The sequence below is a fragment of the Tursiops truncatus genome, chromosome 13 (assembly GCF_011762595.2).
Source record: "Tursiops truncatus isolate mTurTru1 chromosome 13, mTurTru1.mat.Y, whole genome shotgun sequence".
Lineage (NCBI taxonomy): Eukaryota > Metazoa > Chordata > Mammalia > Artiodactyla > Delphinidae > Tursiops > Tursiops truncatus.
The window spans coordinates 29711204-29967917 of NC_047046.1; the positions used below are offsets into that span (position 1 = coordinate 29711204).

A 256714-nucleotide genomic window follows, 5' to 3' on the forward strand; every position below is an offset into this window, starting at 1 on the left:
CCGCCCTCTGCACGGTTAGCTTGCAGACAGAATTGGATCTAGAGGAAGATGGAAATGACCGCATTTCCTCCGGAAATCCTTCACAAAGGCTTCAAGAATTGTCCTGCTAATGCATGGCTGGAAATCAGGGATCTTTTTACGTGTCTTGTCTCATAAAGTTTGGCAGTTTTATTAGGGGGATGATAAGACTGGGGATGGATGGGCCTTCCCAATCACTTCCATTCCTGCGTGCGATACTCTCTTTACAACTTCATTACATGTTTAGACTGACCTCTACTCCATCCTGCCCAGTTCCTCCCAAAGCAGCCTGCCTCCAGTCTGACAATAGATCTCTCCCTTGTACCCTGCATTTCTTACTCGGTCAAGTTCAGCCCCCTCTGCCTGACATTCAAGAAGAGCCCATAATTAGATACCAAGATGGTCTGTGTGTGGTAGCCATTGTTTTCTGACTTTTTGAAAAGTTTTCTTATTGCCCCTCTGGCAACAGAACGGTGTCCTCTGACCACTGGGATGGGCATGTTACCTTGCCAGGTACAATACCCTGCCTCTGGCAACAATGATTGGGCCAAGGGATGGGCACTGACCCATGTTGGGCACTATTGAGCCCTTGCTGGAAATTGCTACATGGACACAGAAAAGGGAGAGAAGATAGCGTTTTACTGTGGTAACTGCTGATGGCCATGTTATTCACAACGTAAAGAGGGCTTTCTGCAGCAGCAATGAATGAGGCCAAAACGGGAGTGTGGGGTTGGGGAAAGGAGGGGGAGAGAATCCGGGAGTTGGCAGCATGAAGACTGGCTTCAGCCTCAGAGGCCATGGTTTGTATAGCTCTTTCAAAGTGCTTTGAGGATGTGAACCTAGCTGGGTAAGCCAATGCAATTATTTATTATTTAGGGCTAATTTGTGTTGCCTAACACAAATTTGTTGGTTGCCTCCTGAGGTTCATTCCTCCCATTTAAGCTATGCAGCATAATCGTTCCCTCTGGTGGCTGAGCCTTTCCGGGATGGTCCTGTAACCCAATCAGAACCAATGAGACCCACCGAGACTTGGGTTGGGCCTTCTAGTAAACTGCAGCATCCTTGCTCTTCTGGTATGGTGTAAATTTATGAGGTCTGGAAAGGTGGCAACTGTTTTGCTCCTACAAGAAGAAAGCCTGAACAGACAGGGTTTAGGAGAAAGGCACCAAAAGAGGCTGAAGACGAAGTCAGTACTGTCAAATGTGCACTAAGAAGAAGAACCTTGCGTTTGTTGCATCATTAGAGCTGCACTGTCAAACCTCACCTGTCTGACCTGTCCTGTAGACGATCCTATAGACTGTTTAGAATTGTGAGCCATAAATTTCCTGTATTGTTTAAATAAGTTTTATTGGGGGGTTTTCTGTATCTCAAAATTCTAAAAGTCATAACTAATTCAGTTGGATTTCTTTTACTAAATGTTGAAAGGTCCTGACTAATACAGGTTCCTACTTAAAGAGAAACTGTGGAAAAGACTTTCAGCGCTGGTTATATGACACAGTCAACAATTCCTCTGCACACAAAGATAGTATAAATAAAATTGGACAAAATTGTCAAACACAACCGATTGTTTCAGGGCATTGGAAGTAAAACACAATTTGAGAAACATCTATTCTTGAAAACTGCTAAAAATTCTAGTAGGAACTGTAGATGTCTGTGAACTTCTCGCCTGAGGCTGCTTCTTTCCTGCCCTGTTGCCCCAGAACTATAGTTTTACTAGTGTAGTTTTAACTAGTGTAGGTGGGGCTAGCCAAGAAAACGAGTAGCTTTGCTGCTGGAGGGGGTGGACTTGATTTGTGGTGGGAGGTCAAACACCATGGCTTTGACAGCTGAAGGGAATATTATAATAGTGCATCTGCTATGGAAGACAGCATGGTGGTTCCTCAAAATATTAAACACAGAATTACCATTTGCTCCAGCAATTCCCCTTCTGAGTATATACTCAACTGAAATCAGAGACTCAGAGATATTTGTACATCCATGTTTATAGCAGCATTATTTGCAATAGCCTAAAGGTGGAAGCAACCCAAGTATCCATTGATGGATGATTGGGTAAATAAAACGTACTATATACATACAATGGAATATTATATAGCCTTTTAAAAGAAAGAATTTCTAACACATGTAAAACAAATCATGAGAATAGAAAGGAGAAAATGACAGTTGCAATTGGAGATTTAAAATTCCTCTTAGCAATTGATAGAACAAGACAAAGTCAACAAGGGTATAGAAAACCTGAATTACACTAGCAACCAACTTGAAATATTTGACAACTATAGAAAACCATCCAACAACATCAGAATACACATTCTTTTCAAGCACAAATGAAACATTGTCCAGAATAGATCATATGGTAGGCCACAAAACAAGTGTCTGAAAATTTTAAAAGGATTGAGAACATACAAAATATGTCTCCTACAATGGAATTAAATTAGACATCAACGACAGAAAGAAATCTGAGAAATTCCCAAATATTTGGAAATTAACACATTTTTAAATAACCGATGGGCCAAAGAAGAAATCACAGGGAAAATTAGAAAATATCTAAAACTGAATGAAAAGAAAAATGTCAGATTTAAGGGAGGCAGCTAAAGCCGTGCTTAGAAGGAAATTAATGTCATTTTAAAAACTTACACTAGAAGGAAGACAATCTAAACTTCCAACTTACATTCCCACAAAAGCTTGCTCAAGAAAGTAGCAAAAGAGGAGTGAATCAAACCTAAATTAAGTAGAAGTAAGGAAATAGTGACGATCAGAATAGAAATCAATGAGTTAAAAAAAAAGAAAAGAGAGGGACTTTCCTGGTGGCACAGGGGTTAAGAATCCACCTGCCAGTGCAGGGTACACAGGTTTGAGCCCTGCTCCAGGAAGATCCCACATGCTGCAGAGCAACTAAGCCCATGTGCCACAACTACTGAGCCTCAATATTAAAGAAACAAGCAACCCAATCCAAAAATGGGCAGAAGACCTAAACAGACATTTCTCCAAAGAAGATATACAGGTTGCCAACAAACACATGAAAAGATGCTCAACAGCACTAATCATTAGAGAAATGCAAGTCAAAACTACAATGAGGTATCACCTCACACCAGTCAGAATGGCCATCATCAAAAAATCTACAAACAGTAAATGCTGGAGAGGGTGTGGAGAAAAGGGAACCCTCCTACACCATTGGTGGGAATGTAAATTGGTGCAGCCACTATAGAAAACAGTATGGAGGTTCCTTAAAAAACTAAAAGTAGAGTTGCCATATGATCTGCCAATCCCACTCCTGGGCATACATCTAGACAAAACTATAATTCAAAAAGATACATGCACCCCTATTTCACAGCAGCACTATTTACAATAGCCAAGACATGGAAACAACCTAAATGTCCATCAACAGATGAATGGATAAAGAAGATGTGGTGTATATATACAGTGGAATACTACTCAGCCATAAAAAAGAATGAAATAATGCCATTTGCAGCTACATGAATGGACTTAGAGATTATCATACTAAGTAAATCAGAAGGTCAAATACTGGGACTTCCCTGGTGGCGCAGTGGTTAAGAATCCGCCTGCCAATTCAGGTGACACGGATTCAAGCCCTGGTCCAGGAAGATCCCACATGCCACGGAGCAACTAAGCTTGTGCACCACAACTACTGAGCCTGTGCTCTAGAGCCTGCGAGCCACAACTACTGAGCCTGCGCACCACAACTACTGAAGCCCGCATGCCTAGAGCCTGTGCTCCGCAACAAGAGAAGCCACCGCAATGAGAAGCTCAAGCACCGCAACTAAGAGTAGACCCCGCTCACTGCAACTATCTTCTAACAGACTGAATCCCTGCAACCCTCAGTTGGGAAGCGCTGCCCTGCGGCAATGAATCTGGTTTGTTAAGTCGCTGCTGTGACGTCATCCAGGACTCAGCCAGGAGTGGGAGGTGCTCTAGAATTTTCAGGTCTCCCTCTTCCTCCAGTCAGTTCCTCCATCTCAGACTCCATGGGCTGAGCCATTCACGTGGGTCCTTTGTTACCCCCACGTGGGTGAGAATCTGGAAATACAATTTTACAATTTAAAAATGACATCGGTATTTTTTGTCAATCGAACTACACTTGGTGAAATCCCTTCTGCACTAACTTGAGGAAGAATCAGACCTCGAGTCCGCATTTCCGGCTCATGGGTCTCCCCTGGTGTCTCAGCAGTTGTTAGAGCGATGAAAGCTGAGGTGCGGGGGTGGGGGGATGGGGGGATAGGGGGAGCGGGCAGAGCTGCCCTGGAGAAGCTCCAAGCCAGAGGCAGGGCCTCAGATGCACATCCGCTCCGGCCCTGCCTGACCCCACCCACATTTGTCGTGTTGTCCATTTTAGTAACTTACACCAGCTAACTAGGAAGGAGATTCTGTGCCGTTCTTATGAAAAACAAACCACCAGTTAGCATTACATTTGAGGTTGTTTGAAAGTTCTGTGAAAGAAAAGCCCAACCGTGATCTTGGGACAATTAATTTTAAGACACGTGATTTCAAAGGCTATAATTATATTTCAAGAATATTGCTGATCACCAACATTTGAAATATGCTTTTGCTCCCCCTTTCACAAAGATCATTTTGACATGTTTGCATCTGGGAATTTCTTTCTTGGCAACACTTGTAAAAGCATTGAACTGGGTAAAACTGACATTCTAAGCATTCTAAGTCTGTCCTTGATTCTTTCAGAAAAGAGAATAAGGAATAAAAGGGAAGGGAAGGCCATTTAACATCATTAAAACGTCGTCAAAGGTTTGACAGGCTTGTGCTATGGAAAACCTAAAACAAAATGGAAGTAGTTTCAAAAGGATGAATTTGGGGATTTTCCATAACTTTCCCCACCTCCTTTGCAGAGATGTAGAAGCTGAGGCCAAGTGATATTAGGGGACCCCGTCCAACCCCAGGACACAGCCTGGTTAATAGCAATGCTCCTTCTGGACAGGTCACCACACATCCAGTCCAGGTAGGAGGCCCCACCAGTCTCTCTGCAGATCATTTTCATCACCTGCCTCCTAATTCTAAATCATCACCATTTAGATCATCACTATCATCTAAATCAGCAGCAGCAGCAGCAACAGAAAGAGCACAAACAGCCACCTTCTAATTTTAAAAGTATGTTTGTTGGGCTTCCCTGGTGGCACAGTGGTTGAGAATCCACCTGCCAATGCAGTGGACATTGGTTTGATCCCTGGTCCGGGAAGATTCCACATGCCGTGGAGCAACTAAGCCCGTGAGCTACGACTATGGAGACTGCGCTGTAGAACCCATGAGCCACAACTACTGAGCCTGCGTGCCACAACTACTGAAGCCCATGCGCCTAGAGCCCATGCTCCGCAACAAGAGAAGCCACCACGAGAATCCCACGCAACACGAGAGTAGCCCCCATTCACTGCAACTAGAGAAAGCCCGCACGCAGCAATGAAGACCCAACTCAGCCAAAAATAAATAAAATAAATTTATAAAAATAAATAAATAAAAGTATGTTTGTTAAAAAGAGTGAGACGGCTCTACATATGCTGACATGGAATACTGTAATGTATTCAGTGCAAAAAGCAAGCCACAGAGAAGTAAATTCAATATGAGTCCATTCTTTTTTTAAAAAAGATGTGTGTGTATATGCATGGTTTAAAAAAAATAAATGGAATCTCACACACACAAATGTCAGCTGATAAAAACAACAGGCCCAAAATGGAGTCACTTATGCTAAGCCCCATGTCACCAAACCAAGACATAACTTAATTAAAGGATTGACTCTCCCAGGAATGGAATCTTAATATATAAATAGACACTATACATTGCATGTTTACTCCTATTTTCAAAAAGAAAAAGTGAATAAAAATGATTTAAAAAAATCAGGGGGGCTTCCCTGGTGGCGCAGTGGTTGAGAGTCCGCCTGCCGATGCAGGGGATACGGGTTCATGCCCCGGTCCGGGAAGATCCCACATGCCGCGGAGCGGCTGGGCCCGTGAGCCATGGCCGCTGAGCCTGCGCGTCCGGAGCCTGTGCTCCGCAACGGGAGAGGCCACAACAGTGAGAGGCCCACGTACCGCAAAAAAAAAAAAAAAAAAAAAAAAAAAATCAGGGGACTTCCCTGGTGGCGCAGTGGTTAAGAATCCGCCTGCCAATGCAGTGGACACAGGTTCGAGCCCTGGTCCAGGAAGATCCCACAAGCCATGGAGCAACTAAGCCCGTGCGTCACAACTACTTAGCCTGCGCTCGAGAGCCCGTGCTCCGCAACCAGAAGCCACCACAATGAGAAGCCAGTGCACTGCAACGAAGAGTAGCCCCTGCTCGCTGCAGCTAGAGAAAGCCCGCGCGCAGCAACAAAGACCCAACACAGCCAAAAATAAATAAATAAATAGATAGCTAGTGGGAAGCAGCCGCATAGCACAGGGAGATTAGCTCGGTGCTTTGTGACCACCTAGAGGGGTGGGATAGGGAGGGTGGGAGGGAGGGAGACGCAAGAGGGAAGAGATATGGGAGCGTATGTATATGTATGGCTGATTCACTTTGTTGTGGAGCAGAGACTAACACACCATTGTAGGGCAACTGTGCTCCAATGTAGATGTTAAAAAAATAATAATAATAATGACCTATATGGGAAAAGAATCTGAAAAAGAGTGGATATATGTATATGTATAACTGATTCACTTTGCTGTACACCTGAAACTAACACAACATTATTAATCAACTATACTCCAATAAAAATAAAAATAAATAAATAAATTTATTTTTAAAAAAATCAGGAATGGCTTAGGTAGGTGGGTGACCTGCCTTGTAGACCCCTGCCATCTGTCACCTAAGGGAAAGTGATCAACCCACTTTCGCACCATGGATAACCTCCTTGTCCTGCTCCCTTCTGCCTCGAAAAGTCTCTCATTTTTTACAGCTCCTCGGAACTCCTTTGTATCTGCTAGATTCAGGAATCGTTGAATAAAGCCAACAGATCTTTCAAATTTACTCAGATGCACTTTGGTTTTTAACCAAATCCACAGAGGACTTCGTGGAGGGTGCCTTCCTCCCTCCCTCCATCCAGGGGAGCTCAGGCCCCATGCTGCCCTCCACTCTGTGAGGTCCTCCCTGAGCCCCCAAGGCTGCCCTGGGGCTGCCATGGAGCCGCCTGCAGGCCCAGTGAGGGGGGCCCCTGGGGATCTCCCCAGCCCACCACCCATGGGGGGTGTAGGATGGACACGATCAGAGGAGGAAGTTAGACACAAATTCCCCTGAATTTGAAAAGGCTGATCCCAATGAGGGGGCTGTTCTCTAGGAGGACCATAGGTGCCCCCAACTTCGTCTAAGGGGACACCCCTCAGATGCTCCTCACCTGCCCCAAAGTTTCCATCTTCCGGCCCCTCCACTAGAACCGCATCCCCATTGCCTGCCTTCTCTGAACTGCCCCTCCACTGCTCAGCAGGGCTGAGGTCCCCCTTCTCTTCCTGAGGGTCTACCGGACCCCTTTCCTTTGTAAAATCGCACCTCCTTCTCCACTCTGGGAAGTGCTCCAGAATCAAATTCTTTTGGGTTTTGTGATCTTGGTGAGTGAGGAGGGGGAAGGCAGGACCAGTCTTCCTAGGAGTGGAGGGGGTACTGGGGGGTCCTGTCTGTCAAATGTACAAATACTCTGAGAGACTCGGGATGTAAGGGAGGGAGTGGGAGGGGGTAAGAGCGTGCGAAGGGCTTTAACTTTTCACTCCGTGTGTTTCCATATTGTTGCTTTTTTTTTTAAACAACGAACATGAATTCATGTTTCACTTGCGTAATTACAAAGATGAAACAGAGGGGCTTCCCTGGTGGCGCAGTGGTTGAGAGTCCACCTGCCGATGCAGGGGATACGGGTTCGTGCCCCGGTCCGGGAAGATCCCACATGCCGCGGAGCGGCTGGGCCCGTGAGCCATGGCCGCTGAGCCTGCGCGTCCGGAGCCTGTGCTCCGCAATGGAAGAGGCCACGACAGTGACAGGCCTGCATACCAGAAAAAAAAAAAAAAAAAGATGAAACAGAGGTTCAGCCTGTCCTCGACAGTGTGCCCTGCTGATCCTCAGGCATTGATTTTTCCAAGTTTGAGGAAAAAACTTTTAAGTTTTAGGTAGCACCGAGAGACTGTACACATTTTATCAAATCTAATTCTGTCACCACTTGAGCATTTTCAAGACTGCAGTGATACTTGGTCTTAAGGAAGGGTTTCCCATAGAACATCAAACAAGGGCTCAATCGGAGCTTGCTTTTAAGGGGCTGATCTGACCCTCAGCAGAGCAGCTGGTCAGTCCGTATCCCAAGTTATGTTGGTTTCTTGGTCCACTTTGGTGACTATCTTTTTCAAGGTATGATCCATTGCTGCAGTCTTTCCTGTAGACTGAGGTCTCCAGGAAGCATGAGCTTCCACTGATTTCCGAGGGCCCGAGACACGCCTTGAGTCACCTTGGCTTTGAAAGCTCCTCTGCTGTCACTTTGAATTGAAAGAGGCAACCCAAAACAAGGGGTCATTTCTCTGAGTAAGGCCTTTGTTCCCTAGGAAGGTTTCTCTGTCCTGCGTGGAGAAGCTTCACCCCATCCTGTGAAGGTATCACAAACACCAGCAAATATCTACAATGTCCCCCGGCCCCTGGTATAACAGTGAAGTCTATTTACCAATCGTCTCCTGGTTTTGTCTCTCAGGTTTGCACCTCTTTTATCATCGGGGGTGGCCCGGTTTTAAGATTGTTTCTGGTGCAGATCAGGCAATTTTGTGTTACCTTTTGGATGGTCCTTTGCATTTGTGGAGCAATAATAAACTTGCACAGCTCATGAGCGGTTGCATTCCTCCCATGTTGGGTTCCTTGATGCAGACCCCTAGTAATTCTTTCCCTTAAATGCTTGGGCCTCTGTGGTTGTTCGGTACTGATGACCATCTAAATCTCATGAAGTTAGAGTCAGCATGAAACCTCCCTGCGTCTGCTCTCTCTGGATGCTAAGCCTTAAACAGGGAGAGGTCCACACCTGAGATGAGTGCTAGGGCCTGAGGATCTGGGTTTTGGGTTCTGGCCGCCTGTTTTGCGGCCTGATAGTTACATAGTAAAGGAAATAATTTGGCTGTTCAGTCTTTTGGTGGCCCCGGCAATGTCCTGTGGCTATTCTTCCCACACTGTAACAGAGTCTAGTAAGGCCAGTATCCCCTCTGTGTGTTTAGTTTCTTTCCTTCCTGATGTTAGTAGACCTCTCTTTCCATCTGGCCCCATGTGCATGCACGACAGAGAATGCAAACTTAGAATCAGTATAAAAACCTTTTTCTTTGCTCCAAGCTGCAGGGCTCTGTGGGGGCCTCTGAGCTCGGCCTTCTGGGCAGATGTACCTGGAGGGGGTTCTGCTCCTAGGCCTTCCTGATGAGCTACGATTGCACAGCCCCGTCCATGAAGCTGCTCCATCTGTAACCGTTTCCACATCTGAATTTTCTAATCTGATCAGTCAGGTCAGCTCTGTTAGAACACACTTCAATTATCTGTATGGTAGGGAATGCCTTAGAGCTTTCCTCAGTCCAGCTTAATGACTCACTGTCATTTCCTTTAAGAGCTTCATATAGGGATTTGGCCATGAGTCCAAAGTTAGGAATCCAAGTATGACAAAACCCAGCCATTCCCAGCATCCTCCTGGTTGCCTTCTGGTGGTGGGTACAGCCACCCTAGCCCATGCTTCCCTTCGGTCTGGCAATAAGTCTCTTTGTCCTCTTGATAACTCAAATCCTAGATATTTTACAGTTGGTGGAGACATTTGTGCTTGTCCCTTGGAGACTTTCCATCTCCAGTCTGCCAGAAAGTTTAAAGTAAGGATTGTATTTGGTCTGAAACTGCCTTAGTTTTACTAGCAATGAGTATATCATCCACATATTAGAATAAGACTCCCTCATATAATTGGAGATCCCTTAAGTCCTGGGCTAAGGCTTCCCTGAAGATGGTGGGGGCCTGCTTCCATCCTTGTGGGAGGCCCATTCAACAATTTTGTTCTTTTATATTAGTGTCTGTATCGTCCCATTCAAAGGCAAATAGTTACAGGAATTCGGGACTTAGGGGTCTGTAGTAAAAGGCATCTGTTAAGTGCAGCAGAAGTCCAGATAAAAGTCTCCAGATAAAGTTGTAAGCAAAGTATAAGGATTTGGCACCACCGCATGTGTATCCTCTACACATTAACGGCCCTTAAAACCTGTATAAACCAGTCATCTCTGGTCCCAGGTTCTTGTACCAGCAGGATGGGAGTGTTATATGGGATTGACAAGGTCCGATTAATTGGCATTTAAGAAAGCTGCTTATCAGAGGCTTTATCCCTTCCTTTGCGTCCCTCTTTAAAGGGTGTTGCTTTAAATTTGGAGCCTGGGCACCTGGATGGAGTTTTACTACTGTTGGGTCAGACATCCAGGCTCTTCCCGGCCTCCTACCAGCCCAAACATATGCTCTTACCTTTTGTAGAATTTCTTCAGGAGCTCCTGGGTGAGGCTTGTTTCCCCGGAGTAATAGTGCAGCTTGAAGGGCGGAAGCCTGATCTGAGAATACTTTAATGTCTATTTTTTCTGGTGAGGAAATCATTTAATTTTGTTAGTAGATCCCAGAAGGGATCTCCCAGAAGGAGATCCTACTCCCAGAAGGAACTAGGGCATTGAGGCATATACAGAAAGCTGTGCTTTAAATACGTTTTCCCCAATTATATAGATCAGAGGTAGGAAGGGGGGAGGGTGCACACATACAAAACCCCTGGTTGACCTTGATCCTCTGGACCTGCAGGAACTCGTCTCCACGGATATGGCCCTGCCTGAAGCAGAGGACCCCTGGGTCGAATTGAATACCCTGGTGGGTTCAGGGAGGGGAGACCGATCCCCTTGACTGTCTGGTAAGGAAGGTGCAGGGCTGGGGCAGGACCTGAGACCCCCGGAGGACTTTTGGTGGAAGCCTGGACTCCGCGGGCAGGGATCCCCCTTCTCACAGTGTGGGGGCTGCAGGAGGCGCGAGAGGAGGAGCCAGATGTAGTAAGTCGAGGTCATTAGGCTCTGGCTCAGGCAAGACAGGCTTTTTCTGAGGGTCTTCCCTCCGCCGCTGATGAAAAATGTACAAAATAACCTAGAAAAACCAGTTGAGGTCAAATGTCAGGAGCCCAGGACTTGTACCTGTTACACTTGATCCGAGGGGAGTTGACCATCGATGGTAGGATAGCCCCGTGGTCTCCACCGGGGAGTCCATCCTCTGAAGGCCCACTGGGTTCCTCCACTGTGGTGCTCGATACAATTTACTTCTGGGCAGCAAAACCACAGAAGAGCCTGGAACAACCGTCTTTAACAAACACCTGCCGCCTCTGCCCGGCCTCTGTGGATTGCGCCCGACGTTGACCAGAGTCTCATCAGAAACTCCAGGTCTGCGTGATGCTGCAGCATTGGCTGCACCTGGGAAACCCTTGTGTTCATGGGAGACGGAGGGAAGCACCAGGTTTGCCCATCTGCGGCTCAGAGCACGCTTTGCTCCTTGTGGGGGAGCACCTGGGCACACCCGGGCCTGCCCCTCCACCCCTCTACCCTCAGCGCTGGTTCTGAGGGCTGAGCGAGCCCCTCCAAGGATGGCCATTTAGAGAGAGAGAGAGAGAGAGAGAGGGAGAGCTAGAGAGAGAGAGAGCGAGCAAGCAAGCAGCCCCTAGGTTAAGGCTTCATCGATACCCCGGTTTCAAACAGTCTGTGGACTGCAAATCTCTGGAAAATGGCCTTCCCTCACTCCCCACAAAAGCAGAGGGGAAACAAGAACCTTAGGATTTAGGAACCAATTCTGTCTCCTACTTTGGTTTCTGGAAAGAAGCAGGCAAATGTGGTGGTATCTATCCACAGCTTGGCCGTGAGAATTCCCGGGACAAGAGACTGGGGAACGGTCGTCCCAACGATGAGCAGCTCTGACGAGGCTCACCGAGGGGACAGTGGAAAGCTTTCCCCTAGAGGAGAGTGTCCAGAGCTGTGGCCTAGAGGTCTGTCTGTCCGGCAGCTCCAGGACTGCAGCCGATACGGTCACAGCCTAATAGTTCCCCCGTGTGCTGAGTGCAGGCTTGCCTGTTGCAGAGGAGCCTCGGGGAGTCCAGGCTCCACGTCACTCACCACCTTGGACGGTGAGGAGGGCGGGAGAGGTGACGGTATCACCCTGAAGAAAGTGAGGGGCTCTCTTAGACCCAAAGTTGAACTTGAGAGAGGAACTCAGGAAGATACAGGGTAAAATACTCAAGCCCTCACTTCCTTTCTGAGCATGTACGGGTATAATCTTCCTGGTAGATGACCAAAATAGTTTACCTCCCCAGCAGAGATCACAGACAAGATAATCTAGACATCTGGGCAATTTCCAGGTAGAATACACTCAGCCCAAGGTCTCCATTGAGCCCTTGGCCTCTGGTACCATTGCCAATGTTTGTTCCTCCCAGCAAACTTTCCTTTTAAACATACGCATATATATACACACTTAAGCAGTTCAATTTTAACTCCCTCAATTTTGTATGAGTTTGGCTCATACAAAAGAATGTTAAAATTGTCAGTGAAGATAAGAAACAAGGTCCTACTGTACAGCACACGGAACTATATTCAGTGTCCTGTGATGAACCATAATGGAAAAGAACATGAAAAAGAATATATATATAATATACCTGTCATTTTGCGGTATAGCAGAAATTAACAACATTGTAAATCAACTATACTTTAATAAAATTAAAAAAAAAATTTTCAGTCAGGAAAACCCAAAATGTGTCCAATTGTATAAAGGCTCGTCCCTTGTAAGAAATGGGGATAAAGCTGATTTCACCTGATTTCTCCTCTCTTTTGCAAAACAAGTGTAATTGTAAAATAGTATTATAATTCAAAGACACATTCTTGGGCCATTTTTTCCCCCGACTCCAGCTGATATTGGGGCCAGGCAATACTACAAAAGAAAATAATTTTCTTTTTCAAAACTCCAGTATACCATCTACAGTAGGAAGTCATACAGAACAAGAACATAGTATGTTAAAATTTACAGAATAAAAGCACATAGCAAAAAGAACCGTATTGTTACCAGAAAGGACAGGTACAAACAGAGCAAAGCACTGAACTTGCTGATAGAGTTCCATACACACATGCTTCTTAGACATTACCTGCATTAGAAACATTGTCTCCAGCTTCAAGATACTTCAGCCTTCTCAGGCCACCCTCTAGACCTCTTTACCATTTAGAAGCTATTTTCAACAACCCCTCTAAAATTTTTCTTAACAAGTTTTGTTTGTGTTTGGAAGATTTTTTTGCTTGTTTGTTTTACACTTGGCTAAATGTAGGCCAAGTATGACTACTGTATTTTTTATTGAAACTGAAAGTAATTATATAAAATCCTTGTTTGTTTTGTTACTGCCTTTACAATCTCAACCTTCCTTAAATGTCTAATAACATTGCCCCACCTGTTTTGTTTCTCTTTCATCTCTGCCTTTCATTAAGGCACTAAAGACACACAGCTATGCTTTTTAATCCATGCTGACCACCCATTCAGAAAGAGACGATTTCTCCTAGCTCCCATTTCTCCTTTACCTTCTCACCTCAACAAGGTAATCAGGTCTGGTTCCATCAATAATACACACCTGTATCAATACCACCAGACAATCATATTAGGCACAGGTGAAAACCCGACACCTCCATAGGGCAATGTTTCTAGACAGGAGCAATGTCTTATCTCCTGAGTCAGGGGACTCATTACTATCAGGTTTAATAAAGTTTTGCTAAAGTCATCCAAGAGCCAACACCTATTGGCCAATCCGAGCAATAAAACAGTCAGACAAACCCAAAACCCTGGGACTCTGACCCAGGATTCGGGACTCTAACCAGATCCTCTGAGTACCTCAGTGGCTGTGACCTATTATATTATCTCTCCAGGGTGGGACTCCACAAGCCTGACAAGGTTATTAGACAATTTAGGCACAGGTGCATTTTCACAAGGTTACTCACCCTGAAGACATCTGATATAGGAGCTGTTTCTTCTCAAAAGTGCAAGAAGCTCTGAGGAGACTGGAGCACCGTGGTGGGGAAGCAGGAATCCAACAGCCCACCCTCTAGGCAAATTCGGTCTAGGTGGCCCAGCCACTCAGGGTCAGTGGCAAGGGCCCACAACCCACTCGGTGAATAAAATAAATTTAGTAAAAGAAAAAAAAAAAAAGAGCCTGAATCAGTGATTTACAAATGTAGCCAGTTTAATATTGTCATGAATTGTATCAGATGTTCAGATGTTGCAAAAAAAAAAAAAAAGGACTGTCTGATTATATGCCACTTACATGGAGAGATTTAAGAGTAAAGAGACCTGACACGATGTGCCATTTTAAAGGTGTATCGGGGCTTCCCTGGCGGCGCAGTGGTTGGGAGTCCGCCTACCGATGCAGGGTACATGGGTTCACCCCTGGTCCGGGAGGATCCCGCATGCCGTGGAGTGGCTGGGCCCGTGAGCCATGGCCGCTGAGCCTGCGCGTCCGGAGCCTGTGCTCCGCAACAGGAGAGGCCACAACAGTGAGAGGCCTGCATACCGCAAAAAAAAAGATATATCAACTGTACAGCCCTGGCTTCACGCTTCTCACAGTGGTCCATGGGGTTGTCATAGGGATGGCCAAGTTCCCTGGGCTAAGAATGCAACATGTGCACAACATATTTAGGGGTGGAAGCATTTAAAAAGGAAGACTTGCTTACTTGGGGTTGTTCACCATCTTGCCATTTGCTTTAAGCACCCACACTGTTCTGCATTCTTGGGTTTTCATCAAGTGTCAGGGACCAGCCTTTGTTTAGAGCAATATTCCAGCATTTGTTATGCAGATGTGGTTTTGCTTGATTTCCATGTGTTTGCTGCTTTACAGATGCTCTGATTGTTCATTATGCAAACCTAGTTTTGGGGACCTCATAAATTCTGAGGTGGCTCATGCTGTTAAACAAGGAAGCTGGTCAAAATTTGTTTTGTCCTCTTACTTCAAACAGTTCTTCTTTCTCTCTTTCTTTTTGTTTGCCATGTGCCAATGTCCAAGTTTTCAGTAATTTTCCAGCTGTTGAATGGAGCTTCCTTTTTTTGCCCCACAAATACGCAGTTTGAAAGGATGCTTGACCCAAGAGCATTGCCCTGGTTGGAGAGTGGTGTTGGATCATAACAATTTGCCTCCCACCCTCCCATATTTTGGTACCATGATAACCAGAGTCACTGTTCTGTGTGTGTCTTTTATTTGACACACAAAAAGTACAGGTCCTCCCTGGAGACATGTGGAGTCCTTTTGAGGGAGTAAAATTTTCCCAAAGCACTGAATTCAGACTCATTGAATTCAAAGGAAGCCTTGGCATTCCAAACCACGCAACTGTGTGTGGGCCACAGAAACACCTGAGTGTGATAGGCAAACTCAGCCTTGACCACCCACCTGGACGGAAGCAGCTCATCCCTGCTCGATTCTGTCATCCACAACACATTGGTATCAGTCATGTTAGATTAAAAATAACCAGCAAACAATAAATGCACCCAGGCAATCGTGCACTGTAGGGAGTGGCCCCCACTGGCCTAGGCTTGTGTCCATTTGTGATTTATACTGTCACAGCCTGATCTGCATTTTTACATATTTCTCTCCTAAATAAATCTGACAGATCTCATTCCAGAAAGAAACTCTCGTTCCCCTGGTTGAGGATCACTGCTTCAGGGAGAAGCAAAGGGATGCTGAAGCTTCTGGAGAGGAGAGGGAAAAGAGAAGGACGAGGAGTCCCAGGATGTGGATTTCCTTCTTTCTCAAACATGTCAAATCCTGAAGGATATGGTCTTCCAAAGGAAAACCAATATTAGAGTCAAACCCACCGTCTTCAAATAAGCCATCTGAGCTTGTGAGGCTGGAGTGAGGCACATTGAAGGTGAGGAAGGGGCTGTGAGCCCCCAGGAACACAGGCGGACCCTGGAAACTGAAAAAGGCAAAAAAAGGGATTCTCAGACTCCAGAAGGAACCTCCCCTGCTGGTACTTTGACCTTGGCCCGTTGACATGGATTTTGAACTTCTGACCTTCAGAACTGGAAAAGAACAAATTTATGCCGTTTTAAGCCCTGAGTTTGTGGTGTAATTTTTAACAACAGCAGTGGGGAACTGCTCCAAGTGGTATCGAAGCCCAGGTTTTCCAGTGGTTCCCCCAATGCCAGAAACCCTTGTTTATATGTTCACTCCTTCACTCACTGTCAGATAATCAGAAAACAGAAGCTTTTGCTCAGGTGTGTGGTTATAAAAGCCATTTTCTCAATTCAGAGAGGAGAATACCCTTCATGGTGCTTGTCTGACCCCTCTTTACTGTCCTTGTGTGGTCAGTGGCCCGACCTCTTCCACGTTTCCCTAAAGGAAGAGTCAGTGAGACAGGAAAAGTGCCCCCAAATGAAGGTGCTTTGCTCAGTCAGTAACACAGGGGTCCTGGTGTCTGAGGACGTGCTCAGACTGACACAGTGTCTACCTTGGCACAGACCAGGTTGCGGGAGGGTAGCTCGTGTCCCAAAGTGACCGTCTAACCTGCTCTGCCATTCAGCAGGGATTAGGGGCTGCTGCAACAAAGTACACGGAGCAGACGGCTATAAACGACAGACTCATTTCTCATGGTTCTGGAGGCTGCAAGTCCAAAATTCAGGTGACTGCAGATTTGGTGCCTCCTGGCTCACAGATGGCTGTCTTCTCGCTGTGCCCCCCACATGGTGGTCAGGGTGGGGGAGCTCTCTGGGGCCTCTTTTACAAGGACACTAACCCCGTTCATGAGGGCCCCACCCTCATGACCTAATCAGCTCCCAAAGCACCCCCTCCAGCACCATCAAGTCGGGGGTTAGGATTTCAACATATATATTTGGGGGGGATGCAAAATTTCATCTACAGTGGGGGCTGGCCTCTGACTCTAGTCTCATCCCTGGTTTCTCACTCTAATTCCTCATGGAATAATTTAGCTGATTAATTACAAGGAATTTTTTGTGTGTTTTTATTACAATAACAAAATTTTCAAGGAAAAGGTGGAATAATGCAAAATCTTGCAGTTTATGACATTAGTGTGCTTTTCAACAAATTGAAATGTTTACTATTTAAAATTTTCATTACGGGACATTTCAAACATACCCAAAGGTAGAGAGAACAGTATAAGGAACTCCCCGAGTAGCCATCACCCATCCAATAGTTCTCCATACATGGCCGGTCCCATTTCATCCCCCCACCCTGCAAGTCCCGAATACAGTCACTTCATCAGTAACTCCTTATGTGACTATTTTAAAGAACCACTGATATAAACAGAAAACACAAAATTCAGAAGGTAGAAAGCAAAGTCCGGAAGATCTGACATGATGCTTCCCTGTCCCCCTCCAGTCAAGCCCCATTCCCCAGAGGCAATGACTGTAACTGTTTCTAACTAATTCCTTTTAAACGGAGGACCTCTTAGTCCTACGAAAAGGAGATTTCACCTAAGAAATCAGCATACGAACTGGTAGACTGAGCTCAGTATATTTCATTGATGGTGAGAATGGCCAGATTGGACTATAATTGTAGATCAGTTAATATTTGTGGCTCGATTGATCCTGGAGTCACCTAAAGACAGATGCTAATCAAAATTCAGTTCTAAAGCACCCATTTTGCACCTTTACCTCGGCCACACACAGAATGTAAGAACTAGAAAGGCCCTTAGCACTAGTTTTGTGGAGCCCTGGGAGGTGAGGGAATTGAGACCAGGAGGTCAAGCTGGTGACAGAGGAGGGCTCAGAATCTGGTTCTCTTGTGTCCAGCGCTCTGTCCACCGTGTGCCCTAAATTTTTCCCACAGCCTGTCTATGCTGGAGCACACTGTGTCTGTGTGATGGGCATTACCATGACCCATAACTGGGGGCAGACGCTCCAGGTTCTGAAATATGCCCTTGGAGAAGGAATCCTTACGGCGTTTGATGGAGCAGCCAGTAGAGTGTTTCACATGCCAGAGCCAGCCACAGACAATTCTTCCCAGGATTCTCGAACAGAACCCATCTGACAAAACGTCACTAAGGCCCCACTGTGGGCTCTGCTCCTGCTCCGTGCTCAAGGCAGGCAGCTCGCCTTAAGCTGCCATTTGTGCGTCTCTGAAAAGTTTATAGAGTTCGCTGCATCCAACAGTTCATGGGTTCCTCCTCCTTTACAGCGGGTGCTTGTAACCCTGGTTTTACATAAAAGGGAATGAGATTCAGACCTGCTCAGTGACCCGGGCAGGACGTGCATTCGGTCAAGGGCAAAGCTGGGGCTTAAACGACGGCCTGAGACCCCCGCCTGGGGCACCATCTTCACATCACATCTGGCTCACAGGTGAAACTGGGTACCTGTCCTGATTCAAGGTGAAAATATAAAACCTGACCGCTGTTTTGGAAGCCCATAAGCACAGTGTGTGTTTCTCCTGGCACCAGTTCTAATTTGGTGGTTTTGGAAAGGGCATTTCCGGCAGGAGGCAAGCAGGGCATGTGGGGAATTGGAAGCAGTTTAGTTTCTGGAGCACAAAATGGGAGCCAGGCAGGGGTGAGAGCAGAGGCTAGCAAGGTGGGCAAGGGCCACTCACGGAGGTGGGTGGTGCACCGTTAGGAGCTTGGATGTTATCCTCTAGGGAGCAGATGAGACGTGACTGTGGATTTTAAGCCAGGAGAAGTTTGGAAATATTTCCATTGTACAAAGGTCCTGGGGTGTGCCATGAGGAGGATGGGTTGAAGGTGTGAGGAGCAGAGGCGGAAGGAGCAGCCGGCGGGCTGCACGTCAGCCAAGTGAGAGATGGGACAGGCGGGATGGGACACAGGGCCCAACGGCCGACTCAGGGAGCCCAGGGGAAAGGCTGATTTATTTGCATCCTCTCCTCATATTATTAGGCAGGATATTATGTGGCGCTACTCTCTGGTTTCACTTTTTTATTGAAAAAATTTAAGGTATAAAGAACACAGCCACATGCACAGGCGTTCAGTGTTCAGCAGGATGAGTTTTTTTTGGTTTGTTTTTTGTTGTTGTTTTTTTGGGGTGAGTTTTGACAGTTGTGTGACGTGTGAGCACCAGGATGCTGTGCAGATGCAGACAGTGGGGAGTGAGCAACTTTTCTTTTTCTCCTGCCGTGTCCCTAAAACACACAGCCGAGGACAAAGCCAGCACGACAGCCTTGAGGTTTCTTTGTTTTCTCCCATCTTCTGGATGACCCTAGAGAGATCCCAGAGGGACAAGGGTCAGGAACAAACACGGATGAGCGCCAGTGCCGGTGGTGACGGTATCTTGGCATTTAGTGTGCCGGTGGTGACAGTATCTTGGCATTTAGCGATGCTGGCCGCAACCCACAAGTGCAGGGATCAGGACGGAGCTCGGCCCAGGTCAATGGTGGCCGGGGAAGAGGCCACCACACAGCTTGTGCCGAGGGCTCGCGGGACAGACAGGGCCGCCAGGCGGAGTCTGAGGGGGCCCTGGGGCGTCCTGCATTAGGGTTCTTGGGTCCCAGGCTTCAGGGACACCAAGGCACCTGGGAGGTGCAGCTGCCACCAAAGGTGCTACAGAAGCAGATGTTCAAAGGCCCTGGGGCAGGAGAGGCATAGGCAGAGGGTGACCGCCTGTTGTTTGAAAGACCCATGTCACTTGACAGCCCACTGAGATGGTTTGGCTTTAGGGCCATCTTCACCATGTGAAGCACCTGATACCAAAGTGCTCGGCTTCCGTTTCAGTTTTTTACCTTGATGACAGATTTGCTCTTTTTAAAATGTCACAGAACAAGTAGAACTGTTTAAGTTATGCTTCATGCTTTTCTGTGGCTCATTTCATGTTTTTTTTTTTTTTTTTTTTTCATTTCATGTTCTTTTGACAGTTCCAATATGTTTCTGCTCTTGAAAAACTGGTTTTGGCCAGAGACAGTGAGAACTGTTGCTAGAAGTCTCGGAGGCCCAGGGAAGGCGGGCCAGGCGTGGCCAGGACCGGGGCTGGATGGGCTCGGGGGGGCCAACTTCACCCAACTGGGTGCTGGGTTTCTGTGGCAGACGCTTTCCAGTAGGAGGGCAGCGGACCAGACTTCGCTGTGTGATGACAGCTATTCAGAAATCTGGGTACCTGGTGAGGAAATTCTACGAAGTTTTAGTGATATTTATGAGAATTCTCACAATATATTGTCAAGTTTAAAGAGACAGCATTTCACTGATCCGGTTTTGTAAGAAAAAGTACACAGGTACATCTGGGTAGAGAAAAAATACTAGGAGAACACTGGATTACTTGGGATTTGGGGCTGTGAAGAACAGAGACTCACTGAAATTTCTCAAGAAAATTGGTTCGTTGCAAGGAAACACCCACACAAGGATACAGGAAAAGCCAAAAACATGGGGCTGAGATCATTCTGGATTCAGGCAGGCCCAGAGCCTGTGCCATGGAGGCTTTGCTATGCCTTCGGACTGGCCAGCCTGCGACACCCTTTTCTGTCCCTTCACAATTCCGGCGTGCACAGGACCCATCGGGCCATGCTGGTCCTCCTGATGTCCTTCTGTCGGTCAGGCCCCACCGCGAGCCACCGTTCTTTGAGCAGCTCCTGGTCCCCACACCCGGGAGAGAAGAGCCGAGGTCCACATCATGAGGTCCACCTCACCATCAGACCGGCTGCTGGGAAGCAGGCTGCTTTGGGACACCCGTGCTCCCTGGTCCAGCCAGCAAGGGACCCAGGTCCCGAGGTTACTGTGACTTGGCCTCTGAGCGCTGTGACCGGTGGGGCAATTCCAGGTGTGCTCAGATAATGCACACACGTTAACCTAACTATAACATGGATGATGGGGGGGGTGCAACTCCGCATGGTGCCGTGGCACACCCCCGGAGGGCAGTCATCACCCGCAGGCTCCGGACCTGGCAGGTAGATGCCCCCTCACGCACCAGAGAGGCCAGCAGAGCGTGCTGTGAGGCCAGCTTCCTGCCGCTGCCTTGCTCTGCATTTAGCTTGGCCTTGAAAGCATCCAGAAGAGCCCCAGCCCTGACTGCCAGGCCTGTCTACTCAGTGCACCCATTTCTCAAGAGAAATATATGAATTTGAGAAATGATCGAATCATGGGTTTTTTTTTTCCCATCCATTTTGCGAATCCATTATTATCAGGAAAATCAAGCAGTAAATGCATAATAGTTTTCTCCTTTCCCCTATTTTCAGTGGATGTTTGTTTTTCTTTTCATCTAGAAATCAAAGAGAGAAAAAGAATGGGAGAGCCTTGGGCACAAAGACAGGGCTGTAGGTGACCTGCATGGCGGACGGGGCCCCCAGCAGCCCACATCCCTGGGCAGCGGAGGGGAAGGCAGGGGCTCTGCAGTTTGAATTTCGTCTCCAGAGTTGCCGAACACCTGCACCTCTTCAACTTCATTCAAGATTCCTGATCAATAAGAGAATGTGTTCCTTCAAGGGGTCTGATCCATTTCTGGAGCCTGGAGCAGGAGCCTGCCTGGCCTCCTGCCAGGGCCCAGGAATCCCTTGAGTCTGTGCTCCAGGGCCTTCTGGAACGAGCTCTATGTTCCGAGGTCTGCACTCGTGTCAGAAGGTCCCTGGAAGGAAATCGGGTAGGTCGACTCAGACAACTCACAAAAGGAGGGCTGTAGACACTCTGAGAGGCACGGTTTGCTTTAATAAATTAACAATTACCTTAGAACGATCATACTCTGGTGCTTCCTCCTCCCCCGGGTCACCGGGTTCTGCCAAGTGTACTGAACTCTTTATAAACTGGCACGAGCAAAGACATTCCAACTCAAGAATGTCATGGAGGCCCCACCATCAGGGCAGGAGGAACAGGGAATGGAGAAAAGCCCCGAAGGCAGTAGTTTCACAGACGGTAAACGTGGCAGCGGAGGCCAGTCCTAGGTCAGTGTGCTTTACTCAATCACAAATACATTCTTCTTCAAGCGCATTCTCATGGGATTTTAAAGTCGAGGTTTGGAGTTTCTTGCTGATGTTTTTGTTGGTTCTGATTAGTTTAAGGAAGTTGAGACGTGGCTGTTTAAATGAATACTGTGGCCTCACTTTACACTCTTCAAGTCCTTTATAAGGACAAAGAAGTAAATCCCAGGTAGGAAAAGACACAGAGTCGCAGGACTATCTGTCCTAAAATCTTATCGCTCAAATCTTAGATCCTGTTTGGAAGAAATTTATTAGAATTTGAGAACTGAATATATGTCATTGTCCGTCCATCAAAAAATGCGACTAGATCAACAGTTTGGGGGTTTTCAGTTACTATCACGACTCCCCGTGGCACACAATTTTGTCTCCGTCATATGTTAGTTAGCATGTTTACCAGAGACTGGGTAGCTAGTCACTGAGAGGGACCCAGCTTTGGGGTGCTACAAAATTGACTTTTTAAGGAAAAATACTTCTGTTCGTGTCTTTTTTGAAACTGAAGTTTTAGTTATGTATTTTTTGAAAAGGTAAACTCATGCTCATGGCTCACAGTTCAGGTGATGACACGGTCTCCTTCCCACGCTGTCCTTCAGCCTCTCGTTTGCCCGCCCAGAGGCAGCCAAGGTTTTCACCTTCCTGTGAATCCCTCCAGGTATTGTATTTGTCTACAAGCAAATGTGAACATAAACTTTTACTGTGTTAAGCACATTGTAGAATATCATACATAGTTCTAGGGTTTCTCGGTTGGTAGCCCCCTGGAGCAGCTGCAGAAGCAAATGAAAATCTCCCCAGCAACCCAGGTCTCCTGGGAATGCACACAAGCTTTTCCTCCAAAAGGACAAAACGTAGGTGGAAATGGGCCACCACGAGTGAACCAGACGTAAAAAGTTCAACCGCTGGAATTAAATGCATTGGAACGCTCCTCTGGCAAAATCTTTGGCTACTACAACCACCTGTGGTATCACCGCTGCCTTACTGACCGCCGATGTCCTTGACCGTCCGACTCATACACACGCTGAGGGGCCCTCAGAATAAAGTCCTTGGCGAAAACACTCAGAAACGCTGCTGCTTCCTGTCAGCGAGGGTCTGTGCCCCAGACCAGCTCAGCCATCAATTCTACCAGTACGTGCTTTATTCCCCAAATACCCATAGGCATGAGTTTCAAAAGTTTAATTACCAATACTCCAATTTATTTTCTTAAAAAAACCCCAAACCTGAAGAATCTACTAGCAGTATCTGGAAGAAGATCTCCAGATACAATCTAGGGGGAAAGGCCACTTAAACAAGAGGCAAACCCAAAATCGTTAAGAGAAATATAGAACATGATCCTGAATTTTGTCCAAAGGCAGGGAATACAAGATCAGACTCAGAAGGAACATTCAACATAGGTGCTTGTACTTGACACCGAGGACGTAAAAATAAATAACCTGTTTTCCTGAGTTCCCTGCAGCCAAAGTATTGGATCTAACAAAGTTCTTAAATTTTTTGGCTGCCCACATTTAGCACCTACTATCTATCTGGATACAGGAAATTAAAAATTATAACAAATTATTACTGCATTACCCTTTTGTGAATTATGAATAAGCTTAAAATAACAGACAGTACAACATACAGCAATTGAGGAATAAGTCCTTGTTGATGAATGTTTATAACGCCCTTTATTAAAACTCAAAGCACATCTTTTTATCCTCAGAAAATATATCACGTGCTTGAGAGTCAAATCGGCTTTCAGAAAAGTTCTTTTCATACTTTGGCTAAAAGACTATTTCTTGACTGATTTACTAAATTACATTAGTAAGAACTTTTCCCATGTCAGGCAAGTACAGAATATTAACTGCCTGACCTCAAATGAAAAATTGCAGGTACTTAAATGTTTTAGCGTGCAGATTTTCTGTTGTTTCAGGGTGAGATGAGGAGGCCTGAGGCGGGCCTGGTGGGGTGAGCAGGACCAGACTGCGGGCCTGAGAGCCTGCTGAGGAGCTGGGCCTTTATCTGAGTCCAACGGGGAGCCACCGTTTCAAGCAGAAATCTGATAGGATCTGCTGAGTTCATTCATGCATAACACAGTCTGTGCTGCCCTCCAGGGTGCAGGGGACTGTGTTTAGGGCGGCAATGAACAGAGAAATAAGGCCCCTCCCTCATGAGCTTCCAACGCTAGTTGAGGAGAAGAGATGATTAACAAGAGGCTGGTAGACCCTTTGGGGGGTCACCGCCTATTGAAAAACTGGAACAGGATGGGGGTCACAGGCAGGGGCTGCTGCTTTAGAAACGGTGGTGGAGATGGTATCTGAGCTGAGACCTGAGTCAGAACAAGGAACCGAAATCTGCACAAAGAGCTGGTGCAGCAGAGGAAACAGCTCCTGCAAAACCCAAGGGTGGAGTGAACCTGTTGTGCTGCTGAGGGGGCAGGGCCAGCGGTGGGGGTGGGCGGTTGGAGGAAGGAGAGAAGGTAGTGTGAGCAGCGAGGCTGCCAGGGCTGTGGCTGAGAGGCCATAAATCCGGGGCACCACGTGTCACGTCTCCTTACTTCTTTAAATCAAAGTCTGACTCTGAGCCCCAGAGCATCCAACGTTTGCCTGAGAGGCGGTCACCTGTCCTGCATCTCACAGAGCCCTAGGGGCCAGTGTGGGTGCCCTGGACAACCAGGGCTGGGCTGCTCACATCCCTAAGCTGAAACCTCGAGAAAGAGGCATCTGCAGGCTCAGGAGCCCGGCCCCCTGTGTGAGCTGCGGGCCCGCCCAGGGCTCCAGCCTCGTCCAGGGAGAGTGGAGGCTGGCACAGCCCCGCGGCCAGGGAGGTCCAGGCCTCTTCCGAGGCCCTCTCTTCACTCTCAGGCTGCCAAGGCGCTCACTCTCTCCCCTTCCCCCAGCAGAATCCCTGGGAGCAGGTAAGGCTTCTGGAAAACAAAAGCAGGTTGTCTGTGTGCCTACCTCCTACTGGGCAACTCAACCCTCTGGGGCAAAGGAGCACAGAGGCCTTGCTATCCGCCCGGGACAGGACCACCCCGACTTCAGTGTGAAGCAGTAAGCGGAGAGGGCAGGAAATATAATCCTTTCTGCTGTAAAGATACTGCAGTGGTGACTGTGTCTAACTTTTGTGCTACCTTCAGTCAAATGAGGGCATTTCTGCATTTTCCCAGCTTCCTTCTGCGAGTCACAGCACGCCCGGGGGAGGGCAGAGGTCTCTTCTGTCTTTGCTTCTGCACTGAGGGTTCTCATCTCACAAGCCAGACCTTGCAGCTGTTGCTGCCTCCATCCTTCCAGCACAGACTTCAAAATAAAAAGATGTAAAATGAATTTATTTTCTGTTGGTTAGGAAAAATCTCTAAGGGCTCAAAGCCGTAACTCCTAAACCACAGGCTGCAGGCGTGCCCACCGGCTCCATGGACTAAAACGCCGGGGGCGGAGCTGACGGGCATGGGCACCAGCCTGCCCACGGTCTGGCCCCTGCTCACTCCTCAAGCTCAGAGACACCCTCCACCCCCAACTCTGACCCTCTCTCCCCTCGGCTCCACACGACTGCCCGCCATTCGGAAAGAACATCTTTCCGAATCAAATGAACTATCGTTCTTGAAACTAATCTACCCCTCAGGTCCATCATCCCTGAAGTCACTCAGGCGGGGAACCTGTCCTCTTGAATTTTCCCCTCTCCAGATCCCCCCTCCACTAGGCTGTCAAAACATTCTGTGAAATAACACTGATTTCACGAGTGTACAGCTGAGGGCTTTCAATTCCAGTAACACTGCCCTTTGAGAGTCAGTGCGGAACGGCCGGGAGTCTCTTCCCACCTTGTTCTCTCAGTGACTCCTTCCACCACCAGGAAGTTCTCGTGAGGCTGGCTGGCATCACAAGGCCCACAGAGCAAGCAAGGAGAAGGTACGTATTTCATTTCAAAGGTTTCCCCATATTGGAATAAAGCCCATGAAAAAACAGAGAGCAAACTGTGAAAGATCCTTTGTTTCAGCAGACTCTGTAGGGACGTCCAGAGAGGAGGCATGCCTGGGCTGATCCCTTGAACAATAACCTCACTAGACAGAAACGGCAAACTTATTTTGGTTTGTTATGCCGAAGTTAACAAAAACATGGCACACTCATTTTAATTTTTTATTAAAATACTTTTTTGTTTATAGGAACAACCAAAGAAAAAAATACATAATTTTATATATTGTAGATCATGTAAAATACAATAAACATAAAGTCTTGGGAATGCAGAATAGATTAAAAAATCTTCAACGAAGATTTTATTAGAAACAAACTTTAAATATGTGGCTTATTTATATTTACCTCATTTTTCAGAAGTCTTAGTTCCTTTTCTCCGTTTTGATGTTATTCTGATTTATAAATAGTTATTCAAATATTCTAACATTTTATCAATTTTGTTTTCTGAAACTTTAGAAATCATATTTCTAAATGAAGGCCTCTCTTTTATAGCATCTCTGTAAACAAAGACATTGCATTTGAATTATCATTTGATTTGGTGCCACTGTTATAAGTACAGTTTCAGTAATAATTAGATGTTATGGGGGAGACAGGAAAACCAACAAGCAAGGACATGTCTTACTAGAGGAAAGAACCTTTTGTATATGGCTTTTATAATACCTACAGACTTAAGATTTAATGTTTTGGATCCAGTTATAAGAAAGGTAACCTAACTTTTGATTAATTTTTTTTTTTTTTTTTAAATCAGAGCTTCAGTATAGAAGTGAATTGTGCTTGGAATGGTAATAGAAGGTCTAAATTTTAGTGGGGCTATCAGTTTCCCAAATGTTATACTTTTAATTTGTAAAAATATTGTTATTCAAAACCTGAAGTACATTATAGAACTGGAAATGGAATCGTCTAGGCAAACACTTTCTTTTAACCCCTTCATAAGACAAAAAATTAAGTAAAATTTGAATATACAACTTACCATTATATTTAGGGATAATTTCTATTTGGAGAAATAGAGGAAAGAAAAATCAGTTAAAACATAACATGGTTCAAGAAATTATTCTCCCAACAAGAGATATTACATTTTAAAATTTAATAATGAATACCTAAAAAGGAAGATAAATGCAGTTTTAAAAAGTTTGTTGACATATTTATGGAAACATTAAGTATGTTGTCAATAAACACAAAAGCATTCCTCTATTCCTAAGTATAAATGAGTCTGAAAAACAGCAAAGTTGAAATGAAGCAGCTGGCTGCAGACTTCTTAAAATTATTTCGTAAGTTCAAGAAAACCTTCAGTTTTATAGGTATTAATGAAGAAACGGAGCTAATGTTTGTTTTCAAGGCACTCATAAAAAAAGGCATTCTAGGTAAAAGAAAAGGACATCCCAATGTTTTCCCATCCAAAAAATACATCCATGAGCTAAATTTCAACTTTTTAAAATGCTAAAGTACCTTGAGTGTTCATTAGAGTTATCTGAAAGAGCAGAAAAGGTGTCAAGTCTTTACATTTTATGATAATCATAATATTACATATGATCTTGTAACTAACCATTGTCCAGATAATGAATACAAAGAGCATTATTCATTTTTATATACTACAGTATTTAGATATACAAAGAGGTATTCCTAAAAGTTACTTAGAGTTCAAATACATACTATTTGAGAAATTAGTAATTCTGTAAAGCTAAGAGTCTCTGAATATAAATATGTACGTTTCAGGTTCATGCTCGAAGATGGAGATTTTATTACCACGAAGGCACATACTATTTAAACTTATCTTCATTGAAACATTATATAAAAAGCTGCCCAAATGTTCTGAAGTGTGTTTAGAGTTAATGTCATCTTGAACAGGGAATTTTGTGGGGGTGGGCGGCAGTTCACAGTCTTAACCTCCTACTGTGTGATAACCCTTGTTTAACAAGAACACCTGATCTATATACAAACCTAAAGGAAAGATTACAAAATAACAACGTAATGAATGTAAGTAGTTTTAAGTTTTGCTTCCACTAGAATACCGGGCATTTTCAACCCTCCCCGTTCATTCCTGGAACTCTCTGCTTTATCCCCTCCAACCACCCGTCCACTGGAGAACGTGGCGCGAAGCCTGAGCAGCCTCATCCCCACTGTCCAGCTAGCCACAGCCCTGCCATTTCCATAAAATTTCCCTGGAGTCCGGTTGGCAGTGGTTTCCCTTTCCTGGAGCTATTTAAGCTGGTACCTTAAGTCAGAGGAAAGCTCTCCCTTCTTATATACCCTAGCAGTGTATTTCACAGAGCCTCATAGGTGTGCCCTGCAATTCTTGGTAAAGATGCTTCATCACTACCTACAGCAGTACTTTGGGCCGGGGATGGAGGAGGAGGAGAAACTTTCCCTACAGCTTTGTCGGTATGTGTAGCGTAGGCTGGATTCGGCTATGGAAGTGTTTTAAATTGTAAAATACTGTAAGCATTTACCTTCTAAAACCAACATAAAGAGGTCTGAAATTAAGCTTTTTATGGTGATTTTTTGGTGAGAACACAGGGTGATATATTTGGATATCTACCCTACTTATAGAACAGGTAAATAATACCAGGCACAGTGAAAAATGGCAAACAACTCTAAAAACTCAGTGTCCTAGGAGTAGTACAATGAAGAAATCATAACCTATGTTAACATGCTGTAAACCTTCGACACAAAAGGCTTCTGGAATGTGACAAGAAAATGACACCAGGCTTTGTGTTAGAAACCTCTCCTCTCTCAAGGTGTTCTCTACGCACTTGCTTCTCACGTGATCAAAGCTGTACATGTGTTTAGAAGAAAGGGTTTATCGCTACCAGCGGGCAGTAAGATCAATAAGAGCAGTTATAAACATAATTTAACACAATCCCGGATTTGTCATACTTTAGAAGTAACTCAATCCAAACTCTTCACATCTTCCCAACCTGCTGGCATTCGGGTGCAACCAGTAGACATCACTGAATAGCTTTTCATACCCTTGACTAAATTGCTTTGGTGTGCATACCATTTCCTCCTCTAAAACATGCAGTTCATACATTTGACAGTTTTACTACCATAGTCGATACACTCTGGACCAATGCACTCACAGCAGGCGTTATGGAACCAGCGATATTTGGATGCCCCCATGGACTCGCAGGATATTTTACACTGATGTATGGACATGCAGTCATCAAAATAAACCACAGTACACATGTGTTCTGAAAAATAAAAGATTAAGATTTTAGCACAATAAGTAGGAAAAGCAGGAAAGGCTTTAACACTTAGCTGAATATTATTAACAGTTATTTATCTTAGCTCTCTTGCTGCTAGTCTGCCCAGGACAACAGGTGAGGTGTGGGGAAAAAAGGTCACATCTGTTAATCACATTGAGAAGGGAGTTTCCCACTCCAGCTCGGACACAAAGGGCTTCCTTCACCACTTCCTCAGATGTCAGACTTGGATCTGGGCATTTCTGATAAGATTTCCATAAGGAGAGAATTCTCCAGCTAAAACAAGTTTGAAAAACACTGTTCTAAATTTATACTGAGAATTTACAATAAAATAATTCAAATGATGCAATGTGATTAGCAATGTGGCACAATTCAGCATTAGCTATTAGAAATTATCCTGGGTGGTGTTTCTAGGAATTAGCTTCCTGCTTATTAGATCATGAATTTGAATAACCTTTGAGAAAAATTTATCAATTATTTAATATCTAGCATGTTGATTATTTACATTTTAATAACGGGAAAGTGGTAGCAAACACATTTCGGTACATTTCTGATGTTTCCCAAGATTTATAATTTGTCTTATAAAGTACTTTAACCTGAGAGGAAATAAGGATTCTTATTCTTTATCAACAAAAGCTGTTTTGCTTTTACTACTGATGGCCAAAGTTCATACGACTTTATAGACAGGGTTGTAATGGAGGGCACAACAAAAAAGCCAAATAAAAAAGCACAAATTATACTGTTTATATATAACTCATCTCATATTTTAAGAAATAACTGCAATATTCATAATTGTCTTATTCTTCCACAGTGAAATTGTGTGGAGCCTTTAATTTGAAAACATCACAGACATTATGAAAATTACATGCCTTTTACATTCCAAAGTTAAGGTATGACCTGTGTTCACTAATAAATGTTCCTTAACATGCTTCTCCAAGTTGTACACGTCACTCTCTCATTCAGTGTCCCTTCTGACCAACAGCACTCATTTGCAGAGCACTGCCTGGGGTAAGGCTACACTTGGAAATGAGGTGAATGTAATACCAACTTGCTCATTAACAAATTCAGCTGATGACCTGGCAGCATTCGTGGCACTAATGCTATTATAGAAACCTTACCTCCTAGGACACTCTGGATGTTACCTGACGATGAACAACTCTGCATAAGGTAAGCAGCCTTGTTGCTATCTCATGAAAAGAACAATGAAAGCATAATGCAAATAAATATCAAAATTAGAACCTGGTTATCTATTTTCCAACAGAACTTCTATCACCAGAAGTCTGAAGGAGTTGTGAGAACAACTCCTCCTTGTTTACTCAGGGATTGGGGTTATTAAAGTCCAGAACTTACTTAAGACCATACACACTCAAAACCAAAAAGCTGCTCTAAAAGATAGTGTTAATATAGGCTTCACAGACCACAGAGAAAGTGAGGGGGGCAAGAGAGAAAAAGCCAACTTTGGCAGTTACCTTTGTCACTGGAATAAGGTGCATGAACATTATTGCTGGGAACAGACACATTTTGGTGGTGTGGCTGGTTCACAGTTTCTAAAAATGAAACAAGATTCTCATGATGTGAAAGTTCTTCTGCAACAGGGAAGGAAACAATGTTCCAGTTCAACTGAGTGTCTCCTTCTGTGAGTGCCCGGAAGAGAGAAGGGATGGGTTCATGAAGCTCCTCCACTGTGCTCTTTGAAGTTGGAGGCGTGTCACTGTAGTTTCGAGGATTACACATACCTGGGGGGGGGGGGGGAGGTGGCGAGGAAGGCAAAGAGAATAAAATTTCTTTTTCTCACTGACTGTCATGAGATATTCTTAGGTACTGCCTTGCAATCCAAGCTCCAACATATTAAAATCAGGTGCCTTCTAACACTGTACATAGATACCTTCCTAGGTTTTTTGCTGAGAGGGCCTAGAGGCACTGACACCCTAGTAGCACTGAGCACACCAAGTGCCCAGATCTTGTTTTCTAAATACCTATCCTTGGCTAAGAGGAACAGAGCTCCTTGGGGGAAAGACTGACTCCAGGGCTGGGTTAGGGAACGTCTGAAATGACCCTGGAACACCTTTCTGTGCCAGAAAGTAAGGAAGTGATCAATGAATGATGGAACACATCAAAACAACACAGGAGGCAACCTGAAGGGGCTCCCACTGGCCAAACTGACAATTTTAACATTAAAATAAATAGTGATAGTAATGGATTACCACCCTATGAATAAAATAGGGATTGATGAGTCCTTATATTATAAATAAAAGAATAAAAAAATGGAAGAGAAGGGAAAGCTCTTCCTTTTAGCAGAGTGCCAAAGGATAAATGTAGACGAAATGAAGGAAAGAGTAAAGCACCATTTGGCAATCATCATAGAGGTGTTTGATCAGATGGGAGTTGTCAATGGATGCTAAGGCTGGTGGGTAGAGGTTGGATGAGGAGCATACTGATGTACTCTTGGAAAACTCTACAAAATACTAATCAATTACAAAGGGGTTAATGGTGACTTTAATATGGAAAAATCTGGCAGACACCAATGTGCCCAGATCAAGGTTGTTTAGCAGTGATGGGACATTGTGTGTAAAGCTTGCTTTTATTCTAAAGTTTCAAAAAAAGAGTTTCATGGGAGTGTGTGCCCATGAGTGTGCGAGTGTGTGTGTGTGTTGGGCAGGGGGGAGGGAGAGGGCGAGAGCCAGAGGTACCAAGCAACGGAGCAAATGCAATAAAATGTTAATAACTGGGGAGTCTTTTTACCCTTTTGGCAAATTTTCTCTACATTTGAAGTTGTTTCAAAATGAATTATTAAAAAAAATTATTTTTAAAAGAGAAAATAGCAGAAGAGAATTAGTCACTACAGAAAACTTTTCCAAGGAGTTTTTCTATAAAGGAGAGAGCTGTGGAAATGTTTAATGAGCCCCAGCCTTTGAGCTGTCCCGGTTGACACTGCGGGGAGCAGAAAGGAGCGACCCCAAAGAACCTCGCCCAAAATGCAGTTCTGTGAGCTAACTAAATGATTGCTACTGTGTTAAACCACTATGTTTTGGGGTAGGTTGTTTACTAGCAATAATAACTGAAACAGAACCCTCTGGATTTCCTTTTGTGAACGTTTCACTTTTAAAAGCTAAATTATGTTTCATTTTTGTTTAGCAACTACTAGGTCTAATATGAAGTTTTTCCTTTTCCTCACATTAAGAGTTTGAAAAGTTATACCAAATTTATAAATTCCTGTACTTTATAAATTTAGGGAAAAGGAAAAACTCTCTCATGTGTGTTCCACATTTTGTTAGTTTAAGGAACAAGGCAAGAGCTGAGGATAACAGGTTGTGCATACCATTTGTAATATCTTTCAATATACCTCAACTTTTATGATTTAGATTGTGTGACAGAATCACAGATTCAATGGTCAAATCGGACTCCTTTACTCACAAAAGAGGAAAAAGGTCCAGATAAGTTAAATAATTTGTCCAATGTTATATAATCTAGGATTAGAGACAAGATTATGATTCAGCCTGATTTTGTGTCCACTGCTCTAATAATCACATTCTAGAAATAATCTTTAAGTGCCACTGAAAAGCAAATAATACTTAGAATACTTATTTTATGCAAACATACATAATATATTCCTCTGCCAGACTCTATAATGAATAAGAACTAGTAATTAGAGAGGAAAGGGCGAAGAAACGAGTCCAACTGTTAGAAGAGCTAAACTCAACATCTACTGAGGCTTTGAAAAAACTTCAGTGCTCATATCCTGGGATTCCATTACATAAAAAAAAAAAAAAACAACAAACTTTTTTGGAGTTTTGTGCATTTATCAAACTTAGGCCAAAAGCATTTTTCATTTAAATCTCAATACACTGCATTAAAACCAGGAAGCCTGAAGTAAACAGTTGCTAGGTAATATGTTTCCATGGTATCATTATAAAATTTTTATCTATCTTCTCTTTTTAATTAGGCTCTTGTCCAGAGGTCATCACTAGAGGTTCTCCTAGGCAAGCGGATTCTGTTTCTATTTCCACACTAAAGCACTCTTCAGGTTCTGCATTCTTTCAAGGGTGGTGAACCATGGAATCTGCTCTTCGAATGAAGTGTGGAAGTTATCCTGCTCAGTAAAAGTAACCTTGTCAATTTTGTGGAAATTCTTTAGTTGCCCATTTTCACTATGTAAAATGGATCACTTTCTGGTTGGAGTTACTAACCACCCATAATTTAAACCTTTCTGGGAAGCATCTCACCACTGCCCTGAAGCTTATCATTGTTAGGGAGCTTTTGTTTAGTTGACTATAAAGTTTATTTTGGAAGCTCTCACTTCTCTTCATTATCATTTTCTTGAGAAAGTTTGTTCCTTTGTGGCATTGTTTCACTACCAAAATTTACATACTAATTATATTAAAATTTTTCAAGAAATTGGCTCTGCACATGACAGCCTGGGAGGCCAAAAACCAGGAAACAAATGGCAACAAGTGAAAAGGCAAGCATCTCAAATCCTTTAAGCGCCCAGAATCCCGATGCGACTTCTTTCAGTGAGCCAGAATTCATGACTATTGTGTTCTTGGTCTACAACAACTAAATACGAAGGGGTTTTAAAATCGTTGCTTAATTCTTTTATAAATCTGACCTGTTTCATCATACATTTGAAAACTAAGGATATGTCAAGTTAGAATTTACTCAATGAAACCACATTTTAAGGGTAGAAATTAAGACTAAGGGGAAAAAGAGTTATTCCTTTCTTTTAGTGTGCTGGTTAGACAGCAACAACAGAGTCCAGAGGAGCTTACAATGAAAAGAGCATTCCTTTCCCCTCCTCCCACCCGAAACTGCACTCCCCATACACAGCTACTTTTAAAGCCTGTTCTAAGTTTCTCTGGTGGTTACTGCTAAAAGAATTTAAGTAAAAATGATTAATGTATAACTAGCAGTAAAAACAACCACAGACATTGCCTATTAATCTTCTTACATGAAAAATGAAGATTAAGTTCATTTATACTAACCCCATCTCTCTCCCATATTTCTAATAATTATATTATTCTAACACTATTATTTGTTTCTTTTGTAATCTTAAATACACTTAAACTTCTCACTTTTATTCCACGTTGCTTCATTCCCTCATTTGCAGATAAGGATACTGTTGCCCTTTCCACGTTCCCTACCCAACTTCTCCTGTGACATCAACAAATTTTATAACTATTACACATTCTGTTGCCTACGCATAATGAAATCTTCTTGTCTTATTAAACACTGATTCTGAACGTTAAAAACCAGCAAACAGCAGCTATCTTCACATGACCCCATGAACACTGCTGACTGCAGAACAGATACTGTGATAGAATTTCCTTGTCCAATGTCACACAACCAAAGGAAAATATTTCTAATTTCAAGATGAAATGAACTTTTCTTTGAACTCCATAAAATATTGAAAACCATTACCTATGAGGTCTTCTTGGCAAAAAATGATTAAACCTGAATCTAACCAAACTTTCATAATTAGCTCCAAATTACTGGAAATACGGTTAAATGGTATCTCAAGGAAGCAAACAGTCAAATCCTGAATGTGGGATATTCTACAGGAAAACTGATACTATTTCTTCAGTATGTCAAATGGCATGAGAAAAAACAGAGGGGGCCAGTCTGGATTAAAGGAGGACTCAGACGCAGCAACCAGATATAACACAAGGACCTTGTCTGGATCCACTTGAACAAATTAATTATACACACACTTTTGAGAAATCAGGAGAAACGTGATCATGAACTGAATTTTAGATTAAACAAAGAAATTATTGTTAATTTTGTTAGGTGTCATAAGGCATTATGATTAAAAAGGCAAGTGTCTGTATTTACTTTAGAGATTGATATTGAAAAATGCAGGAGTAAAAATTATTTACTGTTTCTAACTTGCTTTTTTTTTTTTTTGTGGTACGCGGGCCTCTCACTGCTGTGGCCTCTCCCGTTGCGGAGCACAGGCTCCGGACGCGCAGGCCCAGTGGCCACGGCTCACGGGCCCAGCCGCTCCGCGGCATGTGGGATCTTCCCGGACCGAGGCACGAACCCGCGTCCCCTGCATCGGCAAGCGGACTCCCAACCACTGCGCCACCAGGGAAGCCCCTACCTTGCTTTTTTTGTCAAATTAATTTTTATTGGAGTATGGTTGTTTTACAATGTTGTGTTAGCCTCCATTGCACAACAAAATGAATCAGCCATACACATATGGATATCCCCTTCCTTTTGGACTCTCCTCCCATTTAGGTTACCACAATGTTACTTGCTTTTTAAACACTTTCACACAAAGAAAGAGAAAGGAATGAAAAAGGATAGATGAAACAAAGGTGGCATATTCTTGACAACTGCTGAAGTAGGTGACAGGTATATAGGAATCATCATGCTATTCTCTCCACTTCTGTGTATGTGTGAAAATTTTCATAATAGAAAACGAACTGCTATATTTAATTCCTTTATGGACTAATATTTTCTTGTTGAACTTTTGTTTTTTCTTGGAATTTCTATGCTTGGAAGTTTCTTTTCTTGAGGACCATACATAAACTTTCAGCATATCTTGAAAAATCATTCTGCTTCTCAAGTACATGCTTGATATCCTGTGGAACTCAGTTCCTTCTCAGAGATAAGCTCCTCAGAACCCTCACTTCTTGCTTTGGTCAGGCTAGTTGTCTCCTAGGTCTCTGTATCATTGATGCTTTAAATCTTCTGTATAATACAGAAAAAGCCTTTCTGGTGGGAGAGAGCCTGCCCCTCCTGGGGTAGGCAATTCTTGGATCCAGCAAGCTAACCAATGCAGAGCCAGACCTCCTCTCTCTGGCCAGTACATCCCGGGAGGCAATATATTCCTCTGCCTTCACCATCCTGGGGCCATGTACCAGACAACTAGGGACCACCCCTACAGCTTAGAGTCCACCAAAATTATTCAGACTAGCCACTTCTACACTGCTTGCCCTGCCCCACCCTGCCTTTCCTGCAGAAACCCCAAAAGAAGACTGCCAACACTTTCCTCTGCTCCTGTCTTTCCCACTTGACCAAAACCTGGCGCTTCCCCTGGGACCCTGCGTGGCATGCAGTGATCCCTCCCTGAGACCTGGGAGCATGACGAAAGCTGTTTCCTCAGCTTCTCCTGTGTCTCCTCTATGGCTGCACCTGACTGACCATCATATGAAAGAACAGTTATCATTCTACAACCATCCTTAACTCCTGGTTAAAGCTATTGTTTCCTTCAACCCATGTTTTCCTCTTTCTTGGTCTTCTGCCCTATCTTGTTTGATCAATCCCCTATTACATCTTTAAAATGTGCCTCTCACACGTCATATTTTAAAAGTGCAACAGAGGATCGTTTGGTTTGAACTGGATGTTGGATGTGAGGAAAGAGGGGAATTAAGCACCAACCTATGGGTTGGGTAAATGACGGTGGGGTGGATTTAAAAACCATCATCACTAAGGAGGCCTAGGAACAAAAGGCCAGGGTGGATCTTCAATGCACACATTGGAACCGTCGAAAGGGGCAAGTGGGTCTAGTGGTGGAAGTGAGACGTTGATTCAGGTACTGAAGCTATTAATAAATGAGGGGGAAGTGACTGAGGATACAAAGATAACAGGCAAAGGGACGGATAAGAGATGGAAAAATCCAATAAAATGTGTTTTAAAGGAGTTGGAGTTTCTGAAGGAGAGTGGAAGAAGTTCAAAATCCATCAAAATACAGTGTTTCCAAGTCCAGTCAAAATCTGCTGGAGAATTGGTTTAGGGTGATACCGGTGGAGATGAAGAGATGTGCCTCATTGGTGGGAATGCAAATGATAAACCCCTTTGGAAGGAGAATTTGACAACATCTAGCAATATTAAACAGAACTGACTATCTATACGAGGTTATTCATCATACTATTATTTGTAATGGTACAAGACTGGAAGCAACTACATGTCCACCTAGGGATGAATGAGTATATAAAGTGTTACTGCCGACAACAGGGCTTTAGGTAGCTACCAAAAAATGATATTAATGTGGAAGAAATTCCAGAACATTCAATTAAGAAAAAAGAAAAAACAAGATGCATTAATGTTTTATGTAACAAGTGAATGTTTTGTACAACAGATATAAATGTATAAGATGTATATGATGTATATTTATAAGATGAGCCCGGGACAGCCTGTTTGAAACCAACAAAGATGACAGAAGTCATGTCAAAAAGACTCAAGAGCCAAGTTGAAGAGGCTCCTACTAACCAAAGATGGGACAATTTGAGCAAAAAATAATAATAATGACAACAACTGATTAAAACGCCAAATATATATAAAAAAGCCATGGGTGGAACCACTGGGTGGAAGACTGGTGGGGACTCACCATGAAGTCGTCAAACCTTCACCATCTGAACCCACCCACCAATTTTAGCAACACTGAAAGCGGGATGACAAGATATTATTAATGGGGACACAGTACACTGCACCCCACCTCCCAAAACTAAACCTGAGTCCGATCAGCCTTTAGACCTACAGGAGACAGAGAGGACAGGGTAACAAGTTAAATAACCACAGGAAGCAATCACGCAAATCCAGAAAGTGGCATGTTTTCCATCACAACTCACTAGTTCCTACAACAAGTCAATGGAATTTTAAAAGGTGATGAGGGGGGCTTCCCTGGTGGCGCAGTGGTTGAGAGTCCACCTGCCGATGCAGGGGACACGGGTTCGTGCCCTGGTCCAGGAAGATCCCACATGCCGCAGAGCGGCTAGGCCCATAAGCCATGGCCGCTGAGCCAGCATGTCCGGAGCCTGTGCTCCGCAACGAGAGAGGCCACGACAGTGAGAGGCCCACATAACGCAAAAAAAAAAAAAAAAAAAAAGGTGATGAGGGGAGGAGGAACAATAAAAGAAATCTAACAATTAAATATACTAAGTGGACTCTGTTGGATCTTGCTTTGACTAAAACAACTATAAACAACCTTTAGGCAGCTAGGGCAATCTGAGTAGGACCGGGTATTAGATGCTGAGGAAGTATTGTTAATCATGTTAATCATGTGGTACTGACACTGTGTTATGTAAGGAAATTTACTCTTTTTTTGAGATGAATAACTAAAGTAGTTATTGGAGTTGTAGTAAAACTATTTATTTACTTTATAGTCATCCAACCAAAAAAGGCAGGGACAGACACATAGATGACGGGTGGAACAGGTATGGCCTTGATGCTGGGGCGCAGGTACATAGTAGTTCACTGTGCTCTCTATTTTTGTGTACATCTGGAAAAGTAAAAACAAAACAAACACACACATACCCAAAACAAAGCCTGAGGGTAGAGATCTAGATCTAAAAACCGCAGGATTTGAGGAATATGCTGGACAGCAAAGATGAATGAGCTACGGCTGTTACTCTTAAGAGAAAATCAGAAAAGAGAAACAGATTCTCTTTATAGCACAGAGGATCCTATCTCAGTCAAATGAGGAAGGATTCCGAGAAAAGGGGACAGCTGAACTGCAGTTTTAAAGGGTTAAAGAGTTAACTGGTCAGAGAGAGGATGAGCGTTTCTCCCAGCAACAGTCTGTCCACGTAAATTTTCTTTCCAAAACGCAAACGATAGCATTCTATAAACATACTCTTGCACCTTGCTTTTTTTTTTTACGTAATACATCTTAGAGACTGTTCCTCAGAAAGCCCTTAAAACAGCTTTTGGTTTCTCAAGAATCTTTGTAATGAAGTCGTATATAAATGAAGATAGTCTAGTTTTATTATGCTAAGTACCTATTTTTACTTGTGACAATACCACATACTTCTTATAAAAAAATATCAACAGGGGATTTCCCTGGCAGTCCAGTGGTTAAGACTCCACGCTTCCACTGCAGGGGGCACGGGTTCAACCCCTGGTTGGGGACTAAGATCCCACATGTGCAGACAAAAGAAAAACAAACAAACAAACAAACAAACAACTCTGCTCTCTGCCAAGCCCGACTCCCCCCGAAACCACCCCCGCCCTGACCCCTCTCATTAAAAAAAATAAATTAATCTAATTTAATTTGCATGGCTTTTAAAAACATACATATATCAACAGTATAAAAATGAAAAAGTAAAAAAACCCTGTTTGTTCCTCCACTCCTACTTCCCAAGAATAAGAGCTTTTAATTTCCTCCCAGACCTTTTCTATAAAAATACATATATATGTAAATACTATTAAAGACAAGCAAATGCAATAATATATTGTTCTATACACCTACAGTATCTTATAAAAAACCTAGTCTAGGCACAAAAAATACATTTATATTATTTAAAGTCTGTTAAAGTAAAGGATTCTGTGATGTGAAATATTAAGAAACTTTACTGTATGTCAACTTACCAACACAGTCACAGCACTCATCCCAAAGCGTCCCAAGACACAGCATACACTCCTTACAGCAGGAACAATTTCCTTCTCCAGGTCGGCACTGGCAGAGCTCCTAGAAATGAGACAGATGTTCAAATTTTAAATTCCAAATAACTATATTTAAAATTGTTAATTTTCTGCAGCATAAAAACTCCATAATATTTACGTTTATAGTAATTTACTCTTGGCACAATTTTTTTATTCAACATCATTAACTATTTGTAGGAACATAAATATCTACAAGGTAGATAGATTTACATTTAAGTACTACTAGATCTAAGTAGATTTAGATTTTCTTTTGGACACATTCAGAAAACACATTTTGGATCCTTTTATCTTATTTTGAAACAAAATGAAAACATTTTACTTTATAACCCATAACTTTACCCCCCATACTACCTCAACAAATAATTCAGCATAAGAACAAAACTTACTTTCCAGCTATTAGATTCACTGTCCAAATTAATCTAAATGCATGGCCAGCCGACCTGTAGTGGGAGTTGTGGTTTCTCAATATGTAAAGTGTGAATAAAAGCATGTTTTAAAAACTATTTTCATTGATCTACAATATATTGAAACAGTGTGCTTGGCGTGGCAGTCTGTTTACAAAGAAGGCAGTGATTCTTCCCCTCCCCATGTCACCCTCTTTGCAGCTCCTCTGATCAAGAGACAGGGTCTATTTCCAGACCCCTTGAATGGAAGGGATCATGAAACTTGCTCTGACCAACAGAATCTGGTGGAAGTGGTTTAGTGTCAGTTCTGAGTCTGGGCCTCAAGAGGTCTGGAGTGTTTCCACTTGTTCTCTTAGAACTTTGCCCAGCTGCCATGTGAAGCTAGGGAGAGGGCCACATGGATAAGTCCGTCCATCTTGAAGCCATCCCAGTTCGGCCAGCCTCCAACCAACTCAGCAGCTGACAACAGACACAAGAATGAGTCCAGAAAATCCACCCAGCTGATAGAGGCCAAATTGCTGACCCACAGAAACAAGAGCAAAATAAACAGTTATTGTTTCAAGTCAGGAAGCTTTGGGATGGTTTGTTACTGCACGAAAACTAATTAACATGGCTTGCTTTGTACATGAAGCTTCAAGGTAATTCCTTTAGCCTTCCCTCTGCCCCTCCCCTGGCCACCAGAGAGTCACTGCTAAACAAACCCAACCTAAAGGGAAATTCCGTGGCCACACGGCTCAGTTGGCTTTCCCTGGTTGATGAGATATTATATATTTTTTTAAAAAGTTAAACATGCACATAATATTTATCCCTATTAAATTCATCTTATTATGTTTCTAGACGACTGGAGATAATCAATCATTCTAATATGACATAATTTTTTGCAAACTGATATTTTTCCAGTTTTAGTGAGAAATAATTGACATACATCACTGTCTAAGGTGTACAGCATGATGGTTTGATTTACGTTTATTGTGAAATGATTACAATAGGTTTAGTTAACATCCATCATCTCATATAGATAAAATAAAAAGAAAAGAAAAAATATTTCTCCTTGTGATGAGAACTCTTAGAATCTACTCTCTTAACAACGTTCCTATACATCATATAGCAGTAGTAACTGTAGTCATCATGTGGTACATTACAGCCCTAGTACTTATCTTATAACTGCAAGTTTGTACCTGCTGACCGCCTTCCTCCAATTCCCCCTCCCCATGACCCCATTTCTGGTAACCACAAGTATGATTTCCTTTTCCATGAGTTTGTTGGGGATTTTTTGCTCTTATTTCACTTAGCATAGTTCCTTCAAGGTCCATCCATGTTGTTGCAAATGGTAGGATTTCCTCATTTTTTATGGCTGAAGAGTATTCCATTATATACATACACCACAACTTCTTTATCCATTTATCCACCAGTGGAAACTTAGGTTGTTTCCATATTTTTGCTATTGTAAGTAATGCTGCTATGATCATGGGGGTGCAGATACCTTTTGGAGCTAGGTTTTTGCTTCCTTTGAATATATCCCCAGAAGTAGAATTGCCAGATCATGTGATGGTTCTATTTTTGATTTTTTGAGGAACCTCCAAAATGTCTTCCACCAATTTACATTCCCATCAACAGTGCACAAGGGTTCCCTTCTGTCTACACCCCTACCCACACTTGCTATCTCTTATCTTTTTAATGATGGCCATCATGGCCATTCCAACAGGTGTGATGTGATAGCACACTGTAGTTTTGACTTGCACTTTCCTGATGATTAACGATATTGAGCATCTTTTCATGTACCTGTTAGCCATTCATATATCTTCTTTGAAAAAATGTCTATTTAGGTCCTTTGCCCATTTTTAAATTGGATTCTATTTTTTTTTTGCTATTGAGTTGTATGAGTTCTTTATATATTTTGGATATTAACCCCTTATCAGATATAGCAACACTGACATTTAATTCCTTTTCTCAAAAAGTCCCCTAGCTATTACACAATTACACAGCACTTTCAAGAATCAACACTTGCTGGGAATTCCCTGGTGGTCCAGTGGTTAAGACGCCACAATCCACTGCAGGGGGCCCAGGTTTGATCACTGGTCAGGGAACTAAAATCCCGCAAGCTGTGTGGCATGGCCAAAAAAAAAAAAAAAACACACTTGTGCTATGCTCTAATTCATTAGTTTGATGTCAGTATACAGCTGTGACCTAATATATGTAAATTATAATATTTTAGTACATGGAATTCTATACTCGGGCCACATGCATGTAATGCACACCTTGAGTAACCTTGCTAGGCCTGATGGAAAGAGAGGGACTAAAAGGGCACGGCCTTCCTGAGAAGTACAGGTGCTTCATCATAAAACTGGTGATGCCTGATTCACACCAACTCAAACTTACTTGGAAATTTAGAAAAACAGAGCTGCCAAAGCTGTATGTTGTGACTTGTTGCTCCATAAAAACCTGTCTGTCGTCTTTGGAGTGAGAGAACATTTTCTTAGTACACATTTTTTTTTTTTTTTTTGGCAGTATGCAGGCCTCTCACTGTTGTGGCCTCTTCCGTTGCGGAGCACAGGCTCTGGACGTGCAGGCTCAGCGGCCATGGCTCACAGGCCCAGCCGCTCCGCGGCATGTGGGATCTTTCCGGACCGGGGCACGAACCCGTGTCCCCTGCATCGGCAGGCGGACTCTCAACCACTGCGCCACCAGGGAAGCCCTGTTCTTAAGTTTTAAAAAGGTTGCAACTCAGTCACAAGAAATAAAGTTTTTTTAAAATTTTAATTTACATTATCCATAGAAAATATTCCTTTACTATCTTGTGTAAATTTACATTATCTACATAGCTCAGGAGAAACATATTAGGAAAGTAACAAACTTATTCAAATTCAAGTCTCTCCTTTTTCCTATCACAGCTTTCAAATGGTAGCCTGTTAAATGAATTACTGTATATTATGCTAAATAATTTTAAAATGAATGTCGATTTAATGGACATTAGAGAAATCTGAGTCTTTAAAGCATTCATTCTACCTTTAGTGTCAGGTTTTTGTGAGGTGTTTTAAACTGGAATGAAAGGGTGGACGATAACATCAGATGACTGCTAACTAATGGAAGGTTAAAACTCAGACTATTAAAAGGTACTTGAACTTGCCTTATCTACCCCTTAAGATTAAATGTATTTCACACCCTCTTAATAGATGCCTATCCTGTACTTTTACATGTCAGTGTGACAGAACAATGCACTGAAGTAACATGCTTAATGACTTTTAATTTACTGATAGAATACAAAGTGAGAAGCTCTAGGAAGCCGAGACATGGGAGAAATGACCGAAACACAGGCTTTATTACTATACCATTAAACAGACAAAAATCCAGGTTAAGACTTCATTGGTAAAAATTACTGCTAAAACTGGTTGAATGCTAACTAATATTTTCTTTCCATCTTACTACAAAATAGAATGAAAAATCTGTCTTAATAAAGTCAATTTGATTTCATAAATTATGAGATTTCAGAGAGTAAATAAGCTTCAAAATGTACCAAACAGGGCTTCCCTGGTGGCGCAGTGGTTGAGAGTCCGCCTGCCGATGAGGGGGACAGGGGTTCGTGCCCCGGTGCGGGAGGATCCCACGTGCTGCGGAGCGGCTGGGTCCGTGAGCCATGGCCGCTGGGTCTGCGCGTCCGGAGCCTGTGCTCCACGGCGGGAGAGGCCACAGCAGTGAGAGGCCCGCGTACCGCAAAAAAAAAAAAAAAAAAAAAAAAATGTACCGAACAGTCTGTATTCTTCAAAACTCACGCAAGCATTCTTTCCAGGAGATTGGAAAATAATGAAAACGAGCTCCTCAAACAAACTTTTTAGCCAGTATTACACATTTAACTTCTCAATTTCCAGGAGAAAAATAATACACAGGCAAAGTTAACATATGGCATTTTGGATCTCAAAAACCTCACTGCAAATCTAAAGAGAAAAAATTTGTGGAAATGATTTGTTTTGTTTCTATGTTCTCAAGTCAAAAAAGGAAAGGAAACAATGAATTTCTATGTGTAAATAATTATAAATAACAAACGTGTAGCTCATCAAGAAATCTATTATTCTCTATTCACTTTATGTGTACTTCAGAATCACACTATTAAATAAGTTTGGTCATAAACACATTTGGAAATACATTTTAATTTTTTTGACAGCTAGCAAACTATGGTTGGGAAGAATGTTTCTAAATATAAAAAAAAATTTTTAAGGTGCTTTGAAGTCACATACTGGAAATACAAAAGAAAAAAAACACACCAAAACGTAACTATGAAGAATCAAGGATCACAGAAAAACAGAAAAAATTACTCCATTTAAATTAAGTAGAATCTTTTCTTCAGGACACTTAAAAAGAAATCTTTACTTCAGTTGTTTTATTTATGAGAACATAAATGAATCTTCTATAACTAGAAAGGCTTTGCTAAAGAGGCTAGAGTCAAGATAAAAGGAATGCTTTAAATTTTTAAGAGTTTTTTTTTTAAATCATAAAAGACTGAAAAAAATCTACCAGAGTAGAAGGAAAAAGCACCCAAGTTCCTCCCACTTCGGTAAATTCCTATGCGTTTCTAACAAAATAATGATGGCGCACTCTCCTAATTTAAAAAGTATTTCCCTATTGTATCAATAAAAATCTGTCAACATAACGGCTCCATGATGGAACATATTATGTACCAAAGTTCAGAAGCAGGCCTTAAATACTTCATCTCTTTCACAGCTTGTCCATGTTCTCATTCTGTATCACCGCCTTCAGAAACGTCATTATTATATTCCATGTCACTATTACTTCAAAGTCTTCCGTATTAACTAGAAAGAAAGTTGTGCTGAGATGTGGGATCCCTGTGTGGACTGGCTATTTACGTAATTCACTAACCTTCCTATGATTAACCTTGAGCACTGCTCAGTCAGCTGAACGTGGGATCCCAAGCAAACACAGCGTTCACAGAAGAAAGGTGGATCCAGTGTCTCCACTTATTTGCTGCCACAGCCTCCCCCAAAGTTCCTAAGTGGGTTTTATGTAACATTAACAGGCACTGTGCTAAGTGTTTTATATGCATTATCTTGGAGCTCATAAAGCCTTTAGCAAGGTATTATTCACCTTCATTTTCATGTAAGGTGATGAATTTGTACATCATTCAATTAGTAAGTGGCTGAGATTTGACCCCAGTTTTGGATAGCTATTGCTGCTTTTTAAACAATGAGATGAGAAATATAAAGCTTATTTCTTATTAATTTAGCATCTCAATAATTATAGTTATTACTTTCTTAGAGAGAATGAGCCCATAATTAAACTTAGCTAACCCTTCAGGTTGTTTAATCAAAGGCACTATTATATCTTTCACTCTCAGTACCTGAATACAATTACAAGTGCTACTGCCAAAGTTTAATCATTGTTTGTAAAGGTAAAATAAGTATCAATGGCAAGAGTTGCAAAACCAGTGTGTTGGGATTTAATACTTAATTCTTTTTTTTGCTTGGGCCAGTTAATGATCGCATCATCTGCCTCCCTGGTCTGGAAGTCCCAGGGAAAGTATGGGCGCTGCTCCTGGTACAGATGGAAGGCTGGAAGGGATGGGTCAGTGATCCAGCCCAACTGGGCTCCGACGTCAGATCTTCTGCCACAGGGCTGCTCCTGCCACCACTGCTTCCGCCTGTCAGAGCCAGAGTGACGTGGATCGTGAAGTACCACGCTAGATGTTCTTAAAGTGTAATCACACCGTTCAATACATTTATGGTGGAAAAAATTATAATATTATACTAAATAGAAAACAGAAATTTATACATTTGAGCTATCCTAAGTTGACCAGAATGAGTATTTAGAGATAATTTGGCAATTTGCTTTAAAAACTTATATGAAGGGACTTCCCTGGTGGCACAGTGGTTAAGAATCCGCCTGCCAATGCAGGGGACACGGGTTCGAACACTGCTCCAGGAAGACCCCACATGTCGCGGAGCAACTAAGCCCGTGCACCACAACTACTGAGCCTGTGCTCTAGAGACTGCGAGCCACAACTACTGAGCCCGAGTGGCACAACTACTGAAGCCTGTGCGCCTAGAGCCCACGCTCCACAACAAGAAAAGCCACCGCGATGAGAAGCCCGCGCACCGCAACAAAGAGTAGCCCCCGCTTGCTGCAACTAGAGAAAGCCCATGTGCAGCAAAGACCCAACACAGCCAAAAATAAATTTAAAAAAAAGTATTTTACATTTGTATTATTGAAAATCTTGAATATGACAAAGAATTTCAATTTTTTTATGCCAGAAGACAGATTTTATATAATTATTAAATCAACTTTAATGGAAAATCTTGTTCTCTATACATCTAAGGTTCTGGTGAGATCTTAATCCATGCAAAATAAATGGGGGGGGGTAATTATTCATCTAAGACTAAGCCTAGATTTTAAGAGTTAAAATTTATTTTATAAACTTCCAAATTTCCAGGTCAGAGATGGAAACTAATAACTTGAGGGAAATTTTTATTTATATTCTGACGTAAAGTTGCTGATAAATATCTCCATTCTTTAACTGTTGCCAAAATCTGAGAGATTTGTTAGCAATGTTGTTAAAACAGGGAAATATCACCACTGAAAACAACATTATAGTCTAGCAGACAGCAAATGACTTGGATTTACAGAATCTGGATTCAAGTCCTGGCCCGTAAACTGCAGCATGTAACACCAAATCTCAGCTTTTCAGATGCTTTGTGATCCAGCAATCCTACTCCTAGGTATTTAATCAAGAGAAATGAAAACATACATCCACACAAAGACCTATACATGGAAGTAAATAACTTCATTCATAATCACCAAAAACTGGAAACAAGCCACATCCATCAGCTAGTGAATGGATGAAGAAATGGGGTACATCTACACAACAGACTACTACTCAGCAAGACCAAGGAAAGGAGACCCTGAGACACGCAGCCACATGGGTCAATCTCAAAAGCATTATAACTGAAAGAAGTCAGCCAGGCACAAAAGGTTACACAACGTACGATTCTAAGACATTCTGGACAAGGTGAAATTATAGGGACAAAAATCAATCAGTGGTGGAGAAGTACTGAGGCTGGGGAGGAAGCTAGTCTTGACTCCCTAGGTGCACGAAGGGACGTTTAAGGGTGATGAAAATATTCCCTATCTTGATTGTGGTAGTAGTTACATGAGCATACATTTATCAAAAATCATAGAAATGTACACCTAAAAAGAGTGAAATATACTGTATGTGAATTATACCTCAATAAATCTGACCCCAAAAATGCTTTGGGAGATTAGGGAATACCTCATCTCATCTCTGAAGGACCAGTATGGTACACTGTGGTCCATAAATTTATTATTTTAACAAATCTGAACGGAAAAACATAAAGCATTATATAAATGTTAACTGTTATTAAAGAAAGCAGTGCAGAAGATAGTTCAGAAAATATATTTCTCTATTTTACTTTCAAGCTAAAACTAAACTAAACTAACATACTTTTTTTAAAAACAAAGAAACATAAAACAATGCTGGTGAAAAATGCAAAATGTGAAAGCTGTATATATAATATACAACCTTTTTTCTATACTTAGGTGTTAAAAATCACCTAAACATAGAATAAAAACCTAAAAAGGACTATATCAAATATTAAGAGTAGTCTGTGTTTAGAAAACAGGACTATAAATGATTTAGTTTCCTTTTTCTACTTCTATGTATTTTGTGGATTCCTTTGAGAACAAAATATTTTTATAATGGCAAGTAAACATTTTAAATTTAAGTAGTAGGACTTCTGAAGATCCAGTTTAATTTCATACAATTAAAAAAAACACACTCAAAAACACAGATTAATTTTCTTAAATATTAAATCAAACAAACTATAAGTGTTTATAATATCTTGACCTAAAACCCCCAGGAATGTAAGAACAAAGGTAATTATGAAAATGAACACCGTATAAGCATCGGTAACCGACAAGACTGTACCTGTGCTGATACTATTTTCACAACCCTTACATAGGTCAAATGGGTATTTAAAAACCAATATATAAACAACACACCCTCGAACAATTAGCCTTTATTCAAAACAATAAACATAATTATAATTACGTTACAACAAATCTGTTTTGACAAATTAATACTCTTTAAGGAGGCCATCAGACAGACTTTCAAACTCGGAACAGAAGTATCTAAACCAAATCTTATCACCATGTTCTTTATAAATTCAAACGTTTGCCTTGAAAATAATTTAAACAAGTGAAATACAGAAAACAGAATTTATCCTTTTGGCTAAATAAATCTCAGCATACAAGTTCATGTACATACATGATCTACCAAAATATATCAAACGACACCCATTTCTTATATAAATCTTGTAACAAAATTTAATCCTACTTACTACAAAAGTACCCCAAAGCATTTCTTTAAAATCATCCAGGTGAGGTGAAATAGGGGCAGGTACAGATGAGACTGGACCAGCCATATGCTGACCACTGGTGAAGCTAAGTGACGGGTAAATAGGGACTTTACTATTCTCCCTATTAAAATTGTATTTGAAAACTTCCAAGTGTCCCAATGAAATCCTCATCTTTGGTCTTCTTTTTTTTGGGGGGAAGGGCATGGCACATGACTTGTGGGATCTTAGTTCCCCAACCAGGGATCGAACCAGTGCCCCCTGCAGTGGAAGCACAGAGTCTTCACCACTGGACTGCTAGGGAAGTCCCCCTCATCTCTGGCTTTTTAAAATAAATTTATTTATTTATTTGTTTTTATTTTTGGCTGTGTTGGGTCTTCGTTGCTGCGCGCGGGCTTTCTCTAGTTGTGGTGAGCGGGGACTACTCTTCCTTGTGTTGCACGGGCTTCTCATTGTGGTGACTTCTCTTGTTGAGGAGCACGGGCTCGCAGGGTCTAGAGCACAGGCTCAGTAGTTGCGGTGCACAGGCTTAGTTGCTCTGTGGCATGTGGGATCTTCCCGGACTAGGGCTCAAACCCGTGTCCCCTGCAATGGCAGGCGGATTTTTAACCACTGCACCACCAGGGAAGCCCTCATCTTTGTTTTCTTTCTTTTTTTTTTTCCTGTTAACTTTATTTATTTATTTTTGGCTGCGCTGGGTTTTGTTGCTGCGCGGGCTTTCTCTAGTTGCGGTGTGCGGGCTTCTCAATGCGGTGCCTTCTCTTGTTGCAGAGCACAGGCTCTAGGCATGCAGGCTTCAGTAGTTGTGGCATGCAGGCTCAGTAGTTGTGGCTCGTGGGCTCTAGAGCGCAGGCTCAGTAGTTGTGGCCTATTGGCTTAGTTGCTCTGCGGCATGTGGGATCTTCCCAGACCAGGGCTTGAGACCATGTCCCCTGCCTTGGCAGGTGGATTCTTAACCACTGTACCACCAGGGACGTCCCCTTCATCTTTGTTTTAATGTAATAATTCAACAGGTGAAACAGCCAGTGAAAATAAATTTTAGTCTCCACTTATAAACTTTATCAGCTATTCTGACTGCTAACGTTTGAAGGGAAACAAAACTTACTCCTCCCTTAAATTACATCAGGTCTAACTCATTACTTTTTTTTTTTTAAGGTTTATTTATTTACTTATTTCGGCTACACCAGGTCTTAGCTGCAGCACGCAGGATCTTTGTTGCAGCATGTGGGCTCTTAGTTGCAGCATGCAGCCTTCTTAGTTGCAGCATGAATGCCGAATACAGTTCCCTGACCAGGGATCAAACCCCAGCCCCCTGCATTGGGAGCGTGGAGTCTTACCCACTGGACCACCAGGGATGTCCCTAACTCATTACTTTGGCATATTAATTTCAGAGATTTTCATGAGGTATTAACTGAAGCAAAACAGGACAAAAATAAGTTAGAGTCACAACTTTTAAGAGCAGGGAAGCAGAAAAAAGAGAGGATACACTATAGGAAAATAAGGTAGTGTTTATAAAAGGAAAGAGGGAACATTGTATACTATATGCCAAAATATTACTAGTAGAGTAACAAATCAAGATAACTGTATGGGCTTCCCTGGTGGCCCAGTGGTTGAGAGTCCGCCTGCCAATGCAGGGGACACGGGTTCGTGCCCCGGTCTGGGAAGATCCCTCATGCTGCGGAGCAGCTGGGCCCGTGAGCCATGGCCGCTGAGCCTGCGCGTCCGGAAGCCTGTGCTCTGCAATGGGAGAGGCCACAACAGCAAGAGGCCCACGTACCACAAAAAAAAAAAAAAAAGATAACTGTAGCAAAAAAACTAATATGGAATTTAATTAGCACTCATTAAGGAAAAAGGAAGAGAAAGTTAATTTTTTAGTTTGCTGTGATTAAGAAATTCCTGATGTTACCTGAACTATTTATATTTTTAACTTAAAACAAAATACATTAAAAAAACTAGAATTATTAATGAGAAACTACTTTGAAATCCCAACTTATTTCAGATAATCTAAGATTTCTTTAGTAGTTAAATCAATTTTTAGAATAGAAAAAAAGCAGACTGTTGATTTAGTATATAAAAGCGCTAAATAAATATTCAGAAAACCAGTAAAGTGCTAAAAGAATGCATCAGTGATCTCTGAACCTAAGTTTGAATATCTTCATGAAATATAAAGTTTACATCATCCTAAATATGACCATAAATATTAGCTAAAAGTACTCACGAATCAGTAAGGAGTTTTTCAGTTTTTGTTTTTTAGTAATTTTTTTAAATTTATTTATTTTTGGCTGCATTGGGTCTTCATTGCTGCGCGCGGGCTTTCTCTAGTTGTGGTGAGTGGGGGCTACTCTTCGTTGCAGTGCACGGGCTTCTCATTGTGGTGGCTTCTCTTGTTGCGTGCAGAGCATGGGCCCTAGGTGTGCGGGCTTCAGTAGTTGTGGCACACGGGGCTCAGTAGTTGTGGCTCGTGGGCTCTAGAGTACAGGCTCAGTAGTTGTGGCGCACGGGCTTAGCTGCTCCGCAGAATGTGGGATCTTCCTGGACCAGGGCTTGAACCCATGTCCCCTGCATTGGCAGGTGGATTCTTAACCACTGTGCCACCAGGGAAGCCCTGGTTTTTCAGTTCTTAATACAAAATGGGTCTTGAGATTTCTGGTGTAGAAGCATAATATTGATTCAAATTTTAAATGCTCTTTTCACAAAAGCAGAAGAAAAAACAAGTAAAGATCTTATTAAAAGCAAAATCCTGTTTTACCATTTTTCCCCTGAAAGAAGACAGCTCAACCACTCATTATATGAGCAAAGGAACACACCAAGATGACAATATTACTTTCCTGATGTTAAAATTACATTTCCTTCCTGTCAGAAGCACAAAATAAATATTTACGTAGGGACCACCCTTCTGCGTAGCAACTTGTAGGAGAGGCAGGAATGACTGTGCTGGTAAAAAACATTTACACAAGCCTGAGCTTCCAGGGAAAATGTTTTATATTTAGTTACTTCATGAGTTGTGGAGGGCTCAACATAAACAAATGTTCTAACTTATCCTCACAGTACAGCATTTCAACACTACAGATGTTGTTCAAACCAAATAACTAAAAGAAAAGCTAAACTCCCTCTTAGGAGGGAAGTTTCTTTACACTTCTATAGCATGGACTTTCTTAAAGTTCTTATCTCTCACCTTCATTTCTGTGCATGTTTTTCTCTAAGTTTAAGGAGAAAAGCTATCATTGCCATCTAAAATGTCAACGTGCCTTGTACTTTGTTGAATGTGAAAGTGGAATTTTAATAACTTAGTAGTGTGATGGCAAACAAAGCCCCAGCAATTCTTCACCTTTTCAGGGCAATCAACCACTTTGAGAACCTCCTGAAAGCTATGGACTTTTCTCCTAGAAAACAGTACATTTGCAAATTTGAATATAATTCTGGGGATCCCCTTTAAGAGAAGCACTAAAGAGGCCTAAGGACACCAGCTTACAGTTCTTGGCACATGAAACGCCAATAGCCAATCTATTCCTCAACTGAAGAGAACAGGAATAAAAGAGGGCACTAAAGTTCAAGTTTCTATCAGACCACAGAGGCAACCCCCAACACTAGGGCACAAAGACAAGAACCAAGCATCTACCAACCAACCACCACCCAGACCACAGCAAGAACACCAGCCATTCAAAACAAACCAACCAAAAACTTCTCTGCAGGAAAATGATCAGCCTCAGAGCAGAAAACACACTCCAGCATCGAGGGCTTCCCTGTCCCTCAGGCGATACCCTCCAGTCTGTGTATGTCAGCCCTCCCCACAAACACAGTCTCCCAATCAGGCTTTTTTTTTTTTGCAGTACGCGGGCCTCTCACTGTTGTGGCCTCTCCCATTGCGGAGCACAGGCTCTGGACACGCAAGCTCAGCAGCCATGGCTCACGGGCCCAGCCGCTCCGCGGCATGTGGGATCTTCCCGGACCGGGGCACGAACCCGTGTCCCCTGCATTGGCAGGCGGATTCTCAACCACTGCGTCACCAGGGAGGCCCCCAATCAAGCTTTTATGCTTCATTCCTAACTATAATGGACAACTAAGGAACACTATACATTTGAGGAAAGCCTCCTGCATGAAAGAGATATAAATTGAAAGAAAAAAATAATCTTGGAAGAAAGAGAAATCCACATAACAGAATGGGGAGGTGAGGGGTGGAGACACACCTCCATCTCCATCAATAAAACTTCCAGTAAGTATTCTCAGGATATCTGAGAAAACAGTGCATTCAAATACAAGGAAAAGTGTTAAAAGAAAAATTAACAAGCAGAAAATAAGTAAAATTTTAAAGTTATTGCTAAAATTTAAAAATTCAATAGAAAGGGTTCAAAGGTAAAGTCAAGGAACTCTCCCAAAAAGCAGAATAAGGTGAAAACAGATTTAAGATTTACGACACTACATACAAGCAACGAACAACCTGAAAATGAAATTAAGAAAACAGTTCCATTTACAACAACATCAAAAAGAATAAAATACCTATGAATAAACCTAACAAAAGAAGTATAAGACCTGTACGCTGAAAACTACAAAATACTGTTGAAAGAAAAATTTAAACAAAAGGAAAGACACTCCTTGCTCATGAATCAGAAGACTTAATACTGTTAACATGGCAATAATTCCCAAATTGATCTACAGAGTCAACGTAAACCCAATCAAAATCATAGCTGCCAATACCAAAGGCACAATCCATGAAAGGAAAAAATGGGTAATTTGGACTTTTAAAATTTAAAACTTCTGCTCTGCAAAAGACACTGTCAAGAGATTAAGAAGACAAGCCAGGGGACTTGCTGGGAGGTCCAGTGGTTAAGACTTCGCCTTCCAGTGCAGGGGGTGTGAAGTTTGATCCCTGGTTGGGGAGCTAAGATCCCACGTGCCTTGCAGCCAAAAAAACATTAACATAAAAATACAGAAGCAATACTGTAACAAATTCAATAAAGACTTTAAAAATGGTCCACATCAAAAAAAAATCTTAAGAAAAAGAAAACAAGAAGACAAGCCACAGACAGGGAGAAAATATTTGCAAGAGACACATCCGATAAAGGACTGTTAATCCAAAAGATACAAAGAACTCTTAAAACTCAACAGGAAGAAAATGAACAACTCAATTTAAAAATGGGCAAAAGACATAAAGACACCTCACCAAAGAGGATATACAGATGGCAAATAAAGCATATAAAGAAAGCTCAACATGTCATTAGGAAATTGCAAATTAAAACAACGAGATACCAATATACACCAATTAGAACAGCTAATATTCAAAACACTGACAGCAGCAAATGCTGGTGCGGATGTGGAGCAACAGGAACTCTCACTCACTGCTGGTGGGAATGCAAAACCGTATAGCCACTTTAGAAGACAGTCTGGCAGTTTCTTACAAAAGTAAACATACTCTCAGCATATGATCCAGCTATTGTGCTCCTTGGTATTTACTCAAATGAGTTGAAATTTTATGTCCACACAAAAACCTGCACATGGATGTTTGTAGCAGCTTTATTCTTAATTGCAAAACTTGGAAGTAATCAAGATGTCCCTCAATGAGTGAACAGAAAACAAACTGTGATACACCCATAAAATGGAATATAAATAAATAAGCTATCAAGCCACAGAAAAACATGCAGGAACCATAAATGCATACTGCTAAATGAAAGAAGCCAGCCTGGAAGGGCTACATACTGTATAACTCCAACTGTATAACATATTGAAACAGCAGAATTATATAGACAGTAAAATGCGGTGGGGGATGCAGAGGCCATGTGGAAGCACAGGGGATTTTTAGGGCAACAAAACAATTCTGTGTCACACTGTAATGGCAGATATATGACATTATACATTTGTCAAATCCATAGAACTGTCGAACACAAAGCATGAACCCTAATGTAATGTAATGTGGACCTTAGTTAATAATAGTATGTCAATATTGGTCCATCAATTGTAACAAATGTACAAACTAATGCAAGATGTTAATAGTAGGGGAAACAGTGGGTATGTGTAGGGGAAAGGAGTATATGGGATCCTTCTGCACTTTCTGCTCAATTTTGCTGTAAACCAAAAACTACTCCAATTAATAAAGTCAAATATATTTATATATAAAAATCCTAGCTGGCTTTATTACAGAAATCAACAAGCTGACCCTAAAATTTATATGGTAATGCAAGGGCCCAAAGTATTAAAAACAAATCTTGAAAAACAACAAAATTAGAAAATTCATACTTTGTGATTGTTAAAACATACCACAAAGCTACAGTAATCAAGACAGTGTGGTACTGGCAAAAAGATAGATATATAAATCAATGGAATACAACTGAGAGTCCAAAAATAAACTCTTACATTTATGGTCAAATAATTCTCAACAAGAGTGTCAAGATAATTCAACAGAGAAAAAAATAATATTTTCAACAAATGATGCTGAGACAACTAGATATCCATACACAAAAGAATAAATTTGGACCCCTACCTAACACCATATACAAAAATCAACTCAAAATAAATTGCAGACCTAAATATAAGAGCTAAAACTACAAAATTCTTAGAAGAAAATAGACAAGTATATTTATAACCCTGAGTTAGGCAATGGTTTCTTAGTTACAACACCAAATGCAAAAGCAACAATAAATAAATAAAAAAGACTGCATGAAAATTTAAAACTTTTGTGTTGCAAATAATACCATCAAGAAAGTGAAAAGACAACCCACAAAATGGGAGAAATTATTTGCAAGTCATATATCTGATAATGGACTTGTACCCAGAATATATAAATAACTCTTATAACCTAACAATAAAAGGACAATAAGCCAATTAAAAAATGGGCATTGGTTCTGAATAGACACTTCTCCAAGGAAGATATATGAATGCCAATAAGCACATGAAAAGATGCTCAATATCATTAGTCGTTAGAGAAATGCAAATCAAAACCACTTCACACCCACTAAGATGCCTATAACAAGTGCTGGTGAGGATGCAGAAAAATTGGAACCTGCATACACAGTGGTGGAAATGTATACAGCCACTTTGGAAAATACTTTAGTGGTTCCTCAAAATGTTAAACATAGAAAATATGACCCAGCAACTCTACTCCTAGGTATATACCCAAAAGAAATGAAAACAGATACCCACATAAAAACTTATACACAAATATCCACAGCTCCATTACTTGCATAGCCAAAAGGTGGAAACAATCTAAACATTCATCAACTGATGAATGGATAAATTAAATGTGGCATATCCATACAGTACAATATTATTTGACCATAAAACAACAAAGTACTGATACATACTGTAATATAGATGAATTGTGAAAGCATTATGCTCAATAAAAGAAGACAGGCATAAAAGACAACATATTGTATGATTCCATTCATATTAAATGTCCAGAATAGGCATATAGAGATACTCTGATTAAAAAAATATATATTTAACACATAATAATAGTTGGTTGCTTTCTCTAGAAATATGTAGAATTAGAAGGAAACTCTGAGATCACCCAGCCGGTCAAGTCACAGTGAAGATGTGACAGATTGTATTTTCCAAACATGGCCACGTCATTCACCCCATCCACTAAGCTCTCCTTAGTGTTACACTCATGCTCCTCCATCAGAGGCGGGGCCTGTGTACCCTCCTCTTAAATCCCGGAGGCGGGGCCTATGTACCCTCCTCTTAAATCCCGGTGGGCCTACCACCATGATGGAAGTAACAACATAACCTCAATGGTGTGGCCATAAAAGGCAATACAGCTTCCCCTGCTGTGTTTCGTGAGACACATGGTCTTGGAAGCCCTGAGCCAACATATAAGGAATCTGGCTAGTCTTAAGCCAGCATGCTGGAGAAGTCATACAAAGAGACTACTGACAGGGAGGGAGGAAAGGAGGGGAGACAGAAAGGGGGCCAGGGGGGTGAGAGAGAGAGAGAACGAAGAATCTTCCTAGCCCAGCTTTGTGATATCCAATACAGCAGTCACTAGCCACATGCAGCTGTTTAAATTTAAATTAATTAAAATGATTAAATTTAAAAATCTGCTTTTCAGCCACACTAGTCATATTTCAAGTGCTTAACAACCACGTGACTAGTTTCTACTGTACCTGACAGGGCTGATGTAGACCATTTCTATCATCATAGAAAGTTCTAGTGGACAGCGCTGCCTCAGGTAATTTCAGCTGCCAGCCTTCAGGCCGCCCCAGCTAATAATGCTGTGTGGTGCAGATGAACTATCCTACCAAGCAGCACACAGGATGCAAATTCATCCTGCTCAAAATAAATGTTGTTGTTGCTTCCAGCCACTGACCTTTGGGGTGGTTTGTCACACAGCCACAGTGAGGGAATGCAAGGAGAGTAAAGGGCAGGATGTGAAATAATCAGCGGAGTCCATAAAACCAGGTAAATGGTAGAACCAATCACATTTCACTGCAATGTCCAGTAAGTGCTTAGCACAATGTCATAAGTGCTTAGGAATAAATGAACAAGAAAACCCTCAATACTCAAGGCCTCTATCATTTTAACCCCAAGCACCCTGCCACTATGCACCAGAAGCACTGTCTCTACTACCAGAAAAAGATTTGATGATTCCTAGTTTTGAAGGAACAGGAATCAGAAATGTTTGCATCAGTGAATTAGTGGTTTAAAAAAAAAAAAAAAAGAGTCCTACCTTCTTTCCAATGAGTTTACTAAAATCACCATTTAACAAGCAGGTGAAGCTTCACCTGACTTTCCAGTTTTTACACGTAATTTTTACTCTACTTTTTGAAGCATTTTGTAAGTATTACAGAATTTTAAACTGAAAAGCAAAACAAACAAAAACTTTTGAGAGTTTTTATCAATAGCAACCAAACGCTTTCTTCTTTAAATACTGCCTTACCAAGCAAGGTCTTTCAAATAAAATCCAATTTTTTATTATTTGAATAATGGAAATTACAGACTTGGAGAGTCAAAAAATAATTTGAGATTTAAGTAAATTTCTACCTAAACATGAATATAGCAATTGTTATGAGACTTTATTTCCAATAATGAATAATGAAGATACATTGAAACAACGTGGGAAGTGGCACAGATTCACCTCTGACCACAGCACAAAGCTGGACTTCATGAGAAAACTACCAAATTTTCAGCCAGCACAAGCCTAAGCAGACGTGCCATATCAAAACTTCCATGTAGGGACTTCCCTGGTGGCGCAGTGGTTAGGAATCCGCCTGCCAGTGCAGGGGACATGGGTTTGAGCCCTGGTCCGGGAAGACCCCACAGGCCGCGGAGCAACTAAGCCCGTGCGCCACAACTACTGAGCCCGCGCGCCTAGAGCCCGAGCTCCGCAACAAGAGAGGCCACCACGAGGAGCCTGCGCACCGCAACGAAGACTAGCCCCCGTCTGCCACAACTAGAGAAAGACTGCAGGCAGCAATGAAGACCCAATGCAGCCAAAAAAAAATTAAATTAAAAAAAACTTCCAGGTATAAAACTACGTGATATTAAAGAATTATTGTTAATTTTTAAAGTGCTAATAGCTATGTTTTCAAGAGTTCTTATCTTCAGCGATAGACAATACATTTATGATAAAATAATATCAGGGGTCTGACTGACACTAAACAGAGCTATAGGGTGAACAGTGCAGGGGAACAGAGATGAAGCAAGGGTAGCCCCGAGTGAATGATGGCTGTAACTGCTGATTATTACTGCTGTTCATTATACTCTTCCCTCTTCTATTTATGCTTAAAAACATCCATAGTGAAAACCCTAACCCTAACCAACCAACCTCTCTAGTTAAATGTTTTGGTTAAAATGCAAAGTGAGGGTACAGAGTATGAGATGGTGACCACCACACTCACATAAAGGCCAGGCTTCCCAAAATTTTAACTATTAATGAGGACCAAAATGTCACAAATCAGCACATAATGCCTCTCATCTATAAAAATCATTACCACTTCTAGTACCTACAAATGCTCTCATGTCAGGATCACAGCTAAGAGGTAGCTGAGTCGTACTTTATACAGAATTCTAATATGTGTGGTTACTGAATTTCTTAGCCAACAGCTGGAAGAGAGGCTAATAAATACAGACCCAAGACTGCTGACGGTCTAACAGGATGAGAAAAGGGAGAACAGCTGTGTAAGACATGAAGTTCACCACTAATTAATGCAACTTTAAGAACAGTAATAACCAGTATGTGTATGGAAAGGCCACAGGCTTCAGGTTCAAACACAGGCCACCTTCCACAGCCACTTAATAGCTCTGTGAACTAAGCCATTACTTAACCTCACTTTTCTCTTCAGAAAGGCCTGCCTTGATGGCTGAGAGAGAGATCACTGTCAATCATCTTGGAAGCACATTCTCCAACATCTGCAACCTTGAGAAACCCTGACCCTGAATACCCCAGCTCAGCTGCTCCTAGGTTCCCAACCCTCAGCAACTGCATAAATAATAAATGTTTACTGCATTAAGTTGCTGTTTGGGGTAACTTGTTACTTAGAACAGACAATTAGTGTATTATATTTAGGGAACAGTTTGTCTATGATTTGACTAGCTAAATTTTTTTTCTAAATATAGTGAGTCTTTTTGCTATGTAAACTAGATTATACAAGGGAACCCTTTAATTCATCTGAATAGGCTACTCATCACCTTGTAACAGCACGTTTACAAAGCTGGATATCATTTTCCGTACTGAACTCCTTGAGTCTGACATTGCTTGTATGCAAGAGAAGTATGGGGGCAAAACCCCAGACCAGTGTCATGGTTCATTACCTCAGACCTTACACTCTCTATCTGTATATATGTGCTCTGTGTCTGCTCTACAGTATATTTTAATAGTAAAAAAGTACTCTTAGTCCTACCTGAATGAGGCATTTGCTCACATCACTAGCACAGAGTGCTTTGTTACAACTCAGTGACATGGGGACCCATGTCAGGAACACCAGGATGGCTACAGTAAGCATAACAACAGAGCGTGACTTCATGTTTCTTCAAAGACAATCACCAACTCCCAGGAAGCTAAACAAACAAACAAAAAGAAAAAAAAAACAACAAAAACTTTAATTCAAAGGCAAATGCTAGGGTAAAAACAAATACAAAAATGAAAATCAAATAAATAAACCAAGGCTCATTGTGTTAAAAGACTTTTGAGTGACTGTTTAAAGATTATTCTCAGTGAAAGATTACTTAAACACTCAAAAAAAAGCTACAATATACAGTAATATCTTGTTAGCCATCTTCAGAGATATAGAATTCTGAAATTCCTCAGAGTACCCAGAAATGGTGACTGTGAAAATTAAAGTGCATATGTGTGTGTGTGTGTGTGTGTGTGTGTGTGTATACATACCATCAGTAACCTGAAAGTATCAATATATGAAGCAAATAAGTAGTTTCAATGCTGCACTGCTTTGCAAAACAAAAAAACCTATTAATATTGTATTATAATTTAAAAAACATTTATCAATATTTTAATTCTTAGAATTAAGACAAATTTTAAAAATGCAAATTATTCTAGTGTCTACTTGTTACTATCTCATTTTGTCTCTTAACATAATTAGCCAAAATGAAGCAGCTCAGCGGAAGGAGTGGACAGTTGCTCCTTAAATAATTTAGCGAATAACAAAGGGAATAGTAAATTATTAACTGCATTAAGAACTCTAACTTACCAAAATGTGAAGATATTCTTTTAATTCTCTACCTTAGGTACCAGTGATTCTTCAAAGATATTGAAGAAAATATTACAGTCCAAAAAGAAAAAGGAAAGAAAGACCAGCACAAATTCTGACAGTGGCTGAACAACCAACAGTCATTAAACTTTTAAAAATGAGAAGATAAAACTTCTTGGGGTTTAAAACACACACCCCAAACAGAATCAATTAAATAAACGACTAGTGATGTAAGACGGATAAAAGGTGCGTTTATGGGCCTTTATGATTGCTGTAAACCTGTATTCTAAGTGTTAGCAAGAACAATAAAGCAAAGGCAAGAAGAAGGTGAAGAGTACCGGGCTCTGTGCCCGTGTGGCTCGGTTCTGTAGGAGAAAGCCCCAGGGGCCAAGGCCGGGGGTACCCTCCTGGGACCGTCAGGACCCACCGCCCGCTTTACTGAACCTCACGCCCAAGTCCGGTGACTCCGGAGCCACCGGCACGTATTCGTGGAGGCCAAAGAAGGCATCGGAAAACGGATTCTTCCAGAGCTAGTTTTCTCCCCACAGCAACTGAAAATGGGATATTTTCCCCCACCTCATGGCCGTCTGCGTCCCGCTCCCCGAACCTCCCCAGAACAGGCGTCCAGGTGAACGAGGCACGCAGAGGCAGGTAACCGAGCTCCTACTAGGGGAGCGGCTCCCTCCTGGGCCTTGGGAACAAAGCGCAGCAGCCGAGCGGGAGGCGCTGACAGCGGCCCCGGCCGCCGACGGAGGAGCCACGCCCCACGCCCGCCCCGCCTCGTAGCCGCGGAGGCCGCCCAGGCCGCGCGGGCCCGGTCCTCCCGCTCCTCCCGCCCGGTCGCGGCCTCCAGTCCCAGAGCGGCACGAGCCACCCCCGCCCGCTCACCGTGCGCCGCGGCGCCGCGAAGCAGCCTGGCTCTCGTTCCCCGCGGGTCGGCCGAGCGGGCGCGCCACTCTATGAAGGGAGGCAGGCCGCGCCTCCACTCAGTCCTCCGCGCAGCGCCCGCGAGCCTCGGCCGTAACACAGGGAGAGACCAGCCCGTCGCCGTCTCGCCCCCGCCCCCCGCTTCCCTCCGCCCCCCTCGGCTCCCGCCGCCGCCGCCAGCTCCCGCCAGGAGGCGTCTCTCACTCCCCCCGGCGCTCCTGTCCGCTCGCGACCCGGCCCCGCCCAGGCCACGCTCCCCGCGGGCCCAGCGCGCCCAGGGTCCCACCCCCTACCCGGCCCCGCCCCGACCGCGACCGCGGCCGCGCCCACCCGACCCACGCGCGCTGTCCCCCTTCCTCTTCACCGTCCCCGTCTTCGGCGCCTTGCCGCCCGGCCCCTTCTCCGGGCTCACCCTGCCCTGGTCCCGGAGCTGGGACGTGATGTGCAGGAGCTCCTCGTCTTCTCACAGCCACCCTAGGAGCTGGTTTCGGCCCCGTTATGGGGATGCCGGACTGACTGATGCACCCCGCTGGTACCCAGTGCAGCTCATACCTGAATCCCGTCACTGACGTCGGAGACAGGATTTATTAAAAACGCAGGCTTCCGGGGTCTGCCTCAGACCTACTGAATAAGGGTCTCCAAGAGTAGAGCCTTCGTCCCGCAGTGCACTTATATGCCGAACCCTTCGTGGGCGCCCGGCTTTGTGCTCAGCGCTAGAAGAGGGCAGGGGCGCCGTGGGTGCTGGTCCAGAAGGTCGCAGACCAGGGGAGAGGACGGATGGACACCTGGACAGATGGCAGGAGACGCCTGCCCAAGCATGTGTGACCAACAGTTAGCTTGTAGATAAAGGCGACTGAGAATGGCACCCAGTTCTTTCCCACAACCCTGGGAATTTGCTTTTTTAAAAGTTTCCAGAGTTATTAAGTTGGAGCCCATTGTACTTTTCCTTTGGAAATGGTACTAGACCATTTTAGACCTAGTACTAAAGTCTTAAGCTGGTAGGATCTTAAATGCCCACATTCCCCTTGGTTGATGAAGAAAACAGAAAGAATGGAAAGAGTTGATTGGCTGACGGGGTGGACTGCATTCTTGCTGTTAGTCCATTTTTGTACAGTAAGTTAAGTATACATTTCAAAAACCATCCCTGAAAATTATCCGAAAGAAATAATTGAGTGTACACAAATTTAACTTTAAGGATCTTATTCTTAGCATTACTTACTGGTTAAATGAACTATGATACACTGCAATGGGCTAAATCAGATATTAAAAACTAATATTGTATATCAGAGGTTCTCAAACTTTGTAGTCTCAGGACCCCTTTACACTGTTGAAAATTATTGAGGGCTCCAAAGAAGTTTTGTTTATGTGTGCTACATCTATCAAAACTTTTGAAGTTAAAACGGAAATTTAAGAAATAATTTATTATCTCATTTAAAAATAATAGACTCTGTTATATGGTAACATGAATACATATTTTATGAAAAATAAGTATATAGGGCTTTCCTGGTGGCGCAGTGGTTGAGAGTCCGCCTGCCGACAGGGGACACGGGTTCGTGCCCCGGTCCGGGAAGATCCCACATGCCGCGGAGCGGCTGGGCCCGTGAGCCATGGCCGCTGAGCCTGCGCGTCCGGAGCCTGTGCTCCGCAACGGGAGAGGCCACAACAGTGAGAGGCCCGCGTACCGCAGAAAAAAAAAAAAAAAAGTATATATTCCAAGACCAAAAAAAAAAAAAAAAATAGTGAGAAGAGTGGCATTGTCTTACATTTGTGCTATTTAATGTCAAACTTAATAGAAGGCAGCTGGATTTTCATATCTGCTTTTGCATTCAAACTGTTGTAATATATATTATATCCTCTAAAAAAACTACAGTGTGAGAGGAGACTGAAAAGGCAAATAATGCATTAGAATTAAAATAAGAATAGTTTTGAGCTCATGAACTACCTGAAAATGTCCTGGGACCCCCAGGGTCTCCAGATCACACTTGGAGAACTGGTGTTGCAGAGAAATACCATTGGCATGGAAAGATATTCATGATATATCAACTTTTAAAGCAGTGTGTGTATTTTTAGAATGAAGATTATGAGCGATTTGTGTTGATGTTTTTTCTTTGTGCTTGTCTGCATTTTCTCATATCTTTGCCTGTATTACGTTGGTAATAAGATAAAAAATAGTTATTTTTAAAGATCCTCTTTGATAAGCTCTAGAAGATCAAATGTCAGTTGAGCCTCCAGGTGGCTATCAAGTTTTTCTGAATGGGTTTGGGAATTTGAGAGCTGCAGGGGTTATTGTAGTGGCTATTTTATTTTACCAGAAGCCTTTATGATCAATGCGATAAAGCCTCTTAGTAGGGTTTTGATGAAAGGGTCAAATGTCACTGATTCACGTAAGATTCAATCACCTGATACAGACGCATCAGTGGTTGACCGTCAGCCAACTACAGTGTAGAGGTGACTCGTTTCCTATTGCTGCTAACAAATTACTGTAAATTTACTGCCATAAAACAACAATTAATTTTCTTACCTCCTGAGCTCCTCCTCCTGTCAGATCAGCGGTGGCATTAGATTCTCATAGGAGCGTGAACCCTACCATGAACTGCACATGTGAGGGATCTAGGGTGCGGCTCCTTATGAGAATCTAATGCCTGATGATCTGAGGTAGAGCTGAGGCAGTGATGCTAGATCTGGGGAGAGGCTGCAAATATAGATTATCATTAGCAGAAAGATTTGACCATAATAAATCAATTGCTTGCAGACTTATATCAAAACCCTATCGGTAAGTGGCAAGTGAAAACAAGCTCAGGGCTCACACTGATTAAGCGTAATGCACTTGAATCATCCCGAAACCATCCTCCCCTCCTCCCGCGCCCCATCTGTGGAAAAACTGTCTTCCACAAAACTGGTTCCTGGTGCCAAAAAGCTTGGGGACCGCTGGGGTAGAGGGAGTGAAGCTAGGGGAGGGGGTGTTATCCTGCCCAGCATAGAGAGATAAGAAGGACAATTGTAGTTTGTGAACTCACTCTTGTAGGTGGTACTTCTACACTCTCACCTCTGGGCCTCCCCTCACCCCAGCCAATTCACCCCAGAAGACAGGGAGCAAAATGGGAGCCCGAGACACAAGTGTTGGGTGCCCCTGCTAAGCACTCCAGTTTGGTCTGATTCTCCACTTCTGAGCTTCCTTACAGGAGTACGGGCAGAGCCCCTGGCCCTGCCGGAGGTGGGACTGGATGGGGGGGGGGCGAAGGGGGGGATTGCTCGGGCCTGCCTGGAGGAGGCGTCCAGCCTGTGCGCCTTTCAGCTGGTGGAGACAGGAAGACTATTCTGTGTTCCAAGGAACCGGCTGACTGCGGCAGGCTGGGGATTATGGTTTGGAATCCACTGTCCCATTCTTAATGCTTTCCATCCGAGAGACTCAGCTGAATTAGCTGATTTGATTTACAGATTTGAACCAAAGGAGCCACATCTAACAGCCTGGCAGCCTGTGGTGTGGAAGGAAAGATCTAGGGATGGAAGGCCCTTTGGGAAGAAACCTCCTTCCTCCACCCTTTCCCCCACCTCTTCCCTCCCTGCTTTGTTGTGGGAATTACCGCAAAGCTCTCAAAAGAATGGGGAAAGGAAAACGCTTACTTCCAAAGGCCTCTCAACTCTTCCTGTTTTAAACAAGAAGAAATGTAGAAAATCTTGAGGCTATTTTTGTTTTGTTTTGTTCCATTCTGGGTTCATAAAATACTTATAATTCCTTCTGCAATGAACGGTTGTGAATCTACCAGGCAAAAGGAACGCCCAAGCAAGCTTTTCCGAGGCTCAGGTCCCTAGGGCTACAGGAGGCCTAGCAAACCTCTGGGGAAACTGCCGACCCCGCCTGCTAGGAGAAAATGCTGTTTTGGCAGATGTTTGCAAAGGGCTATCAAGGGCTATTGAGAGATTTACAACTCTCAAAAGCTCTTAAGGCTTCTCAAAATCCACTATTTACTCATGGCTCACTCTTGCCTACCAAATTAGGTCCCAACTCTGTAGCTTACTGATTTAGAATATTTCTTAATTTATATTCATTTCAACTTTTTCCTTTTTTTCTGATTACAGAGAATTTAAATATTTTGGGACTTCATGTGCGACCCTGGCCATTTTAGTCCCTGGAGATTGCACCTAGCTTCCTATATATTCCTTCGGTCTTTTTTAAGTCACATGTATTAACATATGTTTGCAAAAAATGAAATTATGCTAAGAATACTTCACTGCAACTTGCTTTTTCCCATTTGGCATATCCAGAACGTCTTTTCATGCTAGTAAATGTGGATCTTTTTTGATGTTACACAAATCCTCTCCATAGAGCCAAGGTGGTCTATTTGCATGCTTCATACTTCCCCACTCCCGTATTCTGCATTTTTTTTTGCTTGGGACATGATTCTTTTTTCTTTTTCCTGGCTACATAAACCCTATCCACTCTTTTTTAAAAAATTTTATTTTATTGAAGTATAGTTGATTTACAATGTTGTGTTATTTTCAGGTGTACAGCAAAGTGAATCAGTTTTTATATATATATGTGTGTATATATATACTTTTTCAGATTTTCTATTATAGGTTATTACAAGATATTGAATATAGTTCCCTGTGCTATACAGTAGGACCTTGTTGATTATCCATCCTACATATACTAGGTTTGCATTTGCTAATCCCAGACTCCCAATCCCTCCCTCCTCCACCCCTCGGCAACCACAAGTCTGTTCTCTACTTCTTACGTCTGTGTGTCTGTTTAGTAGATCAGTTCATTTGTGTCGTATTTTAGATTCCACATATAAATGGTATCTTATGATATCTTATGGTATTTTTTTTTCTGACTTACCTCACTTAGTATGAGCAGTCTTCAGTGGCTGGAAACCTTGTTTCCACTCTGAAACTCATGGGGGTGCACTGAGGTGAGAGGCTCCAGGGCAGGTAAGAGGGGACACGGGACTGCGTCACAGCTGTGCAGTTTTATCCCACGGAGACAGAGCAATTCTGAGGCAAGAGTTCTTTCAGGATTGTGTTGGGGAGGGTTAAACATAACAAAACAACAAGCAAACGGAAAGACAAAGAAACCCACACACCAAACCCCCACAAGAAGGCAGCTGGTCTCCTGCTCTTCACCTGCTTGCCAGCATCGGCCTGTTCACTCCCTCTGAATTAGTGATGTCTTTGGACTGGATTTTTGTCTGCCTCCATGTTGAGCATACACTTTTGCTCAGTGAATGTTTCCTCGTGAAACTTCCACCATAGTGCTAACTTATGTCAGAAAGCCAGAGCTTCTAGATGCCTCTAAAGGACAAACTGCTCCTTCTCACCACCTCCAGCCTTCGTTGTCATTAATTCAGGGACTCAGATGGCTTCAACAGGGCTTCCATCTGTAGTATTCCTGATTAGACTGTACCTGTCCAGGTTTTCTATTCTTTTTCCCTTAATCAGTGACTTCAGCTTTTTGCCTTTAAGCCGGTCAGACTTACAAGTCGAGGTTTTTCTTTCTTCCCTTCATGCTTTTTAAAATATGGATGTGACATTCATCTTTTTCATTTTTTTTTTTTTTTTTTTGCGGTACGCAGGCCTCTCACTGTTGTGGCCTCTCCCGTTGCGGAGCACAGGCTCCGGACGCTCAGGCTCAGTGGCCATGGCTCACGGGCCCAGCCGCTCTGCGGCATGTGGGATCCTCCCGGACCGGGGCACGAACCCGCGTCCCCTGCATCGGCAGGCGGACTCTCAACCACTGCGCCACCAGGGAAGCCCCATCTTTTTCATTTTTAAGTACCACTCCCATTTCACAAAGCATGTTGCTGTGATTCTCTTTCCCTTTTAGGAAAACAGAATTTTTGTATTCTCCAAATATTCCAATTGGGACAGTTACACAAGTAGTTTAATTAAAGCATTCTGAGGGACTTCCCTGGCGGCGCAGTGGCTAAGAATCCGCCTGCCAATGCAGGGAACACAGGTTCGAGCCCTGGTCTGGAAAGATCCCACACGCCGCGGAGCAACAAAGCCTCTGCGCCACAAATACTGAGCCTGCGCTCTAGAGCCCGTGAGCCACAACTACTGAAGTCCGTGCGCCTAGAGCCGGTGCTCTGCAACAAGAGAAGCCACCGCAATGAGAAGCCCACTCACCTCAACTAGAGAATGCCTGCGCGCAACAACGAAGGCCCAACGCAGCCAAAACTAATAAATAAAATTTAAAAAGAAAAAAGCATTCTGAGATAGACGGTTGAAAATATAGTACTATGATTTTAGCAAACACTGCTTACATTAAGAATGTTTGCAATGACAGAATTTTTTGCCTCGAATCCTTGCCACTAAAACCTAAATGCATGGATATGCATACATTCCTTAAATTCTTATGGACGTTAATAAAGACATACCTGACAAAGGGCTTGTGTGCAGAATAAGGACTTCCTACAAATCAATAATAAAAAGACCAACACAATGAAAAATGAGCAAAACACTTGAGGACAGTTCACAAAATAAAATGTACAAATGGCTGTTAAACATATTAAAAGATATGTTCAACCTCTTGAGTCATCAGAGAAATGCAAGTTAAAAGCACAGTAAGATACCACTACATATCCACCAAAACTGCTAAAATTGAAGACTGACAACACCAAAGATTGATGAGGATTCAGAGCAACTGGGCCTCTGATAGTTGGCAGTAGGAGGATAAAACGGTACAACCCCTTTGAAGAACTGTCAGTTTCTGATGAAGTTAGACATACATCTATGCCCTATGACCTGGTGACTGTACTCCAAGGTATGGGCCCAAGCAATGAAAGAACGTGTTCACAAAAAAAGATTAGCATGTTTAGAGCAGTTTTATTCAGCCCCCAACTGGGAACAATCCAAATGTCTACCAACAAGAGTGAATAAACAGGCTTGTACAATATACTTCCACTCAGTAAGAAAAAGGAACAGATGACTGACACATGCAACATGAATTTCAAAACCTTATGTTGAAAGAAGGCAGACGCAAAACAAGTGTATACTGTTTGATTCCATATACATGAAGCTCGAGAACAAGTACAGGTAATCATGGCGCCGGCAGTCATCAAGCGGTGGCCTCCGGGGTGAAGTACTCTGCAAGGGGGCAGGAGGGAACTGCGGGGGGAATGGAAATGTTTTGTATGCATCTGTCAGGACTTATCAAACTGCCTAATTAAGATGTGGGTATTTTTATTGGATACAAATTACACAATTAAAAAAAACTGAGGAAAAAGGTACCGCTCTTAAGCTGAGTGATGGGCACACAGGTGGTGTTTTTTACTCTATAGACATACGCTATATATGCCTCATTCTCTATATCAACAGAAAAATTTTCTTTAAACGTCAATCTTTCCAGGGACTTCCCTGGCGGTCCAGTGGTTAAGGCTCCAAGCTTCCACTGCAGGGAGCACAGGATCAATTCCTGGTTGGGGGAACTAAGTTCCTGCATGCCTCGCAGCATGGCCAAAAAAAAAAAGAGGTCAATCTTTCCACATGTACTTTTCACTGTTTAAATTATAATACTTATAATCTAACCTTTTGAGCCATTTGATTAATTAGGAATTATTTAAACTTTAAGGCTTGAAAAAGGATTAAAAAAAATTGTGGAAATGCTTCATTTAAAATACAAGACATGGCTACCTCATGAGTTTTAAAAAGTCAATTTCCCCTACATAAAATTTTTGGGTTTTATGTGTCAGAATATCAGAGATAGAATAAAAAATATTGCTAACTTTTTGGATAACTAAGAAAAACACATATTTAGCATTGCTCAATTTCTAGAATAACTCTATAATTCCTCAGTCTGTTAAAATGAGCTTCAGGGGATCTTTGCTTGAGATTTTTTTTTTTTTGCGGTAAGCGGGCCTCTCACTGTTGTGGCGTCTCCCGTTGTGGAGCACGGGCTCCGGAGGACGCGCAGGCCCAGCGGCCATGCCTCACGGGCCCAGCCGCTCCGCAGCATGTGGGATCTTCCCGGACCGGGCACGAACCCGTGTCCCCTGCATCGGCAGGCAGACTCTCAACCACTGCGCCACCAGGGAAGCCCTGCTTGAGATTTTTATAGTTAAGTCTGCAGCATGTCTAATACTTAAAATTCATTTTCGAGACCTCATTTCCTGAATAGACTTGAGCTCAAAAGGCTAATTCTTCAGAGGTTGTTTCCCCAAAATGAGTATTTTGCAATTTTGCCTGCTGCCCAAGTAAACACTGGTGTTGGGCTTGGAGTCACGTGGGAGTGGAAAATAAAAAAAAAAAAAAACACTTAACACATTTCACTCTTATTTTTTCTATAAAAATATAACTCTTTATTAAATAACATGCACAAATATCTAGTCATTTATTAAACAGATATGATTTAGAACAAGATTTAAAGAAATACAAATCCTCAGGTACAATTTAGTATCTTGTTCATGATATTTGAATAGTTAAAAAAAAAATCACTGATTAAACTAACCCTCCTTTATTTCTCTTTCAGAATCCTGTATCTTTTTAGGCATATACCCCATTCCAAGTTTTTTTTCTAGCATTTTAGAGCTTCAGAATAATCTTTAATATCAAGAGCCCTTAACTTACTTACTTAAGTATAAATTCCCATGGAGAAGGCATTCACTTTTTTTTTTTTTTTAAGCTATACCGATTAGCTTTGAATGAGTCACTTTACAAAGGGAATCTGCAGAAGCAGCATCATGGCAGACAGGCTCCAGCAACTTGAGGTACCACTGAACAGGGTGAGAACTGTGGTTAGTACTGAAAAGCTGGGATGACTAAAATATGCCAGATTTCTGCTTGCTTGGTTTTTCTCTTCTGCAGCTTGTTCTGTTTGGCCAAACAGTGATTTTTTTTCCGCACCCCCTTCTCTGGTTGAACCATCAGAACAAACTGCTGTATAAACTTACCCTTCTCATATTTTCTATGATTTCAATGCTCAATAATCTGTTTTTTTATTTTTAGGCAAAAGTATAAACAAAATTTGCATTAAGTTTTTCATATTAAAAAGTATTGCTTTTATAAATTAGTTTTTAATGTTCCCAGCCTTAATAAACTTAACTTCAACAAAACCAGTGCTTCAAAATCTACCCTGCCTTTCTTGGCCCCATTTATCCAATAAAAAAGGCCAAAATCTTTCATCTAAATTTCTAAAGACTACTACATCCAATCTTTATAATAAAGTCCTTGCACTGTGTATTTTTCACACGTGCTGCTTTATTGCGCATGCCAAGTACAGTATCAATTAAAATATAAACTGATGTAAAAATTCAAAAATCCCTAAGCTTAATATATACCTTTGCACTCAAAAACTTCAATTTTACATTCTTTCCCGCTAGCTGGGATTTCCAACTTGCAAGCTGAATTTAAATAACTTTATTCCTCATAGATTCTTTTCACTTTTCTCAATCAGAATAAAAAACACCTATTATTTTATAATTCAAGAAAGTATTGTGGAAAGTTCTGTAAATCTCATATACTTATGATCAATTTTACACATAACCTATCTTCTTTCCAAAAATGTTTAGTAAGTTTAACAGCAGGTTTCAGATCTGAAATATTCCTGAATATTTAATTTAACATCATGTTACAGGAGAAACTGGACTTTTTCTAAGTATACTGCTAATTATTTTATTAAAAACAGCATACTAAATCTTATTTTAATTATAAAATTTTGAAAATTATATGTTTTGCATCTTGACACAAGGAAGAAATACAACATATTAATCAATATTTCATAAACATTGCAGAGATCGATCAGAATATGCCCATTTCTTTTACCTATTTTGACTACCAAATATCTCTTTTTTGAGTACTCAGTTGTTATTTTAAAAGTGCAAAGGTTATTAAGCTTAGAACATTATATTTAAGCAATGTAAAAAAGTTTTACAATGATTTAACATGACCAATAAAATTTATTAAACATATTTACATATATTCACAGATTCTTTCATATTTGAGTATTAAAATAGACATTTACAATTTCAGAATTTTCATTCAAAGGCATTTTTTGGGGGAAGAGGAGAATAGGCTCTATCGTGAGATGAAAAAAGAGCTGTTTCTTTGCATGACTAATTCTAAATAAAATGTCCAACATAGTAAGTCATAGGTACTATCCTGGGAGACTGGTATGAAACACCTTACACTACCGTCAGGCATCGCTATGGAGAGAATTAAATTATAGGAAGCATGCAGTATGGCTAAGTCACAGTCTCTACAGTTCTGTGATGGAAACAAGCTAACTCAGACACGCATGCCTTATTTAAAAGTCCTGCTACCTCAACACACTATCACTACACTCCATACCATACAAACTACAACTTTGGTCCTTAAACATCAGACAAAACAGTTTTACAATTATTTCTTTGTATATGTTTTGACTACCAATCCCTTTGTATACATTTTGACCATTAATTACAAGATTTACATCTGCACAATATGTATAAAATAAGTTATTAAAAAGGAAGACAATATTAAAACTTTCAAAAAGAAAGCTGTACAATTAACTTACAGATATAATAAACTGAAGAAATTTTGTGCCAAGTTTTCCTTCCACATTAGAAACTATTTGGTAGGAATTGAGCCTTTTAGTTTGCTGATCTGTTTTAGTAGAACTTGACAGAACCTCAACACCCGTGGTCACCTCGTACGTAGAGCACTAACAGCTTCCAGCGCCATTAGCAGATCCTCAGCTCCCTAAACATCTACCTCATCTGCCAACGTGCTCCAACGCGATAGTCACCTTTCACCAATATAAATAATAGTTTTCAGTTAGAAACTGCTTGGATCTAAGATCCAAAATAATTCTTTTCATTTTTAATAAAATGACAGTGTTTACTACATCACCAACTTTAGTTGAACTTTACTAATAGCTGTGAAGGCATAATATCATATTTTTGTCAAAAGGCAGTATTCCATAGTATAATACTCTTAAGCCTCACTCATTTAAAACACCACCACCAGGAAGTCACGGCTGCTATATAGGAGTCAATTCAAAGTCATCATTCACATCAACAAGGGGCACGTAAAACTCCTGGATTTCATAAATGCTGATAGATTTATAGGTGGCAGGATCGAGTTCCTGGAGTTTGAGCTGCCATTCTAACCTCTGGACGGCATTTAAAGCTGCAGCTTCATGTTGTTGCCTCATTAAAAGACAGGTCTATTTAAAAGAAGAGAAGAATTCAGTGATTATTTATTACAATTGCTTTGTTTAAAAATTAATCTCATGCATCGTTTCTTTAGGGGGTAAGATGGATATACTAGGGTATGTGAAGCTTCTGAGTTACACGTCCATTTCTGGTTTACCCTGTCTGTATCCATACACCAAATACTTATGGACCCACAACTTCACACTCATCTAACAGACTTTAATTTGAAACTGCTCTTTCAAGCAATAAAATTTCAAATTATCAGAAGAATCAAGAAAATCTAAGGAAAAGTGATTTTTGAAATGATTCAAACCAAATAATTTTCATTACAGATTACTTGCAAAATACATTTCTTCTCTTCTTGTTCTCCCCTCTTTCACATGCTGGAACTATAACCAGACTCATACACTGGATAACAAATATGAAGATCTCCATTAGAAACTGCTTTTTCTCTGGTAGCTGCACCATGTATATGAAATTGGACCCGAAAAACCGGGGGGGGGGGGGTCTTTATCTTCCTTTATCTTCCGAAGTGCGATCTCATGAGGATTCACCATTAACTGGTCTTTCCTTTCCTAACCACTCCTCTCTAACACAGCTACAGTTTCTGTTTATGAAGGGGAAGTATCCAGTTAAAGTGAACTTCTAAACATACATACCTTTAATTTGTCAAATTTATCGTCCACATCTTGTAACCAAGACATGAATTGTCTTGCATTAAAACGATCCCTCACAGAAGTTTTACTGTCATCAGACTGAAAGAAAACATTAAAATTGTTGGATATTATAAAATAAAATAACCTACTTTAAAATCTATATGCCATTTTATCTTTTTATGGTATATTTTACTTTTAAAGGAATGATGAAAAGTATACTTCAAAGAAAGATAACATAATCTGAATTTTAAAAATCTGATAACGTATTTCCATACTGAGATTAGTTATTAGAATTATTAGGATGCTGGGTTTAGTTATTAATTAAATAGAATCCTACCGATCTGTGTGTCAAAAATGTCTCAGAAAGGCATGTCATATGAAGTGACATGCCTGTGACTTCTTATTAAAGCACAATTGATTAAGAAATTAATTTTAATGTTATCGTTTACCACATGTAGGGAGAAAAAAATGTTAAGGTGGGAGACAGGCCTTTGGGGCTGACATTTCTTCCAGGACCAGTCCTTTGGAGTGCTCACAAAGAAATTCTATACCAACTCTTAAGAATACCAGTTTTGGTGTTCTTTTAAGATAGGCTATATTCAAACGTCAGCTTTGTATCTTACTGTGTAATCTCAAACTAATTACATACTCTTTCAATTTTCTGTTCTGTGAAATTGGGTAAAAGCACCTCTTTTAATCTTGTTTGAGAATTGAGAGTCACTAAGCCCTTGTTCTAACGCTTGGGCAATGGGAAGCACTGGGTCTGACAAACAACTGCTGCCGTTACTGCCGCCAAAGCTCTGACCACCAACCAGCACCATCGAGGTGGCATCCAGGCAACACAATCACACTACTCACATTCTTGGCTGTTACCACTTCCTCCTTGGTCTTCAGGTAAGACCTTTAGACTGTTTTAAATTTTATTATTGAACCTTTTTTATTATTACAAGTTTATTTTGAAAAGGAAGAGGTCTGATATGAGAATGGCTAAAGGATGGCCCAAGCCCCTACCCAAGGAAGCGGACTTGTTCCTTAGTCCCTCAGCAGCTATGCTCACCTGAACAAGCCTGCTCCTCAGTGGAGAGACCGTCTACCAACTGTAAAGCCAGCCGTACAAGGGTGGGTAACAGGCCCACAGTCATCCTCAAGACGATGACTAAGTTCTTCTGCCCTTCAACTATTAGGTGGCTTGTGGCCTGATCCTTTTTAGTCTCTGATTTGGGGATCATTCTGAGGGTTTACTGGGAAAATTCACTTCTTTTCAGAAATTCTCTTTATAACCCATCTGGGACTCCTGTTTTTTTTTTTTTTTTTTTTCCAGGTGAGAAAAATAAAGTCCAGAGAGAACTAAGTAACTTTCTCTGTAATATACTGCATATACTTTGTATCTCTATAGTTTGTCTGATTTAAAACAGTATTTTCTAGTCTTTTTTGGTGATAATCCTTCACTGTCTGTGTTTATACTTTTATATTCTGTCTTATGACCAAAGAATTTCATTCTGGTTTATGAAGCACAAAAAAATTCTGAACAACTGATGTCTAGTTCTGAATTCACATAATTTACATGTGGCAGTAAACTCTTTTCAAGCCGTAGCTACAGTTTTCCACAGTTGTGTTAATTTGTCCCAACAACATCCAAGATCCAAACAAAGCCTGGCCCTCTCTCAGCACTAGCTCGACCTGAGCTCCACCTGTTGCCCTTTCTAGCTTCCAGCAGCTTCCACTTTAGAAGCAACTTACAAGTTATCTATAAAAAGCACTTTAGTGTGCAAGAGTTGTTTTCTCCTTTGAGCTTTAGTGATTGTTGAATTCATGTTTCTTCTGAGGACCCAGATTACCAAAGGTGCCTGCTATCCTAAGAGCACTAAAGGACATGGCTAGTCCTTTACCTGGGCGTCCAGGGGCACGCTGTACACTTCTGCATCCAGGAGAACAGTGCATGCGCTGAACGGCAGTGTCTGATTTGCCAGTGTTCTTGCAGCTCTGTAATGAACCCGAAGAACTTCCTGTTCATTGGATACAATGAGTTTTTCCTAGTTGAACAAAGAATTAAAAAAACAACAATTCTTCAACCACTTGTTCTTCAAATAAAAATAAAATCACTTAGGGCTTCCCTGGTGGTGCAGTGGTTAGGAATCCGCCTGCCAACGCAGGGGACACAGGTTCGAGCCCTGCTCCGGGAGGATCCCACATGCCGTGGAGCAACCAAGCCCATGCTCCACAACTGCTGAGCCCGTGCTCTGGAGCCTGCGAGCCACAAATGCTGAGCCCGAGTGCCACAACTACTGAAGCCCACGCGCCTGGAGCCCGTGCTCTGCAGCAAGAGAGGCCACCCAATGAGAAGGCCGCACACCGCAACAAAGAGTAGTCCCCGCTCGCCGCAACTAGAGAGAAGCCCACGCACAGCAACAAAGGCCCAACACAGCCAAAAATAAAAATAAATAAATTTAAGAAAATAAATAAATAAAATAAAATCACTTAAAGTGCTAAAGAACTTCAATCTCAGAGCAGTTTTTCTTTCACAGTAAGCTTGAGAAATTTGAGAACTCCAAGGGTTCCAAAAGTATAAGCAAATTTCCTTTCCAAAATCAGCAGTCTCTTTTTAAAAATCATCTTAAAATGTACAATGATGGCTTTTAGTATACAGTTATCCCTTGGTATCTGCGGGGGATTGGTTCCAGGACCCCCCCAGATACCAAAATCCATGGATGCTCAAGTCCCTTATATAAAATGGCGTAATATATGCATATAACCTACACACATGCTCCCGTGTACTTTCAATCGTCTCTAGATCACTTATGATACCTAATACAAGGTAAATGCTGTGTAAATTTGCCAGTGTGTGGCAAATTCAAGTTTCGCTTTTTGGAACTTTCTGGAATATTTTTTCTTGAGTATTCTGATCTGCGGTTAGTTGAAACCATGGATGCAGAACCTGCAGATATGGAGGGCCAGCTGAACTCACCAAGATGTTCAACCATCACCACTAATTCCAGAACTTTTTCATCACCCCAAGAAGAAACCCCATGCCCATCAGCAGTCACTCTGCATTCCCCTACTTCCCCTGACAACAGCGACTCTACCTTCTGTTTCTATGGATTTACTTATGAACACTTCACACAGATGGAATCACATGGTAACCTGGTCTTTTGTGACTGGCTTCTTTCACATCACATGTTTTCAAGGTTCATCTGTGTTGTAGCATGTATCAGTACCTCATTCTTTTTTTTTTTCCCCCCTCATTCCTTTTTACCACATTTTTTTTATCCATTCATCAGTTGATGGTCTTTTGGGCTGCTTCTTCCTTTGGGCTATCATGAATGAAGCTGCTACGAACACTCATGCTCCATTTTTGTTTGAATGTATATGTTTATTTCTCCTGGGTAAATAACTAGGAGTGGGACTGCTGGCTTATAATGGTAGTTTTATGCTTAACTTGCTGACAAACTGCCAAAATGTTTTCGACAGCAATTGTATCATTTTATGTTCTCCCCAGCAATGTATAGGGTTCCAGTGTTTTCACACCCTTGCCCATATATGTTTTTGTCTGTCTTTTTTTATTATATCCATTCTAACTGTTCTGACGTGATACACCATTGTGGTGGCAGCTTCTCTTTTAGAATGAATATTTCATAGCAACAAACTCACTGTACTCTAATGCTAACTACAGTTGCCCCTTGAACAACGTGGGTTTGAACCGAACAGGTCCACTTATACATGGGTACGTACGACAGTCCTACACAATCCATGGCTGGTTGAATCCATGGATGCAGAAATGTGGATACGGAGGGCTGACTCTAAAGTTATAAGTTAATTTTTGACTATGCGAGGGGCTGGTGCCCCTAACCCTCATGTTGTGCAAGAGTCAACTGTACTTGTAAACCTCTGACAATCACAGTACAATCCTGCCTTAAAGTGTTAAGTGGGATCCAAAACTTCCACTTATGTAATACACAGTCACTCTTTTGTAAGGTTAATGCCAATATAGGCAATCCTCGCATTTAGCAGATGGGAATTCCTGAGGTCCAGCTGCAGACCTTAGCCTGTCTGGAAGGCTGGGCTGGGAGAAGACTAAACATGTGGCTGGTCTTGTCCCCACCATGTTGCCTATTCACCCCTCAACTGACAAGAAATTTATCCTTCCCCCATTGGAGAATGCAGGCCACATTATATCCAAATATGCATTACTGTAGAGTTTTTCTGTATTTATAATTTAGTGAAAAGCTAAATAGACAGTCCTATTTTTTTTTTTTTTTTTTTTTGCGTTACGCGGGCCTCTCACCGTTGTGGCCTCTCCCGCTGCGGAGCACAGACTCCGGATGCACAGGCTCAGCGGCCATGGCTTATGGGCCCAGCCGCTCCGTGGCATGTGGGATCTTCCCGGACCGGGGCACGAATCCATGTCCCCTGCATCGGCAGGCAGACTCCCAACCACTGTGCCACCAGGGAAGCCCTGACAGTCCTATTTAATCTGCTATAAATTGTTATGTGATAAATGACACTCAAAAGAGAAGAGTTGAGTCCAATACTTGTAATTTGTGAATTTAAGTGCAAGTTTAAGGTGGGACTTTAAGTGATAAATATCCAAACACGTGGTCAGATACTAAGAAAAAAATAGCTAGAAGAAAAAATACTTTCTAAAAAGTTGGCTGGGGACTTCCCTGGTGGCACAGTGGTTATGAATCGCCTGCCAATGCAGGGGACACAGGTTCGAGCCCTGGTCCAGGAATATCCCACATGCCGTGGACCAACTAAGCCCGGGTGCCACAACTACTGAGCCTGCATGCCACAACTACTGAGCCCACATGCCACAATTACTGAAGCCCGTGCGCCTGCATGCCTAGAGCCCGTGCTCCACAATAAGAGAAGCCACCGTAATGAGAAGCCCGTACACCGCAAGGAAGAGTAGCCCCTGCTCGCTGCAACTAGAGAAAGCCTGCGCGCAGCAACAAAGACCCAACACAGCCCCCCCAAAAAAAAAAAAAAAAAAAAAAAAAGTTGGTTGTAGTCCTGCAGCGATAAAGAGCAATAACCAAAAATCTTTTTCACCATACAAGAAAGAAATACATTAAAAAAAAATCCATTTAGTTTATTTATTTTTGGCTGCACTGGGTCTTTGTTGCTGTGCGCAGGCTTTCTCTAGTTGCGGTGAGCGGGGGCTACTCTTCGTTGCATTGCGTGGGCTTCTCACTGCAGTGGCTTCTCTTGTTGAGGAGCACAGGCTCTAGGAGCACGGGCTTCAGTAGTTGTGGCACACGGGCTCAGTAGTTGTGGCTCGCAGGCTCCAAAGTGCAGGCTCAGTAGTTGTGGCACATGGGCTTAGCTGCTCTGAGGCATGTGGGATCTTCCCAGACCAGGGATCAAACCCGTGTCGTGTCCCCTGCATTACCAGGTGGATTCTTAACCACTGCGCCACCAGGGAAGTCCCAGATATACATTTGTTAAGTCAGACCCCCTCCCCTAAGATAATTAACAGAGATATGTGGCTTAACTGATAGCCTACATATTCCACTTTAGATCATCATTCTTAATGCTGTGTCTTTGAACTTCTAGAGCAGAGCCTCTCAAACAATGTCTTCTGAGAATGGGCTATGCCTCTCCCAAAGTACTGCCTTCCTCTTAGTTCCTGGGGAGGCAGGTAGGATGCGAGGTGGCTCTGAAGTCAGGGGCTCTTGGGGAGGCAGGTAAGGGGCCAGGGGCTCTGGCTGCAAGATGTGTTCATTCATTTAGCACAGTATTCAAATGTTATCATATTCTATGGGAAAAATGCCCTCAGAACAGAGGTTCTTAGCCTTCGGTCCTCATACTCCTAAGAAGCCTCTGGACAGAATGAGGGGAAGGTCATCTGTGAACCTGAATGGGAAAAATTACGTCTTTATTTTTGCTCACCTCCAACTGGCATTTCTTTCAATTATCAATGTAGGCCACAAACCACAGTGATGCCAGAAGTATCTGCAACTTTGTCATCCACAGAAATCACAACTATTTTCAATTCCTGTTACAGTTGTTGCAAGTATTGCCCCCAAGTTTTTATACTAATTTCTTCTTTGAAATTCCAATAGTCATTAGACCTGCTACGGTATGACATGTGATGGCAGCTCTTCCATGTAGAGACACCTGTGCTACACTACACAGCTGGCCAACTACCAACTAGTTCTTCCCACTGTAGAACCAAATGGCAGAGTTGTTTGTCCTCACACTGGTCAGACTTCTAAGTTGCTTTCTAGTTTTCTGTAATTCTAAATTGTTTGCTGGTGGATAAGTGGAAGGATGCGAGTCATTTTCACTATTAAAGTTCTGCAAATTACACAGTTCAAACGAGAATTCTAAACTGTCTGTAAGGCAGCACAGCTTTTGAAACATGGTTAGATGCACAGATGAATATATACCAGGTGACTTCACACATGCCTGATGGCTGAAACAGCTACTGATGTGGGTTATATGACCTAACTTCTTACTGCTAACACATCGCACCGACGTGGGTCAGGCACAATGTTGTAAGTTCTGTTTCAGTGCTTCTTTTTTTTACTGCTTTTCTCTCTGTAATGCTATAAATTAATTTTCTTCATTTAAAAACATTATTCTGAGGAAAGGTTTTATATTTACCAGATTGTTACAGGAATCCATGGCACAAAAAAGGTTAAGAACCTCTACCCTAGGAAATCAATCATGTATGAAGGAATTGCATACAAGGTTTTGCTTGTATACGAATATGTGTGTATGTCTGTAAAGAAAGATCATAGCTTACATCACATTTGCAGAAAGTCCCTGACTCTCCCACAAAAAATTAAGGTGTCATTATTTTTGTCAATCCAAGTTACTTTCATGATTTCTATAAATAATTAGATAGGTTTTTCCTCCTGTCATTTCATGCCAAAACTAACCACCAGAAACTGGAATACTAAAGCAGAACCTAAAAGGACCAATGAGCACAACCTTGGTAAGAGTCTGTACTACAGTAGCTGGTACCAAGCAACAATTCCAAAGCTTTAGAAATAGGAATTCACTGCTACAGTTCTGCAAATGTGGCAAATGATAAGGAATTATTAGAGATTCTTATATCAATGTATCAAATATATACTGAACATGAATTGTAACATGGGAGCAGCTATCCTAAATCAGGCTTAAAAATTCTCCATCTTATTGCATAAGCACGAGATAAAATCAAACCATTTCCCAAAATGGCTTTAAATAAGGAAGAGTCACTAATAAAAAACTGTAGGCAATTATAATCTATTGTTAAAATACAGTTATCTTTGACATAAATGTAAACTTAAATATTTCTTACCCTTTCAATACTGTGTTGCAAACGAAGTTTCATCCTTACAACTTCCTGTTGTCGAAAAAGCTCTTTAAGCGGATCTGACAGGGAAGGTGGTGGTGTAATCTAATTAAAAAAAAAAAAAGTTGAAAACATTAGATTTTATTTACACTAATCAGCTATTCCTATAAAATTAAAACTTTTTAGTGTATAACTTAATGAAAACAAATTCGATTGTTCTTTGAATTAAATAATATAGTAACAATTACACAACTGGTTGTGACTTCTCAATTTCAACTCTTTGAAACAAAGCAGAGCATTCCAGAAAACTCAGATGTTTTAATTCTGAGGCCACAGCAAATTCCAAAGAGCACATTAGGACTAAGGCAGTTATTTGCCATACAGAGACACATTTTAGAGCATCAGTAAGTGATAGTTCAAAGACAGGGAGGAAGGAGTAACAAAAACACACAAAACACCAAGCAAACAGTCCTAAAGATGACAGCAGTCTGAGGGTATAGTAAGTGAAATCTCTCTGTAGACATGATAAACTCCAAACACTAAAGTGCTGAATTTTACATTTAGTGAATTAACTCTTTTATAAAAATACATGAAATTGTCTTTAATACAGTTGTCGTTTTCAAACTTTATTATATGTGGTAACTCACTTCGTCTATCCATGCTCCAAAAAGCTTATGTTTAGTTCATCTCTAAATTGATCATTATAGTGAACTGTGCTTTCTGGTAGATGCTGGAGGTTAAGAAAGCTGACTCAGGGACTCCTCTGGTGGTCCAGTGGTAAAGAATCCGCCTTCCAATGTGGGTTCGAGCCCTGGTCGGGGAGCTAAGATCCCACATGCCACGGGGCAACTAAGCCCGTGCACCGCAAACTACAGAGCCCACGCGCTCTGGAACCCGCGTGCCACAACTAGAAGCCCGTGTACCGCAACGAAAGATCCCGCATGCCTCTGCAAAGATCCTGCGTGCTGCAACTGAAACTCAATGCAACCAAAAACAAAAAAACAAAACAAAAAAAAAGAAAGCTGACTCAGTCTATGCATACACTCAAGCGTTAATATAAAGAGACATCCAAGTATGGCAGTAACTGTCTGTGATCCCTGAATATTCTCCCTTTACCTCTTGGAGTATCTATATCCCCAAGGTTTTAATTACTGTCAGCATATTAGAGTGAAGTAACAAAGGTTATCTCAGCACATTTTGGCACAGTTTAATAACTCTGGGGACTCTTCTGAAGGGGGAACAAGCAGATACTGTGTGCTTCCTGATGTGGTGCTACAGGGATTATGCAGTACTATACAGGAAATACTCTTGCCAAAGACACAAACCTGGATCCAATCAAGACTCTATTTATAAATAGTAAACGGTTTATAGAAATCATGGGGAATTAAAAACATGTCAAATAACAATCAGTTGAATCAATGCAGAAAATTCTACAATACCAATAACTTACTGGGGCTGATCATTTTTCAGTTCTCTAATTGCAGTAATGCATTTGATTTCTGTGTCTGTAAACTTCTTTAAATTTCTTAAGAGGCAAGAGTAGAGTTTGGTGCTATTATTTTAGTTTTGCGAAGTCCTACGGGCATCCTTCAAGCAGCTCAGAGGACAAATATCTACTCCTTTGAGACCGGAGTGTCAAGAGAAAGCTTCTTTGAGAGGGTTATGCCTGAGCTCTATCTTAAAGGAAGAGCCACAGCAAAGAGTTAAGAGAAATGAGTTGTGGGGAAGAAAGAAAGGGAAAGAAGGGAGGGAGATAATTCACACACGAGAGGACAGTACAATCACCTGCATGAGAACACTCTGGTATCAGGAGGCACCTGTAGGCTGTCCTGAGTTCCTGGAACATCAATGTGAGGGCAGGAAGGGTGGGATACAAGGGTGGAGAGGGCAGCAGGGCCCAGTAATAAAGCTTGTAGTCTGTTCTGGAAACAGCGTTTCTTCAAGCATGACCCACAGAACACTAGGTGCATAGAGACGATTTACTGGAAACGGTTCCAAGAACAAGTAAGTTTGGGAAACACTGTATATATGTACTTATTTAGGTATCTTGTAATTAGCAAATTAAATTTTAATAGTTCTCAGAAGTCCTACAGTGAAGAAATCTATTTATTTTTAGATAAATGGTGTTTCCCAAACTTATTTGATCATGGAAAACACCCCTCTCTCCCTACTGGAGAAGGTATTTAATTAACATACTGTGGAACACGTATTATTTGTAACACATTAGGGTAAATTCTGTATGTAATGGGGAACCAGTGGAAGGTCTTAATAGCTCACTGCTATATTTGGAGAAAAGATATTAGGGGGACAACACTGTAGGCAAAGAATTAAGGAAACACATCACTGTTACACTGGTGTTAGATGAGGAGGGAGTGGAAGAGATGGAGGTCTAAAACTGCGGGTAACTGACTGATTTAGGATAAAAAAGAGGGAGCAGGGCTTCCCTGGTGGCGCAGTGGTTGAGAGTCCACCTGCCGATGCAGGGGACACGGGTTCATGCCCTGGTCCAGGAAGATCCCACATGCCGCAGAGCAGCTGGGCCCGTGAGCCATGGTCGCTGAGCCTGCACGTCCGGAGCCTGTGCTCCGCAACGGGAGAGGCCACAACAGTGAGAGGCCCGCGTACCACAAAAAAAAAAAAAAAAAAAGGGAGCAGCTGAGGACCTGTAGGTCCTTAGCACGAGGACTAGATGGCTAGTAATAGAGACCACAGGAGGGTACACAAGGAAAGAGAAGCAGGTTTGGGGGCAAGTTCAGTGCTGAAATGTTGAGTCTGTGGAGCTATCCAGTTAGCAAAAAAGAAGCCGAGGAGAGAGGTTTGGGCAAAATATATAAATTTGGGAATTCTCAACATATATCAATCTATAGAGAAGTCTCTATATGGAGACTTTTGAGGAAACTTTCCTTTTGCTGTTTTCCTCATCTACCTGTAAGTAAATCAGGCATGGAGATTTTGTCTTTTTTAGCATCTGTGAGTCCCAGGAGTCTCTAGAACAGAAGCTCTCTTGACAGCTTCTTCGGGATACCCTTTCTTCTCATCCCCCACACCTCCACCCCTCTGTAGGGTTTCTGTGTATACCAGCTTGTGACAAGTCTTTTTCTTTTCTTCCTCCCCCTGTTCATTTGAGTTTTGGGAACCTGACCTAAAGTTTTATTTTTCTTCCCTTTATTTCCTCTGGAAAAACAGCAGCATTCTGGCTAAATTTTAAGAAAAGCATGTGATAGAAGAATGAACATGTAAGTGGACTCTGGAGACAACGTACCACGTTTATTAACAGGTTCTATAATCAGATTACATAGACAAAGTGAAGAAACCACTTTGACAAAAAGGCAATTAGCAGACTGAAAAGAAACAAATGGATAAAATATTGGTAAATACGGAAAGTAATGTAAAAAACCAATTTTTGTTATTCTGGTCTTTATTATTTTTCAAAAACTAAGTTTCAAATAAACTAGTTTTAGTCCAATAAACTCAAAAGTACAGCTTTTTATGAGCAAAAGGTGGAGGGTTCGCATATTAGCTCTAGTAAATGTGACCCTTAAAGTAATTTTGAGCTGGGTAAAATAATGGCAACCTCTTAAATCTGTACAATGTTTTAAAGTTTTCGATGGGTTGTGGCATATACTATTTCAACCTGCTTTGAGGTGGGGTAGACATTATTGTTTTACAGATATCAAAACTAAGGATCAGAGAAGTGAAGCGAATTCTTCAAGATCACACAGGTGGTTTGCAGCAAAATCTAGACAAACTCATGCATGCTACTTGAAAATCTACTAGTTTTTCTACTACATTGTACTGTGTGTTTCTCTACTTTAGTAATTCTCACTAAAAACAAAGAAAAAATTCCCTACTACATCCAGAAACAATTCTAAGTTCTGTTTATAACCCCTTTTGAAACAACACTTGATTATGACTAAATTCTAATTTAATTAAAGTTATATCCCCAGAACTGCTGCAAGGGGATTAACCTTGTATCACATCACCTTTGCAGGAATAAGCAAAGCTGATAGTAAACACAGGCATGCATAACATATACACAAATATGCATCACGCTATATACACGTGTATACATACATATACGTATCAGCAGGCAGACAGTGCTAAAAGGGCAACCTAACACGGTTTATTAGAAATTGTTTTTAGTGAAACAGTTTGTAAAAATTTCTAATTTAAATGTGTTCTTTATAGCATTATCTATATTTCAACCCTATGATACAAACATAGTTTAGTTCAAAGTTCTTATCCTTTAAGAAGAAATAAAGGAAAAAAGGAAATTATTAGCTTTCTATTTTTTGAATCATTAACAAATTATCTTGCTGACAATTTGAAAGAATGACAAATTTATTTACAACTCTATTCTTTTAAATCTACTACTGTTTACTATTAGTAGAGTAACATCAAAATCTCTGTCCAAGATTTAAAAGGCACTAGCATCAGGTACATTCTGTGAAAGCGGGAATAAAGAATCACCATTCCTCTGTCTGATCTCCTCTGAGCTGGGCTTGGAAAGACGGAACATGTGCAAAGGCAGGCTGTGAACCGGCAGGGAATGGCCTGGGGACCACCGAGTACAGCAGGGTAGTAGCCACAGCCAAGCCTGCATGGGAGGACCATGTATGCAGGAGTGGGGACTTAGCTTATAGAAAACTGAGTCTTCTTTAGATGTTTAACCAGGTAGTCATGAATCAGATCTGAGTTTCAAATAAGGAATCCAGACAATAAGTAGACTGACTAGCCTAGAAGAGACTGGACTAGAACCTATGGCAGCTGCTCAGAACGTCTGTTTTGCTCATTTCTGATATCCAGTTAGCACTATGCTTAGCACAGTTATGAATTACATGCATATGCAATTTTTGAATATCTGATTACGCTATATTCACATGTGTGATAATGCAGTAGTCTAAGGAGGTCATGAGGTCCCTGCATGACAGTGGTTAAGAAAGAAGAGGGGAAAGGAAGTGAGATGAATCAACAGGACTTAGTGACTGATGTGACAGGAAGGAAGAGGGGAGGGTTGAGTTTTGGGTTCCCAGCCTGGGAAGTGAGATAACAGATAATGATGGTAACTGAAGCAGATGGAGCAAAAAGAGCACTTCTGAGATAAGATAAGCGTGTTTGGTATCGGACATAATGATTTTAAGGATATTGTGGGACATTCAGGAGATGTCCAGAAGCAGCTAGACACATGGTTATGGAAATCAGTAGTGTATTCCGGGCTGAAGATAGATGTAAGACTCATTCTACAAGAGATCAAAAGTGTCGTAACCCTTAATCGGATTATAGCTCAGAGGGAGAAGCAGACATGTAAACAGTTAACTGCAACATAACAGGGGAGATATAAGGAAGACACAAGCAATTCTGCTTTGACAAGACCTTGCACAGAGGTGATATCACAGTGGGTACAACCGATGGAAGAGGAGAGAAAAGCAGGCCCGGCGAAAACGACATTTCGCATAGAGGGAAGAGCACTGCCAAAGAACCCAAGTAGTGAAACAAGAGATTCCAAAGAAGAGTGAGTTCAGTTTGGCTGAAACACTAGGTGATTTGGATGAGTGGTGAGAAGATGAAGCAGGAGGGGTAGACTGGGGTCAGACTGTGAATGAATGATTACGCTGGGCTTAGATATGGGTTTTATGTTGTGGGCAATGGGAAGCCAACTAATCACAGCTGAGATACTTCAATAAGGAAACAGCTTTTTATTGCTTTTGAAGGGACATAAATTTAACAACAAGAGAGAATGCTCCAATAGAAAGAAACTAGGAGAAAAAAGAAGTGAAAAACTTGCTGCGACGTTGAGAGTGAGATAAAATGACGAGGGCCCTAAATGAAGGCAGTGGTAGAAGGTACAGATTCTGGAAGGTAGAATGGTCAGAATTTGGTTTCTACTGTGGGTGTCCTCACTAATAAATACAAATTTGTTTTTAAGGGAGCGGGTGGTAACTCATTCCCTTTTGGTCTGTGTGAGGTCTGAAGTGGGAGTGGGCGCGTGGTTCGACCCTCCCCCAAAGAACACGGGGAGCCCAAGGTCACATTCCTTCCCTGAGGGCAGACTCCACGTTAGCAGCTCCCGCAGGTGCCCTGAGTCACTGTTGCACCTGCATTTATTTCAGTTCACCAGCTTGCTCTATCCGCTTCCGATTCCCTCACAGACAAGGATTGCTCACCGTCTCAGAGTCAGCTTCCTGGGGAAGCAAGCCCATTACAGGTGCCTCAGGTCGTTTAGGTGATGATGCCCAGGACACACCTATATTTGAGTCTAGAGATCAACAGAGATGATATGGCTCAACAGAATTTTTTGGGACTAACTGGTGTGTGGAAGGCTGCTGAAACCACAGAAAGAGACAGGACCTCACTGAATGAAAGGTGACTGAAAGTTTAATTCCTGGAGAACTCTGATGTTTAAGGAGTGGGTAGAGGAGCCATGAAAAGATAGAAAAAGATTAGTGAGGCAAGAGGACCAGAAGAGTGCACCATCATGAAAGACCGGGGAGTGGGGGGAGTTTTAAGAACAAGATGGTCACGATATCAAATATGACAGAGATCAAGTAGAAAGAAAAAGGGAGAGGCCAAACAATCAGGCAATTACAAGCTCACTGGTGAGCTTTGTCAGTGCACATAACGGTGACGGGAGGAACAGGAAGTGACAGAGAGGAGACGTCAGGCACACACCACTCTCCAAGCTGTGGCAGTGAGAGGCTGAGCTAGACAAACTGTGACAGGCAAGGGGCAACTTTTTTCTCCCTGGGATGAAGGAGACCCAAATATGTTCACAGTGGGTGGATAAAGGCCAGCGGAGAGAGAAAATTTTAAAATATATTAGCAAGAAGTGTTTTCATAGAGGAAGGTTCCAGAGAAGACTGGAGGGAATGGGATCAAAAGCACATGGAAAGGAATTACTCTTCAGAGAAATAAAAGTATAACTCCTTAGGGTTGAAAGAAAAAGCAGGTAAGGAACAAAATACCATGGACCAGTGCTGTTCAGTAAGGTAGCACAGCCTACACACGGCTACTGAGCACAGACTGACACGTGGTTGGTCTGAACTGAGACATACTGCTAGCCCACCGGATTCCAAATACTCAGCACCGAAAAAAAATAAAAAGATTACAGACTATCTCCGTAACTTTTCTATATTGATTCTATTTTGACACTGAAATAGTAAAACTAATTTTGCCCGTTCCCTTTTACTTTTTAAAATGTGGCTACTAGAAAATTTAAAACTATACATGACTTTCATCACATTCCTAGTGAACAGGTTGCAGGTGTGTATCAAGTGAGGTTACTTACTGTGGGGATGCAGATCTTGCTTAAAGGGTTTCCATCCAGGAGATACGATCCATTAAATGTCACATATTCATCGTAATACTGAGGTGCTTGAGGGATAACACTACACAACAATTTGCGTTTTTCTTCGATTTTTTTCCTTATGTGCAAGTATTCAAAATATGGATTTGCTCTCTCTGAACTGTACGGCTGGATCTCGTCTAGTTTCAGAGAGTCCACGATGGCTGCCAGAGACTGCTGAGTTTTCTCTTTTGCTTGCAGTAAAGAGGGACTTGCTTGCACAGGCTGAGGCACACGTGACACTTTCCTTTTCCGTGGGTGGTGAATCTGAGGATCATCCTCCTCAGTTAATCTTATTCTTCCTCGAGGAGATGAAGACTCAGTATCTTTGTCTGCTAACAGTGTACAGGTGGCAAGAATCTGTTTGCTTTGATTTGCTATTGTATTTGCTTTGTTTCTAGTCATCCTTTGAGGAATTTGGTTTTCAGTTTTATCATCTTCAGCACTTTCTTCTAATTCTACTTTAACTAAGTGTCCATATCTGTGCATTTCTGGTTGACCTGGTTGTTGTGAATGGTTTTCCAGACTCGATAAAGTACTCTGTTGTGATTCTTCATCTTCTATGGAAAGCAAACACTTTTCACTTTCAGGACAGTGTTTTGGATTATCCTGTTCATTCAGGTTTCCTTTTGGCATCCCTGCATTCATTTCACATAAATCAGAATCACACTTATCATTCAAATGAGTCAAAACCAAACTCTCCAGTTTGTTTTCTTTTTCATGTGAAATAACCTGAATATCAGAAGTGCTATTTTCAGCCTCATGGCCACTGGAAGACTTATACATCAGTTTGCTAAATGCATAATGTGTATTTGGCTGGGAAGAGGCATCACTTCCATTAACGTCCTTTTCTGATGGTAATACAGGCAAAGTATTAGCTTTCTCAAAATTCGGTGCTGTTTCTTGAACAGTGCTTTCAGAGAACACTGGGACAAAGGCATCTGTCTTCTGAACATCTGTTAGGATAAAAGTATTCTCCATATCTTTTGTAGATTCATTATCAGTATCTAAAACAGAATTGATAATTTGAATTGCATTTTTCTGTTGTAAAACACCTGGCTCTTGATTGGCAACATATGACAAAGATCTATGCTTAGAAATAGATTCAGCATCTGAAAGTGATTGGCTGTGAAAAGAGCAAGGTTGCTGTGAAGGGAGAAAGGATGCTGGATCCTGAGCACAAGTGTTTCCTGGCAATTCAGTCTGGTGCAAGGATACAAAATCAATATTCTGTTCTTTCAATATTTTGTGTTCAGAGTTACAAAAACCCTGAACAGAGGAATCTTGATCAGATGTAGTAGAATTTGGGCAGATGAAGTCACTGGCGCTTAATGACTCCCGTCTATCAACAGGTATTTCCCATGATTTACTTTGGATCACACCAACCTGATTAGACGGCTCTAGATACACAGGACTGTCCATCAAAGTGCCCACTGCAGCAGTGCTCTTGATACCATTTGTATCAGCAGAAGTGTATTTGCTGTTTACAGATCTAGTTGGAGAGGCTGCAAAACTGGAATGTGTGTTAGACGCACTTGAAAGTTCTCTTTCAGGCACATCCGAGGGTACCTCAGGTTTGGGAGAAGGACAAGCATCTCTTGGCACAACTAAGCCATCTTGACCGCTTTCTTCTGATATTGTTTGGAAGTGTTTTGTATGTTCGCAAATGACAGATGGCATGCTACATCTTCGAACTTCTGCAGTTGGTCTCCCCTCATTTATAACTAGTTTAGCATCTTCTACCGAGGACCGGAGATGGGCTGTTGGAAGTCTGCTCGTATAAGATGCTTTAATCCGCTCTGGTAGTTCAGTCAGGCTATCCGACTCCCTTTCATGAAGGGCAGGAGATTTGGCAATTGACAAAAACGGTGACTGGGAAAAGGACATTTGGGAATCTGAACCCTCTAACATAAAGTCTGAGTCATACTCCACTGGAAGCCTTGGGGTTGTCACTGTAGTATGGCAAGAATCTTCTGAGCTAGCCACCGAAATCATGGATACGGACCTGGAGCTGAGACCTGGCTTTTCACTTTCTGATCTAGGAGATCTGTTTAAGCTATTATCTGAAACAAAGGATGACTTGCCTAAATTCACTGTATTTTTGGTGTCGACAGATTGTGACCTGTTACTTACAGCATCTTTGCAACGTTTCTCCTTGGTATAAGCATCAGTCAACTCTGAACTCTTCGACCTAGTAAGTTCTTTATTTTTGGACTCAGCTGGTGCATGCTTTGTTTTTTCTTTATCTTTTACTTTAAGTTCTAAACAATTACGATTTCTCAACCGCTCCTTTTCTTTTTGCTTAATCTTTTCCTTGTGTTTTCTGTGCCACTGCTCTATTTCTAGGTCTTTAAGGCTTAGCATCCGCTCAAAGCTGGTCTGCATTAAGTCATCATTCACTAGCCTCTTTTCTTTGGGTCGAGTATCTTTTGATGCTGGTGATGACTTAGGTTTAGGCTTATCTGCTTCGGGTTTTACTTTGAGTGAACTACTTAGTTGAACTTTATCCTTGTGTTTGTCTCGTTCTTTGTATCTGTCTATATCTTTATCTTTTTTGTCTTTTTCTTTTCCATCAGGAGTTCTCAAAGGCTCATCTTTTGTTTTTTCTTTAAGAGAGAAAGTTTTTTCATGTTGTGCTTTATTGCTATCTGCTATACTTGACCTCCTCTCTTCCTGGAACTGTTTGGAGTTAGTTATATTTACATTATCTCTAGATTTTTCCTTTTTATCTACCTCCCTATCTTTTTCTTTATTTTTGCTTTTTTCTGATTTATTATACTCAGTATTATCTGATTGTTTTTTTTTTTCCATCAAGTGCTTCTCTTTGCTCTCTGCAGGATGTCTCTCTTTTTCAAGTTTTTCTTTGTCATGTTTCCTATCTATCTTTTCTCTACTTTTCTCTCTGTCATCAGTTTTTTTAACAGTAGTAATGTTTTTTATCTTCTCACCTTCTTTATGGCATTTTTCTGTGTGATGTGAATATAGCTTGTCTTTTTCTTTTATTCTGTCAACACATTCACTAGGATCTAACCTGTCTTTCTCTGACTTATGCTCATGTTTTACCTTCTTCTCTTTTTCAGAATTTTTTCTTTCAGCCTTCTCAACGTCCTTTTCTTTACTCTGAAACCGTTTCTCAGATTTTTCCTTACTTTCTTTCATATGCTTTTCTTGTTTTTCAATTTCTATTTCCTTTTCCACTGAATGTAACCCTATAGACTCTTCACTGGCACTTATACCTAAAGAACTGAATTCTGTTTCTTTATCAGTTGGTACATTCTCTCTCTCATCTTTCAAATCTCTTATTTTTTCCTCCCTAAAAGATTTCTCGCTTTCCTTTTTAATCTTTTCTCGTTCTTCTTTAAAGTTCCTCTCTTTGGAGACATGCTTTTCCTTGGTTGATTTATCATCTTTTATGTTTTTCTCCAGCTTTGATTTTTTTTCTAATGTTAGGGACTCATGTTCCATACTTAAAAATAGATCTTCAGTTTCATCACTTTTAAAAAAATTCTCTTTCCAAAATTCTCTATCAAATTCCACACTCCGCTGCAGCTCTTTAGCACCATCCCTATTTTTGTATTTTTCCTTTTCACCTTCAATTTCTTTTTTATGCTTTTCTTTTTCCCTTTCTTTATGTTTTAATTTATGCTTTTTTAATGTTTTACCCTCTTTATCCATTTTTTTCAGCGTGCAATCTGAGTTTTCAAATGTTGGACTGTGATCTTCATCCTTTATTTTGGCATTTGACTTTTCACCAAATTCTAAGTGGAAATCTTTCTGATGTTTGTTTTTTTCCTTATGCTTACAAGATTTTACACTTGAACTTTCTGGCAAGAATTCAGATTCTATATTATCATACCGAACAAGATCAGGCTGTAATGACATTTCAGAACTTCCTGGTGATAAACATGTCTTAGAATGTTCTTGTTTTAGTGGTGTTGACTGCTTTTCACTGAGTCCACAAGAATGTTTGGGAGATTTACCAGTGGAAATATGAAATAAATGTAATGAAGTATCATCTTTTGGGCTAAAAGATTTCCTAAAATTCCCCTCCTCTCTGGTCTTTTCTGAACAATCTAGTGCAGTATTAACTGTCAAGTTTGTTACTCTGGTATTTTCTTTCCCCTCTTTTTCTTGCTTCAGCTCTTGGTTCTCTTTATTTTTGTTCTGGTTCTTTAATTTTCTTTTAACTTTGCCTTTCTGTTTGTGTTCATTTGAAACTCCATATTCCTTTCTGGTCTGTACATCAGAATTCGATGTTTCAGGGACAGAACATGGAGCAGAACACTTTTTGTTCTGAAGAATTTCTTCATCTGAACTTTCAGAACTTGAATACAAAACCCTAGATGGCTTTTGTTTTTTACTTTTAAATGATTTAGGATAGAACGCTTTCTCCTGTTTTGCAAATAAGCTACTCTTTTCTACTTGAGTCTCGTTCTCTCTTCTCAGCTCTTTCCTAAGAATGCGCCTGCCATCGATCATCTTGTTTACTGCTTCCTCCTCGTCATCTTTGAACTCATACTCATCAAGGGCACATGGAAGAGCTGCTTTACTGGGAACTATTTGTTTACTTTCACAGATGAGAGAGTCTTTCTCTGTCTCAGAGTCAATATTTTCATCAACACTGGAAGGATTTACAGACCGAGCCTCTTCAGAATCTAGAATAAGAAAGGAAAATCTGCTGTTAGTCAAGAGACAACTGTCAGAAAAGTAAGACTGAGAGAAAAATATAGCATATACATCAAATATTTCGAACAATTCAGAGAAAAAAATCATATTTATATGTAAATAATACAACAGCAATATGTAAGAACTCTGCTACAGTTTTGTGGAAAAGCCTGACAGAGAATCTGCTTCAGGATGACACCCCGTGACACTTCTAAAAGCACACAATACACTGGATTTACAACAGATACCAAAAAGACGTATCCAATATTAAAATGTATGTATAATATAATGAAGAGGTTCATAACTCAGGGGACTGGATTCAGGAAAACACTGGCTACTAATGTTATGTAAAAAAAAATTTTTTTTTTGGCTGTGCCATGCGGCATGTGGGATCTTAGTTCCCTGACCAGGGATGGAACCTGCCCGCATCCCCTGAAGTGGAAGCACGGAGTCTTAATCACTGGACCACCAGGGAAGTCCCCTATAAAATTTTACATATATGTACATTTTCTTTTTTCCTGGAGAGAGAATATTTAAGTAGAATTCTTTGATGCAAAGAAGACTAACAATCACTAACTTAAAGGGTTTATAATTAAGTAAACATCACAGATCGTTTTATATGCTTCAGAATTTTATTAGTAAAAGCATAAAAGAGCAAATGATTCCCATAAAGGATAGAACTTGAATAAAGGTGAATGGTTTTAACTATACAAGATACATGACTATCTGCTTTACTATCCGTTAGAAAAAAAAAGAAGAAATATATCCCCCAATTACACAGTCAAGATTATAACAGATAAATTGAATAGATACATAATTAGAAAAAAGCTATTTTATTCTTTAGTTTTTTTATTTATAGTTTATTTTCTTCCTAGTTGGGCATCTTTTCTTAGCTGAAATGTACATTGCATACATGGGGCCTCCAGCTGAAAAGAAAACCCAGAACTCTAATTAAAAGAAAACTGAGGCCTCTGACCAAAAGAGGAAAAAACCAAACTCATTATAAAAAGTAACTAAACACTTTTTTGGCTGAGTATTTAATAATATTAAAGTTATAAATTTATTTTAATACATCAAGCTTCCTCTAAAGTGATCTAACTCCCAAATATTCTCTTTACATGGAAATTCAAATTCCAGAAGCATTGTAGAGTGTCTATAAGGTTTTGAGCACTGTATAGGAGCTATGGAGAGATCACAATCTTATTTTCGCAGAGGATGTGGTAATATTCTAAGACAATACTATTATTAAGTGCCAATGAGTGACACGGTTATATTGACATGAGGTATAAAAAAGAATATTTTTGGAATTACAACTGCTTGTAAGCATAACTCCATTCCCAGTTACCAATACTGCAATACAGAGTATCAAGCCATAGAACTTTTTGCTGCAAAAAAGGAACAGCTGTTTTGGAAGTAGCATTTATTCTGCTCCTTGATTAAATAAATACAAGAATATGTACTGATATGACAGGTATTATTTTGTCTTATTGGTGCCTTGTTTACAATTTGTTCTTGAGGACTGTTCTCCCCTTGCCGTTTTTAGGAACTTGACTTTTTAGGGTTTATATGTAAGTATTCTATTTATATTATTTCTCATTAGGTAAGTTTTACTGGAAATTGGGAATGGTTTTTTCCTTTGTATACCCCACAAAACCTTAATTCGACACTTAGAATCAATCTTAAGTAAATATTTATTATGCTCCTCCAGGCACAGAGTGCTAGGTGCTACAGGTGACATGATGAAAAGAACACAGTCCTGCGCTGTAACAGTTACACAACCTGAAAATTGCTAAAATGGCAGTGGGCACTAGGTCCAAAGGGTGCACTTGGGAAAGAGTCAGTATACTGGGAGAAGTGAAGGGAAGCAGGCTTCTCAAAGCAACAGCACTGAACCGAGGCAGGAAGGATGTATAGAAAGTTCAGGTAGGCTTTAACGGCATGAAAACAACTATTATGAAAATAAGGAGCTCAAACCACAGTATGTCCCATTTAATATATGGCTTTTTTTCATTGAACAGTCGTAGATATTTTCTTTTGAAGTTGCATTTTCTTTATTACTGTTTTTAAGGGCTGTATATTACATGGAGTTAATGTGTAATCATTTAAACGGATCCTCCTGAGGGGACATTCAGGTTGTCCTAATTATTTGATATTATACTTAATAATTTAGAAAAAACTTTTGTATAGCTTATCAGTTGAAAATAGCAGTATATAAATTTGTCTGTGTGTGTGTATGTAGGGAAAAAGAAATGAGAGAAATACATCAAAATAGTATCCATATTAAACTCTGGCCAGAGGAATTATGCCTTTTTATTTTTTTTCAAGTTGTGCTGTATTTTCCAAATTCCTAGCCTAACACATGTATTAGTTTTAACATCAGAAAAAATATTTTTAAAAACTACACTAATAGGTATAAAATGGTACCACTATTTGTTCGATTTTTTGATTACAGGTGTGGCTCATTTTTCCATGTGTTTGTATTTCTCCTGTGTTAACATCACTTTATAATTTCTTCATCCTATTTTCTTCTGGTCTTCTTTGCCTATGCATATTAATATATTACTTAAATTATACTACACACATACTCCTGTGTATGTTTCAATCACTATATCATAGTGCTTACCATTCTGAATATACATATTAAAGGTCAAATGCACATTCTCTGAGTTACACACATACGTGTACCTGAGAGATGTAAGGTTGTCATCTGTGCTCCTGATTCACCAACTGAAGGTAATTAAGCAATGCTCTCCAACACAGATATGTTTTTTCCCCCACGGTTCTTTTAAAGAGACTCCTACTTTTTTAAAAGGGAAAAACATAAGTTCTAAAGTGAATAAGTTAGCCTCATGGTACATGATATGTCCGTGATGAAGAGTGTGGAATTACCCCAGGGAAGGATAGCAGCCTGGCTCTGGTCACTGAGTTGCACCTGCCCAACAGGCTCACTCCTCTCTGCACGTGATTCTCAGCACCAGCAGCAACGACCCTGCATGGTTCTCATGAAGCTGGCTAGTCTGTGACCCCAGGAAAGATACTACAATTCTGTGATGCCATTTCACTGTCAGACCAGGCTGAAACCCTTTTCTTCCCTAAGCAGTCCAAACCTTTTTGATTTACTTTACCCAGGACTATAGATCAAGCTGGTCTTGGAATTCTAGTGCAGTAGTAGCTTTAAAAAAATGTTTGCTCTGCCTCCCTTAGGAGATGATTGCTTAGAGTAAGAAATTCACCTAGAATCCAAATCCTCAAATCCTTTTTCTCAAAATGGCCATGGTTATCATTATACTGCATTATTTTCTAATCTGTTGCAATCTTTTTAGTCTTTAATATCTATTTAGTCACTAAATTTGAACTCGTATTTAAAACATTTTACCAAATTATTTCTGATAAAAAGCTCCTTTAAAAAATGTTTATGTTTAGCATCTCAACAATTTTATTTGGGAAACTAGGAAGAAAAGTGAGAAATAAGCAATCATTAAAACATTAAATTTTTATTAAAACATTTTTCTTCTCCATGCAAAAATGCTAAATAACAAAATGAAACTTAATTGTTAAAAAACAAACACATTTGGAAGTTGCTCTGTACCTCTCAAGGCACTCTAAGATATTTGCAACTAACACTAGTGACATTTAAAGAATAGCTAAATGTTACTTGAGATCACAATTATCCTTAGGCTTGACTTTTCCCCTACTGAGGCTACCATAAATTTCCACCTTATCTTGTATGGAATCCAAAAGGAACAGATGTGACCAATGCAGGAAGATGACAGTATATAAAGTAAATCCCTCCTCCTTCAAAATCTCTCCAAAATAACCAGCATGCATTTGACGAAGCAATTATATTTCACATGCCTAATAAGAAAATCAACAGATTCTGGGCTTTTAAAATAGTCTGATTATATTAATGATTACACATCTTCAGGAAACATAACTATATTCTACTAAAGTCACATATACTTCGGGAGTGGGTGATGACAAAACAAAACTAAATATACCATGACCCTAAACTTAAAGAACTTATAGGCAAGTCCAAGTCTCTACTTTTCCTCTGAGATTCAACTGCCTAACCTGGAACTTCTTGGACTCCTTTCAACCACCCTAATTCAAGACTGAACACATTCAACTCATTACTTTCTCTCCCACAACTGCTTCCTCTTGCTGCTAAAAGCCAATGTTTTCCCACCTCTGGCATGACAACAACCCACTTATGCAAAATAAAAACCTCAGAGTCTTTTGCAACTCTCTCAATTCCTCAGCTTCCAAATTCAACCATTCAAGTGTCACTCTCTGGACTATCTCTTACATTCATCTTCTCTCGATCCCCATGGCCACTGTCCCAGCTCAGGTCCTCACCAGTGCTTGCCTAGATCAGTTATCACCTGAAATCACAATGTGGCCAGCATTACAGATCATATCATGTTTCTTCTCATCTGAGGGTTCCTGCCTCTAGGATAAAAGACTTCCCCAAATCTGAAGCACTATCTCTACTACTACTACCATCAACTATTAATACCATCAATTATTATCCCCATTTAAGAGACATGTAAACAGAGTAAGAGCTAATAAGTAGCTTGTCCAAGGTCACCTCACCATGAAGGGCTATATCCTGGGGTGTCTTCATCCGCCTTCAGAGTGTGTTCTACACATAATCTCCCATCTTTCATTCCTTCTTGCTACACACATTTGCCATACCAGTGTATTACTTCCTATTCCCCAAACTTCTATGCACATTTATGTAGATTCTCATCAGTTACTTTTTTAAAAAAACTGAAGTATAGTTGATTTACAATATTGTGTTAGTTTCAGGTAACTCAGTTTTATATACATATGTATATATTTTTTTCCATCTTTTCCATTATAGGTAGTTATAAGATATTGAATATAGTTCTGTGTATAAATCCTTGTTGTTTATCTATTTTGAATATAGTAGTGTGTATCTGTTAATCTCAACCTCTAATCTACCCCACCCCCACTTTCCCCTTTGGTAACCATAAATTTGTGTTCTATGTCTGTGAGTCCGTTTCTGTGTTGTAAATAAGCTCATTTGTATCATTTATTTTAGATTCCAAAGATTAAATATCATATATTTGTCTTTACTCAGTTACTCTTTATTATTTTCCAACTACTTAACTATAAGATATTTTAGATTATTGGTCAAGGAGAGGTGCAGTTCAAGAATTTATATTTTAGGAAGGGCATAGGGGTAGGAATCTGTTGTGGGGAGGAGGCTGGGTAGGGGACTTACTTGTCTTGAGGCTACGTTTGCATTGGTATTTACTTATATGTTTATTTGGATTGATCTGGAAGGAGGTAAAGTTAACTTCTCATTTACCCCTGGGAACATCACTGGTTTGAAACCATTCCAAAAGATGTGTGTATTTTATTGCTGCTATTCTGATCACTGGGATTTGGGAGGTCAAAGATCGTTTCCCAGGAAAGTCAAGGGGCAAAGAGAAGACTATCTGTTCTACAATATCCCCTATGCATTCCACCTATTCTAGATGAATACGTGCTTAAATACATGCACGCGCATGCGCGCACACTTCAGCTTCTTGTAAACTTATAAAAGTATACTACTTTATTAATAAGCACTGTGTAAATTATAACACCTGGAGAATGAAAAAATTAGGTATTATCTATTTGTGGGACGGATGATGGTAGGGATAGTAGTGCATTTACTGAGAATAAAAAGGCCTGTTGATGGAATTTGGGAGTTCTTTGTGGGAAGATAACCTCCAGTGAGGTAACTCTACTGTTCTGTTTTTCACTTACCCAACAGATACTTCAAATACAAGTCTGTGACTTATACTTAGGGACTTTTGTAATACCTCGCATGTGCAGATACTTAATAAATGTAGAATGAGTATACAACTAGAGGATTTCAGAACTGGATTAAGACGTCAAGAAATCAAGTCGGGGTGCTTATACTGGACAGACAGGAGGACTGTAGAAAGGAACAGAAACATGTAACACAAGTAGAAACTAACACACTACTGTAAAGCAATTATGCTCCACTGAAGACGTTAAAAAAAAGCCATGTAACACAAATTTATCCACTTTACAATTTTGTTTAACGTCCAAGTGCCATTGACTACTACTACTACTGTCTGACTCATTCATTGCTGACGTCTTCTTAAAGTCAGCACTTTGAAGAGGTGGCAACCACTTCACCCACACGGTATCAGTTCCCACAGCACTGGTCACGTGGAGATTAGGTCTGTCACTTGAACGGCTTTCAGCCACCCTTAGATTTTGTATAGCCTGCACTTTCACACCTTATGCACTAACACTTCCAATATTCTTCCTATACTGAGCACATGCTTTTATACATCAGCTGCTGAACCTTTTTGAGTCAGCCAGAAATTTACTTTTAAACAATGGCACCATCTTTATATAGTGTGGTGCCTGTACAATTATTTGAGTACATATGTATTTTGTATTTTATGAAAATGGAAAAATTAGCCCCCTTCAGAAGCTGAAATAAAGACTGTTCAATTGTGAAGAAAAGGAAAATTAGAGAACCCATATAAATACTAGATATATATTAGAGTGTGTCACATTTTGAAAAGCAGTGATGAAAAATAAGGTTTAAAATTACAGGCAATATCAGCATGTAAAATATTTAGATAATGTATACAGAGTTTATGCCAATACTAAGTGCTAGAAATTAGTTTCAAAAGGAGCCTAATGTTCACCTCTGTCTTGACAAAAATTAAGAAAATTGATCAGAACCATTAAAATAATCTCCTGCTCAACCTGTGGCTAAATCCCTTTGTAATCACCACAAGCAACTCTTCCTTTCCAGTATTAAAGTCAGTTTACCACTAAACTCATTGTAGGTTAACAAAGAAAATGTGAAATTGAGATAAGAAAAATACTTGGAAAATAGTTTTCCTTAACTAAAATCATGGAGATGCAATGAGCAAAATCCAGACTTTGGGAAAAACTGCCAGGCACATGATTTTTTCAACAACAGAAGAATACAAGAACGTAAGAATGGAAGGGAATATTTACAGATTAAAAGATACTCAAACGTCTCACCCAACTGCAATATATGGACTTCATTTGGATTCAGACTTTGAAAAAGTTGAAAAAAACTTATGATTTTATGAGGCAATGAGAACTTGGAACAATAACCAAATATTTACTAGGAATCCAGTTTAGTTAGCTTAGGTATGATACTGATATTATGTTTTTTTTTAATTCCTATCTTTTAAGAGGTACCTACTAAAACATTTTCTAATAAAATGACTTCAAAGATGGGATAGGGAAGAATGGATAGAACAAAATAAGATTGGCCATAAGGTGGTAATGATTAAAAGTGGGTAATAAGTATACATGGGTTCGTAATACTACTCCTCTTTCTGCTCTGTACTTTCACTATAGAGATTAAAAATTAAAAATTTCTATATTGGGCTTCCCTGGTGGCGCAGTGGTTGAGAGTTCGCCTGCCAATGCAGGGGACACGGGTTCGTGTCCCGGTCTGGGAAGACCCCACGTGCCGCGGAGCAGCTAGGCCCGTGAGCCACGGCCGCTGAGCCTGTGCGTCCGGAGCCTGTGCTCCACAACGCGAGAGGCCACAACAGTGAGAGGCCTGCGTACCGCAAAAAAAAAAAATTCTATATTGAAACAAAAAACATTAATTTGCATACAATTAATCTATTTTAAAATGTTATCAACAATGAATATATCATGCAATGTACAGAATTAACCCCCCCACCATAACATATATACTATACTTAGGGAGTTTTAAAATAAATAATTTTCTGAGTATAAAATCAGGTAATATGTAAGCACATTTTCAGGAATACATATGAAAAGATACTCTTTCATTAAAGACAGTAAATTAAAAAAAAAAGACAAAAAAAAAAAAGACAGTAAATTAGGTAACTGTAGGCTCTATGGCAAAAAACAAAAAAATCATACCAGCAAGGTGACTACAGTTAACAATACTGTATTGTATACCTGAAAGTTGCTAAGGGTAGATTTTAAACGTTCTTACAACACACACACACACACACACACACACAAAATTGTAATCAGGTTAGGTGGTGGATGTGTCAACTAACCTTACTGTGGTAATCACTTTGCAATATATACATATATCAAAAAATTACACTTACACCTTAAACTTATACAATGTTATATGTCAATTATCTCAATAAAGCTAGAAAAAAAATAAAGGAAAAAAGCCATCTTGACTACTTTAAATGATTATATAAACCAGTGAACTTGATTAGAGTTTTCATCTTTACGATGGTAAATAAAAATGACATTTTAAAGATTATAAGACTGCAATATCATATAAAGGATGGTCCTGAATGTTTCATTTTAAATAACTGGACATGACTAATATGATAACTTTATTTCAGGTTTTCACTGTTTTTAAAGGAAACATTTATCAAGTGCTTACTCTGTGCCAGTCAACAGTCTATGTGTCTTTGTATATTAACTCATTTAACCTTTATTTACCACACCACCATAAGTACTGTATGTACTCAGGAACTGTATGTACTGTAATTCCTATTTTACAGATGTGGAACGTAAGCATGTACAGGTTAACTAACTTGCCCACAACTTGAGATCCAGGGCTGAAACCTAGATAATAGTATAGGAGCACTAAAACACAAGCTCTTACGATTAAATTAATACAGCACTCCAAACAGTGGGGAAAAAATGATGGTTTTGGCTTGATTTCCATTGCCAAAAAGTCTACAATGTTGAAAGCCTTTTTTTTTTTTTTTTTTTGGTGTAACGTACTCAATCAGAATGATGAATTCTTTTAACAGGAATAGTACTTTAAAAAAAAAATTGGAATTGTGTTTATATATATCATTTTTATTCAGAGATGCACTAATGCATAAAAAAGTCCTAACATAAACTTCTTTAGTGATCTTCATTTATTAACATTGTTTTTGTTTCATTTTCAAATAGTATTTATTATTCTTTTATTACAAAAGTAAAAAACAGTTAATGTTAGAAAACCAGGAGAATATAGAGATGGGTAAAGAAAAGCCAACCATAATATAGCCCCATCACTCAAGAGAATCATCCTTCATAACTTAAAGTATTACATTTGATTTTATTTGAATTTAACTAACTTAGAAATAATAAAGTGAACAGAATTTCTGAACCTCAAGTCTGTCCTCTTGGCTCTTCTAAATTCCCTGACCAAGGCGGTTTACTATTGTCATTTCAGAAAGCACGCTTATACTCCATGAGCACCTCCAACTCAGACCACATTTTAGCTTGCTTTCTGTCAATATTTAGCCTGTGACTTGTATATATAGTTTATTTTCCCTTGAGGTTTTGCCTTCTGTCTTGTTCATCTTCATATTATCAATATCATGACACAGTGAATTCTCAGAATCTAATTAACACACTATGTATATTGTAATCTACTCTTTTCTTGATAACATTTTTCACAAAGCTCTCTGACATTTTGTCCTAAAATAAGCCAGTTGCTCATTGCTGTCACTTGCAAATTTTTCATCAAAATCCGTAGTTAGTCTTCATATTTTCCTCTTAGACTTGTATTCTGTGTCACTGAAAAGTAATATATTTGAATAATTTTTTCAGAAAGAGAATAGAAAGTATGTCTAATGATGTTTTTCTTTAGCCCTTGCACTTGAGTGACAGGTTGGGAATAGAATTCTAGGTTCAAAATAATTTTCACAGAACGTTGTGACTGTAGCTACACAGTCTTCTCACAACATCTTTAAGAACAAGAAATCGGATTCCCTCTCCTTCTGTAGGTAACATGTTTACCTCTGAGTCCAGGTGTTTATAAGATTTTAAATAATCTTTATCCTTGAAGTCATGATGTATCTAGATGTGGATACATCTAGATACATGTAAATGTATCCTTTCCTTGCTTTTTGTTTTGCTTTTGTTTTTAAGTAAAATTACCCTCTTTCTTCAGTTAAGGGACATCTTCTTCCATTAAAAAATTACTTTCTCCCAACATTTGCACTTTTTTGTAAAATGAATACTACCTATCCTGGGTATGTTTGTACCATTTTTCTTATATTTCCAATGTATTTTTTTAATGTTTTATATGTTGTCCTTCTCATAGATCTCAAATTAAATCTGCAGCGATGTCCAGTCTATTCTTTAGTCCTATATGGAATATTTACTTTCAGTAACGATAAACATTTTGAATTTCAAGGACTTCACTTGTCGACTTTTTCAGGGTGGACTTTTGTTATGGTTAGTGGATCGACTGCCCCCCACCCCCAGTGTCTCCACGCATACTGAGAAGAACTTACCCTTCTGCTTCCTATGTAATTTACACTCTCCAAATCAGCTGTTGTGCTTGTTCATTTTGGCCCTTCTTGTTTTCATTCAGTTGATTTTCCTCAAATCTCTGGATTTCTTTTCATACTGATAAAGGGGAAAACTTGTTTCTTCAGCAGTTTTGTGGAGGACCTCTACAGCAGGTGTACCCCTGCAGGAGTGGTCCATGGTCCTCTCTAACTGCAGTCTTCTCTGAGTTTCAGAGTCTCCGGGGCTCCACTGACAGGGGTAGTTCACAACTGAGGCAGGCTTCTCTTATGCCTATTTGGGTTGTTCCTCTGCTTTGCAATAGTCCACTAACCACAACTAATATATTTAAGAATTGATTATATAACTTATTTATGTTACCTAGCTAAGGAAGTAACATTAGAAAAAAACACCTGCATTTTAGGAAACAAATCTTTACAGCTTTTATATCCCTAAATTGACTGAGAAATGCAGCTTAAGAAACAGGAAAATAAAATATTGGGTAACTGTATACAGTTTCTTCTAAATTTCCATTTCTAAACCTCAATTTTCCTAAGTAAAGGTTAGATATTTTAATTCTACTATACAGGAGAAAAGTAGTCATACATTTATTTGGAAGTAAGTATGCCATATGAGAACATATTTTCACTGTATTTCTAAAGTAACAGATATAGATAAGAGAGTTATAGCTAAGAATTTAGGGGTGAGCTGGAGAGGGAAGAGAATATAATCAATAATTGAAAATACTATGTCTAAAAGCAAAATTTACATAAAAAGTAAAATCAAGTATCACACCATTCTTTACACTCCCTCTATTAGTTAGGCATGGCCTTTCTACCAACATGTCAGTAACACAGAAACGAATTCTATAAAGTATAAGTTAATCAAGATTTTCCCCCTCTGAAAAATATGATCGGTATCACTACAAAAATTTTGATGTCACTATAGGAAACTGACAAAAATCACCCAGTCTCAGCTATTCCATCTATATATATATATATATATAGACAGATAGACAGATAAATAGATATTTATCTCTCTCTCTCTCTCTCTCTGTATATATATATATATATACACACACACATACATACATATATATATATTACATGGAGGTCCTTCAAACCATGACTAGATAAAACAGGATGATGATAACTAAGGCTAAACTCATTTAACTGTATGCATATATATTTTAAAGTCAAAGGTCTTTTTTTAAGGGTTCTGCCCAAATGTACCCTTCACAGAGCTTTAAGTCTTAAATATTCAGCAATATCTCAAGGACCATAATTATGTGACAGACTCACTTTAAGTTGCTAGGCACTGGTACAAATTCAGTTTTTAAGGAAAACCACCAAGCTAAAATATTTTTAACAAAAAATCTATTCGTTTTGGTATTTGCAATAAGCCAATTTTACATATTTTGGGCAAACACACTAAAAATTTCTTGACTACTATATTTACATAAAATTCAAAGAGAGATATTTAGAAGACTATTATTTTGTGTAACATAAAAATTTAAAGACATATTCATTTGCATCCAAAGAGCATCCCAGCTGCAGTCACAATTTCCCATTTATTTTTCTGATACATGAACAAGGAAAAAATATAGAACTATGTAATTTTTATAGACACTACTAAAGAATAAATGCTTATAGTACGGTAATTTAGGTATTCATAATTTCTTTCCCTTTTTCTCTACTTAACAAAATTTGACATATAAAATTTTCTTAAAAAAAACACTCAACTTTGAATTTAAAATTCTTAAGCTTTAGAATTAGGTTGATATAATGAATCCACATAAAACACATGATAAAATCTGTATTGATTTTAAAGTACTGATTTTCAAATAAGAGAACTGTAGGGGTTTTGGTTGTTTAAGTTTCAGGTAGAAGTAGCTGGTGATATTTAGAAAAAAGTTTGAAAAAGTAAAATCAGAACTCTGTGTATAAAGTGCACCATATATGTCACAAAGCAGAGGAGAAAAAGCAGAGTATGCAAAACACAGTGATAGAATTTCTTTTTTTTTTTTTTTAAACTTATTCATTTGGTTGTACCGGGTCTTAGTTGCAGCTCGCAGGCTCCTTAGTTGTGGCATGTGAACTCTTAGTTGTGGCATGAATGTGGGATCTAGTTCCCTGACCAGGGATCGAACCTGGGCCCCTTGCATTGGGAGTGTGGAGTCTTAACCACTGCGCCACCAGGGAAGTCCCAGAATTTCTTTTAATTGATCATTAAATTAAAGAATATCTCATTGCTTATCATGCTATATGCTCAGCCCTCTGCACATCATGGATATTTAAGTGCCTTTTCATTTCTTGTAAGCAACAATACTACAGTGACATACATGTGCAAAATAAAGGGTGCTGACACCAAATATGGTGCTTACGCTATGTAATTTCTACCTGTAGTGTTTATGCTTCCAAGGTTAAAAAGTTTGCTTTAAAACTTCCAAAGGTGATGCTTCTTCCTACTTATAGTTAAACTGTTAACATCACATAATCCATTTAATAAAAATTTCTGGTATATTTTGACTTAAATAATTGTTTTTCGTACCTCTTGATTTATTAACTGTTATAATTCCATATGTGCATGTATCAACAGTCATATTTTCATAGCTCCTGAAATATAAAACTGAGGATATGAGTTTACCAAATATGACAATATATTTAGAATAGTTACAATCTACTGTTTTAACATTAAGAAAGTAAGACTTCAAAATACTGGTCATTTTGTGTATTTTATGACACAGAAATGCACTCAGTAAACACTAGAGGGTAACAACATATCACGGTCTTTTAAAAAGTTTCCTAATCTGTCTTATGGTAGACTCTAAATGTAGCTTGTCTATTTATTATGATGGAGCATTTCCTTGCTTAAGCTGAAGCATACAAGTGAGGAAAGTGTATAGCAGCTGCTTAATAAACATGGCCAGATTATTGGCAGTCAAAGTAAGATAAGAAAAGGATGAATAATTATTTTAACAATGCCTGGCATTTTCAACTGTGCCCACTGGGCACTGTGTTTAAGTAATAAAACCAGGGTCTGCAAACTTGCAGCAGAATCTCTACTTTGGCAATTAAGGAGTGTCAGAAAGCATCGGGGTAGGCACTGTGTGACACCTCTGTTACCATAATTATGGTGTATAAGCATGGTCTGGCTCTCTGAATATGACTGAGTTTTCAGAAGGGTAGCAAGAAGCAATTATTTGTAGCAAACACTGTTATTAGATAGAATTCTGTCAGGAAGGTAATGTGGAATAAGGGCAGAGGTTGGGGGAAAACAACTAAAGAATTATGCAAATTTAAAAGTGCCACACATTTGTATACAAATAAGCTGTAGTAACCAGGACATGTATTTCCTGCAACAATATCATAAACGTCTGATATGCACAACATAAAATGGCTACTCAGTTGTGGTCCATGAACTTAAGGCCACTCTGCCAATTGTTTATTACAAATCTGTGATGAAACGATGAAATAACGGGCTTGTGCCAGAGACGGAAATCAGTTATGTCACGAGCACACTTAGTTCAGCTGACATCTTTGTCACAGCACTTTTTCCTCTATGATGAAGGAAGCAGTGCACTGATGTACATTCTGGCACAAGCTCTGTATCCTGAGGAATAGTAACAGTTTGTAGAACAGCTACTCTCAGTAGCACTGTCACAAAGCACAATGACTAATGGAATAAACCGTATTTCAAAATGTTACATGTATAGTACCTTTTTATCTACTCCAAATTTATTAAGTTCTGAAATCCATAGTCAGTTATATTCTCTAACTTTGCAACACTTAAAGTGTATCTGTCACATGGATGACATAACATACAAGATGGGTAACAATGCTATCAGGCTTTATATGTACAAATGTCTATGGGCAGTAAAATGAATACCTGATTAAATATTAACACATTCTGAATTTAGATTAGATGACGTTAAGTCTAACAAGGACCTCATGTAAATTAAGCAATAAATTTGGGTATTTTTATCAGTCTTTTTCAGCAACTTCAAAATCTTTGTATGATACTTACGGATGATTTTTACTGATGATTTTTGAATCATTCCTTGAGGGATTTTGATCAAGCAATAATTCAGGCACATTCACCATGAGGAAAATAAGTATGCTGAAAAATCAATACATAGCTGATGAACACATGAAACAATATCAGTGATAATCAAAAAAGATTCTAAAAGATGTGTTTCACTCTAATGAAACATGTAAGTTCAAATAAGATACCTAACTTCTTCCATGGGAAAAACTTACTGCAGTGCTGCTTTCTCATAGAAAGATTTTTAACCAAAGCTGCTTTTCACAGCTACTGTTTTCTGAAGAGACCAAGATTGCAGAGTTTGTAGCCATAATAAACGGGAGTATTAACGTACCATATGAAATGTTCCTATTTTTCAAATCTTATTTTCTTACTTTCTTGAGGAAGCCTATGTAATTCAGCTATTATAATCCTGATTTCACATAGCACAAAGATGTTCAAATGACTTTCAGCTTGCAACTGGTAGATTGATTTACAAATATTTTGAAAGTAAGAAGTGACAAGGGTTAGGGGATGATTATGTTAGTATCTCCACTTTCTTAATCAGCTAGATCTCCAGTGCTTAAACAATGCCTAACACATCATGGGTGCACAAACACAGTTGTAGACTAATTGACCTGAAGAAAAAGGAAGAAGACGAATTTAGGATGACTATCAAGTTTAGGACATACATATAGCTGAATGATGAGACAGGAAAAACAAGAAGAGGAGTGTAAATGGGAAAAAAGTAGTTCATTCCAGGTACACTGATTTCTGTGGTAATTCTAAGTGGTAACATCCGGAGAGCAGTTAAATATATACGCATGAAGCGTAAGCGAAAGGTATGGAATAAAGAGATATTTAAAAGGCTTCACAACATAGATGGTAGTTAAAGCTGTAAGTGTGGGTGAACTTTATTTGGGAGATTATCTGGTATGAGAAGAGGGTTCCAGAAAGTAAATCTTTGGAAAAATAAACACAGGGGTGTACGGAAAGAGAATGAGGAAGAAACGAAGAGATGAGATCTGGAAGGAACCTGAGAAGGAACAGTCTGAGAAGCTGGAAGAGAATTATCTTCCAGGAGAAAAAGCCAGGAGAGAACTGCCTCTCTGAAACCAGGACCAGAGAATTTTGGGAAGAACACAGTCAACAATGTCAAATCCCACAGAGAGACCAAAAAGACAGCTAAGGGGTCTGTTGTTGGAAGATCATGTGCGATGTTAGTAAACATAGATTGGATGGAAGGTACTTCAAGTGCACCACAATGCACTTTAAGAAACTTAGTTGTGAAGGGAACGGAATTGGGATTAAATAAACAGTGGTGCAGGGCAAGAGATTTTGTAGAGTCCTGTATATTTTATATGTACAAAAATATTATCACATGACTGTGTCCAGCTCTACCTCCTTTCCCTCCACCCAAGTTATCCCTTCCTCTGCCACCTGACCCCCAACACATGCCTCATTAGCAACCTAAGATACATCCTTCCAGATTTTACTCCATGTTTATAAAATTTTACACAAATATATGTGCATATACATATAGATTTTTAAAACATTGTTCATTTTACAAAAATGAGATATTATGAGCCTTCATCTTGACTGTTCTGACTCAACAATATCTTATGAAAATGTCTCCAAGTGACTGGTACAGTGTTAAGATACACCTTTTCATGGCTGTACAATAGTCTGTGGTGTGGCTGTACACCTTGATTTATGCAACTGATCCCCTGTATGACTACACACTTTTTCTTTTGCCACTGAAAACACTGCTGTAATAAACATGGGATATTCCCATAAGTATGACTACTATATTAAGGAGCATAAGTATTTTTAAAACTGTGTTTATAATGGTAAAATTTGACTTTACACAAAAGTAGACAGAATGTTATACTGATCCCCCATGTATTCATCACTCAGCTCCAATAGCCATCAATCTCTGGCCAACCCATACCTCTATTCATCCTACTCCTGTATCATTTTGAAGCACATCCCATTCATGGTATCATTTCATCCAGAAATATTTCAGTATATTTCTCTAAAAGGTAAGAGCCCTTGTATTTTGTTAGCTGTTGCCAGGCTGTTTTTCAAAAAGACTAACAATTCACATGTCTTTCTTTTAACCCCTTCTCCTATTAGGTAACCACTTTTATAGGTTGTTGGTTTATTCTTCCATAACTTCTTTTTTTAAAAAGTAAGAAAATACATTGATATAGCTTTTAAACCCCTAAATTATCTTTCCTTTACCCTAACAGGTGAACAATACCTTGGCCAGGTACATAATTCTTATGCTGCAGTTCTTTTCTCTCAGTAGTCTATCTTCCACTGTTGTAAGTTAGAAGTCCAATGCCAATGCGACTGTATTTCCTTGTAACTTGCTACACTCAGAATTTACAAGGAATTTGATCAAAATATGTCTAGGGGTATGTGTACATGCTTCTTCCATCAATCCACCTGGAGCTTTATAATTGATAAATTATATATTATATCCACCTGGAGCTTTATAATTGATAGACTTGGGCTTGCTTCAGCTCAGGAACATTTTTTTCTATTTGTATAATTATGGACTATTCTCCACCTGTTTCTTTTTTTCCCTTTTAAATTCCCATAACTAGCTATTATTCATATGCTAAATCTGTTAGAGCTCCTACTATAGCCAGGACATGGAAGCAACCTAAATGTCCATCGACAGAGGAATGGATAAAGATGTGGTACATATACACAATGGAATATTACTCAACCATAAAAAATAATGAAATAGTGCCATTTGCAGAGATGTGGATGGACCTACAGATTGTCATACAAAGTGAAGTAAGTCAGAAAGAAAACAACAAATGTATAATATTGCTTGCATGTGGAATCTAGAAAAATGGTACAGATGAACTTATCTGCAAAGCAGAAATAGAGTCACAGGTGTAGAGAACAAACTTACAGTTACCAAGCAGGGAAGCGGGGGTAGGATGAATTGGGAGATTAGGATTGGCATACATACACTACTATGTATAAAACAGATAACTAACGAGAACCTACTGTATAGCACAGGGAACTTACTCAGTGCTCTGTGGTGACCTAAATGGGAAGGAAATCTAAAGAAGAGTGGATATGTACACATATGACTGATTCACTTTGCTGCACAGCAGAACTAATACAACATTGTAAAACAACTATATTCCAATTAAGAAAAAAAAAGATCTGCTAGAGCTCCTAGATCTATTACCTAAGTCTTTTATCTTATCTCTTCTTTCAGGATTCTTTCTTTTTGTATTTTTGCTGTGTTGTGAGGATTTGTTTTACTTCATTTTATAGCCTAACCATTTAAGTCCCACTTCAGCTCATCTACTGTGTTGTCTGATTATATAATCATGTTTTTTATTAGCTCCAAAAAGCCTTTGCGCTGTCCTTGAATTTTCTTAAGTACTCCTTTTGTTGTCGCTGTTGAAGTAGTCCAAGAGGCAGTTCTTTGCAAGCAGTGGAAGGGAAAGTGGGCTCCCCCAGGACTGCCAGTCAGCACTGAAGCACCAGGAGGAGACCTCCCTGTTGCTGGACTAGGTCTTTCCCAACTTCCCCAGTCTCAGTAATGGACAAACTGAGCCCAGCTACTCCTTGGATCTGTGGGGGATGGAGGATTCTAGCATAATCCCTTAGGGCCAGTTACCTCTCCCCCACAATTCAACAAATATTTATTAAGCAATGTCTACGTACCAAACACTTTAGTTTACATTTATTGGAGGCTGAAGGAGTGAAAATACATACTAAAAGGAAAGCTGCCACCTTTACAATTTTGCCTATAGCTCCATCATTACCATTCCTACTACAATATACTGCTTATCAACCCTTTAACCAACATTACATTTTTCTCTCTTTATTCCCCTCTCCCCCCCGAGTACTGGCTCTAGGCGTGCAGGCTTCAGTAGTTGGGACACGCCGATTCAGTAATTGTGGCTCGCGGGCTCTAGAGCGCAGGCTCAGTAGTTGTGGCGTACGGGCTTAGTTGCTCTGCGGCATGAGGGATCTTCCTGGACCAGGGCTCGAACACGTGCGCCCTGCACTGGCAGGCAGATTCTTAACCACTGCACCATCAGGCAAGCCCTTAACTGAGTTTTATACAAAACTCCCCTGAAGTATAAATTACCTGTTAAATACATGCTTAATATTTTAGTCTTGCCCATTTTTGAAATATGCCACTTAAGTAATTTTTATTATTTTCTACAGGTTCTTATTTTCGTACAATTTATCTGTTGGGAAACGATGCTGCTGTTGGGGTTTCCTATGGTCTGAATGTTGCTTGGTGCAGCTCAGCATGCTCCTCTGTCTGGGTATTTCCTGCAAATGGCAGCTCGGTCCTGAGGACTGGGGAGTGGAGGACAGGGGCATTCCAGCAAGGGCAGGCAATGCCTTCTTTCTTTTTTTAATTTAATATTAGCAACTGTTGATCCTCAATGCTCCCATACATTAACTAACAGGGGGTTGCAAAATGGTCAGTCTTTCTTTTCACTCTTTTAGCTGGATTAATCTAATAAAAAACATTTCTCCTCACCCATAATGAGGTTACCCAGTGACAAGAGTTCATATACGAATATGAAGGTGAAATAAATGACTGATTATTTTCCCTCTTTTTTTTTTTTTTGTGGTACGCGGGCCTCTCACTGTTGTGGCCTCTCCCGTTGCGGAGCACAGGCTCCGGATGCGCAGGCTCAGCGGCCATGGCTCACGGGTCCAGCCGCTCCGCAGCATGTGGGATCTTCCCGGACCGGGGCACGAACCCGTGTCCCCTGAATCGGCAGGAGGACTCTCAACCACTGCGCCACCAGGGAAGCCCCTTTTTTGCCTAATTTTTAAGATAACAAATTGGTTCTCTGATGACCATGGTAAATTTAAAAATTTATCATCATAGACTCATGGGTTTAAACATATTTGATGGGTTTCAAATCTTTGCAATTAACACCCTTAATGAAACTCAAACTATTGCATTTTTGGCCAGTGGGGAACTGTTCAAGTTATCTCCTAAGGCCTCTGACAAGACCTGAAATCTAAAATGACAAGATGTTCCAAGCTTATCTTACATATTTCCTGCCCTAGACTTAGCATCACCCATTTTTTCCAAGAAACCTTGGTTTTCTTTTAGGAGAAATTATTTCCTGATTATAATCTGGGTATCAAGAAAGATTACTGTTACTGTCTTAGTCAGTTTTAGATCTTTTCAATGGACAAAGCAAAAAAACTTTATGTATTTGTATATTTTAGATTTTATTTGGAAATAATTTCAAACTCACAAAAAGTTAGAAAAATAAAAAATAATGAACACTATATATCCTTTACCCAGGCTTTCCTCCTGTTAACGTTTTGCTCTCTTGTGTTATAATTTACTTTCTCTCTATATATACACGTGTATAAATACATTTGTTTCCCTGAACTATATGAGGGTAAATTACAAATATCATGGCTCTTTATCCCTATATACTTTAGTATTTCCCAAGACATACAGATATTCTGTTACCACAGCACAGCTGTCGACTTCATAGACTTACACTGATACAACACTAACCTACTGTCCATATTCCTTGCTAAATGATCTAATAATATCTTTTATAATCTTTCCCCCCCCCAGGACAGAAAACAGTCGTGGAGCAGGTATTGCCTTTAATTATTACCTCTTTGGATAGCCTGGAACATTTCTATCGCCTTTACTGGTTCATGACACTGACATTTCTTAATCTTTGGTGGCAGTGGCTTTTAAAAAGCAGAACATTCCTCATGATTATACATTCTCAGCCAGAATGCTATAAGTGATGTTCTATCCTTCTCAGGGTACCACATGTGGAGGCACATGATATGCATCTGTCTCTCCTTTGATGATGTTAATTTTGATCACTCAGTCCAGGTGGTGCTGGATTTCTCTACCATATAATCATTGTTCTTTTTTCCTCCTCTCTTGTAATGTGAAAAGGTCATGTAAATATCTGCTTTTATAAGAAAAGAATTCTCCCTAGATTTACCAGCCTTTAGTGATTCTTGTCTAGTCATCTTTACCATGAGGGTTGTAAATGATCAGGTAGGGGTGGGCACTGACTAGGAAGGGGCATAAGGAACTTCCTGGAGTATTGGAGATATGCTGTGTCTTGATAAGGTTGGATTATACAAGGTCTATGCATATCTTAAAAGCTCATAGAATGTTTTATTAAAGAATTATTAATTTCACAAATGTAAATATTACCTAAAAATCATATACAAGAACTGAACTCTAGTTATAATGAAATGCATGTTAAATTATTTACAGATGTCCACCACTTATTCTGAAATGCAGCAAAAAATAAGCATTGATGGGTAGATCAATAGATATGTGATAATGTAATTAACAGTTAACAACTGCAAAACATAGCTAGTGGGTACAGGGGGTTCACTGTACAATTCTCCAAATTTTGCTGTGTGTTTGAATATTTTCATAATAAAATACTGAGATTTTAACTTCTGCACAGCAAAGAAAATCATCAACAAAATGAAAATTCAGTAGGCAACCTACTGAATGGGAGGAAATCTTTGCAAATCATGTATCTGATAAGGGGTTAATATTCAAACTACATAAAAAACTGGTATCATACAACTCAAAGCAAACAAACAATCCAATTTAAAAACTGGGCAGAGGATCTGAATAAACGTTTTCCCAAAGAAGACGTATAGATGGCCAACAAACACATGAAAAGATGCTCAACATCACTAATCATCAGGGAAATGGAAATCAAAACCACAATGCAATATCACCTCATACCTGTCAGAACACCTATCATCAAAAAGACAAGAAATTTTAAGTGTTGGCTTGAGGATGTGGAGAAAAAGGAACCCTTGTGCACCATTGGTGGGAATGTAAATTGGTGTAGCCACTATAAAAAAATAGGATGGAGGTTCCTCAAAAAATGAAAAATAGAACTGCCATGTAATCCACCAATTCCACCTCTGGTTATTTATCCAAAGAAAATGAAAACACCAATTCGAAAAACTATATGCACTTCCACGATCACTGCAGCATTATTTCCAATAGCCAAGATATGGAAACAACCTAAGTGTCCATCAATGGATAAATGGATAAAGAAGATGTGGTACATATACACAATGAAATATTATTCAGCCATAAAAAAGAACACAATATTGTCATTTGAGACAATATGGATGGACCTTGAGGGCATTATGCTAAGTGAAATAAGTCAGACAGGGAAAGACAAATACTCTATGATCTCACATGTGTAGTCTATAAAACAAACAAAAACCAAGCTCATCAATACAGAGAACAGACTGGTGGTTGTCAGAGATGAGGGGGTGGGTTAAATGGGTGAAGGGGGTCACAAGGTACAAACTTCCAGTTATAAAATAAATAAGTCATGAGGATGTACTGTACATGGTGACTGTACTTAATACCGCATTGCACATTTGAAAGCTGCTAAGAGAGTAGATCTTAAAAGTCCTCATTACAAGAAAGAAAGAAAAAACTTTGTAACTACGTATGGTGACCATTACTAACTAGAATTACTGTAGTGACCATGTTTCAGTGTATACAAATCATTATGCTGTACATGTGAAACTAATACAATATGTCAATTATACCTCAATAAAAAAAAAAGTAAATGGTAGACCTTTCTCTTTTAAAGTACAGATGTTGTCCTATTGCCCTCTGGCAATGGCTGAGATTAAATGAGTATGGTTTCATTTCATTTATAAATAATATAAAACTAGTATTATTACCTAATTGCTTATAGGAATTGTTTATAATTTTGTAAAGATATGGCCAGTTATGAGACTTATTGAATTGTTTTCCATTGATTTTTGCCTGAAACATGGTGAAACCTTCCAATCTGTAAACAAAAGACTTTCTTCAATACAGGAAAGTTTTTCTCTGTTATTTTTTTTAATTGTTTATGTTTATTTTTTTAAACTCTGAGTATGCCAAAAGTTTTATGAAATATCCTTTTCGGGTCTTTCCTTTTTAAAACTGTGACTGTAAAATTGTGCCTATATTTTATAACAATGACCAGAGTTCAACAACCTAAATTGCAAAAATAAAAATGCAAAGATGACTCATTAATGCCAGGAAGAGTTCGGTTAGTGGTGTTCTAATTTATAGAAGAATTAAAAGAACTCAAGATGTGGGATAGCTAGTGGTAGTGTATAGCAGTGGTGGTAGCTATTAATGGGGAGAGAGGCTGCAATAGGCTTGAATGTAACATCAGCAATCTGTGGGGAAAAGAAATCACAGAAATAGGGTGAGAGCATTATGACTCCATTTACACAGAGGACATGTAGCAAACACCTAAATTTAGGTTACTAAATTCACCATTCTTAATAGCTAGATAGCATTACCTAAGGTACTCAACATTTTAGGTATTATAAAGCAGAAGTAGAATATTCTACTAAATATCGTGTCAAACAGGTGAATGCAGATTATGTGGAACAAACCTGTGTAACTCTCATCATCATCAGATAAAGGCACCTCTCTTTTTAGCAGCAATTCCAACTCCTCTGTTTCTGCTACATCCACTGGACGCTCCCCATGTTTATTAGCTTGAAATGGATTTCCACCATGACGAAGTAGCAGTTTCACTATCTGCAACATTAAACAGTAGGAAGACTCAGTCCTTTCATAGACTGCATTATTTCAACCATTTTCCTCTTGATCACACTCATAATATCCTCCTGCTTCATCTCCTCTGCCTCCATTCCTCAGTGTTTATACTAAATCATAATTACTCTCAAGTTCCATTTTCATCGCCATCCCCCTTCTGATCGTATCTACTACAAAGAAATTTGCTCCTGGGCTGTTTTAGCACTGAATCTCATTATTTTTCTCCCTGTTTCATCATACACTTGACAAATATTTACTGAGTACCTATTGACAAGCACTGCTCCAAGTCCTTCAGATAAATCAGTGAACAAGAGTATAAAGCTCCCTGGCCTCCTGGAATGTACAGGCTACAGGAAGTCTCAAAAGAAGTATCTCCCCTGTTTAAGGCTACCATCGCTACCAAGGCTCTTAATCACCTGTTCCCCATCACTCTGGGATTTAAACTATCGCTAACTGACATGGGTTTACTTAAAACTACTAAAGCTTAAACTTCAAGGCATCTCATTTTCATGGTCCCCTTACATGGCCCTATATCTAATTTTTTATTCATTTCTTAAAGAACCCTGCCCTCACAAATTTCAAAAGCTTTGGGCTCCACAAACCAAGATGCGACTGGTTAGTCATTTCATTTGTTTGTTGCTCCTTATTCCTCTTCCTTTCTATATTTCTTACCTCTTTTTCGATTGGCTCCTTTCTGGAAGCCAATCTTTCCAGTTCATGTCTCTTTTGCCTTAGAACAATAATGGCAATAAAGAAATGAAACACAGGTTAAAAAAAAAGCAACTGCTCAAACCTATACTCTCCTCCTCTAGCTAAATCTCTCTTCTTTCCTTTACAGTCAAGTTCCTGAAAAGATGTTTACCCTTGGGGCCTTGACTACTTTATTCTTATAGGCCCTTTACTCTTCTACCCACAATTATGTTACCATCAGTCCAATGAAATGTCTCCTAAGATCTGTAAATATCTGAGCCATACATTGTTTCCCTAGGGCTCTGTCCTTGATTCACTTGATTCATGCTCTGGTCTACATCATCTCCCTGGAGAGCTCACCCACTCTGAATGCGATGACGATTATGCAATCCACTCATTCATTTTCATTCTCGCGTTTGCTCTTTCTCAGCCTTCTTCTTGACCTTCAAAATCAAATACCCAAATATTCTTTGGATATACTGTATTTCAATACAAAAGCTGAAACCAGTAGGTCCCAGAGTTCATTAAACGTGCACCCTTATCTTTTGTTTCCATTCTCAGTGACTGGCACCAAAGTATACCCAGTCACTGAAACCAGAAAGTGGGGAGTCATCACATTCTCGTTTTTCACTCATACTCTACCGTCAAGTAGGTGGCCAAGTATTATTAATTCTGCTTCCCTAACATCTCCTCTTGTTTTGAGATTCTACTTCCAGTGACATGAGTGTGTTCTATCATAGGTAAATCTATACTATAATTTATTAACACATTTCTCCCCTTGTCCTAGACCATAAACTTCATGTGAGATCTTTATTCGTCTCTGTATTCCTAACACGTAACTATGGTGTTTTCTGGTACTGAGGAAATGTATCATGTCTTTTTAAAGAAGCAATATTAAACAGTATGCTATAAATTAGGAACTTCTAACAAATGAAAGTATTTAAGAATAATAAAGATTCACAGTGAATTAAATAATGAAAAATCTTTTCTAGACTATTGAAGAATAAACCATCAACACAGAATACTTGAAATGTAAGAATGTATAAAGAAAACAAATTATGCATGATCTCAACTGTTAATATTTAATTTCCCTTTTTGTTTACTAATTTTTATCAAATTACATGTTTATGATTTTAAAAGATCAAACGGCTTTTCAAGGCTGCTGGTGAAGAACAAAATCGTCCCTGACATTTATGTCCATATACTTAAGTAACAGCGTGCTGCTTCCGTATTTTTCGGGTTTAGGCACTGCCTATTGTCTTACAATGGAAAACACAATTCAGCTCTCTTTTACCAACTCCATCCCTCTCCCATACACATCCACTTCCCCCTCCTCCTAACTTTCCAAGATAGACATATTATTTTTTGTGTCATTATGATTAATGTAAATGTTGAACCAAGTAGTACACCATGAGAAAATTTCCATTCTTACACAAGTTTATTTTATCCCAGAGATTTAATTATCTTGACTTTTCACTTACTCGGTTTTCTACATACTCATCTTTAATTCATCCCCCGTTCTGCTACAACTACAGATCTCTTCAATTCAATATACCACCATTTTTTTGTTAAACTTTCTCCAAGCCTTCTAACTTGCTCTAAAATGAACTGGTTGCTGTCTAGATTTGCTTCCCAGTTGTCATCTTGACATATCCGTTTATCCTATCATCCTAGAAATGGCCTTCCCTCAATTCTGTGGATTCTTTAGACCTTTTATCTTCTTTTTTGGTTCACTCTCTCATTTTGTTGAAACACCACCTCCAGGAGATTTCTAAGAAACAGTAAATATTCTGAGATTTTTCCATGTCAGAAAACACCTCTATTCTATCCTCACTTGATTAATATTTACTCTTGATATAGAATAATTTTCCCCCCAGTTTTGAAGGCATCATCATTATCTTCTAGATTCTAGTGTTGTTATTGAAGTCTGATGCCATTCTGATTTTTTACCTTTGTATGGAACTTGCTTTTTCTCTCTGTAAGCTTGAGGACATTCTTTGCCTCTATTGTTCTGAAATCCCAGGATAATGAATTTTGATCTTGGTCTTTTAACATCCATTGTGCTGATGAGCATTCAACTGCTCTTTCAATCTGAAGATCCACGTTCCTTCAGTTCTGAGAAAATTCCTGGATTTATTTATTTGATAATGTCCTATGTTTTCACTGTTCTGTCTTCTAAGAACTCTTGTTAAGATAATACTGGATCTCCTGAATTAATCTTCTTTTTTCTCATTTCCCCTCCTCCACCTTCGTCTTTTGTTTCCTAGTCTCTGGGATATTTCCTCAACTTTATCTTTAACTCTCCATACTCCACTTTTCATTTCTGCTACCATATTATTAATTTCCAAGAGCTTTTTTTGTTTTTATTTTTAAATTTGTTAACTGTTCCTTATTTAGCAATCCTTCAGTTTTTGTTTCATGGTTACAAGAAACTCTCATCTCTTTGGGGAAGGTAATGTGTTTCTTTCATTTTTTTTTTTTTTTGAAGTTTCTCTTGGCCTTATCATGTCCTCCACGTTTCTACTTTTCTATTGCTTGTTCTGCTCTTTGCCTTCCATATTAGAGACCTTTCTCAAAGGTCAGGTGATCACTGGCTGTCCATATTTAAGAGTAAGGTACTAGGGACTTCCCTGGTGGCACAGTGGTTGGGAGTTTGCCTGCCAATGCAGGGGACACGGGTTCGAGCCCTGGTCCGGGAAGATCCGACATGCCGCGAAACAGCTAAGCCTGTGTGCCACAAGTACTGAGACTGCGCTCTAGAACACATGAGCCACAAGTACTGAGCCCGTGCGCCTAGAGCCCGTGCTCCACAACAAAGAAGCCACCGCAATGAGAAGCCCACTCACCGCAATGAAGAGTAGTCCCCACTCGCCGCAACTAGAGAAAGCCCATGTGCAGCAATGAAGACCCAACGCAGCCAAAAAATAAATTAAAAAAAAAAAAAGAGTAAGGCACTAAAAGACTTGCTGAAAGTTTTTTAGGCATAGGTAGGATCTATTGACAGATGGACCTTGTGCTAGTGTGATATGACTAGGCCATTTCATCAGAACCCCCTCTTGGCTAGTTCACTTTTCTATTGAGAAATCTTTCCATTCCTGCCCTAGAACCATAAGCCTTACTGTCAGCATTCTGGTTGACTGAGGTCTTAATGTTCAGTATGTTTTACTTAATTAGCTTACATTTAATCCTTACTCCCAACTATTCTTGTGGTATGTCAGTCCAGACAATATGGTTTATACTTGTCAGGAAATAAACCTCCAATCATCTGCCAGAGAAATGTGCCGTCATCTAGTTGTGAAGGGTTAGGAAGGGAATATGAGGGTAAAAAACCAGTTTGATTCAATCCTCTTATTTTCAGTCTTATTCAATGGGCACCTCCAGATGAACCCAGCCATCAATTGCTGAGCTTCAGTTTTTCTGGGATTCTGTGTTGAAATGGCTTTGGTTTCAATTTTCTTGGATTTTTAAAATCAGGAGCTGGTAAATTTGGTCTGTAGGCCAGATCTGGCCTGCTGACTAAGAATAGTTTTTATATTCTTACAAAATACTTTAAAAAGAATTGATAAAGGAGAAATACATAGGAGGAAACAGAAGCAGAGAGAGAGGGAGAAGGGAGGAGGGTCAGTGGAGGTGGCATGTGGTTGCAAAGCCCACAATATTTACTATCTGGCCCTCTACAGAAAGTTTGCCAAATCCTGTTCTATGTAGTCACCACTCATTCCTCAAATTTCTATCTCCCAAAATACTGGTTTTCTTGTTTCTTCTGTTCTTTATCCTTGTGGGACTGTGTCCTTTAAAATCTCCCCTTTTAGGGGTTTGAGAAGGTAACTGAAGTTAAAAACTTTTAGTTATTATAAATAATGCTATAGTGAACACCTTTATAAGTTGAAAATTTTTCCCCCATTTTTAGGCTTATTTCCTTCGGTTAGAGTCTTAGAATGAGAAAACAGAAGGATCTTGATACTACTGAACGCTTTCTATACCTGTCAGGAAATAATAAAAAAAAAATTTATTCCTGGGACTTCCCTGGTGGTCCAGTTAAGAAGGTTAAGAATCCGCCTTCCAATGCAGGGGGCGAGGGTTCAATCCCTGGTCGGGGAACTAAGATCCCATATGCCACAGGGCAACTAAGCCTGCATGCTGCAACAGAGCCCATATGCTCTGGAGCCCACACGCCACAACTAGAGAGCCCGTGTGCCGCAACTACTGAGCCCGCATGCCACAACTAGAGAGAAGCCCACGCGCCACAATGAAAGATCCCGTGTGCTGCAACTAAGACCCGATGCAGCCAAAAATAAATAAATAAATATTAAAAAAAATTTATTCCTGACTATGATTAGACAGTTCATTCATTCAAACATGCTACAATAACCCTAACCTAAATAACCAATACTTTACAGATCATTCTCATATGCAAAAAATTATTTATTCTAAAAAGAATTTAAAGTAACTTAAAGTTGCTTAAAACGAGCAGGCAGGAAGACTTCCCTGGTGGTCCAGTGGGTAAGACTCCGTGCTCCCAGTGCAGGGGGTCTGGGTTCAATCCCTGGTCAGGGAAATAGACCCCACATGCATGCCACAACTACGAGTTCGTATGCCTCAACTAAGTCCTCATGCCACAACTAAAGATCCCACATGACGCAACTAAACATGCCGCAATGAAGATCCTGCATGCCTCAACTAAGACCCGGCACAGTCAAAATAAATAAATAAAAAAATTAAAAAAAAAAAACCCAAAACATAGCAAATTAGAAGTGAGTAAAAATGATGAGACAAGAAGAAAATAAACATAGGTAGTATCTAAAATAGAACTAAGAATAGGGCTATTATAAGAATGTATATTATGAAGTAATACACATTTGTGAAAAGTAGGCCAAAGATTAGGTTCTTAGTAAGCTATGTTAATCCTCTCTTACTTGAAACAATTTAGAACAGAACTTTTTCTCCTACCTTAGAAATGTTTTATGGATGGTTGAAGTTGTCATGAGTGTTACTGAGTGAAAGAAATCTAATTCTTTGGAGGAGACTCATAATATATGGTACAAATATATACCAATGGGTTTTGGTATATCTCATTTCCCTCCTCCTCCTTGGGGACAAGTAAAAGAACAAGGAGAAAATAACCCTCAACAGCTCTGAATTGTGACTCCTACTATCCTAGGCATGTTGGTAGGAGGAAAAGCAAAGATCTCTTGAAAATAGCATGTCAGTCTCCTTCTGGAAGGAGACTGGAAATAGTGTTTGAGTCTTTGTAAGTACATGAGCTCAAAGGTCAGCTTCTGGAAATATTTTGCAGCAATGTGCATATTTAGAAACTTGTATTCATAGAAACATGTCTTACTCATAAGGCACAGTTCTTTAACATTACATTTAGAAATCAGGAAATCTTTTTATGCAACATTTAAAGAAAAACTATTCATGCTTGATAAACTATCAATAATGCTTTTAAAAAAAGGGCAGTAAGTACAGTATTTAAAATAGCACAGCCAGAACATAAATCAGGTATGCATGGGACTCAAAATTCAATGAAGAAAACAGACATGCACATGAGTAAAAAATAATATAGTAAGTGCTATCACATAGGTATGTATGAATTGTCAAGGGAGCAAAAAAGACTGGAACGATGGTAAGCAAGGATCAGTTTAGGAGAAATAATGTTACAGGCTACATTTTTCTTCAAAATTATAACTTGAGAATTATGAAAAATACCTTATAGGAAGATTTAAATGAGAAAAATGGCATCTTTAATTTCCGAAATATCTGAGTATATTTGAAAAATAGCAATATAAAAGTTGCCTTTTAATCTTTGACCTCTGACATTTCTATAACATTTTAGATTTCAAGGTACGTTTATGTGCACAGCGTCGTTTTTTTCCTTCAAAATATCCCTTTTAGACAGGTATTATTTATTATGTGATTTAAAGATGAGAAAATGGAAGTTGAGAGGAAAAAAGTAACTTGTTTGAGATCACTCATTTGGGAAACTGGCCAGGCCAGAATTGAATTCATATCTATCTTCACTCCAAATTCCATTTTTTTCTCAACTAAAGTGGCTTTTAAAAAACAGGCACCACGACACTGAAATTTTTGTGTCAAAAAAGAAAATAAGGCAGAGAATGTTTGCTGCTAACAAGAGAAAAAAAAGGGACTTTTCCAGCACAAAGGTATGAGATGACCAAAATCCTTTTACGTTATTCACTAGAGAGGAGAGACAGTGTACTGAATAACAACTCTTCCAGATTAATGAATTATTACCTCACTTTGTCTTAAAAAAAACACTGATATTTATCCTTTTTAGTCCCTTAATTTGAACTCATATCAGTTTAATAAACTTGGGAGTATCTTAGACCAGTGCGTCTTTGTCTTTGTGTCTCCTGTGTCTTTGTTTCTCCATGTTCTGGGAGAAGCTGAGGGTACTGGAATGCAATGGGTCATACAGTTTCAACAAGAAACACCAGAAGGTTATTCATTTACTGCGATGATTAAAATAATACTGGGACTTCCCTGGTGGTCCCAGTATTATTTACTGGTGGTCCAGTGGGTAAGACTCTGTGCTCCCAGTGTAGGGGGCCTGGGTTCGATCCCTGGTGGGGGAACTAGATCCTGCATGCATGCCACAACTAATATGAATTCTCATGCCACAACTAAGAAGCCCACATGCCGCAACTAAGAAGCCCGCATGCTGCAACTAAGAGTCTGCATGTCACAACTAAGAAGTCCACATGCCACAACGAAGATCTCCCATGCTGCAACAAAGATCCTGCGTGCCGCAACTAAGACCCAGCACAGCCAACATAAATAAATAAATATTTTTTTAAATTAATACGTATAAAGAAAGCATTTACAACACTTCTTATCCCATAATGAAAACACACAAATATTGCTGTGAGAAGTTAATGTAATGTGGTTCACAACCACTCCTGCCAGAGACTGGAAATCTCATGAAGAGACTGAGAATCTCACATGAAATTAATGGCAAAAACAAATCCCTAGACAGCATCTATGCTACAGATCTAGAGAGAAGCTAGTCCCAATTAAAGCAGGATACAAGATATCTTGTATACAAGGATATTCTCGAACATAATAAATTGATCAATGTGTTTGATCTTATTCAGGGGCATTTTAGAGTTACGTCAGAGAGAGTAAGGAAGTACAGAAATAGATACATGGAAAACTAAATAAGAAAAATCAGAACAAGGCAGTGTAGTAACCAAGGTAATAAACAAAAATCCAAGAGAAAATACAATTATATTAAATTTGTGCATCGCTGAGCAGCAATATATATTAAAACCCTTTGCAGGGGGTCAATAACTAGTGACCAAAAAAAATAAAAAGCAAAATAGCTTCCATCTTGTTAGAAATAAAGAGATAACTACTAGAAGAAACACCTACAAGAGCTGCTTTTGGCTAAAGGTACTGGGAAGTGCGGAGGGATGGGAGGGAGCAGGTAGTTATCTTTATAAGCTAAGTAGTACTTTTCAACTTTCTAAGCTATGTACAAGTATTCTTTGATAGAAGTTAAAATTAAGTGAAAGAGAAAAACTACTTATGTGATAAACAAAATCCTACTTTAGAACCATTGCTAATAGTGCCCCAGGTTGATCTGCTCTGGCTATAAGCAGGTTATAGTAATGGAGCTAAGCATTAAGCACAATTAAAACATAAGGTACATTACAACAAAGACTGGTTAGGCTTTGACGTCAGCATGCCAGAGATTGAAAATGAAAATGGAATTTAAAACCCAGCATGGTTCATAATATTACATCAAAGCAAATTAAACATGTCATTAAATTTGCAAGCATATATAATCATGTTTGTTTAAATCATGTCTTCTTATATACATAAGCATCTGAATAATAATGTCAGCTAAAATTCAGCAACAGATGTTATATATAGAGGAATCATTAATAAGTCTTAAAAAAAGGCATCATGACAATGTAAAATTTTATTTTAAGTACAATCAGCTTTAACCGCTGCATCTAATTATCTGACAGTAGAATGGCCTTTTAACTAAATATTTGCCAAGTTGTTTAATTACCAAGTTAAAGAGGTTTTATGAAAAGAAAATGCTAAATCTATGATAGGAATTAGCAATTAGAAGGTAGAAAAAATACAATATAGATGAGCTGACCATGCAATGAGTGAAATATGACATAAGATCGTATGACTAAGAAACGAATTAAATGACTGGATTAAATTTATATTTTGAAGACGTATATTACTGCTCCTTCCATCATACTCACATCTCTGTGCCCACTACTAGCAGAATCATGGAGTGGAGTGTCGTCATCCAATCCTTGTGTGTTAACATCTGCTCCAGCTGCTATAAGTATCTTAGCAACATCATAATATCCAACATTGCAAGCTTCATGCAGTGGTGTCCAACCTAAAGTTACAATATTAATTGAACATATGGTTCACTTCTACTAATTCAACACATATGCTTTTTAGATACATAACCATGTGTGACATACTGATTCTACATGCACACAGTACAGAAGGAAAAAGGAGTGATGAACAAGTTACTGAAAATAAGTACCTAAGAAAACCACCAATTTTACAGAAGGTTCATCCACAATCATATTATTTCCATTGGGACTAAATTATTTGACAAAAGTACTAAACATTTAAGCTTATCCAATAACTTGCTATAATTTAGAACAATCATCTCAACTATGGAAAAAGTAGAAAAAGGCAAAATAAGCTTGTTAGGGTCTTTCAATATTACAAGACATTGAATATAGTTTCCTGTGCTATACAGTAGGTCCTTGTTGTTTACCTATTTTATATATAGTAATGTGTATATGTTAATCCCAAACTCCTAATTTATCTCTTCCCCCCACCCAAGGCTCTTTCATATACTCTTGATCGGAGTGTAAATTGATAAAAGATTTTTTGGAGGGTCATTTGCCTGATTTTCAAAAAATTTTAAATATGCGTCTCCTCTGATTTAGCAGTTTCCTTTCTACTGAAATATCATCCTTCCATAACTATACACAAATATATTTCTACAAGAGGGTTACTGAAGTACTGTCCACGGAATCTATTCTATACACTATTATGTGGCTGTTGAAATGAATGAAGTAGAACCACCTACATGTACCGACAGAAATATCTGTACGACACTAGTAAAAAGGAGAGATTGCAGAACTACAGGCTGACACAGATAGAGTGATTTGATTTTTTAAAAAAAGTCTCTATATAACTGAATGTTCATTGTATATATGATCCTGCAAGTGCACAGAAAGGACAGCCTCCAAATTGTTAACCACAGTTCTGTGAAAAAGAAAGAACCTGGGGGATGGGAGGGTAAGGTACTGTAGTATGTGAAACTAAAGGGAATTTCTACATTGTTCCCCAATACTTTTACTGTGTGAAACAACACTGCCACTCTCTTGTAGTCCTTGTGCTCAAGCTAATAAACGGTCTAAACATTATTTAACTGTGGTTCATCTAGAACCTAAATTGGATAAAAAATTACATGGTAATATGCCAAATAAAATGCACATTTAATATTTAAGTATTTGAGTAATTACTGACAATGAATTGTAGCAGAGATCAGGGTTTTAGGTATACACTCCAAAATAGTTTTATATTAAATTATACTTTTAGAACTCTTTCATTTCAGAAAGAGGAATGAAGAGTATAGATTAAATTGTAACCAGCATCTGTTTAGATGATAAACTCAGAATTTTAGTTCCTGAGTATTCGTCTTTAACTACAAGTCTTACCTGCAAAATCTTTCACATTCACATTTGCCCCTAAACTTATTAATTCTTTGACCTGTTTTACATCTCCTCGAATAGCTGCCATGTGTAAAGGAGTTTCACCACGTTCATTTCTTTTATTAACTTTATCTTTCTGTCGAGATGAAGAACTGGGAGTTTTCTTTTGGGCTGGTGTTGTTTGTGATGGATGATTTGGTGTGGAATCTATAAGAAAGAGAAAAGTTAACAAAAGTTCTAGACTAAATATTTTGTATATTCATTTAAAGGTTTTTATAGGTAACGTGCTAACAGGGGGAATATCTTCTCACCCAAACAACCTGAAACTTGACTTGGATGATACACTAATAATTTGACCCAATTACATGTAGTAGATCTTCCTTTAGGGTTATCAAATATTGCAGGAGCCAATTAAGAAAAAAATGTTTCATTCTGTCAATTTATAGAATTGGTTTAAAATGATAATAAAATATCAAGTATGCACCCTGAAAGTGTTTGCTTAATGAATAATTTGATAAACTGCAAAAAAACATGTTCTTCATGGCATGTTATGATACTATTTCAAGAACTAGATGAAATGACATTGAAGGCTAGAGTTTACACCTCTGACTCAAACTACTGGAGTTCTATTCTGTTATTAGGTGCAAATCAAGGTCATAGATGATTTTAGTATGAAATGAAGCTTAATATCTATGAGAAATAAGGACAGTCTAGAAAAAGGCCTTTAAAAAGTGGGTGATAAAAGAGGGGGAAAAAAGTGCTTTGCTTTGATTCCTATCTTTTGATTTTTGTTCCAGTTTCTTTCTCAAAAACAAGAAAGTTAAACTGGATGACACCCAAAGTCCTCTACTCCCCATTTCAGAACTGGGAAAAAAACAAAACAAAAAACTAGTTTCTTAATCAATTAAGGATTCAAGACATATGTACAGTGTTAATAATTAACTCTGAAAATTTACAACTATTTAAAAGAAACAACAGCTCTAAGAGAAAAAAGTCTATGGAAAATCATTTTCTGACATCATATAATAATTTCCCTGCAAACTGACATGATTAGAGCACTGAAGCATTATCATCCTTTTCTCAATAAGAAAAAGTTTAAAATTTACCTTTTGGATTTTAAAGTACATTCAGTTAGTAACAGTTTCCTATCTATGGATTTCTATAATGTATACTCCAGAAGAGTATGAACCTTGTCTAATCATCACTGTATCTCGGCTGCTTAGAAGACTTCTTGGTACATAGTGTACTCATGCAATATTTGTTGAATGAATACATGATTCTTATTATAATATTTATAGTCAAGTTATTTATTTAGAAAATTAGTGGTTGAACTTCTTAAAAACAAAAGGACATTTTTAAATTCAAACAACTTGAAAGGAATTAATTCATATAAAATTTTCTTAGCCATTCCAAAATAATATACACACAGACAAAATAACAGTAGTACTATCCATAATGGCAATCAGAATAAACAAAAACATGGAAAACGAATTATGTAATGGATAAAACAATGAACCCTAAATTCCAAGCACATCTATAAGATGGCAAACAGGTTATTTCAAAAGCTCTCCACTCTAGTCTACATATATTAATAAAGATGACTGATGTACCCTTTAAATGAAAAGAACCAACTGCAGAACAGTATTATAGTATTAATCTTATTTATATTTAAAAATGAACAGCAACAAAAGATATATGTTTGCATGTTTATATCTAGAAATTTTCTAGAAAATAAACTGTTAATAGTGCTCGCCTCTCAAGGGGGGAGACCATTGGAAATGAGGGAGGACTTTAGCTTTTTTGCCTTACTGTATTAATTCTTTAATTTACTCTATGGATAGAGGTTCATAGTATTAAAAAAACAGTTTTAAAAAATAAGTCTTCCCATCTAACTATTAAGTCTGACTCAAAGTCAACATTTTACAGAAACATTTAAAGTTTAACACTGTAAACAACTTTAATTTGGCCACACTTTCCCGAGTTGTGGGTGGAAAGGCAGAAGAATAACCAAAACAATATGCCCTACTTAAAAAAGCAGAAAGCCCTAACGTGTTTTTATTAGTGAAAGATATAGATACACTCATGTTTAATGAAACTATGATATATAGAAACTCTAAGAATTTTACCAAGTTGTTCCACTTTTTAAAAAAAGAGCTAACACTGGAAAAGTTCACTAGAAAAACTGTGTCTTTTTCAATGCATTTCAACAGGCTGTTATGTTACCCAAAGTCTTATATAAAAAGACGCCTTGAAGTCAGAGCCAAAACAAAAAAATTTTTTTCTCTAGAGAAAAGTGATTTACTTTCTTCTTGTATTGGTCAATGAGAACTATACAACTTAAAATTTTTGTGTTGTGAGCTACCAGAATGCATAGCTAAATTCAATGCTCAGTAGTAATAACTATCTCACTCCAGCTATCTGGGCTTTATCTACTTTTTAAACCCCTTTTAATAAGTTAGCAAGTTGGTTTGTTCCTTCTTCGTTTTCATCCTGCTGGTGAGCCATCTTTAATCATTTCTGGAGGGCAAACTACTTGAATAAACACACACACACAAGTAGCACAACACCTTAACTGGAAGTGTGAAATGAAATATGAAATAAATTTACATAGTATACTGCAGATATTCCTTTTAAAATAAATTTTAGCAGATCTTAAACACTAAAACATGAATTACACTCTTCTAAAAGTATGTGATAAGATTACCAGCTTACAGCAGTGTGCTAATGAACTGAAAAGTAAGCTATAAACCCAGAAGCAGCTTTACAGAAACTGGGGTAAAAATGTCTGCAGTAAGGTAAAAGCACACACAGTTCTGCAACAGATTTCTCATGTTGACTGACCCAATTCTAAATTACAGCTGACCCCAGAACAACTCGGGGATTAGGGGCACCCACCCTCCTCACATTTGAAAATCCGTGTGCAACCTACAGTTGGGCCCTCCATATCCACGGTTCTGCATGTGCAAATTCAACCAACCACGGATTGTGCAGTAGTACAGTATTTACTATTGAAAAAAATCTGCATATATGTGGACCCACTCAGTTCAAACCTCTGTTGTTCAGGTGTCAACTGTACTCATTTTAGTTGACAAATATTCACTGAATGTCCACTAAGTGCAAAGGTCCCTGCCTGTGTATAGCTTTTCATCTAGTGGATGATACAGGCATAAACAATTGTCACACAAATAAATGTAAAATTGCAAACTTATGTTATAAGAAACTGATTAAATCCAAAAAAGGATAAACATTTAAAGTAGGTAAAAATTATTGTCAAGGACTTCCCTGGTGGCGCAGTGGTTAAGAATCCGCCTGCCAATGCAGGGGACATGGGTTCGATCCCTGGTCGGGGAAGATCCCACATGCCGTGGGAGCAACTAAGCCCATGTGCCACAACTACTGAGCCTGCACTCTAGAGCCCGTGAGCCACAACTACTGAAGCCCGCGTGCGTAGAGCCCGTGCTCTGCAGCAAGATAAGCCACCACAATGAGAAGGCCGCACATCACAATGAAGAGCAGCCTCCACTCGCTGCAACTAGAGAAAGCCTGCACACAGCAATGAAGACCCAACACAGCCAAAAATAAATAAATAAATAAAGTAAAAATAAGTCCAAAGACAGTCATTATAAAAAAAAAATTGTCAAGACAAAGCTACAGTGTGAGGAAAACTATGAACACACAAGAACTCGATGATGGTAAGTGTCACCTGGACTGTTGTCTCTTGCTGTCATCTGCATAAGAAGTGCCATCTGCTTTCGCTCTGAGAGTGGATAACCAAAAAGAATGCTAACTGGAGTGGACTTCTTATTTCCAGCTTCCTTTTTTGTTTTCTTCTTTTCTGGACCTTCTTTCTCTGGAATTATTAATAAATATGTAAGAATCTGAAACAAATGTAAGCACTCAAAAGTAAAACATAAGGAGACTTCTTAAAAATAGATGATACATGTTTATGAGAAACAAGGGTCACAGAGGAACTTGCAATAGGCAGACAAAAGGGCACTAGGCCTTTATTATATAAGCAATTTTCTTCCTGAATGCTTTGAAAAAAAATAGTCTTGTGTAATTTTCAGAAAATTAATAACATTCGGAAATTTAGTACTAGTAAAATTTTTAATGATTTGTTCTATTAAATAACACTTCAAACATTCCTTAGTTTTACATCTTTGAAATGCCTCTTTCATTCATTATAATTTTATTCTATTGTTGATAAGTTTATATAGCAACGTTCCTTCATATTACCTCCCTAATTCCACTAATAATCTGTACAATCTTCTAAGGAGGTATTTAACACAAAGCACATCACACGGAGTAATTATTGGGAAAAAAACGCCAAATCACTTTATTTCAGTCATAGGACAGCTGAACATGGAACAGTATTAATCAAAGCTAAAACTGAGCAAATTAAAGATTCTATATGTGTGTGGTAAGGGGCCGGGGATGGTTAATAGAGATCCTGAAAAGATTCAAAAATGTCTAAGATTTTTCAAAGAGATTTGATCCATCATAAAGTCAGCTCTCAGATTTAGCTATTTGGCAAATCTCTGGCAATGGAGCCAGCATTCCCCATTAAGTGACAGAAAATTCAGATGGAACTGGATTCCATAGGTCAAAGAAATACAGGTGTCTGTTCCTTCCTTCCTTCCTTTAGGACTTTTCTGGGAATTAATTCAAGTGGCCCTGTGAGATGAGCTGCCTATTAACTGTCTAGGCATTTATTTCTTGGGAAACCCTGTACCAATATCTGGGATTTACTGATCCAGGTTTGTGGTATAAAGAGGGGCTATAAAATTAAATAAATTAGTAAAAATGTTAAGTAAATGTAAAACAGCAAAACTGAGTGGAAGAAGAGAAGGCTTAGTAGTCAATATTGTGGTTTTTCTCAGGCAGATGTGGTCAGCAGCTAGACTACTCCAGGAGATAAGCATTTATTGATCTGGTAAAATTTTCAAGAAACTAATAAAATTTGATATTATTTAAATATTACCGTACTATAATTTAAGACATAAAACTTGCAGTGTACCACTTAGTTAATTAGGATAAACTGGCATCCTAATGACCTAGAAAAATTATAGAGGTCCTAATGTTTAAACTCTGCTGCCCACAAATCACTCAAAATTCAACAGCTCCTAAAATGTCCGTTTTGTTGATATTTGCAAAATTTTACATAACAGAAACAAAAAATTTCAAGATTTTTAATGTCAGCTTTTATTAATAGTTCTAATAGATTATTTTCTTATTTCTCATTTCATTGTCATTAATGATCCAATTAGTATAAAGCCAGTTTCAGCACAGTGTTTCACCCAATGTACTAAATGTATTATAAAGCCCTAAATATGTCTTTTGGAGAAGGCTGTTTTTTTCTGAAACATATACTTTCTCCTAATAACATTCTGTATGCTTTGGTTCTCTGATTTAATGAGAAACCACAATTGTTATTTTAATAGTTTTCCAACTGAATAACAAATCTTTAAATATAATGAATGTACTTCTCATCCAAAATTAAAATATTTAACAGTGTGAAAATTTTAAAGAAAGTAGAAAAGTTGTTTTAAGGAAAAAAAGTAGTTCAGTAACTGGAAGAAGTAAAATTAAAAATACACAGTATCTATCCTTAAAATACTTCCTAAAATTTTGGAAAAATTTTGTCTTTTATTTTCTCATTTGCAAAACTATTGATTTTTGATATTAACTGGATTTTAATACAATCTTTTAAGAAGAATATGCTCTAGGACTTCCCTGGCGGTCCAGTGGTTAAGACTCTGCACTTCCACTGCAGGGGGTGCGGGCTGGATACCTGGTCAGAGAACTAAGATCCTGCATGCTGCGCAGGAGCAGCCAAAAAATTAAAAAAAAAAAAAAAAAAAAAGGAAATTCAGTGAGATTAAGATTAAAAGCAAAAATCAGTTGTGTTCCTCTACACCTGTAATGACCTCCTAAAAAAAAGAATATGCTCTAAAGTGATATACACTCAGTTTACAGAAGAAAGTGAGACACTTATGAATTCATTATTAAAATTCCATGCTGCCAAATGAGCAAACATATAATTACTACATTTTGGAAAAGAACAAACAAATTGGATATACTCCAAATATTCAAGCAAAAATTCAAATTAGGTACTAGCATTCAATATGAACTCTATTTTTTCTGAGTTACCTTAGCTATTTGTCTGAGTTCATGCTTTACATGAGACTGGAAAAGAAGGTAACTGAACAGGAGCTGGTGCAAGATAGCTAGGTTAGAGATAACTATATACCATTCTTCAAAATCATAAATCTTAGATTAGTATGTCCAAAAGTGTGAGTGGACAGCATTCAAATCTGACTATCTGGGATCTATCCTGTGAAGAACTTGTTTCCTCTGACCTGTCATAAGTAAAAAACGATCATATACAATAATATTAGAAAAAGGTAGGTACTTTTTCAAATTTCAGTATCTGAAATACGTACTTATTTGTTTGAATGACAGATCAGAATTTTAAAATTTAAACACAGGAATACTGACACATATACTCAATCTATACTAATAGATTTGAAATTCCACTCAGCCACCTTAAGAGATTTTTAAAGAAAAATCCAGGTGATTCACTTAAGACTAAAGAAAAACAGATATGGACTTTTCAACAATCCAATATTCTTTATTTCACGGTTCAGAGGATCTTTAGAATTATAGAGATGTCTCAGTCTTATAATCCTGAAAATCAGTGCTTTCTTTCCAGGTCTTGTCAGAATAAACAGAAAGCTCAACATTGTCACATCCCAATTAAGTATATTAAGGAGAAGAGACAAAACTGTTTTTCTTGGGGAACTAGCTCATAAGCCTATTTGTGTCTCAAAAACTAAATACGACATTTTCCCACAAAGCAGTCACTGTACAAGGCATGAAAGAATGGAACCTACGATTCAAATACAGATGAACATAATTAAATCAATCAGATTTAGAATGTATATATACTTCAATTCTGAGGAAAAACGTTGCCAATTACTCTCTGGTTGTGAAGTATCTACACAATCTTTGACAGGGGGGTGCTTATATCTTCTGATTTCCAGCAGAGATCCTCAGACCATGGATGGCTTCATTACATACAGCTCTTTTAGGTGCACCTTGGTACTTAGGAGCCCCACTTTAGAAAAGTACACCTAACTCCACAGAAAGTGTAGGTCTGTTCAATTTAAGGCAGATTGTAAACTTGCCTCCCACCCCAAAATTTTGATAACTAAGTATTACTGACTCATCAGCTCAATTAACAGCTTTCAGCATAATTTTAAGAATAATTATTTGGTTCTATACCAACCCCACAAATTTTTTAAATGAATACAAGGTATATCAGAAACAGAAATTTTATTTCAGCTTTTAGAGTTAAATGTCATATGGTAAAAACTGGACATTCAGGGACTGAACAATATTTTACATTTAAAAAGTTCAGACATAAGAATGTAAGCTCATTAAAAACTAAAAAAAAAGATAATCAAAACACTTAACTAATTTAGTTTTCACATACTAGGGGATACATTTACTCTTTAATGGCATTTCTCCAGGAAACCTGGTGTTTTAATCTACTTTTAAATTCAACAGGGGCAGCAAAGTCAATACACTAAAGAGGTCAACTGAAAATTTTTAGATGTGTTTTTAAAAAAACACTGCATGTTTGAAGAGTAAGATGACACTGTCTATCAAAATCACTACACATGGTAATACTGTGTGACGGGCATACAGCTAAGACACTAAGGGCCCTGGGCACCTTCCCACAGGCGTTGCTGCACCGCACAACTCCAAGGCGGTGACTTTCACACTTTTCTACATGAATGGTGCCCCCAGGTTGCGTTGCACACCTGAGTGGCTGTGTGCAGGAGTCCTGCTTGTAACGTTCACACAGAGTATGTCTTGGACATGATGCACTGGAGATCTCAAATGAAGACTGGAAAATCTTGTGTCACTCATATAGTTCACTTATTCAACCACAGATACCTATATACTGGTTTGAAAATAAGTTACTTATAGTACAATAGTTAATTATAAATGTGACAGAAACCACTGGCTAAACAGGAGCCCCTGATAATCTAATTACCTGAGTATGTCCTGTAAGAAGACATAAGTCTCTCCCCCCAATTTTCACTTGTATGTCCTGGATCTGAATCTACAGAATAAGAAGAGACAGGAGAAAAGAAAAAAGCATACGAAGGGAAATGCAGAATTCAACAAACCAACATTTTTCAAAAGACCACAATGATGTATCATTGTTTTTCCAAAAGATAATTTTTAAGGTAAAGCCAAAAGTACATTTCAAACACAGATTTGGCCAATACCTAAGATTTCAGTTTCTTTGATCTTAAAGTTGAAAAAGTCAACCACGTAGTTTGCAATAATAGTTATTACTGAGGCTGCTTATTAAAACATATCATCTCTTTTGAGGATATATTTTTTCAATCTCTGAATAATGATAAAAGAGGCAGTACTCCTATCACGTTTTTCTGTTTAGAATTTGTCTTCAGAAAACTTGAATAGTGGACTTGCATCATTCTTTTTGTTCTATGAGTGCCAAAACTATTCAGAAGACAATAGAACATTTCGGACTACAGTATCATTCTAGACCACGGACCTTTCTATAATTTATAAACATTTCAAATAACATGAATTATTACTGACCACTACAAAAGACATCTTAGAAAGAAAGTAGCCTAAATCAAAACAAAGTTTATCAGCTAAGAATATGGAATGCTGCCTAACAACTCAATAAATTAGAGAACTGACTTCTGGCAGTATGGCCAGAGCAAATAATTTTACTTACAAACAATATGCTGTTTTAACTCAACATAATGTTATTCTGATCTTCACATTCTCAATTTATTGGCATATGGTCTTCTTTCCAGGATGATCATTATAGACATTATTCATGAGTTGTTAGGTGTAAGGAAACAAAAGTGTTGGAAAAAAAACCAATTTAGAGAACAAGTAACTCCTAAACACAGTATTTGAAAAATTTAGAGATAAGCCTAAAAGTTTAGTGATGAGAAGGCTTACTCAATCAAAGGGGAAATCATTAATAAAATAATATTTAGACCAATTCTAGAGCAAGTGGGTAAATGGACTGAATTACAAGCCTTTCAATAATAAACACTTATATTTCAAAATTTAACCCATTAAGTTAGCAACTAGAAGAATTCTATGAAGAATATTTGTCATTTCATTTAAAGATAAGCAAAAATTTTAAAAGGCCTCCATAGGTTGCAAAGCAAAGAAAAAGGGGCAACTAATAAGTTGCACCAACAAATCGAATTAAATGGATTATTGAAAGCAGATCATATGACTGTGACAGATGAAAGAATAGTGGATAAAATAAACTTTCAATTATATTCATTAATATAAGGAAGTAGTTTCTCCAAACCTTCCTTTGGAAGTAATTAATCCATCCAGACTCCACACACCCTTTTGGCTTTTACTCAAATAAGTATGTTTATTTTGGGGGCGTTTGCATGTATATTCTTATAAAGATTTAATTAAGGAGCTAGAAAATTAAAAGCTTCCATATCCTGTCCTTTTACTCAACTACTTCTTCCTTCAGTGCTATACTGAGACTAGACCATAATGAGACTATTGTTACCTATGAGGTTTTTGTAAAACACTGAGTGCTAAGCAGAGCAATTCTCTCTCCCTGATATGTTCTTTGCAGCAAGGCAAGACAAGCAATACCTATATTTTAAAAGCCATCTTTTTTGTTTTCAATTGAAGTATAGTTGATTTACAATACTGTGTTGGTTTCAGGTATACAGCAAAGTGATTCATTATATATATATGTATTTTTCAGATTATTTCCATTATAGGTTATTATAAGATATTGAATATAGTTCCTGTACTATAAAGTAAATCCTTGTTGTACAAGCCATCTTTTTAAGTTAATATTCTGTTCTGGATTGCAAGAGAATAAGAAAAATATCACGTATGATTTTAAGAGTGTGCACTACGTCTGAAAATTTTTATAATAAAATATCAGGGAAAGGGACAGAGTAAATCTATAATAAATAATCACCACGAAGAGCACCAAAAGAGGACTATCCTTATTAAGCAAAGCACTAATTTTATCTGCTACTTTAACACAGTTACCAGAAAAATTACATGTGTTTTCTTTTTTTAAAAAAGTTTTCCTCTCCAAATTTGCTTGTGTCATTAAATAGGGTAAATCCTTTAATGGCATCCAAAGCCTCGGGAAAGTAGGCCTTCTACGGCTGGCTGGCAGAGATTTAGTTCAAAACATTTGAACATACTCTACAACTGCGACCACGGACTTTGGGAACAGATCATATTGTGTCTCTTTACATTTTCTCCTACCACATTTATTTACATATTACTTAATGCCACAAGAAAAAAAATCAGTAAGGAAATAAATAATGCCTATTAAGAAGAAACAAGTATTTTTTAAAAAGTAAAGAATGTTGTATTTTTTTTACTTATCTAAACATGCAAACTAAAATGAAGTACTACTGGTTTATCCCTATAGATACTTAGAGCTATCAAACCTAAAGAAAAACAAGTGCCATGATGTTATTTGAGATTAAAGAACATAAATATACTGCTGGAGCCTTTATAAGTATGTATAACTATTTTGAAGAAACGTTATAGAAATGTTTTACCCTTTTAACCCTGTAAACCTACTCTTGGGAATGAATAAGACAGAAAAAATTCAGAGTATAATAAAAATACAATCTGCAAAGACGCTCTATGGCATTACTCACAACAAAATAATTGCAAATTTACTTTGGAGGCTAAGAAGAGATTCACTCATGTGTAGCCTCAAGATAACTGCTCAGTACTTTCAAGTTAAGGGATTGTCATGGCATCCTTTGGATGCCATTAGTCTTGGAAAGAAAGTAAGTACGATTTTATGACGGATAGTGTAGGAAAAAAGTTCCCTTAGGTAGAAACATTAATAACTTAAAGATAATAGCAGTTATCAGTTATTAATTACTATGTCAAAAATTTTATATACAGTAACAGTATTATAAGGTGCCTACTCAATATTCATTCTCCCCTTACTAGGCATACTCCAATTTTGATCAGGGTGACAATATGTCCAGCTCAAAAATATTTGACTTTTCAGACTCCCCAGCAACTAGGGGAGCCTAACCAGTTGAGGTGCAGGCAAAAGTTTCTAGGGAGGTTGTTTCATGAGTAAAAAGGCAAAAGTCTCTCTGGGAGAAAGATACCTCTGTCTTTGGTCCTTCCTCTCCTCTTTTCTGCCCAGGAAGGATATATCCTGTGACTATAAGGCAAAATGCTTAAGGACAAAGGCTACGTATGAGCTAAGGGTAGCAGAGCAGAAAGATGAAAACAGCTGAGTCCCTGACGGTGTTACTGAACTGCTATACCAACTCTGGACTGCCTATGCCTGGTCTTACCGCATTAGATGAAAAAAATCTCCATTTAAGCCAGTATTAGTTTTCTGTTTTAATTAATGTATCGTAAACTGATTTTACATGATATGTCACTTAGAGGTCACAATTTTCTGAAGTTGGTATTATATGCACTTTTATAGATGAGAAAATTGGGACTTACAAGGAACTCAACTAATTTGGCCAGGGCTAGTAGGTGGCTGAGCAAGGACTCAACAATGGTCTGTCAGACTTCAAAGCTTCTGATGATAAACACTATGCTATGATTTCCCTCTGTTATAACTACAATAACTTATCTGGTCAGGATTCTAGACTAGGAAAGATTAAAAGTAAAAGCTAAAAGTAGGTGATAAAGCAAGCTGATGCAGTAGCTGTAAGAAATAATTTGTCTTCTAGATAAGAAGTAGTTGCTTCCATAGGTTCAATGAGTCATTGTACAGATTGGCCTCAACATTTCGTGGGACAAGATTTATAGGAATTCTCTAATAGGATAGGACAATGTGGGATTGATACTGGAATGATATAAGTAGATATACTGGAGATTTGCTGAAATGAACAGTATTATGATACAGCTATAAGAACTCACTGGCATGACTTTGAATTATGCTGTAATTTTCCTCAAAACTTTATCTGAATTTCTTTTCTAGAAAGTGTTATCTTTTAAAAAATTAATAAACAGTAAATAATTGAGAATTTGGAAAGTTTAAGACACACTAGGGTATCTCAAAACGAAGACTAGGAATGACTCAGCCGGTTGATGGCATTACTGCTGATTTTGAGGACCACTGAATCTTCCTTGGACAATATGAATGTCTTAAAAAAAAATAATGACCGTGTTTTATAAAAATAATGTATGTTTATTATTTTAAAAATTCAAGGCATATAAAGAATACAAAGAAGAAAGTAACAAATCATCCCAAATCCTGGAAACAAAATGTTAACATCTCATGAGCATCATGCCAAGCATCCTTCTAAATGTATATAAAGACAGAGGAACTAGGAGAGAGAGAGAGAGAGAGAGAGAGAGAGAGAGAAATCAACTTATGTAAGAATAAGAAAATATCATACATATGTGCTATATTTAAATAAAAATCTGAAAGATTAACTTTAGTTTAACCCAACATAAAAAGAAAATAAACTAAAGGGATTGCTCTTCTCTATAAGAGATACCATATACTAAAGTATAAACACACACATATATAAACATATAGGTAAAATTTTAAATGAAAGATTAAAAGTTTTAAAGGTTAAAAACATATTTCAGTTTCAGACAATTTCAGTTAATCCCTTGCTATGAGAGATGATGAGTTGAGTAGCACTCTTAGCATTTTCTCCTTATTCCCCACTCCCTATTCTTTTATTTTTCACCTAAGTCAGGGCTTATAATATTTACATTTTTGTTCAGGACCTTTAATAAACCCACTAGGTTTAGGCTTAGTTCTACAATGAAACAGTCTCTATATTTAAACAATCTTATCTTTCTGTGTGTGTGTTAATGTATGTCCTGTGTGCATATGCATACAAATATAAAGAATATGACATAATGCAAACAGTACATATTATTTCATAACCTACATTTTTACTTTGTATACTGTGAACATATTTCCATACAGTTTATTCCTCTACAATTGTTATTTTTAAGGGTAAAAGATCATATTTCTTCATTGGATTTACCATAATTTACCAAATCCTATATTTCTTGACAATCTTTTCCTGTTTTGTTTTTTCTATTATAAAGAAAGCTGAGAGAAATATACTTGAAGATAATTTTTACTCTCATCAATAATTATTTATATAGAATAAATGACGAAACAAAGAATAAATCAAATGTTAACAAACTTTTAGTTTTTAACATATGCTGTTATATCTACCTTCAACAAGGTAGTTCCATAATTCAGACAAACTAAAGCAAGTTCCTATTTCAAACCAGTGACCAGTTTGTATGATTTAAGCCAATGACAGTTTTGCCAATCATTGTAAACTCTATTTCTCTGAGTACTATTAATACATTTCATATATTTCTTCACCAACCGTAATTCTGTTGTTCTGAACTACTTGCTTCTATCTTTTGTCCATTCTCCCATTTCTGTATTTTTCTCTTCACATTTAAGAGAACTTTAATTACTAATTATATTAAGATAAGGGTTGTCATATATGTTATAAATATTTCTCCCTTTTATAGTTTATTCTGTATAGTTTCAGCTAATGATTTAAAATTTTAAAAAGATCAATGTCAAATACGGGGTTTGGTGCTATAACTATCTTTCATATGGAAAATACCAGTTAATGGTACTCTGAACTCTTCTTTTAAAATTATGAAAATAAGACGTTTTGCCTTGGGCCTGGGGAAATTCTTCTTAATGCTTTGGATGTGTGTGTATGTGTGTGCATGCAAAACTAAAGCCTTCATCTGTTATTTACTAAAATTTATAAATTCAGCCTACCAAAAATATAGATATACATGTTTAAGTCCATCAAAATCTCATTTAATGTTAGCCATGTAACCTTTTCAAAAAAAAAAATAAAGTAAGAGTCTGTTTTATGAAACAGTCTTAGAGAGAGCTGCAATGTCCCACTAAATTCAAATAGTGGAAAGACTGTAGCAGGGGATAAGCATATAATCCAATCAATAAAATATGAATTAGACTATGTTTATTCAGTGCCTAAAGTTCATGTCTTCCTAAGTCTTTCTTTTATTTTACACCGAATAAAAGACAAATAACCCACTGGATCTAATAACAAAGGTTCTCATGGGAAGTGTATTATTTTGAAACCTTATTTCTAAGTCCCTTCTTCAAACTACTAGTAGGATTATCACTGTCACTGGAAAACAAAACCTGGTTAATGTAAGTACTTTAAAAATGACTAGCAAAAGTTTTCTAAGGAGAGAGTATGAGACAAGTTAAATCTTGTATATTCGAAGGCACAGAAGCACCTTCTTCTCAGCTAAGTGACCTAGTAATACCTTGAGAACAATTTGTAAAAATAAGGAGAGTCAAGGGCTTCCCTGCTGGCGCAGTGGTTGAGAGTCCGCCTGCCGATGCAGGGGACATGGGTTCGTGCCCCGGTCTGGGAGGCTTGTGAGCCGTGGCCGCTGAGCCTGTGCGTCCGGAGCCTGTGCTCCGCAACAGGAGAGGCCACAACAGTGAGAGGCCCGCGTACAGCAAAAAAAAAAAAAAAAAAAAAAAAAAAAAGGAGAGTCAAGCTTCAAAAAAAAAAAGAAAGATTCTGAACCTCTAGAAGAAGACAGTGTAACTTAAAATGAACAAAGCACATAATTTCTTAATCACTCAATAAAAGAGCAATTTTCAAAGTTTAAAACTGTCATAAGCGTTTAAGAAAAATTTTTAGTTCAAGCTAAGAGAAACAGCCAAACATACAAAAGGAAATCTACTTACTAACAGTGTATACTAAAATTAAGTATTTTCTAAAGATTAGCACAAGGAGTTTCAAAAGTCTAGTCTTTTGAAAATAGTCTTTCAAAAAGTCTATTTTCACAGATTCTGGAGTCAAGGTCATTCCCATACTGATGATTAAGATGGCTAGAAAGATAAAAGTAGGATATGATCTCTGTACATAAATTTAGCATGTAACACTGATTTTCTTTGAGTGAAACTAAAACATTCTTAAGAACAGTTCATTACCAATACTTCATTCAGGGGCTAAAACAATTATGATAAATAACGAACATTCAAGTTTATATTAGTTTCAAGAAACGATTAGTTCAGGGCTAAAATACAACCTAGTAATTTATCAGATAGTGGTAATAAGGTTTTAATCTATTACAAATAACTGGGATTTACTGATGTCAAGTATCATTCCTGACATAGCAAAAGTTTTGAGGAAAAAAGTACTATGAACTGGGCTTAGGAAGCCTCAATATTTTTCTTCTTTTTTTTGAAAGGGACATATTTCTGATTCATTTCTGAATCTAAAATGCCTAACTTTTTTTCTTTGGTGGGTTCAATAATTTGTTCACAAAAACCCAACAGCTTTTTCTCAAATCTACCGTATCAATGCTCCATATTACTAAGTAAATTTTCATCACTGAAATGCTCCTCAAGAAATTAAGTTCTTAAAGTGGTAAGAAATTTGTAATAAACACTGAGACTGAGAAAAAAAGCTAATTGCTTTTATCTATGATAGAAATCAAATTTGGGTGAGGAATATATGAATTTCTGCCCCAATGATAAACCTGAAATTCTAAAATACAAATATTTCTCTCTAAAATGCAGTGAACAAGGAATGAGAAAGAAAATCACAGTAAAAGAAGGATTATGATTTTACCAGAAAACAACAAAATTTCCTACCTGTGTCTGAATCTCGTTCTTCATTTCTTGATGGGCTGATGGTAAAAGGAAGTTTACGTTTCATGGACGATTTCTCTTTCATCTCCTTGCCCACATCACTCCGATCAATTTTTGGAGTTTTGCTATAGGATGCAATCTTGTCTTTACTCTATTAAAAAATTAAATATGAATAAACTTATAACAATATTAGCTGAGCAATACAGTATTAAAAAAATACTTTATATAAAGTAGAAAGAGTATTACTACAAACCATCGTTGTCCTCAATGTCCTTAAGGCCCACTTTCAACAATCATAATGTGTTTTGTAACTTATTTCATATTCCCTTTTACTTAGTAATATAATTTTAAAATAACAATAAAACGAAATATCTTGAATATAATGGAACTCTATGTCTAAGATAGACATCATCACCAATAAACAAATATATAAATCAGAAAAAGCAGTCTAGATTGAATTAAGCAGATTGTATTTTATTAATTCCATGTGTCCACTCATTTAGATAAAGTATCCTACCCTCATGCCTACAGCAATTACCAAGTTCACTCTTATGATCCAACATCTGAATTGGTACATACAGCACATCTAACTGGGCTATGAAAACTCCTTTGGAAAAACATGCTAGATACTAAGAACTAAGCCACATCACCTAGCAGGTGAGCATAAAACTATGATAATAAATGATAGATATCCTAACCATAGAGATTTTCAGAAGAAAATGAGTAGACTCAGACTGCAGAAGACACGAGCTTTCGACCCAAGCCAGAAAATAAAGGAAGGAAGAGTGGGAAGAAGGGGCATAAAAAAAAATACTGAATTTTTTTAAAAAGTAGAATTTATCAACGAAAAGATGATTCAGAAAGAGCAAAATAGGGCTTCCCTGGTGGCGCAGTGGTTGAGAGTCCACCTGCCGATGCAGTGGACATGGATTTGTGCCCCGGTCTGGGAGGATCCCACATGCCGCGGAGCGGCTGGGCCCGTGAGCCATGGCCGCTGAGCCTACGCGTTTGGAGCCTGTGCTCCGCAACGGGTGAGGCCACAACAGTGAGAGGCCCGTGTACCACACACACAAAAAAGAGCAATATAATAAAGCTTTTAGTGAGTCTAATCATGAAAATATGAAGAGGGAAAAAAAAAACAGGAAAAAAAAAAAAGACTGGGATTGAGACCTAAAATACAATTCCAGAGGGGATATTAAAAAGTTACAAAAGAGGGCTTCCCTGGTGGCGCAGTGGTTGAGAGTCCGCCTGCTGATGCAGGGGACACGGGTTCGTGCCCCGGTCCGGGAAGATCCCACATGCCGCAGAGCGGCTGGGCCCGTGAGCCATGGCTGCTGAGCCTGCGCGTCTGGAGCCTGTGCTCCGCAACGGGAGAGGCCACAACAGTGAGAGGCCCACGTACCGCAAAAAAAAAAAAAAAGTTACAAAAGAATACTGTATTCATTTTTATACAATTATAATTTTAAGGACTGGAAAAATGGATTATTTTCTTGGAAAACATGTATTACCAAACACTGGCTCATGAAAGAAACAGAAAACCTGAATAGACCAATGATCATAGAAAACAATAAATCTATAGCCAAAGATTTTACATCTAAAAAGGGTACCTATTCCAGAAGATTTTATGAGAGGTTTTAAATTAAAAATTCAGGGAAAATATATTTCCCATTTCATATAAACAATACTACAACACAGAAATAAGATTAGAAGATACCCAATCCATTTTACAAGTGTGAAATAAAACTAATACCTAAGAAGGGTTCAAGATAGAAATTATACCTAAATTGCTTATGAAATAAATGAAACAATAAACTATCCTAAATAAACTGTCCAATCAAAGTTAGTGCCTTAGAAAGATAATATATCATAATCAAGCAGGATTCACCCAAAGAATATAAGAATAGTTCATTATTAGAAAACCTCAAGACAATTCATTATATCAAAAGGAAAAATCTTATTATGATGTTAATAGGTGACAATAACATCTAAATAGACCCTACATTCACTCTTGATAAACCTACTAGCAAATTAGGAAGAGAATGTGACTTCCTTATATCTTAACTGGTAAAGATTAGTGAAGAATAAAAGTATTTCCCAGGTGTAAAGGAAAATCCTCTTAAGCTGTTTTCTTCTGCTAATGAAATGGAGCTTCACAGGCATGCCTTTTGCTTATAAGGTTGTTTTAAAACGTCGATTTTATTATTATTCTGGTATAGTGAGGCCAACAGATCAAGAGATCGCTGCCACTGAAAAGAGAGTTTGTTACTCACAGCTCCCAAGAAGAGGAGGCATGCCGCACCATGAGGTGCCACCGGGGGAAGCACCTAGGAGGTTCAGGAAGCAGAGAGAGGGGAAGGAAATGTGAGTCAAAGCTTTTATTGCGGTTTCCACAGGAAGAAAAAGGCAAGGCAGAGCAAGCAGGTTTAGGGTTGGCTAGTTTGCATAATTTCAGCAGACTCTAGGGTATAGGTGTTGTTTCTCTAGCTGTCTGGTACCTAGTTCTGGGGTGACTGTTATTAGGGCAGGGGGATAGTGGCCCAGAGTGTGAGAGCTGGATATAGTTGGTGGTTGGGGATGGACTCTGGATTGGTTGGTTTGCATATGAAAGGTGTGGTCACACATAAATTGTTTACTATCTCTGGGAACTGAGTAGCCCTGGGAAGGGCAGTCTCCCCAGGGTCACTGAGGTCCCAGATGTCAAAGAATCAGAAACAAAAAGGCATGATTAGTAAAATGGTTAGCCAACAAAGTTCTAGAGATTTTCCTTAGAAATACAAATCTTTGTTATTAAAAAAAGAATTAAGAAAAACATTAGAATGTCCCTTCTCCCTTGCACTTGTGTGAGTAAAGATACTGTTCTGTGCCATAAAACAAGAGAAACCAATTTAATATGTTAAATGAAAAATGTTCACAACAATTTATCAATCATACTCTCCTGAGCAATATGGTGATTAGTGTGAATATTCATTCCTGCTACCAACTTATTCTGTTCTCTGTAAAATAAAATTGTCCTTAAAAGTGTTACTTGAACAAAGTGTTTTTGTGAGAATCTTAACAATAAAAATTATTTTCAGATATGGGGAAAGTAACTTTCAAAAGAAATAGCTATGGAAAAGGGGGAGAAAAAAAAAGAAATAACTACTTCTGATTGTCTTAAAATTTCTATATCATCAAATGGTATAAATACTCTTGACAATTCAGGAGAGAATCACTGGCACATTCTTCTTTCATATCCATGACCTAATAAAACTAAGAGTCAGACTTTTTTTATTTTAAAATAATTTAAGTCTTTTTCATTTATATTAATGATTTTCTTTCAATAACCTACAACAGCTATCATACATAGCAGTGAAAGTATTAATGGCAAGACAAGAATGATCCTCTATCACTGCTGATATTAAACAATGTGCTGGTAGCCTTTACCAACTCAAGACAGAAAAAAATAAGAGGTAAAAATTTACCTAGAAAAAAAGAAAAAAAACAAAAACCGCTTGAAGTATATAAACCAAAATGTTAATGGCTATCTGTGGGTAATGGCATTACAGGTGTGCTGGGAGACAATTTTCTATAGCTCTCTTGCATTTCTGCATATCTTGCAAGCAGAAGCACTAAATCCCTTTATTCTATCTTTCCAAGGATATCTGTATAGAGAATAGCCTTGGAAGACAGAGAAAGTTTCTCCCTCTGGAGCAAAGGGTAGATCAGACCTGTTCACTGTTCAGTATAATAAATAATTTCTCCCTTTAGGGCAAAGGTCAGGTAAATTTATTGCCCATTAAAAAGATTTGGGATTCCTCTCCTATAATACAATCCACTGTATATGTAGTTGTCACCTGGCCTTCTTTGCATCCCTTTGTGAGAAACAGGGCTCAGAGAACAGGCACAAATGGTGATATATGGCTACAGCGATTGCTATGAGAAAAAATGCTTGCCTCTCTATCTGACCCAGGAGTCTCATGTCTTCTGCCATAATCCATGAAACTAATTAGCTTGCAAGTAGGGTAAAACCTCAGATGCTTCATCTCAGACAAGGCAATTTCTATTTTCATTATTCTTATATACATTTTCTAATTCCTCTGTAATGAACATTATTACATTACTTGAATAATAAAAGAAAAGTTCTCAGTTATCATGGGGATAGGAGATAATGAAGGTCTGAACTATACTGATGATGAAAAGGATAGGGCAGAGCTATTTAGAAAAGCAGACGATTAACATCCACTCTCTCACACTTTATGAATTTAACCCGGGTTTTAGCTTATCAGAAAAGGATTGATGAAAGATTTTGTTTTGCAAATTATAGCTAATTTATAGCTAAAAATGTCAGTGGAAAAAATTTTAAACTAAAACCAATGGGGAAAAAAATCCCACAGATTAGCAGTGAAAGGATAAAATATTTGAAGAATTTTGAGGAGACATTTTTGATGAACCCCTGACTATTGTAATATCTAACACGGTAATAAAAGCACTTTATATAAAAAGCATATTGCTATAGAATGGGATTATTTAAAATTATTGTCTATTTAAATGCATTTAAAAATTAAACTTTGGTTCAGGTTATTTTTAAATTTAGAATCTTATAACAGCAATGTCTGTGTCATATTAAGCTGTAAATACGGTCTATATTTACATAAGAGAACAGCTATATAATATTCATTTCTAAAAATTTTATGGAAGGAAAAACTCAGCAGAAGCTAGAGGCTGGTTTCAAGGCCAATCACTCACCAAGAAAAGACAATCCTAAGAATACGCTTTACCAATAAATAAGTGAATAAGATGGTCATGCCGCCTTCTCTCCTTCCCTCTCTTCTAACTTTATTTTGTCCTAAGAAGCAGTAGTAACATGGTCTATAAGCAAGAAATTTGGAATGGAAGTTATGGCCCTTCCTCTCTTAAGGTGCAAATAAACAGTTCAAATATCTATTTAAAACTAAAGAAAATTACTTCTAACAACAGCTTTGGATGTCAAGCTGCTCAGAAATCCCAAAGCATGGCAGTAAGCACCTCGCATACTGCCTCAGAAGGGCTTTTGACCATTACCCAAACACACATGTGGTCTTGAAAAAAAACACTGAATGATTCAACTGAGACTGAGAACAGTTAAATATAGCCCTTTAGGTAAGCCAACTGTTAATAATTAAGGAATTTAATAGTTTGTGTTTATTCTTCCTATTTATCTTATAAATCTAATGATTAATAAGTATTCTTAACTTACCTAAGCAATATTTTTAATAGAAATACATTAGTAAAAAAGTGTTTGATTTTTGCTTGCCTCTATAGTTTTAAGAAATCACACTGTTATGAAGGCAATGGTCAGGACTACTGCATATTTAGTGGCAATCTTCAAAAAATAATACGAAGTACCTAGAAGAATAAAAGCTTCAACAACTTTAGCCTTATAAATTCAAATCCAAAAACCAAGTAGCTCACACGTAATTTCACAAATGCAACCTTTGTGGGACTCGAGGGACATTGTTCCAGCTAATGATTAAGAACTCTCCAGACAATAGGGGCTTCTTAGACAATGGGTGAATTTCCAGGATGTCCGGCCCCCTTCCGAGAAGGAGGGAGATAAACAAAATGTAAAAAAGGTATCTGTCAAAGACCAATCAGGAAGCTGGGGACAAGTTCCCTCTCTGGTCCGAGCCTAAGCCGGGACCAATCAGCAGGAAAACACAACCAAATCTATAATTTACATACGGGGAAGTGGGAACCTATAAAACTGACATATTCGCGCCCAAAAAGGGTTCCTTCTTCGACCTCCTGCGTGAGGACCAAGGAACCCCGGTGCACCGGCCTTCAATAAACCTCTTGCGTTTTGCATCGACTTCCGACTCTTGTTGTTTCCTGGGCGAGTCGAAACTCCTAGGAGACCGCGCAGGTCTAACACCTTCACTATATTTAAGCATTTAGAAATAAAAGTTATAATTCTTTCCTCAAATCTCACATTGTACTCTGTCCCCACAACTCTACTGAGGTCACCTTTACCCAGGTCACTGTAAGGTATCTCTACTGACAATGGCCTGGTCTTTCCTATTAACTGTTGCGGCATTTGTCATACAGACCCCCTCGCCACTCTTTGCCGTGTAACTTCTGCTTCTCTCTCTGTCCTCCTTGCTCCCCCTCTCCTGACTCCTAAAATATCTGAATTCCTCAGGGTATGCTCTCCTCCATTCTTGCCCCACTCTCTTTAGGTGACATCTCGATACCTATAGATCACTTTTCCACAAATCCTCATACATTTATTTCCAGTCTAGCTGTTCTTACCTCTAGACGCATATCTAACTAATACTATCTAACTGATACTTCTATTGGATGCTCCGATGATGAACTAAATTCAACAAGTACAAACCAAACATTCTTCTTCAAACAACCTGTCCCTTTTCCTGAGTGCCCTCTCAGGGAATAGTCCAATCAACTTCAGAGTGGACCCAGACAACTTTTTCTATACATACACAAGTTTCAGTAATTCAATATCTTTTAGATCTGCCACTTCTATCCCCACAGCCACTGCCCACACTGCCTTCTGCTTGGATTTTTAAATAATACTCTAACTGGTTTCTGCCATGGCCCTTCCCTTCTGGCTCACTGGCTACAGGATAAATTTCAAGATCTTTAGCAAGGAACACAAGGCCATAATGAACTGGCCCCTGTCTAATGCTTATCTCCTACCCTCCACCCTTCACAGGCTACATCCTAACTCTGTATGCATTACTTTAACAGATTCTTGTCTTTTTTACATCTCCTGCTTAAGTCTACTCTTTACTCTCATTTTCCTGCTAGTCACATGCTTGAGAATCCAGATTAGGTATCTTTTCCACTGTGAGACCACCCCTGAACACCCTAGAACTGACTGCTTCTCTCCTTTGCCCCATCATTGTACACTCAAATACTTTCATTAGTGTGAACAAAGTATGGTCCCTGAGACCATTTCAGGGGAAATGCGAAGTCAGAAATATGCTCACAATAACACTAAGATGTTAGTGTATCTTTCTCTCTCATTCTCTAAAGAATGTGTATTTGAGCCTTGAGATTATGTGACAAGAGATATCTGAACATCCGGATTGCAGAAGCAGATGAGCATCTGGCTATCTTCCTGTTAAGCCACACATTAAAGATATTTGCAAAACCAATGACACTCTTCTCACCGATACTGTCTTGGAACATACAGTTGTGTTTCATAAAAATATATTATTAACATGTAACAGTTATACTGTTTTTTTAAACCAATTAATAAATTTAAATTTTTTCTCAGTTTTAATTTCTGATTGTGTAAATGTCAACAGACATACCCACATACAGAAAAGCCCTTTAGCCTCCTCAGTTATGCTAAAAAGTATCAAGGGGTCCTGAGAGCAAAACACTTCAGACACAGAGATAGAGCAATTACTTAAGAGTCTTCATAAAGATTTAGACCAAGCCTTAACCACTGTTTTTTTTTTTTTTTTCACCGCACAGCGCAGCATGCGGGATCTTAGTTCCCCAACCAGGGATTATACACATGCCCCCTGAAGTGGAAGCGCAGAGTCTTAACCACTGGACCACCAGGGAAGTCCCACCAATCACTGTTTTATTTCAAGGGTCATAGGAGAGGCACACAACACAATAAGCATCCCATGTAAGGTTTGTTGAATAAAATGAATAAATTAGTGAACTCACGCTCCTTAAGATTTGGCACATTAAAATATATTTTGGGAAACTTTTGTCTATAGTAGAATGAAGATACTGGCAACTTATCTCTCCAAGGAATAACTATAAACCTGGACAAACTGTCGAAAACCACCATTTCAAGGCTCTAGAAATCGAACAAAAACAACAAATTGAGAAGCATTTTCAATAAGAAAAACTGCTGAACTACGGATAAGAAGAGTGATTGTCTTCGGCATTCTTGCCTGGGGTTGTTCTCATTTCCTGGCTAATGCTTAGTTTGCATGAAGTAGTTCCAGGGTGGGGCTGGCAATGAAAACCAGCATCTTTGCTGCCAAAGAGTCAACTTGAATTGACACAGAAGGCCAAAACCCCACCACCCAGTCACTCCGTTGATAAAAATAGCAAGCAGGGTAGGAAAGGAATGGAGTGGAAAAAAACCCCATAGTTCTATTAGCCTACGGCTGTGGTCCCACTGTGGGGGAGCAGCAGCCAGTAGACAAGCCAGAAATTTAACAGGGAGATTGCAGAAATCAGAGAGCCATGGGGGCACTAGATAAGACAGCCACTCATCCCTGGCACTCATCCCTGGCAGACAGGGTAAGTATGTGGGGAAGACCTGAGAAGGGCTAAGCTCTGCACAGACCCCTCACTCACTCAGGGAGACTGTGTGCACACACTGGGGAGGTCTACAAGGGTCCAAGCTCTCTACACCATCCTTAGTCAACAAGGAGCCTGCACACATGAGGGAACTCCTGGGTGAGCCCGACAGAAAGTAACTGCTAGGGCTTACCTGAAAAATGCCTTAACATTGAGCATACTCCCCAACACACATGTATATCTATCAGTGGAAGGTGGAAGCCCTACTGGCTCACGTTTGAGCACAACGCCTGACCAACCAATGGTTGCTAACTAATCCACGTACGTATGGGGCAACCCCTAGAAAAGCAAGACTAAACAAACAAACAAACCCCCCAAAAACCTAGACACCAGTGGTTGTGACAAAGTAACAAACACTGCAAAACCTGACATTTTACTAAAAGCAAACAAAAAACTAGCAACAGTTACAACTGTTAGGTGGGAAATAATGAGAATCCAGAGCTGCTATAATATATGACCTAAACTGTCCAGTTTTCAATAAAAATTACTGCAGCTGGGAAAGCAAGGAAAAAAGTATTCAAGAGAAACTTCTCTGAGTGGGCCAAGATAGGTTTGGCAAAGTCTATAAAGAGGAAGGAAGGGAGGGGAGAGAGGGAGGAAGAAAACAGTGTTTAAAGAATTAAAGTATGACAACAATGACTTAAACAGAGAATATGAATAAAGAACAATTAAAAAAAAATACTGGATTTGAAAAGTAAAGTGACTGAAAATGTATTAGGTATGTTCAACAGCAGATGTGAGATGGCAAAAACAAACAAAAAAATCAGTAAATTCAACACCCCAAATTTCATGAAAACCATTAATCTACAGATCCAAGCAACTCAAAAAACCCCAGGTAGAATAATTGCAAAGGGATCCTAAACACATTACAAACAAAAGAGAAAACAGCAACGAAAAAAAAAAATTAATCACAATTAACGGCTGACTTCTCATCAGAAACACTTAAAGCAAGAAAGAAGTGGGATGACAATCTACTAAAAGGAAAAGTCAAATAAGAATTCTATACCCAACAAAATAAAGGTAAACAGTCATGAACGACCACATACTGTAGAATTTCATTTATATGAAATATCCAGAATAGGAAAATCTATAGAGACAAAAAGTAGATTTATTTGCTATCTAGGGCTGTGGGGTTTAGGGACAGAATGGGGAGTAACTGCTAATGGGTACATAGTGCTTCTTTTTCATGTGAAAATGTCCTAAAATTGACAGAGGTAGTGATTGCACAACTCTGTAAATATACTAAAAACTACTGAATTTTACATTTTAAATGAGTAAATTGTATGGTATGTGAATTATATCTCAAAAAACCTGTTTTTTAAAAATGGCAAAATCAAGATATTCTTAGATCAATGAACACAGAGAAGTCACAGCTGAAGACCCGTCTTACAGTAAATACTAAGGAAAATTCTTATAGACTGTAAGGAAATGACACTAGACAGTAACCTGAATTCACAGGAAGAAATTAAGAGTGCCAAAATTGGTAAATTTCTAGGTAAAAACAAAGAACTGTATAAATATATATTTCTCTTTAATTCTCTTATTTCTTTAAAAATAAGACTGTATAAAACGATAATTGTAACATTCTGTTGTTGAGTTAATAACAAATGTAGATATAATCTATACTACACAGAGAACACAAAGGAAGGGAAGGTAACGGAGCTATACTGGAGCAAAGTTGCTGTATTATACTGGATTTAAGTCAATATTAACCTGTAGTAATTAGCATGCACATTATAATCCCTAGATCAACATTTTAAGAATATAATTTAAGAAACATAGTTTTAAAAAATCATAGAAATTTAAATAGTACACTGAAAAATAGTTTTTAAAAAAAGGCAGCAAAGACGAGAGAGAAAAAAAGACCTGAAACATAAGAACAAAGTGCAAAATGGCAGATATAAATCTAACCTTATCAATAATTACATGAAATGTGAGTGGATTAAACACTGCAATCAAAAGCAAAGACTGCCAGTGCAATCAAGCAAGAAAAGGAAATAAAAGTATTCATACTGGAAAAGAAGTTAAATTATGTCTATAAGCAGATGACATAATCCCATATGTAGAAAATCCTAAGGAATCCACAAACTTTTAGAATAAATGAGTTCTGTAAGGTCACAGGATATAAGATCAGTATACAAAAATATCTGCATTTCTATATACCAGCAGTGAAAAATCCTAAATGAAATTATCTATAATAGCATCAGAAAGAATAAAATATTAATAATTTAACAATAAAAGTACAAGATTTGTACACTGAAAACTACAAAGCATTGGTCAGGGAAATTGAAAATCTAAATAAATGGAGAGATATTCTGTGGTGATGGACTGGAAGACATGTTAAGATAACATACTATTCAAAGTGATCTACGGATTCAATAAAATCCCTATAAAAATTTCAGCAGGCTTTTTTTTTGTGGAAACTGACAAGCTAATCCCAACATTTATATGGAAATGCAAACGACCCTTAATAGCCAAAAGAATTTTTGAAAAGAACAAAGTTAAAAACTTACGTGTTGATTTTGAAAGCAGATTTGGGGTTGCTGGGACTTTGGGGTGGGAACAGGGACACACTGCAAATGGGCATAAGGATCTTTTAACAATGATGGAAATGGTCTATCTAAACTGTATTGTGATGATGGTTGCACAACTCTATAAACTTACTAAAAATCCCTGAATTCTACACTAAGTGGGTGAATTTTATGGTATACAAATTGCACCTCAATAAAGCTGTTCAAAAAAGATCCTACATGAATGTTCAGACTCTTTATTCATATTAGCCAAAAGCAGGAAACATTTCAGATGTCCTTCAACAAGAAAATGGCTTATAGGAAGAAAAGAACTTAAAAGAAAAAAAAGAAAAATCCAAAGAAAGAAAAATTCAAAGATAATGCGTAAAACTAACTAGATAAAGCAGAGACTAGGGATAGTGAAACCACTTAGGAGACAACTACAGAAGTCTAAATAAAGGTTTTGAGGGTCTAAATTAAATAGTAATGAAGAAGGATAGATGTAAAAGGGCAGAATCATGGGTCATTGGCAATGACTAATAATAAACAACAAAAATGGCTAACATTTATTGAGCACTTACTATATACCAAGCATTGTATTAAGTATAATACTTAAGTCATTTCACTGTCACAATTCTATAAAGTACTGTTGTCCTCTATTACAGAGAGATATACTGAGTTTGGAAAAGTTATGTAAATTTATCCAAAGTTATAGACATGGAAAAGTGAACGGCTACTGTGTATGTGTGTTTCAGTACCAGGGGTCAGGGGGAAGAAATGACAAATGATTGTGAGGTCTTGGATCCCCAGCCTCATGATCATTTCTCAAGTAACTGTGTGATCTTGGTAATTTTGTTATTTTAGGGAATGAAAAACAATCTCACTCCCAGGATCTGGCATCGATACGGCTTTTTATTTTATGAGCAGTTACTAAAAATATGAAATCATGGGAATTCCCTGGTGGTCTAGTGGTTAGGACTCTGAATGTTCACTGCCGAGGGCCAGGTTCAATCCCTGGTCAGGGAACTAAGATCCCACAGCCACTGGGTGTTGATAAAATAAAATAAAATAAAATAAAATAAAATAAAATAAAATAAAGTAAAACAAAATAAATAAAAGTTACAATTAGAAAAGTTTTTAATAAATAAATAAAAATACTAACTCAGGAGTCTTTTTCACAATTTCCAAAGAGTCAACAAATCTTTAGCATAATCATATACCTTTCTTCCATATGGTTTTTCTACCATATTGCTGTCACTGTCAGAATTTTCACTCTGCACTGGTTTTGTGAACCCAGATTTGGGCATCTTATAGCTGTTCAACTAGCTTCTTCTTTTATCAGTCTTCTCATCCTGGATCTGCAAAGAATGGATATATAAGGATTATTTGTATACGTATGCAATAAAATCTACTTAAAGTTTATGCACCACAATTAGTGCAATTTGGTTTCTTCCATGTCTCTATAAGATAATTTATTTTCTCAGAGAGGCTATCCTAGCCCAAAGTAAGTTTTCATTTAACAATTTGAGCTTCTAATTAAAGTTCTCTTGCTCAAGTCCATTCAGTTTGTCACTGAAAAGAGAACTGCTTTTATATTTCTTCCCATCTTCTCTAGACTAGTACCTAACCTCCAGCTTTCTGGGTAACCAGCAGTAGTCCAAGTGGAGGCAAAGTGTTTGTCACCCCACCCAGCATGGCTCCAGTGGCAGGAGCTCCTAACAGATTCTCTGGTAGTTCTGCATTGGTCTGGAAATTATTCCTAAAGACTCAACCAAGAACTTGATAGGTGTGATCAGTAATTTTACAACGAATTCTATTTTAAGTTAAATTAAGCCCTTACTACTTAAAATCCCCAGAGTGGTTTATTTTCATTCACTGAACCCCCAGACATCCCCAGGTATTCCGTCACTTTATCAACCTATTCACTGATTTAATCCTTATCATACTATACTGTAATTATCACTTTACATATCTTTTTCTTTCCAACTTGTTTAGCCTTCTGTCTCCTCCTCTACAAGCTGATTTAATAGGTCAAAGAGCCTCTTACAAGCTCTTTTTTTTCTCTTAGAAGTTTTTGCTTGAGAGATCCAGAAAAAATTCCAAAATGTGGGTTTTATATATAAAAGGGGTAGCCATGAGGCTAGACCTGTGTTGCTGTCTGATGACCTATTAGTCACACATGGTTGTTGAAAGTTAAATTAATTAAAGTTGGTACCACACTACATAGTGCATCTGTGTAGTCTGCACTATTATCTGCTCTATGACCACAGGAAGCTCTACTGCACAGCACTGGGCTAGACAGGCTGCTGGCCAACAGGAACAGGACCAGGGCCACAACAAGAAGCACAATGACTGACAAGCCTAATTTTAACTACTTCATGCTATAAATTTCCTATAAATGGGTATCATAGATATAAGTAAGCTACATTCTAGGACCTATATGAATTATTAAAACTCAGACATCCTGAACAGAAAATCAGTAAAATCTATATTCTTCAAATTGTTCTACTGGTGCTTTAAAATCTGTTTGGTTTCAATAGAAACAAAACCAAAAAACCCTTAAATGAATTGAGATAATTGATAAATTATTAAAACTAGTTTATATTAATCTGAATGTAGCCAAATTAGAGTATACTGCAACACAAAAAAAACTGCCACAGTTCAAATAGTTCAAATCTTTCATTTTATAGAGGAGGAAACAAACTTGAAGAAACAAAGGAAAAATTTTGACACTACACAGAAGAGGCAAAGTTTCCCTTGGGGTCATTTAACTGTTTCTACTATTACCATATAAACAGATTCATTTAAACTTAGTACTGTCCTCAAAGCCAGCCCTATGCAAAGCTTACAGAGTTAGAGTTACAAGTCATATATAAAGAGAAAAATTCTGACTCAGAAGCAAAACCGAGGTGCATAATATCTACAGGCATTAACCTAGGTGACACTATGAAGATGAAGCAGTTATCTCCTTTTGTAGACCAAGCAAAACAAGTCACTGGTGAATGAAGAACTGTCATGAATATTTTTAGAGAAAATTAAACGTGGCAATAATATTATATTAATAGACTGTATGTTTAAAAAGCTTGTATTATTTTTCAATAACTGTACTTGGGGCTTCCCTGGTGGTGCAGTGGTTTAGAATCCGCCTGCCAATGCAGGGGACACGGGTTTGAGCCCTGGTCTGGGAAGATCCCACATGCTGTGGAGCAGCTAAGCCTGTGGGCCACAACTACTGAGCCTACGCTCTAGAGACCACGAGCCACAACTACTGAGCCTGCGTGTCTAGAGACAGTGCTCCGCAACAAGAGAAGCCACTGCAGTGGGAAGCCTGTGCACCGCAAGAAAGAGTAGCCGTGGCTCGCGGCAACTAAAGAAAGCCTACATGCAGCAACAAAGACCCAACGCAGCCATAAATAAATAAATTAATTAATTAATTAAAAAAAATAATAACTGTACTTGGAAAATTTTAGCACTAACAAAACTCACAAATGGATTTTTAAAATATCACTTCATTCAACAACGTACTTAATAAATAATTCGGTTCTGGGCCCAAGATATATACTGTAATCCTTAGAACAATCAATGCACAAAGAGATGATCAAAATCACATTGGTTAAATTAAACTTGAATATTTAAAAAGGTACAAATAACCCAACAGAAGGCAGAAAAAGAGATACTGAGGAATGAAAAACAGAAGGAACAAACAAAACAATAATAAAATGATAGACCTAATCCAAACATAGCAATAATTATATAAAATGCAAATGTTAAACACACCAATTAAAAGACAGATTGTCAGAGGAGAGAAAAAAAATGACCAAACTATACACTAACAAGAAATTCACTTCAAATATAATGGTATGAGTAGGTTAAAAGTAAAAGAATGGAAAAAGATATGCCATGCAAGCATAATCAAAGGAAAGCTGGAGTAACTGTATTAATATCAGACAAAACAGATCTCAAAGCAAAGAGGGACATTACATATTTATATACTGATAAAAGGCCCAGTTCACTAAACAGGTATGTAACTAGCAACAGAGTTTCAAAGTACAGGAAGCAGAAACCAACAAAACTGACAGAAGAAATAAACAAATTGATAGTTACAGCTGGAGACTTCAACTACTCTCTCAGTAAGACAGAAAATCAACAAGGATATAAAAGAACTAAAAAAATGCCATCAATTTGAATTGACTGGATCTAATTGACATTTACAGGAAAATCTGCACAACAAACAGAATACTCATTCTTTTCAAGGACACACATAATATTCACCAGGCTAGGCCACATCATGGATCATAAACAAACATTAATAAATTTAAAATTAAAATCATACAAAGTTTGTTCTCACACAACAAAGAAATTAAACCAGAATCAGGGCTTCCCTGGTGGCGCAGTGGTTGAGAGTCCGCCTGCCGATGCAGGGGACGCGGGTTTGTGCCCCGGTCCGGGAGGATCCCACATGCCGCAGAGCGGCTGCGCCCGTCAGCCATGGACGCTGAGCCTGCACGTCCGGAGCCTGTGCTCCGCAGCGGGAGAGGCCGCGGCGGTGAGAGGCCCGCGTACCGCAAAAAAAAAAACCAAAACAGAATCAATTATAGAAAGATAATAATATATCCAAATTAAAAAACAAAGAAAAATCAATGAGGCTAAAAACTGGTTTTCTAAAAAGAAAAAATCAATAAAATTTATAAACCTCTTAGCCACACCTATTAGAAATAAGACAGAACACATTACAAACTTTATACAAATAAATTCAACGAATTAAATGAAACAAATTCCTTGAAAGGCACACACTACCAAAGCTCACTGAAGAAAACAATCTCAATAACTCAATACTTATTAAAGAACTTGATTTCATATTTAGAAACCAAGAAAACCCAGATGGCATCAATGGTGAATTCTACGAAACACATATGTGGAAGAAATATTACGAATTCTACACAAACTCTCCTGAAAAGGAAAGAGAACATATTTTATGAGGCCATCAATACCCTGATAGCAAAACAGAATAGTCTTTTACAAGAAAACTACAGACCAATATACCTCATAATCATAACAAAATCGTCAACAAAATATTAGTAAATCAAATCCATCTTTATAAAAAAGGATAATACATCATGACCAAGTGGGATTTATACCAGAAACTTGAGGTCAGTGTAATGTTTGAAAATCAATCTATGTAATTCACTGTATAACAGACTAAGAGACATAACCATTTCAACAGATATAGAAAAGGCATTTGATAAAATTTAATACCCGTTAATGACAAAACCCTCAGCAAACTAGTACTAGAACAGAATGTGAATGCTTTCTTTCTCTCCTAAGGTCAACAATGAGGCAAGGATGTTCGCTCTCATCACTCCCCGCCCCCAGCTTTACTGAGGTATAACTGACAAACAAAAATTGTATATAGTTAAGGTGTACAATATGCCAATTTGATAAATGGATACATTGTGAAAGGGTTATTAGTACAATCAAGTTAAGTACCATCTCCTCACATAGTTAGCATTTTGTGTGTGTTGAGACCGCTTAAAATCTACTCTCAGCAAATTTAAAGTATATAATACAGTATTATTACCCACAGTCACCATGCCGTACACTAGGTCCCCAGAACTTACTCGTCTTATAACTGAAAGTTCATACCCTTTTACAGTGTCTCCGCATTTCCCCTACTCCCAAGGCTCTGGCAACCACCACTCTACTCCCTGCTTCTGTGAATTCAACATTTTTAGATTTCACATCTAAGTGAGATCACACAGTATTTATCTTTCCGTCTGGCTTATTTCACTTATTTAGCATGTCCTCCAGGTTCAACCCTGTTGTGACAAATGGCAGGATATTCTTTTTTTTTAATGGTTAATATCCCACTGTAAATGTATATACACTTGACCATTGAACAACACAGGTTTGAACTGTGAGGGTCCATTTGTATGTGGATTTTTTTTTCTTTTTAAATTTATTTTTTGGCCACACTGTGGGGCTTGTGGGATCTTAGTTCCCCGAACAGGGATTCAACCCAAGTGCCCTACAGTGAAAGCGCCCGAGTCCTAACCACTGGACTGCCAGGGACTTCCCAAGGATTTTTCTTTTTTTTTTCAATAAATACATACTACATTACTACATGATTTGTAGTTGGTTGAATCCGAGGACGTGGAACTGCAGACACAGCAGGCCAAATGTAAAGTTATACGCAGATTTTTGATGGCACACAGGATTGGCGTCCCTAACACCCATATTGTTCAAGGGTCAACATTTTCTTTAATCATTCATCCATGAACAGACACTGAGGTCGATACTATACATTGGCTATTGCAAACAATGGTGCAATGAACATGGGAGTACAGCTAATTATAATTTTATTTCCTTTGGAGATATACCTGAAAGTGGGATTGTTGGGTCAGATGGCAGTTCTTTTAATTTTCTGAGGAACCTCCACACTGTTTTCCATAGTGGCTGCACCAATTTACATTCTTACCAACAGTGTGCAAGGGACCCTTTCTGCCACACCCTTACCAACTCTTACTATCGCTTTTTTTTTTTTTTTGCAGTACGCGGGCCTCTCACTGCTGTGGCCTCTTCCCGTTGCGGAGCACAGACTCCAGACGCAAAACCTCAGCGGCCATGGCTCACGGGCCCAGCCGCTCCGCGGCATGTGGGATCTTCCCGGACCGCGGCACGAACCCGCGTCCCCGGCATCGGCAGGCGGACTCTCGACCACTGCGCCACCAAGGAAGCCCTCGCCTGTCTTTTTGGTAACAGCCATCTTAAGAGGCATGAGGCATATCTCACTGTGGTTTTGACTTGCATTTCCCTTGTGATTAGTGATGTTGTACAACCTTTGAATATACTTAGCCCTCTGTATGTCTTCTTTGGAAAAACGTTCAGGTCTTTTGCCCATTTTTTAGTCCTTTTTTCTTTTTTTTTTTGCCATTGACATGTATGGGCTCCATATATTTTTTGGATATTACCCCCTTATCAGATGTATGTTTTGCAAATATTTTTCTCCCATTCCACAGGTTGCTTTTCATTTTGTTTCCTTTGCTGTGCAAAATATTTTTTATTTGAAGCAGTCCCACTTGTTTATTTTTGTTGCCTGTGCTTTTGGTGTCATATCCATAAAATCACTGTTAAGACCAATGTCAAGGAGCTTTTCCCGATTTTTTTGGTAGGAATTTTATGGTTTCAAGCCTTGCATTTAAGTTTTTAATCTATTTCAAGTCAACTTTTGTGTATGATACGAGTCCAATTTCATTCTTTTGCATGTGGATATACACTTTTCCCAGCACCAATTACTGAAAAAACTATCCTTTCCCCATTTTGAGTTCTTGTCAAAGATTAGTTGACTGTATTACGCATGGGTTTATTTCTGGGTTCTTTATTCTGTTCCACTGATCTCTCTTTTTATGCCAGTACCATACTGTTTTGATTACCATTGCTTTGTAGTTTGAAACCTGGAAGAGTGATGCCTCTAGCTTTGCTATTCTTTCTCAAGACTGCTTTGGCTATTCAAAGTCTTTTGTGGGGCTTCCCTGGTGGCGCAGTGGTTGAGAGTCCGCCTGCCGATGCAGGGGACACGGGTTCGTGCCCCGGTCCGGGAAGATCCCACATGCCGCGGAGCGGCTGGGCCCGTGAGCCATGGCTGCTGAGCCTGCGCGTCTGGAGCCTGTGCTCCACAACGGGAGAGGCCACAACAGTGAGAGGCCTGCGTACCGCAAAGAAAAGTCTTTTGTGGTTCCACATGAATTTTAGGATTATTTTTCCTACTTCTGTGAAAAATACCATGAGAATTTTGATAGAGATTGCATTGAATCTGTAGACTGTAGTATGGACATTTAATAATATTAACCCTTCCCGATCAATGAACACATTGGATTTCTATTTATTCATGTCTTTAATTTCTTTCATCAACATCTCATACTTTTCAGTGTACAAATCTTCTACCTCCTTGGTTAAATTTATTCCTAGGTATTTTATTCTTTTTGATGCTATTATAAATGGGATTTTTCCCTTAATTTCTTTTTCATAAAGTTCACTGTTAGTGTATATAAATGCAATTGCTTTTCATATGTTGATTTTATATCTGGCAACTTTGCTGAATTTATTATTAGCTCAATAATTTTTTTGGTGGAGTCTTCATGGCTTTTTATCATGTTATTTACAGAGACAATTTAACTTCTTCCATTTTGATTTGGATGTCTTTTCGTTTTCTCGCCTAACTGCTCTGGCTAGGACTTACAGTACTATATACTGAATAGAAGTGGTGAGAGTGGACAAGCTTGTATTGTTCCTGATTTTAGAGGAAAAGCTAAGTTTCTCCCTGTTGACTGTGATGTTACCTGTGGGTCTGTTATATATGGCCTTTATTATATTACATTCCTTCTATACCCTAACTTGTTAGGAGTTTTTATCATGAAAGGATGTTGAACTTTGTCAAAAACCTTTTCTGCATCTATTGAGGTGACTGCACCACTTCTATTCAAAACTGTACTTACTGATGGCCCTAACTAGTTCAATAAGGCAAGAAATAAAAGGTATGTAGCTTAGAAAGGAAGAAGTAAAGCAGGTTTTATTTCTGGATGACATGATCATCAATGGAGACAAACGCAAGGTATCTATAAAGAGGCTACTAAAACTTATAAGTAAGTATAGAAAGGACAAAGGATACACAGTTGATACATGAAAATTTTGTTTCTATATACTAGCAACAAAAAGTCGGATACTGGGCTTCCTTGGTGGCACAGTGGTTGAAAGTCTGCCTGCCGATACAGGGGACACGCGTTCGTGCCGCGATCCAGGAAGATCCCACATGCCGCAGAGCGGCTGGGCCCGTGAGCCATGGCCGCTGAGCCTGCGCGTCCGGAGCCTGTGCTCCGCAATGGGAGAAGCCACAACAGTGAGAGGCCCGCGTACCGCAAAAAAAAAAAAAAAAAAGTTGGATACTGAAATTAAAATATAACTCACAATAGTATCAAAAATAATAAATTTTTAGGGATAAATATAACAAAATTTAAGACTACATAGTGACAAAAAACACTGCTGAAAGAAATTAAAGACCTAAATAAATGGATATACTATGTTTATATGGATTAGAAGACTCAATAAGAGATCAGTTCTCCCCAAATCGATTTATAAATTCAATGCGATCCTAGTCAAAATCTCAGTATGCTTTTTTTTTTTTTTATGGTACGCGGGCCTCTCACTGCTGTGGCCTCTCCCGTTGCAGAGTCCAGGCTCCGCATGTGCAGCCTCAGCGGCCATGGCCTACGGGCCCAGCTGCTCCGCGGCATGTGGGATCCTCCCGGACCAGTGCACAAACCCGTGTCCCCTGCATCAGCAGGCGGACTCTCAACCACTGCGCCACTAGGGAAGCCCCTCAGGATGATTTTTTAATAGAAACTGACAAACTGTTTCTAGAATGTATATGAAAATGCTAAGGACCTAAAAAAGTCCAAATAATTTTTGGAAAAAAACAAATTCATGGACTTACATTACTTGATTTCACTATAAAGATACAGTAAGCAAGACAGTGTTTACTGGTATAAAGATAGATTTACAGATTAATGGGACAGAAGGCAAAGTCTAGTCTAGAAATAGACTTGTACATGTGTCCAACTAAGTTTCAAAAGTGCTGCCCATGCAGTTCACTGAGGAAATTCCTTTCAACAAATGGTGTTGGTACAACCGTATCTCCGTATGCAGAAAAAAACAAAAAACCAAAACTTTGACTCTTACCTCACTCCATAGAGAAATATTACCTCAAAATGCATCATATACCTGAATGTATAAAGTGAAGTTATATGTTTTCTAGCAGAAAACATGGGAGAATATTTTAGTGATCTTGGGTTAGACAAAGATTTCTTAAATAGGCTATGAAAAACAGAAACTATAAAGGAAAAATATGGATAAGTGGGACTTCACAATGCAAACTCTTGCTCTTTAAATGACATTGTTAAGCAAATGAAAATCAAGTCATACAGGGAGAAAATACTTGCAAATTATGGCTTTATAAAGGACTTATATCCAGAATATATAAATAAATCTTACAAATCAGTAAGAGGATAATCCAATTTTAAAAGGAACAAAAGATTTAAACAGTTCATCAAAGAATATTTAATTAATGGCAAATAAGCACAGAGAAAGATGCTCAACCTCCTTAGTCATCAGGAAAATAATGATATGCCACTATACATCCATGAGAATGCCACTATACATCCATGAGAATGGCTTCTCTTAAAGAGAAGGAAGACCAAGTGTTGTTGAAGGTGTAGAGGAACTGGAACTCTCATATATTGCCAAGGGTTAGGAGGAAAGACAAAGTAGCACAGCCGCTTTACAAGTGAGAATAGTTGGTGGTATCTTCCCATGGCTAAGAAGAATTATTCTTTTCTTCCATCCTTTGTATGATAGTCTTGGTGACTACTACACTGCTTGTTTTTCAACCTCCTTGCCCTAAGACTGCACAGAGGCACCAATACTTGTTAAGGGCCAACCATCTGCAAGCTCTATGACAGACTTTGCTATCTAACAGCTAAAGGAAACAGTTAAAAGCTTTGATTCTGCCTTTTCAAAGGTGTTTCTTCCTTTACAATAAATATTCTTGCTCCTTACAGATCAAGGACTCTATGTATTCATCTAACAGCAGCTCACTTCCAGGTTTGACAGTCCATGAATGTATGCTATTACATTCAAGGGTTTTTCACTCTTATTTAGCCACAGCAGTAAAATATATCTTCTTCTAAAACGAAGTAACCCAGCAATCTCTTGGTTTTTTTGTTTTAAATGGCATTCCTGTTTGTGACCATTCAAGGGATACTAAAAAAAAATATCTTTAATAGTATTGCTATCTGAATAATTTTGTTTGTAATGAAGGTAAAATATTCTAGTTGCTATTCAGAGGTACCAAGTTAGCATACACAGGTACATCAAAAACTCTAGTGTATACCACATGTAAAGTAGATAGCTAAGGGGAAGCAGCTGCATAGCACAGGGAGATCAGCTCGGTGCTTTGTGTCCACCTAGAGGGGTGGGATAGGGAGGGTGGGAGGGAGAGGCAAGAGGCAGGAGATATGGGGATATATGTATATGTATAGCTGATTCACTTTGTTATACAACAGAAACTAACAAGCAATTATACTCCAATAAAGATGTTAAAAAAAAAACTCTAGTGTAAACTGAACATCATGTGGATAAAGAAGTTGCATATATGCCATTTATATTTTTAGTATAAGCACGTTAAGAATTAAGAACCAAGGTGTCTTTTTTTTTTTAAATGTCAGTTCATTGGTTTATTTATTTTTGGTTATGTTGGGTCTTCGTTTCTGTGCGAGGGCTTTCTCCAGTTGCGGCGAGCGGGGGCCACTCTTCATCGCGGTGCACAGGCCTCTCACTATCGTGGCCTCTCTTGTTGCGGAGCACAGGCTCCAGACGCGCAGGCTCAGTAGTTGTGGCTCACGGGCCTAGTTGCTCCACAGCATGTGGGATCTTCCCAGACCAGGGCTCGAATCCGTGTCCCCTGCATCAACAGGCAGATTCTCAACCACTGTGCCACCAGGGAAGCCCAAGGTGTCTTTTTAAACTCAGTCAAAATTACACCAAAAACTTACTAAATTTCTTTCACAGTGGGGAGTAACGGATGGGTGAATACTTCTGGCTGGTTAATATCATTATCTTAAACCATCTATATATTCAGTGTCGTTTTCCACTGTTCCTCCTTCCTACGTGCATGCTACTCTCAAAAACACACTTAGAAATTTCACAGCTCTCTAATGGTCACAGAATCTGTACTTAATACCGGTTAACTCACATCATTTGATTATTAGTCAAAAAAATCGAACCCATAACAACTTAAACTTATCAAGCAAATAAACGCTAGTGGCCCCAGAAGTCCTCGATGATAAAAATTTTCCCACAGTGCTACACATTTAGTAGGCCTGAAACAGACTCAAGAATCTGTACTTTCAATAAATAGCCCAGTGGTCTATATCATTAGAAAAGCTTGAAAAACAAATTAAATGAGGGAGCAATTTTTTTTTTTTTTTTTTTTTTTTTTTTTGCGGCACGCGGGCCTCTCACTGCTGTGGCCTCTCCCGTTGCGGAGCACAGGCTCCGGACGCGCAGGCTCAGTGGCCATGGCTCACGGGCCCAGCCGCTCCGTGGCATGTGGGATCTTCCAGGACTGGGGCACGAACCTGTGTCCCCTGAATCGGCAGGCGGACTCTCAACCAGTGCGCCACCAGGGAAGCCCTCACACATTATTGATGGCGATGAAACTGGGATAACCTCTTTGGAGAAGAATCTGGCAAAACTATTAAAATACAAATGCACAGACTTTTGTCCTGATAATTCAATTTTAGTATTTGCCCTACAGGTGTACTATACAAATATGCAAAGATAATATACAAAGGCATCCACTAAAACGTTACGTGTATCCAAATCACTGGAGAAAAAATCTAAATATTCATTTGTAAAAATGTGGCTAAACAAAGTATAGTACCTTTTTACAGTAAAAGTTATGCAAAAATCCTTTTTTCTTGACCTCTCCTCTTCTGCAGAAACTCTAAATGTTGCGAGTATCAGGACTTGATCCTGGATCCCTTTCTACTCTCTAACACACTCCCTAAATAACCTAATCCCATGGTTTTAAATACCATTGAAGTGCTACTCACTTCCAAATCCATAACTCTCGTCCTCATTTAAAACTCTGTATTTGTATATCCAACTGCCTACTTGACATCTTCACATGGATGTCTAATAGGCATACCAAACCAAAATAATACTATAGAGAATCCTTAATTTTCTGTCAAACTTCCTCACCTACCCATCTTCTCCATTTCAAATGGCACCACCCTCCATCCATCACTTAAGCCAAAAATTCAGAAATGCTGACTCCATCTCTAAAGCATATCTCAAATTCAATCCATGTCTTTCCACATCAACTGCTACCCACCCCAAGCTACCAAGATCACTTGAATAGGCTAGTGCAAAAACTCTGCAAATTATCTCCCTGCTTCCATTCTTACCCTACTCCTCCCTTCCTCCTTCTCTTAAACACACACACACACACACACACACCCACACACACACACACACCCCTTCTACAAGCAGTGATCAGATCTCTTAAAACTAAAAACCAGATGCTACCACTGACCTGCTTAATTTTTTTGTTGGTTTCCCACTGAAAAAAATCTCAACTCAAACTAAACCATCTATACTATATGAAGCTGAATTAATGGAACAGATGTCTGAAGAAATTTTTAAACCATTTAAAATCCTCAAAGAAATAAGAGAAGACTGATAATATGCAGAAAGACTAAACAGAACCAAGAAGAAATACAGAGTATGAAAGTACAATGATTGAAATAAACAACTCTACAGGTTACATAAATAATAGAAAGAAAAACCCGAAGAATGAGTAAGTGAGCTAGAAGATCAGGCAGAGGATAGTTGCAGAAGGCATCAGAGAGGGATTTTTTTTTTAAAGGAAAATATTAAAGAAGAGACGTTAGAAGTAACAGAATCCATATAATAGAATTCCCAGAAAAAAAAAAAAATGAAGAAAAGATATTTGAAAAAATTACCAATAATTTTCCAGAACTGAGGAAAGATCAAAGATCTCAGATTAAAGTGTGTGGAATACAACCTGGCACACAGTAGACTTCCAATAAATATTTGCTGAATGAAAGAATGAATCAGTGAATATGAATTCAAGGGCCAAACAAGACAGGAAAGGAACTACACTCAGACACACTATAAACTAAAAAAGATAAACAAAAATTTCAAAATCTTCTAGAGGGGAACTGCAGGTCACACACCCAGGAAATCAAACTGACATCAGAAGTTACGAAAAGCAACATCAGAGGCAAGACAACAATGCAGTAACATTTCAAAATGTTAAGGGAAAAAATTTCAAACCAAAAATCTTTAATCACACTAAGCTATCATTTAAAAGTGAGAGTTCAATAAAGATGTTAAAAAAATAATAAAAATTAAAAAAAATAAAAGTGAGGTTAATGAATGATATTTTCAGGCATAAAAAGGCCTTATAATGTATATATACAAACACCCTGCTTGAAAATTGCTTTTAAGTAGGCACTCAAAAAATAACTGAAATAAATCTATGAGAACTACTGTGTGATGTATGGGAATCAGAGTAAATAACCTAATAAACGTAATATTTCATACAAAAACAAAAATGACAGACGGATGGATGCTTGGAGAATACCCCGAACAATCCAGAAATAAAATTCTACAAAACGTCAACATGGCTGCTGGGACGTTGTTGGGTAGGAGGTGGGGTGGAGGAGACTAGAGGAAGTGAGAAAGTGGTTACAGTACTTCTCGTCTGGAGGAAAGAAAACATATATATTTAAAAATATATTTTAAAATATATTTATAAGATTAAGAAACTGTGGAAGATGAATAAAGATAGTCAATAAAATGTAAATAATTTCCAATATTTGTGTTATTACAATAAATTTATTACATTTATTACAATAAATGAAAATGGATTAAACTCATTAATTAAAAGATATGAGTCTCTGGGCTTCCCTGGTGGCGCAGCGGCTGAGAGTCCGCCTGCCGATGCAGGGGACACAGGTTCGTGCTCCGGTTCAGGAGGATCCCACATGCCGCGGAGTGGCTGGGCCTGTGAGCCATGGCCGCTGAGCCTGCGCTCCGCAACGGGAGAGGCCACAGCAGTGAGAGGCCCGCGTACCGCAAAAAAAAAAAAAAAAAAAAAAAAAAAAGATACGAGTCTCTGAGATTGGATAAAAATAAGATTCAGCAACATACTTTGTAAAAGAGACCAAAAAAGGATACTAAAATGGTTGACGATAAAAGGATAAGAAGACACACCAGGAAATATAACCCTAGGCTGGTAGACTTTTCTTTAGGCCCCATTCATAAATAATTCAGACCCTTCCTGGTCTGGGCGCAGCTCCCTGCCACTCCTGGGCCTGTGGGTTCCAGGGCTGCATTAAAGCTCACACACTAAAAAGGTATCTGTCTATTTTCTTTATAGGACAGGGCTTCAATTTCTGCTTCCTATTATGACTTTGAGGTTTTTTTTCCATTTCAGGCACCTGCAGATTCCTCTTTCTTGCTTTCAAGCTCAGCTGTGTTTTTTAAATATTTTATTTTTAATCTAGCTTTCCGTATACATTACTAAAATGGAAGGGAGTATCCCCAGTCTGCCTCATAGTCCAGAAGTCCCCAGAAGATGCACTTAATTTCTTAATCTTTTTATTTTATTTTTACTTTAAAATTTTTAATCTTAATTTCTTCATCTATATTATGAAATGGTAATGCTCAAATAATAAGGCTATGAGAAGTAAATAAAATATCTTAGCATACATAGTCCTTGGTGCATATAAAATATTCAAATGCTGCCCTCTAAATTTACCAGCAATTTTACATCCTACCTAAAGAAAGTAAAGCTAGAGCCATAAGCATGGAATGGAAATTGCTAACTTTTTTCCTGCTCCAGCTTCCACTGGGCTGCAGCTATGCTGAGGGTAAAAATGCTTCCTCCAAAATTTTTTTGAAAAAAAAAAAGGTAACCAGTAAAGGACCAGCAACAGAATTCAATGACCCTTAAGAGTCATTCAGTAGGGACTTCCCTGGTGGTCCAGTGGTTAAGACTCCGCACTTCCACAGCAGGGGTCATGGGTTCGATCCCTCGCTGAGGAACTACGATCCCGCATGCAGCACAGTGCAGCCAAAATAAAATGGTTACTTTAAAAAACAATAAATAAATAAAGGTCATGGAGCTCATCCTTTAAAAAAGAAAAAAAAAAAGAGTCATTCAGTTAGGAAAGTGACTATTATTTTCTCTGATTTGATCTGGGAGCCTGAAGTCCAAGATTCTATGCTGAGATCTACCACTGACTTTTTGGTTGACCTTCATCACTTCTCAGTATTTGTTTCTTCTTGAAAGTTAGGCTAGATAACATTGAAGATCTCCTATTTTTCCAAAATTCTGATTCCAGAATAAGATGTTTAGAACAATTTCACTCCATTCTATTTTTCTATGAATACAAAAATGATAGCTTAAAGTACTAAACAATGACATCCTTATTGCTGTGTTCCCCCATGCAAAAAAAGTAAACCATTAGACATAAATACTAAACATTTCCTACTTGCACAAAGACCAAAAGCTTAATTCCCTCACACTTAAAAAGTGGTCTTAAAAAATAATGGAAAAGGCCTCATGGTAAATGGTCATGCTTCTGGGATATTAACTGTACCTCCCTAACACCTCAACTACTTAAACAATTCAAGTGAGAATTCAGTCTATGAAAAGGGTTTGTGCTTGCTTTATCATACCTTCCCAAAGTAAGGCATGGTTGATTTTCACCACGATGTTTTCTGGCAGCTATTCCATAACACAAGAATAATATGGCTGTATTCCAGACCAAGAAATTAGTATCATCAAAATCACAAATTTAACCAACAGCATGAAAAAGATGAAAACATCCACATCCTTTAAAATAAACTGTCCTCAACACTGCCCTTAAGACAATATTTTTTAAAGTCCTTAAGGAATGTTTATGGTCTATTTTATACAGTTCTATATTAAATTTTTTAAAAATAAATTTTTTAATTTTTATTTTTGGTTGTGTTGAGTCTTCGTTGCTGCGCGCAAGCTTTCTCTAGTTGTGGCGAGCGGGGGCTACTCTTCGTTTTGTTGCGCAAGCTTTTCACTGTGGTGCCTTCTCTTGTTGCGGAGCATAGGCTCTAGGCGTGCGGGCTTCAGTAGTTGCAGCACGCAGGCTCAGTAGCTGTGGCTTGCGGGCTCTAGAGCGCAGGCTCAGTAGTTGTGGCCCACGGGCTTAGTTGCTCCGTGGCATGTGGGATCTTCCCGGACCAGGGCTTGAACCCGTGTCCCCTGCATTGGCAGGCGGATTCTTAACCACTGCATCACCAGGGAAGCCCTATACAGTTCTATATTAACTTTTATAATGAGCATGTACTCCTTGTATAATCTACAAATAAAAATTTTAAAAATAATAAAATAGGTCGACTTACACTTGGTTTGCTCTGGAGAACTACAGTGTTCTGGTTAGAACCCAAGGGGAAAAAATAATGAGATGGCAGGTGAGAGAACTACTTTAGAGAGAAGAAGAGGGAAAGAGGTAAAAGGTACTTTCATGTGTTTTATGTTTTCTAACCCAGCCATCAGAATAGGAAAGGAAGCAAAAGATTCAGGACAGAAGCTCAATCCAGTAAATATAGGCTGCACTTTGGGTTGGTGTTGCTATATATTATCTCCTTCGGAAAGCTGAGCATGGCAGTTAATTTAGAAGACTATACCAAGTAAATGCACTGTAAATAGTCTATTTGGTTTAGCTCTATGTGTGTATTACCTTCAAAATTCCACAAAGGTAAACCAACAGTATAAAATAGAGTAACATTTAGGCAGCCAAACTGCTTGAAATGTAAACAACCAAGGGTTCATGCTTGCTATATCATACCTTCCCAAAGTAAGCCATGGTTGATTTTTAGCACAATGTTTTCTGGCAGCTATTCCATAACATTTTCCCACAAGAAAATGATGATTGTATTCCAGACCAAGAAATTACACACGCCCACGCAAGACAGCAGACCACACTGAAGGGACAGCAAAAACTGAAACACGATAGGGTAGAAAATGAGGCTAAAGAGGAGGAAGGGAGCAACATGAAGCACCTCGTCATTGTGTTGTTTGATCTTTATGATGACAAAAGCAATTTAAGGCTTTAAAAAAAGGCAGTGACACAATTCAAGCAGCATGTTTAAAAAGGTGCCATGGGGGGAAAAAAAGTGCCATTGGTGAAACTCTGGAAGACACACTAAAGAGGAATTACAGGAGAGACACGGAGACCACTTCAATTGTAACGACCAGATTGTGAGGTGGGAAGGAATAGTCAGCAAGAGCAAGGAGGCTAGAATGACATCAGCAACAAGAAGTAAAAATGCTTTGAAAATAATTTAAAAGAAACAATTAGCATTTATCTGTTATATTTATCTTCCAATAGTAATGACTAAACAATACCTCAAATTTTTTAAAAATAAAATTCTCATTACTTCATTAGATAATATTTACAAAAGAGATTAGTGGTAAAAAGATTTTTTTGGCACTGTCAAACAGTGGACCATAAAGGATCACGTTCTAACAATGTATTTAGAATTTTTAAAGAAAGTAATACAGGCAGCTGGGTTTACAATGATCTATTTGCCCTCGGTATATACGTATATTTATATATACATTCATTTCCAGATGTAAAGGTCGACATATAAAATACTCATCTGCAATGGGGAGTTGACATAAATGACTTCTAAGGTTCTAAGATTCTAAAAATGAGTTGCTGGGTTTACTGACCTCTTTCTAGCCCTACAGGGCTCTAAATGTGCAACTTCCGTAGACCAGCAGAGGGCTGCAACAGCCCAGAGAAAATGGTGAGGCAGCTTGACTTGCATCTCTGGCACTGGGCGGTGGAAAAATTACAATACTGAAAGTAGAGAACTAACAACCACTACGTATTCACTTCACTGTCAACAGATTCTTAAAGGGGGCAAGAGCAAACCCCAAAGCCTGAAAACTAGAAGCACTCATAATTAAGCATTTTGCCACCAGCTCCTTTCTCTTCCTGCAAAATAGCAGTGTTTGGAAGCAGAACAAAATCTCACTAACATAGGGTAATTAGAAGGGAAAAAAAGCCAGACAAAATGAGTTAGCAACTCACACTTCCTTTCAGACCACTGCTCCACACCGCTGCTACCAGACTAATCTTCCTAAAATGATAATTTCATTAGGTTACTCGCACATCTACTTTGCCAATCTGTTCTGTATATAGTGCAGTGAAGTCTTTACTTTGCCTAGATTTTAAGGTACATTTCTACCTCATGTATACAAATCTTATTTTCAACTCCTCTAGTGAGACTGCTCTTACTGTTATACACAATATGCAACAGAGAGACTTCCCTGGTGGTCCTGGTGGTCCAGTGGTCCCCTTCCAATGCAGGGGATGCGGGTTTGATCCCTGGTCGGGGAACTAAGACTCCACATGCCGTGGGGCAACTGAGCCCTCACACCACAACTACTGAGCCCACGCACCTGAACTAGAGAGCCTGCGTGCCGCAAACTACACAGCCCACACGCTCTGGAGCCCGCACGCCACAACTAGAGAGAAGCCTGAGCGCCGCAACAAAAGATCCCGTGTGCCGCAACTAAGACCCGACTCAGCCAAAAATATAAATTAATGAATACATAAATAAGTACATAAATAAATAAAAATGGGCAGGGAATGAAAAAATATGTAATAGAATTGAAACGGAAAAGGTCACTGTGGTGAACTTTCCATAAAGAAACAAATCTACATAAGTCTAGGGAAAGGGCAGATCCACTGTTGGGAAAAGTTTGTGCAAAGAGGGAGATAGGAATTTGCCTGGGGAAGTGAGGAAATGGCTCAAGGAAAGGTATACAGAGGGGTTCAACTGAATTGTAATTCTTAAGGTTGGTGATAGGTAGAAGGTTCTCACTATGCTATCTTCTGTACCTTTTAAATTATTTGAACTATTTCAAAATTTAAAAAAGTTTTTGGTATTTTACTTTGCCCCTCAAAAGACAAGCAGCCCATCTACTCAACAGATCATACGCCTGGTGGCATTCTCAGTACTACTCACACTTTAATCCCAAATAATGCCCTCATTTTTACGGCTTTCTATTTTTTAAAATATTTATTTATTTATTTTTGGCTGCACTGGGTCTTCGTTGCTGTGCACAGGCTTTCTCTAGTTGCGGCAAGCGGGGGTTACTCTTTGTTGTGGTGCGCAGGCTTCTCATTGCGGTGGCTTCTCTTGCTGTGGAGCACGGGCTCTAGGCTCGCGGTCTCTAGAGCACAGGCTCAGTAATTGTGGCGCACGGCTTAGTTGATCCGCGGCGTGTGGGATCTTCCTGGACCAGGGCTCAAACCTGTGTCCCCTGCATTGGCAGGCAGATTCTTAACCACTGCGCCACCAGGAAAGTCCCAATGGCTTTCTTTATAAATGACAGGTACATACTTCAGCCTTAAATGAAAGGAAAAGACTTCTAATTGCTTAGATAATTGGGTGCAGTTTGAATAGTGGCACATTAAAAAAAGAGAGATTTGAGATAAAGGATATGGCATAAAAAACCAGAATCGTTTATGATAATCATGGCTTCTGCAATGTAAGTCTGAGATCCTGAAAATCATCTTTATCTACACCCAAACTCTCTATGCAGTTAGAGGTACTAAAATCAGTACCCCGCCCAAGAGAGCAAAACTTACGGAAGTATTAAGTTATTGCTAATCCACATACCACATCATTCCCACCCTGACCCAACAATAAGGTGGGTTATTAGCACTACTTCAACTATAGCCAAAGTTGTAGCTTCCATACAACTTCACACCAGGGCTGAACTGTCTGGGCCTTTAGTCCTGACCTGCTATCTCTGTCTTCTGCACACTCTCCAACATAAACCCACCTGCTATACTCCGCACAAGAATTCAGGACAACTGCCAAATTTAAATGAAGCATAATCTACAAAGATACTGAATCACTATGCTGTACACCTGAAACTAATATGATTGATATTGTAAATCAACCAGACCTCAATAAAAAAAAGAATTCAGGATAACTGCATATAGGGCATTTAAAAGAAAACATGCTCTAAACTGACTTAGGGTAGTAGTATTATTGGTTGCTCTTTTAGTCAGGGCAATTTAGGATTATAAACTGTTTCCCTGCCAAAGTATGCTGAGGAGAATAATAAGAAATATGGTACCGAGGGACCAAAGCATAGTAAATTCACTGTATTTTAACAGCTGTATAAGTAAGTAACAAGAAAAGTGTGGTACTATGGAAACTCCAACCCCAGTGACAAACAATATGTATTTGATTTTTAAAATAAAACATTTCCTGAAATATAATCATGTAAATGTTATGAACTGTGGATAAAAAAGACAAATCTCACTTATGATGCTGATATTAAACAACTTTATCTATGAAAAGAAATATACTATAAAAAATAAATGCCTAAAAACACAAATTAGGACTATTTAAGAATGTAACAGTTCTACATCAAAAATTCAACTTAAATTCCCAAGTCAGTGATTCTTAGTCTTTTTTGCACAGACCCATGTCAGGGCCTGAAAGCCATAGGTTCTTTCACTAAAAAATTTGCAGGGTAACTTCCAAATGTTTACAGAACCTCTCTGTAATTATGGATCCTTGTTTTAAGTAATTATCTCTTGCAGCTAGATTTTAAGCTCCATACAAGAAGTCTTCTTCAGATATGTGCTTAGCATTGGCACCTAAAACCTTAAAACCTAAGCACCTTTTCAATGATCTCTTTGTCTCCTATATGAATTCTATACAACCTCGAATTATTTTCTAAGAAAATCTGTATTACATTACTCCCCATATTGGAAATTAATTTTTATTAAGCTCTTCTTCCTAGCAATCATGGCCTTTTTCATCTGCTACCCATCTTTTCTCCCTTAGTCCCAGTTCATCTCTTCTGCCAGTCAGACCATCCTCCTGTCGTTAGCATCAGGGTGATCCTTTACACTGTGATGGAATCTACGGTACAACAATGAACAAGACAGACATGATCCATGTCCTCGAGGGCTCACCATGTTCCTTTCTACACCAACTAGAAAGCAATTTGAATGACTAAACAATAATACTGTCCGCCTATTCCACATGTCTATGTTTTGTTCATTGAGTGTAAATCCTTTAAAAAAAAAACAACCTATGATATTGTCTTCGCTTATATTTTTCTAAACTCCTGTCTCAACGCTAAATGCAATAGCGTTCATAGAAACATTTAAAATTTGTTAACTAAACATGCAGTGTTTAAAACCTTCTTGATTATATCCATAATACTAGCTCACTGTGGCAAAACTTGAAAATACAGAAAAATAAAAGAAATTCTGGTTACTTTCATATTCAATATCCAGAGATAATCTGTCACACTGTCAGACTGGATCATTCAAGAACTTTCACTCCTTGTAAAAATCCATAATACAAAACAATTATTTTCCCCATAAAGGCTCATATTTTATCTATCATTTTACCTTTTTTTCTCTTAATAATATCAGCTTCTTTGAATGTGCAGTTTTGTAAAGGAGCAATACAGACACTGATTTAAACTCATCTGTATAATGGCAACAAGATAAACTTCACAAGGTAATGGTAAAGAGTGAACGAAAAGTTATGTGGAGAATCCATTATCAATCACAGGACATTTGTAATTATGCCTCTGACCAAAAGATATGAAGTATCAATTCACAGAAGAGAAAATGCAAATGATTATTTCTCCATGTATTAGCTAATGATCCAAATTCCTGTAGCTAAAATCAAACCCTTCATACCGCAATTAAAGATGAAAGCCTTGGATGTAAAATGACAGCAGTAATATAACTTAAATGTAATGACACAAATTTTAATTGGTGACCAACAATTGTTTACTTTCAACAGCATGAGCACAAACAGAAGGTAAAGAGGTATTTTTTTGTTCTGTTGGACTGCAGCTTAAAGAGAACACTCATCTTCATTCTTGGGATGTTTTTATGAATTCTGGAAGACAGGGATAATTTCTGAAGGTTGAAGACCCACTACTGGGTGATCACCTCAGCTATCAATCTACAAACGAAGTTGGTTGATCTTAAGAAAAAATTTTTCTCAAAGTAATAAAATTACATTTATATAACACAAATTTTAAGTTAGTTCTTGAGTAATAGCACCTAGAGTTGGAGACATTCCAGTAACAACTTTTTGAAGTTTCTCCATAACTAGATACGTAAAATATCTATTCTCATCATATATTAAAATAACACATGTGTAAGTATCTAACAGTACCTAGAATACTAATGCTCAATAAAAGGTCTTTTCTTTGATCACCAAGTAACTTCCAAATAGTTAAAATTAAACTCTGGTAAAAAGAACTTATTTTAACTCAGAGGTTGCAAGACTTTAGTACATAATATTAAAATATAAGCCAAGGCTTTATTCCTAGTTACAATATTTTTGTGCAAATTATGGTAGGAAACATTCTGTAAATTTTAAATTTTCTCATCTAAGTGACATCATTAAACACCAGCAATAATTAGTAAAGTGGTATAAAGAATGTTTTTAGTATTTACTCCTACCCTGCTTGTTAAAGTTTCAGAAGTGGTAGAACAGAATGGAAGAAAGCTGTGTACAATGCGGCTTTGGTGGAAGAGAGAATAAAAGTAGGTGTTTCTTTCCTCTTCCTTCAGATTTGCTAATGCTTCTCTTTCACGAGTGCATTTCAAAGGAGTCTAGCATTACTCCAGAGAATTTTAACCTGGATCCTATCCATGGTTCAATATCATTAGATTAGCGGATTTTTTGCTGATCTCAGAGTAGCTGTGAAATTCAAGAGATCGGATATAAAATGTACTTCATGAACTACAGAACATCGTAATTTTTTACATACTATTATCTTTTATTGTGAGTTACTACAGCTATTTCTAGAAAGAGAGAGCCACACACACATGGTTTTTGTTCTCTATTAGAAGTCAGAATGCCAAAAAAACTCCTATGTAGGAAGAACAACAATCTGAAATGTAAGAAGCTACAGGACTCTCCCAACTCTTTCAAGCAATAAGGTAGTTTAACAACATAGCATTTATTCCAAGTATTTGTGGTATCTCCCCCAACTGTGGCCCAAATACAAACTGATAAACAGAAATGTAAACTACTACATATTTTGAAACAACTTTAGTGCAATAAACAAATATTAAGGGACTGGCCAAAAAAAGACACAATTTTTAAAAGCCGAAGAAAAATGATTTTGCAACTTGCAGCTTCATAATTTACCTCTTCTATTTACCTCAATTTGGAAGCATTTCTGTATTTAAACCTAATTCTCTAAGAACTTAAATTTGAATTTCTTAGAATTGTGGAAGGTTCCACTAATCAGAAAACCTAGTTTTGGTTGCTATTTTCTAACCTGGACAAACTCATATTTACTCTTGCTGGATCTATTCCTTTATAAAAGTCCCAAATGAATTTGGTTAGTTTTCTTTCTCCTTCAGTCACTGTTTAAAGTATGTTTCCTTAGAACAATGAACATAATATCAAGGTGGAGTCTGTTAGAACAGCCTCTTAGTACTAACAACTGTAGTCCTTCTGTTGCTGGCGAGACTAATTTGCTTCTGACAACATAAAAAAACCCAACTACATCAGCATCTCATTAAAAGGCTTGCTGGACTGTTTTCCACAATTCTCGTAAGGTATTTCCTTTTCTTTTTGTTTTTTAACCAACATAGTAGAAGGTAGAATGCTGCCCCCCACCCCACCAAATTTTTCACAAAGTCAGAAACTTAAAAACTGCCCTAAAACTTCTCAAAATCAGCTGAACACTCTTAGAGGTAGAATACAGAGAAATGGTTAAGAATGGGGACGGCAGAGTCTGTCACTTTTTTAGGTCTGTGAATATCTGTACACCACGTAACAGTTCAAAGCCTCATTCTCCTCAGCCACAGTATCTGTTTTACAGGGTTATTATGAAAATTATCTGAAATATTTCACTTAAAACTTTGAACACAGATACGTGCAGATTCTACATGCTCAACAAATGCTTATCATAACCTTTAGCTTCAAGGTTACAAATAATCCATGTATGTAACACTACAATACTACAATGATGTTCCCAGTATTATCGATTTAAAGCGCTAAAAGAAAAAGGTCTTTAAACCTAACAGCAAAAGTCAACAGTGTCTTAACATTTCTGCACTTATATTTTAGATCTACAAGATAACCTTAACATGAACTACTCAAAAGCTGAGTTTATAAAGGAAATTACCTCCTGTTATTGCCATTATCTAGAAACTAGCAACAAATTAACATTTTTACTAAGATACTTTCACTATTACTTTTAAAAAGCCACTGCCTGTTAAAGAAACAGATTATGCATGCATGAGTGTATATGAGAATGTTTTCAAATGCTATATGAAGAAACTTCATATTCTCCAGAGGAAGTCAGGCTCTAACAACCGCAATATTTAAAATGTTCATAAGAGGCTTTACTAAGATTAGAACTAAGTAGGGATCAGAAAATGTATCTACAGGGAGTTATAATCTATAAAACAGCAGGTGCTCAAAACAATGAAGCTAAGGCTAAGCAAAAACCTAGGGATCTAGACACCTTAGATAATACAATAGAAAACTGTATTTATTTTAAAAATAATGTCACCACTTTTTACACAGATAAAAGCTTATAGTATATAATGTGCTTTCCATATGTAATCACATTTGTTCCATCAAACAATCCTGTAAATTGTGTAGGAAAATTATTTTTTGCAGATTACAAAGGCAAGGTTCTGAAAGTATGATTTGTCAAAAACCACAGTTAGGAAGTGACAAATCAAGAATGTAAACCCTGGCCTTCTCACTTTTATTTGCCTGTTCTTTCCACTACTCCATAAAGCTACTTCTTAAAGAAGCAAATTAGCATCTTCAGAAAAAAAAATCTCTAGGCCAAACCACAGACTGTTTTAATTAGCTGTGCTGACTTGGGTAAGTCATTCCCCCTTACCAGGCCTTCATTTTCTCATCTGTAAAATGAGAGAAACGGATTGGAAAATCTGAGGTCTCTTCCAGTTCTAAGGATAAATCTCTAAACTACAATCTTTACAGAGTGCAAGCATTTTACAAATACATGTTGATGTCAGCTTCCGCAACAAGTTCCAAGTCAGAAAGTGGTGTCATTAGCTATTAAGCAACCTACTGCAATTACTGGATAAATTCTTCATGTCTATCTGATAGATGTTGCTTCAGTAGCATCAAGTTTATATACAGAAAGCTGTCTAAACCTTTTATGGACTACGATGGACATGATTAATCTCACTAGTCATTCTCCTTTTAGCCTGAAACAATGCTCTTAAAACATAAGAATGGCTTACAGAAAATTTAACTACTCATCAACTCATACCAAGAAACTGAACATTTTTACTATTATTTTTATTCTATAGAATAAAAACGTCTTTTCCAATGATGAGTTTTCCAAATATCCCTATTTCTCCAGTCTACCTCGAAGATGATCAGTTACCTTTTACAGCAACTTCTATAGCAAAAAAAAAAAAAAAGTAACACAAACAATTTGATAAAAACATCTTCCTTTTAAATTCATTCCACCAGTTGGGCGCTCGTCTCCAAACAAAATTCAAGCTTTTTTCCCCCTTCCTGGTATTAAAGAACTAAAATCAAAGACCGCACAATGTATTTCCACCTACTAAGTTCTTTCCTCATCTGAATACTTTATTTTCTTTACTCTGCCTCAAATAGTCTTCATGGAATACACACCCAGAGATTTCCACTTTCCCAGCTCTGCTTGTTCATAAAACCATCCTAACAACAACTATGGAAACCAGAGAGATTAAGAACATTACAGGCATCCTGCTCTTTTCCTTCCATGAATACTACTTAAGTTTTACTTCATTTTAACACCTTGCCTGTCCCTAAAATAGAACACATACCCCGAATAGTTAGGCTTGACCTTACTCAGTCAACCGTCTGCAGACCTTTAGAAATTTGGTTACTGCTTGTGTCGACTATAAAAGATCTTTTAGTAAAGCCTTCCCCCCCCTTGCCTATGAAACATTTCGAATGTTTACATGTTTTTGCGTTTAGCCCAAATTAAAGACTTTTCCCAACAAGCTTAGCTAATATAACGACTTGATCTTACACAGTCGACACTATCTCATTTTGTTTTTTAAGCCACTTGGCACCAATATAGCACATGTTCTGCCAGTTCTGAGCTAATCTCCAGGAAAGCCTTTGTATAACGACTGAAGAAACTGAAACAGATCAGTGCCCAAGATTTTTAAGAGCCTATATAAGCATATGTTTTTAATCAACAGTCAATTTATTTTAAAATAGCTATTTCACCAGTTCGCCTTCTTTTATAATTTACATAAACCGTTTTAAAATAAAAAAGGACACATGACTGAGAACTCAGGTTCACTTCAACTTCAGGATTAGAGCCGATTCCGAAGTGTTAAGGATCTCTGGGTCTGCGACCCTTTTCACTGCGTCCGCAGGGTGTAAATTACACTCTCGACCGCTAACACCGCTTAAACTGTTTCCTACGGTTTCTACGGGTGCAAGAGTGTCAACTTCCCGTCCTAAACTGTTTCTTACTGTTATTATTAAAACAGCTGTCAGCTGGGCTTCGGTGACCTCTTTGTACAACCGTTTATTCAACGCTTTGGGAACCTCGAGGCTGCGTCACACCGTGTTACCCTCGAACTAGCTCCAAGAACCCGGCGGCCCAAGGGTCCGAGAACGCCGGGGCCCGGCTCGTCCGCGCCGCGAAGCTGCCTACCCGCGGCCCCGGGCTGGGGGCGCCCCGCCCCCACCCCGCCCGGCTCCCGGCGGCGCCCCCCCAGCCGCGCACGCTCGCTCCCTCATTCCCTCGCACGCACACGCGCCGCGGCCCCGCCATGTTCCGGGAGCGGCGCGGCCGCCCGCGGAGCCCCCGCCCCCCGCTCGGGCAGCTGCCGCCGCGCCGCGACCACTGCGCTCCCGGCGGGGCAGCCGTACTGTCAGCGCGGCGCCGCAGGGCGGGGCGAGTCCCTACCTCGCTCGGGGGAGGGGACGGGAGCCGGCGCGACTGAGGGGCTCCTCCCGGGCTCCGGGGCCGGGGCTTGAAACCGCGCCCCTCCTTCCTCCTCGCCTGTCGCCACGCCCCCCTCGCCCGCACGGACCCGAGGCACGGCCGGCGCGGGAGGGTCTATCCCTGGAACGAGGGCCTCGGCGCCGCCGTCGCTGTCGTGGTCTTCGCCGCCGCCGCGAACGCCGCCAAGGCCGGGCTCGAAAACATCTCCGGTCTCCGCCGCCCCTCACCACAGCCTGCTCGCTCCCAGGACGGCGCCGTCCGGCGATTGGCCGCGGCGCGGGCACGTGACGCGCCGGGCACGGGACGGGCGGCGTGAGCGCTCCGCCCCCGGCCCCGCCGCCCCTTCCGCCCGCCTCCCCGCGCCGCGGCCCGCCGCTCTGCCTGGGCCGGGAGAAGCTTCCCGAGCCGGGGGCGGGGGTCGGGGCGTACCAAGTGGACGCGGGGGTGCGGACCCCACCCGCCTCGCCGCCTCCCCTCCGCCGGCACCAGCCCCAGAAGGGAGGGGCCTAGGGGAGCGAGGGAGCCGCGCAGGCGCCGCCGACGTGCCGGGCCGGCGGGTGCCGCTTCGCGCTCTGCGGCGACCATGGCCGTGGCAGTGACTGGAAACTTCTGGAAATGGCGGCAGCGAGGAAGAGGAGGCTCTGTCTACGTTGGGTATTCACATGTTATTTTTGCGGGGGCGGGCGGACGAGTTTGCGAGCTGGGACCCGGGAGAACAACGCTGCTGCCCCGGCTGGCGGCGGAGGCGGGTGTCCGCCCCGGCTCGCGGTGGACTGCGGGCCAGGGGCGTTGGGAAAGGCGGTGCGGCCGGGTCCGCGCACTGCGCCTGCGCGCCGACGGCCGCACCTGCGGAAGCACGGGGCTGGCCAGGCCGCAACGCGCCCCTCACCTGAGCCATGTGGGCCCCGGGCCCATCCCTAAAGCACGTTCGCGTGCACCTGTCGCGGGGACTACACGGACTCTGCAATACGCCCTCTCACAGCCATACCTTCGGATGACCTTTTCAGACAAATTTAAGTGCATTTTCCCCCATCCGAGATAGTACTTCTCAGGGCACTGCCAGCTGGAGGACCGTGCAGGAGGGAAATTTACCGCCTCGGTTGTCCAGCTGCTGGCACTCTAACTTCCTCTGGAGGGTTATCCGCGACAGTTTGTACTTGCCCTTATTTAACCACCAAAGGGATTACATAATCGGAGGGAAACCATTTTATTGAGTTCCTTTTGGACGCTTTTTATTTACATTGAGGTTAATCCGCGACAATTTGTGCATGCCTTTATTTAACCATAAAAGAGCTTGCGTAATTGGAGGGAAACCATCTTCCTCCTCATCGTTGTGTCCTCCAAACTACAGCACGCATTTGTGACTTAATGAGTGAAGTTACGAATTTATGTCATTAATCAGATGATATATTTCAGACTTCACAGAGAAAGCTAAATCCCAGCATTTAACCATACAAAGCATAAACTTGCATTAAACATCACTATTTTTTACTTTCCTAGGTTCCTGATTTCTCCTACCTTTAAAAATATTAGGTTCAATATGAATTGTAAGAGAGCACCTTGTGGCTAGAAGTGGATCAGTGTTACGTATAATTTGGATATTTATGGCGTGAAATACAAAGAAAAATCCACTAAAAATTTAACCAACTCTTGTCTGACTTCAAGTCGTTGAGTTGGTTCTCATTTAGCTCGCTGTCATAGGGAGAATGGATGGTAGTGGCAATAGCTATTTCTACAGCAGTACGAGCCTCAGTTCAAAACTGAAAGGTAGCTAATCTTGAATTTGCTGAAATCAATTAACCATAATTCATGCCATAATTATCTGCACAATCTTATTACTTAAAAGTCACTGAATACATGAAAGACTCAAGGCAATTGTGATCCAAGGCACTGTACTGACTACACTTGAATAGGACACTATCTGTAAAAGAAAAGTTCATTGTAGAATCAGTCAAGTTGCAAAAAAAATTTTATTGAAGCTCCTATTAAGATTATACGCGACAAATTATAAGTCAGCCACAGTTTGTTATTGGAAAGTTTCAAAATCAAGGGAAGAGGAGCTAATTTTCCTTTTCAGTGTGAAACTAGAAGTATAAATCAAGAAGTTAATTCTTATTATGGACAGAGACCTCAAAAGAAGCTGGAGCTAGTAGATTAGTAAGTTGCTAAGGCTGTTAATTATAGAGCCCTGTCTTTCATTGGCTCAAATCCTGGAATCCATCTTCAGCAAGTGGGCAAAATATGTTTTCTTAATAGTACCAGGAGATCAAGGAACCCAAGCATTAAACATCACTCTTAGCCAAGGTTAAGTTTTATTACATTTATTTAGGGTGATTACTAGCAGACACTAAAATGTGTGTATTTGATATCTAGAAGCCATCTGCAAAATTTACTTTCTTTCCAACTTCTTACCTTTAGAATCAACTACTGTTACGTTTTGCTACATGATGTACAGTTAGATCATTCAAAAAATCCTGCCATATTTCAGGAAGGTGAATATAATAAAATAAAAATACAATCTCAATCATGGCTTATCATATGACAGTCTATACAGATGTAATGCTTTAATACTCTTATGACTATCATCATGTTGTAGGACTTATTAGGGCAATGGCTCCATCCAGTCACAGCAAGTAATTCTGAGGAATTGGTAGCTTTCCCTAGCTACACTCAGTAGCCGCTCCAAAAACCACCAAAAAAGCCAGACATTAGATTCTTTGCCCAGTAGGAAAAATGACAAGTTGATTTGTTGGTTCATTTTTGTAATAAAAAAATTTAAATAGCAATAAGAACATTTCCTCCCTAAATATCTTTTTTTGTAAAAAACAGCACAGAGCTAGGAACTGAGAAGAGGAAATGAGGGAGCAAGTGGTGTTAGACACATCAACACTGCCAACTTCTCCTTACGGGTTTCAAAAATAGGCTGGGATATAGCTTCATCTCAGGCAACCGAAAACTGGCAAGAAAATTTTAATCAGTGTGTTCATATACATTTGGAACCATCTTGGATTACTGTAATGAAATTTTACTTGCCAGGTGTTTTTAAAAGCCTATCTGTAGTTATTAAAACTAGTGCTCTTGTGTTAAAAATTGATAGGATTTTCAAGAAAAATGGACAAAAAGATTAAGCAAGATTCAACTCAAAATACTAGTATGTACTACTGCAGTACAATGTAAGTGATGATCTAAGAACTATAGAATATATTTTGATAATGATATAACAGTATGCCTATAATTATAACGACCTAAAATCAATATTCTGCTTCTAAAGTAGTACATAAGTTAATCAGTGCATATCCTTAATACATGACTTGTTTTTTCACCCAGTATCTGAAACCTTCCCACTCCTAACATTTCGTCTAGTGGGAAAAAAAAAATTATGTCAAAGTGTAAGGCATTTTTTACAATAGTAACTTTAATTTAAAGGAATACCTGTAATTTTTCATAATTTTAAATAAAAAGCTTAACAGCTAACAGAAGATAGACTTTTTTTTTTTTAAGAGGTAAAAATAATAGTAAAAGTAGTTGCCTGTGGGAAGAAGGTCTGAGGGCTCTAGGGTAGAAGGGAGCATTTTCATTGTGTTACCTTTTTGTGCCACTTGAAAAATTACTGTTGTTGTTACCATCCTAGGTAAAAAACAAAAACTAGTTTGTTTTTTTAACATCTTTATTGGAGTATAATTGCTTTACAGTGTTGTGTTAGTTTCTGCTGTATAACAAAGTGAATCAGCTATATGTATACATATATCCCCATATCCCCTCCCTCTTGCATCTCCCTCCCACCCTCCTTATCCCATCCCTCTAGGTGTTCACAAAGCACTGGGCTGATCTCCCTGTGCCATGCAGCTGCTTCCCACTAACTATCTTTTACATCTGGTAGTGTATATATGTCAATACCACTCTCTCACTTCGTCCCAGCTTACCCTTCCCCCTCCCCATGTCCTCAAGTCCATTCTCTACATCTCTACGTCTGTGTCTTTATTCCTGTCCTAGGTTCATCAGAACCATTTTTCTTTAAGATTCCATATATGTGTGTTAACATACGGTATTTGTTTTTCTGACTTGCTTCACTCTGTATGACAGACTCTAGGTCCATCCACCTCAGTAAAAGTAACTCAATTTCATTTCTCAAAAACTCATTTTAAAGACAGTCTTAAAAATAATCATATTTATAAGCATCATAGTTATTAGTCTGTCATAAGATCAAGGCCAAACAGTGACTTTGAGAAATCCTGAAACTGGATTAGTTTAGATCTATCCCTGAATTTAAAGCTGGCTATTAATTTTTTATTCCAGCTTGCAAAACTCATAGCTAGTTTCTTGAACTGGATATTATATACAAAGGGTTTTATTCTTTCTTCCAAGTTGTAACATGCATTCAGCTGAGGAGTATATTTCCCATATCCACTGAACCTTCCAACTCAAGTTACACTTCCAGTTTCTTCCCCCACTTAGTTTTTGTATACTTGCAGGGTCAGAATAGCCCAGGATAATATCAAAGTGTTTTGTACTTTCCTTTTTTAAAAATGATAAATAGTACTTCTAGAGACAACGACCCTGTCCTCATTACACCTACAGTCGCTTGATATGTCACTTACCAGTTGAAATTACAGTAACAATGGTGTGCTGTAAATATAAAAATGTTTAAAGAGAATACTGACAAAGTTTATAGAAAGATCATATTAACTTAAGACTTGGCTATGGTTAAAGATGGGAGAGCAAAATGTATTTGAAATTTGACAGAATTTTTACTTCACAATAACCTAATATTACTGATAAAAGTGAAGGGGCAGTTGAAAATGGGTAATGTTGAAATAACTGTTAATTAGCTTATGGAATAATGTGTTCATAGTTAGCCAAAGACAGCAGATGACCAAAATGGTGCTCTTAAGTTCTGACATGGCACTTACCGTTGCAAGTTGCTAGGTTACAAGCAAGGTGTACACAGATGGAAATGAACAAATAATATAAAAAGTCTATGTAGATAGACAGGAGATTCATATTTTATTTCTCCAGTGACATATTTACAGTTGAATATAAATTAAAGGCCTGCTTGCACACCAAAGCCAGGTCCGTTAGGTGGTTCAGTCAAAGAGGTAAGACCTCCAGCTGGCTCACATGAGAAGCGTCCACTCCTGAAAGGAAAAGTAACATTAAATTGACTGCTAATGGTTACCATTTATAACTGTTACCTCACAAGAGCTCAGTTAAGTAACTATTTCTCCTCAGAAAACTAGCATGGATTATTTAATCCAAACATTACAACTGCCGCAAGATTTTCTCTTCCTAAGTTTAAATATAAAAACTGACATAAAAATATGAAATATGAAAAATATAAAAATAATACTAATACTAGTTCCCACTTACTGAGCAGTGTACATACATCACTGGCTCATTAAATCTTTACAACAATACCATGAGACAAGGGACACTGGCCAAAATATTTTACAGATACAGAAACCAAGGCTTGGGATGATGCAGCATCTGCCTAAAGATCATAGCTAAGAACTACAGCAAAATAACCTAGCCCCAGAGGACATTTTTAAAAAGCATGTTTTAATAAACTAGAGCACTACATTTATTCTTTTTATATTTGAATTTTATTTTGACTGAGATCCACTGTCGCAGGGAATACACAGTTACACACTGTATTTGGAAACAAAAACTGGATTCCTTGAGAGATCTGAAGATTTGGGAGGATGTCCCTTAGAAGCAGTAAAGACAAAATCCGTTTGTATTTTTGTTTTTAAAGGCTAAATTATTCATATTAATTTTTCAAAAACAGGTTCCAGATCAGGGTGGCTACCATAGCCACAGAGAAAACATGAACAGGTCCTCCTATAGTTCTATGAAGGGAGGCAGTGCAGAGGTAAATGAACCTGTCTTTTCACCACCACACATACTTCCCAGGTAATCGTTCAGGCTCAACCTCTGCCCTGTCTGACCTCTGTTGCTAGAGCCTAGCTCAGCACCTATTCCTGTTTCACTCTTCTATTCCCTGGCTTTGCTCATTTACCTTGTTCCTGCCACAGATTTCAGCTGAAGAACTTATTCAATTAAATCATTTTATTCCCTCTGGCTTTGCCCTTCACATTCTGTCATCAATCTTATAAGTCTATTTTTAGAGCCCTAGAAAATCATTCGTTGAGGGGACAGGAAAATGACACCACATAGTCATTTATAAGATCTTTTAAGCTATTACAAAATCCAAGTAACTAAGTAGTGTATTATAATAAAGAATACCTACAAAGTCAGAAATTAGTTAATATATTTGCATTATAGGTTCCCTATGAAAACCAGGTAAAAAAGCAGTTACTGTACTGTTACAGCCTAAAATTAAAGTTTTAGGGTAAGTAGCAAAATGATATTTAGCTTTAATAAACAGTATTTCGCTTTGTAATTTTTTTTTTATGTCAACTGGCAGCACAGGTACCCTTGCTGCTCTTTGACTACCACTGAAATAATGAAATTGATCAATTTTGGAGGACCTTTCTTCTCCTTTACTCTTGTGGTTTAAGCTCAGCTACCCTCTTTATCAACACAAAGGATCAACTTAGGAAGATTAAAAAACTGAAGTTTCTGGAACAGTAAATAGAATTAATCATGTATACTGCATGAGCTTTTCACATGCAGATTATGGAATTTCATATGAGAAAGGAACTTTAAGAATAATCTGGTCCAGTTTCCTAAAGTTTGTTCCACGAAATTACCATCCCATAACATGCTTTAGGGGAAAAAAAGGGGTTCCAGTCCTCTGTTATGCCTGCCTGCAAACTTTCCCCTGCCCCCACCCACATTAAAATACTACAAAGACTGTAAAATACTCCAGTAAAGCCTACAAACTTGGTTTAATCTACTAATCATGTAACTTTCCCCCTCACTTTATCTATAAACATGCTTCAGAACCCTAGAGAGCCCATGATCTAGCCCCACCCATTCACCCGACAGCCACAATTTACACCCAGATTTTCACGTAATAAAAAACAAAAAATGATTTCCCCGATATGCTTAAAATACCATCTATTAGTTACTTTGTTCTCTTCATTACAATTCAAAAGGTAAGTCTGGTTTTTTAGCCATTCCAACACTACTTGCACAGTAATCATTTTAACTCATTTGCATTCTAGAAAACTTGGCCTTTCTGTACATTTTTTATGGCTTAAAAAAAGTACTTCTTGGACTTCCTTGGTGGCACAGTAGTTGAGAATCTGCCTGCCAATGCAGGGGACATGGGTTCGAGCCCTGTTCTGGGAAGATCCCACATGCCGCGGAGCAACTAGGTCCGTGAGCCACACCTACTGAGCCTGTGCTCTAGAGCCCACGTGCCCTAGAGCCCGTGCTCTGCAACAAGAGAAGCCACGGCAATGAGAAGCCCGTGCACCGCAATGAAGAGCAGCCCCAGCTATGAAGAGCAGCCCCAGCTTGTGCAACTAGAGAAAGCCCACACATAGCAACGAAGACCCCACGCAGCCAAAAATAAATTTAAAAAAAGAATCTCTAGCACACAAATATTTATAAATGTCAAAAGAAAGAATGTTGTCTTACCATCAGTTTTTTTCTTTCTAGCCATCATTTACCAAAATAATAAAGCAGTTTTGAACCACAAAGAGAGATCTTTACCAATTTTGGCCAGAGTACACCTGATAGTGGTACTCAAATCAGTTACCACTGAACCAGTTTAATTTCTCTAATTACTCAAAGACTCACAACTAGCACCTCTTTCAAATATTTAAGCAGAGGGCTTTATTATAAAAATACTAATAAAAAAGCAGTAGTCAGCTTTGGTTAATTTAAAGAACAGCTATAACTATTTTGGTTACTGCTCTCATCACAGTCTCTCTCAATAGCCAAGAAATTAACTTGGGGAAGTTCTTATTTTCATATGCTGGGAAGACATTCTGAATTACCATGTCCAGATACACTCTTTACATATACCACTGATGGATGCTCTGCAATTACTGAAAACTAAATAGATTTATCTCGGCTATTTATTTATTAAAAAAAATTTCTTTTTGGCTGCACCGCATGGCAAGCAGGATCTTAGTCCCCTGACCACCTGTGCCCCATGCAGTGGAAGCGCAGAGTCCTAACCACTGAACTACCAGGGAATTCCCTATATTAGCTTTTTAAATAAGAGGTGTACGTAGGAAATAAAAATAGGTTGAGAAACCAGTAATTTTTTTTTTTTTTTTTTTGCGGTACGCGGGCCTCTCACTGTTGGGGCCTCTCCCGTTGCGGAGCACAGGCTCCGGACGCGCATGCTCAGCACGCGCAGGCTCAGCAGCCATGGCTCACGGGCCCAGCCACTCCAAGGCACGTGGGCTCTTCCTGCACCGGGGCACGAACCTGTGTCCCCTGCATCGGCAGGCGGACTCTCAACCACTGCACCACCAGGGAAGCCCCGAGAAACCAGTAATTCTTAAAGTCTTTGGCTCAAATCTAGAACACCGTCAAAAAAATCACCAATATTGAAGAACTATTTACAGTTACTGATAAAGCACCATCCCTATTATTATTAGATGTCGAAAGTGCTTTACTGTGGTACTTAGTTCCTGTTTATTAATGTTAAAATACAATGTTATAGTATCTCCTGTACTGAAAACAACAACAAACTCTTAATTTCACCCCTGGTAATCTCATCCAGACATGGCTTTAAATACCATCTATAATAACTAATGAATCCCCAATTCATATTTCCAGCCCTAATGTATTCCCTAAATCCCAAGCTCGTATCTAAACTTCCAGCACTCTACCATGGATGTCTAAGTAGGCATCTCAAACATGCTAAGTAGCATGTCCAAAACAAAGTGACTTTTCTTCCCCAAACTTGCCCTACCCCAAATCTTCTTCATTTTAGTTAAAGGAATCACTGACGTGCTCAGACTAAAAAGCTAGAAATCATTCGTAATTCCTCTGTCCTACAACATCCACTAAATTTTAAACTATTCTTTCCACAGCAACTACGACAATAATTTTAAAAAGATCACGCATATCATTCCCTACTGAAAACACTCCAACAGCTTTTTATACTTAGGATTCAACCCAAATTGCTTACCTGGGCCTCTACCTACCTCTCCGACCTCTTCACCACTTTCCTCCTTGATCACTCACTTCAACCATACTGTCATCTTACTTTTCCTCCAGGAACTTAATACCTCCTCTTTCCTCTCCCTCTGCAACACTGTTCCTCCAGCTCTTTACATGGTTCCTTTGGGCTTATCATTCAGGTCATTAATTCACCACCTCAGAAAGGCCTCACCTGACTACATTTACCTCCAGTCATCCTCCATCCCCTAACCTGTTTATTTTCCTCCTAGCATTTATTATTCAGGTATTGCACTAGTTGTCTCTCTCCATCACTAGAATATAAAATATATGACAACTTTACCTTGTTCATAATTTGTATGCACAACCTAAAACAGTGACTGGCACACAGCACACATCCAGAAACATTTGTGAAACAAATGAATGCTGAGGGAATACAATAAAGTAGACAAAGCAACTATCTGTCTGTTTGTGTGGCAGGAGATTTAATGCTGGATTAATGTTGTCATCGATAGATCACAAAGTTCACAAGAAAGGACGGAGGAGGGTCTAAAGCTCCAAAAGTATGACTACAGAATTACAAACAATACCTAATGAGAAAAAAAGGGGACACTTAAAGAAACCAAGTGGATTTCACAAGGAAATGGGCACCTGAGATATTAAAACAAAGTACCCCAAAGTTGAAAGAAGTATTATGGGTTTAAGTACAAACAAAAGAGTAGCACGAACTTATTTTAAAACATCTGAGTCCTAAAAACAAGCTAAAGTTTGTGAAAAATATTATGAACTTTTGTTTCTGGGCAAGGGGCAGCTACAGTTGAAGCAAGGATAAGTAAGGGACAGGACCAGTGGCTAAGAGAAATATTGTAATGTTAAATGACAAAAGGTTTCACTTCCGTAGCCTCCATAAAGGAGACTAATTCTTCACAGTGGAAATGTTTTATTCCTAAAAAAATGTTTTCAGTGTAGCCCAAGTAAGTGAGGAACTAGGAAGAGAATGCCAAACCTCTTTAAGCAAATTCAAGTGTTGAAAGAATTGTATGTTTTTTAGGGACCAACTTGCCTTTACTAAACTTAAGTTATCCTGAACTGACCTCTTTTTCTTATTAGGTAGGGTTATTAGTCGGCCAGAACAATGAGGGAGTAATTCTCAGTACTTCTTGCAGACTACAGAACCGTGCATACCCTCTTGACCTAGTAATTCAACCTCAGGGAATCGTTTGTAACAAAAAGAAGGAAAATATATTTTAAAACAGGGTAATAAAGAGCACATCATAGTTCTCGCAATACATTAGAATACTATATGGCCTTTAAAACCTATATATATATTGAGACAAGGAAAATTTTATATAACATAAGCAGAAAAAATACAAAGGGACTATAACTGTATAAAACCATGCAAACATTGCTAGTATTAAGAGAGAATTTTAAGTAATGTGAACACTTAGATAAGGAATAGGGGTTTGTTTAGCAGCAAAAGTTCAGGTTCATAACTGAATGAGGAGTAATTAGTAGTTATTAATTACTGCAGTTAGTAACATAACTGCAGGATCGGAGTAGCCTGGATAAAACAATGTTTAAGTTGAAAAAAGATCTAGGCATTCTAACTGACTGTAAGTACAATTTAATGGTGTAATGTATCTGAAGTAAGAATTGATGTAATTAGGCTGCATTATTATAAGCATGATGTCTGGAATAAAGAAGACAGTCCCACAATGCCCCACATGCTAAGTACATATCTCAAATACTGTGATTAGTTTAAGTGTCACATTAAGAAACTCATTTCCAACCAGAAGACCTGCCAAGGAGGGAGACCAAAACTATGTCATATAAGGAAAAACAATGAAACAACTGTGAATATTAAATCTGAGAAAAGATATGGGGAAGATGAGATAGCTATTTCAAGTAACTAAAGAGCTGGCATTTGGAAGAGATATAAAAATTATCTTGTGTTTGTTCAAAGGACAGAACCTTTGGACCTTTAGGTGGAAATCAGAGGGAAGACAGACTTTGGGTCAAATCCTGGCAGTATGAACTTTTAAACAATGAAATAGATTTCTATTTGCACTACATTTCCCTTCTTTATAACATCCAGATGGATGATTATCTGATAGGGTTTTAGATGATTATCTGATAGGGTATAGGGTTTTAGATGGGGGAAAAAATCATTGCTTTAAATGATAAGTTGATTTAGATAGTATTCAAGGCTCCTGAAAACTCCTGTGGACTTAGGTTTTAAAATTTTAAAATTAAGTCTACATGAAAGACTAATGTAGGTTAAGCCATTAAAATTTATTAAAAAGAAATAAAAGGATACCTTGGCCCAGGTTTTGGGATTTTACCAGCCTTGAGTTCATCAATAATTTCTTCAATATCCTTAGGTGTCAGATCCTCCTAGAAAAAAAAGTAAAATAGTCAAATATTAAAATTACATCCTACCTCAAAATCAGTGTAAATCCCTAATAACAGTTTACTGTCTGTCTCAGCTCACAAGTTAGTTACCAAGGCAGCAACAACTGAGTAACTCCTATACATAGTCTGTCCTGCTAAATGCAATAGCAATAGGAGCTGCAGCTGAAGAGGCAGCACAGAGCAGCGCTTTGAAGGGAGATAGTTCTGCATTTGAGCTGAAGTCCCAACACTTACTAGCCAGCAATCTGAGAGAAATTACTCGGCTTCCCCAAATTTGTTTCTTCATTCATAAACTGACTTCAGAGCGTTTTGAGGATTAAAAGAGAAAATAAATAAAATAGAACACTGCCATGCAGATGCTCAACAAATGCTATGTCCTTGAAGAATCAGTGAGATGCAAATAGTAATTAGCACCAGCAGTCATAAAAAGTAGATGCCTAATATCTGTCCCTAAGCTAATGATCTAGTACCCTAGTGATATCTTCTTTATTTCCCAGGTGAAATTCATCCTGTTGCAAACTTCACTTAATTTTCAAAGGAAAAAGTAAAAAACTTATTTTGGACACATTTATTTTAATAAATCCTGACCCTCCAATCCCTGTTTCAACCAGAACAGCTTTGTATTTTGTACACTATGCACCTGTGTAAAATTCTTACCTCAAGGGTTCTGTTATTTAAAATAACAAATACAATTAAAACACATAGACACACTCCTACCCCTGGCTGCACCCTAGGTTTAGTCAAAAGACAGTCAAAACAGAATGGGGCAAGATTAAACTAATAAAAGTGCCTAAACTACATTATATCCCCTCTACCCCTCCCAAACTGTTACGTACTTAAGAAAATGTTTTTAGGACCCTGGTACTATGCTAGAGAAATCATGATTCAGTACTGTATATTCAATGCCTGGCCTCATAGAAGCCCTTTAATATAGAATAAACATTTATAAAAATAAGAACTGCTTAGGGTGCAACAGATGCTCAGAACCTCAAAACTAGAAGCAATCTTTAAACTCACCTAATGATTTTATCTCCCCCAACTCTTTATTATGAAAATTTGAAAAGTATACATGAATAACCATATTCCTTACCATATCTGAATTATGTACACATATGCCTTTTGGTTTTGTTTTGTTTGTGTTTTTTTTTTGGCTGTACATTTAAAAGCAAGTTGCAGACATCATGACACTTCACCCCTAATAAACACAGCGGGCGGGCATCTCCTAAGAACTTTTTTTTTTTTTTGGCCTCACTGCACAGCTTGTGGGATCTTAGTTCCCTGACCAGGGACTGTACCCAGGCCACAGCAGTAAAAGCCCAGAGTCCTGACCACTGGACCGCCAGGGAACTCCCAGAACATTTTTAAATGTTCTTAAGTAACACAATGTCATTACCACACCCAATTAACTAACAATAATTCCTTAATAAAATCAAATGTCAAGACCATATTCAAAGCTACCCAACCATCCTCAAAATGTATTTAATATTTCTCTCTAATCGGTATCCAATCACAGTTTATGTGACTATTTCATTTTATCCACTGGTCAGCTGAGATCCATAAAAGTTAACTGCCTCAGGCTTCCCAGGTGGCGCAGTGGTTAAGAATCCGCCTGCCAAGATTGGCAGGGAACACCGGTTCGAGCCCTGGTCCGGGAACATGCCACATGCCACAGAGCAACTAACCCCGTGGGCCACGACTACTGAGCCCGTGCTCTAGAGCCCATGTGCCACAACTACCGAAGCCCACACGCCTAGAGCCCGTGGTCCACAAGAGAAGCTACCGCAGTGAGAAGCCCACACACCGCAACGAAGAGTAGTCCCCACTCGATGCAACTAAGGAAAGCCCGCATGCAGCAATGAAGACCCAAGGCAGCCAAAAATAAATAAATAATAATAAAACAGTTAACTGCCTCACCAAAGACCATACCACTACTCACTGAATCTCTTGCATAAATCCACAGTCTACTATATTTAGACTTACAGTGCTTCATATAAAGCCTTGACTGTCTACTTCCTGATTAAATTAAGATCCTCACGATTATGAGTAAATTGCAGAAGTGTGGGAAAAGGGTAAGTTATTGCCATATTTTTAAAGGAATTTTTTTTTTTAAGTATGAGAAAGAGAAGGTAAGAAATTTGAATCACCATCATTAAAATGAAGAAAACCCCTATAGGTAATAAAAACATCCTAGAAATGTAAAATGCCAAAGAAGTCCAATTTCACCTTCATTAAAAAAAAAAATTGTAGATTTCCATTACAGGCATTATGGCAGTCCAGCTATCCTGACTGAATGTCCTATTGTAACAACTAACAATGCTGGATAAAATTTTTTTAAAAACTTTAAAATTTTATCAATATCAAGGCACTGACAAGAAAAAAATACCCAGAGGCCAAAAACTCAATGAAAACTTAGGGAGACAGTGGAACAGCAAAAAACCGTGGCTTCAGAGTTTCATAGCCTAGAGGGGCAAGGGACAAATCTCCAGGACACAGGAGGTCATCCAAACCACATAAAGCTGAGACCCCCCCCAAAAACTCTACCCTCAATATAAGGGAAAACTAGAAATTAAAACTGTCCCCCAAAACAACCCTGCTACTCTGGAACTTACACTTTAGGGGAAGAAGAAGGGAGGATTTAAGAAGAGGGGATTTCTTTTGGGCCAGTAGTATTTCCAGGAGCAAGAGAGAAGCAAAGTCAATCCCTTCTTGAAGTATCTACCTTCGACACAGGTCTTAAAAGAATTTCCATAAACAAACTTCTAAGAATTATGAACTAACAAGATATTATGAATGACAGCCATGATATAATTAGGGTAGCAAGCAATTAAAAAAAGATAACTAGAAAACTCCGTACACTTGGATATTAAGAACACTTCTCAAAAACACAGGTCAAAGAAGAAATCAAAATGCAAATTTAAAAATATTTAGAACTAAATGATAAAAATATTACTTACCAAAACTTGTAATGGGACTTCCCTGGTGGTCCAGTGGTTAAGAATACACCTTCCAATGTGGGGGACACAGGTTCGATCCCTGGTTGGGGAACTAAGATCTCACATGGTGCAAGGCAACTAAGCCTGTGCGCCACAACTACAGAGCCCACACACTCTGGAGCCCATGCCACTAGAGAGCCCATGCGCTGCAACTACTGAGCCCACTAGCTCTGGAGCCTGTGCGCCACAACTAGAGAGAAGCCCACACACCACAACAAAAGATCCCACAGGCCATAACCAAGACCCAACACAGCCAAAAATAAATAAATAAATAAATATTTAAAAAAAAAAAAAGGAACTTGTGAGGGGCTTCCCTGGTGGCTCAGTGGTTAAGAAGCCGCCTGCCAATGCAAGAGACACAGGTTCGAGCCCTGGTCTGGGAAGATCCCACATGCCGCGGAGCAACTAGGCCCATGCGCCACAACTATGAGCCTGTGCTCTAGAGCCCACGAGCCACAACTACTGAGCCCGTGCACATAGAGCCCGTGCTCCACGACAAGAGAAACCACCGCAATGAGAAGCCCACACACCGCAACAAAGAGTAGCCCCTACTCAACAAAACTAGAGAAAGCCCGCACAGCAACGAAGACCCAACATACCCATAAATAAATAAACAAACAAAATAACTTCCTTTAAAAAAAAAAACTTCTGAGATCTGGCTAAAGCAGTTCTTAGAGGTATGATACAATCTCTGTCAAATTTTTAAAACACAATATAGTATTATTAGCAAGCCTAGATACATACATTTTGAAAGTTTAAAAAACATGTACAGGAAAAACACACTAAATTTATGATAGTGGTTATCTCTGGGAATGAAAGGAAAAGAACAGGATTTTGAATGGGGGTGGGGGAGGTTTACCCTCACCTATAGTTGATTTCTGCATATAATAATGATAAAAACTATAATACCTAAAGCAAGTGTGGCAAAATATTATTATCTATTAAGCCTTGGTGGTTATTTTTTGTATTTATATGTAAATTATTAAATTTTTCATTATTTAAAAGATTTTTAAAAATTTATTTATTTACTTTTGGCCACGTTGGGTTTTTCTTGCTGTGTGCAGGCTTTCTCTAGTTGTGGTGAGCAGGGTCTACTCTTCGTTGCGATGCGCAGGCTTCTCACTGCAGTGGCCTCTCTTGTTGTGAAGCACGGGCTCTAGGCGCACGGGCTTCAGTAGTTGTGGCTCGCAGCCTCAGCAGTTGTGGTGCACAGGCTTAGTTGCTCCACGACACGTGGGATCTTCCCAGACCAGGGCTTGAACCTGTGTCCCCTGCACTGGCAGGCAGATTCTTAACCACTGCTCCACCAGGGAAGCCCTAATGATAATAATTTTTTTAAAACATTCTGGTGGACAACAATGTGGAAGCTAAAACTGACATATTTTATGTAAAGTTTTTCTATTCTTTGATTTTTAATAAAGTTTGGAAACCAGGAAAAAAGAAACCTTCTAGATATTTATGCCAACAGTTTCTTCTAAATGAATAATTCAGAAACCAACATCCACATGACAAGAAACCAAATGTTTAAAATATTTTAAATATAACATCATACAACTTTATATTAAGTAAATACTCACATAGTAGTTGTCATTTATTTGAACCATTGGTGCGTTTACACAGGCCCCTAAACATTCCACTTCTATAAGAGTGAAAAGTTTGTCAGGTGTAGTCTCTCCAACCTTTATTCCTAAAATATAAATAAGCACTGGTAAGGACCAGGTTATATTTTAATTGCAATATAGTTTAAGAACCAAAAAAACCAACATAAAAAGCATATATATATGAAGTATTTACAGAGGCATATAAAAAGTATTCAAGAGCATTAAATTTCTTAAATTAAACTCTGTATAGTTATTACAGAACATTAAAGGATTTAAGTGGACTTGTTCCTTTAAAAACAAATTTCAGAGGACTCATCTCCAGTGTTTGTTGTTACATAACAGTGCATCAGACCCTATTATCTTCATTTTGATCATGATAATTAACCTACTAAAATCAGTCATACTATAACACGGGTAAAGACTCGGAAAACAGCTAATGTCAAAGATTAAGAATGTAAGGAATATAGGTACTCTCATATCTTTAGGGAAGGCATTTTAGCAAAATATAGTAAAATCTGACCCAGCAATTCTACTTCTTGTAAACAACCTCCGTGTATAATTGGACAAGTATGCAAAGACATGTTGTACACATGAAAGTAACTGCAGAATAATTTAACTTATAATAGAAAAATGAGGCACACATATTATTATAGCCAAAATCAAGTGCAAAAAGCAAACAGACATATTACATTTATGTATTTAATAATGAAAATAATTAAAACAACATAAAATCTAAAACTAATATACCTAACTGTTATCAGAATTTGTACCTCGGAGATGGGGGGTGGGTAGGATTTTGAGCAGACTTCACACTTCTGTCTTACATACTTCTATACCCTCCAACTATTTTTACAACATACAAGTAACAACAAAATTAAGAGACACCTCCTTTTACTTCATTTGATATGTAGAGTGATAAATGCAGCAATGGCAGTTTTTTATAGTAAAATGCCCTTTTAATTCTGTGAATGCTACTGTAATAACATCTTTCTTTTTTAAACATCTTTATTGGAGTATAATTGTAATAACATCTTATTCCAAATTTCCCTTCCTGGAGCATTCTTCCTATTCTAGTATCATTTTTGTTTTTAAAATAAATTTATTTATTTATTTTTGGCTGCATTGGCCTTCGTTGCTGCATGCGGGCTTTCTCTAGCTGCCGTGAGTGGGGGCTACTCTTCGTTGTGGTGCTCAGGCTTCTCATTGCGGTGGCTTCTCTTGCTGTGGAGCACAGGCTCTAGGCACGCGGGCTCCAGTAGTTGTGGCACTCAGGCTTCAGCAGTTGTGGCTTACAGGCTCTTAAGCACAGGCTCAGTAGTTGTGGTGCATGGCCTTAGTTGCTCTGCGGCATGTGGGATCTTCCCAGACCAGGACTCGAACCTTGTCCCCTGTGCTGGCAGGCGGATTCTTAACCAATGCGCCACCAGGGAAGTCCTATTCTCATATCTTATTTGTTCCAAGTCTTGTTTGGAAGGATGATATAGTCACTTCTTTATGTGCCACATGCTATCACACAACAAGTGAAACTTAATTTTCTAAACAATGAAACTTTAAAACTTTGAGAAGCTTTTAAAACATACTCAATGGTTAAGGAAGAAAACATGAAAACTCAGCTTTGAGGAGGAGAACTAAAGAATACAAAATAGGAAGCAATAATGGTGGGCAAACACAGTAAGACAAAAATTTACTCGTGAAGTACAGATCCAGTAAGATGGTAAAAGTTTGAAAATAAAGGTAAGAAATAGGTCAAATCTCGAAATACAACTCTATTTTTTCATAAAATTTATAAATATACTGTGTCCCATACCAAGCTTTTTCTGAATGGCCTCCAGTATGCTGTCGGAGTTACGAAGCATGCAAGGCGTAGTAGTGCAGACTTGAACATGATACTTTCCAACTGGCTTTCGATTATACATTGTATAAAAAGTTGCTACTTCATATACCCTCATTGGAGGTACCTGTAAAACTTCTGCAACCTAAAATATTTTAAAATAATATGATTACAATATTTATTAATTGAGCATATTACTTCAATTTGGTAAAAACCAAAAAAGTTCTTCAAAAGCAGAAACTATATCTGTATCTGATATCTGCGAGGCTAAGTCCTTCAATTTTGACACTTAAAAATTATACATATATCCAGGTTTTGACATGAAAAAGGAACTCATTAAATGGCATTTCAAATGACAAATATATTAAACTTTCTCTTATCAGGGATTCTAAAAGAAATTTATTCTCAAAAGACGTCTAATCCTGGCTCACTTGTGCAAGGTTAAAGTAGGTATGCTAAATTTAATTTAGTGATACTAAACCAGGCTTATACGTCTGAATATTTCTCTCAAAATACACACACTGGGGCCTGACCAATGGAATTTTAAGGCCCTGGTGTTTAATTGAAAAAGCTCCCCCAAGCTGCTGCTGTGCACCTCCCTACGCCTTAGTGATGGTTAAGGAAATGATGCATGTGCCTCTGGATTTTGTTTTTGTTGTAAGGTTGGGCTTTCTTTGGGGGGGGGGGGGAGGGGGACAGTAACATTAAAAATCTCAAAGTGGAAAGAATCTTGATTCTATTCTCTATATGCTATTTCTTGCCTCTCACACATATACAACCAATTCTAAATAGAACAGGACAATATTTTTGAAATGTTCTCACATTAGTTTCTCATTTTTTTTTTTTTTTTTTTTTTTACGGTACGCGGGCCTCTCACTGTTGCGGCCTCTCCCGTTGCGGAGCACAGACTCCGGACGCGCAGGCTCAGTGGCCATGGCTCACGGGCCTAGCCGCTCTGCGGCATGTGGGATCTTCCTGGACCGGGGCACGAACCCGTGTCCCCTGCATCGTTAGGTGGACTCTCAACCACTGCGCCACCAGGGAAGCCCTCTCATTTATTTTATTTTGCTCTGCTAAGCCTGACACTCAGCAAGACTTCCAACAAGCTTACCATTATTAAAAACATAAATTAAAAAAAAAAGTATTTATGATTAGAAACGTATCTAAATCATTATTGAGGAAGTTGGCTATTATAAAAATAATGTAAGGAATTTAGAAAACCCCCAAACATATATGTGATTTACTGGAAAAAAAAGAAAAATAAGCACTTATGTTTACTAAGTATAGTACCAACCAAACTTGCTTTATAACATTTTTCATAGTAAGAAAACAAAAAACTAAAGGTCCACAACAGTGTTAGAGTACTGTACAAAGTAAATAAGAGATCAATGAGCTATATCTAAAATTTGCATCCGGGATTCCATTAGATAAACTGACGACATTCCTATACTCCAAGAATAGTCTAACCTAATAGTTAGACTTTAGAAAGTGAAAAGGAGAATGAAGTATAGCAGAATCTCTGCAATATTCAGTCAAGTAAAAAAGGCATAGAATTATAAATGATTCAGTCCCAGCTCTATCACTTAGAAATCATAATATAATAATTGGAAGAGCTCTACCTAGTTCAAAATCATCACTGCAGATGAGGAAATCCAGAGAAAAATCAGATCTCTTAGTTCAAAGTAAAATATGTTTTCCATTATATCACATTGGCTTATTAGTCATGTGATTCTCACAAGAATCAAATAATAATGTAAGGTTTTATATGGCACTTTACGGTAACATAATACCATACAAATGTAGTTGTATTAATAGGATATGAATAAACTTGAAATCTGGATTACTGCTGAAAACACTATTAGGAAAAAATGAATCCTAAAACATGCATGAATATATTAACCATATTTAAATGGGTCACCCATAAGATTTCTGTAGGTTGTGGATTCCAAGCTGCCATAATCAAGTGTCGTAGATACCATGTATTATATGTATTTTTGTTAACACCTATAGCCAAAGATGCAAAATATTAAAAAGATTCACATTAGCTGTGAGCAGATCCTTTTCTCTGCAATTCTAGTGTTTAAGCAGTATATTCATTTTCAGAATATCTTGACAGCAAATTATACACATTTGGGATCTTTTATTATTATTGCCATTTCTCTCAAAGACAGAAAAAAAGAAAGCCTCTTTCACTATAATGCCTTTACTACTTCTTGCAAGGATAAAAAGCTCTACCCTTTCAGTTCTCTGCATTATTAAGGGAACCAACAAAAACATAAATGTAATTTGAGTTATGAAACATATAAATGATTAAAGGGCTTCCAACTCCTGGACTGATATCAATGAATGTCAGAGAAATTTCTACATAAGGAAGTTACTATACACAATCTCTCCTCTTTTTGAACTAACACAAAAATGAAGTACCTTGTTCATAGCAGAGATGGGCAGCCATCCATTCTGTCTTTGGGCTAAATCCAGGACTGGAAGCACAGCTGCTGCTTTATGCCCTTCTGGGTAGTTTTTTACAATTGCCTCTATCCTCTGTATCAAAGAAAAAGCACTTGTTTTTATACATCTGGAAGATACTAAATATTTTGTAAATTAATTAAGTCATACCTTATAGTTTTCCGGTGTGAAATCAAATGGAGTATCTGGGTTATTCTCAGGAGTATCTCTGTGCTACACAAAGGAAAAAAAATGTTTTCCAAAATTATCAAAATTGCCTCAAAAGTGTGAATAACTTTGTACTTTACTACTACTGTTCGTGTAATCTCTTTGCTTTAATTCGAACATGATATATACATCAACCTATCCTTGCATCAAGAAGAATGGCTAAACTAATTATGAAATATAGATCTGATGAGTATGATTACCAAAATATTAGCAGAATTCAAAAATTTAGAAGTTTTCAAAATCATCCTTTATAGGTTATGAGAAGTAGCTTTAGGATCAAAACCCAAAAAAAGCATTATCCAACTTGATTAGAGAATAGGATCTTCTAATGTAATCTAATTACAAAAAATTACCAATTATTGGAAGCCTAATGAAATTAAGACATAAAAAATTTTTTTTTAATTTATTTATTTGGCTGTGCATGCGGGATCTTCGTTGTGGCATGTGGGATTTTTTTTTTAATTATTATTTATTTATTTATTTGGTTGCATCGGGTCCATTGAGAAAGGCGGGCTCCTTAGTTGCAGCAGGTGGGCTCCTTAGTTGTGGCATGCATGTGGGATCTAGTGCCTGGACCAGGGATCGAACCTGGGCCCCCTGTACTGGGAGTGTGGAGGCTTAACCACTGAGCCACCAGGGAAGTCCTGGCATGTGGGATCTTTAGTTGCGGCATGCAAACTCTTACTTGCAGCATGTGGGATCTAGTTCCCAGACCAGGGATGGAACCCGGGCCCCCTGCACTGGGAGTGCAGAGCCTTAGCCACTGGACCACAACGGAAGTCCCTAAGACACAAAATACTGAGTATGAAAATATGTGCATTTTTCCAAAAGAGAGTGTACCAGATTGTCAAAGGGACCTACCTCCTACAACAAAAGCACCATTTCTTCCCCACACAACAGAAACTAGCCAACAGCTAGTTTTCTGTAACAGATACTAGCCAACAGCTAGTTTTCTGTAACAGAAACTAGCCAACAGCTAGTTTTCTGTAACAGAAACTAGCCAACAGCAAGCTTTGTTTCTTCTCCAAAAGAGCAGGCCCTCTTCAAACACTGACAAGAAATGGCATGTCAACAGGAAATCAAATGAGTCACACTGAGATTAACACTTACATCAATTAATGTTTTGTATGTATGGTGAACACAGAACTGAATCCCTTAGTAAGTTAACTCTCAGAGTTCTGTTTTTTCAAGGACATAGAAGAGAAAAAAAGCGGAAACTTTGGACAATGATCTCTAATGTTTTTAGACAAAGATGACAAAATACAAAGCAGGACTCTACTTATTAATAGTATAGCTAACTCATTTATTAAGAGTCAGCCTAAAAATAATTCATTTTCCAAAATGATACCACTAACTCTAAATCAACATACAAGTCCACTAAATTGCCTTTAAACACTAGATTGATTCCTAAAAAATGTACCTTGTCACAGAAAGGGGATACATATCTTAGCCTTTCTGAATTGTGCAACCAAGCTAGGGAATTCATCGACCTCTACCTGTAGTGAAACCCTGGACATGAAAAACATAAAGGCCAACTGCCAATGTGTTCGCCGTATTACTAAAATCTATGAGTTTCAAGCTAGTGCCATTTTGGGATTCCCCAAGTTGCAGCCTCAGAATCTTCACTAGCCAACATGAATGATTTTTAAGAACCTAAAGTGTGACAAGAAATCAGGTTAGGTTCACAGTTATTTCACCAAGGAATAATCTAAATTCTTATTCCCAGAGTTGCGCTGGTATCTATTTAAATTTGAGAGGTTTAGCTGGAACTACACCTCTTGAAATGTAGTGAATTCAATTAGCTATGTTTAAATTCCCACAATGGCCAGCAAATACCAAAGATATGTTGTGTTGTATCCACCCAAATTTCCAACTCCTTCCATTCTGAAGAAATCTAAGTAATTACTTACCACAAATAAGGCTCCTCCAGCTCCATTCTGCACAGCTGTCTTGTGCAAATTCCTTACATGTCTTCCCTAAAATTTTAAGAGAGTTTAGTAAATCAAAAGCCTTATGAAATTTTAAGAGCCATAATTTAAAATAATAGAATCAACTGATAGAAGTAGAATATCTTAAGAGATATGGCCTACCACACTACACCATGCCCACCTCTATTGCAGGAGAGATATAAGGAAATGGAGATTCAAAGGTAAGGTTACTGGGCTTCCCTGGTGGTGCAGTGGTTGAGCGTCCGCCTGCCGATGCAGGGGATACGGGTTCGTGCCCAGGTCCGGGAGGATCCCACGTGCCGCAGAGCGGCTGGGCCCGTGGGCCGTGGGCCGTGGGCCGTGGGCCGTGGCCGCTAAGCCTGCGCGTCCGGAGCCTGTGCTCCGCAACGGAAGGGGCCGCAGCAGTGAGAGGCCCGCGTACCGCAAAAAAACAAACAAACAAAAAAAAAACGTAAGGTTACTAACTTGCCTGAGGTAACACGTGAGTCAGTGGAAGAACCAGAATGACAACCTAATCTCCTGAGTCGCATATCCTTTCTCCTACATTCTTTTGGCATGCAATTGCAGAGTTAATGTACCATTAACTTACTGCCTTTCACTTTTGTCTGAATCAAGTTGGATAGCTTTCATTTCATAAACATGTTTTCATTCTGTAAAAATGAGTTGAATGTACACCCCCTTTTCAATTCTTTACTACATTAGTTTAGAAACTCCAGCCATAAAAGTAGTTTCAGAAAGCTTCTTATAACGCTATGCAGATTGACCATACTCAATTGCTTTGGAAGGAATCCATTTGATTACTCTCTATGTTGCATTTCATTTCTCTTTGCCTTATTGCTTCTCCCCCACTTCTACCTTCTCTACCCTCTCCCTGAAAAGCAATTCTACAGTTGTTCAGAAATCCTCCAACTTCTGAGTTCTACTAACCACAGTTGGTAGAACACTGTATTAAACAAAGCATGGAACTGGCAAAGAGCTGGACAATTCAAAGGCAAACATTAACAGACAAGGAAGCAAAAGCAGTGACATAACACAATCACAGATTTAACTCTTCCCTAGATCCAAATAATATTTCAGTTCAAGAAATAAGTTTACACAGAACACTTGCTTTAATTAACAAGAAAAGACCCAGGTACAGAATGTGAAACATAGGTATAAAATATGGGAGTGATAAATATATTCAGGATAATGGGGGGAGGAGGGGAGAATCTGATCAGCTGTGGTACACAAAGGGGCTTCAACTGTGTTGGCTTTGCTTTCTTTCTTAGGCAGCAAGTGGATGGATACACAATGTTTATTATATTCTTTTTGCTTTTTGGTGTCTGAGATATATGATAAAAACTTCCTTTACAATAAATGCAACACACACAACACACACATATTATACATTACATATTATGTAGATAAGAAAAATATTTCTTAAAAATAATGACATAGGGCTTCCCTGGTGGCGCAGTGGTTGAAAGTCCGCCTGCCGATGCAGAGGACACGGGTTTGTGCCCCAGTCCAGGAAGATCCCACATGCCGCGGAGCGGCTAGGCCCGTGAGCCATGGCTGCTGAGCCTGCGCATCCAGAGCCTGTGCTCCGCAACGGGAGAGGCCACAACAGTGAGAGGCCCGCGTACCGCAAAAAAAAAAAAAAAAAAAAGACATAGAAAGAGGTGTTTGTGGCACAATCATAACTGGAAAATATCAAGGTTAAACAAAACAAACAGAAAAGCATAAACTACCATCCCAATATATTCAATATAGACATTAATGAAAATACTAGATGGCCTTAACAATTAAAAGTGCTTATCTGTTATTATGATAACAAGATTACAAGGGACTCTTATTTTATATTTTGTTTCTTATATTTTTCTCTATTTTCTAGGTTTCTTTTAGCATGAATTGACAAATTGAAAAAAAAATTCTTATTTAAAACAAAACGTTCATCAAGTACAAAATGAAACATCTACTGTTAATTCTCTTTCCAATTTCCCAGTATATCAAAATAAACACCACCAATCTCTAAGTTAGAACAGCTTCAGTTTTGATCCTTTCCTCATTATTCCAGGATATGTCACATACCTTACTTAAAAATATACAGATAATCTTGAAAATTGGTCTTGAGCCCTTGCATACTGGAAAATCTATCACTCTCTGGCTGACCTGTAACTCTGCATATGCACGTGAATTTACACACACACATATTCTCTCTCTCTCCCCAAAATAGAGTGTTTTAAAGTCCAAATCCTTGAAGACAGACTACATACTGATTGAGAACAGTCAGGAAAAAGTAGTTAAGTTACAGAAAGAAAAGCTGGAGTTTCAGATGATGATGACGATTTTTTTTAATGGAAGATTTGGGTTTAGATCACCATGCTGCCACTTGCTAACGTGTAACCTTCCACAAGTCACTTAAATTTTAAAAAGATGTTGGGGGTAGGAGTTCATTAATTAATTTATTTATTTTTGCTGTGTTGGGTCTTCGTTTCTGTGCGAGGGCTTTCTCTAGTTGTGGCAAGCGGGGGCCACTCTTCATCGCAGTGCGCAGGCCTCTCACTATTGCGGCCTCTCCTGTTGTGGAGCACAGGCTGCAGACACGCAGGCTCAGTAGTTGTGGTTCACAGGCCTAGTTGCTCAGCGGCACGTGGGATCCTCCCACACCAGGGCTCGAACCCGTGTCCCCTGCATTAGCAGGCAGATTCTCAATCACTGCGCCACCAGGGAAGCACCACTTAATTTTTTTGTGTCAATTTCTGTATCTGTAAAAACAGGGATATATACTTATTCAAGTATTTTGAGGTTCAAATAGTCAGGTACTATATAACCTTATCTCTGAAGATACTATAAACCTGTTAAAGCGTTACTACATCTGCCTAGCTGATATGGGGATAAAACATTTAATAGCTGAACAATGGAAGATTTAAACTGCATTTTGAGAACTGTGCTGTGTTAGCTAACTAACACAGAGTCACTGTCACTACTTGCCTGCTGTAAGTCTTCTCCCTTCCTTCTTAAACCCTGAAAAAGCTAGAATTGAAACCCACTATTAATTCTTCACTATCAAATTATATTCTTGTTTATGAAAAAAAAGTTTCTTGAATTTTCATTTGGAGTTCAGTGAATTCAACTGGAATTCACTGAAGTATAGACATTTTTAGAGTCTAATGAGAAACTACAGACTCCAGTCTAGTGAAAAGCCTAGACTCTAGTCTAAGGAGGGGGGAAAATTCAGCTTACTCTTCAAATCAGTCCCGCCTAATTAAGTTGTTCTTTTCCAGTTCTAAGACGATTTCGTCCTAGAATGCTTCTTTCTTCTAAAAGTGAAACTGAATTCAAATGGCCCATTAAGTAGGGAAAAGACTACTTATAATTCAAATTTTTTTTAAATTTAAGTCTAGTTGATTTACAATATTATGTTTCAGGTGCACAACATAGTGATTCACTATATATATATATACACACACATATATATATATTTTTTTCCGGTACGGCCATGGTTCACAGGCTTAGCCGCTCCGCGGCATGTGGGATCTTCCTGGACCGGGGCACAAACCCGTGTCCCATATATCGGCAGGCGGACTCTCAATCACTGCGCCACCAGGGAATCCCTATATTTTTAAAGTTATAAAATATTGGCTATATTCCCTATGCTGTACAATAATATATCCTTGCAGCCTATTTATTTTATATATAGTAGTTGTAACTCTTAATCCTCTACCTCCATCTTGCCCCTCCCCTCTATAATTCAAACTTTTAATATCTTATTTATTCCTTTATTGAAAATGCCTGATGTGGATATTATAATGAATGTAGTAAAATAGGTGAAGTTCCTAAAGATATCAAAAAACAGGGCAGCTCTGAAAACGGCCACGTGATAACTTGCTATGAATGAGTAATAGTGTATGCCCAGCTGAAAAACAAATGAGGGCTAATATTTATCAGTTTACCTTCATTATTTTGCTTGCTTTTGTTTTATAAACAAATTGAGCCCTTTCTCTACTATTTTGAAGAAATCACCTTTGACATTAAGTTGCTAAAATTCTGTGTTAATGTATATATATTTAGGTTTTCCGTAAGAACAGAAGAGCTGCATTTACTGTTTTTAAAAAAAAAACACATAGCATATATAGGGAGACAGATTAGAAATGAAAAGGCCTGCCTCCCTTGGCTCACAAAATCCCCACATAGGTATTATCATCATCCCTTGTTTTACAGATATGGAAACTAAGGCTCAAAGAAGGAAAGAAAAGAACTTTCACTAGATCACACAGCTAAATCCATGAAAAGTCAAACACAGGTTTTTCTGACTTGAGGACATGCCGTCTAAACTAAACCACTAAACCACTAAACCTAAGTTTTGTAATATTTTCAAATATACATAGGAGAATTTTACAAATGTTCTCCAAATAAACTTGCATCAATAGTTTAACTAAAAATGTTAATTTGGATTAAAGAAATATAAGTGATTTTACTAGCATTGTGAGAGAATTATCAAGTAAAATTTGGCCAAATTTTATATTATAGAAAAGCTAAAACGAACAACTCAGGTATTAAAGGAGCATTACAGATTAAGATAACCATATTAATGGTCACAATATTCGTGATTACTTTCAGCCATCTTGCCCATAAGTTAAACAAAGCATTCTTTACATATCTAAAATCCAGTATGGATACCAATAACTCTCCAATGTCCTAAGAAGAAGAATACTTCATAGAAATGAAATGTCCAAACATCATTTCAGTCAGTCTCACCTTCACCAATTACTATAACCTTAGGGAGGCTGCTCTGCTTCTCAGCACCTCTCACTGTTGTGGCCTCTCCTGTTGCGGAGCACAGGCTCCGGCGCGCAGGCCCAGCGGCCATGGCTCACGGGCCCAGCCGCTCCGCGGCATGTGGGATCTTCCCGGACCGGGGCACGAACCCGTGTCCCCTGCATCGGCAGGCGGACTCTCAACCACTGCGCCACCAGGGAAGCCCTAGCATACTATTTTTATCCTTACACTGGAGACTGAGTTCACATCTCCAATATAAAGATCTGAGTTTGTAGTGTGCAATAGTGACCTACTGAACCTCCGTGTTTAAACTTAAAATGTGTTCATTTTCTCTTTCCCCTAAACTGTTTACGGCTGTGGCAGGCAAGAATAATGGTGCCCCAAAGATACCCACATCCTGATCCTGGGAAGCTGTGAATGTTAGTATACACAGCAAAAGAGGACTACAGTTGCAGATGGAATTAACGTTGCTAATCAGTTGATCCAAAAATAGGGAGATTTTCTGGATTATCAGGGTGGGCCCAAGGGCTCTTAAAACAGCAGAGGAGTGAGCAAAGTTAGAGCAGGGTCAGAATGGTATGTGAGAGCTTGACCTGCCCTTGCTGGCTTTGAAGATGGAAGGGGGCTATGGACCAACAAAGAAGGGCACCTTCTAGAAGCTAGAAAAGCCAAGGAAACAGGTTCTCCCCTAGAATCTCCAGAAAAGAAGGTAGCTCTACCAACACCCTGGTTTTAGCCGAGTAAGACCCATGTCAGACTTTTAATCTACACAATCATAAGATAATAAATTGGTGTATGTCACCAAATTTGTGGTAACTTGTTACAGGAGCAATAAAAAACTAATAATAAATGCCCTCTAATCTCACTTTTCCTCCTCCCTCCCTCCCTTCCTTCCTCCCTCTCTTTCTTTCTAAAGAACTGGGTTAATGTCCTAGAGCCAAAATGTAGATACTGCAAAATAAATGGAATCTCTAATGGAATGGGAAAACATTTCATTCTACAAACCTTAAAATTTAGGAAGAAAAATGCCACCAAAGAACATTCTACTTCTAGTACGGCTGAGTAGATTATTATCAGGCCAAACCACTGGGTAACAACTATAAACTCTGGACAAAATATTTTTTAAAAAATTAAAAACCAAAAATCTTTCTGAAGGCACTGAAGAACAACCAAATGCAGGCAGACACATGAAGGGAGTCTAGACTTAGAAGAAGCCAATAAGGGTTCTTTTTTTTTTTTCTTTACATCTTTTACTGTGAAGGCAGGCCCCAGTCTATCCCATGCTGGGCAGCTAAAACTCCAAGAGAAAACCTGCAGCCCTAATGTCTTGAAGTACCACAGGAGAGGCTGGGACAACCACAGGAGAGGCATAGGCAAGCGGGAAATCCCAGAAAAGGAAAAGCCAGAGTGGAGAAGCCCCCAATTCTGTGGCTAACTCCAAACATGCATGCACACAGGGCAGACTCCAAACAGCCCAGCTAAAAGAACTGAACCAATATTTGAGCCGCTGTCCACAACGGAGCCAGACTGCAGTTCAAGTTAATTGCCTGCATGCAACAACTACAACAAAATACTCTTTGGAGGAATTTAAAAAATCTAGAGCCTCTATGACATCATTCACAATGTCCAGGATACAATCCAGAATCACTCAACATAGAACAACAAAAAAGGAAAACAACCCATTTTCAAGAAAAAAGACAATGGAGATTACCAAACAATAATTTCAAAACTGCTACAACAGTGCTTAAGGACAGAAAGAAAAAAATCTTCAGTAAGTGAAAAGATAGAAATAGAAACTATAAAAAAGGAACCAAATTAAAATTCTAAAACTGAAAACACAATCCTTGAAAATGCCACCACAACTCTCTCACCCCTACGAAACTAATCAGTGGCTTGGGAGAGAGGCATGATGAGTTGTAAAATGGTGTCAACATTACAGAAAACTTTGGGCAATTACTAAAGGAAAGATGGAAATAAACTTATTTTGAGTAGCTATTGCTCCATATTTCATAATTTTTAGGCAATTCTTGACAATCGGGCAATAAGGTATTACTGCACTTTACAGGGAAAAAAATAGAGCTCAAGGAGATTAAGAAATATGGCTCAAGGTCACACAATTAGTGTCTTCCCCTAGACACAGTACTAAATTCTGGATATTTTTAAAGCAATGACGAGCTGAATAAAATCCTGTGGCTGAAGAAATTGGCAGCTGGCTAATAAAGCAGCAATTATAACAAAATAAGCAATTTCTTTGAAAATGTAAATGATTTCCTCAAAGGTTTCTCTTTTAGGAAAGGAACTTTATTGGTGAGACCACTTTACTCACATCTTTCCTGACTTTTGCTAGATCATTCTGATATCCCACTATTTGTAAAAGGCTAGAAGGGCCTGGTTAGAAGGGCAGTCACGGAATGTCACCTGTCATTATTATTATCCACATTGTTACCTGGAGCCCAGCAGGTAACAGTAGAACCTCAAGCGTTTATTGAAGACCAAACTCTGCAAATTGGAATACTCCCACTTGACAGCCGAGGACACCAGGTGAGAACAATAAGAGCCCAAAAGTGGAAAGACGGTGCACCCACCATCCAAACTCAGGTCTCCCTGCAAGGCCCTGAGCTCATCCTCCGCTACTGCGCGCCACCGCCCTCCCTTCTACCGAGAACTGATTCAACCTTTCTATGTTACTGCTGGGGGAAAGGCTGCTTTCCTTCCGGTAAATGCCCCGCCGTCACCCTCGTCATTTCTGGAACACGCTCTGTTAAGTTAGTGCGAACGGGTGTTTCACCCCGATTGTAAACGTCCTTTCTAGAGACGGGCTTGGATGTCAGGAGCGCGAGAGGCCCCGACGTCCTCCGGGTGCTGGACGCGGTGACGCCATCACTCGGCCAACTTCCCCACCTGCCAAGGGCAGTGCTGCTAGGGGACCCTGGGGCCGCCCCGCGCAGAGACTCGGCCTGCTAGGCGGGCGGGGGTCCCGGCACCGCCCTCCCGCCTCCCGTCCAGAAGGAGGCCTCGCGCCCGCCGCAGCCGCACCGCCGACCCCCTCGCTCCACGGCGACGCGGCCTCCCTGAGGAGTGCGAAGGCCGCGGTGTCCTTGCCGCCGCCCGGGGTCCCGTCCGGGGCCCTGGGCTCCCGCGTGCCCGCTGCAACAGGAGGCGCGGAGAGAGGGGGAGGGCGGCGGCGGCGCCCGCGCTCATTCGAGCCTCCTTACCCACTGGGCGGCGAAGCCGGCCGCACGGGCCCGAAGCGCCGCGGAGAGGAACATGGCAGGCCTAACTGCGGGCCTTTGGGCCGCGCCAGGTACAGTCCCGAGCGCCCGGCACGCAGAGCGTGCGCGCCCCCGAGCCCACCCCGCGCGCCCAGGGCGGCAGGGGCGTGCGGGGGCGGCTGGGGCCAATGGGCAGAGACTTCCGGGGCAGGGGCGGTGCCAGGGCCCGCCGGCGCCCTAGAAGGCGGGTTCCGCGGGCTGCGCCCGGGGCCTCCGCCTTGAAAGGAGATGTCCACGGGCAGCGCCTTGAGCTCTGCCGACCCAGGTTTTTGGGGTGAGCCTCCCTCCTGGAGCCTTAGGAGGATTTAACCGCCTCCTTTTTGATTGTGGTTGCCTAAAAAGAATTTCCGTTCCGTTCCCCTATAAATCGTATGTTACGAATTGCAGTATTGAAGATACAGGGGCTGCCCCCCAGTGAGCTGGGCATAGACACCAAATGCCTTGGTTCCCGTTGTTTTGCTTTAGAGGTGCGTGCCTACGTATTTAGGGACGAAATAATATGATGTCTGGAATTTGCTCCAGAGTAACGGGCCGTGAGTGACGACTGCCTGAAGCTGCGGGGTAGTGCTCGTTACTATTCTCGGCTCTTCGTGTTAGAAATTTTCCATAATAAAACTTTCCAAAGAGAAAAAAGCCACTTCCTTCTTGATGTTTGTTTGGTAATCTCTGGAAATTCCAGCAAGTATTTATTCGGTAATAGCTCTGATCTGCAGAGCGCCACTTCCTGTTGTGGGGAGTTGACCACGCACTTCCCTCTTGATTTCTCCCTTGACTGCCTTTCCTTGTACGTCCTGAACTCACTCACTTCCTTTTAGGCCCATTTTCTTTGCTATAATAAACTTGTGAATGATTTCTGGAACTTTCATATCAGTACAGGGAGTTTTTAAAAACTTATCCCTCATTAATTTAAAAACTCTAAAATATTCAGTTGCAACTCCTTATGAGTCATATTTTACAAATTAGGGAATTGGAGTCACAGAGGGCTGCCAGCCAGTAGCTAGGAATAGACACCAAATGCCTTGGTTCCCATTCCTTTGCTTCATCTTTTGAATTAGTGTGCTTCCTCTAAATTGGCTTCAGTAGTTCCTTTTAAAAGGGAAAAGCATTCTGGGCCTCAGTGTTGATTTAAGCTATTTTATTATAACATTACCTAAATATAGACACACCTAACACATAGATACACATATATAGATACACATAACACTATACACAAATATAGATACACCTAACACTATTCTTACAGTTCTTACATAACTAAAACCAAAACATATCACAAATACATAGAAACTTAGAAATGTTGATTGATATGGCATGGGTCTTTAAATCTGGAATGCATGCTTTACTGGACTCTGTTAGGGCCTTCTCTAGCCTCCAGGCCTAGTCTTCATGATACCTTCCCTAAGTACACCTGGCTCCACTTTCATTACCACATTTACCACATTCTCCACCAAAGGTGCAGAATCCTGCCCTCCCCAACCCATTTGGTTCAACAACCTGTACTGTGCCTGGCATGTGGGAGGAATTCAATATTTCTTGACCATGAAAATCTTAACCACAGTGCAAATATATTTGACCTCTCTGAAAGGGCCGTATGTCTGCATGGATTTAGACTTACATGCATGTGTATCAGTGAGAGTGCTTTTCCATACAAGTAACAGGAAACCTAACTGAAGTAGATTAAACAGTACTGGGTTCATGATCTCCCATGAAAAGAATTCCAGAGGTAGAGAAGTTCCAATATTAGATAATTCAGTTACTCAAGGATGTCCTTAAAAACTTGAGTGCCTTCCATCTTTTACTCCTCCATCCTCAGCTAGGACTCCTATGATTGTTACAAGATGGCTGCAGCAGTTCCAAGGACTGTATGCAGATGACAACACTCCTAGGAGAAAAAGGTCTTACCTTTTAAGGAAGGGTCCCAGATGTTCCTCCAGCAGACATTATGAAACACCTGTAAAAATGACATGAAGTACCTATGAAATGCTTTTAAAAGTACCTAGCTTAGGGGCTTCCCTGGTGGCGCAGTGGTTGAGAGTCCACCTGCCGGTGCAGGGGACACGGGTTCGTGCCCTGGTCCGGGAGGATCCCACATGCCGCGGAGCGGCTGGGCCCGTGAGCCGTGGCCCCTGGGCCTGCGCGTCCAGAGCCTCTGCTCTGCAGCGGGAGGGGCCACAGCAGTGAGAAGCCCGCGTACCGCAAAAAAAAAAAAAAAAAAAAAGTACCTAGCTTAGAGTAGGTGTTAGCATGGGGTCTTCCACGGTAGAGCAGTCTCTTTGGAGGTGACAATCTGTAGAGAACGTGTATATTTCATTGGTGTCTAACAGTAAGCAAGGATTTAGCAGGTGTCCCTAATTTCTGTTACTTAGGAGTAAAACCAAAGAGTGCAAAGAGTCATGCTTAAAATATTAAGGATCAGGGTTAAGGGACTGTCTAGCCTGTTAAAACTTTTTCAACAATAATACAGAAAGTAAAATGCTTTTAGTTCAACATTCAACTGCCAGTAAGTGTGACACCACTCTGTTCAGCAGTCCAAAAGATTTGTTAATGCCCAGGGTGACTCTGACTTATCGTTAACCCAAATAATTCTCAAGTGCAAATGTCAGGATTAATATCTCTTACACCCAGTAATGTGAGTTCATTTCTAGAGCCATCCCACTGCACAATCAACTATTCTTCCCAAAGTCCTTAGTTTAGAATTGTGGGGACTCTTTGAAAAATCCCTGCTCTTCCTCCCGCTTTTTTTCTTTTTTCTTTTTTTTTGATGTGGACCATTTTTAAAGTCTTTATTGAATTTGTTACAATGTTGCTTCTGTTTTATGTTTTGGTTTTTGGGCCGGGAGGCATGTGGGATCTTAGCTCCCCAACCAGGGATCGAACCCATACCTCCTGCATTGGAAGGCAAAGTCTTAACCACTGGACCGCCAAGGGTGTCCCCCTCCCACTTTCAAAGTCATTGTTTCTGAGCACAGACCCACATGGACATCAGTGATTTCAAATGTTAGTGACCTAACCCTGTAGGCTTGATTGAAGCTGGCTTGATTACATACATGTAATGGACATTATGGCTGCCTGGTTAGGCTATATTCCACTATTCTAAGTTAGAGCTATTGCCATAAGCCCAGGGAAGTTGGCCCTAACTATAGTGGCCAACCCTTTAATTAAAGAATGCATGTGTTTGGGACTTCCCTGGTGGTCCAATGGGTAAGACTCTGCGCTCCCAAAGCAGGGGGCCTGGGTTTGATCCCTGGTCGGGGAACTAGATCCCGCATGCCGCAACTAAGAAGTCCACATGCTGCAACTAAAAGATTCTGCGTGCTGCAACTAAGACCCGGCACAGCCTAAATAAATAAATAAAATATTAAAAAAAAAAGAATGCATGTATTTGGGGGGTGGGAGATGGGGCATTGGGCACCAGGGGAGCTAGAATAAAGTTGGGGGGAATGACCAAATGTGGGCACTTTGGCTCTGCAAACCCTATGACTTCTCCATTTGAAGCATCACAAATTGGGGCTACTGAGGACATGGATCATGGAAACCATGAGCTTTGTCATCAGAGGGACTTGGATTTGAATTCTGACCTCATCACTTACTAGATTCTGTGAAGGTTTGGTCCTCAATTTCTGAAAGTATAATTGGAACATTAAACCATTCAGTTTATGGAAAATGATTAAGGTGGTTCCTGGCAAAAAGTTCTTTCTAGTATCTAACAGGTGGTTCGCCTCATCCATGGAACTTTTTAGTCAGAAATTCTAAATTGCAAAGATCTCCTAGGTCACATCCTACTTACTAAGGCAGCCTCCGGCAGATCACTGTGTACGCTGCCGGCTAATAATGCCAACCGGCCTGCCTCGCCTGGTTTTCTAATGAATAATGTGAAATGCAGGCCCAGTCCCGCTTTAAGGGAAGAGGAGCAACTGACAGCCAGTTGTTATGAAGTCAAAACTCAAAGGAAGGAAAAAAAGGGATGAGGTTACTGCTGGGTGAGTAAGAGAGAGTTTTAGGAGGCAGGGTTGGGGGGGTTCTTCAAGCAGGAAATTTGAAGATGCAAAGAAGAGTCACTGGTCACAGTGGTACACTGAAGTGCTCAGCTGTTTCATGCTGTTTTACACCTGGGTGAGGGGGGATAAGGGCAGTGAATCATTTCTTCATGGTCCTTCCAACTTCTCCTCGAGTTAACTGTGGATGTGTAGGACCAAACAGGAATGAAAATCAGAACAGCCAGTAACTTAAAGACAAGGACTTCAAGAGCAGACTGTTTAAAAAAAATAATAAGCCGGGACTTCCCTGGTGGTCCAGGGGTAAAGAATCCGCCTTCCAACGCAGGGGATGCGGGTTCGAGCCCTGGTCTGGGAAGATCCCACGTGCCGCAGAGCAACTCAGCGGGCAAGCCTCAACAAGAGAGCCCGCGTGCCGCAAATTACAGAGCCCACGTGCCCTGGAGCCTGCGCACCACAACTAGAGAGAGAAAACGTGTATGCCACAACTAGAGAGAAGCCCGTGGGCAGCAATGAAAGTTCCCGGATGCCACGATTACGATCCCACGTGCCGCACCTAAGACCCAGTGCAGCCAAGAATAAAATTAATTAATTAAAAATAAAAATAGAAATAGAAAAAATAGTAAGCAGAATGTCACCTAAGCCATTAACATATTCAGGTGACTTGTTACTTCCCTAATGTGAGACTGAACCTAGTGGCTTCCATTGCTTAAGTGAAATTTTTTCTCAGAATTTGATCAGTGCTTCCTGGTCAAGTAATCAAAGTAATTAAACAACAATGAATATAGGGCTTCCCTGGTGGCACAGTGGTTGAGAGTCCGCCTGCCGATGCAGGGGACACGGGTTCGTGCCCCGGTCCAGGAAGATCCCACATGCCACGGAGCAGCTGGGCCCGTGAGCCATGGCCGCTGAGCCCGCGCGTCCGGAACCTGTGCTTCGCAACGGGAGAGGCCACAACAGTGAGAGCCCCGCGTACTGCAAAAAAAAAAAAAAAAGAAAAATAAAAACAATGAATACAATATTTGCCTAACAGATTGGCAAAACTTTAAGACTGCTAATTGCTGGTATGGGTAATGTGTGGAGCAACAACCTCTCATCCTGTGGTGGTAGCAATGTAAATAAGACCAGCCTCTCCAGAGAGTAATTTGGCAATATGTACTCAGTTTCTTTTTATTTTAAAAGATTTTTTTGACGTGGACCATTTTTAAAGACTTCATTGAATTTGTTACAGTATTGCCTCCGTTCTACATCTTGGCCTTTTGGCCGCGAGGCACGCGGGACCCCAGCTCCCCGACCAGGGATCGAACCCGCACCAACCCCCAACCCCACCCCTGATCCCCGCCGGCCGCATTGGAAGGCAAAGTCCCAACCACTGGACTGTCAGGGAAGTCCACTGTACTCAGTTTCTTAATATGCAAATCTTTTACCCAGCAATTTTACCTCTGTTAATTTATTCTAAGGAAATAACTGGAAAAGTCTATGAAGTTGTATGTACCTCACAGTATTATTCATAATACTGAAATCCTAGCAGCCATGTAAATGATCGTCATCAATAGAGAACCGATTAAACAAATTACAGTGCAGCCATACAATGGCTACAGATTTAAAAATAATAATAAAGATCGGTATTTATCATAAAGGAAAAATGCCCATGATAGATTAAGTTTAATTTTAAAAATTTTACAGAGTGTTATGTATAACATGATCACCCTTTTTGTATGTGCATGGAAAAAAATGCAGAAAGGTACATATCAAAATGTTAAATCTCTCTGGGTGATGGGATTAAAGATAATTTTCATTTTTTTCTTTATACCCTTTCTACTGTCTGAATTTATTTCAATTAACGTGTTATTTTCATTACATGAAAAATAAAGCTGTGTTCGTTTTGAGAAACAGTCTAAGAAAAAAGTTAAAAATGAATAATATTCTTTTTTTCTAAATAGTTTTCTTTTATACTCACTTCTTTTTAGTGGATGAAAACCTTCAGAACTGCTTCTTTACCTGTTACTGATTTTTGTTCAGGTCTTCATTTAGGGCTGAGAAGAGGGAGATTGACCATTTCTTAGGCTCTTTGGGGAGTTTTAATTCTAGGCAGAAGCAGCAGCTCTAGACTCCTTAAAATCGCTGTGCGTATCTGAATTCATGTCTTCCTTGACCAGTTACAAAAGTATTCATAGAAAATCTGTTTAAACAGCCAATGCTCCTTGCTTATATAAAATATTCCTTGACTAAGAAAAATGATCTTGCATCTCTTTACTTCATTTGCTTCATATTCTTGTGTGGTTGGTATAAATAGCCTAAGCTGCATAGTGAAAGAGTGGTCAGAGCAGAGTGAAATGGGTCAGGAGAGACTTTCATTCATTCATGTGCTGTACAAATGTATTTTCAGCCCCTATTAATGGGCTAGGCTCCAGGGCTCTGAAGATGGAGATGCGGAAGATCGTAGTCCCTTCTTGGTAAGACCTTACACACTGCAGGGAAATGATTATAAAATAAAGTGTATGTGCAGGATGAATGGGAACTTAGAGGGAGGGTGCCAAGTCTTAACTGGGGGAGTTCATGTCCACCGACACCTGAAGGCTTTGCAGGGGTTTGCCTTAAATAGGGTTTCTTGGGGACAAGTTTTCACCTCAAAGAGGTGAAAGGTAATTGTTGTTAGAGAGCAGCTAAAAGGTCCAGGTGGCAAATAACTAACCTCCTAAACTGATTCTGCTAATAAAAAAGGTTAGAGGAGGGCTTCCCTGGTGGCGCAGTGGTTGGGGGTCCGCCTGCCGATGCAGGGGACGCGGGTTCGTGCCCCGGTCCGGGAGGATCCCACGTGCCGCGGAGCGGCTGGGCCCGTGGGCCGTGGCCGCTGGGCCTGCGCGTCCGGGGCCTGTGCTCCACAGCGGGAGGGGCCGCAATAGTGAGAGGCCCGCGTACAGCGAAAAAAAAAAAAAAATGTTAGAGGAGACGTATCCCCACTTCCTCTGGGGCCCACTTCCTACTGGGTAATACCAGGGCACAGTAACAAAGGCACTTGATCCCCGTGCTGGGCCTTCATGGTCCTTCATGGAAGGGGGGTGCTTTTGGCACGACTTGCACACTGTGTGCCACTTGTGTGTGTTAATGTCAAGACAAGGAGCTGTGGTTCCAGGGCGGTGGAAGGACAGGAATGGTAGTACAGATTCGGAGACAGCTGATTTGATGAGTCCTGGCATCAGCATTTCAGAGCGGGAAAGACTAGAAAAGATCTGGTCCAATCTCCTCACTTTAAAAAAAGAAAAATTACTGAGATGGCCAAGCTCTTAACAACTGCCCTATTCTTTAAGAATAAATTATTAAATGTAATGTTCTGTGAAATGGTGCTCTAGTATACTCTGTAAAACTTAACGAAAAGACTCATTTTGTTCATCTGGGGAGCAGAGTGGTAATGCTGTTTCCTAGCTGGAGCCCAATGCGATTCTTGTGTTTATATAGTCAAAGGTCAAAAGCTGACTAAGAACAGATGAGCCCTTTCCTTTTGCATCACTTTTCAACTTTTCAAAGAACTTAAAATGAATTATCATTTTCCATTATTTACTTAAGGGATTTGTTTTGCAGAATTTGTAGCTCTTGGGAATCCCCTGTCATTCTTACGAAGCACACAGTCTGACTCTTCCTCACCTGTCAGCATCTAGGAATGCGAGTATCACTACGCATGGTGTAAATCACCCAAAACAGAATAAGAGGGCTGAATTGTCCAGTAATGTGTGTGACTTTCCACAAATATCTGATGTATTTGTAGGGGTTTGCCTTAAATAGGGTTTCTTGGGGACAAGTTTTCACCTGAAAGAGGTGAAAGATAAGTGTTGTTACAGAGCAGCTAAAAGATCCAGGTGGCAAATAACTAACCTCCTAAACTGATCCTGCTAATAAAAAAGGTTGGAGGAGACGTATCCCCACTTCAGGAAAGAGTCAGGAAACCACTCTTCTCTGAGATAGAGGAAATGATAGAAATGGAGATAGAGAGAAAGGGGGGTGGGGGTGGGGAGACAGAGAGAAATGGGAGAAGGTGTATCAGGCCAAGGATTAATTTCCCTGAATAAGAGAACCTTCTTTTCTAACCAGCATTTCATCTGAGGTAAACAAAGGCACATTCTTAAAACCCACTGCAACCCTAGACTTCCAAGGGCTTACAAAAATGTATAGCTTGCATTGTGTAGAAAAGGGTTTGCAGTAATTTCCACATGGATTCACTCTTCTGCTAAACTCCAACTCAAAATCTCTGTGACATGCCACACCTCAGAGTACATGCCAGTGACCCTCTCTAGATAAACCTAGATTCTAAATTCTATTTGCCCAGTGACTGTGCTATAAAGATCAAGCTGATGGTAACAGCAAGTGCAGATTTTACTGGATACCCTTTCTGTTTGTCCACGTTATAGGTTTTCTCAGATTAGCATTTTGAAAGGTATTGAATAATGAATACACCAGAGCCAATGTGGGGATCGCCTGGCTGACATTCATTCAATCAAGTATTTGTTTAGGTTGCTACAATACTAAACTTCCTCTTTCCATGACTACTTTCTAAATTGGCATAATATTTTGTTAACTCTGTAACCCATGTGGAAAATGTCCTAAGAGGGACAGGATTTGTTATTCACTAAACCAGCGGCTCCCCAACATTTTTAGCACCAGGGACTGGTTTCATGGAAGGCAATCTTTCCTCGGACAGGAGGCGGGGTGGGGAGTGGGGGTGGGGAGGGTGGGGGGGGGAGGGTTCAGGCGGTAATGCAAGCGATGGGGAGGGATGGGGAGCTGCAGATGAGGCTTCGCGTGCACACCCGCCGCTCACCTCCTGCTGTGCGGCCCGGTTCCTAACAGGCCCGAGACTGGTACTGGTCCACACTACACCATTCCTCAATCCATTCAGTGTTTGCCAACTTCCTCTCGTGAGTCAAGGAAGGGGCAATAGGTGTTGACGATGTCGAGATTAAGGACAAAGTCCTGCCTTCAGGGAGCTCACATTCCAGCTACTAGTACATGACTGGGTTCTTAGGTGGATTTGTCCACTGAATAGAATGGAATGTACGTCACCAAACTCTCCTACTACATGGTCAGCCCCCTTTAAAATCTAATGTTCTTTTGCTGTGATGCAGTTTTGCAACTTGTCTTGTTGTTTTAGGAATAATAAACATGCAAAACAACAGACATTATTGAGCACCTAGTATAACCAGGTGGTAAGGACACCATGACAGGCCCCCAATTATCCCCAATTCCTTGTATTCATGGCCTTAAATAATCTCCTCCTCTTAAGTGCGGTCTGTATCTGGTGACTTGCTCCTAACCTATAGAATATGGCAAAGGTGATGGATGTCACTTCTACGATTAGCTTAGGAAAGACTATGGCTTCTCTCTCTGTTGCCTTCTTGGTTTCCATGCTTTGGTGATGCAAACTGCCGTATTGGAGAGGCCCACCTGGCAAGGATCTGAGGGTGGCCTCCAGCCAACAGCCATCTCAGAACTGAGACCCTCAGTTTACCAGTCCATGAGGAACTTAATGCTGCCAACAACCATGTGAACTTGGAAGCAGATCCTTGCCCAGTCAAGCCTTCAGATGAGACTCAAGCCTTGGATGACATCTTGATTTCAGCTTGTGAAGGACCCTGAGAAAGAGGACCTGGGAAGGCTGTGTCCAGATTCCTGACTCATAGAAACTGTGACATAATACATACATCTTGTAAGCTGGTAAGTTTTAGCGTAATTTGTTATGCAGCAATAGATGTGTAATATGGAAACTATCCCTGTTGTTAAGAGTTGGTAGGATACATGGAGTCAGACAGAACAGTAACTATATAGCACAATGTGAAAAGAAGTACCATCTTTAGTAACTTGGCAGAGGTTGAAGTCAGGGACTCAATTCTGTGATTCTGGTATTTCAATTCTAGTCTCAGGCTAACTTGATTTCTGTTCTTATAGATTTTTCAGCTGGAAAGGCTCATAAGCAACCCCATCCCTTTGGTTCTTACCCTGTATCCCCCCTGAAAAGAAGAATAATGGTACATATTGGAATTGCCCAACTTGATGGCGTGTTCCTTGAGGGTAGGAAGAGTGTTTTACACTTAGCGCTCTTTTAAGCATCTAGTTCCTGCCGTTTTGTATGAGGGGAGGGCTCGCAAAATATGAATGACATTCACAGTTAGTAAAAGAGCGAAAAACACATGAAAGACCTTTGAATTCCCTGAATGACCTGGTGCATGTACTGGAGATAGGGTGGAGGTGGGGAGCTGCCAGAGCAGTCCTATACAGGACTATGATGACAGTTCATAAGCCAAACATAAGAAACCTCGGAAGACTTCCGCAGGTAATACTTAGTGTGACGCTGCATACTTCCTCCAGAAGCTTTCCAGAATCACTAAAACGGCAGCTCTGAGAGTTATTTTAACTGACTGTAGTGGATGCCGCCTGTGTTCTGCTTATACCCCCTGGGTACGCACCATCACAGTATATTATTTATCTTTTTAAATTTTATTTATTTATTTTTGGCTGTGTTGGGTCTTCATTGCTGCACGCGGGCTTTCTCTAGTTGCGGCGAGCGGGGGCTACTCTTCGTTGCAGTGCATGGGCTTCTCACTGCGTTGGCTTCTCTGGTTGAGGAGCACGGGCTCTAGGCGCATGGGTTTCAGTAGTTGTGGCTCGTGGGCTCTAGAGTGCAGGCTCAGTAGCTGTGGCGTGCGGGCTTAGTTGCTCCACGGCATGTGGGATCTTCCCGGACCAGGGCTCGAACCCATGTGCCCTGCATTGGCAGGCGGATTCTTAACCACTGCGCCACCAGGAAAGACCCCTCACAGTATGTTTTAGAACAACCTTACTGCAAGCGCCCACTGCTCTCCCTGTGAGGGCTGCAGCCAGAAGTGCAGTGCAGCCCTCAGCCCATGACCGTGTGACCGGGAGGAATCCCCAAGTGTCCTCGCCCTCCTTCGGTGGGAGGACTCTGAGCTGTGTTCTACACTCTCATCCACAGCTCCCCAGCGGCACTGAACCCTGGGGCCACCCAGGGGTAACCACTCAATAACACTTCCTTGGGTCACCCCTCAAATCAACTACTTGGTCTCAAATTTTCATCTCAAAGTTGGCTTCTGGGGAAACCCAACTGAAGACCCTAGTAAACAAATAAAGACTGGAGACAAAAGTCAGAGTCTAGTTGCATTAGTCCCGCTGAAGCTGTCTTGCTCAGGAACTAGACATAACTTGAAGAAGGATCCAGTGAAGAATGCTGGGTGGGGGTGTGCACGACTTCTAAGCTGACTTGCTCCATGGGGTGGGTGGGATGAACAGGAGGGCTCAGATCCAGCTGCTGGTGCTGAGAGAAAATTGGGCTCCAGGGCTGTAAAGGGTGTGGCAACAGGACACTGCATTTTATGTCAGCAGCTGGCTGCAGAGACTGCCTGCAGGAGTCCAGTCCCCTATCAGACAGGAGAGCACAGTGATGGTGAGTTCAAGTGGTGTTTGGACGTTTAGGCAGCCAGCAGTGATGGGGAACATTGTCGGGGGAGCTGGACTCCAGCATTGAGTCAGGGTCCAGGGCAGGGGGCTTCCCTTCTCCGAGGAGGAGCTGCGGAACAAAGCAGCCCCAGTCCTAGAGAGAGTGTGGTGCTGACCATGAAATAACACATGAACTCAGGCTACAGAACAAAATAGAAGTGAGTCTAAAACCAGGGCCTTGGGGACAGTGACAAAGGGCTCTGGAACCAGAGACTCTCTGGTTTGGAGCCAGGTCCCAGCTTTCCAGAAGGGTGACTTGTTCAGCTTTTCTGAGCTCAGTTTCCTCATCAGTAGAATGACGATAACAGTTCCTCCCTCACGAAGTTGTGGAAGGGTTTTAGCAATAAAATGTGAAGTGGGAGCACGAGGTAAGTGTGTTCTTTCTCTGCCTGAGTAAGCTGGGGCAGCCTGGAGAGGCCACGCAGCCCCCCTGGAAACAGAACTTGCTTTGAACACAGAAAGAAGGTAAGGGTGTTCTCAGAAACATGGATGGTCAAGGAACCCCATCCCATCCTTTCTTAGCCACGCTGCTTCCTTGTACCAGCCAACTGCTTCTGCTGAAATGATGCATCCCAGGCAGAGGAGGGAGGAAGCAGCAGGGCTGAAGTCATGACTGGGATGTTCAGCAGGCCGGCACACCTGAGAACAGGTGTGCGCGTGCGTGCATGCACCAGACAGGTGGGGCAGAGAGAGGCGGTGGGGAAGGGGAGCCGCAGAGGTTGGCAGGGTGTCAGCTCGCGTACCCCCACTAGAGGTTCAGCACTGAAGGCAGGGTGATGAGGATCGAGGTCTAGATACTTCCTGCCTAAAGTCGGATTTGTCCTGGAGACTGGCTGAGGTCAAGGCTGGCGACAAGGACCAGATTGCTCCAGCAATGGGGAGAAGAGGGCTGGAGAAACAGTGGACTTGGAAGGGCTCTACCAGATTTCAGCACTGAGACAGTAAATCTGCCAAGACCCGTGATCAGGGGCCATAATGACCTTCAAGGCACAGTGTTGAACTCAGGTACACAGTGAGGTTCAGGTACTAAATGATCAAGGTGGACCATGGCCAGTGTGCAGAGTGGATGTCAGTGCCTGCTAATTATCAGCCCTGTGTCCAGGGATCTGTCAAAGGACTTCGTAAGTACATAACTGTGGGTGCTTCAGGTAATGATTAATACATAGGACTTGTGGAATGTTCCATTTCCAAGACACACTTATCAAGCTAAATTTGTATTAAGCCTGTTAGACAGGAGGGGAGGTTACAAAAACCAGAGGAATCTTCTGAGAAAGGTAGCTATTTAATCACAACACTTATGATGCTTGACTTGAACATACTTAAACTGACCTAGACATCTAGAGAGGAAAAATACAAGCTGTATTTCTCTTACATACACCTTTGCCTTATCTTTGAGTTGAGAGATGATTTTTTAAAAATGATTTAGAGTTCTCAATAAATTTTTAGAATATTGACAAATAAAACAGTTGCTAACACCTATGAATCAACACAGAGCCTGGTTTCCTTCAGCAAAGCTGGGAGAAGATTTCAGTCACCCAACCAAGCCCCACCTGTGCCCCAAGCAAGGTCCCAGGAGGGGTGGGTATGCTCTTGTTTTGGCCTCTTGACCTCTTGAGCTCTCCCAGCTCTCCAACAGCAAAAGCCCCAAATAGGGTCACTTCCACTCCTGCAGCTGACTCCAGGCATTATCACCCAAACCAAGACTGAAAGGTCCCCAGTAACACGGCGGGAGTACAAATATTTATTTTTAAATAAATTACTTTTTTCTGGCTTAATCAAAAAGCTTTTATAAGGTTTGATTTTAAACCACATGCAAATACAGTAATCTCTGACGGATTTGGCAAAGATTTATTTATTTTCTTCAATTTCTAGTTTTTTAAATGTAGACACAGATTTGCTTAGATTAACATTGATTCTCAGAGCCCCCAAAAGCTCAGCACAAAGGACGAGGTTAACTGATGAGGGGCCTGAAACAGATTGAGCAGGTGTCTCTGACAGAATGCTGACACGTCCCTGTCGCCCATCCGTTGGAAGTTGAAGCCATTACACTGTGAAAGCAAACACATTTTGGCATCTAAACTCTACTGTGGAGTTTGATTTGCACCTTGGTTTTCTAGTTCCTGCTTCGCAAAGAATAAATAGCAGAGTTCGGTGTAGCCTTTAGTAGACAATCTCCACCGTGTGCAACAGCCAGAGTCCAAGTCTCCATCAAAAGACACTGGTGGCCAGATGCTTTCCAATACGATCCCCAAGCCACTGGCCAGTGATGTGAGAGCAGCAGAGATGGAAGGAAAACGCTTAGAAATTCTGCTGAGAAAATGCCCCCTTTCTTCCTAAGACACACACTCCTCCTGCCGAGAGAGGCTGTGTGCTTTGTTTGGTGTTTAAAGATGTTTAAAGGCAGTTTTTTGGAGGCGGGGGTGGGGGGGATGTTTTCAGACCGACTTGTCCAATCCACTGTCCAATCTGAGTTTTTCTTCAAAAGGCTTTCAATTTCTTCTCTTGATATAATCTTCGGGCTGAGGGCTGTTTTTCCTCCAACACTGTGGGTGTCTAGTTCAGAAACTACTAGTATCTTGTGGGTCATCACAGTGAACACTGGGGGTGACATCATCTAGGTTCATGCTGGGCGTCCAGTAGAATTTGATCCACATCATAAGTGCAAACAGAAATTGAGGCTGCCTGGGCATATACCCAGAAAATGTGAAAACTCTAATTCAAAAAGATAAATGCACCCCAGTGTTCACAGCAGCACTGTTTACAATAGCCAAGACATGGAAGCAACCTAAGTGTCCATCAACAGATGAATGGATAAAGAAGATGTGGTACATATGTACAATGGAATATTACTCAGCCAGAAGAAAGAATGAAATAATGCCATTTGCAGCAACATGGATGGACCTAGAGATTATCATACTAAGTGAAGTAAGTCAGACAGAGAAAGGCAAATATCACATGATATCACTTATATGTGGAATCTAAAAAAATGATACAAATGAACTTATTTACAAAACAGAAAGAGACTCACAGACATAGAAAACAAACTTATGGTTACCAAAGTGGGAAGAGGGGAGAGGGATAAATTAGGAGTTTGGGATTAACAGATACAAACTATTGTACTATACATAAAATAGATAAACAATAAGGACCTACTGTATAGCACAGTGAACTATAATAACCTATAATAGAAAAGAATATGAAGAAGAATATATATACTTGTATAACTGAATCACTTTGCTGTGCACCTGAAACACTGTAAATCATCTATATTTCAATACCAAAAAACTTTAAAAACTAAAATTAAAAAAAAACAAGAAATTGAGGCTGGAGCTGTGCTCCGTTCCCATTACTGAGGTGCAGCTTCACCCAAGGGCCCTGCAGGTTCCCTTCCTGGAACCCCGGGATACCTGAGACTCTGGTGAGCTGGTCAGGCTCTGTGACAAGCAGGAATGAGACTTTGAGTTCATTACTTTTATCTTTTGCAATATACTTTATAAGTATTTTTAATAAAGGTAATATAGGGCTTCCCTGGTGGCACAGTGAGTTGAGAGTCCGCCTGCCGATGCAGGGGACATGGGTTTGTGCCCCGGTCCGGGAAGATCCCACATGCCGCGGAGCTGCTGGGCCCGTGAGCCATGGCCGCTGAGCCTGCGCATCCGGAGTCTGTGCTCCGCAACGGGAGAGGCCACAACAGTGAGAGGTCCACGTACAGAAAAAATAAATAAATAAAAATAAATAAATAAATAAAAATAAAGGTAATATAATATTGAAATAAAATTCAAGTCCAATTTGCTTCCCTCCTCCTTTGCCTTCTTTCACTTTTTTCCCCAGAGACAACCCCATGGAGTGTCCTCCAGTACACCGCTCTAAGCGTATATGTATCCATTGGCAATATATAGCGGTTTTTAAATTTTAAATAATTTGTATCATACTGTTTAAATTTTCTACAACCTGTTTCTTTTTCCTTCTCAGTGGTATGTTTTAGTGACCTATGTTTATAAGGTTAACACATAGAGACCTAGTTCATTTTTTAAATTGCTATTTTAATGTTCTTGGGCATATAAACTTTATTTTTTATTTCTCTCTGATGGGTTTTAGATTGTTCTTTTGGTAGCTGTCTCTTAGCACTTACCTGCAAGTTTCTCTAGAGGAGGACTTTCTAGGTCACAAGGGATGTAAATTTTCAGCTTTACTGGATATTGGTAATTTGACATCAAAACAATTGTATTCATTTTCACTCCCATTAGTAGAATATGCAAGTTCCTCTTCTCCACTTCCTTTCCAACGTCTCATATTGTCCGGTTTGACGTTTTGTAGACAATCAGAGGGATATAATGTGGCATCTAATTTAATTTGTGTTTCTCTTAGTGAGGAGGAGGACATTTTGTGAATTTTGGTGATTTTGTTTGCCTTTTCTCCTTCCTCTTCATATTTTTTGTCCATTCTTAAAAACTGGGGGTTTTGTTTTGCTGCTTTTTATTCCCTTGTGTTTCTTAGATACTTTGCAATACATGTTACAAATATCTTCTCCTAGTTTGTGGCTTGTTTTTTCAATCAAATCTTTAAGCTAAACTTTAATTTTGGCATCACTGAAAAATTACATGCAAATTTCTAAGTCTTTTCCTTTACGATTCATACTTTCTGGCTTAAGAAATTCTGCTTAACTCAACGTCATGAAGATAATCTGTACATTTCCTTCTAATCATATAAAAGTTGTGCTTCACATATTTTGGTCTTTATTCTTTCTGGAACTTATCTGTGAAAAGAGTGTTCAATAAGGTTCTAATTTTATTTATTTACAGATAACTTTCTGATTGTGCAAACAATTCAGGCTCACTGTTAAAATTCAACTAATCATTTAACATATGAAGAAAGACATTAAAAGTCACCTGAAATCCTACTGCCCCAAGAGAGTCACCACTGATATTTTCAATATCATTTGTCAATAGTCCCCTCTTCCCCCCTTGATTATGATCCTGCAGCTGTCACACAGGGAGGGGACTTTCCTAGCATTCAAGTAAACTTAAAGAATTAATACTAGAGCATCACTACTCATCAGGGAAATGCAAATCAAAACCACAATGAGATATCACCTCACACCTGTCAGAATGACCATCAACAGGAAGACCACAAATAACAAATGTTGGCGAGAATGTGGAGAAAAGAGAACACTCTCTGGTGTAGCTACTGTGGAAAACAGTATGGAGGTTTCTCAAAAAACTAAAAATAAAACTACCATACGACCCAGCAATTCCACTCCTGGGTATAAAGCTGAAAAAAACCAAAACACTAATTCAAAAAGATACATGTACCCAGTGTTCATAGCAGCATTATTTACAATTGCCAAGATATGGAAACAACCTAAGTGTACATCAACAGATGAATGGATAAAGAGGTTATGGCATATATATAAATGGAATACATATAAATGGAATACTACTCAGCCATAAAAAAACAATGAAATTTTGCCATTTGCAGCAACCTGGATGAACCTGGAGGGCATTATGCTAAGTGAAATAGGTCAGACAGAAAAAGACAAATACTGTAGAATATCACTTATATGTGTAATCTAAAAAATACAATAAACTAGTGAATATCACAAAAAAGAAGCAGGCCCACAGATACAGAGAACAAACTAGTGGTGACCAGCGGGGAGGGCGAGGGGCAATACCAGGGTGGGGGAGTGGGAGGTACAGACTGTTCGGTGTAAGATAGGCTCAAGAGAAATGCAAACCAAAACTACAATGAGGTATCACCTCACACTAGTTAGAATGGGTATCATCAGAAAATCTACAAACAACAAATGCTGGAGAGGGTGTGGAGAAAAGGGAACCCTCTTGCACTGTTGGTGGGAATGTAAATTGATACAGCCACTATGGAGAACAGTATGGAGGTTCCTTAAAAAACTAAAACTAGAATTACCATATGATCCAGCAATCCCACTACTGGGCATATATCCAGAGAAAACCATAGTTCAAAGAGACGCATGCACCCCAATGTTCATTGCAGCACTATTCACAATAGCCATGTCATGAAAGCAACCTAAATGCCCATCAACAGACTAATGGATAAAGAAGTTGTGGTACATATATACAATGGAATATTACTCAGCCATAAAAAGGAACGAAATTGGGTCATTTGTTGAGACTTGGATGGATCTAGAGACTGTCATACAGAGTGAAGTAAGTCAGAAAGAGAAAAACAAGTATGGTATGTTAACGCATGTATGTGGAACCTAGAAAAATGGTTCAGACGAACTGGTTGGCAGGGCAGAAGTTGAGACACAGATGCAGAGAACCAACGTAGGGACACCAAGGGGGGAAAGCCGCGGGAGTGTGGGGATGGTGGTGTGATGAACTGGGAGATTGGGATTGACATGTATACACTGATATGTATAAAATTGATGAGTAATAAGAACCTGCTGTATAAAAAAATAAAATAAAATTCAAAAAAAAAAAAAGAGTCATGTACTGCAATGTTCATTGCAGCACTATTTACAATAGCCAGGACATGAAAGCAACCTAAGTGTCCATCAACAGATGAATGGATAAAGAAGATGTGGCACATATATACAATGGAATATTACTCAGCCATAAAAGGAAACGAAATTGAGTTATTTGTAGTGAGGTGGATGGACCTAGAGTCTGTCATACAGAGTGAAGTAAGTCAGAAAGAGAAAAACAAATACCGTATGCTAACACATATATATGGAATCTAAAAAAAAAAAAAAAAAAAAGGGTTCTGAAGAACCTAGGGGCAGGACAGGAATGAAGACGCAGACATAGAGAATGGACTTGAGGACACGGGGAGAGGGAAGGGTAAACTGGGACAAAGTCAGAGAGTGGCATGGACATATATACACTACCAAACGTAAGGTAGATAGCTAGTGGGAAGCAGCCACATAGCACAGGGAGATCAGCTCGGTGCTTTGTGACCACCTAGAGGGGTGGGATAGGGAGGGTGGGAGGGAGGGAGACACAAGAGGGAGGAGATATGGGGACATATGTATATGTATAGCTGATTCACTTTGTTATACAGCAGAAACTAACACAATATTGTAAAGCAATTATACTCCAATAAAGATGTTTAAAAAAAAAAGATAGGCTCAGGGATGTATTGTACAACACAGGGAATATAGCCAATATTTTGTATTTACTGTAAATGGAATGTAACCTTTAAAATTATATTTAAAAAATTTTTTTAAAAACAGAATACTAGCTTTCTTTCTGCGTCAGTCAGACAAGGGTCCATACGGCATTGTTCTGGATTCCCATCATAACTTAAAGGGAAACTTTCACAATGTCTGGAGCCCTTTATGTTCTGCAAAAGAAGGAGGAGGATGTCCTCAAATTTCTTGCAGCAGGAACCCACTTAGGTGGCACCAACCTAGACTTCCAAATGGAACAGTACATCTACAAAAGGAAAGGTGATGGCATCTACCTAGTAAATCTGAAGAGAACCTGGGAGAAGCTTCTGTTGGCAGCTCATGCCATTGTTGCCATTGAAAACCCAGCTGATGTCAGTGTCATATCCTCCAGGAATACTGGCCAGCGCGCTGCTGCCACTGGAGCCACTCCTATTGCTGGCCACTTCACTCCTGGAACCTTCACTAACCAAAGCCAGGCAGCCGTCCAGAGCCAAGACTTCCGGTGGTTACTGATCCCAGGGCTGCCCACCAGCCTCTCACAGAGGCCTCTTATGTTAACCTGCCTACCATTGCTCTGTGTAACACAGACTCTCCTCTGCATTATGTGGACATTGCCATCCCATGCAACAACAAGGGAGCTCACTCAGTGGGTCTGATGTGGTGGATGCTTGCCCGGGAAGTTCTGCGCATGCGTGGCACCATCTCCCGTGAACACCCATGGGAGGTCATGCCTGATGTCTACTTCTACAGAGATCCTGAAGAGACTGAAAAGGAACAGCAGGCGGCAGCTGAGAAGGCTGTGACCAAGGAGGAATTTCAGGGTGAATGGACCGCCCCACCTCCTGAGTTCACTGCTCCTCAGCCTGAGGTGGCGGACTGGTCCGAAGGTGTGCAGGTGCCCTCTGTGCCCCACTGAAGGCTGGTCTGCACCTCCCACTGCTCAGGCCACTGAGTGGGTAGGAACAACCACTGGGTGGTCTTAAGCTGTTCTTCCACAAACTCTTTTTTTTTTTTTTTTTTTTTTTTGCGGTACGCAGGCCTCTCACTGTTGTGGTCTCTCCCGTTGCGGAGCACAGGCTCCGACGCGCAGCCTCAGCGGCCATGGCGCACGGGCCCAGCCGCTCCGCGGCATGTGGGATCCTCCCGGACCGGGCACGAACCCGTGTCCCCTGCATCGGCAGGCGGACTCTCAACCACTGCACCACCAGGGAAGCCCTGGACCACAAACTCTTAAAATGGAAATAAGCTGACGGAAAGTAAACGGTTTCTAAAAACAAAAAACAAACAAAAATACTAGATCTGGATATAATTTATAGAATTTGAAGTATCAGCTTACAGGATTTTCAAGTTAGAGTACATCATGTGATTGCCTCATTTCATTAAGCAATGTAAATAAGTAAAAAGAATAAAAAGGAGCATCGTGTGAGAAGTTAGGGTTTCCCAGGAAAAGCCACTTCCCTATGGTTTGGGAAAGTATAGCACTAAGAACTGCCGGTTTTTGAAACCAGAGCACAAGTTCTCCTAGTCTCACATCCAGCATGCTAGGTTCATCTTGCTAAATGTTTTCCAATTAAGACAATTGATAGTGCCTCTAACAAATAACTTACCTTTAATTTTGTCACAGAAGTACGTAAGTAAAAACAGAGCCAGTTCCTAGAAAAGCTCTAATTTGATAAAATGTGAGTACCTGCATCACTCTATTTCGGAGAGTCTGTGGAAAGAAGTCATTTATCAAATTTCATTACCATCAAGAAACAGGCCATCATCTTTCCTCTGCATACACGAATATCACTTGCTGTTCTTCATGAACTCATATGTAAATTCCTCTGTGGGTACATTAAAAATACATTTGATATTTGAATTTAAAAAATTATCGGGCTTCCCTGGTGGTGCAGTGGTTGGGGGTCTGCCTGCCGATGCGGGGGACGCGGGTTCGTGCCCAGGTCCGGGAGGATCCCGCATGCCGCGGAGCGGATGGGCCCGTGAGCCATGGCCGCTGGGCCTGCGCGTCCAGAGCCTGTGCTCCGCAGCGGGAGAGGCCGCATCGGTGAGAGGCCCGCGTACCGAAAAAAAAAAAAAAAAAAAAAAAAATTATCAAACCCATATATAGATCACGTTTATCAGCATGCGGGACGAGAGTTAGCCTTTATGTAGACGTTTTACAATATACAAAGCATGGATATTTGCAAATGTATCCGGTCGTTACTAATTTCTGTGCCAAAGTGGTGTGAAAACGTTTTAAATGACTAGAATATTCAGTGCAGAGTTCAGTTAAAAATTGCAGAACTATATGAAGAGATTTGGAAGAGCTACATAAGGATTAAGTCCCTCATCCCGAATGTAGCCATGGAGCTGAATTCGGAATGAACCCAGGCTGCTAGACTGCATCACTGGTCCACCCACTCAGATCTGGAAAGCTGTTTTCCTTGAGGACACTGCTAAGGAGAAAAGAGGAAATTGTCTCTATATGTGTTTCTGAGATGACTTCAAGGGGTTTTTAGTGGGCAAAAAATTTCCAGCGTGCGGGTTTTTTTTTGGTTTTGTTTTTTTGTCTCATTTGAAAGTGTGGTTTTCAACTAGCTTGGTGCTGTCACTACAGTCGTTTTACCTGACCTCTTTTTTTCAACAGGCGTAAGGCAAGGCTGAGCTCATACTTTCATGAAAGCCACTCTGCCATCTAAGCAGAACGAACGCTGTTAGAAGAGCACAAATTATAATTAAACAAAAATCCAGCAGCCAGCAGTTTCTTTTGACCACAGTGGTTTTTTCCTCCTGCTCATTCTGCTGAAACAGCAGCGCTGCTGTACACTGCAAGTCTCTACTTTCTGCTCGAATTTGCTGTTCCTCTGATGAGAATTGTGCGTGTGAGGACGTTTTGTTTTGGGTGTGCTAAGGGTTGCACATGCAGCTGGATTTCAGGTTTCTAAAGACGTGGGTCTCTCCCTCATTTCCATATCTTCTCTATAGGGTCCAACCTGGGGCTGTCGTAGGTGCTGGATTATTGTCTGTTGAGTGAATGTGAGATTGAATAAATGAGTGACTGAGCAGATATTTCCAGTCCCCTGTTTTGTAAACTAAACAGTGCAAGCTGGATGGGATCTGTTTCAATTACAGAGCAGGATCCGTGCAATGCAGAAATAAAAAGATGAGAACAAGACTCCAACAAGATGAGGCAGGAGCTGGAGTTCACCAATTCCTTAGCGATGGTGGTTTAGATCTGTGTAGACGTGTGTCATAGGGTATGTACGTGTGTGTATGTACAGATAGTATGTGTTATGTATGTAATTATACACACATTCATGTAATTATTTCTATAGTTCTTTGTGTTGTGTACTATGTATACATGTAGGACATATATAAGCATATATGTATTATGTATGTGTGTATATACATGTGTATATGTATGTGTAGATGTGTACAAATATATATACGTATATATATTTCAAAGAATTTGCAGCAGAGTTCCTCTTGACAACTATCTTTGCTTAGAAAAATACCTTGATTATCCACTTGTGGGTAGAAAGGAAGTAAAGTCATAGCTAAACAAATCTGAATCTAAACATCTAGAGGAATCTGGGAGTCAAGAGAGTAGAAGGGAAAGAGGTTGAAGAGGGAGGTAGGATTCTGCAACGCTTTGCTTGGGAAAGTTGTCTGGGGGGAAAGCAAAGAAAAGAGGCTGAATTCCAGGTCTGGGTTGGTCCAAAGCAGAAAAAAGATGCCGGCAGTGGAAGTGGGCCCCAAGAGAGATGTGAGCTCAGTCAGAGCAGGATTTCGTAACTGAAAGTGAATACCAGTCTATAAAACCTCAAGAATTAATAAGTAAATCTGGGGCAATCGTTAGACCTCTCACTGACTTGGGAAGAAGAGGCTCAAACAAATTTTCATTAAATCTGAGAAGTCGCTGGCACTTCAACTTACGTCTCTGGGTTCCTTAAATCCAGCGTAGGGTGAGGATTGAGAAACCCTCTCTTCATTCCAACAAATCAGCTCATGTGGGCTCTTCCTAAGGCCCAGAGTGACAAAGACGACAAAAGCAAGAAGATAAACAAATAAACTAAGCCCACAGCCTCTTCCAGGGGTTGTTAACAATAGATTTTGAAGACCAACTAAGCAGCTCCAGTCCTGACCTGGTGCTGAACCTGAGCCCTCCACATGGAACGTCCCTGACTCATACCTGTGCCCAGAGGCCTCACCCTAAGCAGTGAGGCGAGGATGGGGCTCGGGGGGCAACCTGGGACAATACAGTAGCTTAGTCAAAATGGTCACAGCCTTGTGGTGGAGTCTTTTCACCTTTCCCCCCAGGGCTCTATTAGTTCGTATATGAAAACAGCAAGGTGAGTTTATACTTGTAGACAGAGATGGTCACTGTTCCTGTTTGACAAATGAGAGGGCTGAGGCTTCAGCTTGCTCAGCACCAGCAGAGCAGGATTCTGGGTGAGGAATTATGATTCCTTGGGGTGGGCTTGGTTCACTGGACACCATTGTCCTTCTCTACAAAGGGTGTATTGTGAAATGTTTACAAAAGCACTTTTAGGAAGAGTTCAATGTCTATTTCTATCTTGGTGAGAATGTGGGTGAATGTATATGAGCGGTGGCAGAGTCCCCTGGCAGAGGGAGAAGGGAATTTACACTTGCTGTGTTCCTACCAGAGCCCAGGACTAGGTTCCTTACCTACATCATCTGCGCTTTCTGAGAGATAAAGCAGCAGCAACGGACTTCCTGGGGTGATGTAATGTTCTATAACTTAATACGACGGCCACACAGGCTGTGCATTTGTCAAAAGGCAACAACTGGTCCATTTAAGATTTGGGCTTTTCATTCTTTCAAAATTTTACCTCAAAAGAAGTAGAACCATACTGAACTCTGGTCAATGATATAGATGCTAGAGTGTTTAGCTGTGAAATGTTCTTATGTCCAAAGCTTACTTTGGTTTTTTTTTTTAATTAAAAAAATTGAACTATAGTTGATGTACAATATTATATGTTACAGATGTACAACAGAGTGATTCACAGTTTTAAAGATTATACTCCATTTATAGTTATTATAGAATATTGGCTATATTCTCTGTGTTGTACAATATATGCTTGTAGCTTATTTTATACATAATAGTTAGTACCTCTTAATCCCCTACCCCTGTACTGCCCCTCCCTGCTTCCCGTTCCTCACTGGTAATCACTAATTAATTTGTTTTCTGTATCTGTGGGCATGCTTCTTTTTTCTTATATTCACTAGTTTGTTGTATTTTCTTTAGATTCCACATATAAGTGATATACAGTATTTGTCTTTTTCTGACTTATTTCACTTAATATAATACCCTCCAAGTCTATCCATGTTGCTGCAAATGGCAAAATTTCATTGTTTTTTATGGCTGCGTAGTATTCCATTGTATATACATACATATATATATGTATACCACATCTTTATCCATTCATCTGTTGATGGACACTTAGGTTGCTTCCATACCTTCGCAATTGTAAATAATGTTACTATGGACATTGTGGCATACGTATCTTTTCAAATTAGTGTTTTGGTTTCTTTTGGATATATACCCAGGAGTGGAATTGCTGGGTCATACGGTAGTTCTATTTTTACTTTTTTGAGGAACCTCCATACTGTTTTCCACAGTGGCTGCACCAATTTACATCCGCACCAACAGGGTATGAGGGTTCCCTTTTCTCCACATGCTTGCCAACATTTGTTATTTGTATTCTTTTTGGTGATGGCCATTCTGACAGGTATGAGGTGATATATCATTGTGGTTTTGATTTGCATTTTGCTGATGATTAGTGATGTTGAGTGTCTTTTCATGTATCTCTTTGGGAAAATGTCTATTCAGGTCATCTGCCCGTTTCTTAATTGGGTTGTTTGCTTTTTTGATGTTGAGTTGTATGAGTTGTTTACATATTTTGGATATTAACCCCTTATCATTTGCAAATATTTTCTCCCATTCTGTAGGTTGTCTTTTCATTTTGTCAATGATTTCCTTTGCTGTGCAAAAGCTTTTAAGTTTCATTAGGTTGTTTGTTTATTTTTGCTTTTATTTCCTTTGCTTTAGGAGACAGATCCAAAAAAGTATTGCTATGATTTATGTCAAAGAGTGTTCTGCCTATGTTTTCCTCTAGGAGTTTTATGGTTTCTGGTCTTACATTTAGGTTTTTAATACATTTTAAGTTTATTTTTGTATACAGTGTTACAGAATATTCTAATTTCATTCTTTCACATATAGCTTTCCAGTTTTCCTAGCACCACTTACTGAAGAGACTGTCTTTTATCTATTGTATATTCTTGCCTCCTTTGTCGTAGATTAATGGACCATAAGTGCATGGGTTTATTTCTGGGCTCTCTATTCTGTCCCAGTGATCTGTGTGTCTGTTTTTATGCCAATACCATACTGTTTTGTTTTGTCTTGATTTTTAAATATAAATTTATTTATTATTTATTTTTGGTTGCATTGGGTCTTCGTTGCTGCACGTGGGGGCTACTCTTCCCTGGGGTGCACAGGCTTCTCATTGTGCTGGCTTCTCTTGTTGTGGAGCATGGGCTCTAGGTGTGTGGGCTTCAGTAGTTGTGGTGCGCGGGCTTCAGTAGTTGTGGCACGTGGTCTTAGTAGTTGTGGCACACGGGCTTAGTTGCTCTGCAGCATGTGGGATCTTCCCAGACCAGGGCTTGAACCCATGTCCCCTGCATTGGCAGGTGGATTCCTAACCACTGTTTTGATTACTGTAGCTTTGTAGTATAGTCTGAAATCAGGAAGTGTGATTCCTCCACCTCTGTTCTTCTTTCTCAAGATCGTTGTGGCTGTTCAAGATCTTTTGTTTTCCATAGAAATTTTTGAATGATTTGTTCTAGTTCTGTGCAAAATGCCATTGGTATTTTGATAGGGATTGCATTGAATCTGTAGATTGCCTTGGATAGTATGGTCACTTTAACAATATTAATTCTTCCAACCCAAGAACATGGTATATCCTTCCATCTGTTTGTGTCATCTTTGATTTCTTTCATCAGTGCCTTGTAGTTTTCTGAATATAGGTCTTTTACCTCCTTAGGTAGGTTTATTCCTAAGTATTTTATTCTTTTTTTTTTTTTTTTTTTGGCTGCACCAAGTGGCTTGTGGGATCTTAGTTCCCTGACCAGGGGTCGAAGCCAGGCCTCTGGCAGTGAGAGCACCAAGTCCTAACCACTGCACTGCCAGGGAATTCCTGAGTATTTTATTCTTTTTGATGTGATGGTAAATGGGATTGTCTCCTTAATTTCTCTTTCTGATCTTTCATTGTTAGTATATAGGAATGTAAGAGATTTTTGTGCTTTAATTTTGTATCCTACAACTTTACCAAATTCATTGATGAGCTCTAGTAGTTTTCTGGTAGCATCTTTAGGATTTTCTATGTATAGTATCATGTCGTCTGCAAACAGTGACAGTTTTACTTCTTCCTTTCAAATTTGGATTTATTTCTTTTTCTTATAATTGCTGTGGCTAGGACTTCCAAAACTATGTTGAATAAAAGTGGTGAGAGTGGCCATACTTGCCTTGTTCCTGATCTCAGAGGAAATACTTTCAGCTGTTCACCATTGAGTATGATGTTAGTTGTGGGCTTATCATATATGGCCTTTCTTATGTTGAGGTAGGTTCCCTCTATGCCCACTTTCTGGAGAGTTTTTATCATAAATGGGTGTTGAATTTTGTCAGAAGCTTTTTCTGCATCTATTGAGATGACATATGGTTTTTATTCTCCAATTTGTTAATGTGGTGTATCACATTGATTTGCAGATATTGAAAAATTCTTGCATCCTGGGGATAAATCCCACTTAATCATCGTGCATACTCCTTTTAATGTATTGTTGGATTGATTGGGTTTGATAATATTTTGTTGAGGATTTTTGCATCTATGTTCATCAGTGATATTGGCCTGTAATTTTCTTTTTTTTGTGTGATATCTTTGTCTGGTTTTGGTGTCAAGATGATGCTGGCCTCATAGAGTGAGTTTAGAATTGTTCCTTCCTCTGCAATTTTTTGAATAGTTTCAGAAGGATAGGTGTTAACTCTTCTCTAAGTGTTTGGCAGAATTCACCATGAAGCCATCTGGTTCTGGACTTTTGTTTGTTGGGAGTTTTTAAATTACTGATTCAGTGTCTGAAACTTACCTTGAAATGTATCTGAAAAATAAGATGGATTGGTGCGTAGACAGAGGGATTGTTAGATGGATACACATGTGATAAAGCAGGTAAAGCAAAATGTTAATAGTAGAATCTAGGAGGTAGATACACGAGTGTTCATTGTAAAATTCCTTCAACTTTTCTGTATGGTTGAAAGTTTTCATAGTTAAATATTAGGGAAAGAAGTGGTACTCACAGCTAGTATCAATCTGGCGGCTATGGAAAGCCATGAAATCTGAGTGCTCTGAAATAAAACATTCCAGTCAGGCCAGTTTTGTAGCCATGTAGGTAAAAGGTCCTTCTTGAAAGGAGAGAAGAACAATGCTGCTTCTGGTTGAAACTGCATTTCTAATATGCAGTGCTCTCCCCCTTGAACTTGTGTCATGTTCTTTCCCAAGACACAGGGTACCATCCTCATCTTCACAGTATCTGCATCTGCAGGAAGCATCTTCTTCTCTGCCTTGGGAGACACCACGCTTTCCTGGATTTTCTCCCATCTCTCTGGTGGCCCTTCTCAAGCTCCATTACTGACTCCTTCTCCTGTGCCTACTTTATAATGTAGAGGTTTCTTTGGGCTGGGTTCTGGGCCTTCCTGTCTTTTCCGTGCCCTATTCCTCCCAAGGTGTTCTCCACGGTTTTCCTGGATTTTAGCACCATCTCTAGGATGACATCTCCCAAAGTGATAGCTCTGGCCTCAGCATCCTTTCAACAATGGACTCTTATGTCCAGATGCTTCTTTAACACCCACTGGACCATCTCTCAGAGTCCCATCCCTGTAAGTCTGAATCTGAACTCCTTGCACACCCCTTCACACTCTGTTCAGCCACCACCAGGGTTTCTCTTTCTGTCACCTCCCCACCACCGCCCTACCATGGCCATCATCTGTCCTGGATCACCAGGCGCCTCCCAGCCTGTCTCCCATGGAGACTCACCCCACTCTAGTCTAATTCAAGCTGCCAATGCATCTTTTAAAAACATAAATCTGATCATATCTCTTCTCTACTCAAAACTCATCAATGGCTTGTCTCTGTGGTTAGGACAAAATACAACATTCTTAATATGGACCACAAGGCCCCCGGGATGGGGCCCCTGCCTGCCGCCTACCTTTTCTGCCTCTACTGGGGCCACATGAGTCTCTGTTCCTCCAACAAGAGAAGCATCTTCTTACCCCAGGGCCTGTGTATGGGGCATCCCTCCTGGAATGTTTCCAACCATCCTTCCTGGTAAATCCCTACTCATTGTTTAGGTCTGAGCTTAAATAAGGCTTTTTGAGAGAAACTTCCTGACACACCCCTCCCGCCATCTAAACTATGTCTCACTGTTACTGTCTCTCATAAAGCCTGTACTTTCGTCTTACAGTAGAATTAGTGATGATAGTTGTCTGCCTCTCCCGCTAGACTTCAGACTCTGTGTGGGCCTGCTGTGGAGGGGGGTCTGCTGTGATCCACCCCGTGTCCAGGGATGCGGCCCCTGACAGGAGTTCCCAGCATGCAGGAGGGGGTCAGTTTATGCACTTACTTGTTGAGTAACGTTCGACTATGCCTCAGGGAGATGCAGTTTGAAAGGTGAGGGACAAAGTCACAAATCAACATGGCATCTGGGCTCAGCATCATTAGGACCCGTGTAGCCTACTGCACAGCCCTTACCACCTCGGGTGTGAGCACAACAGGCACATGTAGCCCGTTCTCAGTCATTCCTGTCCCTCCCCTTACCCCTCACTCCCGCTTACATGCAGATGAAGAAAAAGCAAGGAAGAGCAGCTGATACTTAAAACACTTGCTGGGAAGACTCCCTCCTCCTCATCTGCACCCAGGGAGCTTTGGGGCACAGTCTGCAAAAAGCTTACAGAAACGCAGGCAAAGGGCCTGAACTCAGAATCACATGGTCGGTCCTCCCCTGGTTCTGCAGCCCATTCGATTAGGACCTTCCGTGCATGATTTTATGGCTTAGAATCTTCATGTGCCCTGCCTATGCCGCACAGCTACTAGGAGGACAAAATGAGCTAATATAAGTGAAGGTGCTTCTTATACCATAAACCTACGACCACCACATAGAAGTAGTTTATGTGCAGCTTGAAGAATAGTGAAATGTTATACTGATTTTGCTGTTTTTAACAATGAAAGATGCTAATACCAGTTGTCTCAATAATTACATTACCATGAGAATAATGAACAACTTGATATTCTTCCCACTTTAAGGAGGATGTTTAATTATAGATAGGAACACGGTAGAAATGACCTAAATTTAGAAATATTACTTCCTAAAGCAGTAATTCATGACTAAGATTACCCTACATAGCACTTAAATTGTGTGAGCGTTCAACTGACCTATAAGTAATAACTTTCCAGTTTATGCCATAGTAAAATGTTTTTCCTCATAGTTACACACTACTTTCATAACAAAAACAACTTTATTTTCCTGTTTGTAAAAGTAATGTGTATTCATAAAAATTCAAAGGATATACAAATATAATAAGTAGCAAGAGAAAATTATTCATCAATATCTTCTCTTTACCAACATCAAAAAAATACTGTAAAAATAAGTAAGACTTGCAAGTAATTATAAATATGTCTTATAACAGGCATCACTTGATGAGAATTTTAAAATCTCTAATACATGGGATTATTTCAAAAGACGGTTTCCACATTGCAAAAGCATATATTGTTGTTTATGAGACATCTCTAATTTATCAGCCATTAGTTCTTTTTGCCCATGTGTATTTGAGAAGATCATTCTTTTCAATTGAAAAATAAGAACTAAAATACCCACCAGATGTTTCAATAACTTTACAATATGTAGAACAACTAAGAGATATAGAAATTGTTAGCACAGGGAAATGACACAAGGACCCACGGTATTTCTTAAATGTTATATGGAAGGGGCATGAAATAAAGATTCATGGCACATGCTAATTTTGCAGATTGTTAATAAATACAGACATTATGATACATCTGTATTGCCACAGGAAATAGCCAAGAGATTACTAATTTTAAAGGCCAGGCTGTCAGCAAGAATGGAGCTCAAATCCAGGGATGTTCCAAGAAAAGGGAGAAGCATGCCCGGAGCACTGAGAAAACTTTCAGGCTGAATTCATGTGAATTATTGGACAACCCTGGGTTTCTAAATTCTTTGGCATCTTATGTGTAAGATTAAGAAAGGGCTACTCCTGTTCTATATCTCCACCTAGTGGACAATGGCATCCATGCTCTGGTGCACTGGCTTCAGAGAGAGGCTTGCTCGCCCCAGTTAGGTAAGGAGCTGATAAATATTGTTTGGGACACCGAAGATGAATTACCCTTTGAGTTTTAATTTGGGTTTGGACTTTAAAACGTCTGCTTAATGAAGCAAATCTGGTATTTCATCATCTTTTATTAGCCTGTAGGAAAAAACTAAGCGGCATTTATAAGCAGCATCTCTTCCTCTTTTCAAGAATTAAAAATACATAAGGGTGTTAATATTTCCACTGAGTTGCCATTAATAATTAATTTTTTAAATCTCTCTTTTTGTCCTCCTCCCCCCTAGCTCTTCCTGCCTACTTCACAAGTCTTTGATACCAGCTTCAACGACTTGACTGTTTGTTCTAAAGCAAAAAACAATTCAGATCCCCTTGCAATGTAATTCAAACTGTGGTAGCATCACATGAGTGGATCCTGAGATCAGTATAGGGGGTCGTGTCCAGGATTAAAAAATAAAATATCCATTTTTCATTTTTTGAGGAGTCTACACACTGTTTTCCACTGCACGATCCCACTTACATGAGAAGTAATCCAAAATAGTCAGACTCCCAGAAACAGGAGGGGAGTGGTGGTTGCCATGGGCTGGGGGGTGGGGTGAGAAGTGGGGGTCAAGTTTCAGTTACACGAGATAAGTTCTGGAGAACTGAACAACATTGGGTCTGTAACTAACAACACCGTATTATGCACTTAGCATTTTTAAAATCAATTAATTTATTGTTGGCTGCATTGGGTCTTCGTCGCTGTGTGCAGGCTTTCTCTAGTTGCAGTGAGCGGGGGCTACTCTTCCTTGCGGTGCGCGGGCTTCTCATTGCGGTGGCTTCTCGTGTTGCGGAGCACGGGCTCTAGGCGTGTGGACTTCAGTAGTTGTAGCACGTGGGCTCAGTGGTTGCGGCGCACGGGCTTAGTTGCTCCACAGCATGTGGGACCTTCCCGGACCAGGGCTCGAACCCATGTCCCCTGCATTGGCAGGCAGATCCTTAACCACTGCGCCACCAGGGAAGCCCCGGCCCAGTCTATTCTTTGCCTTCGACGTGAGGATAACGTCGGACAGATCTGGAATCCTCCTGTGATGGGGCACAACCTTTGGAGCAGGACAATCCTGGTTTTGAATTCCGATGCAGACACTTCTCACTGTATGTCAGCCTCTCTGGTCTCAGCGTCCTAATCTGAACATGAAGCTGTTCATTATTACTGTGTGGAGCTGTCATGAGAAACACGTGGATGATACAGACGGTGTGCCCATCACATGCAAGGAGCCAGAGTTGCACTGACATCACTTCATGTAGTTCTTGTCTACCTCATCGCCCTAGATTTCTATAGCTTAAAATTGCAAATATCCCTAAAAGAATTTAAAGCTTGAATCCCAATAACGATTGCTTCTTCAGGGTGGTCCAGTGAGAGCCTGAACTCTGCATTCTCTGATTCTGTTTATGGCTGCGTTTATTATAAATCTCAGTGAAAGTGTTTTCCTTGTTTCTGCAGTGCCTTCTTTATTTTACAAAGAGCAGGGGTCTCTTGTGGTTTTTCTTCTTAAAGTGGGATACCATCGTGGGGGTGCTGACCACCCAAACGGAACAAGGGCGTTTCCTGTGAGCAGAGCAGGCCTGGGGAGAAGATGAGGACCCAGCTCCATTTGTTTCAAATTGAGGGGTAATTGAAATATAACATTACATTAGTTTCAGGTGTGCACCATGGTGATTCCATAGTTGTAAATATTGTGAAACGATGGCCACAGTAAGTCTAGTTAACATCCATCACCACAGGTAGTTACACATTTTTTTTCTTGTGATGAGAACTTTTAAGATCTACTCTCTCGGTAACTTTCAAATATACAGCACAGTATTGTTAGCTGTGGTCACCATGCTGTACTTTCCATCCTCAGGACTCATTTACGTTATAACTGGAAGTCTGCGCCTTCAACGCCCTTCTCCCATTTTGCCCATCCACCCTGCCTCTGGGCACCACGAGGCCGCTCTCTGAATCTGTGCATCCAGCCACATTTTACATCCTCTCCCTTCAGCCGGGGTCTCTCTTCAACCCCTCTGCTCCCTCCTCTTTGCTCCTCCAACCCGCTCAGCCTCACCCCAGGGGAACCTGAACAGACAAACTGTTGCTAAAAATAGTACCTGTCTTACCTCCTGAGGTGGGGGGGGGGGGGTCCTGATGAGGAAGTGAGAAAAGAAGGAGAAAGCTGTAAGAACAGTGGGGTCACACCAGTGTCCAGTGTTGTTTTCACGTTCTGAATCCATCTCAGAAATGTTAGCAATGCAGTAAGGTCTGCTAACCTGGGCTCCCTGGGTCTGCCACTTACCAGCGGGGCGACCTTGGCAAACCACGTGAAGCCTCAGTTTCCTCATATCTAAATTGTGGAAAGTAGTACCTCCCATTCACAGGGAGCTTTAAGAATTAAACACATAATGCATGTAGACATGTCAAAACAGATCCCAGCCACAGTAAGTGGTTACTATGGACTGAATGTTTATGTCCCCCCCCAAATTCACAAACTGAAGCCTAATCCCTGGTGTGATGGTATTTGGAGGTGGGGCCTTTGATAGTTGACTATGTCATGAGGGTGGGGCCCCCATGAATGGGATTAGTGCCCTAATAAGAAGAGACACAGATCTCTCTCTCTCTCTCTCCCCCCCATGTGGGGACACAAGCAGAAGACGGCCGTCTGCAAACCAGGAAGAGGACCCTCACCAGACACAGATCTGCCAGCACCCTGCTCTTGGAATTCTAGCCTCCAGATCTGCGAGAATAAATGTTTGTTGCTTAAACCGCCAGTCTTCAACAACCCCCAGTGATACTTTTGTTATAACATTTGGAACAGACTAAGACAATGACCAATAAAGACAATGGTTGTTATTATGTTATCTCCCCAGATTTTGTGTCTTCAAAGGACCATAACGGTGGTCCTTAAAAAGCTAAGAAGTTAATGTTTTCCTTAAGTTAAAGTTTTATACCCTATAAAACCTGTGCCTTGTGGGAAAATGGGAGAAAAAGCAAGAAATTTGGGGCAGAGAAGACTTCTTGATACTCTCAAATCATATCATGTAAGCAACTACCTGGGCATGATACTGCTCTGTATCGGAGCTGTGAATTTCAGCATTTGCTTGAAATTTGGCGACAGAGTGGCCAATGTAGTGTATGACTCCAGGAATGGTCCATTATTCTGTGGACCATTATTCTGTGGACCAATTCTAACAAAAGATTGTTAACTACAATCTTTTCAAGCCACAGAGACTGCTCATTACTTTACAACTCTCACTACAATATGACCTGCTCATCCCCCGGTAATTGCCTGCCCCCTTAGCTTGTGTCCTGCAGTCAGAGTTGTAGAAGCAGGCAGAAGTTAGGTACAAAAAGGGCCTTGGTGGGGAGGATACGTGAAGAGAATGCAAGGATGAAGGGGAGGACCCCTGTCCTCTCATTGCTTGTTCTTGAAGTGGGTCTTGTCTACACATAGTGTGTGATGGTCTCAGGGGTGCACAGCTGAACATTTTAAACTTGCCTAGTTGCTGACTGTCAGCTCCCAAAAGAACATCAGAAGAAGCCGCTGAGTAAGCAATGCTGTTTTTAGACTTACTGCCAATAGGGAGACCACCATTTTGACAGTTTTAGTTGTGTGTCAGAAGGAAAAGTTCAAGGAAGAACATCTATAGGGGTTTGAGATCTGGGCTCAAGGGGTTGAAGGTGGGTCTTTCAAGGCAGAGACTGGATCAGGTTGGGTACAGTTTGTGATGTGATGGTTCAGGATTGGAGGTGAGGGTCTGGGGGACTGAACTGCTATCTGAGGACAGTTTGCTCAGGTAAGCAAACTGTTCACCTGAATAAAGTCATTTGTAGGAATTTTCTGAAGCAAACAGTAAAGTACTTCATTGGTGTACAGCCTTATCTTCTTGGGCAAGAACTTCCTGGAATGAAGAATTGTGTTATGTTGACACAGACTCCAGTTCTCATAATTATGTGTTTTTGAAAATACATAACTAGTACCTCAGATCATTAATCTTGGAAATGATAGTGTTTAGGACAACAGAGAAGTAAATTAAATTTAAAGTGAAAAGCTGACTTGATTCAAAGAAAAACAATTAATAGTATAGGAGGTGCTCAACACTGACAAAATTGTGACTACAGTGTATGAAAGACTGGGGTGTGAAACTCTGTCTAACACTGTGAGACTCTCCTGGTGGAGTCTCTTCTGGAGGACAGTCCTCCTGTGGGGCCGGTGTGTGACCCACAGATGAATCGTCACAGAGAGCTGGGGCAGGAGAGCCTGTCACCTGGGCTAGGAGGGGTCCAGGCACCCCCCCCCCCCCCACCCCTGGTTTAGTGTCATCTTTGTTGTGCAGATGAGCTGACAACTAGAAAAGTCCCCTGGCTGGAAACTCTGACTTGGTGGTGTGTCTACCCGGGACCCGAGCTTTCACATAGGATGTAGCAGCTGCTGTTGGCGCTCCCATGCAAGGCAGGTGGGTTCCCCAGTGGTGGCACCTGCCACTGCGGTCACCAGGCTCTCATGGCCCCAGATGCTAACAGAACAGTGTGGCAAAGAGAAGCCGAGACTCAATAAAGTGCAAACCAAACAGAATGACCCAGTGATGAATATTTTGGACAAACTGAAAGGGGTAGAGGGAGCAGGCAAGGCAGCTTCTGGATTTCCAGGAGCCCCTTCCCAGGAGGGGTTGGTTGAGGGAAGGAGGACACATCCCCCTTGATTCAGGCCCAGGTTAGCTTGAATTCCAGGAGAGGAGCCTTTGGGGCCTTTCTCAGGTAGAAAGCCCAGAGACCAGGGCAGAATCCTGTAGGTCTGCTGTCCCCAGGTGGCTGGTGAGACAATAGAAGGCTTGGTGCTGGGATGAGCCAGCAGGGGAAGGGAGGCAGGTCCTATAGTTGCTGAGAATCTCACTCCTAGGTTCATTAGTGGGGCTGACCTGATCTTCCTAGGACTAAACCTGAGGAGCTTTCCCAGCGTTCTACCCAACCAGATGGGGTGGGGCTCACCCCAGAGCAAATCCACGGCAACTAGGAAAGGAGCCATTCTAAGAGTAACCCATCACCGTCCCTCAGAGACAAGGACCAAACACTGCCAGTCTTCTACACAGGGTTTCTCAGGCAGCTGCCGTTTTGCCTGCAGCTCTGTCACCCGTCAGCTTCCCTGACCTGTCAGCTTTGCATGGTGGTTAGAGCTGGGTTTAGTATCCCCAGGCCCCTGGGCATCTCCACCATCAGCAGGTGACCTAAAGAATTTAATGACCGTTCAAAAAATAAAACAAAGCATAGAGCAGACCGGGACCTCATCAATGTCAAGGAAACACCCAAACAGTGAAGTGGAAGATTAACTGTCCAAGACATTGACATGAGAACATTTATGATTATTCTTTACGGAACAACTACAAAAGGAAAATGTCAGTCAACTTTCCAGCAAGCTGAGATCCCGGGATGCCTGAAAGGAGGACAGGAAGGACCTCTCCAGTTTCAGCAACCACTAGGTATTATTTTTTTTCCCGTTTTTTTCCTGTTTTAGTAATATGAGTTGAAAGATGAAATATCATTAGCCCGTGGGGAGAACCCCAACCAAAGAAATCTAAAACATATAGTATGTAAATGCTTTTTTTCCCTTTCTTAAATTTTGGATGTAGTGCTAAACTTCCAAGTGTCATGATTTTAAAAAGAAATTTTATGCCTTTTAAATTTATTTCTGGGATGAGGGGAAGGTAATATTTTTGATTTCTTATGGGACTCTCTTTAAAATGTGCATATGAAGTTCCTCAAAAATAAAATTTTTACTCTCAAAACGAAAAAAAAATTGTTCCTCCACCCAATACTCAAGTCCCTCAGACAAGGTGCTCACCCTGCCTGGCCTGAGGTGGCCTTGGGGCCAAGCCTGTGGTGTGTGGCTGAGACAAGCCACACGAGTGTGCACGAAGTTTGCCACATGGTCAGTACTTAATGCACATCTGCTGTTAGCTCTTGTTTTCTGTAAACCTGAGGGGACTTCTGTTGTAAGATTCCTGCCTCCCATTGTCTGGGGGAAGAGGAAGGTTGGCCGGAGTGACGGTGACAGTGGAAGAGGCACATGAGCAGAGCTCTGTGGCCTTTCAGAAAAGAATCGTAAGCCACCCATGTCACCTATATTCCCTGTCCAACCCCCCACCCCCAAACTCAAACCCAACAAAAACACACTCTAGGAACTGAAGTCAAGAGGAGCAGAGGGAGTCCTAAACGATACTGAGGGGAAGATGATGAGAAAGCAGACGTTGTAACCCGAGTCTGCAGGGAAAGCGTCCATCTGATGGCTTATTTGAACCACTGCTGTTTGAAGGATGACAAATCACCAGAAAGAGCAGAAAAACAGGGCAAACAAAGGAGGGTGAGAAAGTCATGCAGAAGGGGCAAGGAGAAGTGTGTGCAAATGAAGTGATATTCCATGAAAAGGTACAGTTTTTAAAAAGGTATGTAGGTACATACCACTACAGTTTTGTGAAACATGTTCCCATTGATAATAAGTAGAAGAGAATTTGGTATAACTAGAAGATATTCAGTAAAGCTTTAAAGGTACGTAAATTCAATATAAAAAGTATACAAAGCACTGCAAAATAACTCAAAGTTATTTTAAAATAGTTTTAGCTGATTTAGCATTGTTTTAGTTCATTCCTGGCCTATCATTTTTTAAAAAATTTATTTATTTTATCCATTTATTTTCGGCTGCGTTGCATCTTCATTGCTGTGAGCAGGCTTTCTCTAGTTGCGGCGAGCAGGGGCTACTCTTCGTTGTGGTGTGCAGGCTTCTCACTGTGGTGGCTTCTCTTGTTGTGGAGCATGGGCTCCAGGCACATGGGCCTCAGCAGTTGCAGCACGTGGGCTCAGCAGTTGTAGCTCATGGGCTCCAGAGAACAGGCTCAGTAGTTGTGGCACACGGGCTTAGCTGCTCCGCGGCATGTGAGATCTTCCCAGACCAGGGCTCAAACCCGTGTCCCCTGCAATGGCAGGCGGATTCTCAACCACTGTGTCACCAGGGAAGCCCTGGGCTATCACTTTTTTTTTTTTTTCTGTACGCAGGCCTCTCACTGTTGTGGCCTCTCCCGTTGCGGAGCACAGGCTCCGGACGCGCAGGCTCAGCGGCCATGGCTCACGGGCCCAGCTGCTCCACGGCATGTGGGATCTTTCCTGGACCGGGGCACGAACCCGTGTCCCCTGCATCGGCAGGCGGACTCTCAACCACTGCGCCACCAGGGAAGCCCATGGGCTATCACTTTTGATAGGTAAATGTTCCCTCATTTTGCTATTACCTAAGAAGGCAATGACTGATGCATTTATAATCACAATTAGAACAAAAACTCGAAAACTCCTTGGGTGGGGTAGGATGCTGGGAATGCCAAATTGGATGTCACAGGGACTTCTCCGAGGGTCTGCATTTAAAAATAAACTCCCATCTGGCTCCCCGCAGTGTAGACCTCCTGTGTGGCCCTGTGATACCCTACACTTCTCCAATGTGGCACTAAACCCACTGTATTACAAGTTCTTTTTGATTTTTGTCTCTTCCCCTTGGACTGCAAACTGAAAAGGTAGATGATAAATACCTGTTGAATTAATAACTCCAGCAAGCATTCATTGGGAGCCGGTGTGTGGCCGGCAGTGTTCTCGGCACTGGGAATACAGCAGGGAGGGTACCTGTGAGCAGAACCCTGGACTCAGAGAGGAAACAGATAACAAGGAAATAAATGTCTGCCGTGTGTCAAATGGTGGTAAGTGCCATGGATAAACATAATGCAGGGGTGTAGGGGTCGGGGTGGCCTGAAGGGGAGCAGAGGTAGGCCCTTTGGCATCTGTGGGTCAGGGGAGGACCAGGCAGAGGCAGCAGCAGTGCAAGGGCCCTGAGCCAGGTGGGCTTGGTGAGTCCAGTGAGTCCCAGAGCAGGTGGAGTGATGGGAATGGAAGCAGTGAGGAGGGGGGTCAGAGGTCAGATCAGAGAGGCAGGCTGGGTTGCAGATTGTGTGGGACCAGGCAGGTCCTTTCTTTCGGAATGCACTGGGAGTCAGTGGGAGGTTCTGAGCAGAAAAGTGATAGGATCTGGCTTTTCATGATGAAAGGACCCCTCCGGCTGCTGGACTGATGGTAAACACTGAAGCCACCAAGCATCTAGCGGGTGATGGAATCATCCTGCCAAGAGGTGATGGGACTACAGCAGGAGGAACCGGTGGGTCAGGCTGTGGACGGCCCGCCGGGCGCTCAGGCGCAGAAGGAGGCTGAGGGAGGATGTGCTGCCTTCTCTGTGGCTGTGGACGCAACCAGAAGTCTGGTTTTGGACATACTGAGTTTGAGTTTATTACACGTATCTTCCTTTTTCATGTTGAATTCTCTATCCAAGTTGGAGAGTAAGTGCTGTTTCTTTTTCAGTACTACCATCAAACAGGAACTGAGAGTGTATGTAACAGTCCAGCAGGAACTGAAACCAGGAAAGGGTTGGGGGGGCCGTGTGTGGGGTGTTTTTGTTTAAACATAGGGAGACACATGGACATCCCACCACCTCATTTTCCTCCAGCAATAAATCAACATTTGGTGGGTCTTCAGCAGCCAGCCCAGGGCTATCAGCACTCGGTGCTGTGGGCTTTTGGACTAAGGTCTCTCCGAAGGGAAGCTAGAATGATAAACTGTATGTGGGCCCTGCTGGGAGAGGCAGCCCTCCATGGGCCCTGAACATCCTGGCAAGCTCGTGCCGACAGCGCCTGATGGTTAGGCTGACCCTTCCCCTGACATTTAAGTAGGTCAGGGCTTGTTTGCTGCCTGATCATGTGCTGGGCACTTGACCCTGGTCCCTCTCCTGCACGTGCTGGTGTCATTTGGGACCATCACATGATCTCAGTGCTACGCAGGGGCAAAGGGAACTAATACAAAGAGCAGATGTTGTCTTCTGGGCTGTGAGTAGTAAAGTCCTTGGTCTCTGACCTCAGAGTCTTGTGTCTTCTGCCAGCATTCCCGAAAGAGGAACAGGACATGTCAGAGTCTAAGTTGGGTAAAGTTTCAGACCCTTCACACTTGTGCACAGACCTCATCTCTCTCAGAGGGGTTGTCAGAAGCCCTGCTCTGGGTGGATGGGTAGCGTGGGGTCAAACACGAAAGGCATCAGGGCAGATGCTCAAGCCCAGCCGGGAAGGACTGTAATTCCTCGTGGGGACCTTTCTTCTGAATGAAGGACTTGACGGGGCAAAATGAAGAAAACTGATCACATGGAGCTGACAGGCTTGGGCTCATGTTCAATTTGTTTATACTCCTTTCCTCACCTTGTAGTGTAAATGTGAGGCCTCACTACAGTCCCTTGGGATTGAGTAAAGGATGGGACAGGTGGAAAGATCATTTTCAACATAAAGGTAGCAGAAAAAGGCTGCTGAAAACCAAGGCAATCCTAGTTCAGTTTTATCTCGGGATGGACAGGATGCCAGGCCACAAAAAATGCTAGACGTTTATTTTTACGAAGAAAATCCATTTGCACTTATTTTTAAGAAATTTAAGACCGGCTAGGCTGCTGGAGTGCTGAACCTTCCCCCACTGACTCAGAAGTCCTCCTCCCTCCTCTGTGGATCTGTTGCTCGGAGGGACCAGCCAGCAGACACCTGCAACAGGTGCTGGGGGAGCACAGGGCCCTGGCAGAGGTACTGACTGTCTAAGGGAACACAGGAAGGGGCACCCTTTCAGTAGGTGTCAACCTTCCAAAAATGCACAGTACCAGTTTAAAACTGCACTAAATTCCTGCAGAATTGCAACTCTAAGCTTTATGCTATGTGCAGTGCAATCCCTCTTCCTCCTATCGGAGCTCATCTTTTTAAGTTGATCTCAATGGTAAAAAGGGAAGGGAAGCATGATGGTGCTTCTGGAACTGTCAACACAAAGAGCACACGGATGAATCGATATCACGGCAACAGGTGTGAGTGAGTGAGGTGAAACGTCATTGCCCCACAGGGATTTCCTCAGTGGTTTAGCCAGGGTCCCCTGCTAATTTCTACAGCCCTTCCTGCTGGTCAAAATCTGTTCTTAGAGGGATGTAGCAGAGGGCCAGAATGGCACATGTGACAAATGAAACATAAATAAGTCGATGGTGATCTAGGTACTCTGGGCTCGAGTTACTTCCCCCTAAGAAAGTAGGAAATACTTAAATCCAGTGCTTATCTTTATACCTCTGAACCATGCTGCCATCCCAAATAGATGAGAAAATGGAAACATGATGAAATTTGGAGATGCCAGCAGCCACATTGACAAGAAGTAGGAAGCTCTGACTTCTACACAATGGGGTACTTTTGTTTTACATTGCGTGTCGGCTGAATGAAAAAAATGTCTTATTTTCTCCCATACACAACAGCCTACCGCATTTCAACTTACAAACATTTTTATTTATCCCTTTTATTCACTGTTCCAGGTGTTTATATTGAAGGATAGGCATGATGTCCCAACCTGAAATCCAGATCACTGACAGCCAAATTAGGTTCTAATTCTTTCCATCCTCTTGCTATCATGTCATACAACAAAAAATATATTAATTGCAAGTAGTCTTTGATTCAGATCTCCTGCAGCAGAGTTGGTGAATCAACAGAAGTTTCCATGTCCCTTTTTATCCTAAAGTCCTAATTTGGGTTTTATGTTCTATCTTCTGCCACCCGGATGAACTTTTTAAAAGGTTTACTTTGATTTCTCCCTCTCTGGATCCACACACGATCTGAAGGGATTATATTTCCTTTCTAAATGTCTCTCTTCTTCATATTCACAAGTTTCCTCTTAAAGATATATACCCTCTACTTATCATCTCACACTGGTCAGAATGGTCGTCATTAAAAAGCCTACAAATAGCAAATTCTGGAGAGGGTGTGGAGCAAAGGGAACACTCCTACACTGTTGGTGGGAATGGAAATTCATGCAGCCACTATGGAGAACAGTACGGAGGTTCCTTAAAAAACTAAAAACAGAGTTACTATATGATCCTGCCATCCCACTCCTGGATATATATCTGGAAAAGATGAAAACTCTAAATTGAAAAGATACATGCACCCCAATGTTCACAGCAGCACTATTTACAATAGCCAAGACATGGAAACAACCTAAATGCCCATCAACAGATGAATGGATAAAGAAGATGTGGTGTATATCTATATATCTCTATATATAGATACACACACACACACACAAACACACAAAATGGAATATTACTCAGCCATAAAAAAAGATGAAATAATGCCATTTGCAGCTACATGGATGGACCTAAGTGAAGTAAGTCAAAGAGAAATATCATATGAAATCACTTGTATGTGGAATCTAAAAAAATGATACAAATGAACTTATTTACAAAACAGAAAGAGACTCACAGACATAGAAAACAAACTTATGGTTACCAAAGTGGGAAGAGGGGAGAGGGATAAATTAGGAGTTTGGGACTCACATATACACACTACTATATATAAAATAGATAAACAACAAGATCCTACTGTATAGCACAGGGAACTCTATTCAGTATCTTGTAATAAACCATAGTGGAAAAGAATCTAAATATACACACACACACACACACACACACACATATACAACTGAATCACTTTGCTGTACACCTGAAACTAACACAACATTGTAAATCAACTATGCTATACTTCAATTTAAAAATAAGATATATACCCTCCACCTACACACTTGAGTCTTTTCTTCAGGTCCACCGTTAATGAGACATGTGTCACGTCCCAACAGTGACTATGGTTTCCCTGCAGCTAATGCAGAGGAGAGGCCAGCCCCAGGCAGGACCCCGCAGGAAAACTTCTCAAGGCTTCCTTCTAACGCAGCACAGTGTTTCCTTAGAGCCTAGGACATTCCTGGAATGTGCTGATTCCGAGCCCAGACCTCCTATTCTTCCTCCCTCACTTGGTGTAGACGAAACCCTGCAGTGTGGACCCAGCAGCCCCTGCACAGCGTTTCTTGTCTAAGGGAATCTAGCCTCTCCCTCAAGTTCTTGGCCCCTGGGGCAATTGTGAAATTGGGTGTAATGATTAAACAAAAAGTTCTCCATGTCTCCTCTGTTTTTGTCCACTCTGAATGCTTTAGAATGATTAAATACGATTAGAACTGTCAGCCATCTGCAAGAGAATCTCAACAACCCACCTACACTTTCTCTGTCTACAATTAAAAGACAAAGAGTTTGGAACCCTTGTGATTACTTTGCAGAAGAAAGATATTATGAGGACACAGTCTAAAACTTGACTCAGGCCAGGTAAGTAAGTGTCTCTGCTCATTTGGTGATGACTAACAAATTCTGCCAGCTGTTCAGTGTTAAGATTATTATATTGTGTAACCCAAAGAGGGCGGTGCTCATTCTTCCTGTTTTCTATTTTAGGACAAAATGGAAAGGTCATCTTGTTCTTATTCCGTTTTTCCTTTACTCACCACAAAATGAAAATAGTGAGTAAAAGTTACATAAGCAAATAAACGAAATATATTTCGAGTCCCTTTAGTTCAACATTAGTAATTTGATACAGATGCTTCTACGGCAAAAGAAGACATTTGTTTCTTTGATTTACTTTTCTAACCCTGGATGGTTGCTTCTGTTTCTGAACATTTAAAACAGTGCCTCCAAAAAAAAACTCCATGATACTTCCCAAAAGAGAGAGAATAGGTAGGTTTCACTAAATGGTAGCTTATCCAACATTTGAATAAAGATAAAATTCGGCCCTAGTCGGGCTTCCCTGGTGGCACAGTGGTTGAGAGTCCGCCTGCCGATATAGGGGACACGGGTTTGTGCCCCGGTCCGGGAAGATCCCACGTGCCGCGGAGCGGATGAGCCCGTGAACCATGGCCGCTGAGCCTGCGCGTCCGGAGCCTGTGCTCCGCAACTGGAGAGGCCACAGCAGTGAGAGGCCCGCGTACCGCAAAAAAAAAAAAAAAAATTCGGCCCTAGTGACAGTGCATTTTTGGTCATTACATGTCCTGGCATGACCACCCCACTCGCCCCATCCCATCTTTTCTGAGGCATCTATATTAATTTATCCTTCAAGTCCCAACACATTTTTTTCTAATTTACTTTCTCGTAGGATAGTAAATTAACAATCAAAGCAAAGATTTGGTCACCCGGAGTATTATACCTAGACCAACACCCTGTTTAAATATGAAAACAGAAAACCATGAAGTCTGGTATAGCCGATGAATAACTTGGCTCTTACTGGCACTGAACTCCTTCAACTATAATGATTTCCATTTGTCCTCTTTCTGGTGGACCCAGGAAATTAGGTGGCAGCATCCAGAGCATCTGTGGACACCTGTGGACACCTGTACGCTGTAGTCAGACCTGAATTCACATCCAGACCTGCTAGGTGCTGTGATTTGGAACAAATTACTAACCTTGGGCAAGTTTCATCCTAAGGAAAAATGGGGGTAAAATGCCCAATTTGCAGGCTTGTTGTGAGAATAAAGTAAAACAATCAATCTAGGTAAAACTATCTACACTGTGCTGAGCAAACAGTAGGCACTCAATCAACCTGAGCCCTATTCCTTCCTGTTAAGAAACCATACATGTACATCCACCATTATTGTTGCTTGGCCAGTAGATGAAAATAAATGACAGAACTATACTTATATGAATGTTCTGTTCCTTTAGGAACAAAGATTTAATTGGTTTATATGTTCCGTACGAGTCATTGTTTAAAATATTTATTTAGCATCTCATGCAGTAGTAACATTTATTGAGTGCCAGGGCCTAAGTGTCTTTACATGGATTGACATCTTTAATCCTCATAGCACCCTTATAATAGATACTATTATCCCCATTTTACAGCTGGGGAAATGCAGTCAAAGAGCTGTTACGTAATTTGTCCAAGGTCACACAGCTAACAAGATGGAAAACCTAGGATTCAAATCTAGGAGGTGTGCCTTTAGAGCCTAGCTTCATAACCATCATGCCTCTATTTCCCTGATAAAAAAGAAGAGTATAAAGACCTTGGGAAGGGTTTTTTTTTCCTCTTCTCCTCCTCTTTTTCTTTTGGTTCTTTACAATTTTTATTTTATTTTATTGTGGCAAGAGCACTTAACATGAGATCTACGCTCTTAATTTTTAAGTGTACAATACAGTATTGTCAGCTGTAAGTACAATGTTGTTCAGCAGATCTCTCAAAGCAGTAACAGGCTAACTCGTTGGCTTGTAATCAGGGTAAAACCTCAGACACTCCCCAGTTCTTGACAGTTTTGGTAAGAGGATAGGATTCTGATAGAGTCATGGCTTTCTGGAAGAGGAACAAAAAGTTCCAAGGGCTGGGACAGGAAGACTTCCTGGGATTGGGAAGTGAATACTCTTGCCAAGTAGTGATGGGTGGGGAGTAAGGGTCTCTCACTGCCTTAGCTCTTAATGAATATTTAGAGGCTGAGTGGCAAGAATTGAAGAAGCCTTCCAAATGGTGCACTGGCTATTGCCCACTCTCCTCCAGGCAGGAGGAGGAAAGGAGGTTCCTCCAGGCAGGAGGAGGAAGGGAGGTTATCATGCCCTGTAAACCCAGCCAGAAGGCAATGTGGCTTGGCTGCTGAGTCAAAGGGTCCCCAGAGCTAAAATAAATGGTGCCAACAGTGAGGACACAGAGTTTTGGGTGACCCAAAATCAAAAACAGCTTGGTTGAGTCTGAACAGGCAGCCACTTGAAACTGAAAGTTAATGTGCTTGCTTACTGGCCCAGAGCAGCTCTCTCCTCTGATCCCTCCATATCCCTCCTCCTGGCCCTCAGATGCTTTAAGGAAAAAAAATGATTAGAGGTGGGACAAAGGTCTCCCTGTCCTCAAACATACCCATCTAAGTATGCTGGGGAACTTTGGTGGCAGCACCTCAAAACTTTTATGGCTCTTTTGAATACAGGCCCTTGTGACCATCATACCTGGCCCTTTAGGGAGAAGCTCACTTGATGGGGTTTGGGCAGGGATCTCGCAGGGAAAAAGAAGCTAACATAAACTTGTCCACAGGGCGTTTGAACCAAGTCAATGTACTACAGTTGCATCTATATTTGAATGTCTAGGAGGAATTGATGTGCTGTATGCTTGTACTTCCCCATCCCATAAGTGCCATAGGGGACCCTCCTGCTCTGGAAGAGCATTGGGGAAGAAGTGCTGGTGAGGCAAATTTCCCTGCCACTTGGCACCAATGAGCGGCTCAGCATTTGGTACAAGTGCCCCTACCCACTGATGTCCAAAGTGTTCACTCAACAGATGATGTCCTGTGGGTTGACAGGTGGGGAGTCTCAGTCTCAAAGGCCCTGACTGCCATATCACCACACCTCTGTCTGCAGGAGTATCTGATAACCCCCACAAAATGCAGGGGTCTGCTCACCAAGAAATCTTTCTTAGGACTCTGTGGGTAGATTCACGATGATCAGTCCCTCCAGGGATCAAGGAAAAGTTGCTATTTGGTCCCCAGGCACCAAAAAGGAAGCCAGTGGGTTGGAGACAGTATATATCACTTCGGCATTCTGCTGGGTCCTTTACAGGAACTGTGAAGGGCAGAGTCCTAAGATGGTCCCATGACCTTCCACCCCTGGTTTTACTCCGATTACCTTATGTTACATGGCAAAGGAGATCCTGCAGATGTAATTAAGGTTGACAATCAACTGAACTTAACATAGGGAGATTATCTGGGTGGACCTAACCTAACAAGAGCCCTTTACAAGTAACAGGTTTTCATCAGCTGGTAGCAGAAGAGGACATCAGAAAGAGAAGAGGCAGGAGAAGATTCGACACCATTTGCTGGCCTTGAAGATGGAGAAGACAATGTACAGAGACTGGAGACTGGCCTCTGGGACTGAGTGACCCCTGGCCAACAGCCAGCAAGGAAGCAGGAACCTCAGGCCTACAACTGAGCAAACCAGATAAGAGTTCAGAGGTGAACTCAAGCAGAGGACCCAGCCAAGCTTGTCCAACCTTCTGATCTGCAGAACAGTGAACTAATACATGGATGCTGTTTTAAGCCCTGAGTTGGTGGGAATTTGTTCAGCAGCAGTGGAAAATTAACCCAATAATTAGCAGCCTTCAAGTGAGGCTTGATCTAACTTGATGCATCAGAAGCTGCCCAGCAACCTTTAAAAAAAATTCATTATAGAAAATTAATTTTTTAAATAAAAAATGTAAAACACTGGCACCTGCTTTTGAATCAATTAATTTATGAAACCATTTTCTTTTGTACAATATGCACTGGCAGCTCAACAGTGTAAAGAAGTGGAGTATTTACAAAATTTAGTTCACATTGCTGTATTTGTCCAACCTTTGTGTCTGCATATGTGAAATAAAATTTTCAAACATTTTATATACAGTGATTCTTTTTTAAAAAGCATACCATTTTTCACTATTATGCTCTTCATAAAGGACTTGGCCTAAAGTTTCAAAAACAAACACAAGGGCTTCCCTGGTGGCGCAGTGGTTGAGAGTCCGCCTGCCGATGCAGGGGACACGGGTTTGTGATCCAGTCTGGGAAGATCCCACATGCCGCGGAGCGGCTGGGCCCGTGAGCCGTGGCCGCTGGGCCTGCGCATCCGGAGCCTGTGCTCCGCAACGGGAGAGGCCAAAGCAGTGAGAGGCCCGCGTACCGCAAAAAACAAAAAACAAACAAACAAACAAAAAAACCCCCACAAAAACCAAAAATAAAACTAAGGCACTAGAATAACTTTGCTGTATCTTTAACAGTATTTTTATGTAGAATAATTTGAGTCAGTCCACAAGCAACTTCCCTTATTTTCACATACATGAATTTAGGGACAATTACACTCATTTTGCAAAATAAAAATCCCAATATGATAAGCTCAACAGTAAGCTCAAAGCACTGTTAAAAAGACCAATGTGAATGGCACACAAAAATCACACCTTTAT

The 256714-nt window shown here is 40.0% G+C and overlaps 3 protein-coding genes, 2 long non-coding RNA genes and 2 pseudogenes across 24 annotated transcripts; 2 read left to right on the forward strand and 5 right to left on the reverse strand.

Annotated features, from left to right (window-relative positions):
- Positions 1-1984: 1984 nt before the first annotated feature.
- Positions 1985-60875, reverse strand: TWSG1 (twisted gastrulation BMP signaling modulator 1). Of its 11 annotated transcripts, none has more exons than XR_012325308.1 (9): positions 60702-60874; positions 59010-59166; positions 39321-39420; positions 30485-30751; positions 26161-29003; positions 24981-25146; positions 22428-22542; positions 10447-14531; positions 1985-4050 (listed from the first exon to the last, which is right to left on the reverse strand). XR_012325308.1 is itself a non-coding variant. In XM_073790531.1 (7 exons), coding segments are annotated over exons 2-6 (603 nt in total). In that variant the 5' UTR covers positions 59133-59166; positions 60702-60875; the 3' UTR covers positions 25968-26312; positions 26786-26804. The 11 variants fall into 11 exon arrangements, 3 of the variants coding, with proteins under 3 accessions (XP_073646632.1, XP_073646631.1, XP_073646630.1); XR_012325312.1 differs by lacking the exon at positions 60702-60874 and having other exon boundaries at positions 26786-26806; positions 28893-29003; positions 30485-30562; positions 59010-59048; XR_012325313.1 differs by lacking the exons at positions 1985-4050; positions 10447-14531 and adding an exon at positions 16964-21531 and having other exon boundaries at positions 21629-22542; positions 26786-26806; positions 28893-29003; positions 60702-60875.
- Positions 29848-33274, forward strand: LOC109547559 (uncharacterized). Its single transcript, XR_002173377.2, has 3 exons — positions 29848-29905; positions 29998-30182; positions 32959-33274. It is a non-coding gene; the product is annotated as an uncharacterized lncRNA (long non-coding RNA).
- An 8133-nt stretch (positions 60876-69008) lies between the features above and the next one.
- ANKRD12 (ankyrin repeat domain 12) lies at positions 69009-179578 on the reverse strand. 8 transcript variants are annotated; one of them, XM_019920683.3, is made up of 13 exons: positions 179369-179573; positions 152852-152989; positions 140818-140965; positions 133189-133257; positions 128830-128976; positions 125133-125333; positions 123645-123787; positions 114546-114693; positions 87093-91804; positions 79814-79912; positions 74415-74558; positions 72529-72624; positions 69009-71880 (listed from the first exon to the last, which is right to left on the reverse strand). In XM_019920683.3, exons 2-13 carry the CDS (start codon positions 152936-152938, stop codon positions 71695-71697), a joined length of 6180 nt encoding a protein of 2059 aa, XP_019776242.2. In that variant the 5' UTR covers positions 152939-152989; positions 179369-179573; the 3' UTR covers positions 69009-71694. The 8 variants fall into 8 exon arrangements, with proteins under 8 accessions (XP_019776242.2, XP_019776241.2, XP_019776244.2 ...); XM_019920682.3 differs by having other exon boundaries at positions 179242-179573; XM_019920685.3 differs by lacking the exon at positions 133189-133257 and having other exon boundaries at positions 179242-179571.
- A 4683-nt stretch (positions 179579-184261) lies between these two features.
- On the reverse strand, positions 184262-209917 carry NDUFV2 (NADH:ubiquinone oxidoreductase core subunit V2). 3 transcript variants are annotated; one of them, XR_012325316.1, is made up of 9 exons: positions 209761-209917; positions 201746-201811; positions 199779-199841; positions 199587-199703; positions 197139-197307; positions 195308-195417; positions 194760-195047; positions 190643-190719; positions 184262-184415 (listed from the first exon to the last, which is right to left on the reverse strand). XR_012325316.1 is itself a non-coding variant. In XM_019920749.3 (8 exons), the coding sequence occupies exons 1-8, from the start codon at positions 209812-209814 to the stop codon at positions 184322-184324; spliced, it is 750 nt and encodes a 249-aa protein (XP_019776308.1). In that variant the 5' UTR covers positions 209815-209915; the 3' UTR covers positions 184262-184321. The 3 variants fall into 3 exon arrangements, 1 of the variants encoding a protein (XP_019776308.1); XM_019920749.3 differs by lacking the exon at positions 194760-195047 and having other exon boundaries at positions 209761-209915; XR_012325318.1 differs by lacking the exons at positions 184262-184415; positions 190643-190719 and adding an exon at positions 191045-193770.
- Positions 202871-209754, reverse strand: LOC141276175 (uncharacterized). The gene is made up of 2 exons (XR_012325319.1): positions 208992-209754; positions 202871-204531 (listed from the first exon to the last, which is right to left on the reverse strand). It is a non-coding gene; the product is annotated as an uncharacterized lncRNA (long non-coding RNA).
- A 13514-nt stretch (positions 209918-223431) lies between the features above and the next one.
- LOC101321459 (uncharacterized) lies at positions 223432-225161 on the reverse strand (annotated as a pseudogene).
- A 3456-nt stretch (positions 225162-228617) lies between these two features.
- LOC117307738 (small ribosomal subunit protein uS2 pseudogene) lies at positions 228618-229463 on the forward strand (annotated as a pseudogene).
- Positions 229464-256714: the final 27251 nt, after the last annotated feature.

Bases quoted from the DNA above. Each gene is read 5' to 3' on its own strand.
- ANKRD12 (XM_019920683.3), bottom strand. From the start codon at position 152,938: ATGCCCAAATCTGGGTTCACAAAACCAGTGCAGAGTGAAAATTCTGAC. The intron at 128,977-133,188 runs GTAATTAGATTA...TAATAATTCCAG, and splicing joins TTCTTACAGGACATACTCAG to AGAAAGAAGGTCCAGAAAAG. The intron at 71,881-72,528 runs GTATGTATGTTT...TCTTTTAAATAG, and splicing joins ATAAATTTGACAAATTAAAG to ACCTGTCTTTTAATGAGGCA.
- TWSG1 (XM_073790529.1), bottom strand. From the start codon at position 59,132: ATGAAGTCACGCTCTGTTGTTATGCTTACTGTAGCCATCCTGGTGTTC. The intron at 39,421-59,009 runs GTAGGACTAAGA...TCTCATTTCTAG, and splicing joins TGAGCAAATGCCTCATTCAG to GAGCTCTGCCAGTGCCGACC. The intron at 30,752-39,320 runs GTAAGTTGACAT...CCCCCCCCCCAG, and splicing joins TGAGTGCTGTGACTGTGTTG to GTATGTGTAATCCTCGAAAC.
- NDUFV2 (XM_019920749.3), bottom strand. From the start codon at position 209,814: ATGTTCCTCTCCGCGGCGCTTCGGGCCCGTGCGGCCGGCTTCGCCGCC. The intron at 199,842-201,745 runs GTAAGTAATTAC...TCCTTTGTGTAG, and splicing joins CTGGAGGAGCCTTATTTGTG to CACAGAGATACTCCTGAGAA. The intron at 195,418-197,138 runs GTATGGGACACA...TTTATATTTTAG, and splicing joins GGCCATTCAGAAAAAGCTTG to GAATAAAGGTTGGAGAGACT.